Source organism: Vipera berus (assembly GCF_964194415.1).
Source record: "Vipera berus genome assembly, chromosome: W".
Taxonomy (NCBI): Eukaryota; Metazoa; Chordata; class Lepidosauria; order Squamata; family Viperidae; genus Vipera; species Vipera berus.
In genome coordinates, this window is record NC_138210.1 from 50,558,158 (window position 1) to 50,841,635 (window position 283,478).

Below are 283,478 nucleotides of genomic sequence, written 5' to 3' on the forward strand. Positions count from 1 at the left end.
AACTTGGCCCTTTTATGGCTTGTGGACTTCAACTCCTAGAATTCCTCAGCCAGTGTGCCTGGCTGAGGAATTCTGGGAGTTGAAGTCCACAAGTCATAAAAGGGCCAAGTTTGAAGACCCCTGATTTAGGTTGTCAAAAGCAGAGTACAGAATGCTACAACGCCTCAAGCTCGTATCAACCCGGAACATGTTTTGATTAGGACAAATTTCTACCGCACTGATATTTTTTTCAGCAATAAAAAATTGGGGCTGGCTGTCAGCATGAAGGACTATAGAACTATATGGTACTTGAAATATTTATTGACAACAAATTCAGAGTGTGGACTTTGAACACACATGTATATATATTCTGCAAATAGAGATGCATGTTTTATCAAGAAAATATATTATTTCCACCTTATAGATTGAGTACTATTTTAATATTTTAAATTGCAGGCAATGTTACATGATTCAAAAAGCACTTACATTTAGGTAAAAAATAGCGTGCAGCTAAGTTGCTTGTTTTTATGGTTATACAGTTATAAAAACTGGTTATATACAGTTATAAAAAAACATACTGTACATTCTAATGTGCTTGATACTTAAAAGACATTTCCAATTTATTGGAATGTTATTTTATGAAATATACATGGGAAATATGGTAGTTTTAGTCATTTAATTTTGGGTACATAATTTCTTGGACATGTCCAATACACAATGAATAATTTTGCTCTATATTTTAGCCTATATCTTTGGTCATTTTCTGAATTGGAAAAGTGGCATTGTGGCTAGCACTGCCTCAGGTTTCTTGAGGATGACTGCATATGCATTCCATTCCTTGATAACCCATCTTTTTATCCAAAGGATATTTAATTCAGCTTAATTCAGCTCCCCTAAATATATTTACACCAGTTGCAGTGTCCCAGGGTCATGTGACCACCATTTGTGATCTTCCCAGTCAGCTTCCCACATGGAAGGATGGATTATCTTAACAACTGCAGTTAACACTGTAGTAAAAAAGGTTGTAAAATCAGACGTGACTCACTTAAGCCACCTTAACAGAAATTCTGGTCCCAATTATGGTTATAAGTCAAGGACTACCCATATTTTTATTGTGAACTTAGGTCAATGCTTGTGAAAACATTTTCTACACATATACAATAGCTGAGCAGCTAAATCTGCCCAGTGCAAAAGCTATGGCAGGAAAAAATGATGCAACAGAAAAGGACAACCTAAGTGCTTTGCTGGGTTCTTCGACAAAAGCATATGCAAAACCAAATTCCTTCAATTTTGAAGTATCTAATTTTCTTCGATGAATATTTTAGCATGATTTTGAATATTAGAATATATTATCTAAGTCTTGTTAGATACATGAGTCAGTTTGAAACCACTGGATGTAATCATGGCTCTAAATGGGACTACCTCATCCATGTACATATTTATTTGAAAATGTATAACTGTCTATCAAAACTACATTTTTCTCCTGCTGAAACATGTTAAACCCTACTATTCCGTTCACTTTCCGAGTGTATTCTTGACAACAAAAATGTAGTGGTTAAGTCACCAGGTTAGAAAGTGGGAGACTGTGAGTTCTAGCCCTGCCTTAGCCATGAAAACTGGCTGGGTGACCTTGGGCCAGTCACACACACAGAGTCCAAGTGATTTGTGGGGAAAATAGCAAGGTTATTGTAGGGAAAATAGGAAGAAAATGCATTGGATGTTTGTTGCCTTAGTTATTTGTAAAAACAATACAGGCGGGATATAAATAAATGAAATAAACCCTTAATCCTGTGTTTAATATATAATTATTTAAATATTTCAAGGTGACTGTTTATTAGGACAGGTTTATGTATTTTAATTCCAATCTCAAAAAGGTACAACTATTTTTTTTCAGTAATATTTTGGATCTGTAAGAAGCTACACCAAATGGATAGTATTATTTCATGAGAATTCTGTGTAGCAGTTCTTCATATTAAATATTTCTGCATTTACTCGAGTTAAATCCATTGACCCTAATGGCACTTTGAAATGGAAATGCATAGGACTATACTTGATACTTTGGGTGTTTTGATTCAGAAAGGTGCAAAATATGGCTTTTGGTGATATTTGACCGGGATCTGAACTTCTAGAAGCTTTTCGGTAAGAAATTTATTATAGCTTGTATTTGTACTTGCACCAAATTACCCACTTCAGCCTGACTACAAAACGTTTGGTAAACAAGGAATAAAAATTATGAAGATTATAAGAAAATAAGGATTAAATTGTGTGTTGAGTATTTTTGTCTACTGCTGGAACTGTGAGCTCAGAATATTAAACGTTGCAATTTATTTTGATGTTTTAATCCAAGTAATTTTTGTATGATAGTACAAAATGTGTGCATAATAAATTTATAAATTGTATATGTATGTGTATGTGTATTCTTAACTGAGATTTAGAAAAATAGGAAAAAATGGATGCTGAAGTCCCAGACATTTCAGGATTTAAAGATGTGTTTATAGATTGCCTCCATTCATGACAACATTAGTTAAACCTATTCTAGGTATTTTAAGATCTTTTGATTTCTAGATTGGCAGGGGTACAAGAGGAAAATTAGTATTTTTACTGTGCTTTACACCTCTATTTTTTCTTGCTCTTGTGAGTCACATTAGATTGCATCTAATACATGGGATATTGTACAAAAGAGTGCTTTGAATTAATCCCAGTGAGGCTGATTCTGGATTGAGCATAATTTCATTGCTGATCAGCACGTTGCTGTGCTGATCTCAGATTAGGCTATACTATTAAATAGACAACAGAGAATTTAGTGGGATATGGTGCACATCACGGTGCACATACATACCAAATGTATTTGGAGCTAAAGAAAGTTGAAAGATATGCCTGATGAATAATTCCACGCTGGCTGCTTTGCTTTACAATTCAATATAACATTATAAGCCGTCTGGGGAGCAATTTGCCTTTATGAATGCCTTCCAATATTAGGAGTATTTGTGCTAAGTCTGAAAGCTCAGGTGCAGCATCTAGCTGGCCTTGGCTCACCTCAGAAAAATTAAGGAGGGTTGGATAGCCTCAAAACGTTAGGAAGCTTAAGCTAGACTGAAAAGATTAAAAATATGGAAAGCAGCAACAAAAAAAAATCAGTATTACCACCAATGAAATTACAGAGGTGTGCTCACTTAATATCCAGAAGTTGAACTGAACTTTACCTTGAACTACTTACTATCAAGGTTCCCTGTGGATAAGCAGACTATATCACAAAGGGTCACTCTGGGCATGGTTCTCTCCCAATTCATAATTCAATATCAGAAAAATGACAAACGATTTCATAGAAGCATAAGCACTCATTGAAAACCAGAGATGGAACTATGGAACGCTGCATTCCATAGTATTCAAGGAAGGGGCAGAGATGCCAAAGTGTCTGAACATTTTTATCTAACCCGCTTGGGCTCTCACCTAGCAGATAATTATTCTGGATGATTATATCTCACTCTTAAGGCATTTGGCTTTTTTTTTTAATTTAGTGATGTTTTATGACAGGAAACCTCTACTTTGCAGCCCAGATTTTATTAGGCGAAACTTGAGGGCTTATTCTGTGCTACTACAAAAAGATGAGGGTGGAGGAAACAAAATGCAAAACCCCATCTTTAATTGCAATTATATGCAGAATCATATGCAGGATGTCATTTATTCTTCAAGATGTGAGCAAAGTTTATAGATTAAGGGGCCCAATCTGTGCAGATGGGGAACACTTCAAAGAGCGGGCTAAGCCATAACAAAGCAGGTAGTGCAGGAAAAACTAATTTTTTTTAAAAAAAACAGTAATAGTAGATATGATTATTCCCCGTGTATTTATTTAATAACTCTGCCCCTTTGCCATATTAACGAATATAATCCAGGGCACGTTTTACTGATACTTTGGGACTGCGGACAGTACCTGAAGGAATTGCAAGTTGAACAGCTGTGCCTTAAAGGAGTGGAAGGAAGGGGGGAAAAAAGGTTTTCTTTCCCCAAAGCGTGGCTGATTCTGCCAGTTTCTGCCTCCCCCAAACAGCAGCTCTACTTTTACATTATAACTGTGCTCTGTGAATACTTTCAGGACCACAAGGGCGTTTGCATTAAAAGACTATACACAGGATTCTGCATCTAGCTCCATTTATGCTTTTCAGAGACTGCAAAAATTAAAATTCTCCAAGAGAGCAGTTTCCCCATCCGAGAATTTCGCCTTGTACTCCACACGCTCTCATTTGTTCTCTACTGTCCTGGAAGAAGGTGAGAAGCTGTATCCTTCCCCCCACACACACCTCCCTTTTCCTCATCTAACACACACACAGCAAGGAATCGAGAAGCACCAGTTTGGAATTTAATTAACCAGCCTGGGGAAGAAAAGGGCATTGGACAAGTGTGTTGCACTATCCCATTAATTACAGGAGGAGGGAAAAAGGGATCAGGAAACTGGAGCAGGAGCGAATACAGGTATAGAAAAGAGCAGTACAGTAAAAACAAGGGGGAACAAAAGAGGGCAGAGGAGAGGGGACGGGAGAGGAGAGAAAGTCACTTTTAAAATCACAATCTCAAACCTTTTATAAATGTACAAAAACCTTTTTCCCCATCTGCCTAGGGAAGAATATATAAATATTTACACTGCCTCGTGGGGGAGGTACCCCAGGATTCAAGCCCTTCCCCTAAAAGCAGCCTTCCCACCAGTCCACTGAAGATAAAGGAACACACCGAGTCTGTTTTTAGCCCAGCAGGAATCCTGGAAGCAGGACAGAAATCCCGATGTCTTCAGAGGCCGGAAGAGGAGGCCTTTGCAGAAATCGGGAACGACTGCCAAGGGCCCTCTGGGCACCTGCACTCCTGGCCTCTTCCCCCAAATGCACCCCGTTATCCCAACTCCCAAGGTCGAAGTCCTTCTGGGTGATGACAGCAGCACATCCCTAGCTCAGGCTATCGTGACCAAAAAAGCCACTTTCCTCTCCCCGCAAACTTAACGACGGGCGCCCCGGAGGCTGCTCGGCGAGAGGCGTTCACGTTCCAGAGCGCCACCAGAGCGCTATTATCTGGAGTCCCGGTCCTTGTAGGAGGCCGCCAGTTCTCGGATATCGGGGGCTCGTCGAGGGGAGCAGGGCCGAGCATTGGAAGCAGGGATGAGAGGTGGTGGGGCGCTCAGCAGTCCCACCGCTGCCACAGCTGCCGACGGGGTGGCTTTTGCCAGCAGTCCGTTTTGATGGCGGGGATAAGCCATGAGGCTGGGGTGAGGCGGGGGAGCCAAACCATACAACCGGGCTCTTTCGTAGTCCTTGGCGGCGGCGGCGGCGGCAGCAGCAGGCGATGGGGTCTCCAGGTAGCGGGGCAGGCGCTGTAGCGGGTGCAACTCCAGGCCCCGGTGGTGGTAGGGATCTCGCCAGGCCTCCAGTGCAGCATAGGAGGCAGCTGAGGGCGGGGCGGCCACCAAGTAGGGAGAGACGCTTCCTCCCGTCCCAGCTTGGGGTCTCTCAAACACAGCCAGCGTCCCCAGGGGGTGGGAGACATGCAAGGTACTGTGATAGGAAGCACCCGTGCGCAGAGCACCCTCAAAGCCAGGCAACTCCGGCTCTTCCTTGACCTTCACTTCTTTCTTGAGAGGCAACTCTGGGTAAGGGGAGCGGGAGGTATGCCCTGAACTTGCCGGGCTGCCATAGCGATGTTCTCGTTCTGCCTGTACGTGGGGTCGGCTTGGAGGCTCCTCGTGGATCAGCGATGGGTTCTTTGAGGTGGGAGTAGCTGGAGAGGAGCGCAGCGAATGGCGGGAGAAGAAGCCAGAATCTCTGAATCAGAGAGAGACATAAAATGGAAGGGTCAAGACCTCCTGTGGAATCTGGCCCTGAAGCACTGACTAGCGGTCAACCACTGCATGCAGCTGCTTGGTCTCACTGTGGACCTAAATAATCAAAAGACCTTCTCCACCCTTTCAGAAAAGTCATCTATATTTCTTTTCTTTTTTTTTGGCCAGACGTATCTCTGAAGAAAGTGTTAAGTGTTCAGCGGTAGGCAGCTTTAGAGGGCTGGTGGACATGTGGAAGTGAAGAGTCCATAGTGCTGACAGCCCTTACAAAATGGCTGGAGCTGAGGGGTTTGCCAGTTTACAAAATGGCCGCTCTGGTGAATGTGACCATCTTCATCCACCTCTAATCCCTCAGGATGCGTCCTACTGATTCAGTTTTTTCTTTCTTTCTTTTGGAATACTCTTCATATTTAGCTGAGATTGCCTATGATTTTTTCCTTTCTGAGAATGGAGCCCAGAAGGATTTTTGTGTGCTTGTACTGCATGGTAGCTTCCCATTACATATGGCACTTTCGGAAACCTGTTTCTGAATGGCAACATATAATGTTTTATATGTAGAAACCTATAATCACCTATCTCTGCAATGGTGGATGGGACACTTGTACATATCAAGTCTCTGCCATTAACCCGTGTCCCCTTTTCCCCTTACCTGTCCTTCTCATCCTTGATCACCGGCCCTTCAGACTTCTCGCTCTCCTTCTCAAGTTGGCTGCTTCCACGCTCAGACCCGTCACTGCCCCCACCTTTGGGCCAGGCTGGGGCAGTAGGGAAGGAAGGTGGTGTACGGTGTAAGCGATTCCATGGCTCATGTGGACTAGGGAAGGCAGGAGCTCCAGGGCTGTCCTTCTGCCCAAAGACTGCACTTGAGTCTGGGAAGGAGAGAGGAAAGATCAGACGGCCACACTAGATGCAATGTTGCCCCTACAGCCCAGATCAATGAGAAATAATATGGAAGGAACTGAATTATCTCATTAAAAGATTCATAGTAGTGATCATGCTGGCGCACAGAGCAATCCCCACTTGGAAAAGCACATGGTGCAGTCTTATAAAATCATTCTGCTTCTAAATGCTGGTGGAAGGATTCGTTAAGAGGAGGAAGGGGGAGAACGCTCACTCACAAAAAAACTGTCAACACATTGGGAGATATTATACGACACACAAAACCTCTCGCCTACGTTTCTCTCTTACATGTTTGATAAAGGCAGAGAGCTATCTGACTTTCCCGCCTGTCTCTGCCTTTTCTAAAGGGTAGAGATTTGAGTAGAGTTTACCATAGGCTGTTTGCAACAGAAAAATTCAAAGCCTTACACACACCTTGCAAAAATTATCAAATGGGAAGGAGAAGAAGAGGGAAGTAAATCATGGAATTCTATGTATTGAGCAAACAAATCCAAAACCAGCGGTGAAGGAAAAAGAGTAAAACAAGTTAAAAAGTTAAAACTACTGAAATTTTTCCTCTTGATAAATGTGCCGTGTGGAGGAGACATTAATGCCGTGTTACTTGTGGGCTGTTAGCAAAAAGGTGTTCAGTACGTGATGCTTCATTATGCGCTCGTTTGACTGGTAAAAAAACCAAAACCGTTTAACCTGTAGCCTTCTCAGTCTTTCATGTGACCTCGGAAATCAACTGCCAAATTCCAAGATTCAACCACAGCCAACTAGGAAACCACAAAGATTGGGGTTGGACTAGATGACCACCAAGGTCCCTTCCAACTTCATATATTATTATTATTATTATTATATTATTATTATTATTATTATTATTATTAGTATTATTATTATTAGTATTATTATTATTATTATTATTATTATTATTATTATTATTATTATTATAATATATGATTTACTAGTGCTTGATAGAAAGAAAGGAAAATGAAGAATGCTATAATCTCAAAAGGGACGCAGTGGCTCAGTGGTTTAGGACGCTGAGCTTTGTCGATCAGAAGGTCGGCACTTTGGCGGGTCGAATCCCGAGTGCCGCGTAACAGAGTGAGCGCCTGTTACTCGTCCCAGCTTCTGCCCGCCTAGCAGTTCGAAAGCACGTAAAAATGCAAGTAGAAAAATAGGGACCACTACGGTGGGAAGGTAACAGCGTTCCGTGCGCCTTTGGCGTCTAGTCATGCCGGCCACATGACCACAGAGACGTCCTCGGACAAGCGCTGGCTCTTCGGCTTTGAAACGGAGATGAGCACCGGCCCCTAGAGTCGGAAACAACTAGCACGCATGTGCGGGGGAACCTTTATATTATATTTATATTTATATTTATTAGATTTTTATACCGCCCTTCTCCCAAAGGACTCAGGGCGGTGTACAGGGCAATAAATATTAAATACAAAGTACAAAAGTTAAAAAACAATTAAATAATTATGCCCAATATATACAATAGTTAAAACCATATTAAAACCCAACCCCCAAACCCATCAGACCAGGCCGGCTTGCTCAAATAAATAGGTTTTTAGATCCCGCCGGAAGGAGCGAAGGTCGGGGGCCATCCGGAGCTCAACCGGCAAGCGGTTCCACAGGTCTGGTGTGCCCACAGAGAACGCCCTCCCCCTGGGGGCCACCAGTCGACATTCTCTGATCGGAGGCACCCTGAGGAGGCCCTCTCTGTGGGAGCGCACTGGACGGAGGGAAGTTGACACCGGCCGCAGGTGCTGCCGTAGGTAATCCGGACCCATGCCATGTAGGGCTTTGTAGGTCATTACCAGCACCTTGAATCTCACCCGGAGGGCAACCGGCAGCCAATGCAGCTCGCGGAGCAAAGGTGTAACATGGGAGTATCGGGAGACCCCCAACACAACTCGCGCGACTGCATTCTGCACCAGTTGAAGCCTCCGAGTGGTCTTCAAGGGCAGCCCCATGTAGAGAGTGTTACAGTAGTCCAAATGAGAGGTCACAAGCGCATGAGTGACTGTATGCAAGGCATCCTGGTCCAGATAGGGCCGCAACTGGCGCACCAGGCGAACCTGGGCAAAGGCCCCCCTAGTCACAGCTCCTATATGATCTTCTAAAGAGAGCTGTGAATCTAGGAGGACCCCCAAGTTGCGCGCCCTATCTATGGGGGCGCGCAACTTTACCTTTATAATCTCAAAAGGGATTTAACCTAAACCTTCAGGACCTTGTGGCCCTGGAGGTGTTCATACAGCATGATTGACTTATGCTGTATGAACACCTCAGGGCTTTTCAACCTTTTCAGAGATTGCACCACTTTTAGGACACGACAATATTCGAGTACCACCAGTGCCTAGCAAGCGGTCAAAAAGTTGATGACAACCCCCCCCAAAAAAGGGATTGGGTTTTTTTACTGATTAGATTGATTTATTGTTATAGAAATGGCTAGTTTATACTATTATGGAAAAGTAAAAAAGTTGAGGTTCGGTATTAATGCTTCATTCTACTGCAACAGAACCAACCCAGTGATGCCCTTGATGTGATGTCCCGGTGCCTGGAGGCGGTGCGGGTCTGGATGGGAAGGAACAGGCTCAGGCGTAACCCCTCCAAGACCGAGTGGCTGTGGATACCGGCATCTTGTATTGTTCAACAAGCTCCATCTCTTTTGATGCGGGGGGTAGTGGTGGTGGTATTGCCCCCCTCAGAAAGGGCCCGCAACTTGGGTGTCCTCCTGGATTCACGGCTTAATTTGGAAGATCATCTAACGGCCATGACCAGGGGGGCCTTCACACAGGTTCGCCTAGTGCACCAGTTGCGCCCTTTTTTGGACCGAGATGCCCTATGCACGGTTACCCACACCCTCGTCACTTCTCGCCTGGATTACTGCAATGCTCTTTACATGGGGCTGCCCTTGAAGAGCACCCGGAGGCTTCAACTGGTGCAAAATGCGGCCGCACGGGTGCTTATGGGAGTATCTCAGTACTCCCATGTTACACCACTCCTGCGCGAGCTGCACTGGCTTCCGGTTACCCTCCGAGTGTGATTCAAGGTGCTAGTAATAACCTTTTAAGCCCTACATGGCTTAGGCCCGGGGTACTTGCGAGACCACCTGCTGCCATTGTCAACCTCCCATCGCCCGGTTCGCTCCCACAGAGCTGGCCTCCTCAGGGTGCCGTCGGCCAGGCAATGCTGTCTGGTGACCCCCATGGGGAGAGCCTTCTCTGTGGGCGCACCGACCCTCTGGAATGAACTACCCGCGGAGCTGCGGACGGCTCCTGACCTTCGGTTCTTCCGCCGTGACCTGAAGATCTGGTTGTTCCAACAAGGGGGCCTGGACTGACTATGTTTTTTAATTAGGCTTTTTACTGCGTTAAATTGTCTTGTATTTATTGCATTTACTGTTTAATTCTTTTTTAAAAAAATTTACTTTATGTTTTTTAATTTTTATGGTTGTGAGCCGCCCTGAGTCCTCAGGGAGAAGGGCGACATATAAATTTAATCAAATCAAATCAAAATCAAACAGAGGAAGTCGGAAGTCAATGCCTTTTCTTCTTCCCTTCTCCCCCTCACTTTTCTTTCCCTTTTTCCTCCCCACTGTGAACCTTCTTGTCAGAATCCATTTATATCCCATTCATAAATGTATGTCTAAAATATTATACCCCTCCCTGGATTCTGCCATTTTCCCGATGGGAGAAGAGAAGGTGTTTATTCAGCCTGCCTGTAGGCTGTCTTCAAAGACCAGGGAAAACCTTTTAAACTGAGGACAACAAAGGGAGGGAAGGGAGAAGGAGATCTGGTTTGTATCTCCATTTGAATCTGAAAAGGAAGGAGGCAATAGTCATAAAGGCACAGGAAGATCCCTCTTTCCCACGAAAGGGTTTGACACCTAAGTTTAATTGATGTGGGTTTGACCAAATGGGTTTGAGGGGAGGGGGTTGAACCGGGAACTCTTTATAAAGTATCAAAGTGTAACGGGTTGAACCGGGAACTCTTTATAAAGTATCAAAGTGTAACACAATGCCAGATCCTGTCTTGTATTTCCACAACCGATCATGTCCTAGTAAAAACTCCTTTTGGACAAGACCTGGCTCCAAGAGTTCTTTATTTTCCTAAGATGTGGATTGGGGTGGGTCCTGACACTTCTATTTGCTTTTGTATTTTTGTATTTTATACTATAATAAAATGTTACAAACCGTAAAAAAAATAATAAAACGGAAAAAGTACCGGTTTTAATTTCTTCGGTGGCGGTTCCTTTGCTGAATCACTTTCCGTTTGCACTGACGGACGTATCACGAATTTATCCATATTTATTAATATCCACCACTGCCTTGGTGGTCAGCTGGCTGGTCGGCCCTTCTTCTCTCCCTCTCCTCCCCTTCCTCCCCGCCCGCTGGGCTCTCCTTCCACAGCCTCTACTGTTTTCTTTAAGGTCTTTCTTTCCCCCTCCCCTGCCAAAACCTCTTCCTTTTATCTCCTCTCCTCTCTCCCCCACCTTTTCTGTTAGGTGTGTGCTGGGAAGCACCGATCAACGTGTAGCCACCCATGCCAAACTTGGGGCCTCTGCCTTGCCCCGGTAGCTCCAGCTGACTCTCTCACCCCAAGGGCCTTCTGCTGCTCCTCTTGGTGATAGCAAAGGCTATCGGAAGCGCCGATCCTGGGCTCTCAGTAGAGGCCCTGCAACACCCCGGCTCCAGCTGACTCTCCGCCCAAAGACTGCATGCGGCTGCCGGCCACCCACGAGGCCTCCGGAAGCGCCAATCGTCTGGAACCGTGCGAGCCAATCCTGGGCCCTCAGCAGAGGGTCCGGTAACACCGCAGCTCCAGCTGACTCTCCCCCAGGCCTATGCGGTGCTGCTGCCACTTCAGCTCACCGGCACTGCCGCTGCTTCAGCTCATCCCCCCCACTACCCATGTCTAGGTTGTGTACCACCTGCCAAGTGCCAAAGTACCATCATCGCTACAAGTACCACTGGTTGAAAAGCCCCGGCCTAAATAGCCCTACAGCTGGAGAGTTCTCTTCCACTGAGCTGCGGTGTCTGGCAGTCATCCTGGCTGCCATTTTTCAAGTCATCCTTAGCTTGCAGAGACTAGGAAGCTTTTGTTGCCCCTGTAATATTTTTTTTAACTACAGCTTAAACAATCCTAATAATATACGAGTCAAGCGTTACTGTGGATGCAGTCAAGGACTCTTTTATCTTTTTTATGTCCAGTTTTCACACATAAGTAGTTGGGGGAGTTCGTAGTCCTTGGTTGCTTGGCCTCCCCCCCAACCCCAGCAAACACCTTTTAAAATGCTGGTATCAAAATAAGGCCCATTCTTGCCCAGCTATTTCGATAACCCACAGAAAACTGCCTTAAAATACTTGTGCCCCTTCTCTTAAAAATACTCACTGAAGGATGGGTTGCCCAGACCGCCAAATGCCCCGTTGGAGAGTGTGCCCAGAGAGGCAAAGCTAGGCGGCCTGCCAAAAGGATCTGGAAAAAAAAAGTCAGTGGAGGAGTCAGCAATCATACAGGAGCTACCGGTTCCCATTCTCTTGGCTGCGTTACTCTGGGACGTCAGGTCTTACCAATGTGAGGGCTGGGGTTGAGGAAAGAGCCATGGGGAGCGGTGGCAGGGCCAAAGGAGGGGGCGTTGCCTGGATGGACGACACCTGCAAGAAAGAGGAAGTGAGCACAGGATAATAAGATTAAAACAAAAAGAAGGCGGGGAGAGGACGCTGAGTGTATTTCACATCAAACGAACGATGACTCCCAAAACAAAAATATTCCCAGGGTAAAATGTAATTTAACCACGACCTGTTTTTAAGTGCCTTGATTATTTTTCTCTCATAACCCTTTGTATTAAGGTAAGGCCTCCCTGTTCAGGTTTTCAGACAGAAAACTGAGGAAAGCATAAAGATTAACATTATGGGTCTTATTGTCAAAACACCAAGTGCCCAGCAGGTAGGCAAGGCCACCCTTGGAATACTGCATCCAGTTTTGGTCACCACGATGTTAAAAAAGATGTTGAGACTCTTTTAGAAAGAGTACAGAGAAGAGCAACAAAGATGATCTGGGGACTGGAGGATAAAACATATAGGGAACGGTTGCTGGAATTGGGTATGTGTAGTTTAACGAAGAGAAGGGTGAGGGGTGACATGATAGCAGTGTTCCAATATCTCAGGGGCTGCCCCAAAGAAGAGGGAGCCAAGCTATTCTCCAAAGCACCCGAAGGCTGGACAAGAAGTAACGGATGGAAACTAGTCAAGGAGAGAAGCAACCTAGAACTAAGGAGAAACTTCCTGACAGTTAGAACAATTAACCAGTGGAACAACCTGCCTCCAGAAGCTGTGGGTGCATCACTGGAAGTTTTTAAGAAGAGACCGGACAGCTGTTTGTCTGAAATGGTATGGAGTTTCCTACCTGAGCAGGGGGTAGGACTAGGTAACCTCCAAGGTCCCTTCCAACTTTATTATTATTTTTGTTATTGTTGTTATTAAATGGCACAATTAGTTGTACTGGCAAAAAGTGGGCACGGTGAGCTTTAAGAAGTCTGAGTTATTTAATCATCAAGGAAAAGCCTTCCAGCATTTGCAAAAAGCGGACTGACCAGCGGCTGTGAAAAGGGTGGCAGGGCGTGCCAGCTCCTGGCTATGGGGCAGACTGCCAAAGGCTCCGGTCTCAGGCAAGCCAGTGAGGAGGTCATTCCGGAAATCCAATTTGTGGGGATCGCCCTGCATCAGCTGTGAGGAAACAGAAGAGCAAGAAGTCCCGGTAAGCCACAAGTCACGCACGAGTCCATCCAACTGGCCTCACTCTATCCTTTGGCAGAGATCTCTCCTATTCTGCCTCACAACACTCTCGTGATGATTCTGCTCTCCAACCTCTAACCCAGCACCGCAAGCCCCAATTTGGATCCAGCATGGGAGACATCGAGAAGAGCAAGGTTTCCTCTCCGTTTGGTTGCAGGGACCTCCTGTGCCACACCCCCAACACTGTACACAGCAGGTGGAGGGGAAAGTTGGCCCAGGCTCACCCTACCTTTATTTTCTCCTGGTGCCGCAGGATCATATATGCCACACGGACGTGCATGGCGCACCACTTCCCCGGCTTCTGCGAGAGAGGGGGGGAACCATCAGCTCTGCACATTATGTCCCTGAGGGCCAGGCACGTGTTTGCCCTATACCCTGACCTCTTCACTCTCCCCACTCCAGGGTGTATCTCCCCCTCCCACCACTTCTAGTCCTTTCACCTCACGTATCCACCCTTTTGCAGTGGGATCAAAGAGTGCCCTAATGTTACTCACTCTCAATGTTGGCCTGAAAGGATCGGTGATCTGCAAGGAGACAGGGAAAAAAAGAACACATGGGGGTGGGGTGGTGGGGGTGGACAATCCTCCCCCCCCCCGTCCCTGCCATTCTCCCGAATTGAGGGTAAACTCACCTGGGTGCCTTTCTGAGACATGCTGGGTGGGACAGCACCCAGCCGGGAAGGCAGGTCAGGATTAGTGCTCTGAGGAACAAAGAAGCAAAACAGACCATTAAATAGAAGCACAATCAGTTGATTAGCATTCCCTAGCACAGGCCGCCTTGAAATCGTCCCCCTCCAACTGCGGAGTTTGGGAACGGTTAGCTCAAGCTTTCAGCTTCTTCTACTGGAATATTCTAGTTTCGCCTGCAGACGCGAAATGGCACCACTCTATGAAACCATGTACAACCCCACAGCTTTCCCCCCCCAAAAAACATGACTTCTCTCTTTAAAAGTTCATGGCTGAACTGGCACATCAAGTACTTGCCCTCTCATGCATTGATCTGCATTCTTTTGGGATTGCCATGATTCCCACAGCCCTAATCTATCCCACCAAAGTCACTGCGTGCAGAAAACTCAGGCATCACAGTCCTGGATCCCCCCCCACCCCCGCTCGCCACTACAACATGCAAAAGGCCTCTTATCACCAGAAAATAAGCAGAAAAGCCAGAAGCTCTGAATTCTAAAGCTTTCCCTCCACTCAAAACTTCCACAAAACCCCATTTGTCTACCGTGTCTGGAGGGTTCACCTTAGGTTGGAATGCCCCCTGCAGGGAGCCAAAATTCACAGCAGGAGGCAGGACTGGGGAGATCCCCGACACGGTTGGGGGGTAGGCAGGATAAAACTGGAAGAAGAAGAAGAAGAAGAAGAAGAAGGAAGCAATGGAAGTGCCACCCAGAGAACTGAGGCAGGAGAGGGTTCTGCTCCATTCCCAGGATGCAGTTTGGTCAATTTCATTGGGGTCCCTTTAAAAGGCCAGCCCCCTCCTCCAAAATGAACGCACTTACATTATGTCTCAGAAGCCCATCCATTTTCCCAGGGTACTTCTCATACTGGAGAAAAAAAAGAAAAGAAATCAGAAAAGGCCTGTTTAAATGGGCCAGGCAGGTCCCAGGAGAAGGGAGGAAAGAAAGAGAATTGCCGGGCCCCGAAACCAGGAAAGACACATGGCGATTCTCCCAAGCAAAGTTCTCGATTGTTCCGTGCCTGTAGACAGAATCTTGCCAAACTAAAAGCCCTCTGTTCTCTACATCGAGCATACATTCTGAGAACTGTTAGGGAGGGGCTGCCTTCACCCCCTTTCTCTCCCAGAAAATACCTGGACTGAGCTGCCTCTTAAGTCCTCGGGGTTGCGCCCCTCCATCCCGGAACTCCATCTCACTACACCGCATCTCAAAAATCCTTTTAAACTAAGCTGGTCTAAATCCTGATAGACCCAAGTTAACCCTACTAGATGCTGTAAGGCCCATGAGCCGTGAAGCCTTGCTTGCCACCTCACTTCGAGTCTATGCTGCACTTACCATGGCTGGGCTGGGTGTGGGCACCATGCTTGACGGGAAAGGAGTGAAGTGCTGGTGGGTGTGCTGGTGGGTGTGCTGGTGCTGGTGGTTGTGTTGGTGGAACTGGAAAGCCAGCGGGCGAATGGCAGCAGCTCCCATGTCGGCCCCGCCTTGCGTCGTGAGGAATCGGGAACTCAAGTCCTGGCGGATTAATTCTTGCTCTGAGGAGACAGAAGAACAATCCGTAATTGCCAACGGTCAGCAGAAAAGTGAACCAATGCTGAAAAAAAAAGAGAGAGAAAGGATTTGACTCCCTCCCTCCCTCCCTCCCCACAACTCTCCATCTCTCCATGTACAGGAAGTCCTCAACTTATGACCGGTCGCTTAATGATCCAAGTTATGACAGACCACCTGAGCTATTTAAGAACCATTTTCAAAATTATATGGCTGCACACTACCACCCCAGGGTCATGTGATCCCATTTTCAGCACGTTTTATTTTATCTGTTTTAGAACATTTATATAGCTGCCTACTCACTCACCGCGACTCCAGGCATACAAACAATAAAAATACAAAACAGAAAAAAAGAAAAAAAAAGAAAAAAGAGATAGAAACAACAAAGATAAAACGTAATAGCCCCCCACTCACCCACCCCGGCAACAGCACGCAATTAAATAAACCATTTGGTGGAGTCAATTGGACTCTGGGTTCCTTGGGCCTGCTGGCAAAACCACATCTTCAGGGCCTTCTGAAAGTGTGCCAAAATGGGGGGCCAGTCTAATTTCTGCAGGGACGATGTTCCAAAAGGGAGGGAGCCATCACGGAGAAGGTCCTTCTTCTTCTGGGTCCCCAAACATTCTTTGCCTCCCCTCTCTTTCACCTCTACAGCTGTTTGCAGTGTTCTGTGCTGACGTGACCATGATTTGCAATTGCTTTTTTTTTTGGCCATTTTCTTGGCATTCACTTCTGGTTTGTGGCAAAAATGGCCACTGGGGGTGGGGGGGGAAAGGTTTCACTTAACAACCCCTGTGAAAAAAGTCATCATTTCAAATCTAGTCACCTGATACCTAGACTTATAACTGCAATGACTTACAGCAGTAATTCCAGGTTCGATCACATTTTTTAGTTGGGGACTATTGGTATCTCTGCCCTATACAGCGGCTCCTAATTTTTCTACAAGTGTTCCAACTAGTCCGGATTTTGTATCTTGCCAGACTCTTTCTCCAAAGCGGTACAGTCCTATTAGTTTACAGCCTCCGCATATCCTCCGATAACCTTATTCTTTTTAGTTTCCCTTTGAAATTAGTCCCCCCCCTTCTTGTTTCACGTTGCCAGTTTGTATTCAAACTGTTCCTTCAAAATTAGGACTAAAAATTCCTCTAAGCTTCCTTAAAAATACTCTTATGACACCCACTACGTAGAGCCAGGTTGTACAACTTCTGGTTCCTAGAGCAAATCTCAAACTTGCCACTAAATTGTAATGTAAAAGAGTGCAGTTATCAAATCAAAATGAAACATTTATCTTAACGACCTTTAAATTTGACTTGTCATTAAAGTGATATCAAAACAAAGTTAAGTTTTTGTCCCAGTCGTGCTTCTTTCATGAATTCAATCTCCAGCATGCAATTCAAAGACCAAATGGAGTGTGTGTCCCAAAAGTGCTTGTACCCCACTGCTCTAAACCATATGCACAATTCAGCCAAGACTACTTTATGCGAGTCGAATGTTCTACATCCATACATGCAGTCCTCAACTTACGACCATAACTGAGCACAAAATTTCCGTCACTAGGGAAGACAGTTAAGCGAGGTTTGACCCATTTATTTTTTTTGACCTTTTGACAGCTGTTAAGTGAATCAACTGCAGCTGTTAAATTAGTGGCATGGTCGTTAAGTGAATCTGGCTTCCCCATTGACTTTGCTTGTCAGAAGATTGCAAAAGGTGAACACGTGACCCCGGGACACTGCAACCGTCATAAATATGAACCAGTTGCCAAGCACCCAAATGTCGATCATATGACCATGGGGATGCTGCAACGGTCGTGTAAAAAACAGTCATAAATTACTTTTTCCAGTGCTGTTCTAACTTAGAACATTCACTAAATGAATAGTTGTAAGTTGAGGACTACCTTTACAGTGTACATTTTGATGTTGATTTTTTTTTACAAACAGTTTGCATCCAAATGCATGTCCTGTATCCTGAAATATATACACCACGTAGGCTAAAGCAGGCGTGTCCATCCAGCAGCCTGCGGGCCACATGCAGCCCTGGACAGCTAGTAAGGCAGCCCCACGAGATAGTAAACTTTTAACATCATTGGGTTATTTATATACATTATATACTTTATATGCGTGCCAAGACAATTCCTCTTCACTCACTGCAGCCCAGGCAAGCCAAAAAGCTGGACACCCGTGGGCTAAACAGTTCAAGCTGTTTTATTCCTTCTTCTCTTCCAATTTAGCCCCTGCCAATCTTCCCCAAAGCACTTGTCACACCCTATCGTGCCCCTCCATTGAATTCTCTCTTACCAGATATGGCAGCGGCTGCAGCTGGGTGCCCAGCAACTTGAAGCAACGGGGGTGGCGGTGGGAGGCCAGGCGAGGGGGTGAACATGCCTGGGTGGTGGTGGGAAGGGGGCCGAAGGGTGGAGGAAAAGGCGTGGGGAGGCAGGGCCAGCGAGGGGGTGGAGGGCCGGTGAGGGAGTTGAGAAGAAGGGGAGCAGGGCGGAAGGATGGGCTTGGGGTGAGCTGCACCGCGGCTGCACCTGAAAAAGGGAGAAAAAATAAATAGATACTTTGGAGTGCCTAGGTCAGGAAGAGACAATATTGATGGAAATACAGAGACCCTCAAGAAAGCCAGACATTAGGCCCTGAGAGACTTGGTTTTCCGTCTCAGTTCGGTAATGAGGAACTCAGCTGGGATGTCTTGGATTAGAAGCTTCATCCAGCATCATATCCTTAGTAATAGCATACGGAGAACAACGGTAACAGGTCTCACGGAATTGTTATCAGTACAAGCCAGGGTACTATGTACTCAGAATAAACTTTTTTTTTAAGAGACCTCTTTCTCAAGAAAGAAATGAGAAAAACATTTGAGAGAACGAGAGCAAGTGCAGCCCCAATACACGACGTAGTCACTTCAACCGTAGGCCAGAAAGCCCCAGTCCAATCTCATCCTTGTCATAACCTATCTATATATAGGTAAAGGTAAAGGTTCCCCCGCACATGCGTGCTAGTCGTTTCCGACTCTAGGGGCCGGTGCTCATCTCCGTTTCAAAGCCAAAGAGCCAGCGCTTGTCCAAGGACGTCTCCGTGGTCATGTGGCCGGCATGACTAGAAGCCAAAGGCGCACGGAACGCTGTTACCTTCCCACCGTAGTGGTGCCTATTTTTCTACTTGCATTTTTACGTGCTTTCGAATTGCTAGGTTGGCAGAAGCTGGGACGAGTAACAGGCGCTCACTCTGCTACGCGGCACTCGGGATTTGACCCGCCAAACTGCCGACCTTCTGATCGACAAGCTCAGCGTCCTAACCCACTGAGCCACCGCGTCCCTGTTCAATATATATATAGGAGCAAGCTAGGCTATTCTCTCCATTTTAAGTAGTTAACTCATCTTCAGGGTAGCTATAACAATATACAAACTATCTGCAGGGCTGCTGTAAGGATATACAAGGAGCTCTCAAGAAGTTATTAATAAGGCATAAAGAAGGGGAGGGAAATGCCTCGAAGAGGACAGAAGCAACAGCAGTTAAAGGAAATAAAAACTACGAAAGCGTAGAAGGAAGAAGAACAAAAGGACAGAAAACGGGGACAGGAGAAAAGCTTGAAAGGGATGAACAGATAAAGAGAGTGGGTTGGGGGGGGAAACCAGAGAGACGGCATCGGGACTCACCCTCCAGTGCTGAGGTCGAGCCCTACAGAGTAGGGGGCTTGTGTCTGGCTGGCAAAGGGTGGCACCTTCATGTGCAGTTGGCTCTGGGCAAGGCTGTGGGTAACTGCTCCACCCTGGGGCATTGGAGGCGGCTGGCCTTTGGGCTGGGGCGTCCCACGAACAGTGTTAGGTGTCTGAGCCCGAGTCTTGACAGGAGGTGGGGCAGGAGGACTTGGAGGCAAGGCCTGAGCCAGAACAGGGGCAGTGGCTGCCTGAGGAGGGGGTTCCTTAGGCAGGAAAGGCACTAGCAGGGAGTCCCGGTCAGCCTCATAGTTACGCTCCTGGCTCCGTTCCAGGCCAGAGACTTTAGGGATCACAGAGAGTTTGGCTTCACAGCTCCCGTTTAATGCACCAATGGGTCCCGAGGCTGCCAGAAAAAGAAGGGGAAAAAATATGCAAACAGAGAAAACAGGAATCAGGCTATTGGAAAAGGCTCGACAGATTGTGTTGGGTTTTAAAACTTTTGGGGTGGATCCCCATTTCACTAGCTAGTCAAATCTGTTAGCCACAAATGCCGATGCACGCAACAAGAGTACATGACAGGTAAGCAATTAAGGGGAGGGGTTAGGGTTAAGTATCCACTGACATTGCATGTTTTTAAAACCTCCACGAGAATAGCAGAGGCACAAGGAATCAAAACCTTCCAGCAACAGACGGGGCAACTGTCGCAAAACTGTCCAGCAACAATATCGTAGTTGATACTTTGGACATATACCCCGCCCCCCCCCAGTTAGGAGCAGGGCATCTTAGCACCTCAGGAAAATGTTCTGGGGGACACTTTTGCAGTAACCTTCAAGCAAAGCACTCCTTTAGTAGCCATCAGCACGGCCGCACCAGGAAGTACTTGGCTTTGAAGGTTCACGCAAATGCTCCTTCACAGCATTTTATGGAGGTACCAGAGAGTGGTTGCTTCTCATTGGATGGACAACACCTCGCTTAGCCAAAGTTAGGTCTGTGCATGTGGAAAAGCCATTTCTGCAATCCAAGTCACTAAGCGAAGCACGTCAGCCTCCCCAATCCTGGCTAAGCTTTTTTGCGGAGACACAGGTGATTCCAGTCTACGAGGTTCTTTGCTTGCGTTGCAACAGTGGTGATCCGCACAGGGCTACTTAATTAATTAACTACTACTTTTGTGAAAGCAAACTCTTCTGAAACTCAGAGCTGCTTACTTCCCTCTTTTTTTTTGGCAAAATCCCACACAAACCTATTTCTCTTTTCTGTTCAGCTGTTCCTCCTAAACCTAAGATCTGGTTGTCTCCCATCCTGATAACGTTCGGGAACCTTTTAAGACCCTAGTTTCCCTCTTAAGCTTTGGGGCAGAGTGCAGGATGAGACCCTGCTAGATGTATTTTAGGGGACTATTCATATTTTTTTTCGTCTTTTGTCCCTTCTTAAGTGTAAGCTGCCCAAACTATGAATTGTATAAATAAATAATCACAAGCATCAGGAGAGAGAGGACCTAGTATAGGCTGTAAAATGAGACAGTTTCCCCCCCCCAATTCCATGTTGATGGATAAGATAATGCTCATTATTATAAATCTGGTTAGAAATATGTTCTAAATTGAACAAAGGGACACTTATTTTGCTTTAAACCGTACAAACCCAGTTTCTCCAAACTGCCCTGAAGAGACAACACAGGACGTTCAGCTGGTGTGATAACTAGGTAGGTTGGGAATTCTAGAAGCGGCCATTCCTACCCAGAGGGGGGGGGTACTTTTGCCAACTGTAGCTCTCTCTCCCGGTAGTCTCCACCATCTTAAGGCAGAGGAAGATATTCCACCACCCCCTCGCTAAGCAATTTTTTTTTAATCAGATGGACCGAGTACTTGGCATAGGTAAAGCAGAACCGCAGTGCACCAATCTCTCCACAGAAGCAAAAATCGTGCTTGTTCAAGACACACTGAGAAATGCTGCCGTGTTTTCTTTAGTGCACAGAACCACAAGTAGACCCCACCCCCTTGCTATTTGTCCACACCCAACCTTTGCTGGTTGAGACAGTGAATGACTGTTCGAGGTCATCAATGGAGGCCTGCAGAAAGACAAGAAACACAGGGGGTTCGTTATATTCCCCAAATACATTTTTAAAAAAACAAAAAAAAACCTAGTTCTAAATGTATTTGGAACAGTCAGAAAAGCTACCTGAGAGCTTTTCAAGGAACCAGGTACTTTACTTTTGAAAGTAGAAGCGTGATAAGGTTTTTTTTTCCCCTACCGTACAAGGTAAGATGGATTCATGTGTATCTTTAATGTACGGTTGCACTGCTTTCCATGACAGGCAATTAGGCTAGGAATGGTTGTTCACCGAGTCAAACTACTCTTCATTCATCACAATTCTCTCTTTTGCATTTCCAAACAAATACTCAAGTGTTGTTGTTGTTTTTTACGCAGGCCATCATTCACTTTCTATAAACTTCCAGAGGCTGATCAAAGCCCTTGTGTTTTTATCTTCTACAAATTTCTCAATGGCTTATGTTGCAAAATTGGGATTAGGTGAGAGAGACCAAGAGGTTTTTTTTTTTACTACCATTGTATATAAGTGCGTGTCCATATGCACACACAGATAATGGTTACCAGACTCTTGCTCTCTCGTCCATTCTAAGATCACTAAAGCACATGGGGTGTACTTCATACTTGGTGCTATCGACCACCCAACTTACAGAAATATCAGCCACAAATCTTTTCTGAAAACATTTGCAATAGACTGCACAAAATATGATTACTTCTACTCATCTACATTTTCTTAAAAAAAACCAAAAAACTCCACCATCTCCCTGACCAATTTGGTCAATTGATCTACCACCCAATTATTTCTCTGACCCCTAAGGTAAAAGCGCTCCACACCATAAGACACTGAAAATAAAGCCCTCCATTTTGTCCCCAGCCCAGCACAAAACCTCAAAATATGGAGTGTTTTGTTTGGAGCTGTTAATACTAATAAAAGCCATTTCAAGTTTTTAACAATTTTGTGCACGCCTGGAATTTTGGATGTAATTCTGGAAAAATGTACAAGGTTGAAGTATTCACACACTAAATGTTTGTGCAGAACGAAACCATCGCAAGCAGATTCCCATACGTAGAAACAATCTATTTTCATAAAATAGAAATTTCTCACAACATTGCCCCTAAGTCATTTCTCGAAAATGATGCAACTATCACTAAGTACTGAGAACATGTCATAAATTAGGCCCAGAAAATTATAGTTGCCTACCTGCTCCTCTGGGTCGCTTTCTGTATCACACTGTCAAAGGACAATGGAGAAAAAGAAACAAATGTCAAATGGAGCAATATAATGGAAAATAACCCTCTCTGGATCTTTGCTATTCTATACATAGCTATTACAAACAATAGATTTTACAGTAGGACAACAAGCTAGGTCTTACTGTATCCGATATAAAATATTATGTTTTAAAGAGTATTAAGAGCACAAAACATTTCTAAAAATTGTAAAACACAGGAAGAATGATCTGCTATTACTGTACATAGAATCCAGGAAATTAGTCAGGATAACCCAAGAGACCCTTCAACGCATTGGAATCTATTATTTAAAAAAAATCAAAGCATGCAAATTGGCATCATTGCAAGAATTAACCATAACTAAGGGAGCGAATGGGCATTTTTAGTGGCTTCTAGCTGGCCTATACACAATCCATCACTTGCTCTAGTATTAAGTATTAATTAGTATTAAGAGGAGTTGATTTCTCTGCTCTTCTGGAAAAGCCATTTGTAACACAATTAAAGCCTGCCTTAATCTGAGGGAAAGATGGGATGCTTGGGCAATTAAATTCAGTCTTGCAGAACCATGTTTTGAAGCGATTGAGGAAAGAACGTTCATACGCTACCCACTTACTATATATCCAGTTTCCAGGTAAGATTGGAGAGAAGGCTGAATTTGATTTTAAAAAGAGACAAAAGAGAGAGAGAGAAATTGATTAGACTCACAATAATGAGGTTTACAACTCCACAGCAAACAGGCCAGAACTCTATATACCAAGTTTTGTTTGGCTGAGAGGGCAATGAAATTAGAACTATACTGAAAATAAAGCCATGCCTACTTTCAAAACATGTGATCTGGATTTCTAAAATAGGTCAACCTTGATTTGTAGCTGGCTGTAAACATTATACAGGTCAATAGAGCATGTTTGGAAAATAATTGCTTCACTCTTTGCTCTATTTTGCTGGGCATATGACGACACACTGATGATAGTGCTAAGATTATTCCCATATAAACAATTTAGCAGATTCGGTTACAAAGAAGAAAACACTGCACTTGTGAATCTCTCAATAGTAATAACAACAAATCTTCCATGAAGGGAAACCCAACTGTCTGCATTTGAGAAACCTAATCTGACAACCCAGCAAACACCTTCAAAAATGGCCCCCAAAACTAATGTGCTAAATGTTGCTCATGTGAAAGAAGGAAATGGTTATTAAGTACATGGAAAATAATTATGTTAATAAATATAATTAAAATAAAAATATTTAAAATTAAATGTCAATTAAAGTTTATTTTCTTTCTACCCACATTTGAAGAATGTATCTGGCATGCCATTCAAACAGCTGATGCAGCCTCTGGCTGAAAAATATGTCCCTCCTAGTATAGGCACTGTGGCCCTTATGTCTTTTATTATATAGGAGTCCACTGTTTCAGGAAGCTGTCCTTTAGATTTATTTAATTATGTACTTTCTAGGTTTTGTTCTTTAATTTTCCTTTGTAAAGTGAAGATATAAAACATTTTTAATCCTTACATCTCTCTTTCTGATTTGTCCTTTATTTTTTCCAAGAAAATATGAACACTCTAAGTATAGGTCAGCTTTGCTCCCACTTTATTGCTATCAGTTTCACTTCAGCTACATAATGAAAAAAGCTGGGATTTCAACTAATTTTAGGATGATAGATTCAACTAGCTAGCTGTTTTGGATATGGTATTAAACAAAAACCATTCAAAGGAACAGAAAATTCAAGAGCACTTACAGGGTGAGTTGTCCTGACTGCTTTTTTGTCTTATTTCCAATAAAAGGTTAGTAAATTTTATGCATGTATATTAACAGAGAGGGTTTTTTTATGGCACAGTTATGTAAATATTGCAACTGTATATTCCCTTCCACCGAGTCTACGAGTTACATGGTTCGCTGCTCATGATCCTGCTCTGACTCTGCATTGAGCAGAATGAGTTTCCTGTTGCCAACGTTGCACTTTTGTGCTTTTCCCCTACTGAATATTAATGCTTACATCCCTTGTGTGGCAAATTATAATAGATGAGCAAGCCAATGTTTACCCCGATGGAACTCCATTTCGGGTACCAAGCCCGCACTGGCTCTATGCAAGCACTGCCAGCATGTGCTTCCCTTGCTTGGATGAAGGTGGCTACGCATCATTCCTCACCCTTAGTACTTGCAAGCCCCCTTGCTTCACCTGGACCTAATCTTTTTAATTCTATTATTTCTAAAAACAAATGGGAAGCTGCAAAACAAAGCATCAGCTGCCAAAGCTCTTTTGATTTTCAAATATGCATCTGGATCCACATTGGCACTGTAAGTACACTCCGAAATAATATTGAGGGATTTCCGAATATAGATTAATAAAGTCTGGGCTCATCATACACTAGATGTAACTTTGATTGAAAAGAAGGTGTGGGTAATTGATGTGGCAATACCAGGGGATAGCAAAATATACACAAAGAATTTGGAGAAAATCACTATCAAGATGTCAAAATCAAAACTGAAATATTATGGCATAAACCAGCCATGATGGTCCCAGTAATTATCAGCACACCGTGCGCCATACCAAAAAAAAAAATCTTGGATGGCACTTGGAAAATCTGTACATTGACAAGTTACCATCTGACAATTGCAAAAGGCCATGCTGCTTGGATCTGCACCTGTTGTCAGAATCCATTTATATCACATTCATAAGTGTATGTTTAAAACATTATCCCCCCCCCTGGATGCTGCCATCTCCCGAGGAAGGAGGAGCGGATGTGGATTCAGCCTGCCTTGGGTTATTTCAAAGACCAAGGGAAACCTTTTGAACTGGGGGAACAAAGGGGAGGGTTAGGGAAGAAGGCATCTGGCCTGTGTCTCCATTTGAATCTGTAAAGGAAGAAGGCAATAAAAGATACGAAGTTCCCTTTTTCCCATGAAAGGGATGACCCAAAGTAAATGATGGGGGGCTGACCAAATGGGGTTGAGGGAAGAGGGGTTGAACCGGGAACTCTTTATAAAAGTTTCAATCTGTAAAACAATACCAGGTCCTGTCTTGTATTTCCACAACCAAACATGTCCTAGTAAAAATTCCTTTTGGACTAGAACTGACTCCCAAGAGTTTTTGTTTTTCTAAGACGTGGATTGGGGTGGGTCCTGACAGAGTATGACATCCTACGAAGAACCTGATGCGCGTGTAGGCTAATACTAGCTAACGAATTGGCAGCTGTGGCTTAACATTGCTGTGAATAGAAAATAATAATACAAATTTGTTATGTTTAACACATTTAATACTTCGGAAATTGAAATTGCTTGGCTGCTCAGAAAAGAACATTCACCCGGTGATTTCTTACAGGCCACAATAACCACAATGGCAACGTTATGAACAAGCCAGGCTCCATTCCCATGACGGCTGCTGGACCTACTGGCTCAGAAAGCTACGGGCTTTCAGTTGCCACAGTCTATTTGCTCCTCAGGATCTTCCAAATGCCCTGAAGTAGCATTTCCCAAAGCCGCTTCCCCCTCATCTAGCCCGCTAAAAACGGCAAAGTGGAGCCTTCAAGAGACGTCCTTCCAAGGCAGCGAGTGATCCTGGCTCCTGCTGTCCCATCCTGCAATTTTTCCAAATGATAAATGTTGAGAAACTGAGGTGTTCTCCAGAAGCAGACTTCTAGGAAGCCTCCGGAAGCTTAATCCAGCCCTCGTGTTTCCCCAGTACAATTTCGCCGTTTTCAAACTTTTTATCACACATCCACCCTGCCTGCTTCGTTTTCCCTCCCCGTTCACCCCGTTCCCTGAACCCAAGACCTCACCTCTTTGTGCCGTCTCTTGTTTCGTTTCCTCAGTGCTCTCTCCCCTCCACAGCCCTGGCTGTGATCCTTTTCTGAGCCTTCGTCTTCATCTTCGGGCTCAGAATTGTGTCCCTCACCCCGTTTCCTCTTTCCCGAATGTTTCAGCCGAAGCTCCAACCGCTCCTCGGGAGTCTTCAAGGTTGCATCCTTCTGCAGGAGTGACAAGGTGGGCATTATAATGGCTGCAGACCACCTACCCTCTGAATACAAGCTGTGATATAGCAGCTGCTGCTGTAGGGTATAGAAATGTGTGTTTAAATATGAAAACACCTTACCAAATGGGACGCAAAATTGTGGGACAAAATGGAAATATCTAGCCTGGCTACTTAACTATATTATTCTATATTATTTTTATATTGTATTTTATTCTGCCCTGTGAACCGCCCTGAGTCCTTCGGGAATAGGGCGGTATAGAAATTTAATTAAATAAATAAATAAAATAAAATAAACTATCAGCACTAACAACTCTTTATTTTAGATCCAGAAATAACATTTACATTTCGTTTGGCACTGCATTGCAGATACCGCGCAAATGAACTTATCCTGACATCTCGGGGGAAAAAGAAGTTGGAATCCCAATATAATTATTGGTATAATAATATCCTAGATCTTATAAAAAACACTTTCGTATCGAAAGCCAGTAAAAAGTAGTTGTCAAAAGGTAAGAACTAGGACACCTGGTTTAAATCAATAGGTCCACAGACTAAATTGAGGCTCACTGTTCTTTCAGTCTAAACATATCTAGTAGGGTAAAAGAGAAGCAAGAAGGTGGAAAAAGCTTTTTTTACATTGCTCTAAACTCTTTTTTTAAAAAAAAGGACAGATACATGCAATAAATAAATAAATCTGGTCAGTTATGTCCCAAATGCCACAATCAGACCGTGGAGATCAAGAAGCTAGCTTGCCAATAACTACTCAACAGACTCATAATACAACATAAGGCAACACTTAATTTAAGGCAAATTAACAAATGCTGTCCTAAACCGAAATGATCAACGCTGCTAGGAGAGAGAGCGCCATTTTTTGTGAAAGACGTCTTTGGCTCAAGGAAAATACTGACTTATTTGAAGGATACCGGAGGAGGATAAGAGCTCTAGAAAAGATAAATCATAGAAAGCATGGTATATTTCTGGATGGCAGGGTATTGCATTAAAGGTTATTGCATACTTTTCTCTGGTATGCTTGACTGTGTATGGTGTCGTAATGTTTCTTAGCAGTGTATTACACTACTTCAGAGCTTGGTCAAGACACCTGCATTCACACCCTGCTCCTCACCCAATCTTGCCTAGCCAGAAAGACTGGCGAATCCGGTCTGAAACTAGTCTACATGCTCAGCCTTGAACATTCCTGAGTAAAGCAGGAATGCTTTCGCTCTGCTTCAGCAGGTAAAACAGCTGGGCCTTACCTATCGTCCAATAGCTGCACTGCTTATTGAAATCCTCTGATTTTTTTTCCCCTCCCAAGAAATATGTAGTTTACAGGGACAGATCCCAGCCCTACAAAAATGCCTAGGAGGGGTAAGCTGAAACTCACACCTAAAAATACATCTCTTCCACCGAGCGTAATAAATAAGCAGTTCCTCATGCCCAAACGAGAAGGAAATAAGCTGATCTGAAATAATTTAGCAGCTTACTCAGTATTTTCAGGCTTTAAGTTCATCATACACTTTTGTGTCCTGTGGCACAGCATATGCTCACTATGCAAATTCAGAAACACTAAGATACATCCTTGTCAAGAATATTAACAAGGATTTCCTAGTCTTTATATAAACCAGTAAGTGGTTCTGATATCGTGCTAAGTGTACACGGTCAGCCAAGACAATTTTACAACTTTGATTATGGAAACTTCTCTGACTGCACCTGAACTGCCTAGATATAGCCTCATTCCATCTCACCTTAAGAATATTACTGTTTCTCTACTTAAGCAGAATCACAGTAAATAAAAAAGTATTAATCTTTGGTCACCGTAACTCAGGATGTAGAAACCAAAGACTATAATACCATTGTTTTCTTTTTGTAGCTTCCCTTGATCCTCTGGGTTTTAAAAAAAACATTTCAGATTTCTGAATTTCACCAATCACAGCTGGAAATCCCCCTTTGCCTTGTTCTTACACAGAGTTTCCACTGGCAATCTTTTTAAGAAGTACAAATCTACCCCTACTTAGCAACAGTTCAGTTTCATCTGGTATTTCTTACCAACAACTGAGGTCATCACTGTAAGTTTCCTTTAATTAGAAGATCCATGGTAACAAAATATGACATTAAAAATTATTTGCTACTAAGAAGAAAGAAATCTTCATTTCCAAAATGACCCACACTAGCAGACATCATTCTGCAAAATCTTTTATAACTTATTATTTATCTGGACAGCTCCACAAAAATAGGTGGATTTCCAGTTTACTTCCTCTTTCTGTCCTATATCATATTGTGGACGAGGCCCAAAGACAAGGGCAAGAACCAATCTATTATTTTAGCCTTATAATGCATTAAAGGACATGAACCTCTGTTGAAACAGGCTGGGACCACCTCACCTCAAGTGCCTCTAAACTGACAAAGCTTGCAATGGCAAAGCCATCGATGAGGTCCTCCTCCTCCTCTTCCTCCTCTTCCTCCTCGCGACTGCAAGACGATCCAGAAACTCTCTTTCGCCGTCGGAGGGGCCGTCGCCGTCGCCGTTGCAGGGGGCGTCCCTTGCTAGGAGCCACAGGGGCAGGTGGAGAGGGGCCTTCGCTGTCTGATGCTGAAGATGAGGACAAGCCCCGATGGGGAGGGTCTCCAAGACGGCTTCCTCTACGGCGTGTACAACGACTCTCACGGTCCCGCCGTGAGCAACGTCGCTGTCTCCGTGCTCGGCTACTGCTGCCTCCTCCTCCACTCCAACATGGGGTAGGAGCTGCTGTTGTTCCTTCCATTATGCTCCCCTCTGAGGTACAGGAAATAAACTGTGTTGTGTCCAATGGCTGTTGCAGGCACGTGAAAAAAGGGAGACACCCTTTACCCCTCACCAGCCAAAAGCATCGCAGCTGTCCTTGCTGGGTTTGTGCTCTTCTGTGGAAGCCGCGAAGAAAAGTACCACACCACACTTGTGAAAAAGAGGTTCTCCTTTATATTGCTTTTGGGGGGGGTGAATATTGTATTCCTTTACAAGAAGTCCTTGGCTCCTATAGCTTAACTGTCAACAACTTTCTTTGATTTACATTTGAAAATCCATTCAAGATTCAAAAAGTTCCTTTTTCCGCTCTGGAAAGTCAAAAGAAGTAACTTTTGCTCAGGTTTAATTCTCTCTTAAGGAAAAAAAAATACAAATGGCAGCTTCTTCTTTTTCGACTTCCTCCTTAAAGGCCAGGCCAGTCAATGAAAAAATAATTAAATACTTTGGAAATAAAATTCTAAGATCGAAACCGACCTAATAACCATTTAACAGGAAATTAGCTTGTGCCAGTGAACAGAGCTCTCTCTTTTTAAGGTGCAATTTCACCTTTGGGTCCCGAAGGAAGAAAAACAAAAACAAAACAAAAAGCAAAACACCCCCCCCCCAAAAAAAACAAACCTTGCTTTAATCAGAATTTTACATCCCTCCCGACGGTGAATCAACACGAATCAACACGGAGAGATGGATCCTTTGAAAGCGACAAAACTTGACAAGTCCCTTTGAATCAACTTCTTCCGTACTTGCCGTTGGCTGCTTCTCCCTTGGAGCTTCTGGTTTTAAGTGCCGATCTTTATTTAAAAGAGATATATAGTTTTATGTTTTTACGTGTTTCTAAAAAAAAAAAAGCACAATCTTAAGCCTTTAGGGCTTCTGCCTGGCAGGGGTTTTTTTTTTACATTTACCCAGAGAGGGCTAAGCGCTTCCAAGAGCCTCCCCTTTAAGACTGCAGATGCGGCTTTTCTGCCAACAATGGCAAATGGCTTCCTCTCAAGCCAGCATTGGCTTCCTCCCTCCCCACCGTTGAGGAACGAGGGCTCCCAGAATTTATTCCCGTGGCAGCATTTCCTTTCGAAGCCACGTTTGCTTTGCAAATCCAACGTGGGTTTTTTTTTAAAAAAATATATATTATTACTACTATTCTTAAGATCTCCCGGGTTCCTCCTCCAAGGTATGAATGACCTTGCCCTTTAAAAGTCCAGGCTGGAGAATCTGCTTCCTTTTCATTCCATCCCCTTTAAGAAACGTCCGATTAAAAGTCCGCCACACGTTTCCTGTCGGAAGCGTGGCCTCGCCTTTAAGCGCCTCGATTGCTTGCTTTTCTTTTTCTTTTTTAACTTCTCCTTGTCAAGACAGCCACTTTTTCACACCACCGGCATTTAAAGAGCCCTCCAAGCGCTTCCTCGGCTCAGCTCGCACTCCCCCTTTAAGCGTCCACGGCGTTCCAAGTCCTTCAGCGGAACCCCCCCCCCCGACGGCCCCTTTAAGAGCCGGCCCCCCCTCGCTCAAGTCACAATGAGGGCCTGAAGGCAACTCCCCTTTAAGAGGCCCGAGTTCCCTTTAAATCCATTGACAGGAGCTGGAGGCTTGAGGGGAGGTTTTCTTGTCCTCCGGCGGAGTGTCCCCCTCTTCTCGCTGCGCCGCCGCCCCCCCTCCACAGGCTGTACCTTTAAGAGCGCCGGCTGTTGAGGGGAATTTCAAGTCGTCGCCGCCGCCGCCGCCCGTCTTGCCCCCGCTCGGGCGCGCGACCGGGGTGTCCCGCGAGCCTCTACGCCTGACGGGCAGCGAGGCCGGTTTCCTGGGCTTGCCTGGCGCCCCCCCAGCTGATTGGCCGAAGCGGAGCGGTGAGTAAGGATGGGGGAGGGGCGGCGGCCTGCAGGGTCAGCGGCGAGGGAAGGAGAGCAGCTGCCTTGGTCGCGTGGCATCCCCTTCCCCCGCGGGCGGGTGGGGGCGGGGACGTCCCGTCGCCCTTTTTTTTTTCTTCCTCCCCTCGCTTCGTCTCAGCTGCTGCCCCCCGACTCCCTAGCTGTCTCTGCCGGATCTCCTTCCTCTCTGCGCACGGCACGCAACTCCGCCCACAGCGTCATATCCTTCCGCCTCCCGACTGGATGGAAGCTGCTGCAAAATCCCTCCGCCGGAAGAGAGCCGAAGGATAGTTCCTCCTATTAAGACTCCCGTTTCGGAGAGCGGAGGAGGGACGTCGTTCCCTCAACGCCTCAACGCCACACCCCCCCGCGCGGAGTCACTTCCGTCCTGTGCGGGGAGGGAGGGAGGGGGGGTTGTCTGACGTCACAGCCTTACGGCGGCGAACGTAAGGCGAGGAAGTCGAGTTTCCTCTCCGCAATCTCGCGCGCGCGATGACGTCATAGCCGCCTCAAGTGGGATCACGCCTCGTTGACGGGGGAAGGCCCGTTGACGCCTCGCGGAGTGGCAGCCGGCTGATGACAAAAAGGCCGCTGACGTCATAAAGTGGTCATGTGATACCATATTCCAACAAGGCAGGGGTCCTCAAACTTGGCCCTTTTATGACTTGTGGACTTCAACTCCCAGAATTCCTCAGCCAGCTTTGCTGGCTGAGGAATTCTGGGAGTTGAAGTCCACAAGTCATAAAAGGGCCATGTTTGAAGACCCCTGCAACAAAGGAACGATTCTGGGCAATTCTTAAGTAGAGGAGAAGAACATCAGGAGCTGACCCATTTAACTCATGCTTGGCTGTGGTGCCTTAGAGCAGTGTTTTTCAACCTTTTTTGGGCAAAGGCACACTTGTTTCATGAAAAAAATCACGAGGCACTCCACCATTAGAAAATGTTAAAAAATTTAACTCTGTGCCTATATTGACTATATATAAAGTAATTCTCTTGAATAGGAATCAAATAAACACAAAGAAAGTATTTTATAATTACTTTTCAATTTTTCCCGCGGCACACCAGGCAACATCTCGCGGCACACTAGTGTGCCGCGGAACAGTGGTTGAAAAACACTGCCTTAGAGCAGTGTTTTTCAAGCTTGGCTTCTTGGAAGGTGGGTGGACTACAACTCCCAGAATGCCCCAGCTCGCTGGGGGGCTTCTGGGAGATGCAGTCCACCCTTCTTAAAACGTGCTGAGGTTGCTCCTCATTCTGGCACCTGTAAGCTAAAACTGAGACCTCAAAGCAAGCTTACCCAAACTTACTAAATTGGGCACAATATTTCATACAGTGTAATTTTTTCACAGCAGCAGTAGTTTATTATTATTTCACAGTAGACATTAACAACAGCCTTGGTGGAGCGGTGGGCTAATGCCTCCTTAAGTAACACCAGCTGCCTGCAATTAGTGCAGGTTCGCATCCCACCAGGCTCAAGGTTGACTCAGCCTTCCATCCTTCCGAGGTAGGTAAAATGAGGACCCAGATTGTTGGGGGCAATTAAGCTGACTTTGTAATAATGCCGCTTGGGGGTGTGTGTGAAAGCCCTAATAAGCAGGCATATACATAGAATGAAGGCTACTGCTAAGCTTGTAAGCGGCCCTGAGTCTTCGGAGAAGGGCGGGATATAAATGGAATTAAAATAAAAAAATAAAAAAAAACATCTATAGATTATGCAAAAAAAGACAAATCAACCAGGCCAAAAAAGACTCCAGCACCTCTCCAGGTGTAATCGGCACTCAGATCAGCATTAACTCCAAGGTCAACATCACACCAACAATCAAGTAAGCAATACCCCAATCAAGAAACTGCCAAAGAGCCAACAGTAAACAGCACAATCAAAGAATCCCTAAGACCGCCCCACCCACCCAGACAGGTAAGACACCAGAATATAAACTGACAGCAAACAGCACTCCTTACTACCGGTAGCACTGATAATGTTACCTAGATAGGGTAATGAAACGTCTGCAAGGAAAACAAGCAAGCTCAGCACCAAGGACCTCTCAGCAGTTTATTGGTGTGGAGTGACCTTACTTCCAGCTAATGTGTGCGAGGCAGTATATGCAGAGATTTCTCTAGCTGTGCTGTTAGCATCTTCAGAAAAGTTCTTAAACAGAATTTAGCAACAGATGTCCTGTCCTTAGTCCCAGTTGCATGCAAACATTTAAGCACCTTTAATCCGTAAGTGTACAGAAACTGACATAACCTTTGTGATGGCCCAAGGGCTAATCAATAAAGACTTATTGTTAAATAAGGAAACAGTGAATGTAGTTCTGCAGAAATCTGGACATCCCTCCAGCTGATTAAGTGTTATTTTTTTTCCTTTTTCTCTTGTTTGTTAACAGTGCTTACCAAGTTGTAAATAAAGCCCCAAAAGCGATTGACTATACAGTTAGTCACGTGAGGACAATTTTCACAAATACTACCATTCTTTTCACCTCTCAGATTGTGATTGTTCGGGCTATTTTCAACAAATAGCTGTTAAGACTGAAAACAAAGCTAATGTAATTTAAACTTAGAAGGCAGGGGAAGGCTACAAAACTCAGTAATTCCTGCTAGCAATTTTAACTGTGAGCAACATTGTTAAGAAATCAAAATTGTATGGAATAACTGAACTGAAGGGCAAGATTTGTGTTGTGATTCAGGGTCAGCCTGTGGGTTCGGCAGTTGAGTCGGACGACTCAGAGGAGGAGGACGGGGGGGGTGTTGAAGACCTTGCTGAAGGGGTTGAAGATCTTGCTGATGAGAGCCCTCAGCCAGGCCCCTCCCACTTGGTCACCACGGAGACCCAGCTGTGTGAGCCTGACAGCGTGGATGAAGATGACCCACAGCTGGCCCTGTTCAAGGACGCCCGACGCAGGAGGCAGTCGGTTAGGAGTAGACAGAGGAAGGCAATGGGGCTCCTCGAAAGGAGGCAGAGAGAAGCCACGCCCTGAACTCTATATAAGGGGAATGTGTGGGAGGGCTGGTTTGCTGAAGGCAACCGCTTGGATAGTTCCTGTTTCTTAAAGCTCCTGTTTCTTGGTTTGTCTTGTTCCGTTGGTTTTTGTAGCAATAAATTTGGCAGGCGTAATTCCAGCCTCTTGCCTTCTTGTAAAAGGGGTTGTCCCTGCCTTTTCTGCAGGGCCGGTAGGAGGCTGGTACAGAACAATTTGGAATATATAAACCAATCTCCAACCCCATCCCTCTGATAGAAATGATCAGATCTACACAATAGTAATCACTGCAAATGAGCCCCTGTAGCTGACACTGGAAGAATATCCACAGGTCGGCTGTTTGGTGTTGCTTGTTGCCCTATTTCTCAGCCTTCACAACATACGCAGACTTTAACTCCCAGAATTTTGGTAGGTGAAATCTACAATTCTTATTCAACCATCTGTGTAGAACAATTGTCAGAAGAAAACCTTCTCAGAACAAGTGACATCAGGAACAGAAATTTTCAAACTTCTCAGGTTGAGGAAACTGTTAGTTTTTCAAAAAAAAAAAATAAATCCCTGATCAAGAAAGCATTTGCATTTGAGTAACATTTTTTTAATGACAATAACCACTCATGGAACTTCAAGTCATTCCATAACCCTAAAGTTTCACAGAACAGAGTTTAATAAACCCCGATTGAAGGTATGCAAAATAAAAAAAAAAGCTGAAATAGTTTTGTCCTTTGAACTGATGAAACCAAGGCTTGAACCATTCAGCCACAGCCACGTAAAATACGTTTCGAATAACGGAAGAATGAAAAATGTGAAGAAAATATCATTTTTACTAACTGTTAGGCAGGAGAAGTTGCTCTGTTATGCTTTTGGAGCATGTGGCTTCTTGTGTAGATGCAAGGAAAAATAGGTTCCCCAAATACCAACATATCCCACGGTGAAAAAAATTGAAACTTGAGTTTGAAACCACACCGCTTGATGTTGCTGAGGTTGAGAAACACTGATCTAATTCTAAAGAGCAACACAAGTACTGTTAGTGGGGGAGATTATCTTCTATAGATAAAAGAGCCCACAATTATGGAGACACCTGTAACTCTCGTTTTTGGAGAGAATGGAGAAGCCATTTCTGCCTCTAACAGAGGCCCCTGACTTCCTTCCATTGGAATGAAGCTGGATCCAGGCATGTGCAATGAAATCACAGACACACATGCCTTCAAACTGGGGGCATCCAAAAGGAAACATTCTTAAATTTGGGGAAATATGATCACCTGCCAACAGGTTCCCTGTTTTTCTGTTACTGCAAGTGGCATGGAGCAGTTCCCCAACCTTTTTGGCTTTGCGGACCGGTGGGGAAGGGCGGGGGAAAGGGGATGGTTCCGTGTGCGTGGCGGGAAAGTGCATGTGCACGGCTCCTTTTGCGTGAGCAGCGGGTGCGTGTACATGCTTGCCTGCTGCTTGCACAAATGGGGATGCGTGCCCATGCTCGTCCACCACTTCCACAGCCCAGTTCTGAAAGGCTCCAGGCCCGGTAGTGGACTGCTGCCCACAGGTTGGGGACCCTCGGCATAGAGCAGCAGGGGTCTTCAAACTTGGCTCTTTTATGACTTGTGGATTTCAACTCCTAGAATTCCTCAGCCAGCTGGGAGTTGAAGTCCCCAAGTCATAAAAGGGCCAAGTTTGAAGACCCCTGGCACAGATGATAGGGTGCTATACAAGTCTGTTGCATAATTTATTCTAGAAATATATTTTGATAGTAAATAGAAGCACAGAGCAACAGGGAAGACAACCAAATGTATTTAGGGCAAGATTTTTTTCTCCCAACCGAAATAATAAAAAAGTCTCTTGCTACTAGTTGAAGGCTGCGGCACCAACCACGAAAGAAAGAGATTAAGAGTACTAGTTAGTTTTTACTATCTGTGTCTTGAAACGAATGCTTCAGGGAAAGTCAATCACAAGAAACTTGGCCCTGTGGCGTCAAATGAAGCAGATCCATTGCTGCATCTTCCGTTTGCTAGATCTGGACGGAGCACCGGCCTTGAAACTTACCTATGAGCTGTCTCAAAGGTGCCTTTTCAAAAGGCAACCGTACTGTTTTTTTCCCTTGAGGAAGAAGTTTTGCTTCTCACCCAAGAAGCTTCATCAGTTCTGGCTGGATGGTTGATCTGACAGGATGTTTGGGGGTGGGTGGGGAAGGATATTACACTGTTTCCCTTGTCTAGCAACGCAATCCTTTCAGCAGTTCCAAGATTACACACCCATTTCCACTCTGGTTCAGGTGACCTCCAAGTAACCTCGACAGCTTTCAGAGAGAGTAGTAATGACCAGATGACTGCAAAAAAAATATAATCTTTCCATCCATCCACACAAACACCGCATCTTGTCGGAACTAATCTTTTCATTCACCACCACCACCACCACCGGCCAGACAGAACTGATGAAGCTTCTTGGATGAAAAGCAAAACTACTTCTTCTTCAAGGGAAAAAAAACACCATTGTCCAGTTGCCTTTTGAAAAAACACCTTTGAGACAACCATGGCCTGGATGATTGAGAATCTCCATAGACCAGGGGTGTCAAACTCAATTTCATTGAGGGCCGCATCAGCATTATGGTTGCCCTCAGGGGGCTGGGTGGGTGTGGCCTACTGGGTGGGCGTGGCCAGAGTGCATACGGCCTACTGGGTGGGCGTGACCAGCTCTACATCGTTCGCATCAAGGGTGCCTATGGGGGCCTGGGCAGGAGTGGGACAGATCTGAGGGTCTCTGGCAGGAGGAGGGTCTCTGGGCCAGGGCCAAAGCAGTGGGGGCCGTTCCCTCACTGTTTCCAGGATGGCTTCGCGGGCCGCATAAAACCACTTCGCGGGCCGGATCTGGCCCCCTGGCCTTGTGTTTGACATGTCTGCCATAGACATTTCCCATGAGCTATTTTTGCTACCCTCATAAACAAGATCGGAAAAAAAGAATAATTGGGAAAAAAAACCCACTATTTTTTTCCTTCCAAGCATAAAAGTTTATTAGAAATATAGATTAATACAAAAATGCAAACAACTCCCCCACCCCACCATGCCTAACAGAACACAACCCCAGGAAGTCCATTCAAACTTGGAATATTGAAGCAGGATTCACAGCCATTTATGTTTTAGCAATCCTTTCTGAGACATCTCCTTTCTGAGCTTTTTGACGCATCTTCCCTTCCATTATTTTGTTTTCCCCCCCTACCTCGGTTACAAGCCTGGTTTTGCTCTTTCTCGCCTGCCATTCCTTTGCAATCGATGGGTTTTCTGGTTGAATCAAAATGGCAACCACAGAACAGGGGTAACTTGATCTCCTCGTCGTTGGATGCGTCCCTTGCTGTGCTAAATCTTGATCAGATGATCCACATCCTCTTCCTAACTCAGGCCCTGAAAGTCTTGACTGTGCGTTGGAAGCAGGATGCGAGGAATGGACGCCACCAATTCTGGAGCCCACCAACATTTTCTTCTTCAGACTGGTGAGCCAAAGGAAAAAAACATCAGGCCAGGAGGCAGTTAGCTGAGGGAGGGTGCTGCGTGGCATCCAGCCCCATGTTCATAAGAACATTTATCTGTGGTTGGGAAGGCAAACATAGGATCCCCGGATGATGAAACACCTGTCACTGACGATCAATAGGTAGGGATGATAGAGAGAATAAAGAGAACCAGGGAAAAAGATTGGAGTGCTTGGGGTGACTTTGGTGCTTGGGGGAAAAAAATTAGACAATTTATGAGTAGTTTGAGGGATAAGTGCTTTGGGGAAGGTGGGAAGGAAAGGACTCCTATAGATACTTTTCTGTAGACTTGGCTCAATACACTTCCTCCTCAAACAGGGCATCCAGTTCAGCCAGTTTTTGCTGTAGCATCTCCTCCAGTTCAGCGGACGGGGGCTGGGCCCGTCTCCCCTTTGCCCTCCGTCCTTTCCGGAGGCGGGGTTTGCGTTGCTTACGGGGAAGGCCCACCTCCCTGAACTCCATTGCCCTCTTCAGCTTGCGTTGGCTGGTGAAGACAAGGGCTCCGTTGCGTTCCAGGGGTACCTCAAATATGGTCTCAAATGACCTGCAAGGAGAAAGAGGAGGAGATGGGACACCAAATTTAAAAAGGGAAAAACCGTCTCTGAGGTTCCCAATAGCGAGACCAGCTTAGGCTGGTAGCTGTCACACAGGAACTGTAAAACTGCTCCCAATCTTTAGCAGCACGGGGTGTGTGTGTGTGAGTGTATATGAGTGAGAGAGAGAGAGAGATGCCAATGTTCACACAATCGTTAAGTGCAGACCACATTCTGGATGTAAGGCATGGAAGTGCGATGTCATCAGACAATTTTGGCAATCTTCTCAGTGGGTGCACACAAGATCAAGAGCGAAAGAAAAGGGAAGGGGGATAAAATGTGAAGACAAGGAAAAACTTAAAAACACCTCTATCGCAAAGTATTCACTGCTCGTTTGTTAAAAGAACTGCTTGACCCACCCCATGGATGAGAAGATTCTAAAAGGGACAACATTTACTATGGTGCAGTGGTTCTCAACTTTTTCTTCACCGTGGACCCCCCCCCCCTTTCAATACCTTTTGTGGCCACGGACCAGCAAGACTTAACAAGATTTAAATCATAACATTTCTTCACGCCTTCGCAGACCCCCTGTGACAACATCACAGCCTTTCAGGGGTCTGCGGACCACAGATTGAGAAACCCTCCTATAGAAAATAGCCCAGAAATTCTGCATGACGGCAGTAAATGGGAAGCGTGAGATGAGCCTAGGCTGGCATAGTTATTCAGTGTGGAATTCCATAAGTCCTCCGTGGTCCATCAGCTAGCTAAGTGTGGTTCACTGGTGCATTAGAGTCCAATGCAATTAACATAACGTGCATGTTGCTTCCACAACAGGGAGCAAATGCTAACGCAGTGTTTCTCAACCTCAGCAACTTTTTTTTTGTAAAAGTTTCATTAATTTTTTAAAATTACAGTCTTTGGAGCTTAGTAAACAACATGTTGTCTGGGTTCAAATATAAATCTGTTCAATACTACACAATAGTATTTTTTCCCTGATCCTCCTTTCTTCTCCATTATTTTTTCCATTTTCCCTTCATTACACCATTACAATTTTTGGTACTGTTAATGTATACAGAGTTAGATATAAGCATCTTCGTCAGGTTTTACTAATATCATACAAGTAATAATATCAATTCCTAAATCAATATCAGTTCATTGAGCAATATCCTGTTTTTCATGCTCCTCTTAAAGTTCAATTTCCCATCAGTATTTGAAATATCTTTATCAGTTATGATTTCAATATTAAGTACATTTCTGTAGCTGAAAGTTTTATCCAAATCAATCCTCCTCTTCATATTTCCCATATCAAAAAAGGGGGGGAAATGCTATCTTAATTCTAAATCATATCTTTCATTATAACACTCCAATTATATCTAAAAGTCTTTCGTTCTTTTAATCATTCAAAGAAGTATTTAAACATACAATCTCCCCCCTAAAAGGTCAAATCTTCTGTTTTTTAAATCTGTCGCTTTCTTTCTTTGCCAAGTCACTTTCCAAGCCAGGGCAATTGGATTGCCCAGGAATTTTCTTTCTATTTTTGTAAAAATTGCTTGGCACAAGGGAGACAATTTAGGTAGGGTATTTTGGGGGCGGGGGGAATTCCACCTATTTATATTCCTTAAACAACTCCCAGTTCTTTCTCCCTCGATTTCTCTCCGTGATCAACAAGGCACCCCTCTTCTTCATTGCCTCTTTGGGGCGATTTTAGGCCCTTTTTAGGGGCCCCAACAGGGCGAAATCGGGCGCGGAAGGCAGAGCCCTGCCTTCCTACATCCTGTTCCACTGTGACGCAAACCGGAAGTCTCAACTTCAGCAACTTTAAATGTGTGGCTTTCGACTCCCAGAATTTCCCCAGCTGGCATTCTGGAATGAAAGAAGTGTGGGCTTCACTCATGCTGGCCTGGGGGATTTCTGGGAGTTAAAAGTCCACGCATCTTAAAATTGCCGAGGTGGAGAAACTCCGTGCTAAAGCAACACGTAGCTGATACTTCACTAGTGTTCTTTCAACACTGCTCCTCCAAAGCAATTGTCTTCTACCATGAAACAATCCGGTACTTTTATACATGTCAGCTTTCTTCCACGGAGTGCCCTTCAAATCATTTCTCTCGACCTTCCCAGCCAATCTTTGGTTAGAAACTGCCAAAGCATTTCTTTTTTCAAGTGTGTTGACTCTACTTGGCTACTGTGAGTCCTAGTTTGAACACAGATGTTGTATTGTGCTGTGCTTAACTACGGTTTGCAGAACTCATATTTTTCCCCCCACAAAGCTGTTGATCCATTAAACCAGAGTGTATAGATGGTCAGGTTCCACCACCTTGTGACTCCACCATGTATCAGCCTGGGCAACCTGGACCAGGGACCATACAAGCCATTAGCCAGCCTTCTCACCTCTTCTCGGTGGGTGTGTGATAGTTCTTGTTCGTGTAAATCTCCTCCAGACTGAACTCCTTCTTGTTCAGCCTGAGAAAGCAGAGAAAGAGAACATATTACCTAGGGCAGGGGTCAGCAACCTGAAACAGTGAAAGAGCCACTCGGAACCGGTTCCCTCACAAAAGGAAAAACTGGGAGCCGCAAAAAATGTGTGCACATGAGCGTACATGCGCGCAGGCGCAGAACAGGGTTTGACTGAAGAGTGGAGCCAAGGCGAGATATGCACCTACCCTGCATATTTGAATTGGTTGAACTTTTTTAGTCCCACTTTTTTTTGGGGGGGGGACTGCACATGGCAGAGGACTGGGAGCTGCAGGAGACGGCTGAAAGAGCCGCATGCGGCTCCGGAGCCGCAGGTTGCAGACCTGTGACCTAGGGATAACTTGGCCAGTAGGGAAAGATATCTGTGAGATAGGAGAATTGTTCTGCAGAAAAAAACATTTTCTCACAGGGTATAAAGTTACAGTCTGCTCAATTTTCAGACAAGTTGCTTAGCCTGCCATTCCATTCGATCTTGTCAGGACTGCCCACTGGGCCATACTGTCCAGAGCATCTTTGAAAAATATCTCCGAGGCGAGGTTCCAGGACTCCCTTCTCTTTTAAGTCCTGTTCTTAAAAGTCCTTCGGGAATAGGGCGGTATAGAAATTTAATTAAATAAATAAATAAATGTTCTTCAGCGTTCAAAAAAAAAAAAGGTGGACTCTGATCCACCACCAGAAGGTGCAAGTCCTAGATCTGTTTCAATGCAATTGAAAAGCAAACGACCCAGCAGCAGAACTTTAACTCTGGGGCAAGGCCCAGCCCTTTCTGCTTACATGCTGCTCCCCCCTGCCCCCCCCCCGGGGTTGGGCTCAGGGAGAATCTGGATCCTAGGTTCGCAGGCCGCCATTGGGTTCTTTTGAAGCTCACCCCCGTCTTTCTGCAGAAGCATTTTCATTTGGGGCCCGTTCTCCCACTTTGTTTAGGGCATGGTCTCACCTGGCTGGACGGGGAAGGCCCATGGGGGTGAGACTGGCCTGGTGCTTGGCTGGCGTCTTGCGGATTTTTATGCAGGACACTTTCCCTACAGTGTTCTCTTGGGATCCCTGCGGGTTTTAGGGAAATTAAAGTGGGGATAAGAATGGGCGTGACGGGACCCAGCCAATCCCGAGAGAGAGACAGAGAGCGCATCTTAAGCCACCCCCCAACCCCTCACTGCACAGCGCTTCCTCTGTTAGGCCCCACCTCAAACGGTGACTGACCTTCATCTCATCTTCTGAAAGCATCAACCGCTGTGATGCAACCACGCCTGGCCCAACGGCGGGCACCCTTTGCCCACCATCTGGGGAGAGGGAGGGATTCCTGAAAAGACAAAAGAAACCCATCATGTACAGGTCAAAAACAGTCCAGATGTTCTCCCCGTCGGAGAAACCTGCTCATTCGGTTCAGAGGAGGACAGGAAAAGAATTCAAATGAGTCTTTTTTCCTCCTCCTCCTCAGTTTCCAGCTGTGTTACAATTACAAAAACCCTCATCCTCCGCATGGACAACCAGGAGCTGTGTAGTCCAACACTTCTTATAAGGAAAAGAAAGCAAGCTGGCTGAACAGGAGGACCCATTACATATGCAGCCCTTCGTGGGAGTTAGTTGTAAGAGAGGTGGAGCAAGGAAGAAAGCGAAAGAAGTAATGAGTCTCCTATGCAGATTCCAGAGCTAGTCAAGAATCGGAAATGCAACTATGCCTTAGTCTTAGGGACAAATGGACCTCAGGGGATCCCGGCCTGGTGTAACCTTGATCTTAAAGAACAGCTTTCCAATCCTCTTGCTCAAAATCATAAAAAGAAGCAATGGCCTCCAACGTATTCTTGGGACTGCAGGTCGTCCTCGACTTACGACCACAACTGAGCCCAAAATGTCTGTGGCTAAGTGAGACAGTCGATAAATGAGTTTTGCCCCATTTTGCGACCTCCCTTGCCACATTTGTGAAGTGCATCATTGCAGTCGTTAAGTTAGTCGCCCGGCTTCTAACTGCATCTGGCTGCCACGTTGACTTTGCTTGTCGGAATGTTGCAAAAGGGGCATCACGTGACACCCCCCCGGGGACACTGCGACCGTCATAAATTATGAACCAGCTGCCAAGCGTCTGAATTTGGATCGTGTGACCACGGGGATAATGAACTCGGTGCGAGCGTGAAAAATGGTCATAAGACACTTTTCCCAACACTGTTGTAACTTCGCTCACTAAATGAATTGTGGTTAAGTCAAAGATTACCTGTGCACCTCCTTTAGTCCAGGTCACGCTGGCTGGGAATGGAGTCCAAGAATAAGTCACCCCAAATCTCTCAACATAAGAAAGATGCTGCAAAACGGGTCCCCAACCCCCAGCCCACTACCAGGCCCTGGCCCGTTTGGAACCGGGCCACGGAAGCAGCATGCGAGCAGCTCCATTTGTGCAAGCAGCATGGGTGTGTGCCCATCACTCACGCAAATGGAGCCCCCCACCCCGTGTGCTCGCCTGCTGCTCGCATGTTAACCATTCCCTCTCCCTCCCCAACCCTGCCGGTCCACAAAGCCGGAAAGGTTGGGGATCGCTGCTATAAAAGATCCAGCCTTTCCACGGGGAGGGATCAAGGATCCTGTTCCCTTCTTGCCCTTCCTTTCAACCAGCAGCCGGGAGGTGAAGCGTTATGCCTCTGCCTTCAGGATTACTCTCGCTTTCTTGGGGTGGAGCTTAGGTTCCTTGAGGGGGGTAACATACATCTTTGGGGAACAGGGAAGGAAAAGCTTTTACCTGGAATGCGCTGGGTCAGGTTCGTGACAGCAGGATGGCGCGAGGGAAGAGCAGGAGGACGGATCACAGTGGGCAGTGTGGACCAAGGGTCTTGTCAAGAGGCGGGCAGGGGGAGTGCTGAAGGGGTACACTTCCTTACGCAGGCAGGGCAACGTGGGACGGTCCAGTTCTCGGGATACTTCCAGACTGCAAACCGTGTGTCGGCGTTGCCGCAGCTGTGGCAAGGGAGAAAGCACCAAAGAGACATTTTGCCAAGAGCGGGCTCTAGGAAAATCAGGGCAGGAGTAGCTACGTCCAAGGCGGGGCTGCAAAGCTGGCTCTCCTTGGCTCAAGCGCCACTGGTGGATGGGGGGTCTCCCGCTCACCACCAGGCGGTTCGCTTCTTCCTTCTCCTCCTCGCGGCAAGAGTTCCTCTTGCGGGGACGCGGCTCAGAAATGGCAATTTTCACCTCGATCTTGACTCCTGGGCGAAGAGGGGTGGCTGGCGGAGTTGCGGCCGCTTCGTCCACACTTGCTGGAGGACGCGGGGACAGGGACGGAGACGCCTCAGCAGGCGGCAGGGATGGTTTGGACGGGCTGAAGAAGATGTCGGCAAAGGCTTCAAGTTTCGAACGCATGCTTTGGAAGACTGGGGCCAGGCCCCAAGGCCTGAAGCGAGGGACCAAAGACGGACGCAAGAGAGTCAAAGCCGAGGTAAGGCTGGATGCTTGAGAGGGCGGACCTGATGGAAGGGGAAAGAAAAAGTTGTTGCACAGGAAGCGGGTCGTAGAGGAAAAGCAGAAGTATCTTGAGGGCCATTTACACGAGATGTTCAAACACTGTTCCCCTTTTCTTGCTCGCTCTCTCTGCTGCATAGCAATATTGCTAAATAGTTACAAGGGCATAGTAGTTCGCCTTCATTTTCATCCTCAACATTTGTCTCTTATGCTAGCTAGTATCTCAAGACTAATAAATAAAGTGAAGAGGAGGCATTCTCATCACCGATCAAGATAGAAAAGAATTCCTTTTCCCCTTACATTAGTATTTCTTAACCATGGCGGGCTGGGGAATTCTGGGAATTGGAGTCCACACGTTTTAAGTCGCCACGGTTAAGAAATATTGCCAAATACTTTGGTGTGTTGGCCATGCAGCCCTTGGCCACAGGAAGGGCGATCGCTTTTGCTATCGGTATTTAGGTGTAACGTGTACTGTGCGCGCTGCCAGGTGACCTTTTTTTTAGTACAGAGCTCCACCAACCTGTGCAGTGCTCCTGGTCACGTAGATCTGAAGGCACCGACTTTCCTAAGCTTGACGACTGACGAGGCAATTCTCGCTGATCACTCCTGAAGAAGAGCAGAAAGAGTGTGAAGCGATGGGCAATCATTTTCGCTCTTCAGTCTAATGATGTGCCGGAACAGCCTAAGACTCCCACTCTGGAGGATGTTTGGCAATCGCGGTACCTGGAAGGCTAACACACCTGGAGGGCAGCCCGTGAAGGAAGGCAACTCTCGAGATCTGTTTGGCCGCACAACCGTAATCCTGGTGAAGGGAGGAGGACGGTTTAGTCATTCCTCTACCCTAAAGTGGAAATGCTCACCTGCAAGGGGGTGGAAAGTTCCTCAGCAGCTCCTTGCCAGTGCTGGTATCCTGCCGGCGAGAGAAAAGGTCTGAACCAAAAGGTGGCCACCTTTCCCTGACCCCCACCAGGTGAAAGGTTTGCCCCCGTGTCGCGTTCCCCAAGGTGATTTCCCCGCAGTAAACTCACCTGGGCTTGGTTCAACTGAGAGTCCTCCAAAGCAGGGATCGGCCGATGAGCCTCCTCTCCTGGGCTGGCCCCTGTTTCCTCTCTCCCGTTTATTATAGGGACTCCGTTCTGCAGGCGCTGCCTCTTGGCTTGCAGGCGCTCCGAATCATGGCAGCGAGGGGGGCAGAGTCTTTGGTCCCTCAACGGCCAGCCAACTGTGTGAGCCAACTGCTCCGGAGGTCCTTGGCAGGGCTGGCAACCTACCTTAGGGAGAAGCGATCTGGGGGAAGCAAGACAAGACAGGTAGCTGCCGATATCCACAAACCACACTTGTCAACCTTTTGCCTCCTGGCTCCTTGGCTCACCTGCACACAGCGCTATCCTGTCCGTTTCCTGACCAGGAAACTTTGGCCTCATTCTCCCATGTCAGCTGGAGGGGTTTTGAGGAAGGAAACAAGGCAGGCCTTTCTGAAAGGGAGCATCTTTGTGGAATCTCCTGAACGGAAGGAGAGAGAGTCCAACTTTCAAGCAACTTTCTGAACATCGGTTAAGAAGCCTCTTTCCCTCGTCCCACAAGCCAGTCGTGCGTTTGCTTCAAAAGAGAAATTCTCCCCTTGGGTAAAAAAGATAAAACTAGTCTCTTGCCTGCTGTGCCGGGCAGAACCACAGATCATACGATTGACTCCCCTGATTTGGTTATACAAAACATGGCACTTGAACAATTTCCTGCACTCTGAGACCATCTAGGCTGGGGAGAGACATTTAGGCCGCGAAATCTACCCATCTGTTCTGTGCAAGTGTCCCAATTTCAGAACAGAAGGTTTGTGAAGAGCTTTGGAGAGACAAGATTGTAAGAAGTGTCCTTTTTCCTGTCGCATTCTGCCCCACCATCATAGGTCAGTACTAAAGACGTTAATAATTCAACCCAAAAAAACGCATGTCAGGTTATATCATCGTCATCCCGCAAATGGTTAGAAACAGGAAAAATAAACTTGTAGATTTGAAAAGAATTCTAAACATAAAACAACTTGGATGAATCAAAAGGTCTCTGCTTAATAAGAAAGCCTCAAGCCTGAAACAATCCCAGACAGCTTTCTGGGTCATCTGGTATGGGAAGTGACATCTGTAAAAATGACATTTTTAAAGTTGGGGTTTTTATTCTTTATTTATTAAGCAAATTTATATAGCTGCCCGACTCACGCCTAGATGATTCCAGGTGGCTGTATCATGTTTCGATTCACGCATTTCATTTGTATTCAATGAGCACCAGCTTATCACCACAGAACACCCAGTCCCAGCTAGTAATGAGGGAAACTGCCATCTTCCTATGCAAAGCCTGGGAGGTACATCATCCATTCAACCTGGCAGCCGATCCCAGAAACCCCCTTAACATTCACTCGGGGGTTTTACAGCATCCTTACAGGCACTTGGGCTGTGGAAAAGTCTTCCAGATCAACAGCCAACACCTTTCGCTCTTCCTTCTCCATGGGAGACGCCACGTGCCACAGGGTCTCTCCCATCCCATCGCAAGCACCCCTGCCCTCTGCCGCCGTGAGCGGGGGGCCTTGTTGGAGCCGCTGCCTCTTCTTGGGTGACCACCTTTCATCCTCACATAAGGCGGGTGAAGTTCTTCTGCCTCTCTCCGGAGGCTCCAGAAGACGTACAGGGGTTCTCTCCTCCTCAGATCCAGGCCTGCAAAAGGATACAGAGAGAAAGTCTCAAAAGGACAGCCTGATTCCTCCTCCTCCTCCTCCTCCTCCTCCTCCTCCTCCTCCCTTTCTTCCCACTTCGAATTCCTGCACAAAAGACGTGGCAATCTCTCACCTGAATATGACTTTCCGCCGCCTGGCTATCCTCTCAAAAGTGGATAATGGCAAAGGATCTCCAACAAAGGTTCCTTCAAGAAGGGTGCATTCCATGGCTGGATTCAGACCCGACGCCTTTTTTGGGGGGGGGTGTCAGGGATTGGGAAGCCCCTCCATTTTTCCACCAGAACCTCACTTCTCACCTCTCTGTAGAGTGAGTTAGGAGAGAAACCAAATGAATACATGTTTACTTATTTCACACACACACACACACACACACACATACATATATATATACATACATACATACATACATACATACATACATACACATAAGGCTTTTCCTCTGCGTTTTGAAATAATTGGCAATGAGAAAAACTATACTTCATTTAAAAATATCCCCAAATCAAGGTAAGAACAATGGCAGAGTAAATGGCTGGGAAATGCAACATTATTTTTTTTTTTTAAAAAGATGGATTTTGTATGGCTAAAAGATAGCAAATTTGAGGCTTGGTATGCCCCAAAGGAATTCTACTCATTTTGTTGTAGTGAACTACTGTAAGTATTTCTCAAGGAAATATAAAACAATCACAGAAGCCTTTTTTTTTAAAAAGGAAAAGACTGATAAAAAGTGATCACGTTAAATAAGTTTGGTAGCGTCAAAATGCTGAGGAATTTGAAATAGCCCAAAATACACTACTAACTAAAGACATGTTCATAAGGCACCCAACCAACATAACAGAGCCTCTTTAAAGAAGGATATTCAGTGGAAGTAATTAAAACTGTTTTTCAATCTTGGCAGCTTTAAGATTTGTGGGCTTCAATTCCCAGAATTCTGCAAATTGCAGTCCACACCTCTCAAAGTTGCCAAATTTGCCAGTGTTGAGAAACAATCAAACTGTTATGCATCCATAGTTAATAGGTCTGTTATTTATTTATTTATTTTTATTTTTATTACATTTATATCCTGCCCTTCTCCGAAGATTCCCCCAGCTTCTTCAATTTGGAATTTTAATCGTTTAATTTTTTTTTAAAAAAAAAATCATTTTTAATCATCTTGGAATCAAAATGCATTTATTTAAAAGACCTAACCTAACCAGTTTCTATTCTCATAAACTATTAACCGATCTGAGTATCCTAAAAAAAACAAGAGAAGGAATTCATTTTTACTAAGAAAATAAAAATAAGCTACACTTCAATGGAAGTGACTTACTTCATGTTTTTTGACAGCAGATCAAGTGTGTGTGGTGGGGCCTGCCTTCCTAAGAACGATGGCAAACCCTGCTCTCATGTTTGAAAGATCTGCTATTTTAAATAAATTATTCTTCTAAACCAGGGTTCTCTACCTTGGTAACTTTTAGATGTGTGGTCTTCAACTCTCAGAATTCGTAGGAATTGGAACCCACACATCTTAGGAGTTGCCACGGTTGAGAAAAAAATGGTGCTACACAATACACGGAGGTAAGTGAGGAAGTGGGATTATGCCTCCGAGAAGCTAATTATGAATCATTAGCAATCATCTAATTAGTATGCTGCTGAGACCCATTCTTCCTCCCACAGCAGTTTTCCAGAATAAGGCAAAGTTAAATTCAGATAGTGCTGGGAAGCTTTCCCAGCATGCCAGAATGTTCCTCTATACAGTGTGTGTGTGTGTGTGTGTGTGTGTGTGTGTGTATTTGACTCTTGGTGACTGTTGGACTAGTCTCAGCAGTGTTTTTGTCAAGATATTTGGAAGTGGTTTGGCATTGTCCACTTTCTAGGGCTGAGTGATTGGCCCAAAATTATCCGGCTGACTTTGTGCCTGAATGGGACTTGAACTCACAATCTCCAGGATTCTAGCCCGGTGGCTTCTGGTCTGTTGCCTTAGCTACTACATCATACTTACTGCCTTATATAATGGGATACTGGCACTGTACTTACCAGGACAGAACTCATACCCCCACCACCACCATCACTCCACATCTTTTAACAACAGCAATACTCATGATAGGCTAACATGTACAAGTCAATTTGAGTCATCCAAAATTGTCAATTTTACCACCACCATTCAAAAAACCACAAAATAGTACATTAGCTTTCAGGTTCCTTAGACTTCCAAGCAAGATGCCGGAAAAAGCGATTTTTCTTTTGCATCAGCCTTTTCCCACCAAGCTGACAGATGACAAATTCCTGTGAAGTGAAAAGCTTTCACACACTTTCCTACGCTGGGGGTTTACTTAATAAAATACTTAAGAACAGACTTTTTTCCCCCTTACATGATTTTCCCTGTTTTTCTTAAGGTTGCTCCTCATTATTGATAAAGAGGGGGTTTTGCAAATATCACAAAAGTTAAATGTTGTCAGTGTGTGTGTGGGGGGGGAGAGAAACAACAAAGGCCAAATCATGGGACAGGACAGAAATTTGGACAGTATTTAATATTTTGTTGTTATGTATATGTAGGGGTGTGGGTCTATACATATGTTGTGTGTAGTATGTTTTTTTTTGGGGGGGGTGTCATGTATGTGTCTCACTCTGATAGCGGGCAACTAAATTTCATTTTTGATGTGCGCCATTGTGCCCACAGTACAAAATGACAATAAAGATTATATTATCTTATCTAAATCAAGATAACTCACATCAGTGAGTCTTGCCAGTCTGAAATTAGAGGCCAAGAAGAGTGCCAGTTTTGCCAAGATGATAATTTTAGGAAATGTCCATCCTGTTTTTGCTAGAGAGCCTCCACTTAGCAAGGAAGCAACTATTATTCCAACATCTCTCCCATCCCATTCTTCCTCTAAGGGTACTCCCCCCCCCCAAATCTTAACTTTCTGCATCACTTGGCTGGGAAAACACACCCAGAATCCCTTACTGGCAGTCCCTCTTGTGTTTGTGTGACTCTTGGCATCCGTTTTTCCAGCCTTCTTCCTTATTAAGCAAGCGGAGGGAAGCAGCAGAGGGCATAACACTCCCCCCCCCCCCAGGGGCAGAGGTAGGCAAACTTGGCTCTTTTACGACTCGTGGACTTCAACTCCCAGAATTCCTGAGCCAGCCATGCTGAGAGGAAAAGCAGAGGTTTCCAAGCTGAGCCATGCTGGCTCAGGAATTCTGGGAGTTGAAGTCCACGAGTCGTAAAAGAGCCAAGGTTGCCTATCCCCTGCCCCAGGGGCTAGGGCTCGAAGCAGCTTTAACCTCGGGCGCCATATAGGCACTCCCTCAAGCGCAGCGTGGAAGCGATCCCGCAGAAAAGGCGTTTCGAACTTTTAAAAACGGGAGGGCGGGGATTTCCATTCCCAGAATTCTCCAGCCCGCCTGGCTCTGTTGCGAGTGTGACGTCCGCCCAAGTTTGAAAAACACCGGGCTAGGGCTCACGCAAAGCCGAAGGTCGTTTTGCAGCTTTGGGGTACCTTCCGACCCAAGTTGATATCAGAGACAGACAGACACACACACACACACACAAAGACCACACGCGCGCGCGCAGCCCCCCCCCACTTCTTCGCCCTACATAGAAGAAGCCGCGCAGCCGCTCCCGCGCTGACGGTCGCCAAGGGAACGAGCCGAAGATGCCCAGCTGCCAACGTTAACGGCAGGAGCGCTGCCTTCGGTTCCCACAACGACTCTTCCCGGGGGCGCCCCGGCATCCGCCAGGCAGACCCGTCGAGCGCCCCTCCCCCCCCCCCCATGCTCCGCGGGGGAATCTCACCTCCATCCTCCGCAGGGAAGAGACAGCAGTCACGTCGCGAAATAGACGACGACGGGGGTGGGAGAAACACGACCCCCCACACACACACTTTCTCCGCTTACCAGCTTTTCCTCCTCCCTCAGCCCTTCTTTTCTTATCACCTTCACGGCCCGGCCCGGTCGGATCTTGCTCCAGATCCAGCCCGTCCAATAGCGGCCCGCCTTGCTTCCTTGCAGCAGCCAATGGCTTCCTGTTTTTTTACTCCGGTGGCGGCTCAAGAATCGCCATCATTACTTAGGGCGAAAGTGGTGGGCAAATCTGTAGTCAAGGCCTGTATGTGGCGCCGAAGAGCCCGGTCGGGAAGGGCGGGTTGGTTTTGGTGCTTGGGGGTTCAGGAGGCGTGTCTTTAGAGAGAGAATGGGCGGTTTTGAAACCTAGTAAAGCCTTTAAAGAACCCGTTTCAATTTAGTTCCATTTCCCACTATCCCCTCGAAACTGATTTCCCGTCTACCAAAAGGTTATTGAAAAATATATCTTATCTTGTCCCGAATTTCCTCCATTTTTTTTAAAGGGTCCACGCTTCGGTGACGTCACTGCCTCACCGGCAGCGCCTCGTTCGGCTCCAGAGGCCTCTGTTTTTATTATTATTAACAGGATCAACCTCGTCAGTTCCGACTCAACGGTCAAAACGGGGCGAAAAAATGAAACTAGACATTGCGTTGCAAGAAAAACATTATAACCGCTCTCTTGGTTCGAGTCAACGGAGTGTTGAAGTCAATAAGGCCGAACATTTTGGGTGTGGGCAAGAAAAGGGAGGCTCTCAAAATAAGGCACCCCCTCTAAAATCGGTAGCCATTTTGGAATAAGGCAGATTTTAGATGGCGCCGTTTAGGGCGCCGCCATTTGAGGGGAGGGCCAAAGATTTAAAGACCCGGTACTTTCTCCATCTCTTTACTCTTTGGAAAGGCGTTTTTGTTTCCGTTGCTGTTTCTGAACCAGATTACTCTGTTCTGGGGTGAAAGCTTGATTTGAAAGCAGATTTAAAACGCCTGAGCCGATGGGAGAAAACTTAAGGATGTGGGGGAGGAGTTGGATCTTCAATGGTGTGAGATTTAAAAACCCAAAATTTGATACTCACAACTCAAAGACAAGTCTGGTTAACAAAAACAAAGATTTATTGAAAAGAAATTGAAAATAATAAAGAAAATTAATAAAAAAAGAAAAGACGTTTGCAAACGTGGCCTCTTAGACCCTTCCCAAGTTGGATTGGGTTCGAAGAGCGCGCTGAGCAAGTTTCAAAGCAAGTATTTATACTTTCTTTTCTCGATACATGTCCCCCCCCCCCCGTTTTAAGAAACTTAAGTCAGTCTTTGAAGTCAAAAAGATCTTCTTTGAACCTTTACTTCCAAAAGACTCATTGTAACAACTTCCTTTCATCCATCACTATACTATCTTGTTTTATTCACCTTCTTGAGGTGAGTATCCTCTTTAACATTTCAAAGGAGCTTTGTTGATTACCATGTGTGAATTCTCTGTCTAAGCAGGAAATAGATCTTAGTGTTACATTTGATACAATTCATTGGTGTTACATTTGATGTTACATTTGGTACCATTTATAAAAGAATAACCTTTTTTTTCCTTTAATTCCACCCTTTTTCTCTTCTACCTGAATTATTCTTTTATACTTTTAGGAATTCATCATTTCCTAATTTGTGTGGAAGCAAGTTATTGTATTCTGAATCTTCTTTCCCCAACCCTTGTTTTTCTACCTTCACTATTAACATTGTTTCTTTTTTCCCATTTTCAACTGAAGATGTTATTAAGGTCATACTTTTCATTGTTCGTCTTATTAGTATTTGTATGAGAGGAATCAAACATGGTAAAAACATAATAGCCAAGAATCCTAGTATTGCAAATTTTGCTAGTTCTTTCCAATTTGCAAACCACCCTCCAAACCAATTATTTACCCCATCTAAGGTCAACCCCTTCCAGGTTTGGACTGGGACATGAGCTAATTTTATCATTTTGTCTGTAATTTCCTTTACTACCATACCACTTTCATCTACTTCAATGCAGCAATTGCTCAGATTAAATTTTCCACACACACCTCCTTCTTGAGCTAATAAGTAGTCTAAGGCTAACCGATTCTGCATAATGTAAGTTCGAGACTTTACACTTTCCTTAGCTAAATGCGTTAGAGTACTTACAGTGTCATTTGTAATTATTTCAAGCACTGCTTGTAGCCTAATTACCCTATTTAGAATATAGATGGGCTCTCTGGCACCTAAAGTGCCATCTTCCGCCCATGTAGCTGGTCCATAATAGTTGATGATCTTCTCTGGAGTCCAATCATCATCTTTCCAGGTTCCAATTTTCATATTGCTTGGTTGTATGGCTCTTTTCTTTCGGACTTTATCTGATAAATCATCATATACAGTTAGTCCCAGCGATTGTTTTTGTTCGATGGGAAGGAGGAAAAAACTTGGCTTTATTATTCCTAAGATACAAGATCCATACCACCCCTTGGGTAGATACCCATAGGCATATTTTCCACATATCCAATACATACCTTCCGGGGCTACCCAGTCCAGGGTGTCGTTTTCAGGATCTTTTAAATAAGCCATCTCAGTTATTTCACTTAATGTCTCTTTCTTTGATATTCCACTTCCTCCCCACCAACTGTCATTGTTCCATACAGCCAAGCAAATCATGTCCCCTACTGCGACTTTTCTATTCTTTCTTTGTCTCTCATAACATACTTTCCCTACTAAATTTGTGGTTAATGCCCATGTTCCCTCTTTTCCTTTTATGAACTTGAGAGTTTTATTTTTCCACATTTCCACCACAATGTCATGTTTTAATTCTTGAGCCTCCCATGGCCATTGTTCTCCCATATTTGTTCCTCCACAAACAAAACAATTTCTTACTGTTAGAGTTTTTGCAATTTCTTCAGCCAATTGTACAAACATATTCACTGTTTTCTTAGGAAATTCAGGTAATTCTAATTTTTCGAATTCCTGATAATATGACCAAAAGATACTCTTGCGTATTGGTTTTATTTTAGTTGTTTCTATTTTTAATACTAGCCACCCCCACGGGTCTTTTCCGGTTCCATCTATTCCTATTCCAAAGTCCTTATATTGAATTCCTTTTTCTAATGACTGATTTATATGTATACACATTGGGTTACATTTTCCTTGAGTGCAATCAGTCCTGGTACTACCGATACTAATATTCACTTCCTTTGGACCTATACTTCTCTCATTTGGGACCGTAGTAGTATACCAATAATCATAGCTTGGAGTAAAGGCAACAGGTATTACACTTGATATGTGCACTTTGTGAAATAAATACTTCCTTTCTTTTATATAATTTCTTTCCCACTCTAAGTTTTCACATCTCACCCCAAACGAGTTATCAGATCCTTGTCCATTATTAATAGCTTGGCAAGAATCAAAGCACACCCCCACACTAGTTCCGCCTCTGGTTTCATTATGGGCTATGTAACCTCGTCTGATTTGACTTAATGAGAACATCTGAATTGCACCTAGCCCTCCCTTATAAGCATACACCCACATTTTTGCAGTTACTGGTCCTATTGCTTTTGGGTCATAACATTCTACTCCTATGTTGGTGTGACAACGCTTATATTGTGTGTCATTTTGAATGCAGTCTGTCAAGTTAGTTTGTAAACATTCAGGAATCATAGTATGGTATATCATTGTTTTCTCAATTTTCCCTTCCCTTTTTGTCATTTTTACACATTGCGTACATGGTTCTAGTGGTTGGACAGGTTTTAAGAGTATAATAAGAAGAACTCCCAAGTACCACCCAGTAACGTTCCAATACATCCTCTATGCTCTTAATATCACACTCTATCTTACACCCCGTACATAAAATGCAATCAATATAATAGGAGCAACAACAACATCCACAAAGGCACTTACAAAACCAGCACCTCCCGGAGATATGGAGATATTGGATTTTTCCCAATCTTGGCTTTTCTCTGGGAGTGGAAGCATAAAAAAATGCAATGTTTAGTCCTTATGTCTCTTCACCCCTCCTTCTGTCAAGAGTCCGTTAGGTCCTTCGAAGCTTTAACTTCAGTGGATCTCCTTGGTGAGATTCCACCTTCCACCTCTCTGGGGCTGGCACGGGCCCTTTCACTCGGGAGTAATGAGTCCAACCTCTTTCAGCTGTCCGGATGGCTGTTTCAGTAGTTAACAAGATGATGTAAGGTCCCTCCCAAGTTGGAGTTAGTTTTTCATCTTTCCAGGCTTTTATCAACACCCACTGCCCTGCTTTGTATCGGTGTACTGCAAAGTCCAAGGGTGGAGTTTGAGCAAGAATGCCTTTCTGTCGCAAGAGAGAAAAACATCTGGACAGTTCAAGTACATATTCTCTTATTATTTTATCTTTCAGTTCAACTCGTGGCAATCCCTCCCTCCCCATATAAGGTACTCCAAACATGAGTTCAAATGATGACAATCCAATATCTTTACGTGGTTGTGTTCGTATCCTTAATAAGGCCAAGGGGAGGCATTTATTCCAGGGTAAATTTGTTTCCTCCATTAATTTAATCAAAGTTTGTTTTAATTTTTGATTAGCATGTTCAGAAATCCCAGAACTACTGGGGTGCCAAGCTGTGTGATAATCCCATTTTATTCCCACGGCCTCATTAATTAATTTTACTACCCTTGCCGTAAAATGCGTCCCCTGGTCACTGTCTATTACTTCAGGAAGACCATACCTGGGTATTATGTTTTCTAACAATATTCTACCCGTGGTGCTAGCATTTGCATTCACACATGGAAAAGCTTCTACCCATCGAGTTAAATGATCCACTATGACAAGCAAAAACCTTATTTTTCCTGCTTTTGGTAATTCAGTATAGTCAATTTGAATTCGCTGAAAAGGTCGTATTGCCAACTCCCTTCCCCCCATTGGTTGTTTTCTTAGTGCTGCTTTATTTGTTTTTAGACAGACCATACATTTTCTAACCATTTGTAAGGCCAGGCTATATATCCCTTTACATACATATTTTCTGTGTATCAAATCTATTAAAGCCTGTGCCCCCCAGTGTGTCCCTTCATGTAACCTCTCAATCAGATTTCTCATGATAGGTTTGTTTAACATCTTTCTCCCATCTGGCAATATCCACTCCCCATCTGCATTTTGAACTATCCCCTCTTTTTCCATTTTTTCCTCCTCTTCCTTGGAAAACTTTGGTACCCTTTGTTCTTCTATTTCAGGTACCATTATGAAAACTTTTTCCTTTTCCATGAGTCCTGCTTCTTTAGCTCTTTCATCTGCTAAATTGTTGCCATAGACTTCAAATCTCTCTCCCTTTTGGTGTGCTTCTACATGTATTATGGCTAATGCCTGAGGTATAGTTATTAAATTTAAAATGTCAATGACTAACTCTTCCTTTGCTAATCTCTTCCCCTTACTATTCACCAATCCCCTTTCTTTCCATATTTTTCCAAAAGTGCGCGCTATTCCAAAAGTATACATAGAATCTGTGTATATGTTACCACCTTCCTTTCCCAGTTCCTTCAGAGCCATTTTTAATGCATATAATTCACAAGTCTGAGCAGACCACTGACTTGGTAATCTCTCGGCTAGCACAGTTTTCCATGTTTCCCCTTCAACTATGGCATAGGCACTTCTTCGCTCCCCCTCTATTACCCTGGAGCTTCCATCTATAAACAAAGTCCTTAATCCTCCTATTCGACTTTCTTTTAGATCATCCCTCACTTTGGTCTGATAATCAATTGCTTCTAGACAATCATGTTCTATTTCTTGTGAATCTCTCTCTCCACTTAGAAACTGAGCTGGGTTTACATTAGCTTCAGTCACGATCACTAAGCTTGGATCTTCTAATAAAATGCTTTCATATTTCATTAACCTAGAATTTGTCATCCACTTTTGAGCTTGCTGATTCAAAATATTCCTTACTTGGTGTGGACTACTCACCACAGTTGCCCCTCCAAAACTTATCTTCCTGCTTTCTTGAACTAGCAAGGCAGTAGCTGCAATTGCTTGTACACAGACCGGCCACCCCTTTATTACTGGATCCATCAGTTTTGATAAAAATGCCACAGGTTTCTTCAGTCCTCCCCATTTCTGGGCTAGAACCCCTTTAGCTACTCCATTCTCTACAGCGACAAAAAGATGAAATGTTTTTTCTAAGTCTGGTAACGATAAGACAGGTGCCTTTTCTAATTTCTCCTTTAGTTCCTGAAATTTTCCTTTCTCTTCCTCCGACCATTGGATTTCCCATGGTTCGGAATCTATCAGTTTTGAGTACAATGGTTTAGTTGTTTCTGCATAATTTACAATCCATTGTCTACAATACCCTACTAATCCCAAAAATTTCCTAAGGGCTTTTTTATCCTTTGGCAGTGGTTGTGTTATTATTCCTTCTATTCTAGAGGGAGTAAGTTTTCTGCTGCCTTTACTTATCAAGTGCCCTAAATATTTCACTTCCCTTTTTACATACTGGAGTTTGTTTTTAGATACTCTCAACCCTTGAGATGCTAAATAATTTAGCAAGTCGTTAGTTCCTTTCTCTACATCCTGTTTCTTTTCCCCTGAGAGCAATAAGTCATCCACATATTGTATCAAAGATAATTTTGGATCTTTTTCAAATTTTTCCAGAATTTGTTCTAGGATTTGGCCGAATAAGTTAGGGCTTTCAGTATACCCTTGGGGCAACACTGTCCATCTGAGTTGGCTTTTTCTTCCTGTATCTGGATCTTCCCACTCAAATGCAAACACATCCCGAGATTCAGGATCGAGTGGACAAGCCCAAAAAGCATCCTTTAAATCAATTACACTAAACAATTGATGCTCTGGAGGGATTCTACTCAATAATGTGTAGGGATTAGCGACTACAGGGTGTCGAGATACAATTATCTTATTGATTTTTCTCAAATCCTCCACTAAGCGGTAATTCCCATCAGGTTTTTGAACTGCTAAGATAGGAGAATTATATGGAGACATGGCTGGTTCCAACAATCCGTCTTGTATTAATTCTTCTATTACTGGTTTTAACCCTCTTCTTCCTTCCAAACTAATCTCATATTGCTTCTGCCTTATGGGCTCTGTGTTTTTAAGAGTAATCTTTATAGGAGTTATTTGCAATCCTCCCCGGTTTCCCTTTGTGGCCCAAACTATTGGAGTTATTTCTTCCTCATTTTTTCAGTCAATATTAACATCTGTTCCCTAAGTATTTGTATTCCCCACTCCCAACATTTGAGTACGTCTCTTCCTAACAAATTTACTCCAGCCGCTGGGACATATAATGGTTGAATCTTGGTTTCATAGTTTTTCCATTTAAGAGTTATTTCTTCTATTTGAGGGACTTCAAAAGATTGTCCGGCTACCCCCGAAATTCTTATTGTACTATTAATTAAATGGCAGCCTTGGGGTATATTTGTCAGAGATGTCCTAGAAGCCCCGGTATCTATTAGGAACACTAATTCCTGTTTTTCGGGTCCCACTTGTATGTTTATCAAGGGCTCTTGGTGGAACCTTAATATCAAGGGCCCCTGACCTCCCTATTCTTCATCCTCATCCATTAGCCTATATACTTGCTGCTCTCTTTCCCTTTCTCTCATTTGCTGTGGGCAATTTCTTGCGAAATGCCCTTCCTTTCCACAACTGAAACACTGGTTCTTGCTACCCAATCCCATAGTTTTCCTGCCTCTCCCTCTTCCTCTTCCTCTCTCTTGATTCCCAAATTCTCTTCTTTGTCCCCTCTGATCTCCTATCTTCTTATCCATCATTTGTCCTACTGCTGACAATAACACTTTCTTATCTTCTCTTCGCTCTTGTATATCACGATTCACAAAAACTTTCTGAGCCTCTGCTAACAAATCCATTATACTCTTTTCTCCCCATCCTTCCATCTTCTGTATTTTTCTTTGTATATCTCCATATGCTCCAATCACAAACTGACTCTTTAATAATTGTCTAAAACCTTCACTTTCTTCTCTCATTCCTCCATATTTTCTCATCTGGTCTCTAAGTCTCTCTAAGTATTTCCCTGGTGACTCTTCCTTCTTCTGTTTCACATTAAAAGCTTTACTGATATTTTTGCTTTGGGGCACACAGTTCCGAATGCCCTCTATAATCATTTGTTTTAAATCATCCATTTGCTGCCTATGGGCGGGATTGTTATTATCCCAATCTGGTCTTTGTAATGGAAACTTTTCCTCAGGAGTTGGATCATTTGCCCCCGAATGATGGTCTTTCCAATATGCAACAGCAGCATTTCGGATTAGATCCCTCTCTTCCGGAGTAAATAGAAAACCCAGAGAATACTGGAGTTCATCCCACGTGTATGTATTGGGACCTAAAAAGGCAGAGAACTCCTCAGCTACTGTTTGGGGTTCCTCTTGAACCTTTTTTATTCTTTGCTTAAATTCCCTTAATTCAGTAGCTGTGATATTTACTGCTACATAACCCATCACTGGCTGTCCCTGTGCATTTATGCCCTGAGGGACTTGCCGCAAAGGATATAATTTTTCTTCTTTTTCATTTTCTCTCTCTCTCTCTCTCTTTTTCGTGTTCTTTCGGCTATAGGTTGTTCTTCAACTCCCCCTACTGCTCCTTGATCATCCTCTAAGGCTGGAGCATTTGGTATTACTTGTAGAGGGGGAGCAAGAGGAGGAGGTGAGAAAGGGAGGCATTCTAAAGGATCCCATCCTGGTCTTTCCTCCTTCAATTTAAAAATCTTATCTTCTTCTGGTGGTACTGGTCCTTCTCAATTCACAAAATACCATGGCTTTACGTATGGTATTTCACTGCTTAGGGTAGGCCTTTTAAGAATATATTGCTCTAACTTTCCTATCCAATATTTATTTGGCTCTCCCAACCGGTCCCAATGATAATCCGGTGGACTAATTACATAATGAGGCCATTTCTTTAAACACAAAGTTATCATTCTGCTCTTTGTTATCTTACAAGTCCATGCTTCCAAATTTTCATCATCCCACTGACTTAGTAATTGTCCTAATGGACTATCAGAAGGAATTTCTACATCTCGATTAGTTAATTTTATAGTTTTTTTCTTTTCTTCAGGTTTGCAACAACAACTACAACAATTGCCCATCTTCTTTGAGAGTTTCCCTGATTATGGTTCCCTGAGGTTCTTGATTTTATGGCCACTCAAAATTTTCAACACCACTTCGCTTCCCTTCAGGCTGTCCTCTCCCCTCGCGGGTTAAGAAAATGCAACCTTTCAGGTCCGCACTCGCTTTGGACTTACCAGTGTTCCCAGAACACAGCCCATCACACTCACACAGCCATTATCGCAGAAACCTCCCACAATCGCTCTCCTGACCACCCAGGTACAATTGCGTGCTTCCCTCCTTCGGGGCAAAAGTTTCTTACCTGGGCCAGTGCACTGGGTTACCTGGTCCTGGGCCTCAGTTGTTGACTCTCTTCCTTTTTCCTATTCTTTGATTTGATAGACCAGAAATGTTAATTTAGTTTGGCTCGGAGCCTGCAATGGGAAGCTAGATCTCAGACAACTCCAGGCAGTTGAAATCAACAGGCGCGCCCCTGGACTTTACTGAGAACAGCTCGCCCCAAGAGGCTCTTTCAAGCCCCACGTTTGGACGCCAAGATTGTGAGATTTAAAAACCCAAAATTTGATACTCACAACTCAAAGACAAGTCTGGTTAACAAAAACAAAGATTTATTGAAAAGAAATTGAAAATAATAAAGAAAATTAATAAAAAAAGAAAAGACGTTTGCAAACGTGGCCTCTTAGACCCTTCCCAAGTTGGATTGGGTTCGAAGAGCGCACTGAGCAAGTTTCAAAGCAAGTATTTATACTTTCTTTTCTCGATACATGTCCCCCCCCCTTTTAAGAAACTTAAGTCAGTCTTTGAAGTCAAAAAGATCTTCTTTGAACCTTTACTTCCAAAAGACTCATTGTAACAACTTCCTTTCATCCATCACTATACTATCTTGTTTTATTCACCTTCTTGAGGTGAGTATCCTCTTTAACATTTCAAAGGAGCTTTGTTGATTACCATGTGTGAATTCTCTGTCTAAGCAGGAAATAGATCTTAGTGTTACATTTGATACAATTCATTGGTGTTACATTTGATGTTACATTTGGTACCATTTATAAAAGAATAACCTTTTTTTTCCTTTAATGGTATATGATTAAAAATAATCATAAATATGTACATCTGACTCATATTCTCTTCAATACTACATCATAATTTGCACCGTTCTGAAAAAAAGAAATGGGGCAGGAGGTTTGTACAAGGGGTCTGGATGACTGTCCGGCATACTTTCTGGGTTCCAGTGCTGAGCAGGGGGTTGGACTAGATGACCATTGAGATCCCTTCCAATTCAACATCCTGTTTCTTTGTAGATAGATGTGCTTTTGAACACATGATCCTTGACTTACGACCACAATTGAGCCCAACATTTCTGTTGTTAGGTGAGGTATTTGTTAAGTGAGTTTTGCCCCATTGGACCTTTTTTGCCACAGTTAAATGAATCACTGCACTTAGTAACATGGTTGCTAAGCAAATCTGGCTCCCCCATTGATTTTGCTTGCAAAAGGTGATCACATGATCTTGGGACATAGCAACAGTCATAAGTATGAACCAATTGCCAAGCATCTGAATTTTGATCACATTATCATGGGACTGCTGCTACAAAGGTCGTAAGGGTGAAAAATGGTTGTAAGTCATTTTTTTAAAGTGCTGTTGTAACTTTTAACAGTCACTAAATCAAGTTGAGGATTACAAGTTCTTGATTTACAGTCACAATTGAGACCAAAATTTCTGTTGCTAAGCTAGAAAGTTAAATGTGTTTTGCCCTAATTAATAACACAGTTAAGTGAATCTGGCTTTCCCACTGACTTAACTTTTTTGACCCTACTCTATGAGCACCTTTGCATTGGGAACACACAGTGTTTTGTTACACAAAGTGTTTCAAAAGCCTGTTACTTACAACAACGGTAAATAGCATTTATTTCTCAGCTGTAGGTTTCTCTTCAAGATGCCCTCTCTGGATCACTATTGTATAGTGATTATTCAAAGAGTATCCTTAAGACATGTGAACTTCAACTCCCAGAATTCCCGTCAACACGCTGAGAGTTGAAACCCACACGTCTGAAAGCTGCTGAGTTTGAGAAACACTGTACTAGAGGCATGAAACCTGTTATCTGCGGAGCAAATGGAAACAGTCCCTTCATAGTGCGGTTTTTCAAAACACTCTCGTCTCTGCCTGAAGCGGTGTGGAACTTCAACTGTGGGAATCAAAGAGTCCAGCCTGACTCCGTGCAGGGAACTTCCAGGGTAGCCTTTCTCTGCGCCAATCCCTTGCTTCTTTCCCGACCTTCCTTATGATTTAATCTTATGATTTAGGATTACCTTATGATTTATGACGATTGTATTTTATGATCATGATTTATCACTTGTTGCTTGCATCTACACTGGGAGCTTATGCACCGCAGATAAACTCCTTGTGTGTCCAATCACACTTGGCCAATAAACAGACCCGTCCTGTCCTGTCCTGTCCTGTCCTGTCCTGTCCTATCCTATCCTATCCTATCCTATCCTATCCTATCCTATCCTATCCTATCCTATCCTATCCCAAGGGGGATCCCGACCGCGATAGGCTCCCTTTTCCAGCCGCGCGTTCCGTTAAAGCAGGGGTCTTCAAACTCAGCCCTTTTATGACTCATGGACTTCAACTCCCAGAATTCCTCAGCCACCATGCCTGGCTGAGGAATTCTGGGAGTTGAAGTCCACGAGTCATAAAAGGGCCGAGTTTGAAGACCCCTGCGTTAAAGCGACGGGGATGTCCCGGCTCTAGGAGGGCTTAGTAGAGGAAGAGGAGGGGGAGTGGGCGGGACGAGGAACTCGGGCGTCCAAACCCCTGCTCGGGTCGGCGCCTCTCCCGCGGTTGCCCCTGTCTGTCCGCAGCCGCTCACTCTCTCCGCCAATTACAAAGCGGGATGAGGAGGGGGAGCCGGCCACCTTAGCCAATCTGCACGAAGCGACCGCCTTCTGTCATTTCACCCCCCTCCCCTCCGCCCAGTATTCCTCCCGTCCCCTTCGGAGCCTTGCCCCCCCCCGCCCACCCCCTCGAGGCAGGGTCGCTACTTCGAAAGGACGGGCGGATCGCGCGGGCTTTGGGGCGGCTGCCCAGGGCGGGGCGGGGATTCTTGGAATCCTTTTTTGCCTGGTTCTTCTCCCTCCCTCTTCCCGCCCTCCCCTCCCCCCCATCGCCCTGTTCCCCAGCATCGGCGAAGATCTCCCCCTCCCCTCCTCTCCAGAGGCCCGGGTGAGCCCGGATCGCAGGAAGCAATCACATCCTCTCGCTCAACGTCCTTCCCCGAGTGATCCCGATCTCCTTCTCTCGGGCCACCCCCCCCCCGGCTTCAGCCCAAGCCCTCCCCTCCCACCCCGTCCCAAGCCTCCCCAACTCTCCGGGTTGCTGCGCGCAAAAAAGAAAGATCGCCTGGAAAGGAAAGCCACCCACCCACGTGGGCGGGAGAAGCAGCTGTTGTTGTGGGTCCCCACCTCCCCCGGGCTGTGGAATGAAGGCTAAACTTTCAGGTGAGTGTCAGACAGCCAAGCGATGGGGCTCCTGGGGGTCAGGGGCTCCTGGGTTCAACCTGTCAATCTGGGGGCTCCCAGGCCTCTTTAAACCTCTGGGAAGAAGCCTGCCTTGGTGAGATTTGATTCCCTTTTTAAAAAAAAAAATACAGGTAGTCCTCGACTTACGCACCACGACTGAGCCCAATATTTATGTTGCTAAGTGAGAAATTTGTTGGGGTTTTGCCCCGTTTTTACTTGCCACACGTGTTAAGTGAATCACCGGCAGCTGTTAAGTTGCTAACGCGGTGCTTAAGTGAATCTGGCTTCCCCATTGACTTGGCTTGTCGGAAGTTTGCAAAAGGTGATCACATGACCTTGGGACACAGCAGCGGTCATAAATATGAACCAGTTGCCAAGCAAGCATCTGAATTTTGATCATGGGGATGCCTGCTGCGGTCGCAACTGTGAAAAATGGTCCTAAGTCACTTTTCCCAGTGCCTTTGTAACCTCTAACGGTCACTAAATGAACTGTTGTAAGTCGAGGACTACCTGTACAGGCAACCTCCTTTATTTTCTAGCAATCACAGTCCAGACAGGACTAGGTCTTGGGGTCCTACTTTGCATCCTCCATGGAGATACCATATTGCCTTTAGGTCCTTCTGGAAACAAGGGTGATGCTAAGAATTTAACAAAAGTCTGGACTTGCTTCAAGGATACAGCCAATTTGTGGGAGGGCTTTGAGTGCTATACTCAAAATTTCACCTTTTTGTTTATGGATTTGATTTCTATCCCGTCTTTATGACGGCCTCGTTGACTTCGTGGGGCTGTCGCAGAGTAACTGATGGCTGGCAGTTGACAAGTTACTTGCTTTCCAGCAGCTACTGCATGAGCTGCATTGGTTACCGGTTGCCCTCCGGGTGAGATTTAAGGTGCTGGTACTTACCTTTAAAGCCCTACATGGCTTAGGCCCGGGATACTTGCAGGACCATCTGCTACCGGGAACGAATTCCCATCGCCCAGTGCGCTCACACAGAGAGGGCCTCCTCAGGGTACCGTCGGCTAGACAATGTCCGCTGGCGACCCCCAGGGGAAGGGCCTTCTCTGTGGGAGCGCCAGCCCTATGGAACCAGCTCCCCCCTGAGCTTCGGATGGCCCAAGATCTCCAGTCCTTTCGCTGCAGCCTCAAAACACTCCTTTTTCACCTGGCTGACCTGGACTGACAGGGATTTTAATTATGTTTACAATTTTTAATTATTTTTAATTTTAAGTTATTGCACAGAGGCCTTTAACTTTAATTTTATCTTAATTTCTGTATTTATCGTATATTATTGTTGTTAGCCGCCCTGAGTCCTTCGGGAGATAGGGCGGGATATAAATCCCATTAATAAATAAATAAATAAATAAATAAATAAATATTAAAGAGGAAGATTGCTTTTAATCTGGTTTCTCTCCCAAAGCCATTTATTTTTGCCTGAGCGTTCACGATAGATGAGGACAAAGGGAGCACAGGAAAAACCTGGTTCAAGGGAATGAATCCCTGTTCTAGCAGCTCCCACAGAGGATGAAGATGGGAGCAAGATAAATAACCACGAACCTTGAACATCTCCTGCCATACACCCAATTTAAAAATTCCAAACATCTTATATTTCTTTCTACTCCAACAACTAGTATAGGAGAACCCGAGTAGAATATGGGAGGTTCTTAGAATATTTTGATATCTAATTTGGACCTTATGCCTAACTTTTTAATAGATTCTCTTTCTTCCTTTCTGTATTTTCAGATGGATGAACCACTGGTGAAAGGTGAGGGCAAGTCCTGGGAATCCTTGGGACTGAGTGCTAGACTGAAGAAGGGAGTGGAAAGGATACGAGAGATCAAGGTGCACAAAGCCAAAATTTCTAGGGAACAAAGCCATGTGTTTTTCCCTGAAGTTTGAAGGAACCAGCTGGATATGAAACAGGCATATTTTCCTCGGCTGTAATGGGATTACTGTAAGGGACGCGGTGGCTCAGTGGGTTAGGACGCTGAGCTTGTCGATCAGAAGGTCAGCAGTTTGGCGGGTCGAATCCCAAGTGCCGCGTAGCAGAGTGAGCGCCTGTTACTTGTCCCAGCTTCTGCCAACCTAGCAGTTCGAAAGCACATAAAAATGCAAGTAGAAAACTAGGGACCACTACGGTGGGAAGGTAACAGTGTTCCGTGCGCCTTTGGCGTTTAGTTGTGCCGGCCACATGACCACAGAGACGTCCTCAGACAAGCACTGGCTCTTCAGCTTTGAAACGGAGATGAGCACCGGCCCCTAGAGTCGGAAACGACTAGCACACATGTGCGGGGAAAACTTTACCTTTAATGTGATTACTAAAAGCATGGTTAAGTTTAGGGTATCAGATGCCTTGTGCATGACTGTAGACCACACAGATTTGAAAAAATGAGTGCAGAAAAGAAACAAAACCAGGCATTTAGAAGTTGTGATGTGAAACACATTTGGCATTTCAAATGCTTTCCCTGCGAAATGTAATTGGAACATATATCTAAGTCTAAAATAAATAGGCTTGACTTGCTGAGTGTTTAGCATTCATGTTGTCGTGTTTCAATTCACAGAATTCCTCGTGGACACTTAGTTGTAGCAATTTACAACCTAGCGATCACATCTCACTGTGTAAATTCTTGCTTGCATTTGCATGAGGAACTTGCAAACTGAAATATGTTGTTGACATTTAACTTTTAAGATTGGTCGTCAGATGTTGTGTCTGTCTCTTTGTTCGGGAACTAACTGAACCTAAGGTAAATGCTGAATCTCTTGTTCTGCTCCTTTGGCTTTCCCAGCTGGATTCTTCTTCCTTCCGGGATAGATTGCCTGCCAGAGTGCATGGTAATGAAGAAAAGCGATTGATTAGAGTAAAGACTGAAAAAAGGGAGAAAGCCGATCTGGAATTTGAGATGGAAATTTCTGCAGGTGGAAAACTGGTGAGTGGAGACAAGGAAGACAGAAACATTGAATGTCTAGCTCAGGGGTAGGCAACCTCGGCTCTTTTATGTCTCATGGACTTCAACTCCCAGAATTCCTGAGTCAGCTATGCTGACTCAGGAATTCTGGGAGTTGAAGTCCATGAGTCATAAAAGAGCCGAGGTTGCCTACCCCTGGTCTAGCTGGATGGGTGGAGGAACCAACTTGTAAGGAAAGAAGTAGTTCTTTAAAGATGGTTATTATTATTTGGATTGTTTTGTCTCTGCTCAAACCAGCTGGGTCCTGCACCTTCACGAGGTTCCTCAACTCAGGAAGAGATGAAGGTGGAAACTGAGGAGCAGAAGGTACAAGAATTTGAGGTGCAGAAAGTCACCATCCCAATAGAGGGTTCGGTGAGTAGTAAGGAAGTGCAACTGCGGGAACTTCAAGAGATGGGATGGTTTACTCCTAGCCCAGGGGTAGGCAACCTTGGCTCTTTTATGACTCGTGGACTTCAAGTCCCAGAATTCCTGAGCCAGCTATGCTGAGGGGAGAGTTTCCAAGCTGTGCCATGCTGGCTCAGGAATTCTGGGAGTTGAAGTCCACGAGTCATAAAAGAGCCAAGGTTGCCTACCCCTGCTTTAAGGACTTCTGCCTTGAGCGGAGACTTGGACAGGAAGACCTCCAAGATCTCTTCCAACCCAATGATTCTGTGATTCTGTACCTTGAGGAATGGTTGAAACTTGCCCTGAGCTTTGTTCAGCAATCTTGGGAATATGAGGTTCTCCTTTATGTCCAGACCTATACCCTGAAGATAGCTTTTTGGCTGAACCTTGCAACAGCACAACTTTCTGGTTATTTGATGAAATAGTTCCGCAGCTATGCATCGGGACTAAACATAGCAGAGTTCCCAGGATCTGACTGTATCATGGTTCACGTACATGTCACACAGAACATATTTTACCCTAGTCTTTGAAGGAGAATTTGGCCAGGTGCCTGTTTCACTTCAGAGGGCTGGAGCACTGGTAAAACTCCCTTAAATCAACTTCCAAGTTTGATATCCTTAAGATGGGTCAGGATTGCTTTTTTCCAGAATTCCCAGCTGATGTTATTTAGATTTTTTTTTAGTTCTTTTTTCCTGTGCCTGTTGGATTCACCCACCTCTTGTATACCAGAAGAATCCGTGTGGGAGGAGACAAAAATGTCAAGATGGCTGCAGTGACTGCAACCAAAGCCCATCTCTTTGCACATGACAGATTGAAAATGGGCGGGGCTTCAACTTTGTGGTTATAGCTGCCATCTTGAATTTTTTGACCCTGCCCTTTTAGGCATCTCTGATCCACACATAATAATAAATGAATGTATAAGAGGCCCACATATTATGAAAAGTTGAGCCTAAGTATGAAAAGTTGAACCTAAGTTTTTATCTTGGATGTTGAGCAGAACATAGCACATATTAGTTCCTGGGCTGATTGAGAAAGAAATTCTAAAGTTTGCTTCCCTACCTCAGGATAGAGTTGGGTGGCTGATAGTTAAAGTGATAAGAAGGAAAAAAAATAATTTTCCATTTCAGGTTTTCTAGAGTAGCACCCCTTTCCTAGACATCTCTGTTCACCAAAGAGATTTGAATTTCCATTGTACAATTGAAAACAAAAATGAACTTGTAGACTGGTGATCTTTCCCTATTCTGAGGCAGAAAGAGGGAGGGGGATGTTAAAAGTCAAGATGGTGGCCACAAGAATGCCCATACAGGAGTCCTCAACTTACAACCACAACTGAGCCCCAAATTTCCCTAGATAAAGCAAGACGGCTATTAAGCAGGTTTTGTATCATTTTACTAACTTTCTTGTCAGAATTGTTAAGTGAATCACTGCAGTTGTTAAGTAAGTAACACGGCTGTTAAATGAATCTGGCTTCTCCACTGACTTTGCTTGTCAGAAGATCACAAAAGGTGATCACATGATCCCCTGAATATTGCAACCGTCATAAATACATGCCTGTTGCAAGCATGTGAATTTTGATCATATGACCACACGGATGCTGCAATGGTCATAAGTGTAAAAACTAGTCATAGGTGACTTTTTTCAGTGCAGAATGTTCACTAAACAAATGGTTGCGAGTCAAGGACGACCTGTAAAAAGTGCCTTTGTGGGCAGCATCTTAATTCTTTTTTGACCCTTTTCTGCAGAAGCCCCTGCTTGTATAAATTCCGTTAGCTACCGTGCTTGGCAAAAATGCCACTTTTGAAAGGATGGAGCACAAATAAGCTGCACTTCCTGAGCACCCATTTTAGAACAAGGTCTAGGCAGGTGTGTCCTTTTTTTTCAAAACCCTCCTCCACGCTTTCTTCTCCATTCCTGCAGTCTTCTTCTTTGCACCCAAACACTTGTGGCGTGTGTGGGAAGAGTTTTAGCCGCCGCTCGAACCTGGCCAAGCACCAGATCATTCATACGGGAGAGAAGCCGTACCGTTGCAATGACTGCGGCCGCAGCTTCAACCAGAGCTCGGCACTCACCAAGCACCAGCGGACGCACACCGGGGAGCGCCCCTATGTCTGCGGGGACTGTGGCAAGGCCTTCACGGCTAGTTCCAACCTCCTCCAGCATCGGCGTTTCCACACCGGGGAACGGCCCTATCGTTGCGAATTGTGCGGCAAGGCCTTCTCCCAGAGCTCCAACTACAACCTGCACCGGCGCGGCCACACAGGGGTTACGCCTTACCAGTGCAGCGTGTGCGGTAAGCGATTTACCGGGAGCTCATGCCTTACTCGCCATCAGCGGACTCACACCGGAGAGAAACCCTACCAATGCCAGGAATGCGGGAAGCGCTTTTCGGGGAGTTCCACGTTGGCTAACCACCGTCGTACCCACACGGGTGAGAAACCCTACGGTTGTGTTGAGTGTGGCAAGAGGTTCACCCACCACTCCAATCTGGTGGACCACTGGCGGGTGCACACGGGGGAAAAGCCCTACGTGTGCACCGAGTGTGGGAAGAGCTTTCGGCTGAGCTCGCACATCATTCGCCACCGTCGCACTCACACCAACGCTCGCAGCCCCAGCATGAGCCATGACCTCCTCTGCGAGGTTGACCCAGCTTTTGAGGATGGCGGCATCGAGGACCACCACGATGGAAGCATTGGGACGCCACGCATGACTGGTCGTGATACTCTGTGTGCCGATATCAGTGTTACCAATGGCAATAATAGCTCCGATGAAGAAGGCAACCGGCTTCTTATCTGCGGCCACTGTGGTAAAGGTTTTCACCTGGAGTCTAGACCCCGAAAACCCAACCAAGATGACTTGGCCCTGGGGGAAGGGCCTTATAGTTGTACTGAGTGTGGTAACAGCTGTTGGACGTAGCTAGTTCCTTAAGGTCCAGTTGCAAAGACCAGTGCATAAGAAAAGAGAATGATTGATCTGTCAGTAACCAATTGGGACATAGATTAGGTTGGAAGGGTAATTCTGGCTCCTCGTTCACGGAACGGGCTAACATTTGGCAAGGGGATGGCCTTGAATCGGCTTCTTTGGCACCTTGAGTTCATCTCCAAATTCCTACCCTGGTTTCAGGTGTGAAATTTAGGTCAGTATTTTTTCAATCTTGGCAACTTTAAGAAGGGAAGTCCACAGGTTTTAAAGTTGCTGTGGTTGAGAAACAACAATCTTAAGTAAAAGGGTGGATTTCTCTGCTCCGCTTTCTTTTCTGGCAGGGAAAGTTGCAGTGACCGAGGGCATTAGAGAACAGGTAGAGAGGCCTGTTGGGGCTTGTCCCATTGAGCGAAGAGTAAATAAATAAACAAAAGACTGGCTTTGTATCAGTCTCTCTCTCCCTCTCTCTCTCCTCACCTCAATTCTTCAGGAGCTTCTAGAGTAGCTGAAAAAAGTGAAGCATGACATGGATGTAACCTAGTATACTGCAACGCTAAAGAAGTTGAGAGGAGACTTTTTAAAACTTGTCCCTTGGTCCTGAGAAATAATTTGCTTTCTAATAGTGGCTGATGTTTGATTGCAACGCAAAACAAGCTACACGCTTGAAGAAATTCCAGATGGACAAAGCAAGGTTTTGCTGAGCCACCAGGCAGGAATCCGATCACCGAAGCAAGCTTATTTTGTTAGCATGCGTATAGAATTTTTTACATTTCCTGGAACTGTATATTTGGGTCCATGTTTAGCTTTCTACAGGAGACACAAAATGTCCCAAGATCGCACTTGTTTTCTCCAATACCTCGGTTATGCTCTGAAGAGCAGCCTTACCGATTTTCTATTATAGAGACTGTTTGAAAGGCCACACTTATTCTGCTTGGATAAAAATTGAAAACAGTATCTTTAAAAAAAAATGCACACTAGGCTAACCTGAATAAATCGTGCCAATTAAGCCTGTTGTAGAAGGCTGCTTATTGTGTGTTATTTCGCCTGTTGCCCCAAGTAAGGCAAGTATCTCTGTAAATGGGAAGCCTCAAGTCATGAACATTGCAAGTCTTGATGATATCCTTAGTTAATTTTTGGTCTCAGCCAGCACCAGCTCACACAGTACAATAGCCACACAGGGAGTCTCAACTTACAATCACAACTGGGACCAGAATTTCTGTTGCTAGGCAAGGTGATTGTTAAGTGAGCGGCATCTGATTTTTATGACCTTTTTGCCATGGCTGTTAAGGAAATCACAGTTGTTAAGTGAATCATACAATCGTTAAGCGAATCCAGTTTCCTCTATTGACTTGCTTGTCAGAAGCTAACTGGGGAGGTCACAAATGATGATCATCTGACCCTGGGTTGCTGCAATCATTGTAAATACCTGCCGGTTGCCAAGCACCTAAATTCTGATCATGCAACTGGGGATGCTGCAGTTGTCATAAGTGCGAGGACCAGTCAAATCAGATTTTTTCAGTGCTGTTTGTGACTTTGAACAGTCTCTAAACAAATGGTTGTAAGTCAAGGACTATCTGTAGTTTATTTTACCTGAATTTATTGAAGGAAACAATACAGCTGGTTAACACAACATATTGCTTGAAAACCACAAAGCTCATGATACTTGAGTTAGTCACTATAGCCATGGAGCAGACTGTTCTGTACCATCAGTAGGGCTATAAATGGTGAATATGAACTAATCTTTCTTGAAGGACGCGGTGGCTCAGTGGGTTAGGACTCTGAGCTTGTCAATCAGGTCGGCAGTTTGGCCGGGTCGAATCCCCAGTGCCACGTAGCAGAGTGAGCGCCTGTTACTCGCCCCAGCTTCTGCCAACCTAGCAGTTCGAATGCACGTAAAAATGCAAGTAGAAAAATAGGGACCACTACGGTGGGAAGGTAACAGCGTTCCGTGCGCCTTTGGCGTCTAGTCATGCCGGCCACATGACCACGGAGATGTCCTCGGACAGGTGCTGGCTCTTCGGCTTTGAAACGGAGATGAGCACCGGCCCTTAAGAGTTGGAAACAACTAGCACGCATGTGAGGGGGAACCTTTACCTTTACCTAATCTTTCTCGACCTCAGTAACTTTTAAGATGCGTGGACCAATTTTCAGAATTCCCCAACTACCTACCATTATGTTAAGAAATCTCTCAATTCTGTAGAATGCTAATACTCAAAAAGGTAGCTGCAATATTTTTTCCCACTTCCAGTTATGCTGCCCACTATATTTTCTGCTATCCCATGTAGCAGAACAGATTAAGTATATTTATGTATATTAAATTTCTTTCCTGTGGCTGTCATTATATAGTCTCCCACAATGATATAAAGAAAAACACTCCTTAAAAAGCCAGCAAATAATAGCAGATTAAAATAATAAATAGAAGACAAAGAGTGGCTTAAGGCATTTCAGAATTATTTAAAAAGTTTTAAAAACAGACTTGGTTAGAAAAACACCTTTCCTGAATCAGAGTAAATGAGCACATAGTCTGGGGGGAGGGGCCATTCCAGGAGATATTTAAAAGGATCCTTAAGATTTGTCAGCAATGATGGTTTCAGATGCAAACTTCAGTTAATGGTTAGAAAGTGCCCGGTGAATACAATATGTGAGCTTTAAAAAAAAGTACCAAAACTATGAAATTACCAAAGCAGAAATGGGTCATTGAATCATTTTCAGATCAAGTAAAATACAAAGCTAACACTTGATTCCAAAACGGCAATCAAGCAGGCAGATACAGATAAAATTGTTTATTAGATTTGTTTGGCATCCATCTTGGCAAACTCCCCGAGGTGACTGGGCAGCTTACAAATATTAGAAGTCACTACAATTTTGAACAATAAGTACATGTCCTCAATTTACAAGCATTCATTTAGTGACTGTTTAAAGTTGCAATGGCACTTGTCCAAGTGAGCCAAAAATGAATAAAGTGCTAAGGTAATCAAAATAATTCAGTAATCCCATCTTTCCCCTGTTGCTTTTTTCCAAACAACTTTTTGAAATGATAGAATTGGAAAATACATTTTTCAGATTAAAACATTCTAAATTGGTTTACAAATATGACAGTCTGATTCCTGAAGCTAAAGGCACTGAATATGTGAAATAATTGTTTTGTTTCTGAACAAGCAAAATACATGTTTGTATCTTGGCTGCACTGCACAAGCCTTAGGCTATGCTTGGGTGATATTTATACAAGTAGTTACTTCACTGTATTAAGATGTTTCTTAAAGATAATACACATGCAAATAATACATTTTGGCTAGTAGGAACAACAAATACAAATACATGCCTGTAATAATTCATTATATAACTGATTTTTTAAATTAGTCCACTTAAGGGAAAAAGAAGCCTCAGTGGAAATAATCTTTGTTACAAGAACATCACTGAAATAAATGGTGCAAATTCTATCAACTTTCCCAACTTTTTTTAGTTTCTGCATAATTATACTCTTTGGAGGTGGTGACATGACATGCCAGGAGGGGGGGAAAAAGTGTCTTGCTATTTATGCTCCTTCTTTTTAAAGAACTTCCTAGGAGTAATTTTCAGTCTAACAATGTTTCTCAACCCTGGAAACTTTAAGATGAATGGACTTCAACTCCCAGAATTCCATGCTGTCTGGGGAATTCTGGGAGTTGAAGTCCATTCATCTTAAAATTGCTAAGGTTGACAAACACATAGGTTGGTCTGAAAAGTGCTTCATTGAGAAATGAAAAAAAAATTATAGTGTGTTTTCTCCATCACAACAATCTTAAGTTGGACTGAGAGCTTAATACTTCGGGCAGAGGATGGACTTGAACCCACATCTCCCTACTTGTCCAACACCTTAATCAATCCCTCATCCTAGCTCTCCAGTTGTTCTGTCCAAGTTTCTATTAATTTTAGCCACATCAGCTGTTTGATAGCAATTACAGCCCATCAACTTAAAAGATTTCAGTCTAGGAAAAGCTGGTCTGAATCCTCCTTTGGACTCTTTCATATTGCTCTCATAATCAAAATATTGAGGATTAATAAGATTTGTCAGAGACTGAGACCTATATTTCTTTCCCCCCTTTGAAAACAGCTGGATCTTCTGAGAAAAAAATTGTAAGAGTTGAAGAGTGCTTTGTAATGAATTCTAATAAATGATGAATGGAAAGGAACTGGAAATCAGGATTAAATGAATGCAGGCAACTTCAAAGATGTATACAGGTAGTCCTTGACTTATGACCACAATTGAGCCCAAAAGTTCTATTGTTAAGTGAGACAAGTGTTAAGTGAGTTTTGCCCCATTTTATGACCTTGCCACAGTTAAGTGAATCGCTGCAATTGCTAAGTTAGTAACACAGTTTTAAGTGAATTTTAATTCCCCATTGATTTTGCTTGTCAGGTTGCAAAAGGCAATCACATGACCTCAGGACACTGCAACAACTGTCATAAATATGAGTCAAGCATCTGAATTTTGATCACATTATCAAGGGGATGCTGCAAAGGTCATAACTCTGAAAAACGGTCATAAGCCTTTTTTCCCCAGTGCCATTGTAACTTAGAATGATCCTTAAGTGAACTGTTGTAAGTCAAGGACTACCTGTATACATCTGCTTTTGTACGTGTCCCTATATTTATGTCCTGGTGTAAGTTTTTAGGTAAAATGGGAAACAGTCTTGCATGATTCTGTTGCTTCGCTGCTGTCACCTTTCTTAGGGTGAACATCTCCATGACCAGCAATCCTGCACCCGCCTCTCCCTTTCCGATATAGCCCAAAGAGCTTTTATCATTAAATGATGGGAAGAGCCAACTAGGGATAAATGCCGAAGGGAGGGCAGGATGCGGATCCAACTCTCAGGAACACAGTTCTACGTTTCTTTCACGGAATATACATTCTTCTGCTTGAAAATGACAGCTGTGTTAAAATCTCATTCAGGTTTTGTTGTTGTTAGTTGCGAAGTCGTGTCCAACCCATCGCGACCCTATGGACAATGTTCCTCCAGGCCTTCCTGTCCTCTACCATCTTCTGGAGTCCATTTAAGCTCACGCCTACTGCTTCAGTGACTCCATCCAGCCACCTCATTCTCTGTCGTCCCCTTCTTCTCTTGCCCTCCACCTTTCCCAGCATTAGGCTCTTCTCCAGTGAGTCCTTCCTTCTCATTAGGTGGCCAAAGTATTTGAGTTTTAGCTTCAGGATCTGGCCTTCTAAAGAGCAGTCAGGGTTGATCTCCTCTAGGACTGACTGGTTTGATCGCCTTGCAGTCCAAGGGACTCGCAGGAGTCTTCTCCAGCACCGTAGTTCAAAGGCCTCAATTCTTTGGTGCTCAGCCTTTCTTATGGTCCAGCTTTCACTGCCATACATTGCAACTGGGAAGACCATAGCCTTGACTGTACGAACTTTTGTTGACAGGGTGATGTCTCTGCTTTTTAGTGTGCTGTCTAGATTTGCCATGGCTTTCCTCCTGAGGAGCAAGCGTCTTTTAATTTCTTGGCTACAGTCCCCATCTGCAGTGATCTTGGAGCCCAGGAAAATAAAATCTGTCACTACCTCCATTTCCTCCCCATCTATTTGCCAGGAATTGAGAGGGCCAGATGCCATGATCTTGGTTTTCTTAATGTTTAGTTTCAACCCAAGTTTTGCACTCTCCTTCTTCACTCGCAACAAGAGGCTCTTTAGTTCAGGTGTAGGAGCAAATGAAATAAAGCGTAGATTAAAAACTAAAGTCCAGGAAGGTGAGTTGGGAGGCATATGAATTTAATAAAAAAAATTTTTTTACAATACATTCTGATCTTTTAATACCATCTCAGGCTCCGCTCGTCCTCCTCCTCCTCCTCCTCCTCCTCAGGATGATATTTTGTGTCACGCTCCTTCCGGCAGAAGAGAGAACCAGTCAAAGAGTTTCCGGTTTCTCCCCCTTGATTGGTGGGTCTTTAAACGGGAAACAGCCAATGAGAAGCGTCCCTTAGTCCCCTCTAGCCAATCCGCTCTTTCCCCAGCCTCTTCCTGGACAAATCTCCGCCCCCCCCGAGAAGCGGAAGGAGTTCCGTGTGTGTTTAGATGTAGGAGAATGGGGGGAAAGGGTCGGTTTTATGCTCTGTGTCTCCGGAAGAATCTTTCGTTTGAAACTCCTTGAAGCTGCGTTTCTCCCCCAGCCCCCCCTTTCCGCCTTTGCCTTGCACCTTCTCCTTCCTTGCTTCGGTTCTCCCCGCGATTCCTAAGTTACCATCCTGCATTTGCCTGATGGAGGGGCAGCACATAATGGCCCAGGTCCACATCCAAGCCCCTTCGTCCAATTCCGTAGCCGGGGAAGAATCCAGGCGGTTGCCGAACCCCGTGCGAGTTGCAGCCAGGGAAAGCATGGCCGGAGGACGTCTCTTGGACAGTCACAGCCTGGATGGGATAAGCCAGGTGTACGGGGCATCCAAGAGCCAGGAAGGAAGGAGGGCCACTATATCAAGCGCCTTGGAATTGGAAGGAACAGTGAGTTACGATGGAGACCTGACACACTTTGTGGCCAACAACCTGCAAATGAAGATCAAGATGAGTTCTCGGGGCAGTCTGGACGATACAGAGCCCGCCTCCTCTTCAATGTCATCTCAACACTCTGTCCGAGGCAAAACTGCAGACATCCCTCCAGTGGACCCACAGGTCCTCCGAGATCTGGAAAGGCTGACCACGGATGTGGCCCAGAGAGTGGACCAGATGTTGAGAGCTTTGAACAGCACGATCCAGAATATGACGGCGCTCAGTGTAGGATACATCCAGACCTACCGAGATGCAGTGGACAGTTTGGGTGAATCCGTGGATATGAGCATCAAAGGGATGTACACTCTGATGGCCAGGTGCGAGGAGCTGGACCGCTCCATGCAACCTGTTCACATCCTTGCTAAGCAGATCCGGGAGATTAAGAGGACTCTGGAGATCTTTGAAGCCGTCTGCAAATAAGGCCTTGTTTGGAAGGGATTAACTTGTGGGGAGTAAAGAAGAGTGAGCATTGGACTGCCTGGGATTTGGGCTTTGAAAGGGAAACTTGTGTTTTTATGAAATATTTCAAGAAATAAATTATGGCAATACTATCCTTGTCTCCTGTTGTGATATTTGCCCTTTTCAGTGTTTACTAAACCTTTCCCAACCTAAATCAGAATGTTGGAGACCCTCCAATAATCACCAGGATTTTTCCGTCCATTTCTGTGGCTGTTTCCCCCCCCACAAAATCTCACACATGCTACACGGTCTCTTGTACTAACAATGGTTACCACTATCCATCAAAATATTGACATGCAAGGCAGAAAATATTTTAGGCTCTCAAGAGTAACTTCCAACTCTTCCTGCAGAGTCCCTTTTTTCACATTATACCTAAATCCCGTTATTTTTTTTCCATCATAAGACTATACCAGGGGTAGGCAACCTTGGCTCTTCTATGACTCGTGCACTTCAACTCCCAGAATGCCTGAGCCAGCATGGCTGGCTCAGGAATTCTGGGAGTTGAAGTCCACGAGACATAAAAGAGCCAAGGTTTTCCTAGCCCTGGACTATACCCTGAACCAGTAAGTCTCTCAGGATACCTTATAGGCCAGTCACACTCAGCCCAACCTACTTCACAGGTTTGTTGTTGGGAAAACAGGAGGAAGACGTGTGGGATATGTTTGGTGCCTTATTTGCAAAAATAATAAAGCAGGATACAAATTTTTATCATTTATACGCTGCTGTGAGCTATTTGGGAACTGATTACGTGCCATGAATTAGTGTTGTTGTTTTTTCCTCCAGAACTGAGCAGCTTAGAAATTGCAATCATAAATAAATAAAACCCTAATGTGTCACATTCAGATTAAGCGTAGGAGAGCTGAAATTGAGCAAATGAATTGGTGGGGGGGTCTGCATTATAGCCGCCTCTCTTCTATGAGACACGAGACGGAGGAAAAACAACCCCGAAGGGTGAGAGATAAGCCGAAGAATACACGTGCCTCACTCGGGCTATTTATAGAGCTGTCCGAGAAGGGGGCGGAGTTAAGGATGAACGCGTGCCCTGAGCCGTTGAACGCCACCCTCGCGCCCTCTCCTCCTCCTCCTCCTCCTCCCCCCCACCCCCCGAGGCGAAAGCCCGCCGTCTGTAGTAAAGTTTTCACCAGGTGCACGAAAGGGGTGTGATTATTTTGGCGGGCGCCCAATAAAATATCGGGAAACATTTCAGGACCCCAGTGAGTTTGAATGAGGCTTCGTGCTTTACATATGATAAAAGAGGGCATGTTGTTTATAAAATATAGAATATGCTAATATGCTATTGTGCGTATAGTGCGTATAGTCAAGGCTATGGTCTTCCCAGTTGCAATGTATGGCAGTGAAAGTTGGACCATAAGAAAGGCTGAGCGCCAAAGAATTGAGGCCTTTGAACTATGGTGCTGGAGAAGACTCCTGCGAGTCCCTTGGACTGCAAAGCGATCAAACCAGTCAGTCCTAGAGGAGATCAATCCTGACTGCTCTTTAGAAGGCCAGATCCTGAAGCTAAAACTCAAATACTTTGGCCACCTAATGAGAAGGAAGGACTCACTGGAGAAGAGCCTAATGCTGGGAAAGATCGAGGGCAAGAGAAGAAGGGGACGACAGAGAATGAGGTGGCTGGATGGAGTCACTGAAGCAGTAGGCGTGAGCTTAAATGGACTCCAGAAGATGGTAGAAGACAGGAAGGCCTGGAGGAATGTTGTCCATAGGGTCGCGATGAGTCGGACACGACTTCGCAGCTAACAACAACAACAATATGCTATTTAGGACAGAACTAATAGAAAATGTTGGGGTGGGGTGGGGTGGGGAAAGCAGATGCAATTGAGAAAGAACAATTTTGGTTCTATCAATTATCAAACCTGCCCATGTTCACTTGGAAGTAACATGGGTTATTTTTTTCATTAATGCAGAGTCTGGCTTCTAGGGTGTTCTGCACCACTGATCTGTGCTCAATTGTACACAGGTGGATTTAAAAAAAAGGGGGGATGAAGGTTGTGAAGGCCAAATACGGCTCTTTTTAGGCTCGTTCCTTGGCATGCATATTTTCCAGTGAGAGACTGAGACAGGAAGATCATTTTATTACAATTTATCAGAATATTCAGACCAAAGGGGGTTCCTCTTATTCAAACAAGGAACCCTGATCCTTAGCTTACATCCCCTTTTATTGCTAACAAAGAAAAAAAAACCCGAAAGAGGAAAGTTGATTGGACAAGATAAAAGTAAATCCTCTTTTGTACAGTAAATCAACCGTAAATGTTGTTTGAAGTTAGATAACCAAATGCCAGCTGACACTGAAACTTTTTCTTATCAGGAGATAGTATCCAGCCATCCTTTTATAACATCTTTTCAGTGTAAGGATGTTAGAAGCTATCTAATCAATGCACACAGCCATAGGATAAGAAGTCTACAGGTTTTATCACCATTTTAAAAGAGAGAAAAGTGAGTCAAATCAAAATGCAAAGCATGTTTAAAATGCAAAACAATTGTCTGCTAACAAATTACAAAGCCATGTCATGTGCTCCTCAGTTGTCAGTGGCTGCTAGTATTAATGAAATTTTTATTAGTTAAATTTATTTGCCGCCCATTTTACTATGAGGCTGTTCTGGGGGTGGGGGGAAATAATAAATAATAGTGACATAATGTCCAGAAGGTCGCAAAAGGTGATTGCATGACCCTGGGACATTGCAACTGTCATAAATACGTGCTAGTTTCCAGGGCATGTGAATTTTGATGATGTAACCATGTGGATGCTGCAATAGTCATATGAAAAATGGTAATGTCACTTTTTTCAATGCTGTTGTAACTTCAAATGGTCACCAAACAACTTGTTGTAAGTTGAGGACTACCTGTACTATAGTCAAAGTGGAAATTTAACAATGAACTTCCCACAGAAAAGAATTCAAAAGCCTAAATGCAGCTGCCAAAATGATTAAAATTCAGAGACTTGGCAACTGGCTTATACTTATGACAATTGTGGTGTTCTGGGGTCATGTGATCACCTTTTGTGACCTGACAAGCAGTGTCAATGGGAAAGTCAGATTCACTTAACAACTGCAGTGACTCACTTAACAGCTATGGCAAGAAAGGTCATAAAATGGGGCAAAACTCAACTGTGGTTGTAAGTCAAGGACAACCTGTAGTCAGCCTTTCTGGCCAAAGGCACCTGGCTTTTGAGGCCATTGTTTGTTTGCCCAAATTCAGATTGTTGTCATATATATATATATATATATATATATATATATATATATATATATATATATATATATATATATATATATATATATATATATATATATATATATATATATATATATATATATATATATATATATATAGTACATTATATAGGTACATAGTGATGGCATTCAGGATCTGCCAGAAAAAAAGGAAATTATTTTAATACATTCTGCTTTGACTGTGTTTTTCTCCATAATCCTTCCTTGCAGAGTGACAGTTCTTTTTAAGTAAAGAACTGCCACCTTGCAAGGAAGGATAGTTGAGGAAAAACCTCAGAGAAAACAGTGTTTTGTTTCTAAATCCCGTTTGAATACTATATAAATACTGTTATTTGCAACGGCAGTGATACTGAACGCTAAGCGGCAACCTGAGTGGGCATGAAAAAAAAAATAGACAGAAACCAGAATAATGCTTCAAAAACAAAACAAAACACCCGCCAATAACTTTGAAATAAAGGGCCCGTATTAAATTCTATAAGTCTGTTGAGGAATAAAGCCGTTTTTCTTAACGAGGGTCGCACCCAAGCGGTACTTGGGGAGCCGACTGAGTTAAAATAGTAGAGCTGACAAGATTTCTGCTGCCTAGAAAGGACCCAGGAGGAAGTACGATTGGAGAAGGGTCTTAATCATGAAGGGACCTTCCTGTTCCAAGCGGATCTCTATAGCTAGGCATCTAGCAGCCTCCCCGTGCCCACTCTTTAATGAAAACAAAGCCAGTGGGGGACACGTCAGGGAGGGCACAACCAAGCAACAAGGTTTGACATGGCTGCGCTAGCAGTATCTCTGTGGACAGCCTGAGGAGAAGATGAAAGGGCTTGTGGACATGTGGGAATCAAAAGAACAACCTGGTCAGGAAATTGCAATGACAGCAAACTGGGGATGGGAGAGAAACTTAAGGTGGAAAGCTCCAGTCCATCTCATTCGCTGTATTATTATTTTTTTAATTCTCCAAATAACCTTCGTTTGTTAGAGGAATGGCTTTGAAATAAAATTAAAAAAAATCGAATGATTTTGGTAAATAGTTTTTTTTTAAAAAAAATCTATTATGCTAGCTTCAATCTATCCTTTCAAACTGAGGAGGAATGTAGTTTTTATATAAGGAACAGAAATCTTGTTTCAAATGGTTGGGAATTGTGAACTACGTCTACACTGTAAAATGTAAGGGAACTTGAGCATGTGAAGAAATTCTAGCAAATATGTGCATGTGGGAGGGGGGAGAAAATGATTTGGGGGGCTCTGGAGACTCAAGACACTTTTTTTTGAGAAAGAATTTCACAGACATCTGTATTCCTCATGTTAAAGAAATCTGGTTTTTTTCTCCCCCCCCAGAATCAGAATTCCTCAGAATTAACTGTTGCAATTTTCCCACATGGAAAGTGGAAAACCAGCCTATGTTCTGGATCTCCAAGACTGTAGTGAAAGAGAGACATTAAGAGGTGAGGAATAAATTGAATATATTTCGCTCAGTAAGTGTGTTGTGAACTTGGAATTCTTATTTCAAATTTGATTTTTGTCATTATTAAATGTCCCTAGCCTAGTCACAATTTCTTAATAGTTTTTTTAAAAAATATATTTATATTGGGCATATAAATATATACCTTTATTTCAGTTCTATGATAGAAGAATGTTGACATAGATCTTGGATTCTGATAACAAGATTTAGTTTTAAGTCTATCTTTTAAATGTAAAGGTACTTCTAAGTTTTAATCGTATTTGCTTTTAATATATTGATGCTTAAAGATATTTTATTGGGGCTGCTGCTTTTATTATGTTAAATGTTATATGTATGTATGTATTAAATAAATAATGTTTGTGCTCTGTTTCAGTTGTTTTAAAATGTAGTTTGGTTTTACTCTGCTGTCCTAGAAAATCTCAAGAGTATCATAGAACTTTAATAAATAAATGCATGCTCTTCCCCCAACCTGTGATTCACAATCAAAGTCACTTTACAGTTACCTCTTTTTTTTCCTTGAGGCTTTAAATATTAAATTCTGTATGCACCTTATGGGAGAAATTCCAGACACTTAAAATATCTTTTAACTAAACTCTTTAACTTCTTTGTTTTATTACAAAGTACAGGAAATAAATTTTGCTGGCTTTGTCTCACTAAGAAATATGCTAATGACTGAGTAAGAATAAAAATGGAACACTACCATTTTTCAGAGTTAAATTCTGCTTCATTTCAAGACTTACAGAGATTCTTCTAGATGTAGGTGGACAATAATATTTAAATTTTCAAATATTTCTATGTTTTACAAGGATCCAAGAAAATGTATGTTCAGTCATCATAACTTAAATGGGAAAGTCAGTTAAATAAATTTCTGATATTTAAATTAACCTCTACACATCCTCTTAGCTGGTGTGGGTTTGTAGCAGTGTAAATCAGGAGTGGACTTGATTAAAAAAAAATCCTTGATTTTGCCATCAATTATTTTTCAGATACAATCAGATTTCCTAAAGTAACATACAGTAAAAAGCTTAAATGTATTTGGTGAGAATGAGATTAAATTGTCGTGATATAACTTCTTACTGCAGGCATTGAGATGACACATGAAAACAAAGAAGAGGAAGCAGGATCAGAGAACAAACAGAGAGGAGACAAACAAATGCAACATAGAGACTCTCCAGTGAAAGGTATTATAATAGAAGACCATCAGAAGGAAAGCACTCGGCATGAGATCTGTAACGGTGAATCTCTCATATCTGTGGAACAGGAATCTACAGATAATCTTTCTGACAATGACAGAGTGCCCAAAGCTACCATTTGTCCTGACTGTGGGAAGAGCTTTAGTAACAGCTCTCACCTAATCCGTCACCGTCGCGTCCATACAGGTGAGAAACCATACAAATGCCCCCATTGTGATAAAAGCTACCGCCAGGACTCTCACTTAGTTCAGCATATGCGTTCTCATACAGGTGAGAAGCCATACCGGTGCACACATTGCGGCAAGGGCTTCTCACAGAGTTCCAATCTCATCATCCACCAACGGACACATACAGGCGAACGACCCTTCACCTGTCCAGAGTGCGGGCGGAGCTTCAGCCACAGTTCGGATCTCATTCAGCACAAGCGGATACACACCGGGGAGAAGCCTTACGTCTGCTCCATCTGTGGAAAATGCTTTTCTCAGAGCTCAAAGGTTACCCAACACAAACGCTTCCATTCTGGGGAACGCCCATTTTCCTGTGGGGAGTGTACCAAAACCTTTCGTCTCCGGGCTGATTTAGTCCGTCATCTCCGTGCTCATACCGGAGAGCGGCCTTTTGGCTGTCCTGAGTGTGGGAAACATTTTGCGGAGAGCTCCCATCTGATCCGTCACCAGAGGATCCATATGAGTGAGCGTCCCTTTCGTTGTCCAGACTGTGGGAAAGGGTTCAATCAGAGCTCCAACCTCCAGCAGCATCAGCGGGTGCACCGAGGTCAGAAACCCTTCAAATGTGATGAGTGTGGGAAAGGTTTCGGCGTAAGCTCGGCACTCTTGCAACACCAGCGGACTCACACAGGTGAACGACCCTACTGCTGCAGCCAGTGTGGGAAGAGTTTCAGTGTCAGCTCCACCTACCATATACACCAGCGTATTCATGCAGGACAAAAGCCCTATTCGTGTGCAGACTGTGGGAAAGGGTTTGTGCGTAGTTCAGCTCTCCTTCAGCATCAAGCAACTCACACCGGCGAGAAGCCCTTTCAATGTCCCTATTGTGGAAGAGGGTTTGGACAGAAATCGGCACTTTCTCAGCATCGGCGAGCCCATGTGAGGAGAGGGGAGACACTGACCTTGATAGAAGGATGGGAGACGGCTGGGATGGAAGAGGAGGGGGACCAGGGAGTGGGAGGGGAAGCAGACCGCCTGTGGCAAGGGAATGGAATAGGGATTATGGAGCCCGAATGGCAGGGTGTTGGGGATGAGGCCACGAGTCAGGAATGGGGGGAGGACGGGGATGAGGCCCTGAGGGTGGAGTGGCAGGATGATGTTGATGAGTTGCCACAGTTGCAGGAGGATGGCAGAGAAAGCACAAGGCAGATCTGGAAAGATGGTGTGGAATCCTCCACGGGGACCGAGTGGCAGGACGATGAGGAGGAACAACTGGAACAGGGATCACAGGGGGATTGTGCTGAAAGCGTGAGGCTGGAATGTCAGGAGGACGACGATGATGATGATGATGACAATGATGATGATGACTATAGGAGGGCGGAGGAGAGTTTCCAGGACGACAATCTGAGTATGAGACTAGAGTGTCATGATGATGACGATGGTGGTGGTGGTGGTGGTGAAAGCGTAGAAGAATACGTACAAGAGGACAGTAATTCAGAGACGAGGGGAAAAGGTCGGGACGAGATCACAGCGCACGGCTGGCAGGATGACGGAGGTGAAAGCGTGAGGGAAGAATGGGAGACCACTTTGGATCATTTAAGGCAGGAGAAATTAATTGAGGAACAGGAGTGGCAGGACAGCGAAGAGGATAGTGAGAAGCAAAGTTGGCTAGGCAATGGGGAGGGCAGCTTGGAGAGAACAAGGAAGAAGCTGGAGACCGAGTCACCCTGCTGAAGCTGGGGGGTTTCAGGAACTGAAATGATTGGCATACAGTAGAAGAGAGTAGAATGCCTACAGTGCTCAAAATGGCTCAAAACCGGCAAGTCATCAAAAGTCATTGTGGACAAACAGCCGAACCCTACCTAGATGCAAAGCGGTCATGTCCTTCTGCAACAAATATTTGTCGTATTTGTTGTATATTTATATTTGTAGGATATTCTGTGGTGTCTGCTCTGCTGTCCACGTGAACATGTCCCTCACTCCAGTCCCTGCATGCCTGTGCTAGAGAGCGAGGTGTGGTGGCTGCCTTATGGTCAAGCTATACGATCCGGCTCCCTGTATCATTCCAAGCCTTGTGCCGTTTGCTGATCAGACTAATTCCAAAGGGTGATTTTATTCAGCCTGTTTTTAAACATTACCCACGTACAGGGTGTATAATTCTTCCCGATCCAGCCCAAGTTTTCTTTAAAAAAAAAAAGTTTCACGACACTTCCAAGGTAAGATGTCTTTTTTTTTTAATAAATAAGTGGGTGCCTTTCCTTACAGTGGCAATTCTTGCTGGATTCGAGGAGTTGATTTGGGAGAAATCTTCCTTCAATTCAGTCTACAAGCTTTGAAGTTATTGACTTAGGAGGTTGGGATTCGGGGATGGGGCTAAAAAAGTTAATACGGTCGTTTTATTTTCGCAATTGTTACTTAGGAACCCAGCAGAATGTGGGGACACTGTTAAGACTCCAATATTTTACTAGAACACCTTTTGAGACTTCTGTTGCATGCTCTGAATCTCTCCCAGCTGTAATTATTTTTGTAACGTTCTAATCCTCTCTTTTCTGTGTCCTTCTGCTGAACTAATAAATGCTCTTTTTGATTCCACTCAAGCACCCTGCATTCTTTTAAATTGAGCCAGGATTATTACTCAACATACTTCAGATCAGTTTCAAGATACTTGCATATAACTTGCATATATACTGATGGGTTCTCCCTCCCCCCTCCAAAGAAGCAGCACAACAAACCTCTTTTCAGAGTTAGGGAATTTCATTAGTGATTTGTGATATATGGAGATTCTGGATATGTGTATTTTTTTTTTTTTGTTCTGGAAAGTTGATTTCATTTATTAAAGTAAAAATTATCTAAAACAGCCATATATTTTGGCCACTGTCTGTGAAATTGTTAAGTACCGTAATTTTATCTTTTCACATTATGGTTAAAGAGTTTCTGGAAAAGTGACATTATGGCAAATACATTACTAAAATATATATTTAACAAGGCCCTTGGTGTAATATAGTGAGGAAAGAGAAATTCAACAAAATTTCCCCAAATACTTAAAGACTAAAAATAAGGGCAAAATTGATCAATGAAAAATTCAGACAATCCCAGAGTTTGAAAGTCATGTAAGTTTGATGCCACACACACTGCCTAGTTTTTGTTTTAAGTTGTATCCTACTTTACGGATTCTGTTCTGCTCCAAATTTTCTGATGACAGAATACTTTACTTTAACCAGCAACAGACAATCATTTGTTACCCTTCATGTTTTTTGTTTCGATGTTTTGGGGGTGGATGTTCCCATCCCCTTATTACGTTCCCTCCCATAGCAAACATGGGAAGAAATATAAATCAAATCAAGAGTATTTAGAGACATCCTACAGGGCCAAAATGGTGCTTAAGATGGTGAAGCTCTTGACCAGCGGTCCAAGCCATTCTGTTTTCTCTCCTACTCTTTGAGGATTTTAGACTCCGGTAAGAAAGCCGAAGTGGTAAGCTGGTGATCGGATTTGGCCCCTGTAATCTCCAAGGGGAATTAATGTGGTGAATGTAGTCTGGATTCCCAGGAGGGAGGGGCCACATTCCAGAGGACCAAGAGACAACAAAGTTTAGATAGTTTGGGAGGATGAGGCTCAAGGCAACTCCTTAAAAGTTCTCAGAGTATATTGATGCTAGTAGTTTGCTTTAGTTTGGCAAGATTTCTGTCCATAGGTGAGGAACAATAAAGGAAACTGCTTTGGAGTAACTCAGCGCATCTTTCTTGGTTTTGGAGCCTGACATTTTTTTATCTAACAGTCTGTAGGTAGTTACTGTCCAGAATTCCAGAAAATTTCTTTCATCCCTTGCCAAGTGGGGGAAGGTAGAATTGGCACAATGCCCCTTTTAAGCCTTACCCATTTCTAACGTGCAACCGGTAAGATGAACAAAGGCCAGAATCCAAAAAGCTGTTATTCTCTAGAAAAGAATCTTAAAACGGTATGCACACAAAACAGCTGATTTGTCTCAGATCAAGGGATTAGCAGAGAACACAGACAAACACATTGGTCTGCCTGCGTCTTGTTCTGGTCATCTCATCACGTGTATCTTGTCATCTGCCGCTGCAAACACATATTATGGCTCTCTTTCTAAGACGGTCAGTAGAAGCACTTGAAATAAATGCCATGATGGCTTCTTTTTTCTTTTTTTAAAAGGGAAAAGGAAGTCTTCATTACCAGCACCACAAAGTTTACTGTGTTTTTTTTTCTTTTTCTTTTTTTGCACACAGCATTTACAACAAATAGCCTGGCTGCAGTCTCTAGAGAGGAATGTGATTTGATCACTGGCTCTCATTTTCATTACTCAATGGTTCCGTAAGGAGTTTGCTTTCGTTCTCTTTCTCGGTTGCTGACTTAGAACCGTCCTCCTTTGCACCATCCTCTAGATTATCAGCTGCTTGTAAGCCATTCTCATTTTCTCCTTGAAGTTCTATCTTCTGTTTATAATTTCGTTTGAAGAACCCACACTAATGCAAAGTACGAAAAACCATTAGAAGCAGAAATTAGATCGGGAGACTCAGCCTCAGCTTAAAGATGTTGAATGGCTAAGGAGATCCACTTTGATCTAGTGGTTAAGGCAGGGCTTTTCAACCTTTTCACCCATTGTACCACTTTTAGGATGTGGCAACATCCGAGTACCACCAGTCGCCTAACAAGGTGTCAAAAACATGACGACCAAAAAAATAAATAAATAAAGGAAATATGTGATGAAGTACAGGTAGTCCTTGACTTACAACAGTTTGCTTAGTGACTGTTTGAAGTTACAATGGCATGAAAATAGTCCCCCCCCTGAAGCCACAGACGAGCAAGACACCTGCCTGCCCACCCGGTGGTGCTCTTTCTCCTGTCCGAGGTTTTCATTGTTGTGAGCATTTCTGTTGAGGATTGGCAGCGGGGGTGGGGGTGGTTGGTTTTTATTTCCCCCCCCCCCCCTTGCTGGGTGGTTGCAGCAGGTTTTGATCACTTCACATGACCCTGGGACACTGTGACCATCATAAATATGAATCAGTTGCCAAGCATCTGAATGTAAATCACAAGACCCTGGGGATGCTGCAACATTCCAGCTGATTGGCGCTTCTTCTGGGCTCGGCAGAAGTGCCAGGATCAGCGCTGAGCTCTAGCTGGAGCCTGGTGCTGATCCTGGCGCTTCCACTGAGCCCTGACAGCCCCGAAGAAGGAGTGATCCTGGGGCTTCCGCTGAGCCTTGACAGCCCTGCAGCTCTAGCCGTCTCTTGCTCAGGCTTGTGTGGTGCTGCCACTGGTTCAGCTCATTCCCCTCCCCAGCTACCACTTTTCTAGGACGGTCGCGTACCACCTGCCAGGTGCCAATGTGCCACAGGTGGTACCCGTACCACTGGTTGAAAAGCCCTGGGTTAAGGCACCAGGCTAGAAAGCGGGAGATGGTGAGTTCTAGTTCTGCCTTAGCCAGGAAAGCCAACTGGGTGACTTTGGGCCAGTCCCTTTCTCTTAGTCCAAGTCACCTCATGGAGTTATTGGGCACGGGAACGAGAAGGAGGAAGGTGTACTGAATATGTTCGCTGCCTTGAATTATTTGTAAAAATAATAGAAGTGGGATACAAATAGATAAAAAGCATGTCTTGCCTTCCAGCCATCTTCCATTTTTACAGCCTCGATTTTTAATACTGGATGAATGTTAAATATAGTTCATAGTTAAGTAAGTAAAATGGTAGAGCATCTAGATCAGATTTAAATCTGAACCATCTTAAGAATTTAAGAATTCCAATCATTCTTTCTTGGAGCTGTGAAACAATTTGCCATGCCAGAGCTATCGACAATAATTAGCAACAATTGGGAAACTATCCCTCTCAGTGGTACAACCCACATTTTGCAAACAAAAGATCCTAGGCTTAATTTCTGACATCTCAAATTAATGTTCAGAAATAATCCTAGCTGAAACTGTAGCCTGACAATATACTTCGGACATTATAAAGTATTATTGGATGAATTGAATAATTTTTGGATGGTAGCAATGCTAGTTTGAAGTATTACTGATCAAATCATTGTTTTAATCCTACTGACCAGGAAGAGCCCAACTCTCAGTTCCTCAAAAATCGCTCTAGATTTTTGAAATAAAAGTAATCTTACCTTATAAAGCCCTACAATGCAGAGAATAAGCAAGAGCAAGCCTCCAACGGCACTGCCTATTATAATTGGGAGATAATTCACCATGATTATCACCTCTACTTCTGTGACCTGTAGGGCATATAAAAGAAAGGGAGGCACAAAGTCACAATCATATCTTTACAGCCGGGGACACCCTTGAAATAAACATTTAAGATTGGCATATGGCCATCTTTTCTCCATCGAATTTTTATTAAGTAGTTGGTTTAAATAAAAATAACAGCTAGCCGAGCAAGTTTCTTATCAGCTGAAGGTTTTGGTGATGCAAACTTTTATTACCTCATAACATTTTCCCTTCCGTTCTCCTCCTTGATTTATTACTACTTTGCCTTTCAATCCACTTAAGGTAGCTAACACTCTTGAAAAAGCAATTAAAATCTCCCAAAACACCAATTCCGGAAGTGTGCTGAACATATTTTGTAATAATGTCTGATAAGGAGATTTGGAGGATCTTGAATATTTATCCAGTTGTTTTTTGGGTTGGTTGTAACAAAACCTACTTGCAAATTAGATTTTGGGTTGTATTTGAAGGGATGGTATGGCCTATTTAATACAGAAGGTAAAATTAATATTCTAATTCTAAAAATCATGGGAGGTAGGGCTTGTAGCCAGTATGATCAGCTGACCATATTGAAGTAAAGAAAAATGTTCAATAAATTTAAAAGTGTTCTGCAACCTTTCTGTGAACTTCCTTGAATGGTTCTAAGAATGGTTCCATGCTAAATAAAATAGACGGATTGATTGGAGGAACATTATAGTAGAAGCAGTGCTTTTGATAGATTTTCCAAGTTTTAAAAGTAACATAAAAATTTGATCTTTGGTCAACATGGACTTGAATCACCCTATCGAGCGTAGCAGGTCGGCGGTAAAATCATGAAAACAGTGCACGCGGGCTGCTTGTGTGTCAGGTCCGATGCATGCGTACTTTGTCTGCGCTGGTTGTGATGGTGCTGCTTGGCTTGTGGCACTGCTCGGCTTGTGATTGGTCGTGTGGTTGCACGCTGAGTGCTTACTGCAGGCAGCCATCATTATGTTTTTATTTTATTTTATTTTAATTTTATTTTTATCCCATTTATATCCCGCCCTTCTCCGAAGACTCAGGGCGGCTTACAATTTAAGCACAAACCAATGTGCTTAGCAATAGCCTTCATTATATGTATATGCCTGCTTATTAGGGCTTTCGCCCCCCCCCCCCCAAGCGGCATTATTACAAAGTCAGCTTATTACTCCCAACAATCTGGGTCCTCATTTTACCTACCTCGGAAGGATGGAAGGCTGAGTCAACCTTGAGCCTGGTGGGACGCGAACCTGCACTAATTGCAGGCAGCTGGTGTTACTTAAGGAGGCATTAGCCCACTGCTCTACCAAGGCTCTTTGTTGCACTACTGACGTGTGTGGGTGTGTGTACAGCAGGCATGTCAAACTCGCGACGTCACGTGTCGTATCGCGACTTTTTCCTCCATTGCCGGCAATGGGGAGGGCGCGGTTTCGTTGTGATGCATCCGGCCCGTGGGCCGGCAGTTTGACATGCCTGGTGTACAATGATTGACTACGTGCGAAAGGTAAATAATTTATTTTAAAAAGTCGGTGAATTGAAAATCTTTTTAAAATTTTTAGTGTAAAAGTGTGACCCCAAATTTAAAAATGAAAAAAAAAATACTAATTACTTCTCAACCACTGGTCCTGCTAAGAACTAAATATATACGTATTTTTAAATAAAAGATTAACAAGATGTGAGTTCCGGCACCTTTTTTCTTCCGAAAAAAAAAACACTGAGTAGAAGAGATAACAATACCATAAGAGTATAGAAAATTCTTAGAGAAGGAGGGAAAGAAATAACTTCAGTCACAAACCCACCTGAACTTTGGCAAATTCATGACCATAGAAATTTTTATATCTTCCGGTTTCAAATTCAACCCACAAGGCTGTGCAAAGCTTGGTTTGAAGAGAGTCCTAACAAGATAAAAGGATAATGAAGTTTACATTGCATCAGGCAGCATAAATCATATGATGAATATCTCAGTTTAAAAAAAAAAGTCATTTGCTTTCAAACACGTGTGGGTGTAAGAACTAAATTCAAAATCTTTGTGAGATTAAGTAGCCTGCCCAATAATGTTTGCATCTGCTTGAGGTTTTTAATTATAAACGTTGTAGATGGAAAGCCATGTTAGTTTATGATGTCCCCAAAATGGACGCTGGTAGCACCTCTTAAGTAAAATCTGGTAATCATAAGACGTGCAATTTTGTTATGAAGGAACTACAGTCACTTCATCGAATGCAATAATAGATGGAGAGGGGAAAACAAGGTTATGCGAGACATATTACAAGTACTGTGTGAATGGTCAATTCTAAGATCACAATTACAACTGTGATCTTCAGAGAAAGCTAGAAAACTTTAATGTGTATACCCATTTGATGTTCAGCAATTTATCACTCAGTTGTGCTGGCGATTGTATTCCTACAGCATGCTAAGCTAAGCCAAAAAAATCATAACATGGTGTAGTAGCAGGTTATTTTAAAATCTGGGTAATATGTATGACAGCAAGATAACTAGATTAGACATTTGCTCCGATCACAGACTCTTTCCTAATACCTCATCTCAGTTTATTGTAGGTCTGTAGTTTTTTTCCCTTTGCAAGCTTAATGAATGAATGTCTCTGCCTACCTATTCAGATATTGAATAAATTGGAACTAACATTTATTAGAAGTGGAGGGAAATAATTTTTCCCATTCTCCAAGTTTCAGAATTAAGAGGAATAGAAAAAAATTCCTCTTATAAATAAAAATCATTGTTATTGACCTGTTTTTACCTTTGTATTGTTTTGGGTAGACATCATCCCAGTAATATGGATCGTAGATGAATTTATCTGTCCAAGATCACATTTGTAGATAAGATATTCATCAGTTGCACAATACTAGAAAGAAAACAGTACAGTTAAAGATATGTTCCAGCTGCACTTACCATCTTTTTAAGGAATTGTTAGATTTCTTAAAATGACTGTTTATTTTGATCAAATTAATATTCCCATACATAGCAGGCCTCCTGATATACTGCCTTGTAAATAATAAAACCGCCAAAGAAGAAACGATGGAAGACATTTTTAGATCATAGCCCTGTCCCAGGCTGGTAAGAAGAAATTGTTTCTTACTATTTCTTCAAAAGATCAAGTCAGAAAATAGAGTGTTACTTCTTTCATTAAGATGGGAGTAATTATTTGGAGAGCTAGTTGTTTTAATGATCAAGCAATTCCATGATGAATCACACCATTTATTTAAAATATTTCAGAAACTGGCCATGCCCCCAAATGATCTACACAAATAAAAATAAAAAGGCAACTTATGGATGACATAATTCCAGAAAGATTTCAGTATGTTTCAATCCATTCACATGTTCCTAGCATAGAATGCCCAGTTCATTCAAGAAATCTACTTGGATGGAAGACACTGAGGCGGTTTAGCTAAACTCTCTAAAGTAGGTCTCCAGTCTATTCTACTACTCATAGGGGAGGAATCATGCTAACTTAGCCCCTTCCTGTTCTTTATCTCAGAGGGATTGGAGTAGTATCCTCTGTGTCCTTTAGGATCCTTACTACTTTTGAGAGTGTCATAAACATTCAGCTTCTTCCATCCAACTGGATTTCTTGAATGAATGAATCTTTCTTTACAAGGAACAGAAGACGAAATTAGTTCAAAATTAGATACCCATTAATTCTTGAATAGCTGATCGTTAAGCACAATTCAAAATGAAGTTGCTCATTCTTAGCCTTCCTTCCTTCCTTCCTTCCTTCCTTCCTTCCTTCCTTCCTTCCTTCCTTCCTTCCTTCTTCCTTCCTTCCTTCCCGGTATGTCTCTCGTAACAACTTTGTTCATTCGTCTCTACCAACCTCGTTTATCCAAATATCTCCCCTAACTGCCAAATATCCCAAAGATGCTTTTTCACGAGGCAACTGGACTTTCTTGTTTTCCTTTGAAGACGTGTCACTTCTCAACCAAGAAGCTTCTTCAGCTGAAACGTCTTCAAAGGAAAACAAGAAAGTCCAGTTGCCTCGTGAAAAAGCATCTTTGGCATAACTATGACCTGGATGACTGAGAATCTCCATAGACATTTAACCCCCAAAATACTTTTTCTGCCTTACTGTCCCTAACCCAGTGTCTAACTCCCAAATTCCTATGAAGACTCTTAATTCCTATGAAGTGGATTTCCTTTGTTTCTTCACAGTTCTGCTTGAGGCTCACCTCTTCCATCAAACCTTTAACCTATTCTAAATTTACCGAAGCATCAGCACACAAGAGTTATCAGTTCCTTCCTGAGAATCTTTAGATCCTCTAGGTATAAAACAATGGTTGGGAGATATGTGAAAATTGTACTTAGATTCCCCAGATGCCTCTGAATATAAGCTTGGACCAGGAGAGGTTTTAATCCTAAAACAATGCTAGTAGTCTTTTTCATGTGCACACATCAAATCCACTCCTGACTATTCTCCATGTCAGCCTAGTCTGGAGGGACAAATTCTGTCTTTGAGTTATTGTTGCTAAAAGAAACGGGTTTGGCAATCTGTAAAGCCCAATCTACCCTCTGCTAATTCCTAATTTACTGGAATCAAGGCTTGTGAAATAAGTACTTGTTTTTCTTTGATTTATCTCTGCTTCTTTTTCTCTTTCATCTCCCATCTGTTGTTTATATAACATGAACCACCCAGTGCACGAGCCTGCACGTGTACAGCAGCATATTTTTAATTACTGAATAATGTTGCGTCACATTTAGAGATATAAGCTACCTGAATTAGCTTGGGGTAGTTCTTCACAGTTGTGTTAGTTTTAGCAGGCTGGCAAATCACATTAGGATCCTAAAAAAATATTCTGTATTAGGTAAAGGTAAAGGTAATGCAAAACTTATATATAATCTTTGAGCTGCTAGAAAAGTATGCCAGCATAAATTGTGCATCTTCTTTTTCTCTGCAGTGGTGAGGCAGGTGAGTTATTTATTCTATGTACAGGAGAACCATACATATTGCATTAAGTAAATTAAATAATACATTATCTTTAAGAATATAGTTGGAAAACTACACAGTGAAATTTCAAGATTTTTTTTCTACATTAAGGTAAAGGTAAAGGTTCCCCCGCACTGTTGTGATTCAGGGTCAGCCTGTGGGTTCGGCAGTTGGGTCGGATGACTCAGATGAGGGGGAGGAGGGGGGTGTTGAAGAACTTGCTGATGATGGCTTTGAGGCTCCGCAGAGCCCCCAGCCAGGCCCCTCCTACCTGGTGGAGACCCAGACCCAGCTGTGTGAGCCTGACAGTGTGGATGAAGATGACCCACAGCTGGCCCTGTTCAAGGACGCCCGACGCAGGAGGCAGTCAAGTAGGAGCAAGCAGAGGAAGGCTGTGGGACTTCTCGGAAGGAGGCAAAGAGAGGCCACGCCCTGAACTCTTTATAAAGGGAATGTTTGGGGGAGGGCTGGTTTGCTGAAAGCAACCGCTCCGATAGAGTTTCAAAGCTCCGGTATCTTGTTTCATGTTTTGTTTGTTTTTGTAATAAATTTGGCAGACGTATTCCAGCCTTTTGCCATCTGTAAAGGGGTTGCCTTTTCTGCAAGGCCGGTAGCAGGCTGGTACAGAACAGTTTGCTTTCAGCCTCCCAACCCTTACTAATATTATGGAGCAGCTACGTGCGGAGAATGCCCAGCTCACCCAGCAACTCACTTTGCTGGCAGCTCAGGTGGCTCAACTGCAAGCTCAGGTTCATGCTGCACCCCCACCATCACCCCCACCCAGGAGAAAATGCCAAGTTGCAATGCCGGATAAATTTACAGGCACTCCAGAACTGTTTCCTGCTTTCCTGGGACAATGCCAGCTCTTTATCAGCGTGAGAGCAGCTGATTTCCCCACTGACCGGGATAAGGTGGGGTTTGTGTTAAGCCTTCTTTCGGGTGATGCAGCTCGTTGGGGCATGCCTCTGCTGGCTCAACCTAGCCCATTGTTGGACAACTTTGTGGGGTTTTGTGATCATATGCGTCTGATGTATGAGGACCCTATTAAGACGCAGACTGCTACTCGACGTCTGAAAGCTCTGAGGCAGGGTCAACGCCCCCTACAGGGCTATATCAGCGATTTCCGGCTGCTTAGCCAGGATTCCGCCTGGAATGAGGCTGCACTCGTGGATGCCTTCCAGGATGGATTGTCGGAGGAGATGTTGGATGAGCTGGCCCGTGTGGATATTCCCTCAGACCTGAATGGGCTGATCCATCTCTGCCTGCGGATCGATGCTCGGTTGCAGCAGCGAAGGAGTCGCCGTGCCACCCCACAGACCCCTGCCGCCCCTGTTGTGCGAGAGCCCCCAGTTCAAAGGGAGGAGCCAATGGAGCTGGGTGCCGCCAGGTCTCGTCTATCGGTGACTGAAATGAACAGACGACGATCGGGGGGGTTGTGTTTTTACTGTGGGGACCCTGGACATTTGGCTGCTTTTTGCCCAAAGAAGCGACAGCGGGCATCAGTGATCGAGTCTGCCCCGAGAAAGTCCCCTACTTTTCTGTCGGGAAACGCCCCGAGCCCGATCTAGACGGTGTGATAGATCGGGCGTCCCACAACAACAACACTGAGCGACGTGTTTCCGATGCTGCCTGTGGACCTCCACGGCATCTGATATTGGAGGCACGTCTGATCCTTCCTGGCAAGCCAGAGGGGATTCCAGTCCATGCCTTAATTGACTCTGGGGCCACCACAAATTTTATGGACTCAGCATTTGTGGCCAAATGGGCTGTTCCCCAGTGCCCGGTGGATCCGCCCATGTTAGTGGAGACTATCGATGGTCGAGTGCTCCTGTCTGGGCCTATTACGGCCGCCACGCAACCATTATGTATGGCCATCAGTTCCCATGTGGAGGCCATCCAGTTCTATATCACCTCAGACCTGCATTTCTTGGGACTGGCGTGGCTCCGGGCGCATGACCCACAGATCTATTGGTCACAGAACTTGGTCACCTTCCCAAGCTTGCAGTGCGTGGACCACTCCCGCCATATTTGTGCCGGCCAGGTGGAGGGTTTCCCAGGGGTTTCCTTGCCTCCCGAACTGTCCGACTTTGCTGATGTGTTCAGCGAGACAGAGGCGGATCAATTACTCCCGCACAGGCCCTATGACTGCCCCATTGATTTAGTCCCTGATGCGCCTCTCCCAGTGGGGCGTTTGTACTCCATGTCGGACCCCGAGTTGGCTGCATTGCGGGACTTTCTGGAGAAGAATTTGGCTCGCGGTTTCATCCGGCCCTCGTCCTCGCCAGTGTCTGCACCCGTGCTCTTCGTCAAAAAGAAGTCGGGCGAATTACGGCTTTGCTGCGATTACAGAAAACTCAACGCCATCACGGTGCGCAACTGTTACCCGCTGCCCCTCATCCCCGAACTCTTGGACCGACTCCGGGAGGCTAAGATCTTCACGAAACTGGACCTGCATGGAGCTTACAACCTCGTCAGGGTTCGGCCGGGTGATGAGTGGAAGACGGCGTTTGGTACTCGCTATGGACATTTTGAGTACACGGTGATGCCGTTTGGCTTGACCAACGCCCCCGTTGTGTTTCAGCATTTCATGAATGACATTTTCCGGGATTTGTTGGATCAGTTTGTCGTGATCTACTTGGACGACATCCTGATCTACTCCCCGTCGCGTGAGGTGCACCATCAGCATCTCCATCAGGTCCTGCAGCGACTCCGAGAACATCGGCTGTTTGCCAAGTTGGAGAAGTGCCAGTTCTACCGGGTGACCATCGATTTCCTGGGTCACCGCATTTCTCCTGAGGGCATCGCCATGGAGCCGAGTAAGGTTGAGTCTTTGCAGAGTTGGCAACCCCCGCGTCGCGTGAAGGATGTTCAGCGACTTCTTGGATTTGCCAACTATTACCGAACTTTCATCCCTGGGTTTGCTGCCTTGACAGCCCCCCTCACCCGGCTCCTGCAGAAGAAGACTCGGTTCCAGTGGAACGCACCAGAACAACAGGCTTTCCAGACTGAAGGAAGCCTTCATGAAGGAGCCCATCTTGAAGCATCCTGACCCGCAACGGCCGTTTGTCGTGGAGGCGGACGCCTCCGACATTGCCATTGGGGCGGTGTTACTCCAGGCAACGACGCCCAGCGGTACCCTCTTCCCTTGCGCGTATCATTCACGAAAACTGAACCCCTCGGAGCGCAATTATACAATCTGGGAGAAGGAGCTGCTGGCCATCAAAGCGGCGTTCGAGGCCTGGAGGCATCATCTGGAGGGAGCGCGGCATCAAATCGAGGTCCGGACGGACCATAAGAATCTGGAAAGCCTGCAGACCGCTCGGAATTTGAACCAACGCCAGATCCGGTGGTCTCTTTTCTTTGCGAGGTTTGACTTCCGGGTTCGGTACATACCTAGCGGGCACAATCAAAGAGCGGATGTTCTGTCCAGGAAGCCCGAATATTCCCGAGTGGAAGACAAGCTTCTGCCCAGGACAGTGATCCCCGTCGTCTTTTGCTGCGGTGCGGGAGCCGGTTGATATACGGGCTCGGATCCGGGAGGCACAGCAGCAGGAGGTGTGGGTGGCTCAGCGGAAGGAGGAGGTGGGGCCAGATTCTCCTTGGACGGTCACGGATGGACTCTTGTATTATCGTGACCGGCTCTATGTTCCGGGAGGGCCACTCAGGGGACTCATCCTCAGCCAGTGTCACGATAACCCGGCAGCGGGGCATTTTGGCCTGTTCAAGACCCTGAACCTGGTCTCCCGTACCTTCTGGTGGCCCCGAGTCCGACGCGACGTCCAGTCCTATGTCACCTCCTGCATCCCATGCAGGCAGGCCAAGTCAGCGACAGGGGCCCCGCCTGGATTACTGCAGCCCTTGCCAACACCCAAAAGACCCTGGGGGGCTGTGTCCATGGACTTTCTGACGGATTTACCCCCATCCTCTGGTTTTACGACAGTGTATGTGGTGGTGGACATGCTGACCAAGATGGCGCACTTCATCCCCTGTCGCGGCTTACCGTCAGCCCGCGCCACTAGTCGTATGTTCATTCAGCAGGTGTTTCGGCTGCACGGCCTCCCTGATAGAGTCGTCTCTGATAGGGGGGCCCAGTTTACAGCCCGCTTCTGGCAGGAGTTGATGCATGCGTTGGATATCAAGATTTGTCTCTCGTCCGCGCATCATCCTCAAACTGACGGGGGAACCGAGAAGGTCATCGGTATCCTGGAACAATATCTGCGCTGCTACGTCAATCTGCAGCAAAACAATTGGGTGAACTATCTGGCCATAGCTGAGTTTGCATTTAACAATTCGCAGCACACCTCCACACAGATGACACCGTTCTTGGCCAATGTGGGTTATCACCCCCGGTTTTTCCCCCTTTCTCCCGTGGACTCACCGGAGCCGGCAGCGAACGACTTCATGGCAGAGTTACAGGCGATCCATCGATTGGTGCGACGTCAGTTAGAGAAGGCCAAGGCCGATTACAAAAGGTTTGCTGATCGGTCAAGACGGGATACGCCTCCACTATCGGTGGGGGATCGGGTCTGGTTGTCCACCAGGAACCTACCGTCAACAAGGCCGGTGAGAAAGTTAGATCACCGATATTTAGGACCGTTCCCAGTCGAGGCTGTCATCAATCCGGTCGCCTATCGCTTAACTCTGCCACGTTCCCTGCGCGTGCACCCAGTCTTTCATCGGTCTCTGTTGGTCCCCGAGCAACCGGCTTGTCCACTCCGCCGAGCGGAACCTCCCCCATCAGGACCTCGTGATGGAGGCAGCACCCCCGAGTACGAGGTCGCCAGCATCAGGGATTCCCGTTGGCTGAAAGGTCGTTTCCAGTACCTGATTGAATGGAAAGGTTACGGACCAGAGGACTTCACCTGGGAAGACGCGACCGCCGTTCATGCCCCTGCGTTGGTGACTGCTTTTCATGAACAATTCCCATCCCGACCGCATCCGGATCGGCAGCCCCGGGGGAAGGGCCCTGCGGTGCGGGATAGTGTTGTGATTCAGGGTCAGCCTGTGGGTTCGGCAGTTGGGTCGGATGACTCAGATGAGGGGGAGGAGGGGGGTGTTGAAGAACTTGCTGATGATGGCTTTGAGGCTCCGCAGAGCCCCCAGCCAGGCCCCTCCTACCTGGTGGAGACCCAGACCCAGCTGTGTGAGCCTGACAGTGTGGATGAAGATGACCCACAGCTGGCCCTGTTCAAGGACGCCCGACGCAGGAGGCAGTCAAGTAGGAGCAAGCAGAGGAAGGCTGTGGGACTTCTCGGAAGGAGGCAAAGAGAGGCCACGCCCTGAACTCTTTATAAAGGGAATGTTTGGGGGAGGGCTGGTTTGCTGAAAGCAACCGCTCCGATAGAGTTTCAAAGCTCCGGTATCTTGTTTCATGTTTTGTTTGTTTTTGTAATAAATTTGGCAGACGTATTCCAGCCTTTTGCCGTCTGTAAAGGGGTTGCCTTTTCTGCAAGGCCGGTAGCAGGCTGGTACAGAACACGCACATGCGTGCTAGTCGTATCCAACTCTAGGGGCTGGTGCTCATCTCCGAAGAGCCAGCGCTTGTCCGAGGACATCTCCGTGGTCATGTGGCCGGCATGACTAGATGCCAAAGGCGCACGGAACGCTGTTCCTTCCCACCGTAGTAGTCCCTATTTTTCTACTTGCATTTTTACGTGCTTTCTAACTGCTAGGTTGGCAGAAGCTGGGACGAGTAACAGGCGCTCACTTTGGCACTTGGGATTCGACCCGCCAAACTGCCGACCATCAGATCGACAAGCTCAGCGTCCTAACCCACTGAGCCACCGCGTCCCTTTGTACATTAATCCACCCCAAAAATGTTTTTTTTTCAAAAGAGTATTTTAAATACAGCAAAAGCACAATACAGCAGCCTCAGATTACTTGTCATGATTTTCAGTTAGACATAAGATATTAATTAAGTACATAATTAGATGGGAACGTAGTATGAGAATGGAAGTTACACAGGAACCATTTCAGTGATCTGGAGGGCTCAAAATATTGGCTTACCTATGTAATACAAGGAGTCAAAGTAAACTGTAAACTTTTTTAATGTAGAAAAGTATACCTGGCTCATGTCAAATATGCTGTGGTACCTACCCTGCCTTTGTAAACGTATTTTCTCCTCCTATAATCCCTAACACACTTGTGTTTTAGCTCAGTGGGTTAGGATGCTGAGCTTGTCGATCAGAAGGTCGGCAGTTTGGCGGGTCAAATCCCGAGTGCCGCGTAACAGAGTGAGCGCCTGTTAATGGGTTTGCATTAAGTAAGCTGACTTACCGCAGTTAGGACTTTATCAAACTTCCATATCAATCCAGCAGGAGCTTTATTTTGCACATTGACATACACCGATACTGTAGGAGGTGGGAACGCCCCTAGGGCCCAGTTAGTTACCTGGAAGTGAAGGAAGGGGAAGGGCAAAGTAGCAACAATGGTGCATTGAAAACTCTGCAAAAAATACCATTTGCCTGCAAGCAAGAACTGATGGGACCACAAAAATAGACAAAGTAAGAGCAAATGAAGAAGCCAAAGTGCCCTGGAACTTGAGAATTCAAACAGAAAAAGCACCTGGCACACCACACTTAACCACTTGCATTAAGAAAGACAAAAATGTCTTGATAGTGGACATTACAATACCTGGAGACAGCAGAAGAGAAGAGAAAGAACTAGAGAAAATCATCACATACAAAGAACTGTGGCAAAAGAAAGCAAAGATAGTACCAATAGTAATAGACGTCTTGAGTGCAATCCCAAAACATCTGGAGCATCACTTGAACACCCTCGTCACTGACAACATTACCATTGGTCCATTGCAAAAAAAGAGGCAGCTTTGCTTGAAACAGCTTACATCCTGCGACAAGACCTTTAACACCACCAAACAACAACATCTGCCTATATCCCAAGTACGGTACTTGGGAAAGATTTGGTAGATGGACAAAAATACCAAACCCAATCTCAACATCTGGCTGACTGCAACCAACCGTTTATATGGTTGGTAATGTTTAATGTTGTAAGCCACACGGAGTCACCTGTGTGTGACTTGGGCAGCCCTATAAATTCCTTTAATAAATAAAAACAGATAAAAATAAGCCTTTTGGGCCACATTCTCCCAAGTCCACTGGATTCTAAGCACCATGAAGGACATCACAGAGTTCTTATTTTGAGGTAAATCTTGCAAGTGCTGACTCACTTGGTAGGAGTGTGTTATGTTCTTGTTTTCTTGCCGCCCAGAGCTGAAGTCAATGTATTGGTTAGATGTTTCTAACCTGCAAGAGACAAAAGCAAGAATGGATAAGCAAGGAAGGAAAGACCCCACCCCCCAAAAGTGGAATTTATGCCACAGCAAGAGGTCTTATTATTACTAGTACCCTTCTCCTGCTTGAGCAGGGGGCTGGACTAGAAGACCTCCAAGGTGCCTTCCAGCTCTATTCTATTCTATTCCAAATTCTAAGAACTGTCCACAATACAAGCTGAAAAGGGAAAAATAACACTGCAGTCAGTATTTGCAGACAGAGGGCCCCTAATGTTAAAGCGAGAAACATTATGCAGCCATTCATGTTGTGATTCAGGGTCAGCCTGTGGGTTCGGCAGTTGGGTCGGACGACTCAGAGGAGGAGGAGGGGGGTGTTGAAGAGCTTGCTGAGGGGATTGGACAGCTTGATGAGAGCCCCCAGCCAGGCCCCTCTCATCTGGTCACGACGCAGACCCAGCTGTGTGAGCTTGACAGCGTGGATGAAGATGACCCACAGCTGGCCCTGTTCAAGGACGCCCGACGCAGGAGGCAGTCAATCAGGAGTAAACAGAGGAAGGCAATGGGGCACCTCGGAAGGAGGCAGAGAGAGGCCACGCCCTGAACTGTATTTAAGGGGAAGGTGTGGGAGGGCTGGTTTGCTGAAGGCAACCGCTTGGATAGTTCCTGTTTCTTAAAGCTCCTGTTTCTTGGTTTGTCTTGTTCCGTTTGTTTTTGTAGTGATAAATTTGGCAGGCGTAATTCCAGCCTCTTGCCTTCTTGTAAAAGGGGTTGTCCCTGCCTTTTCTGCAGGGCCGGTAGCAGGCTGGTACAGAACAATTCAGTCCTTTTTTAACTGGTTCTCTTCGTGGAAAGAAAGAAGGCAAGTGGTGGGGGGAAAAAAGAGAGGGCTGCAACTCAAAGTTGACAAGGTGTGGACTCTGCTTAATATTCTATGAAAACCCCCCCCCCCATAGCAAATCATACAATAAAAACTTCATTTAGAAGCCCAGTCTTGGGACCAACCAAAGTGTCAAACTGCCGGCCTATGGGCCGGATGCATCATAGCGAAACCACGCCCGCCCCATTGCCAGCAATGGCAAAAAAAGTCGCGATATGTCACGCGACGTTGCGAGTTTGACACCCCTGCTCTAAAGTATATTCTGCGTTTGTGATGATGCCATAATAAGCAGCTATTGAAAGCCAAGGAAACGTCATATCTTCTGGGAAATGAGAGTGTGGAAGATTCTGCAGGAATTTCAAACATAGGCATTTGTACAGTTACATGTTCAGAGTGTGACTGATTCACAAGCACTAGCTTGTTCTGGATGTTAGTGTTCTGTACCAGCCTGCTACCGGCCCTGCAGAAAAGGCAGGGACAACCCCTTTAGAAACGGCAAGAGGCTGGAATTACGCCTGCCAAATTTATTCACATAAAACAGAGTAAGACAAGACACCAACCATAAAACACGCGCTAAGAAGCAGGAACAATCCAAGCGGTTGCCTTCAGCAAACCAGCCCTCCCACACATTCCCCTTAAATACAGTTCAGGGCGTGGCCTCTCTCTGCCTCCTTCCGAGGTGCCCCATTGCCTTCCTCTGTTTACTCCTGACTGACTGCCTCCTGCGTCGGGCGTCCTTGAACAGGGCCAGCTGTGGGTCATCTTCATCCACGCTGTCAGGCTCACACAGCTGGGTCTGCATCGTGACCAAATGAGAGGGGCCTTGCTGGGGGCTCTCATCAAGCTGTTCAATCCCCTCAGCAAGCTCTTCAACACCCCCCTCCTCCTCCTCTGAGTCGTCCGACCCAACTGCCAAACCCACAGGCTGACCCTGAATCACAACAGTTAGATTCATTCTGCTTAATTATGGAATATACTACAGTGGCATACAACTCTGCTATCCTTTCCAGGAGAAAAAATGGAAGAAAGGGCAACCAGAGTCTTACCCTTTAACGATGATGTTGATGGGGTACTTTACAGGGATGCTACGAAGAGCTTTGTTGTTTGGAAGAGTTTCGTTGTCCTCATTCTCACTATAAGAGAGTAAGGCAAGATTACACAATACAATCTTAGAACTAGTTGTTCCAGAGATGATCCAGACTTCTGCATCCATAAGCAACAAGAACAACCTCCCCCTCTGCCTGAAGAGAAAATTTTTCGATGTGTGTGTGCCACCTGCTCTAACATATGCTGGCGAAACATGGACGCTAACCTCACAATCGATACAAAAGCTACGAAGGGCACAAAGAGCCATGGAAAGATACCTGCTCGGCATTGCAAGACAAGACAGAAAGACCTACACGCGGATTAGAGAATAAACCACAGCATATGATAGCATCAAGAGAATAAAAGAATTAAAATGGAAATGGGCTGGTCACACAGCGAGAAGAAATGATGGCAGGTTGGATCAAGGCAGCCACCGAGTGTCCACGAAAGAAACCTAGAACAAGATGGATCAACGACACCAGTAATTATTGCGGGCTCAACAAGCAAAAGAAAGCTCCAGACCGTAGAAAATAACTTTCTTACATATATCCATAGTTTTTAGTTTACACATATTCTAATTGTGATGGATAGGATAAAACTTGTCTTTTAATTTACAAATAGACAGTATATATGAAGGGAAAAAGAGAGGAAATATTTATGGTAGCAATTTGAAATCTGTACTAATGATATCTGTATGTAATTGAATTACTACTACCCAGCCACCACGTTGCTTTTCAAATATGTGAATGTAATATCAGAAAATCAATAAAATTTGTATATTTAAAAAAAAAAGAAAGCTCAAGACAGTATTGGCTGGAAACATGCAGGAGAGGCCTTCATACCACAGTGGATAGAGAAAAGGCTTGAATGAAAGCAACAAATACATTTTGTTATAGCCAACATGCATATAATTCTTCTCCAGCATCTGAAACAGGTAGCCCTTGCTTAACAACCATTTGAAGTTATAAGAGAACACCCCGCCGCAAAAAAAAGGTATTTATAACCCGGTTCCAGAGTTCTGAGAGCTACACAGCTAGTTGCAACATTCTGCAATCACGTGATCATGATTTATGACATTTCCCACCCTTTTTGGCAGGGTTCCAAAGAAAAACGCTCATGAATAGATTTTTGTAATGACCGAAGTGTTCACTTAACGACTACCATGTTCAATTAATGACAGCTACAAAAAAAGTAAAATTGGATGCGGTCATGTGGGTGACTTGAGTTATGGCCATTTATGACATATGATGGAAATTTGGTGCTCCATTATGGTCATAAGTTGAGGATTATCTGTACTACATTATAGTAAATAAATACTAAATTAGCATTAAATTATAATAAATAGAAGCTATACGCTGGTGGCTGCTATCGTGGTTTCCTCTACCGCAGCAAACTAATCTTTTCTTTCAATCCACTTTCCTCTTTTCTTTAAGATCTTTACCTTTTCGGATCCACCCAATTTTACCATGTGCACCCTGCCATTTCTCCATGATTTTCCTTTCCAAAACTTCATTAATTTTCCATCTTTCCTCTCCCTTCTCATCCTGAGTGGAAGACTTAAGATTAGGACCACTCATTTTACCTTCTATGTAGCAGCTAACATAATAAAGCTGCAAGAGATAAAACACAATGGTTCAGTAAAACAAGTAATTGAAGTTTACCTGGTGACATACACCACCATCTCCAAGCTTTCTTTCCAGGAAGCGTTGTCGAGCACACCAAACTGAAGCTGGATCACAGTCTAAGAGGGAGCAGGTCAACACTGAGATAGCCTGCCAAGCATTTTATGGTCTATGTCTCTGGCCTTTGACATATCAGATCAAGCACTTTCACTCCCATTAATCTCACTAAACAATAGAAGATGCATATCCTTACATTTGGAATTATATATAAATATATATTCAAATTTCTTTTTGCTGACAAAGAGTTAAATGGGATAGCCTCCCATTTAACTCTTTGTCAGCAAAAAGAAACTTGAATACACAATGTTTTGCAGTAGCAACTTGAGACCTGCTTAATGCTCCTAGGTTGGAGCTGCAAGGCAAAAGAAATCATAATAATAGAACTGCAGTATAGCAAGTTCAAAAACCCAAGGTGCATCAATCAAACCAGTCTGACCAGGGGGAAAAAACCATATATATATATGTGTGTGTGTGTGTATGTGTGTGTGTGTGTGTGTGTTTATATATACATATGTATGTATATTACATTTTCTGCCTTTTGCACCTGATCTTCTAAATTCCACAGCCAAGATGCTTAAATTGTCTCTAGAGTCATTGGGGGGGGCACATTCACCCAACAATGCCATACCTAAATGTGATTGGGATGTTCTTGTTTGACACCATGTTGGGTCAAACACCACTGATGTAAGTTTGTAAGTTTGTAAGTTCCTGTTTATAATTTAACACAATATATGAGCCAGCCATTGTGGATGATTCAGGAAACCATGGCTAAAGCAAATGGTGGCTTATTGTAAAGTGTGGAGTAGCCCATAATTTCTTTCAGGATACCGGTTTTGCTATAGGTCTCATCTTTCAGCAGCTTCTGCTTCCAAAAAGTGGGTAAGGTCATAATCTCTAGTTTAAAAAGGTAAAGGTAAAGGTTCCCCCGCACATGCGTGCTAGTCATTTCCAACTCTAGGGGCCGGTGCTCATCTCCGTTTCAAAGCCGAAGAGCCAGCGCTTGTCCGAGGACGACTGCGTGGTCATGCGGCTGGCATGACTAAACGCCAAAGGCGCACGGAACGCTGTTACCTTCCCACCATAGTGGTCCCTATTTTTCTACTTGCATTTTTATGTTCTTTCGAACTGCTAGGTTGGCAGAAGCTGGGACGTGTAACAGGCACTCACTTTGTTAAACGGCACTCGGGATTCGACCCGCCAAACTGCTGACCGTCTGATCGACAAGCTCAGCGTCCTAACCCACTGAGCCACCGCGTCCCAATTAATCTCTAGTTTAAGAAGATGCTATTAGACAAATAATAATAATAATGTGCAAGAGGGTCAGGTGTTCCATACTGTGTGCTGTAAGATGACCAACTGATTTGCAAATTGTAACTCATCCCTAGGAGCACTTTAGGATCCTTGGTACCTGTAATGACTAAGCCAATATACTTCAAATCATGCCTTCTACTAAGCCAGAGGTAGGCAACCTTGGCTCTTTTATGACTCGTGGACTTCAACTCCCAGAATTCCTGAGCCAGCCATGCTGAGGGGAAAGGGAGAGGTTTCCAAGCTGAGCTATGCTGGCTCAGGAATTCTGGGACTTGAAGTCCACGAGTCATAAATGAGCCAAGGTTGCCTACCCCTGGACTAGGCCAATATAATGGTATGTGGGAATGACCTTGCCTTGTTCCTTCAACTATAGTGACTTTTGAGTGTAGTCTATTGCCCAGTCACAGCACAGGATTGCCAAGGTTTGCAAGCAACTATCCGTACATTTTATAACTCAGCACGTGGGCTTAGTTTTAATCCAGTGTGTCCTGCAAACCCAGGAAATTCGGTGAGCGGATCAAACCATGGCTTAAGTACCAGTAAGCATTTCTTGCCATACAGCCATCATCCTGCACTGAAGATGGTGAAGAGCCACCACTACAAGCCCCCTACCAGCCTCACTAGGATGATCGTATACCTTCGTGCTATTCCTGAAGATGGGATGACTGACGTTGCAAGCAAGGCCTTGAAAGTCCGGGCGATGAATCATTCCATTACAGCTCAGGGTAACGTGAGGATTGGACTGGGGAAAAAAGAGAAGTGGTGGTGAGATTTGGTTTAATTGCTGCTAGTTTCTCCTTTCCAACTCAAGGCCAGTTATCCCGTGCTGGAACGTGGACCAGCATCACAGGAAGGAGGGTCTCTTTTCCGGGGGGGGGGGGCAGAGAGTGGCACTTGGAATGACTGGTAGGTGGAGGAGGCCCCTCCCTAGCAGTTCACAGAGTGTGCTGTATCTTATATTTATGCAGATAGTTGCTTTAATCTGGCAAGATTCATGTCAGTCCCAAAGAATCAAGAAGGACACCTGGAGTTACAGGTAATCCTTGACTTAGGACCACATCTGAGCCCAAAATTTCTGTTGTTAAGCGAGACAGTCGTTAAGTGAGCTTTTCTCAATTTTACCACAATTGTTAAGTGAATCTCTGCGGTTGTTTAAGTAGTAACACAGTTGTTCAGTGAATCTGGCTTCCCCATTGACTTTGGTTGTTAGAAGATTGCCATAGGTCAGGGGTAGGCAACCTTGGCTCTTTTTATGACTCGTGGACTTCAACTCCCAGAATTCCTGAGCCAGCCATACTGAGGGGAAAGGGAGAGGTTTCCAAGCTGAGCCATGCTGGCTCAGGAATTCTGGGAGTTGAAGTCCACGAGTCATAAAAGAGCCAAGGTTGCCTACCCCTGCCATAGGTGACTTGGGAGTCCTGCAACTGTCATAAACGCGAGTCAGTTGCCAAGCGTCTGAGTTTTGATCACATAACCACCGGGACGCCGCAACAATTGTAAGTGTGAAAAATGGGCAGCAGTCATTTTTTTTCAGTGCCATTGTAACTTCAAACAGTCACTAAACAAACTGTTATAAGTCAAGGACTGTCTATACTTCTGAATAGTTCTTTATTGTTCTCTTATAAACAGAATCTTGCCAGACCAAATCTGTATAACTATAGATATACTCTATGAATTGCTAGGGAGAATCTGCCTTCACTCTCTTCTTGCCTACCAGACCTTCCCAGCTTTGCTGTCTCTTTGGCCTCTGGGAAAGAGCCCCTCCCTGCTTCAGCTCCGGACTGCATTCATTCATTCATTCATTCATTCATTCATTCATTCATTCATTCATTCATTCATTCATTCAATATGCTGTCCATCTCACCATCAAGCGACTCTAGGTGGCTTACAACGTCATAAAATTCTCTCTCACTCTCTCTTGGCTCAATCCACCTCACAGGGTAGTGGCTGTGAGGAAACTAGGAGGAGAATAACGCTTAACAATTGACAAAATGACAATTCAAAACAATTAGAATGTTAAACGCATTAAAAAACATTGAGCGCTAAAAGTTAAAACGTTAAAATTCACAACAAGCCGAGTAAAAAGGACCAATATGTAAATGGAGGGCAGGTGGGATCTTCTAATCTACTAACCACCTCCACACTGGGACACCTCCCTCGGGCCTCAAAGCCAGGTTTACAGGCCCTTTCAGAAGGCCAAAAAGGTGGTGGTGGATCCCACCTCAAGGGACATGATATTCCAGAGGGCGGGAACCATGGCAGAAAAGGCTGTTCTCCCTAACCCTGCCGGTTGATGGGGCCCACAGCATACCCCTTTGGCCAGTGTGGGTGGGGTGGGCTAATCCCACCAGGGTGAGACCGTTCATCAGAACACATGCCATAAAGAGCTTACACTCACCACATAGTCTGACTTTTGGGCCATTAGAAACACAAAAATCCCAAATTTTGTGGCTTTTCCTTTACCACAATTCTTCCGATGGGTAAAAGGGAGCTGCTGAAATATATGCTATTCCACCTGGGGGGCACCCACTGCAAAGTCCTGCCTTCAAAAAGGTGGCATACGCACCGAATATTTGCGGAAAGAAAGGCCTGGCAAATGGGGCACGTAGAGAGTCGTAAAATAGGCATCTTCCCGCTGATTCACCAATTCCAAATTCATTTCTAGCGGACGGTGAGGAGATGCAACCAGTTCCTCAGACCTATCGTACAGGAGAAGAAGGGGTTAATGCTATTCCGTTCCCAATTTTGATAAATGTACAGAAAACAGAACCAAATGCAGAATAACCAGAGTTGGAAGGGACCTTGGAGATCTTCTAGTCCAACCCCATGCTCCGGCGGGAGACCTATACCATTCTGAACAAATGGCTGCCCAATCTCTTCTTAAAAATCTATTCCAAATATGGTTTTACCAGTACAGTATAAAGCCGTACTAGCACTTTACATGTTCTTGATGCTAACCTTCTGTTGACGTAGCCTTGAGATCCGGCAAACTTGCTAAGTAGCCACCAGAGTGTTTACACAATGCAATTTCACCCTGGAGCCTCGAGAACTGTAGAAAATGGGGCAGAAAAGAAGCTAGGGGTTTCCGAAAGATCATTTATTCAACTCCAGCAGCCTTAAAACTCGAGGATTCTTCCTTGTAGACATGCTTGTAATTTGTGGCTTCATTCAGCTTCGTTCAGCTTCACATTACATTTATACTTACCCTGAAGAATGGAAGGTAATTTTCAGGTCAGCCACACAGACTTCATCCGTTCCACAGTTCTTGTCAAAAGGAATCTGTTGCATTGGAGAAGATAGGAAATATTTCCATATGTCCAGTGTAATACCTTGCCCTGCTGAAATTTGCCAGATTGAGGCCCACTTCCTGGCTCCTTCCCAGCTGGCTTTAAGCTGGTACATCCCACCTATCTCCATCCTAGGGACATCAGTTGTCCCTAACTGCTGAAATTCAAATTCACTCAAAACAATGTCATTTCCTGCATTCCCAGTTCTTCCACAAGCCACTAAGCACATCTGTCTTCATGGCTAAATCTGTGGGGTCCTTGGTGCTCTCTGAGCTTGGTTAACATTGTCAGGGATAGCAGGGTATGAGATTTGCTCTCATTTTATATTCTAGTGCAGGGGTCTGCAACCTTGCCGACTTTAAGACTTGTGGACTTCAGCTCCCAGAATTCCTCAGCCAGCTGGCTGAGGAATTCTGGGAGCTGAAGTCCACAAGTCTTAAAGTCGGCAAGGTTGCAGACTCCTGTTCTAGTGGCTTGTCCTGTCAGTGTCAGTGGGAGTGGCCTCGGTAGTTCCTTAACTGGGTTATTGTGTACTGTTTGCTTGTTTGGCAGTTCCTCGATCAAGGTATTGTTTGTGTCTTGATAGTCGGTCTAATCTTAATCTGTTAGCCAAACAAGCTAACAAGTAGACAACAGCCTGATCAAGGAACCACAAAGACCATTCCCATCAACACTGACAGAGCAAGCCCCTGGTATGTAAACAGAGAGCAAACCCCACTCCCTACTAGCACTGATGATGTTACCTACTTTGGTGATGAAATGTCTGCCAGAAAACAACCAAGTTCAGAGGACACCACAATTCAGCCCTGATTTTCAAATACTCTCTTCTATTGATAGCTAAATCTGTTATTCCTGCCCACCCCCACCCCACCCCCCCACACACACATAAAGAGGTCTCACCTCCACCATTGCCCTATTGCTTAAAGGATTCAGAATTGGCCTGGGAGGTCCACTCTTCAGCAAACCATCTTCCTCAAGGGAAAAATTCACCAGGAGTTTGATGGCTGACAAGTAATCCTCAATGCAGTTCTGAAAGACAAAGGCAGGAGCTGCTTAAGCAAGGATTCTTGTACGATAATATGGCTCGTAACCATCACATTAGCAATATCTGAGGGCAGACTAGCCAACATTCTCCAGAAGAGGCTGGTGCCTTCCTTGTTTCACCAACGCACAAAAGTCTAGAATCTGTGAACAGTGCAGGTAGTCCTCTACTTACGACCATTTGGTTTAGTGACCAAAGTTACAACAGCGCTGAAACAAGGGAACTTATAACTAGTCCTCAAATTTATGGCCGTTGTGGTGTGCCCGCCATCCCAAGATTGTGATTCAGGCCCTTGGTGAATGACAGTATTTAACACACTTGCGGAATCTCACAGTTGTGCGATTGCTGTTTGCAACCTTCCAGGCCGGCTTCCAGCAAACAAATTAATGGGAAGGCTGCAAGTTCAGTCTTACGATGCTTCACTTAACAACTGCACCATTTAACAATGAATTCTTTGGTCCCTATTGTGGCCATAAGTCGAGGGCTACCTGTAGATTTCATATTTGGAAGGAAGGTTACTTGCTGGAAATTCTTCTGTTTTTCATTTCACCCTTCCTCCTCTACATGTAACACTACCACCTGTACCTTTAGCAACACAGGTAAGAGGTTTAAGAACGAGTAGTTCTGGTTTACCGTGATATTAATTTCCTCCGATAGGCACACTGGCTTTAGAGAGATTTCTTCGGCCCCGTTTATAATATTCTTGCCATTCCTAAATTCTCCTCGGTACTTCACCCTGTCTGGGTCAATCTCCAGGCGAAACAAGAGTTTTGCAGACAGTTGTCCTGGAGGGAAGAAAATGGCCAGTGTGTATAAGGCAGAGCAGAGACTCTGCAAGCCCTCTGTCTTTTTTGATGACCATCATAGCATAGGGACGCGGTGGCTCAGTGGGTTAGGATGCTGAGCTTGTCGATCAGATGGTCGGCAGTTTGGCGGGTCGAATCCCGAGTGCCGCGTAACAGAGTGAGCGCCTGTTACTCGTCCCAGCTTCTGCCAACCTAGCAGTTCGAAAGCACGTAAAAATGCAAGTAGAAAAATAGGGACCACTACGGTGGGAAGGTAACAGCGTTCCATGCGCCTTTGGTATCTAGTCGTGCCAGCCACATGACCATGGAGACATCCTCGGACAAGCGCTGGCTCTTTGGCTTTGAAACGGAGATGAGCACCGGCCCCTAGAGTCGGAAATGACTAGCACGCATGTGCGGGGGAACCTTTACCTTTTTATCATAGCATATCTATTGTATCAAAACTACAATTCCATCCCCTCACTCCCGTGCCTTCAAAAAAGAGTGAAAAGCCAGTAAACAGGAAGTAAACAGGAAGTTCTCATAAGTTTCCTTTTTCAGGTAATTTCAAACAGTCTTTAAGCAACTGATCAAGGACAACCTATATAAAACCAATTAAAAACAATAAACATTTTTTTAAGTAAAAAGCGCTAAGGAAACAAACATTTTCTTTCCTTTTAGATAATTAAAGACAACATTGTGCTAAGGGGAAAAAGTATCAGAAGGAATCATGACAGAAAATCCCCAAGGGGATTATTACAGGTAGTCCTCGACTTACAACAGTTCATTTAGGGACCGTTCAAAGTTACAACATTGCTGAGAAAAGTGACATGACCATTTTTCACACTTGCAAGTGTTGAAGCATCCCCATGGTCATGTGATCAAAATTCAGACCGTTGGCGAGTCACATTTATGATGGTTGCAGTGTCCCAAGATCATGTGATCACCTTTTGTGACAAACTGATAAGCAATGTCAGCGGGTAAACCAGATTCACTTAACAACCACGTAATGAACTTAAGAACTGCCATAATTCACTTAACAACTGTAGCAAGAAAGGTTTGTAAAACGGAGCAAAACTCACTTAACAAATGTCTTCCTTAGTAACATACACTTTGGGCTCAATTGTGGTCATAAGTCAAGGACTATCTGTTTCAGCCAGGGGTCTCCAAACCTGCTGACTTTAAGACTTGTGGATTTCAGCTTCTAGAATTTCTCAGCCAGCTATGCAGGTTGGGGAATTCTGGGAGCTGAAGTCCACAAGTCTTAAAGTTTAGAGCAGGGGTCTTCAAACTTGGCCCTTTTATGACTTGTGGACTTCAACTCCCAGAATTCCTCAGCCAGGCATGCTGGCTGAGGAATTCTGGGAGTTGAAGTCCACAAGTCATAAAAGGGCCAAGTTTGAAGACTCCTGGTTTAGAGACACCTGATTTAAGCAATTGGAGGCCATTCATAAAGAATGCCAAAGCCATTGGTGCCTGAACAAAAAACTATTTTAAAAAAGGAGCAACATTGGAAGCACTGAATGAAAGACATAGCCGAGTCCAAAGCCTTGGTAGTGCTTTGCTAGCCTAACACCACCACGCCATTTTAAGTAAGTAAGTAAGTAAATAAATAAATAAATAAATAAATGAAGACTACAACAGGACCCAGACACAGAAAACACTCAAATGTACTGGACTGGCTGATTCTACATTTGGGTTCTTTTTTAAGTTGGCAATTTCACAGGAAAGCAACTAGCATCAAAGAAACCATGGGCTGTTTTGCTTTCTCCCCATATCACTTGCTGTGCAAACTGATGTGAATGCTGGATTCTTCTTTGGATTAGGATCACGATCAGCCCCACAGATGCCTCACCTGTGTAATTCTTGGTGGCAAAGCTGTTATCGAAGCAGATCCTGAGTTTCAAATTTATATTATGCCAGGGTTTGCTGGGCCCGGCGCATTCAACATCTTTCACTGGAATTTCCTTCGGCTCAAAGGTCACTTGCGTAGCCACGTTGACAATTGGTCTGGATCTGCAAGTACCAGAAAACAAAAATAATCTACTAGTCCCTGTGGATCAAACCTTCTACATTTAGGTGAGGAGGGATGGAGGTACCGCTGTTTGTTTCAGAAGAGAAAGAAATGTAGGAGTTTAAAATTGTAGAGTCCGTGGAAAGGGAAAAAAAAGCACTGTGTTTATGAAATTAAACAATTACAAGGTAGTCTTAGACTTACAGCCATTTGTTTAGTAGCTAATCAAAGTTACAATGGCCCTGAATAAAATGACCTAGGACCAGTTTTCACTTGACCGTTGCAACATCTCCTCAGTCACATGATCAAAATTCAGATGCCTGGCAACAAGTTCATATTTATGATGGTTGCAGTGTCCCAGGGTCAGGTGATCACCTTTTGCGACCTCCTGACAAGCAGAGTCAATGCGGAAGCTGGATTCCCTTAACAACCATATTGCTATGGCTGAACGACTGCAGTGATTCATTTACCAGCTATGGTAAGAAAGATCATAAAATGGGGCAAAACGCAGTTAACAAATGTCTCACTTAACAGCATACGTTTTGGGGTTGTGGTCATAAGTCAACGGCTACCTGCAATTATAATTTAATTTAGGAAATAATTTTCCAGCTCAGACAGACTTTTATCTTCCTAAAATCCAGGGGTTTTATTTCCAATAATTTACTCCTCCCCATCTCAACCAATTAGAGAAAGATCAGTCACCTTTTGCAAAAAAGTAAGAAAGTTGTGTTTTCTCTTTTTCCACAACTAATTATCGTTAACAAGAGTCAGAGTTTCTCTTTATTCTGCCTTTAATCTTTAATTCCAAACTGTTTCTCTTTCTCGCGATATATATAACATCTAACGTAACTTTCAAATCCCTTATCTTCGCTATTTAAATGAAAAGTCTATATTTTGTTGATTATTTTTAATTATTCCGCTGAAGCCTCAAGAAAGGGAAAAAAACCAATCTTTCAAATATGTAGAGCCCTTTTTTCTTTCTTTTACAGTATACTAGTATTTTTGAAGGTCACAAAAAGTGAATTGCTTTCTACAAGTTGGGAAATTTTGATTCTGATGTTCGTTTAAATGCTAATCCTTTCTCAAGTTTTTTTTTTTTGCTAGAGGAAATAAAAACTCTCCTCGTAAATTCCTGGTTTAAGAAATAGTGGAAACTGAAAATATCATTATGCGTCCTACAACTGTTCTTTCCTTCACTTTCTGGTCTTTCTTTCACTTCCTGAAGTTTTATGGCCTCACCTGGGACAAGCCAAGAATATGAACTCTCAATCACTTACTGAAGCACCATCACCTTTCCCAAGGCTCCGACTGCAATGCTGGTGAGGCCATCTCCACTGAGGTCTGTCTTTCCATGGATGGACTGTCCAAAGTATCTCAGACCAGGAGAAACGCTGGCTCCACTAATTCTCTGCAGGAGATAAAAAGGCAGTTGACTTAACTAGAAGTAAAGTTCCAGACTGGAAGAGTCTTTAGACCTGATTCTTTCCGAAGGCTGGTGCTTCAAAAACTAATCTGTTAGACTACGTTTTACAGTTTCTATTGCCACATTTTAATATATTTTATTACTTTCTTGGAATAACGATAGATGGCCATCCCAAGGTTGTTGTTTTTTTTAAAAAATGAAGTCATCCTTCCCAAGCTTGAAGTCATTGGTCTTCTTCCATTTGTAATCCTCCTCCTATTATTATCACTCCCAGCATTTCATGTTCTTTTTTCCTTATTACAAAAAAAAATCTATTAAGGAGAGAGTGACAGAACAGATACAGAATTTCTTTGGTCAGTCATGTTGGCGCTGTCCATTCAAAGATATAACTTTTGACAGACAGAAGAAACCTGGTAAAGCAGGGGTGTCCAACCTTGGCAACTTTAAGACTTCTGGACTTCAATTCTCAGAATTCACGTTGGCTAGGGAGTACTGGAAGCTGAAGTCCACAGCTCCTAAAGTTACCAAGGTTGAATACCCCTGTTGTAGATTATCAATCCTCTAGGACAGGGGTGTTAAACTGCCGGCCCGTGGGCCAGAGGTGTCGTGGCGAAACCGCACCCACCCCATTGCCGGCAATGGCAAAAAAAGTCCCGATACATCACAACAAGTCACGTGACATTGCGAGTCTGACAACCCTGATCTAGGAGTTAGTTCTAATGTTCTCCCAACCCAAGATTGACCTTCAAAATGTGAACTGAACGTGCCAGAGATGCTCTGAGCACCTCTTATCCTGGGCACATCTAATTGATGGTGACTTGCATAGAGATGTTCAGGGCAGGCTCTTGGCTAATTAAGTGCCCTGGGCTCATAGGATCCTTAGTACTTCTTTTACAAGTAAAATTTCTTATTTCTTATATCCTTCGGACTGCGTTCCTCTCCTGATTATTTTACAGAAATATCCATGTAGCTTCACTGGAACAATATGGAAACACTTGACCATTGGCGTCTTCTCAGAGGCCCACAGCTCTAGCATTTAGTAGTGGCTTCTAATCCAGGTACTACTATGATCTCACCTGTTAGCTTTGGAGATCAGCAACGAACAGCTGGGTGTGGCATTCTAGCAAATTTCTCAGGCGATAGTAGCACATAACACCATTGCTGTAGCCCTACCTGGCTATACTCCATCTGCAGAGTCTTCTCGTGGCTGTTGTAGATGTAAACAGCTCCCCTCTCTTCATCCTCCAAGGGAGCTCCTATAGCCACGTCCATCTGTCCATCCCCATTGATGTCTGCCAGATCTGTGATGGCTGCTCCGAATCTGCCCAGGGGGTATCCTAAATTCCCATTAAATTCTCCATGGAGAATGAGATTATCCTAGAAGGGAAGGAATCTTTGAGAGAACGTTCACTCTCCAAATCTAGGATACAATGTGGGCCTCTCGCAAATGTGTTGGATGTGTATTGCCCTGCCCGTTTTCATGCCTCACCTCTTCCCAGCCATATACATAAACCCGGCCTCCTCTCGTTTCGGTGAAATATTGCTGGGCCCCGATAAGCAGCAGGTCTGTTTCTTGATCACCATCTAGGTCCACAGCACAAAGCACCCCTCCAAAATATGACCCAGTCTGCAAAAGGGGTGTCAAAATGCATATAGTGAAAAATGCAGAGTACCAGCACAGGATCCCCAATCATAGATCACAGACGGTTGATCTTTCTACGGTACTTTGAAATGATCACATACATTTACATTGTCTAACTAAGTCTGGCCTGTTTAAACATCTGAACACACTGTGGGTTTTAATACACTACACCTGTTAATTGGCCAGTATTTGTTCGTTCTCTCTCTCTCTCTCTCTCTCTCTCTCTCTCTCTCTCTCTCTCTCTCTCTCTCTCTCTCTCTCTCTCTCTCTCTCTCTCCCCCCCCCTCCATGTTTAACCATTCCATGCACCTGATGAAGTGAGCTACAGATGACAATAGTCATACAATAAAATCTGTTACTCAGTGTTATCAGATCCCTTCTGATTTTTGCCATATTTAAATCCTGCTTCAGTGAAGTCATCTCCATACATAACATTTGTTGTCTTAAATGGTGCTATCGGTTTTTTTCTTTTTGCTGATTTTTGACTACAAGAGACTTTGTGATTCTAGCTCAGGGGTCTTCAAACTTGGCCCTTTTATGACTTGTGGACTTCAACTCCCAGAATTCCTCAGCCAGGCACGCTGGCTGAGGAATTCTGGGAGTTGAAGTCCACAAGTCATAAAAGGGCCAAGTTTGAAGACCCCTGTTCTAGCTTAACCTCTCAGCCACCGCTCTCTGCTAGGGAAAGAGAAGGAGAAGAATCATGGTTAGGTTTTCTTGGGCCACCATGACCATCCTTTTGCTATCAGGGTTTCCCAATCTTGGCAATTTCTGGGTATACAGACTTCAACTCTTAGAATTCCACAGGCAGCCTGACCACTGAAGGGACTTGAAGAGGAGTTGAAGTCCATCACCTTCTCTTTGCCAAGATTGGGAAACACTGGCCTAGTTCTAGTAATGATGGTAGGCAGCAGTGGACCAAAATATCTAGAAAGCTCCTTATGACTAGAAGACCTTCAAAGTCCCTTTCAACCCTATGATTATGTGATTCTTTTTTTTCTTTACCTGTTCCCCTTTAATTTCTTGCTTTAATGTCCAGTTCTGAGTTTTGGCATCAACTTCAAATAAGAGGACCCTTCCCAAATGTTGGTATCGAGGGGCGCCAACAGCGTAGAACTCTTTCTGATGATGCTGGAGAAAACAGAGTGTGTACCCTGGGAAGGTTAAAAACATGTAGATGGAAATCCCACAGAAGGTTAGGCCAATCTTTCTCCACCTTGGGAGCATTCAGATGTGTGGACATCAACTCCTAGAATTCATAGATTTTTTCAAGCTGCCAAGGTTAAGAAACACTGGGGTAGGCTGAGGGCCTTCTGCACAACAAAGCAGCTTATTAATAGCACTTTACAATGCCTTGGTAAGGCCACACCTGGAATACTGCATCCAGTTTTGGTCACCACGATGTAAAAAAAATGTTGAGACACTAGAAAGAGTACAGAGAAGAGCAACAAAAATGATCAGGGGACTGGAGGCTAAAACATACAAGGAACGGTTGCTGGAATTGGGTATGTCTAGTTTAATGAAGAGAAGGACGAGGGGGGACATGATAGCAGTGTTCCCATATCTCAGGGGCTGCCACAAGGAAGAGGGAAGAGTCAAGATATTCTACAAAGCACCTGACAGGCAGGACAAGAAGCAATGGATGGGAACTAACCAAAGAGAGAAGCAACCTAGAACTAAGGAGAAATTTCCTGATAGTTAAAACAATTAACCAGTGGAACAACCTGCCTCCAGAAGCTGTGAATGCTCCAACACTGGAAGTTTTTAAGAAGAGATTGGACAGCCATTGGCCTGAAATGGTATAGGGTTTCCTGCCTGAGCAGAGGGTTGGACTATATGACCTCCAAGCTCCCTTCCAACTTTATTATTACTACTACAGCTATTATTATTATTGTTATTGTTATTGTTATTGTTATTATTATTTCTTGGATTCTGCAATAGAGAGGATTAGATATTCTGCCTGAGCTTACACACTGCGTTACACCAAGTCTTGTTTTTATTACAGTTTCTTAAACAAGTCAGAATAACTAGATTTACCCATTACCTTAAGTTTGGTGTATTTACTTGGCAAAGCATATCAGAAAACTAGGCTCATACAGCATGCAACCTGCAGGTCATGATTTATAAAACACAATCCCTGGGTTAACACATTATGTTAGATTGCTTTTTTTTAACAATTGGTATTTAAAGACCTATATAAACTATTGAGTCTGTGCAGCCATCAAAGATTTCATAGAAAAAACCCCATCATAGGGATTACTGTAGTCACTTTATATCCAAATGCTTATTATTATAAGTAGTCCTCGACTTACAACCATTTGTTTAGTGACCGTTCGAAGTTACAACAACACTGAGAAAATGACATGACCCTTTTTCACATTTATAGCCATTGTGGCGTGCATGTGGTCATGTGATCAAAATTCAGACACTTGGCAACTGGCTCCTATTTATGACGGTTTCAGTGTCACAGGGTCATGTGATCCCCTTTTGTGACCTTCTGACAAGCAAAGTTAATGGGGAAGGCTGATTCACTAAATAACTCTGTTACTGTCTTAACAAATGCAGTGTTTCACTTAACAATCATGGCAAGAAAGATTGTATAATGGGGCAAAACTCACTTAAAAGTTGTTCTCACTTACCAACAGAAATTTTGGGCTCAGTTGTGGTCATAAGACTACCTGCATTCATATTTGTGAATAATTTGAAATGTATCTGTACATTTAACAAGAAATAACCACAAGATTGAAATAGAGGTTTGACTCATAACCCCTCTGTTCCATAGGGAAGATAGCTGTATATATCCCAGTTCTATACGATAAGCAAAACAACAACAAAAACTAACCCCAGTTTGTACAAACGTCCAGATCCACTTTCCATAAACTGGCACCCAGAATGACCACGATCCTTAGACAACATATTATGATGGATGGGGAAGAATGGTCCAGATTATATTGGGATGATGGCATCCCCTACTCACCCAAGTAGGCCCCTTCCATCTCTTTCCGGACTGAGGGAGTTGTGATGAATCTTTCGCCGGCAAAATCCATCTGCTGCTCCAGAATGCCCCCAGCCCAGTTGTCAGCACCCACAGCGCCAAGAATCACCTGATCCTGCAGACCAAAAGATCTTGTTTTACAAAGGCAGATCACCAGGAAGCAGAGATGGCAACCTTATAATGTGCTCATCCGGAAGTGTTCTCAGCCTTGATTTGCCCTTAAAAATAAATGTTTTAGGGATGAGGAATCCCTACCAGTGTTTCTCAACCTTGTCAATTTTAAGATGTGTGGACTTCAATTCCCAGAATTCCCCAGCCAGCAAGATCTGGTCATGTGATCAAAATTCAGGCACTTGGCAACTGGCATGTATTAACGACAGTTACAGTGTCTTGAGTCACATGATCACCATTTTGAACTGTGTGTTGTGATTCAGGGTCAGCCTGTGGGTTCGGCAGTTGGGCCGGACGACTCAGAGGAGGAGGAGGAGGGGGGTGTTGAAGAGCTTGATGAGAGCCCCCAGCCAGGCCCCTCTCATCTGGTCACGATGCAGACCCAGCTGTGTGAGCCTGACAGCGTGGATGAAGATGACCCACAGCTGGCCCTGTTCAAGGACGCCCGATGCAGGAGGCAGTCAATCAGGAGTCAACAGAGGAAGGCAATGGGGCTCCTCGGAAGGAGGCAGAGAGAAGCTACGCCCTGAACCGTATTTAAGGGGGAATGCGTGGGAGGGCTGGTTTGCTGAAGGCAACCGCTTGAATAGTTCCTGTTTCATAGCTCCTGTTTCATGGTTGGTGTCTGTTTTATGTTAATAAATTTGGCAGGCTTTATTCCAGCCTCTTGCCGTTTGTAAAGGGGTTGTCCCTGCCTTTTCTGCAGGGCCGGTAGCAGGCTGGTACAGAACACTGTGGTTGTTAAGTTGAGCTTAAACACTGTGGCAAAAAGGTCATAAAATCAGGGAAAACTAATTTAACAACCATCTTGCTTAGCAATGGAAATTCTGGTTGAGGTCATAAGTCAAGGACTACTGGTAAAAAAATTTTTTTGCGGGGGGGTGATGGGGCCTTTCCAATCCTTCAACCTCACCTTGGATATATCCGCGCTGAATCCACTGGATGACAATTCCAGATGGAAGGATCTGCTGTCACTGGTACCTAATATGAAGAAAGATGGGGAACAATATTTCATTTTGGGGGGGGCAAATTTCACAAGGGGTGAGAAATTAATAGTGCTGTAATATATAAATCGGTAGTAATTACTAATTAATATTAATATTAATCAGAATTCAACTGGTGAGGATAATATGTATATGTATATGTATGTATATGTATGTGTGTCTATATATTATATATATATGTGTGTGTGTGTGTATGTGTGTGTGTATGTGTGTGTGTATGTATGTATGTATGTATGTATGTATGTATGTATGTATTTTAGGGTTTTTTAATGCACTTTTTAAATACCTTGTATGTTTTGTGGGGTTTTTTATCTTTATTTGGAAGGGAAAAAATGAAGTTTTGTATTCGTATTTTGCATTTTAATTTTTTTTAATAAAATAAAAATAGAACATGAAGAAAAATTGGAGGGAGGGATGGCAGAGGCATTTGCACAAACCCTTGCTCCTTCCCATCCCATAAAACATGGGATCTGAGTAAGAAAAAACATATACGGGGTATTGGTCGCACATGTCCACATAGACAAATCCAATTTAGTGATTTGATGTCCTACATCGTCAATCCAGTGGTGGGATTCAGCCAGTTTGCGCCAGTTCAGCAGAACCAGTAGCTAATTTTTGGTTGCCCAGGCCCAGAATGGACTTCCGGAAGTGGCATCCACACAGAGAACCGATTGTTCACATCTTTGAATCCCACCACTGGGCCAATCCCATATACAGATACAGAAAATGACCGGGTGGGAGGGGGTTCTGAATGCATTAATCTCTCACTGTGCTACACCAGCCAAGGTATTTGTGGAATGAATGAAAGAATGGGGACTAGGCCAGAGGCTCTGATGTCATAAAAGACAGAACATTTATCAATTATTTTTTCAAGGTCACTGATAAAATCCTTGGAAAATCTGCCTGCCAAGAACTATCTTAGAAGCTCCAGACATGTTGGCAAAGCATGTGAATTGGAAGGCTGTAATGCAGGGCTCTCCAAACTTGGCAACTCTAAGACTTGTGAACTTCAACTCCCATCTAGTTGAGGAATTCTGAGAGTTGAAGTCCACAACTCTTAAAGTTGCCAAGTTTGGAGACCTCTGCATTACAGCCTTCCAATACATGTGCTAGTTGAGGAATTCTGGGAGTTGAAGTCCACAACTCTTAAAGTTGCCAAGTTTGGAGACTCCTGCTCTAGTGGCACAGGAAGAGCGGCACCATCCAGATCCATGGAAGACATCTTCCCAGATTCACAAACTATTATTGCCAGTAGAAATATAGTCTACTCTAAACACTTCTGGAAAGCATCAATACGAGGAAGGCGGTAAGTACACAGCTCTACAGAATGTCCCCATTTGTCAGGTTTTTTTAATATAAAATTTGAAACGCAATTACAACTCTGTTTTAAAAACAGACTGAGGTAGCATTTTTCCCTCAACCTCTCCATGGAGGCACCCGGTGGGCCCGACTCACCTTCAATGGCAAAGATATTAGACTGGAGATCATTGAAACTGTCTTTGAGCTGATCAAAGCTGGCAAGAATTTTAAAAAATTGACTTGTGGGTTCTGAGGCAATCAGTTTGAGATTCTTTTGGGACTCAGGTTCATTAAGGTGATTCCCAATCTGGAGAGACAAGGAAGGAATTATTAAGATAATATTTTGCATTTCTACAGTCAGTCTTTAAAAACGTTGAACTGCAGAAAAAGGAAAGAACAATAAGGAAGTGGGAAGCAGTAAAGAATCAAGTACAGGTAGTCCTTAACTTACAACAGTTCATTTAATGACCATTTGAAGCTACAACAGCACTGAAAAGGTGACTTATGACCATTTTTCACACTTATGACCGTTGCAGCCTCCCCATGGTCCTATGATTTACATTTGGATGCTTGACAACTGGTTCATATTTATGGTGGCGGTTGCAATGTCCCGGGGTCACATAATCCTCTTTTGCGACCTTCTGGCAAGCAAAATCCATGGGGAAGCCAAATTCATTTAACAACCGTGTTACTAATTTAACAACTGCAATGATTCACTTAACAATTGTGGCAAGAAAAGTCGTAAAATGGGGCAAAACTCACCTAACGAATTTCTCACTTAGCAACACAAATTCTGGGCTCAGTTGTGGTGGTATGTCAAGGACTACCTGTACGTGAACATTTGTTACATATGGGTAGTCCTCGACTTACAACCATTTGCTTAGCAACTGTTCGAAGTTACAACAGCACTGAAAAAAGGGACATGTAGTGATCCTTGCATTTATGACTGTCCCAGTATCTCCAGGTCACATGATCAAAATTTGGGCACTTGGCAACTGGGATGTATTCGCAATGGTTGTAGCATCCCGGATCATGTGATTCCCAGCCAGCTTCCCAGAAGCAAAATTAATGGAAGAAGCCATTAATTACCAAACATAGGAAAACAGTTCACAAAATCAGGCACAGTTCACTTAATTTGCTTAGCTGGTCCCAACTGTTGTTATAAATCGAGGACTATACGCAGACAGGTATAGAATTACCATAACTTTTATTAATGCCTGAAAAAAATCTGATCTTATTAATTAAAATATATTTCTTCACTTTTCTCCTTGTAAACTACTTTTTTACATATTAACCATTAACATCACATATAAGGTAGATCACTTCAACACTCTTGGCGGTTCTGTCCATTAGCCAGATGGACAACACCTCTGGATACTTTACCCCAATGATTAGGCGCAAAATATTCTTTTTCTTGACAGCTTCTATATGTCCCCTGTCCCTGTCTGAGGCGTCCCCATCCGTGATAATGACAATCACTTTGTTTGCTTCTTTTCGGGTGCCACGTTCGGGAATGAAGACTTCATTTCTGCCACCAGCAAACACAGGAATTATTATCTAAACCAGTGTTTCTCAAACTTGACAACTGGGTGTTGTAGTCCACACATTTTGCAATTGACCGGTTTGAGAAACCCGGATCTAAACCAAGGAAAATGAGGAGTGCACTTTAATTATTGGGACCTGAAGGCACATGTGTAACTTCAAATATGCATTTGGCCTCTAGCAGCCTTGCCATAATTTGATCCTTCAGGCTAAAATTATACTAACACAACCAAGGCTGTCTGCTTGGGTGAACTGAGGTTAAGGCTACTATTTATGGAAGGTATCTAATTTGGAAAGCTGTATCGGCTGAAAGCTAATACAGGTAGTCCTTGACTTACAACTATGCGTTTACTGACCATTCAAAGTTACAACAGCACTGAAAAAAGTGAGTTATGACCTTTTTCACACTATTGACTGTTGCAGCATCCCTAAGATCACGTAATCAAAATTTGGATGCTTGGCAACCGGCAACCATTTCATCTTGGTGGGAATATCGGAACTAGGAATGCCACTCCAGCTTCCCACGAATCCAACCAGAGATTGGAAACCTTATTGTACTACAATAAACCAGCTTTGAGCAACGTGCCAGAGTGCATTAGACAAAATGTAATTTCAAGTTGTGGTTAAAAACCTCCGGTTCCTCCAATTTAATGCACATTCCATATCTGGATGTCCTGCTTGATTAATCACTAGGTTTCTATGCAATTGTGATCTAAATCTTTAGAAAAGACACAGTATCATAAATCGCCAACTTGATCGGATCTCTTCTCAAGTTGCCCTTCCCCACCGAACCTCCTGCCACCAAAAAGAGCTACTTACGCCACAAATTTGATAGCTTTGAAGGTGTTTGTTATTTGCTCGGCATGTACTACATTGGCCAAGAGTTCTTCAGGATTTGGATTACTGGTATAGTCGTTAAAATCAAATTCGAGTTTGGCATCTTCTGAAAACTGCACGGCAGCAAACTGGAAGGGTGGAAAGAGAAAGAGGCTGGGGTTAATGGAACGGCTGGAAAGGTCTTTTGCAAAATACAGTAGGTCTCTCATGGCCAAAGTGGTCGAATGAAAGGGTGCTGTTGACAATCATTAATCTTAATCTGGAGTCAACACAGAATCTTGAAAACCATAATTTCCCAGCCCCGATTATAATTAAGTCAGTCTGGCAGAATCATTTTGAATGATTTTCTTGTCAACATCTCATAAGTTGCCCTTTATGAAATCAGAGTCAGCAGACCCACTTTCTGCCTGTGGATCCACAATTACAACAGTGCAGCAGAAATGGGCAGGTCCGACCTCAAGTGCCTTCCTTCCTTCCTTCCTTCCTTCCTTCCTTCCTTCCTTCCTTCCTTCCTTCCTTCCTTCCTTCCTTCCTTCCTTCCTTCCTTCCTTCCTTCCTCCTACAGTATTGTATGAATTCATAGAAGAGGCAAATTAATGTTTTTAATGGTTATGTCCTCTGATATACCAAGTCAGCCTAACCATTTCCAGGCAGGAGTAAAGATATACTCTTCGAAGGAAGGAAGGAAGGAAGGAAGGAAGGAAGGAAGGAAGGAAGGAAGGAAGGAAGGAAGGAAGGAAGGAAGGAAGGAAAGAAATTTCTCCATGGCAAGTACGTGGTACTCAGTAAGTAGACCTTACATGTACAGAACTATTCCACAATTCTTTCATGACGTCAATCATGAACTCCTTGATATTCATGAACTCAGATGTTTTCATGCTTGCCGAACCGTCAAAAAGAAACACCAGGTCCACTTTTCCTTTCAGGCACTCTGTGGGATGAAAGAAAAGAAAGAACAACTCAGGTGAAAAAAGGGCAGTTGGGATTTCCAGGCTGTGAGGAACTTCCTGTTGACGCTGGGCCAAAAATTAGATAGACCTCCAGATAAGGACATATGTGAAGCTGAACAGAAACTAAACTGGGTTCAATTAAATATTCTTCAAGTGTGTAATAATGCCTTTTCTCTGTCATATTAACTATTACAATTAAAATATTAATAATAACGACTCTCCTTACTTTGATATCCCGTTGTTATGTTCCTGGGGTTTTGCAGTTTGGTGTTAAACAGGTAGCAGATTCCACTTACATAAAGATTTTTGTCACAGTGTTGTTCAACGCCTGGCCCACATGCCTGCAGAGAGAACGTTTTACTGTTCCTATTGTCATCAAGAAAATGAAGGAAACTGGAGACAAAGAAGTGCAGAGGTTAGTGGCCATATTAAAAGCAAAAGGGATGTTGGGAATCTTGAAAAAGGGATCCAGAAGAGCAATGAAGATCCTCAGTCCAGGATGAGCCACTCCTATGACCTAAAATGTATTTCCTTAAATTGGTACCTTTTAGAGATTTTTTTTGAGATTGTAAACCCAGGAGAGATTCTGAAGACCCAACCCCTCTAGAGGTTGACAAGGTGGAGAAGTCTAAGCTAAATTAAATGAAATAGTCCACCTTTGGCCCTGAGCAGAATGCTGATATAATGCATAGAATAGATCTTCTCAGGTGCGACCCTCCCTTATCTCTAGAACTCAGAAATATGCTTGGCTTTCTAATTCTTGGTTTTCTGGAAGCTTCTGAACATTTTTCATTTTGGAAACAAATTTGATTGTTCCAAAGCTTAGTGAGATTAGAGCATCCATCAGATGTTATATTTATTTATGTTGATTTTGGGGAGTACTTGGTGTTCTCTAAGCCAGGGCTTTTCAACCTTTTCACCCATTGTACCACTTTTAGGATATGGCAACATCCGAGTACCACCAGTCGCCTAGCAAGGTGTCGAAAACTTGACCAAAAAAAAGGAAAAAGGAAAAAAGTGATGAAGTACAGGTAGTCCTCAACTTACAACAATTCGCTTAGTGACTGTTCAAAGTTACAATAGCACTGAAAAAAGTGCCCTCCAAGCCACAGCCGAGCAAGACACTTGCCTGCCCGCCTGGCAGCGCTCTTCCTCCTGTCCGAGGTTTTTACTTCCCCCCGCCCCTCTGCTGGATGGTTGCAGCAGGTTTTGGTCACTTCACATGACCTTGGGACACTGTGACCATCATAAACATGAATAGAGTTGCCAAGCATCTGAATGTAAATCACAAGACCCTGGGATGCTGCAACATTCCAGCTTCCGCTGAGCCCTGACAGCCCCGAAGAAGCGCTGATCCTGGGGCTTCCGCTGAGCTCTGACAGCCCTGCAGTTCCAGCCGTCTCTCGTTCAGGCTTGTGCGGTGCTGCCACCGGTTCAGCTCAATCCCCTCCCCCGCTACCACTTTCCTAGGATGGCCACGTACCACCTGCCAGGTGCCAGTGTACCACAGGTGGTACCCGTACCACTGGTTGAAAAGCCCTGCTCTAAGCTTGCTTTCCTTCCCACAGACCTTTCATCACCAGGCTGAAGAACATCATCAATGCAGGGAGGACTAGAGTTGGCTCTTTATAGGTGGTATCTTGTCCTCTCAACCTTGACAGGGGTGTTCTTCCCTAATTGGTTTTGCGGTAGGCATCATCTCTTCTTTGATTATTCTTGTTCATTTGGTGCTTCCCTTAATAGGTGTGGAATGAAACAGGATGTCTATGGAGATTCCCAATCATCCAGGTCCTGCTTGCCCCAAAGATGCTTTTTCAAGAGGCAACTGGACTTTCTGTGTTTTTTCTTTGAAGATGTTTTGCTTCTCATCCAAGAAGCTTCTTCAGTTCTGAGTCAGAACTGAGTGAAAACTGAAGAGGCTTCTTGAATGAGAAGCAAAATGTCTTCAAGGAAAAACAAAGAAAGTCCAGTTGCCTCTTGAAGAAAGGACCTTTGGGACAATGAAGAAGGATGTGAACCTACTAAAGAATCCCAAAGAAACACCTATAGGTTTTTCTCTGATATTTGTGGATGAGGCTTGGTCTAAGTCTAAGATGTCAACGTTTCTCATTTGAAACTGTGGTTGAACATGTCACTCACTGTGTTGTGCAATGAAGGAGTTTCTATCGTGTCTCCTGACTGTCAGTTGATGTTTGTGCGTGTATTCTCTCAATTTTCTACCTAGTGGTTTTCGCTGTCCTTCCACTTGTAGATGACTCCTGTTATATCTTCCTTGGCTGTGGGCCTTTGGGTTGCTTAGGATAGTCTGGATAGATTTTGTTGGTTTATGGGCTATCGTGATGCCTAGGGTTATATGGTGGAAACTTCGAAGAGATATTTTTCATATAGGGTAGATGTATTCCTTTCATGCTTAGGAATTTGGGTAGTTATTGGATGCATGGATAAAACTTTTTGATGGTTATAAGGATATGGTCTACTTCTACTTTTTGGAATTCTGGATTATTGCGGTGTTTTCGCTTGGCAGTGGAGAGATTTTACATAGCTTCTCTTATGTGCTATTGGGCTGTTGCTGTGCTACTTGAGCACTTGCTCAATGTGAGTTTTGCAGCACATTTGGGTTCCTTGTTTTCCATGGTTTTCCTTATACGTGCAGGAAGACTCGTTTCTTCTTGCTCTCTCTGTTCTGAATCTGATTCCATGAAACCAATTACCGGTGGTTTTATCTTTTTTGATAATGAGGAATGTGCTAGCTAGTCACATAACTGAGATTGTGGATATGGGATTGGATTGGATAGATCATATTCCTGATTGTGTCTGTAAGATTATTGTTTCCAAATATTCCATCACTGGTTTTTGCTATGAATCCTGAAATGGGCGATCCTCTGGATATTCCTTTGCTTTCTTTGTATGTCTGTAGCTTATGAGAGACAGAGGACAGTAAACTTCAAAAGTCTGCATGTTTCAAAGTTTGTGTGTTCTGATAATGAATAGAATAGAATAGAATAGAATAGAATAGAATAGAATAGAATAGAATAGAATAGAATAGAATAGAGAAGAGAAGAGAAGAGAAGAGAAGAGAAGAGAAGAGAAGAATTTTTTGTTGGCTAAGGGTGGTTGGACACACAAGGAATTTGTCTCCTATGCATAAAGTAAGCTCTCAGTGTATACACATACAATAACAAAGTGATAGATCAGAGATCATAAATCATGGTTACAATCATTAATCTTAATGTTACAATCATAGTTACAATCATTAATCATAAAGTACAAACAAGAAGTGATAAATCATAAGATATCAATAGATCATATCATAACCATAAGATACATAAGGCTTAATGGGTGTCCTACTAGGTTTCAGATTGAACATTTAGGGGAGACTGTCATTTGAGATTCTTTACTATTCAGAATAATTTGTCTTTCATAATACATGAACTAATTAACCACCAATAATTCCCAGCACAAGTTTGATCAAAATATATGGAAGCTGAGTAAATACTTATCTGCAAGAAATTTTGCCTGCATTGTAATTCACGTTCACTTAAATACAGCTTTTCTTCAGGGATGAGAAGCAATTTTAAAGATCTATCTCTGCCTGTCAGAAAGCAGCTTAAACCCCTGCCCAACTTTATCCTCCCGTCCAGAGCCAACTCACAATCATTTTATTTCCCTGCATATTGCTTGCCAGGGTCATGCCGAGATGGGGTATTGGAGAATTCTCTGCAAAAAGAGAGTGAGAGAAAGAGATTGATTGGTTAATGCTGGAGGAGTTATTACCTAAATTCCCTCCTTATGGGTAGTCCTTGACTTATGACCACAACTGGAAACAGAACTTTCATTGCTAAGCCAGGTGGTTTTAAGTGAGTCACACCTGATTTGTGTGTGTGTGGTGTGCGCTATAGTTATTAAGTGGATCACCCCATTTGTTAAGTGAACTACATGGTTGTTAAGCAAATTTGGCTTCCCTCATTGTGTTTGCTTGCTGGAAGCCAGCTGGCAATCACATAATCCGGGCACACTGCAACCGTCACAAATATATGCTGATTGTCAAGCATCCCAATTTTGATCACATGACCCCAAGGATGCTGCGACGATTATAAATGACAGGACAGGTCACAAGTCACTTTATTCAGTCCTGTTGTAACTTCAAACAGTCGCTAAACAAATGGTTGTAAATCGAGGACTATCTGTATCCATAGATATTAATCCTTTAGGTCAGTTTCAGAATATTTCACCCAGCCTCTGATCATAGGTTGACTCAGCCTTCTATCCTTCCGAGGTAGGTAAAATGAGGACCCAGATTGTTGGGGGCAATTAAGCTGACTTTGTAATAATGCCGCTTGGGGTGTGTGTGAAAGCCCTAATAAGCAGGCATATACATAGAATGAAGGCTACTGCTAAGCTTGTAAGCCGCCCTGAGTCTTCGGAGAAGGGCGGGATATAAATGGAATTAAAATAAAAATAAATTAAATAAAATACCCTTCTCTTCTCCTGCTTTCCTCACAAGTGCACAGAGGCATCCTACAATCATGACTGCAGGTCTTAGCACTTAGCAATAGCACTTAGACTTATCTACCTCCTTCACAGTGCTTTACAGCCCTCTCTAAGCGGTTTTACAGAGTCAGCCTATTGCCCCCAACAATCTGGGTCCTCATTTTACCCACCTCAGAAGCATGGAAAGCCGAGTTAACCTTGAGCCCTTCAGGATTGAACTGCTGGCAGTCAACAGAGTCAGCCTGCAATACCGCATCCTAACCACTGCGCCACCCTGGCATCTCCACTGAAGGGATTTTATTATGCTTAAGCTTGATGTTAGTAATATTGATATTAGCAGGGCTTTTTTTCTCATAGAATGCTCAGAACGGAGTTCCGGCACCTTTTTTGGATGGAACCTTGTAGGGTAGGCAAGGCGGGTTGTATGACATGTGTGAGTTCCGGCACCTTTTTTCTTTTACAAAAAAAGCACTGGATATTAGTAGTGATACTTTGTAATCATCTTTGTTTATGTGCAAGCAGCTTTGTAGGTGCTTTATATTGGGAAATTAGTTATATAAAAGCAAATGTTTCATGCTTTAAAGGTAAAGGTTCCCCCGCACATGCGTGCTAGTCGTTTCTGACTCTAGGGGCCGGTGCTCATCTCCGTTTCAAAGCCTAAGAGCCAGCGCTTGTCCGAGGACGTCTCCGTGGTCATGTGGCCGGCATCACTAGACGCCAGAGGCGCATGGAACGCTGTTACCTTCCCACCGTAGTGGTCCCTATTTTTCTACTTGCTTTCAAACTGCTAGGTTGGCAGAAGCTGGGACAAGTAACAGGCACTCACTCTGTTACGCGGCACTTGGGATTTGACCCACCAAACTGCCGACCTTCTGATCGACAAGCTCAGCGTCCTAACCCACTGAGCCACCGCATCCCTTCGTCATGCTTTAGGTACAGGTAATTGCTTACGTGAAAAGAGCATGGTAAGGGGAGGGGGGGGAAAGGAGTTATGGTGGAACCTGGGTTGTTGTGTATGAGTCATCATCTAGGAATTATTTTTCTGTACCTTTTGGTTCCTAGTACCAAGACCAGATCTCTTTGTTCTGGAAAGCTATAAAAGGTGGAAGACATCTTTCCTGTTTTTTGCCTTCATCTCTCTACCAGCCACGAAGAGAGACGTGGCCACCCAACTCTTATTTTGATCAAAATAAAAGTGGTTTGCTTGCTGAAACCTCGGCTCAGGAGTTTCTTTTGGCTCTTTTCAATTCCTGAGTAATGCTGGGGCAATTGTGAGGCTAAGTGTAAAACCTTACACCACCTTTCAGAAAATCATGACCTTTCTCTGCCATTGTACCCTTCAAGGGGCCTTTTACTCACAGCCACGAAGAATTTAAAAATCCTTCATTTTACCCTGGAATGGAATGTCCTTGCAGTCTTGGCTCTTCAAATTACATTGGTACACTTTGCCTGTGGAGTTCTGCTCCCCGGGAGCGCCCACAATGACTCTGGAAGAGAATAAATAGAGGAGGTGGGATAATATCGATAGGCCATTTGTCGCAGGGCCATTCCTGTAAAAATGCAAGGCGAGGTCAGTGGGGGAAGCCAGAGTCCCTTAACAGCCGTATTACTAATTTAACAATCCGTGGTGATTCAGTTAACACCTGTGGGGGGAAAAGGTCGCAAAATGGTGCAAAACTGTCTCGTTTAGCCACAGAAAATTTGGGCTCAGTTTTGGTCGTAACTCGAGGACTACCTGTGTGAGACGGAGGAAGGGAATCAGCACTTCTTTAAGCCTCGGCTCTACTTGATGGAAACTGGTGCTTTGTGACCAGTGCTTTTTTTGTAAAAGAAAAAGGTGCCGGAACTCACACATGTCATACAACCCGCCTTGCCTACCCTACAAGGCTCCATCTAAAAAAGGTGCCGGAACTCCATTCTGAGCGTTCTATGAGAAGAAAAGCCCTGTTTGTGACAATGTCCTTCAATGGGGAAGTTGCACCATCTGAATTCCTGCCAATCGACTTGCTCTGAAGGGGAAGCCTTCCCTGAAAATAATAGGTATCCATTTTGCTTCCTTCCCTATTGCACTACTAGTTTTTACTCTCACTTCCTCAAAACTAGGGTGGTAGAAGGTAGGAAATACAAAAACAAAAAGGGAAGCTGGTTGAAAATAACCACTTTCCTCCTAGTTACAAATAAATACAGAATAAACATGCCCTGAAACTGAACAGGGTTCTAACTCAGGGCCAGGCAAAACAACAAGCATGAATATGGCGTCCGATTTACAGCCAACTAACTTGGAGCCAGCTAGTGCTTGTAGGCCATCTGAATAGGGCAAATCCAGTTCCATTGAAATCTCATTCAAACAATGTAGTTTGGACAAGTTACTAACAGTAGCTCAGGTAGTCCTCAATTTAGCTAAAGGTAAAGGTTCCCCCGCACATGCGTGCTAGTCGTTTCCGACTCTAGGGGCTGGTGCTCATCTCCGTTTCAAAGCCGAAGAGCCAGCGCTTGTCCGAGGACGTCTCCGTGGTCATGTGGCCGGCATGACTAGACGCCAAAGGCGCACGGAACACTGTTACCTTCCCACCGTAGTGGTCCCTGTTTTTCTACTTGCATTTTTATGTGCTTTCGAACTGCTAGGTTGGCAGAAGCTAGGACGAGTAACAGGCTTAGCGCGGCACTCGGGATTAGACCCGCCAAACTGCCGACCTTCTGATCGACAAGCTCAGCGTCCTAACCCACTGAGCCACCGCGTCCCTTAGTCCTCCATTAACAAGAGCCCAAAGTTTATGTTGCTAATCACGACAGTTGTTAAGTGGCTTTGCTGCATTGTAAGCAACTCTATGACTTTCTTATCTTCAACCATCTCTGCTTCCAAGGTGGAGCTTTCTCACCCCCTGCAATTAACGCTCTACCTATGTTGTCTTTCCTCTCCTATTCTTAGTGTTAATGTTACAAACACAGCTCAGTGAGAATCTCTCTTCTTTGCCAGATGAGTCTAACAGCTGTTAAAGCATTAAAAACTTGACTAGCAAAAAAAGGATGCCAATTCTACTTCCCCCACCTCACCCCAATAATTAGTGGAACCCCAACCACAAAGAATCATCCAATAGGTGAATTTCCCCCCCATACCAAAAAAAACCTGGTAGTCCTCAACTTACGACCATTAGGACCGGAAAATTCTTTGTTAAGTGGTGTGGTTGTTAAGTGAGGTGTCACATGACAACACCCAATGTTATAACTGTTTTTTTTTGTCTGGTCATTAAGCGAGACGTCACGTGACCACGACTTGCAACTTTCTGCTGGCTTCCCCATTGATTTTGCTGGTTGGAAAGCAGCGGGGAAGGCTGCAAAGGGCAGTAACGTGACTCTCGTACGCTACAAGCATCGTAAACATCTGACAGTTTGTCAATCCCCCAAATCACGATCTGGTAACTGCAGGTAGTCCTCGACTTACGACCACAATTGAGCCCAACAGTTCTGTTGCTAAGCGAGACATTTGTTAAGTGAGTTTTGCTCCATTTTACAACTTTCCTTGCCACAGCAGGTGTTAAGTGAGTAACAAGGTTGTTAAGTGAATCTGGCTTCCCCATTGACTTTGGCTTGTCAGAAGGTCACAATAGGGGGATCACATGACTTGGGGACAATAAAACTGTCACAAATATGAGTCAGTTGACAAGCATCCGGATTCTGATCACAGGACCCGTGGGGATGCTGAAAGTGTGAAAAACAGTCATAAGTCACTTTTTTTCAGCACCGTTGTAACTTTGAATGGTCACTAAATGAACTGTTGTAAGTCGAGGACTACTTGTACAGGGACTCTCTAACCATCATAAGTGCAAGGACTATTTGTAAGTCACTTTTCTCAGCACCATTGCAAATTCGAACGGTCACTAAACCAACGGTCATAAGTTGAGGACTGCGGTATATTGAATGTGGGAACAAGGCTGGTGGGGCCTACCTTGCTGCAGAGCCTTTCCCAAGTTGCAGGACCTGATAGCCAAAGTGCTTGCTGTGGTTTGATGAGAAGACAATCGCTGGAGAAGGATCGATGTTGTAGCCCAACGATCGCAAGGGGCCTGTAAAAAGAAGAGGGGGCATCTTTATTTAAAGGTACAGTAGGGAAAGAAGAATAAATACAGTACAGGCAGGCAGTCCTTGACCTACGACCATAATGGAGCCTACTCATCACAGCTGTAAGTCAGGACACTCATAAATCCGATTTTACAAACTTTTTTGCATTGATCATTAAGCAAATAGCGTAGTGATTAAATGAACCTATGGTTCTCTGTGGCAGGCGGTTTTTGTAGAAAACTGGAAGTAACTGCTGGTTTTTGTCAAAACCATCATCAAGATCCTGCAACTGCAGGATCCTGCAAATGACTATAAATGTGGCCTGGTTGCTGAAAAAGAGGCTACAAAGTTGTTGTTTTTTTTAAAAAAATAACATATTAAATATTATTATTGGCATCTCAATGTACAGGGTTCTTATTTAGAAAATTTCCTGGCCTGCTGGTTTAGTCTTTCTTATGAATGTTGAGCAGAGAATAAATTGATTTAAAAAAAAACTTAAATCACATTTGCTTTTTTCTGAAAAAAAGAATAAACATGGGCTTCCTGCAGTGAATACTAAAGAAAGGCACCTATTAATTTCAGAATCTGTTCAAGCATACAAAGATGCTTCGTCTGAAAGGATAACTCAATGTGGGTGGTATTTATTTAAAACAGATACCAGAATTCTCATTAAATCATCAAAAAGGGATTTCCCTTTGTGTTATTTTTAAGGGAGCGTGGAAAATCACTGACCTCATTGGCCCAATTGTGGTGAAAGAAATGCTGATCTAAGTGCAATGATATGCTCTGTCACTATGAAAAGCAACTTTAAAACTTTAAACTATGCGACCTAACAAAAATATACTATCTTGTCTGTCAAAACAGAAGAAAATCCCCCAAGGATTCAGATCTTCCTACACTACCATTTTTGTTCTCCAAGGACTCAGAGTCCTTTCACTAAGACCAAAGTTGAATTCATGGATGGCACATAAGATCACTCACTCTGCTCCCTGGTAATCAAAAGTTGAGTGTCAAAATCAGCATCCAGCTGTCCTTCTAGCCTCCTGCCCATTCATGGTCTGTTTCATTTGGCCATCACAATCAAAGTGATACAGGAGGATCTGGACAGACATGAGCACTGGGCGCTATCTAACAAAATGAAATTCAATGGTGAAAAAAGTAAGGTTCAGTACAGAGAAGAGAAACAAATATGATCAGGGGACTGGAGGCTAAAACATACAGGGAACGGTTGCTGGAATTGGGTATGTCTAGTTTAACGAAGAGAAGGGTGATGGGTGACATGATAGCAGTGTTCCAATATCTCAGGGGCTGCCCCAAAGGAGAGGGAGTCAAGCTATTCTCCAAAGCACCTGGAAGCAGGACAAGAAGCAATGGATGGAAACTAGTCAAGGAGAGAAACAACCTAGAACTAAGGAGAAACTTCCTGACAGTTAGAACAATTAACCAGTGGAACAACCTGCCTCCAGAAGTGGTGAATGTTCCAACACTGGAAGTTTTTAAGAAGAGACTGGACAACCATTTGTCTGAAATGGTATAGGGTTTCCTGCCTGAGCAGGGGTTTGGACTAGATGACCTCCAAGGTCCCTTCCAACATTATTATTATTATTATTATTATTATTATTATTATTATTATTATTATTATTATTATTATTATTATTATTATTATTATTATTATTATTATTACATTTAGGCAAGAAAAACCAAATGCACAGGTATAGTATAGGGGGTACCTTGCTCAATAGTAGTAACTGTGAGAGTGATCTCGGAGTCCTAGTGGACAATCACTTAAATATGAGCCAGCAGTGTGCTGCAGCTGCCAAAAAAGCCAACACAGTGCTAGGCTGCATTAACAGAGGGATAGAATCAAGATCACTTGAAGTATTAATACCACTTTACAATGCCTTGGTAAGGCCACACTTGGAATACTGCATCCAGTTTTGGTCACCACGATGTAAAAAAGATGTTGAGACTCTAGAAAGAGTACAGAGAAGAACAACAAAGATGATTAGTGGACTGGAGGCTAAAACATACAAGGAATGGCTGCTGGAATTGGGTATGTCTAGTTTAATGAAGAGAAGGATGAGGGGTGACATGATAGCAGGGTTTCAATATCTCAGGAGCTGCCACAAAGAAGAGGGAGTCAAGCTATTCTCCAAAGCGTCTGAAGGCAGGACAAGAAGCAACGGATGGAAACTAATCAAGGAGAGAAGCAATCTAGAACTAAGGAGAAACTTCCTGACGGTTAGAACAATTAACTAGTGGAACAACCTGCCTCCAGAAGTGGTGAATGTTCCAACACTGGAAGAAAAGACTGGACAGCCAGTTGTCCAAAATAGTATAGGGTTTCCTGCCTGAGCAGGGGGTTGGACTAGAAGACCTCCAAGGTCCCTTCCAACTTTATTATTATTATTATTATTATTATTATTATTATTATTATTATTATTATTATTGTTGTTGTTGTTGTTGTTGTTGTTGTTGTTGTTGTTATTATTATTATTAAAATTAAGCTGAAAAGCTGACCAGGTTCCATTCTTCCACTTAATTTACTAAAGCATGAAAATATTGTAGCTCTGTGTGGAAAGAAGAGAGAGCCCAAAAGCCAGGAGGCAGCACAAAGTAGGAACATCTACCAAGGAGAAAATGATCTACCACCAGGTCTGCAGGAAAACTGAAGTCAAGGTGTTACCACTGAATCCCAAATGAAACGGACGGCTTATCCAGGTTTTGGGAAATGGTGGGTTATGAAGGATCATCAAGTTCTTCTCTGTCAACTGATCAGCAAGGTTGAGGATGTATGTGTCATGGTTCCGATAAATGAGACAGTTCAAAACATTGACAGTATGGTGTATTCCTCAACTTACGACTGCAATTAAGCCCAAAATTTCTGTTGCCAAGCAAGACAACTATTAAGTGAGTTTTGCCCATATTATGTCCTTTCTTGCCACAGTTGTTAAGTGAATCACTCATGTTAGTAACACGATTGTTAAGTGAATCTGGCTTCCCCATTGAGTTTGCTTCTCAGGAGGTTGCAAAGTTGATCACATGACCCTGGGACTGCCTACAGATTGCCTACACAGATTTTTTTTACTGTATGGACAAACATAATGGAGATATGGGACTCATTTTCACAAAATACGGTAGGTTAAAAACATGATAGTTACATAAATGTATTAGCAATACAGGTAGTCTTCAACTCACAACATTTTGTTTGAAGTTACAACAGCATTGAAAAAAAGAGAGACTTATGACAGTTTTTCACACTTACGACCACTGCAGCATCCCCATGGTCATGTGATCAAAATTCAGACACTCGGCAACTGACTCATTTTTCTGACAATGTCCTGGGGTCACGTGATCACCTTCTGCGACTTTCTGTCCTCAAGCAGAAAGCCAGATCCACCTAACAACCATGTTACTCACTTAACATATGCTGGGATTCACTTACCTGCTTGTCAGAAGCTTGCAAAAGATGATCATGTGGCTCCAGGACACTGTAACCATTTAAATATGAGCCCGTTGCCAAGCATCTGAGTTTTGATCACATGACCAACTGCTGTAAGTCAAGGACTACCTCTAGTTTGTTTGCCAATAAACAGACCTATGTACTGCACTTTAACCGATCCTTGGGGAATAGGCCTTAAAAAGAGCTTGGTTTGAGGGTTTGGGAAGTTCTGGTGCTGGCCTAGATAGAGAATGGATTTAGCAACTTCATAGCCATCCAAGTCTGTCACAGCACCAAGTCTGTTTCAAGAGGCCATTCATGGTTTTGGACTGGAGGCTAAAACATATAGAAATGGTTGCTGGAATTGGGTGTGTCTACTTTAATGAACAGAAGGATGAGGGGGGGCATGATAGTGGTTTTCCAATATCTCAGGGGTTGCCACAAAGAAGAGGGAGTCAAGCTATTCTCCAAAGCACCTGAAAGCAGGACAAGAAGCAACGGATGGAAACTAATCAAGGAGAGAAACAACCTAGAACTAAGGAGAAATTTCCTGATAGAACAATTAATCAGTGGAACAACCTGCCTCCAAAAGCTGTGAATGCTCCCACACTGGAAGTTTTAAAGAAGAGACTGGACAGCCATTTGTCTGAAATGGTATAGGGTTTCCTGCCTGAGCAGAGGGTTGGACTAGATGACCTCCAAGGTCCCTTCCAACTTTATTATTACTACTACTGTTATTGTTGTTGTTATTGTTATTAAGCTCTTAAGAAAAAGTTCTGGAGCTCCAGTTCTGCATGAAAACCTTACAAGCAGATGTCTGAGTTGTCACACAGGAAGAGGCTTTCTTTGATCCTATCTCTCCATGTTGCACCCACAAAGGGAAAGCAACACCTATAGTCATTCACAGCAAAAAGTGCAGCTATTACTGTGTTGTGTGGGTTCTGAGGAGATTTCAGACATCCTTCCCTTCTGGGAACTGAAATAAAAAAATATAGTTCAGATTCAACTCTTCCGCCGTAACCATTTTCTTAAATTTATCATTGATAGTAAACAAATAAACAGGTCAAGAAAGCTCTGCCTGGTATGAACACAACTTGAAAGCCAAAGGCTAGTCCTTGTTTGTCTACTATATTCAGGGCTACACACATCTGTTGCAATTATACATATTCTTCCAATAAAGGGATGCATTTGCATGTCAAGCTAGGAAGGGTGCAAGGAAGAGCAACAAAGATGATAAGGGGACTGGACAATAAAACATATGAAGAACGGTTGCAGGCATTGGGTATATCTAGTCTAATGAAGAGAAGGACGAGGGGTGACAGGATAGCAGTGTTCCAGTATCTCAGGGGCTACCACAAAGAAGAGGGAGTCAAGCTGTTCTCCAAAGCACCCGAAGGCTGGACAAGAAGCAACAGATAGAAACTAATCAAGGAGAGAAGCAACCTAGAACTAAGGAGAAACTTCCTGACAGTGAGAACAATTTATCCTTGGAACAACTTGCCTGCAGAAGTGGTGGGCGCTCTAACACTGGAGGTTTTTAAAAAGAGATTGGACAACTATTTGTCTGAAATGATATTCTTGCTTGAGAAGGGGATTGGACTAGAAGACTTCCCTTCCAACTCTGTTATTCTGTATTCTATTCTGTATAGGTCGCTGCAAAGAGTCGGCCAGCCTACGCACACTGCCTTCTCTTTTCTTTTCATGACTGTTCATGACCCAGATTTCAAGCTTACTGGAGGCCACAGGTATCATGCAAATGCAGACTGGTTTCCATTGGCATTTTGCAGAATCTGTTTCCAAAATCTTATTTTCCACTAATCAATGATGTTCACTGCTGCAGTTGATATGATGAAAATGATCTTGGAGGTGGACGAGGAGGAGGAGGAGGAGGAGGAGGAGGAGGAGGAGGAAGAAGAAGAAGAAGAAGAAGAAGAAGAAGAAGAAGAAGAAGAAGAAGAAGATATCCATTCAGTTATGTCTAACTCTTGGTGCTTCTATGGGCCAGGTCTCTCCAAATCGTCTTACTCTTGCTCTACTTCTTTGAGTTTTTCTATGCTCTGGCAGGTGTTAGCTTTGATGGTATTCAGCAACCATGTTCGTTGATGGCCTGGTTTCCTTTTACTGCTAATTCTTCCAAACATAATTGCTTTCAATAACGGCGAATATCTGTAGCTCGGGTGAAGGATGAGGGTGCAGGTTCGTTCTCTGAGTTTGTGGGTTGGTTTCTGAATGTTTCCTTATCAGCCTAGATAACATCCCCTAAACTCTGCTGAAGATGTTACCTAGCCTGGTAACAAAACATTCAGAAACCAACCCACAAGCTCCGAGATTAAACCTTCATCCTCGTAATTGCTTTCTGCAGGGAATTCCCCCGCATAACATGGCCAAAATAATTGAGACACAGTTTCATGATTTTTTTTCTTCTAGTGACATGTCTGGTAAGCCACTAGCTCTGGTTAACATGCCATGCCCAAGTAGCCCTGCCCATGTACAGGTAGCCCTTGACTTACAACCATTTGTTTAGTGACCATTCACGCAATCTGGGCGTCCTCCTAGATTCACGACTCAGTTTTGAAGATCATATTGGAGTCGTAGCTAGGGGGGCATTTGCCCAGATTCGCCGAATATACCAATTGCGCCCCTTTCTGGACCGAGATGCCCTACGTACAGTCACCCACGCACTCGTTACCTCCCGTATAGACTACTGCAATGCTCTCTACATGGGGCTGCCCTTGAAAACCAGAATGCGGCTGCACGGGTAGTGATGGGAGCTCCCCGATACTCCCATATAACACCTCTGCTCCATGAGCTGCATTGGTTACCGGTTGCCCTCCGGGTGAGATTTAAGGTGCTGGTACTTACCTTTAAAGCCCTACATGGCTTAGGCCCGGGATACTTGCAGGACCATCTGCTACCGGGAACGAATTCCCATCGCCCAGTACGCTCACACAGAGAAGGCCTCCTCAGGGTACCGTCGGCTAGACAATGTCGGCTGGCGAACCCCAGGGGAAGGGCCTTCTCTGTGGGAGCGCCAGTCCTATGGAATCAGCTCCCCCCTGAGCTTCGGATGGCCCAAGATCTCCAGTCCTTTCGCCGCGGCCTCAAAACACTCCTTTTCCACCTGGCTGACCTGGACTGACAGGCATTTTAATTATGTTTACAATTTTTAATTTATTTTTAATTTTTAATTTTAATTTATTGCACAGATGACTTTAATTTTAACTTTATCTTAATTTCTGTACTTATTATATGTTATTGTTGTTAGCTGCCCTGAGTCCTTCGGGAGATAGGGCGGGATATAAGTCCCATTAATAAATAAATAAATAAATAAATTCAATGGCACTGAGAAAAGTGACTTATGACCGTTTTTCAGTTGACTATTGCAGCATCGCCAGGGTCACGTGATCAAAATTCAGACGCTTGGCAACTGGCATGTATCTATGATGGTTGTGGTGTCCCGGGGTCATGTGATCATCACCCTTTTTGACCTTCTGACAAGCAAAGTCAATGAGGAAGCTAGATTCACTTAACAACCTTGTTACTAACTTAACAGCAGTGATTTACTTAACAAGTGTGTCAAGAAAGGTATGGTAAGGTTTCTGGGTTTAAGGTGAATAGTAATAAGACTAAGATATTATCTAAGAATATATCTATGAGTGAAAGGGAAATGTTAATTAAACTAACAGGTTTTGAAATAGTAAAAAAGGTTAAGTATTTAGGAGTGTATATTGCAGCTTCAAATGTAAAATTATATAAGAATAACTATGAAACATTATGGTTGAAGGTACAAAGGGATTTAAATAATTGGAAAAAATTACAATTATCTTTATTGGGAAGAATCACAGTTGTTAAAATGAATGTTCTGCCAAAGTTTCTCTTTTTGTTTCAAATGATACCTATATTGAAAAAGGATGCCAACCTTGATGAATGGCAGAAGGGTATTAATAAATTTATTTGGGCGGGGAAACAGTATGTATGTGTATGTATGTGTAAACGATGTCAGAGTAGTAATGCTTGTTAAATGTTGTGGAGTGACGTAAACATTATGTGAATGCAGCTAATGTCTCTTCCTTAGGGCTAAGTTGTAACACCAGCCAGCCACCTAGGATGAGCTTTCACAGACTGTGAGTCAATTCAAGCCCAGATATCTATATTAGGAATTCATGGCGAAGTAGATCTCGGAAAGAAATTAGTTTAGCTCACATTTGAAAGCCAAGTCATCCAACTTTGCATTTTCAAACAAATACACAAGCTGAAATATAGTACCCATTGGGAATGGACGCTTGCTAATGAAAATTCAATTACTGCAATGTTATACTAGGAAGAATTGTTTGCAAAACTGTATATATATTTGGAAAAATTGAAAACAAAGTGCCTTTGCCTCCATGCTCTTACACTTTCACAAAGTCAATAAGATGTAGCTTTTTACTCTGCTTTCTGGATTTGGTATTACTGTATATCGTATCTTGTTTCTCCTAGCTGGGGGAATGTGAGTTGTACTATTGGAGCTTGGGATATTAGGGACTGTATCTATTTATGATTTTTTCTTTTATCCAGCTGTTGTATCAGGTATGTCTGCTGTTTAGCATTATGACTACAGTGATGTAGAAACCCAAGAAGTAAATTAATTAAAATATGCATCAAATTATGTACAAAATTCAATGGGAACTTTAACAGAAAACACCCAGGTTGGATTGACTGAGGCTGATGTACTCTCAACAAGTGATGCAGGAAAACACAAACTTATATCACAGAAAGGGAGAGAGAGAGAGAGAGAGAGAAACACACACACACACACACACACACACACAGAGAGAGAGAGAGAGAGAGAGAGAGAGAGAGAGAGAGAGAGAGAGAGAGAGAGAGAGAGAGAGAGAGAGAGAGAGAATAGGAAATGTAGAAAATCTTCAATTGTACTTATCATGCATTCTGTTGGTGGCCACTGTCTGTACCAGGCCTGCAAACAGAAGTGCTGAAAAATTATCCAAAATTAGCTAGATCACGACTCTGAACCCTGAAGCTTTTACTTCTCAAGTTCTTAGCAGCACAACCTATTTAGAAATTACTTCTAACACTTCCCAACACAGCAGACATTCTTCTGGAACTGGCTGCTTACAATATTGAGTTTTGATGAATGTAAATATACAATTTAAATAACATTTTATTGATTTGGGGTTGGTCTGCAAACACCACCCATAAGCAATATTTCTCAACCTTGGCAACTTAAAGAAGAACAGATTTCCACCCCCAGAATTCCCCAGGCAGCACTACCGATCTATTCTATAGGGCATGATTGCTTGCTGATCCCGGCCCTGAACCATTGTAATTTTATTGAATGAAGAGCATTTTGTTAGATGTTTTGTGCCAGCCATGGCAGTTCCCCAAAAGGGTCATCAGATGGAGGCAAAGAGGCTTCTTTGCTTCCACTGATGAGCCAAGGGTCTCAGACCCGACAGCCCCATTGGCGAGAGAGTTTTATGGTCAGGGAGGGACCAAGACCCCCCATAAATACCTCTGCACGAGGGGCTGCTCTTTGTTCTTGTTCTAATTCTAATTCTAGTTCTACTTCTACTCCTAGCCCCTAGTTCTTCTGTTTTAGTTATGTAATGCTAGCTTGTTTTCTTTTCTTTTATTTCTCTCTCACATGCAGGCATGAATGCTTTCATGCCAAGTATTTCTTTCTCTTTGATCTATCATTGAATAAAGCTAATATGATTGCATCTCTGCGTGATGCTCTTACTTGGAAGCACCTTTAACGATCCATCGTGAGATCACCTCACAAGTTGGTAGCCAGAGGATGGTTTAAAGGAACGCTTCCAAGCCAGCCAGGAACTATACTACAAGATGTCTGAAAGATCCAGCTCAAATCTATTTATAACGGATGGCAGGATTTCTCCTATCGTGACCAGGAGTCATCGATCAAAGACGGCGTCCCTGCCTACATCCAAGACTTCAGTCCCTGAAGCAATCTCCACTGCAGGTGAGAGCACAAATGACCTTCATCCCGTCAGAGGATCCAGCAGAGCAACTGGGAGTTCACTGCATGCCTTTCTACCCCTGAACGCCACAGAGGAAAACTTAGAAAGCTTGCAGACTGCCCAAGACTGCTCAGATGCTGCAGAGACGGACCTGGCTGAAGCCAAACGCCACGTGAGTAAGCTGACTGCACAGGAACGTGAAGAGCTGCTTAAAGAGATCTTTGCAATGCGGGGGGGGGGGGAGGCAGCCCAGGAAACAGCTCAGAAAGCCTCAGAACCCCTGGTGAGCCTTTCCCTAGCGACCACGAGGCTTCCAAATATGGTGCCCGCCACCCTTAGTGACCCCGGGACCCCAGGGCTTTTGGCGCGAACCCCCCCACCCAGCTGTGAGCTACAGCTTCCTGGGGCAAGCGGAAACAAGATGGCTCCGCCCACATGGTCTGGAACAGGAAACAAGATGGCGGCCCCCAGTAACCCCACACGGTCTAACAAAGACAAGCCTTTTTTAAGCCTGGAAAGCCAGCAATCCCTGGCATCCAGCCAAAATAGCATGCAATCCCTGGCATCCAGCCGAAATAGCATGCAATCCCTGGCATCCGGCCAAAGCAGCATGCAAATTCCTGAGTTCTCCCCACCACAAAGCCTAAAGTCCAATGATGACAATGAGGTCTGTCCAGCCGAGACTCAAACAAATGCTGCAGCCATTCAGGCTGCCATCCAGCTCCTAACTGCTGCCCTGGGGCCCAAAAAGATGTTGGGGGTAGCCACCCCCCCTCCAAGGCCTCCCATCCTCTCCCCAGGGCCCAACTGCCGGGGGGGATCCAGCCTGCAGCCTCCCAACAATCAACCCCCGCGGTCTCCCACCTTCTCTTCAGGTCTTCAGGACCAGCGATGGGCTTATCAAGGCAATCCAGGCAATCCATGTGCTTGCAATTCTCAGGAGGAATCATTGCAGGATAAAACAAAGACTCAAATGTAGACCGGGAAATCTGGGCTCCGCCCCCCCAATGCCTCATGGGAAGAAGGGGAAAATCCTGAACAATGCCCTCCCCCGGATCACGTGGTTTCCGGCCACGCCCATCTGGAGTCACTAAATAATCAACAAGAAAAAATTCCCTCCTTGACCACTAGAGGGATACCTTCACCATTTATGTCTATGGACACTTTTGAAATGTATCAAAAAGGAACTGAAAGGGACTTTTCCACATCTGCTAATCTTCCAAACAACTTTAAAAAACTACAACTTGGGGGCGAGAATTACGACAGTTGGAATAGAGACGTCCAGGTGTGTCTCTTAAAGAATGGGACTCTAGAGATGGTAATGAAAACTCCTTCTTTACCCTGGGGACCTCGAGAAGAATGGATGCATCGCCAGGCTTTCACCACGCTACTGGACTCTTTGGATGGCAACTTGTACGCCAGCATTCCAGATGGACTCAAAGCTGGTGAGGTTTGGCAGTTATTACGCAATTTATTCCACAGCGATACCCTTGGTTCACTCACCCGACTCACATCTGAGCTTTACAACACCAAACTGAGGTTTGGTGCTAGTATGCCTGAACATCTTACAAAATTAACGGCACTCAGAGCTGAACTGATACCCAGAAGTTTCCCGGTGACTGATACGAACATGGTTGCTATCATTCTAGCTTCCCTAGACAGGAGTTGGAGCAATTTCATTGTTTCACTGGAAGGGGCCAGGAGGGAAGACATAAATCTGTCCTACCTCACAGGGAGACTCATCGAGGAAGATAGAAGGAGAAGAAATGCAGGAGAATACGCCAGAGTCACCACTCAGCAAGTCAGAAGGGGGCGCCACAACTCAGAGCAAATTAATGCTCTAATTAAGTGTTTCATCTGTGGCTCTGAGGAGCACCTCAAGAAAGACTGCCCCCATAAACAACAACCCCCTAAACGTGGTCCCAATCAAGTAAGGGGCGTGGCAGGGGCAAAGGAAATATCAAGGGAAATTTTCTTCATACTTGTTCCCTCACCCCCACAACAAGGGCTGATAGCTCCACTGACTTATGGTTACTGGACTCTGGAGCTTCTTCTCACATTACAAATATGAGTCAAGGTTTTAACAGGTTAAAGAAAATTAACTCATCTGTCAAAGTGGCAAATGGTGATACAGCTTTAGTTGTTGGGGAGGGTTTTGTGTCTGTATCTGGACTTGGAAAAGTGGAAGGTGTTTTGCATGCTCCTTCCATTGCCAACAACCTATTAAGCATTACCAAATTGTGTGATGATGACAAAGTGGAAGTTTTATTTCGCAAGGGGGGAGGTCATGTCACCCGGGACCAGAGGGTCATTGGAAATATTTCCATCATAAATGGCTTACCATATTTTTCTCCCAAGCCACCACAGCCTGCCCCAAGGCTTTCCAAGGGCAGTGTGGGCAAGGAGCCTGAATCTCAGCAGGCACCTACAGCACCACTCAAAGCAACTAGAGCCAAGAGGGTGTCGGTGGGGAAGCCGCTTCACGATAAGTGCGCACACTTATTGCACAGAAGGCTAGGTCATGCAAGCTTCCCTGTAGTTAAAAAGATGGGAGAATTTGCTGAGGGAGTCCAGCTCAAGGACTGTGACGTGTTTCTGGACTGTGCCATTTGCAAGAAAACAAAGAGGAAGGCTGCCCCTACCTCAAAGGTGTCATTACGTAAGACTCAATACTCGTACCAACTAGTACATGTTGATTTGGTTGGGCCTTTTACACCATCCCTAGGAAAGAAAAAGTATTTTCTCACTGCCGTTGATGATTTTTCACGATACGGCCACGTGTATACCCTCACAGAAAAATCTGAAGCCTTTGACGCCATAAAGTCACTGTACAACTTCGTAGAGACCCAGTACAAGACCAAGATCGCACAACTGCAGAGCGATCGCGGGGCTGAGTTCATGTCCCGAAAGTTCCAGGACTGGGTAAGACGTAAGGGCATCCGCCATTTTCTTACTGCACCATTCACCCCTTCGCAAAATGGTGTAGCTGAGAAAAGAAATGGAATCCTGCAAACCATGATGCGTAGTCTGATTGCAGACGCTGGTGTCGCAGAATCATACTGGGGAGAGGCGGTCCACTACGCCAATTACACCTTAAACCGCACCTGGAGCAGTGTTGTGAACCAGACCCCATATTTCCTGGTTCACGGTAGGAAACCAAATCTGGCACATTTGCGTGTGTTTGGTTCCTACGCATGGGTGCACATCCCCAAGCAGCTGCGGAAGAAGGGGAGATCTGTTTCCCAGAGACTAAGGTTCTTGAGCTATGCTCCTGGCTCCAAGGCCTATCGTTTCCTGGGAGAAGGGGGCAGGCCTGTGACTTCCCAATCTGCCTCTTTCGAAGAGGATTCCAATTGGACCCAGATCCACTCAAATGATCTGAGCCCATATGCCAACCGACCCAGCAAAGGCACACCGACCACGACATCACCTGAGACGACCACATACCCTGCCACCGACGAAAGTGAGGAACAAGACGAAGATGCGTCCAGTCCCATGGAGGAAGACACGCCGTCTTCACCCCCAGCGACGCCTCAGAGACCCGCGGAAGAAAAGAGCGGTGAGTGGCAGAAGGTAAGGAGGTCAAAGCGGTCCAACAAAGGGGTCCCGCCAAAGAGAATTGACATTGGCCACATCGCGTCTGTCAACAGCGTTGTGGTCACCCCAAAATCCTTCTCTGACATCCAGGAGCTGCCCATCGAAGAGCAGGAGAAATGGCAGCTCGCAATGGAGAAGGAGATGCAGAGCTTAAAGAAACTCAAAGTCTTCACCCCCCAGCAACCACCAAAGGAGAGGAAAGTCATTGGCACAAGGTGGGTTTACAAAGCCAAACCACTTGCCAATGGCCTCTACCTATATAAGGCCCGTTTAGTAGCCCAGGGCTTCGCTCAGCGCTATATGGAAGACTACGCCGAGACGTACTCTCCAACCGTCCGCGCAGAGAGCGTCAAGGCCGCCCTCGTGACTGCAGCCGCTCTGGGAGAAGAAGTCTTCCAATTCGACATCCAGACGGCTTACCTCCACGCCAACTTGGACCGGCAGATCTACGTGAGGGCTCCTCCTGGCTACCAGCAAGAAGGGGGAAATACGTGGTTGCTCCACAAAGGGTTATATGGTCTCAAGCAGTCAGGGAAATTATGGTATGACTGTCTTAGAAAGAGTTTAGAACGAGTTGGTTTCCATGCATCTCATGCAGATGAATGTGTTTTCACACGCAATTCCAAGGGTACCACAGAACGGGTGTTAGTTTATGTGGACGACCTATTATATGTAGGGCCTGACAAGGAAGGGTGTGATGAATTTGCCAAGGCCCTGGAAGAAAAGTTTACTCTGAAGTCTTTGGGGCGGGTTGACAAGTACTTGGGTGTGCATATTTTGGCCACTAAGGGGGGGTTCGCTCTATCTCAAAAAGAAAAGATAGAGGAATTACTGGCCAAATGCAAAATGACAGAATCTAATCCTACGCATAGCCCAATGCAAAGCGACTTTTACAACCACACCCATAAGGACGGTCCTGAGTTCACAGATAACACGCTTTACAGATCTGTGATTGGCTCCTTGCTATACATCAGCAATTGGAGCAGACCTGACATAGCTTTAGCTGTGAATCTATTGTCCAGGCACGTGGAACACCCAAAGGAATTCCACTGGACTGCTGTTAAAAGGGTACTTAGATACCTAAAGGGCACAGCTGATGCCCTCCTTATGCTAGAACCAGAGAAGGGGAAGACGGCCCAGCTCTCCGCTTACTCAGACGCAGACTGGGCTGGCGACACCAAAACTAGACGGAGCACTTCTGGTTTCCTCATATTGCTAAATGGCTGTCCAATACATTGGCATGTTAGACAGCAAAAATTTATTTCTTGCTCCACGGCCGAGGCTGAATATGCCAGCCTGTCAGACACGGCCAATGATTTGACTTGGTTCAATGAGCTAATAACAAGCATCTGGGCATCTCCTCCTCTGCCCATCCAAATTCTAGAGGACAACACGGCCGCAATTGCAATCTCGGGCGCTTATGCAGTAGGATCTAGGTCTCGGCACATAGACATATGCTATAAAAATGTCAGACAGCTTACCAAAAAGGGTTTCATTCATGTTGAACACTGTAACACAACTGACCAGATAGCTGACCTGTTCACCAAACCTGTTCCCATTGACCGGCACAACCTTCTGTGTAAGCGTTTGTGTTTGGCCTTCTGAATGTTTTTATGCATGTCTATGACACCTACTCGCCCCTCACATACATTCACTGGTCCCTGTCATTGGCTGGCAAGAAGGGGAATTGTTAGATGTTTTGTGCCAGCCATGGCAGTTCCCCAAAAGGGTCATCAGATGGAGGCAAAGAGGCTTCTTTGCTTCCACTGATGAGCCAAGGGTCTCAGACCCGACAGCCCCATTGGCGAGAGAGTTTTATGGTCAGGGAGGGACCAAGACCCCCCATAAATACCTCTGCACGAGGGGCTGCTCTTTGTTCTTGTTCTAATTCTAATTCTAGTTCTACTTCTACTCCTAGCCCCTAGTTCTTCTGTTTTAGTTATGTAATGCTAGCTTGTTTTCTTTTCTTTTATTTCTCTCTCACATGCAGGCATGAATGCTTTCATGCCAAGTATTTCTTTCTCTTTGATCTATCATTGAATAAAGCTAATATGATTGCATCTCTGCGTGATGCTCTTACTTGGAAGCACCTTTAACGATCCATCGTGAGATCACCTCACACATTTAAATCACAAGATGTCTTTAGCAAACTATAATGCTTGCATTCATTCACACTATCTACTCAGGTCAGATCATACCACACCATGATTTAGCATCTTGTGTGTCTCCATTGATGTTAACCTAACTGTAAGGCCTGGAGGAACATTGTCCATAGGGTCGCGATGGGTCGGACACGACTTTGCAGCTAACAACAACAACATTAGCTTGCTCAGCACCATTGTACTTATAAACTATTTTATTTTGGCTTAGGTGTTTTGTTTTGTTTTTTAGTTAGTCTGATGAGCTCACCTACGTCTTGGCCAAAGAAAAGCACACAGAAAAGACAGCCTGGAAATATTTTAATCAAATGACAGGCCTAATTTTCTGTCTCTTGACGCTGAAAGAGCAACTACTATAGCTGCTACTTCTGTGCTTCTCCATACACTAAAACCAGGCAGTGCAGACTAAAAGAGGAAGGATCCTTTCCCACGTTGATGTGTGATCAAAAGTGCCGTGCCCTGGGAGTTAACGAAAGTGAAATAGTTTAATAAAACAGAAGACACGCCTGGAGCAAGAAGAAGATTTCAGATCAGTGTTTCTCAATTTGGCAATTTAAGATGTGTAGACTACAACTCCCAGAATTCCCCAGCCAGCATAGTGGAAATGAATGGAATTTCCAGATTGGGGGATTTTTCATCTGGCTTTAGAACCATGCATCATGTACAGTAATTCATGTACAGAAGCAGCAAACACTAAAGTTTGCTGCTAACTCTTCTATTTTGGCCACTGACTTAATCAGCATAAAATTATCAGAAGGAAGCTTTTTTCATGGTTTTTTTAATAAACATCAAGGCGTACTGATCAGTCTGCGGCTTAAGGGCCAGTCAAAGCATCCTGTTATGCAAAAATCAAGCCCGCAACAAGTATCTTTTTCTCCACTATTTTTTCAATTTCCAGTTTTCTGTCCATTTTTTTCCCTACCTTTCCCTTTAATACCCTTCAACTCAATCTTGGTCAACTGGAGGCTAAAACATATAAAGAACAGTTGCAAGAATTGGGTATGTCTAGTCTGGTGAAAAACAGGGACGCGGTGGCTCAGTGGGTTAGGACGCTGAGCTTGTCGATCAGAAGGTCGGCAGTTTGGCGGGTCGAATCCCGAGTGCCGCGTAACAGAGTGAGCGCCTGTTACTTGTCCCAGCTTCTGCCAACCTAGCAGTTCGAAAGCACGTAAAAATGCAAGTAGAAAAATAGGGACCACTACGGTGGGAAGGTAACAGCGTTCCGTGCGCCTTTGGCGTCTAGTCATGCCGGCCACATGACCACGGAGACGTCCTCGGACAAGCGCTGGCTCTTCGGCTTTGAAACGGAGATGAGCACTGGCCCCTAGAGTCAGAAACGACTAGCATGCATGTGCAGGGAACCTTTACCTTTACCTCAGTCTGGTGAAAAGAAGGACTATGGGGCAACATGATAGCAATATTTCAATATCTGGGGAGCTGCCACAAAGAAGAGGGGGATCAAGCTATTCTCCAAAGCCCCTGAAGGCAGGAAAAGAAGCAACAGATGGAAACTAATCAAGGAGGGAAGCAACCTAGAACTAAGGAGAAATTTCCTAACAGTTAGAGCAATTAATCAGTGAAATGACTTGCCTCCAGAAGTTGTGGGTGCTCCAACACTGGAGGCTTTTAAGAAGACACTGCACAACCGTCTGTTTGAAATGAAACAGAGTTTTCTGCTTGAGCAGGAACTTGGACTAGAAGACCAACTGGGTCCTTTCCAACTCTGTTATTCTGTTAATTTCTTTCAGTTCTCAGTTTTCTGTCATTTTCTTTCCATTTCCAGTCAATTGACTGTTGACGGGAGGACAGAGGTCCACCCCGAGATCTCTCGTTTGTGGAGTCCCTCAGGGGTCAGTCCTCTCTCCCCTCCTGTTCAACATCTACATGAAGCCGCTGGGTGAGCTCATTCGTGGTTTCAGGGTGGGGTATCACCAGTACACTGATGATACCCAACTTTTTCTTTCCACCCCGACCCAACCCAGTGATGCCCTCACTGTGATGTCCCGTTGCCTGGAGGCGGTCCAGGTTTGGATGGGGAGAAACAGACTTCGTCTCAATCCTGACAAGACTGAGTGGCTGTTCATACCGGCATCTCGGGCTGACCAGCCTTCTCCATCATTAACAATAGGGGATGAGGTATTACCCCCCGTTGATAGGGCTCGCAACTTGGGAGTCCTCCTGGATTCAGGGCTCAGTTTGGAAGATCATATACGAGCTGTGACCAGGGGGGCTTTTGCCCAGATTCGCCTGGTGCGCCAGTTGCATCCCTATCTGGACCAAGATGCTCTACATACAGTCACTCATGCGCTCGTGACCTCCCGGTTAGACTACTGCAACGCTCTCTACATGGGGCTGCCCTTGAGGACCACCCGAAGGCTTCAACTGGTGCAGAATTCAGCCGCGCGAGTTTTGATGGGAGCTTCCCGATACTCCCATGTAACACCTCTTCTCCGTGAGCTGCATTGGCTTCCGGTTGCCCTCCAGGTGAGATTCAAGGTGCTGGTAATGACCTATAAAGCCCTAAATGGCTTGGGTCCGGACTATCTAAGGGAACACCTGCTGCCAGCATCATCTTCCCATTGTCCTGTGCGCCCCCACAGGGAGGGCCTTCTCAGGGTACCGCCAGTTAATGAATGCCAGCGGGTTATTCCCAGGGGAAGGGCGTTCTCTGTGTGTGCGCCTGCCCTATAGAACCAACTACCCACAGAACTTAGGACTGCCCCCGACCTTCGCTCATTTCGCCGGGACCTGAAAACTTGGCTCTTCGATCTGTTTGGTCCAGACTGTGGGGTTGTTAATTTAACTGGGTTTTAGATTTACTCTTGGGGCTTGAATTTAATTTGTTTTAATTGTTTTTATTTTTTTGTATTCATGGTTTTAACTGCCCTGTAAACCGCCCTGAGTCCTATGGGAATAGGGCGGTATACAAATCCAATAAAATAAATAAATAAATAAATAAATAAATTCCCAATTGTCTACCTAGTGAGGCCGATTCCAGATATAACTCCTATAGGGAGGGAAGTGACAGAAGACCCATTATTTGCCTCTCGTTGTTCTTAATTTAGACAGAAAAATGACATGCTCAATGGTGCCCATAGAGCTGATTGGGGAGCTAGGCATCCCTCAAAAAACAAGGGCGCACTGGGGGCCCTTGGCAAGGCACACTGGGACATACATACATTCATGGATGCTCCCTCCTGTGCATTTTCTTTCCCCCCCCCAAGCCCCCAGTGCCGGTTGTCTCTTTCCCAGTATTTTACTGTATTCCTATTCAGATTTAGCCTCTCTCTCCCTCTCCCTCCCCCCAATTTTTTCTCTCTCCCTTTCTTATTCTCTGTGTTTCTCTCCTTCCACGCCACTTAAGCAGTAGTGCAAAATTCTGTAATTTCTCTATTTCCTTCAACTTAAGATAAAACTTGGTGCCTGGAAGATCAATACTGTTGCAATCAAATGCAGAAGCATTCTTTCTCTCAAGGGTCTCTAGAAAGAGAAGAGGAAGGGACCAGATTACACCTCAGATATATTTCTAAAAAAAATATCTGGGGTCTTCTACGTTTTCTAGACTTGAAGTAGCAGCAGTAGCCCTGCTGAGATTAAGCCCACTGCAGTCAGGACTATAGGGACGCGGTGGCTCAGTGGGTTAGAACGCTGAGCTTGTCGATCAGAAGGTCGGCAGTTTGGTGGGTTGAATCCCGAGTGCCACGTAACAGAGTGAGCGCCTGTTACTCGTCCCAGCTTCTGCCAACCTAGCAGTTCGAAAGCACGTAAAAATGCAAGTAGAAAAATAGCGACCACTATGGTGGGAAGGTAACAGCGTTCCGTGTGCCTTTGGCGTCTAGTTATGCCGGCCACATGACCACGGAGACATCCTCGGACAAGTGCTGGCTCTTCGGCTTTGAAACGGAGATGAGCACCGGCCCCTAGAGTCGGAAACGACTAGCACGCATGTGCGGGGGAACCTTTACCTTTAGCTTTTTAGTCAGGACTATAGTGGCTCGGGAACCATCTCATCCCAATTTCATTGACCCGTCCCACCTGGTCAGGTAGGGAGGACATGGTGTGAAACCCATCGGTTAAAGAATTTTGAATTGTGGGATCTAGGAGGTGGGCCTTCTCAGGCACCCTCCACACTCTTTCAAGTATCTTACCCCCAGAAATCAAGTGGAAACCGCCCCCCCCACACACACACTTTCAGCCTTCCAGAAGAGGTTTAAGACCTGGGAGTCAAAGAGTGTGATGCAACCTTGCAGGTAGCGGGTGGCTTGAGGGCACTCCTTCTGCCTCGTTCATTTTTTAATTTTGATTTCTTACTTTTAATTTGGTAAATTGTAACCTTACTTTTTATTTTATTTTCAACTGTGCTTTTAGTCATGTTTTTACATTATTTTATGAGGCGGTTTGTCAGCCATTCAGAATCACTTAGACGAGAGGGGCAGCGTAGAAATTTGCTGAACGAGTTAATGAACGAATGTCTAAAATCGGTCCTTATCCCTACAGTACAGGTAATCCTCAACCTACAACAGTTCATTTAGTGACCATCCACAGTTACAACGGCACCGGAAAAAAGTGACTTATGACCATTTTTCACACTTACGACCGTTGCTGCATCCCCTTGGTCACATGATCAAAATTTGGATACTTGACAACTGGTTCATATTTCTGTGATCCCCTTTTGTGACCTGCTGACAAGCAAAGTCAGTGGGGAAGCCAGATTCACTCAACAGCAATGTTACTAACTTAGCAACTGTAATGATTCACTTAACAACTGTGGCAAGAAAGGCCGTAAAATGGGCAAAGCTCACTTAACCAATGCTTCACTTAGCAACATAAATTTTGGGCTCAACTGTGGTCAAAAGTCGAGGACTACCTGTATCCTACCATTGTGGTGTTACATTTATTTCATTGTATTTATTTATTAAACAAATTTACATAACTGCCCAACTTACACAGAGGTCATTCAAGGCGGCTTGCAAAATTGCATTCCTGTGCTGAGAAGTGGAATCATTGCGACATTTTATTTCTCTCCACTGAAACTGCAACTAGAGGAAATGCTACTGCTTTCCCACATGTTGGAAGAAAAAAAAAACACAGTGTGCTAGCTTTTGGCAACTCTGCATCTCCTTTCCATCTTGGTCCAATGACAGAGCTGGCCGTAATAAGGCAGAGCACCAAGGTCTTTCCAAGGAAGACTTTTTATGCACCATCACCCTGTCTCATTTCTCCTTTGAAGTTTGTGAATGAAATCAATTCTTAGGATTAGCAGCCCTCCATTTAGAACAGGGTTTTTCAATCTTGGCACCTTAAGATGCATGAATTTCAACTCCCAGAATTCCCTAGACAGCTGTGCTGGGTGTACTGGCTGGGGAATTCTGGGAGTTGAAGTCCACGCGTATTAAATTGCCGGTTGGAAAACCCTGATTTAGAATTTCTCTGCTGGTTGAGTGTTATAGTATGTATCGCTTTCAAAATAGATCAGGAATGTCCTCTGATCAATAATGCTCCAGCTGGATTATTGATTAGGGCTAAAGTTACCAGACTTCTGGCAAAATGAACCACATCCTCCTTTTCATCTCATTTCAGGCATAGGTTCAAAATCGATTATTGTCTGGTTTTCTAAGTTCCTTGTTTTTCTCTTTTCTGGACACTTCACAACAGTAGCGACTGAAACTTTTGTGTTCTTTGACTGTATTAGATTGCCTGTTCTTTCTTTTCCACATCACCAATTCTTTGTTGTCACAAGCATAGCTTCTTGAAAAGAAACGCTTTGTTGGAAAAATATTGTGGTTGAAAAATCTTTTTCTAATGCTGTAAAAAGTAATTTTATATACATGTAAGGCTAAATAATTTTTTTTTGCAGTTTTTTGCTGCAGTTTTTGTCGCCCCCCCCTTTTCTAATTGTCCATGTTCTTTTTTGCCTGTTCAGATATTTGATAATCCTAATTAGGGCTGATATACTCTGTTTTTTTCCCTTTAAAAGGTAAAGGTTCCCCTGCACATGCGTGCTAGTCGTTTCCGACTCTAGGGGCCGGTGCTCATCTCCGTTTCAAAGCCAAAGAGCTAGCACTTGTCCGAGGACGTCTCCGTGGTCATGTGGCCAGCATGACTGGATGCCAAAGGCACACGTAACGCTGCTACCTTCCCACCGTAGTGGTCCCTATTTTTCTACTTGCATTTTTACGTGCTTTCGAACTGCTAGGTTGGCAGAAGCTGGGACGAGTAACAGGCGCTCACTCTGTTACGCGGCACTCGGGATTCAATCCGCTAAACTGCCGACCTTCTGATCGACAAGCTCAGCGTCCTAACCCACTGAGCCACCGCGTCCCTTTTTTCCCTTTAGACTGTGTTTATTTATTTATATGCTGCCTTTATTATTTTTATAAATAACTTGGGGCCACAAATATACCTAATATTCCTTCTTCCTCCTTTTTATCCCTACATACAACAATCCTGTGAAGTGGTTTGGGCAGAGTGACTGACCCAGTCATCCAACTGGCTTTCATGCTTAAGGCAGGACTAGAACTCTTAGTCTTCTGGTGATTGACCCAAAGTCAGCCAACTGGCTTTCATGCTTAAGGCAGGACTAGAACTCTTAGTCTTCTGGTGATTGACCCAAAGTCAGCCAACTGGCTTTCATGCTTAAGGCAGGACTAGAACTGACAGTCTCCTGTTGATTGGTCCAAAGTCATCCAATCAGGTTTCACACCTAAATCAGGATTAGAACTCACCTTCTTCTGTTTTCTGGGCCAGCACTTTAATCACTAGACCAAACTGGCTCTATATCGTGTCTATATCTAAACACTGTACAGTACAGGGTTGGACTAGAAGACCTCCAAGGTCCCTTCCAGCTCTGTTGTTCTCTTCATCTTTTTCTAATAGACCAGTAATCATCAACAATGAAAACTGATGTTTCCAATGTAAAACATTGCTTGGTTGATTGATTGATTGATTGATTGATTGATTGACTGAATAGCAGTAACTTAACAATGAATGTACAATTGATAGGCCACAGTCCATATACTCACTGAATGTCGCACTTCTAACAAGACAAAATACAGTTGCCTCCTGGTTTTCAGCAGAAGTAATTTCCAAGTGGGTGGATACTGCCTATCTATTGCTGTGTAGTACTTTTAATCATGAATTGCAATGGAAAACTTGTGCACTGTATAAGAGTCACATGTGATGAGCGGTACAGAAATATGATGAATGAATATATAAATATAAATTTAATAACCAGGTAAAGAGTTAAATGTTGCAGAAAAATGCAGGGACTATAAAATAATTGAGGGATGCGGTGGCTCAGCGGGTTTGGACGCTGAGCTTGTCGATCAGAAGGTCGGCAGTTTGGCGGGTCGAATCCCGAGTGCCGCATAACAGAGTGAGCGCCTGTTACTCATCCCAGCTTCTGCCAACCTAGCAGTTCGAAAGCACGTAAAAATGCAAGTAGAAAAACAGGGACCGCTACGGTGGGAAGGTAACAGCGTTCTGTGCGCCTTTGGCGTCTAGTCATGCCGGCCACATGACCACGGAGACGTCCTCGGACAAGCGCTGGCTCTTCGGCTTTGAAACGGAGATGAGCACCGGCCCCTAGAGTCGGAAACGACTAGCACGCATGTGCGGGGGAACCTTTACCTTTACCTTATAAAATAATTAATACTGTTTCCCTTCTGTCTAATCATCAAGTATTAAGTGCCTGGATATTAGGGGTTTTTTTCCCCTTTTCTTTTGTTTTTGAGATGACAGATGCTTGGTTTTAAGGTGTACAGATGCAAGCAGCTTGGCTTTTTCTCACCACCTCTCAAAACACCTAATATTTTAAAGATGGTTCCCACACCCTTTTCGATGTAAAAGGGGGGGGAGTTAGGGAGATTATGTAAAAAAAGAAAATAAAGCAGGGGAAATAGTGTTCATTACATGTGGGTGTTTATGTGTGATTTTCGCAGCACCACATGGGATCGCCGACTGGAGTGTGACTTCCCCTCTTCTGGGTAATAATAGACTTATATACTTCACAGTGCTTTACAGCCCTCTCTAAGCGGTTTACAGCCTATTGCCCCCCAACAATCTGGGTCCTCATTTTACTGACCTCGGAAGGATGGAAGGCTGAGTCAACCTTGAGCTGGTGAGAATCGAACTGCTGGCAGCCGGCAGTCAGCAGAAGTAGCCTGCAATACAGCATTCTAGCCACTGTGGCACCACGGTTCTTAGGGTAGGGGTAGAGATTAGAGATGGGAAGGCCTGGAAAAAAACTGAAAAAATTGGGGGAGGGGAGGTTTTTTCCTCCCTCATTTTTTTCCAAACAGCTTTGGGGGGGAAAGGAAAAAATTTGGCGGGGGGGAAGCCCTGTTGTTTTCTAAATTTTTCCAGTTGTTTTTTTTCCCCAGGCCTTCACATCTCTACATACTAGGAACACTATACTTTGGCTTCAAAAAAAACCCCACCTGATCACTAAATGACCACCGTCTATTTTTATTCCCAGTTCAGATTTGACAGCCTGATGTAATGGTCTGTAAAACTGACCTTGGGAAACAGGAGGAAGAAGAGTCACGGTCTAGGGGGAAATGTTCAGACACGAGATGTCTCAGCCCACAGAAGGAAAGGAGGTGTGGGAAGCACCTCAGGAAAAAAAAAACCACTCTGTAGTTCTTTGGAGAACAGTTGTTCTTTCAGATTTGCAAGATTCTCAACACAAACTTAGTGCTTTGGGTTTCTCCTTTGGACTACTGTACTTAAAATGGCTGACACCCTACCTCAATCTGTTGAGGGAATAAAGTTATAAGTCACACATTTCCAATATTGATATAACAGTAGGATCACGTCATCACTTTGATTTTGGAGAAAAGGTCTAAAAATACCACAGACAGCCTGGAAAGTAAACAAATGGATCATCAAACAATACAGAATTTCAAGAATTTTCACTTGGAATATCAATGAATAACTGTGCAAAGGCTTCGCTTCCTTAATAAGTCTTATCATGCTGGGAAAGTGGAAGAACAGAGGAGAAGAGAACAAACAGGTAGTCCTCGACCCAAACCCTAACCAGTACTGAGCCCAAAACTTACGTTGCTAAGCGAGACATTTGTTAAGTGAGTTTTGCCCCATTTTAATGACCTTTCTTGCCACATTTACTAAGTGAATCACTGCAGTTGTTAAGTTAGTACCGCAGCTGTTGGGTGAGTCTGGCTTTCCTATTGATTTTGTTTGTCAGAGGTTTGCAAAAGGTGATCACGTGATCCCGGGACGCTGCAACCGTCATAAATATGACTCAGGGGCCAAGCAGCTGGATTTTGATCGCGTGACCACGGGGGATGCTGCAACAGTTGTGTGAAAGAATGGTCATGTCACTTTTTTCAGTGCCGTTGTAACTTTGAACCATCAGTAATTGAACTGTTGTAAGTGGAGGATGTAGCAGCAAGGTGGATGAAGAAATTATAGCAATTATGGGTGCATTAATGAAAGACCTGAAGGACCACATTGAAGATAAATCTTCCTGGAGAAAATTTGTGGTGTGATTGGTGAGAATTGACACTAATTTGACAAGATACGATCAGTCAGAACCACTTCACAAATAAAGCTCCCTATTTTTATAGTTCTATATTTTACAGCAAACTTAACATTGCTGGCTGGGGAATTCTGGGAGTTGAATGTATGATAAAGTGGGCTAAACTTTTGTCTCTTATTCTTCTATTTCAAATGAAATGGTATAGGTTCGCCTGCTTGAGCAGGGGGCTGGACTAGAAGACCTCCAAGGTCCCTTCCAGCTCTATTCTATTCTAAATTTCAACAATTTCAACATTTTAGCAGTTATATGTTCATCGCTGTTATGTCTGAAATTGGCCAGGGTTGAGAAACGCTGCTCTAAAGCACTGCTTTTTCACCAAGACTTCTTCAGCACTGTAGATGCAGGGCTGACAAGCAATTAGCAAATCACTCAAGGTAAAGGAGAGAGAATTCTACGTATGAGATACTGTGAGTGTGGGTGGGAGAGAAGTGTAAAGCACATTTACACACTCCCTAACCAAGCGAATTATAAACAATGCAAACAATCAGGCGAGAGTGTGCTTTAAGTTAGGCCCCATAGCTGTAGGGGGCCTTTTCTTGAAGGAACATGATGGTTCCTTTGTGGTAGAGACAACACAGGAAATCTTGCTGCCACAATCAGACCTGTTAGATCGTGAGTTCTGGACCGCATGGTCAAGATGGACGACTCAGGACAACAGGGTTCAGCATAGTACTCTTTATTGCTACAGCACAGACTTGCCCTAACAAAGGGCAACTGCCCCTTTTATATACCTAGCCAGGTATACTTCGAACCAATCCCAATGTCCGGATTTCCCGCCAAAGGATGCCCTGCCAATCCTGACAGAGCACCCTGCCACCTGGTGGTATCAGTGGCTTATCTCTGTGTGACATCCCCTATGTACATACAGTAACAGACTTGTGGAGAAGGGCTTTTGCTGGAGAAGGGCTGAGGTGTCTGCAGACTGGTGAGGCTCAGCCAAACGCTGAGGGACACACATGCAGTTCGGCTGCCAGCTCAGAGCGAGCCAAGCTCCGTCGATCCTACCACAATGTCTCCAATGTCTTCTGTCGGCACCAACCCACTTAAGGCTATTAAGTTCGGGGTGGAGGAACACAGATGACCGTGAGATGCCAGGAAAAAGCAGTTTTTCCTGTAGCTCTTGCTGTCATCTAATGGCTATCCAGATCAGATGGTCTTAGCCCATGCCAGAAGAAGCATAAATGGACTCCTCAGCTAAGGAGAAACAATGGGCCATTGAGGGAGGCAGTTCTGGAAATCACCTTTCAAGCCATTTCTTTCCTCAAGCCCTTGTCAGGATAGGCTGGAGTTACTTGTTTAGTAACAGAAAATCTGGTCCCAATTGTGGTCGTAAATTAAGGACTATTTGTATTAACTGTGGATTGGGGGGAAAAAATCTACCAACCACTAGATGGCAGCAAAGAAATGCCTCTTCACTGTCATCTAATGGCCATCTCAATTTTTGCAGTCCAAGTTTGGAAGCTCTGATGTGACCCCACCTGAGGACAGGCCATCAGCTGCTGAGTGTAGAGAAATATGGAGATAACTCTGATGAAGAATGGATGAACGGTTGAAGGAGAAATGACAAGTCAGTCCTGGGGAAGGAGGAGGCCTAAAGAGGCTCAGAATAATCCCATCATGATTTTGCCTGATATACAGTAAGAGCGGTAGGCTTTCACAATTTTGTTACTCTGCCCTTCAAAATAAAATCTCATTCCTGGAATCTTTGTGGCATCTGTTTCCTTACCTGGCCTACTTCAAAGTCCAAGGACTGACATTAAGAGAGGACACTTAGCCCTTAAAATCCGGCTCTCCCCCCCCCCCCCCGCCTCCCCCCCCAAGTCCCTTCTGCACCAATCCAAACCTGGTTGCTTCAGTTATGGTAAGGTGGTAGCCCCTGGCAGAAACAAGCATTGGGAGCCATCCTGACCCGAAGCAAAAATTCTGAATGAAAAGAGAAAGTGCCTTTCTGGATTCCAAGAAGAATCAGGAAAGAACTTTCTAGAACAATCACCATGAGCTTCTGACCCCAAAGAGGATATGAATGGAGGCAAGATTTTCCGAACTTGCTTCTCTTCATGAGCACCTTTCATTACCAGGCTAGGTAACATCATCAGTGCAGGGAGAAATGAGCTGGTTGGCTCTTTCTGTGTGGTAGCTTTTTTCTACCAACCTTGATTAGGGCATTGTTTCTTTCCTGACCTATCTTTGGGTAGTTATCTCTTGTTTACCTAGTACTGGCTCCTGCTTCACTGGGAGTTGATTAAGATGTAAGCCGAGGAAGGATATTTTTAGGTCTTGTTTTGCTTGATCTTTGGTTGCTTCCATTCTTGAGTGGTTTATAGATCTTACCTCAGTGGATCTGTTCATGGTCAAAGTGCCAGACCTGTAGGAATTCTCTTGCATTTATGTACCAGGTTTGGTTTAAAGATGTCTAAAGTTTCCTAATTGAAATGTTGGCTGAACTGGTCAGTGTGTTATGAAATTAAGCAGGTTTTATTAAATTTCCTCATGGATGCATTCTCTCAATTTTCTGCCTGTTGCCCCTATACAATCCTTGAATTGTGTGTTGTAGATAATTCCTGTGTTGGGCCTTTGGGTTCATGCAGGATGCTCTAGATAGATTTTGTTGGTTTATTAGCTATTATGATGCCTAAGGATTATATGTTGGAAGCTCCAGAGATATTTTTCATACAAGATAAAGTTATTCTGTAGGAGTGCAATGGCTCACGTGGTTAGGACACTGGGTTGGAGGTAGCAAGCCAGTGTTTCAGACCTGAGTATTGCTGCGTGGTGGGTACACCTTAAATAGTGTCTCCGACATGAATGGGGGGGGGAATATTCTATTCATAAACTGGGCAAATTTTGTAGTGGATGCATGGAAAGACATTTTTTTTGAGGAAGCTGTGTGGATATCCATAGTTTTGGAGCATGCTATATTTCTCCTTTTTTGTTTCTGCTTTTCTGGAGTTCTGGGTTAATGCAGTGCATTTTTGCTTGACCATAGAGACTTCAGACACAGCTTCTTATGTGTGACTTTGTTCTGTGATAATTGAGCTGTTGGGGTTGTTTTGTACTACACCTGCATTTATAGTTTGTCGTTTTTCTTGCTGATGAGCATGTGCAGCAAGACTCATTTATTGCTGTTCTCTTCTTAGCATTCTGTTTGCATGGAGTTATACATGGTTCTAAGTCAGGGTTCTTCAAACTTGGCCCTTTAATGACTTGTGGACTTCAACTCCCAGAATTCCTCATCCAGGCACTCCTATTATCTAGGAGGCCTGGGATTGCACCGGGCCAATTTTTAAAAATTGGGTGAAGTGCCTAACCTTCCACTTTATCAGACACCACAACAGTATCCATCTCTGCATCTCCGATGGATTTACTCAAGCAAATGTTTGGGGGGGAAAAAATTGTACAGCTGATCCTCACAACCATCAGCCTTACTTCCACGAGAGGACAGATGACTAATATGTCTTAAGGACAGGAATGCGTGATATCTGCTTTCCCCAGTAGCCCCCTCTGAAACAACCTCTGTCCACCACTTGGTCCAGTTTATGAGTTGAGCTTAACTTCATTACAGGAAGTGCTCAACTTACAACAGTTCACTTACTGACCGTTCGAAGTTACAACAGCACTGAAAAAAGTGACTTATGAACGTTTTTCACACTTACGACCATTCCAGCATCCCCAGGTCATGTGATTTACTTTCGGATGCTTGACAACTGGCTCAAATTTATGACGGTTGCAGTGTCCCAGGGTCATATGATCACCTTTTGCAACCTTCTGACAGGTTAACAGGGAAACCAGAGTTCACTTAACAAACGGGTTACTAATTTAACAACTGCAGTGATTCACTTAACAAATGTGTCAAGAAAAGGTCGTAGAAAGGGGCAAAACTCACCTAACACATTTCTCATTTAGCAACATAAATGTTGGGCTCAATTGTTGTTTGGTTCAGGTAGAATATGACTCAGAGAGGTTAGCAACGAAAAGAGTTTATTCAATACACAAATGTCAACTGTCAACTGTCAAATGTTACAGGCTTTTATACTGGAGCTGATTTAACTGTATCCAATCACAAGTCTCTATTTTCCTGCTTTTACAAGTGTAACCAATAATTGCACCAGAATCTCCCGCTTTAAAGAACCTTCTATGCAACCTGCTATTAACATGTTTGCAACTATATACTGACATAACACCCCTTACCCCCCAGTTGTTGTTATTTATTGACATAATCTCTTAAGTATTTGGGTGGCCTATGGACCCTTGATGGATATCTATTAGGTTGATTACCAAGGTCATTGCTCTTAGATTGTCTGCTTGGCTGACTTACATCTGATGGTCTGGACTCTAGGATTGCTGGCTCGGATGCTACTCTACTGACAATTGGTGATTGATGTTGTGTTTGATATTGATGCTCAGCTAATACGGGCCTGCTCAAGGGGGACTGCTCCCATTCAATTTGACCCTGTTGTGGGTTAGCAGTGGATTCTCTGGTTTGATTTTGGTTTTCCGCTTCTCCACTAACTGGCAGGTTGTTATGATAAAGCCATGATGCGATATTCCCCCCGTGTACACTATGATCACCCTCTACTGGCATGCTACCCATAACTCTCTTCCTTAGCTGATCTATGTGTCTTTTGCTTACCCTATTCCCTTCCCCCTCAATGGTGTAAGACAGGGGTCGGCAACCTAAAAAAGAAAAAGAGCCACTGGGAACCGGTTCCATCACAAATTAAAAAAAGAGGGAGCCGCGTGCGTGTGTCCATGCACGCGCATGCGCAAAAAGGTTTTTTGCGCATGCGCGGACGCACGCGGCTGCCATTTTTTTAAAAATGAGATGGAACCGGTTCCCGGTTGCCCGATGGCGACGGCCCGTCTGCAAAGCTGCCGCTTTCGGCAGCTTTGCAGACGGGCCGTGGCAGCTTCCTGAAAGAGCGGCGCCCCTGCCCATTCCGAGAGGTGCGCGCGCACCTCTCCGAACGACCGGAGGTGCGCGCGTACCTCCGCGCGAATGGGCAGCGGTGCCGCTCTTTCAGGAAGCCCGCCGCGGCCCGTCTGTGAAGCTGCCGAAAGCGGCAGCTTAGCAGACGGGCCGCGGCAGCTTCCGCAAAGATCGGCGCCCCTGCCCATTCCGAGAGGTGCGCGCGCACCTCTCCGAACGACCGGAGGTGCGCGCGCACCTCCCCAAACCTTTGGGGAGGTGCGCGCGTACCTCCGTGCGAAGGGGCAGCGGCGCCGCTCTTTCAGGAAGCTGCCGAAAGCGGCAGCTTCCTGAAAGAGCGGCACCGCTGCCCGTTCGCGCGGAGGTACGCGCGCACCTCCCCAAAGGTTTGGGGAGGTGCGCGCGCACCTCCGGTCGTTCGGAGAGGTGCGCGCGCACCTCTCGGAATGGGCAGGGGCGCCGCTCTTTGCGGAAGCTGCCGCGGCCCGTCTGCTAAGCTGCCGCTTTCGGCAGCTTCACAGACGGGCCGCGGCGGGCTTCCTGAAAGAGCGGCACCGCTGCCCGTTCGCACGGAGGTACGCGCGCACCTCCCCCAAGGTTTGGGGAGGTGCGCACGCACCTCCGGTCGTTCGGAGAGGTGCGCGCGCACCTCTCGGAATGGGCAGGGGCGCCGCTCTTTGCGGAAGCTGCCGCGGCCCGTCTGCTAAGCTGCCGCTTTCGGCAGCTTCACAGACGGGCCGCGGCGGGCTTCCTGAAAGAGCGGCACCGCTGCCCATTCGCGCGGAGGTACGCGCGCACCTCCGCCCATTCGGGGAGGTGCGCGTGCACCTCTCCAAACGGGCGGTGCCACTCTCCATTTGGAGAGGTGCGCGCGCACCACTGCCCGTTGGAAGAGGTGCGCGCGCACCGGGCGGCTGGGAGCCGCAAGAGACGGCTCAAAGAGCCGCATGCGGCTCCGGAGCCGCAGGTTGCCGACCTGTGGTGTAAGACAAGGGCCCCAATATGTCAGTGACCACCCCTGGAATCCATTTGTCTCCTTGTGCATAATTTCTGGCCCAGACTAAATCTCCGATTTTGAATGATCTGTTTGGAATGTCCAGTTCAGCACTTGAGGGTAGTCTGTCCGGATGTAACCTGTCCAGTTTGGTGGTTAGCCTTTTTCCCCACCTCATTTCTGCTGGGCTCTTTCCGGTAGCCGTGCAAGGGGTAGTATGTTGGGTCAGCAAAAAGTCTGCCAGTCTTTGGTGCCAATCACCGCGGATGATACGTTTCAATGCGTCTTTGGTGGTCCTCACGTTGCGTTCAGCCAAGCCGTTGGTGGACGGGTGGAAGGGTGCTGATGTTGCATGCCTAATCGAGTTGGCCCTGAGGAAATCCTGGAATTCAACAGAGGTGAATTGGGGCCCATTATCAGACACAATTACATCAGGTAACCCATGAGTGGCAAAGAGGCCCCTTAAAACCTGTATTGTTCTACACGTAGTCATAGAACTGACAGGTACTACCTCTAGCCACCTAGAGAAACTGTCCACCACTACTAGGAAGGTTAACCCCTGGAAAGGTCCAGCAAAATCAATATGAATCCTAGACCAAGGATTCCTGGCCAATTCCCATTTATGAGTGTGTGTGTGAGGCAGCTCCGGTCTGGATCGTTGACATAAATAACATCCAGAAACACATTCTTCAATGTCCTTGTCAAGACCTGGCCACCATAAGTGACTTCTCGCTAAAGCCTTCATACGTACTATTCCCGGGTGACCCTCATGTAATTCCAATAAAATTGTAGGTCTGTGGATCTCAGGAATGACAACACGGTTGCCCCACAAAATACATCCCAAATGGGATGATAGTTCATCCTTCCTTCTAAAATATGGAATGTACTTTGCATCCGGGTTAGCGCTTGGCCACCCACTAAGGACCCAGGCCATGATTCTCTTAAGGGTATGGTCTTTTTTGGTAGCTTCAGCTATATCTTTGGCAGTTAAAGGGCATTCAGGAATGTCCTGTAAAGACATAATTTGTCCCACAGGAGCAGGGTCCTCCTCAATGATGTTTAAGGGCAGTCTGCTAAGGGCATCTGCATGTCCCATTTCCTTACCTGGCCTATGTTGAAGTGAAAATGAATATGCTGAGAGGAAAATTGACCACCTCAGCATTCTGGGAGACATTATTTGTGGTGTCTGTTTATCGGTGGTAAACAGTCCCAATAATGGTTTGTGGTCAGTGAGTATGGTAAAGTTCCTACCATAAAGGTAATCATGGAACTTTTTTACTCCTGCCACAATTGCTAATGCTTCCCTATCAATCTGTGCATAATTCCGCTCTGCTTTCGTAAGCGTCCTGGAATAATATGCAATTGGCTTTTGGATTCCCTGACTATCCAAGTGGCTGATAACAGCCCCCACACCATAAGGAGAAGCATCGCAAGCTAAATAAATTGGTTTATTTTCAATAAAATGGGTTACTGTGGATTGGCTAGACAGAATATTTTTTAATGTTTGGAAACTGACTCTATGTTTATCAAGCCACTGCCATGGGTTTTTTTTATCTAAAAGTCTATGTAGTGGTTCTGCTATGGCAGCTTTGTGTGGCACGAATGTGTGGTAAAAGTTAACCAACCCTAGAAAGGCTTGTAATTCAGCCTTGTTTTTTGGTTCTGGTGCCATTTTAATTGCCTTGATTTTATCAGGGGTAGGATGAATTCCACTTTTATCTATCCTAAATCCTAAAAATTCAGTAGATTTAACCCCAATACAGCATTTCTCCTTTTTTAATTTAAGTCCAGCCCTCCTAAACCTTCCCAGTACCTGTTCCAGACGCTCAGCTAATATCTCTTCATTTCTTCCAGCTATAAGAACATCATCAAAGTAAGGGCATACACCAGGTATGCCCTTTAAGGTCCTCTCCATCACTTCTTGGAAGATGCCTGGAGCTGCTGCAATACCAAATTGCAGTCTGTGGACTCGGAACGCCCCCTTGTGGGTAACTATAGTTTGAGCTTCAGCAGCCTCTTTAGAAACAGTTAATTGCAAATACGCCTGCGCCAAGTCTAACTTGGCAAATATGGCGCCGTCCTGTATCGTGGCGAGGACCTGCTTCACCGTCGGGACCGGGTAAGCATGTTTTTTCATTCCGAGGTTCAGGGTGGCTTTGTAGTCAGCGCAGATCCTCACATCCCCATTAGGTTTAAGGGGTGTGACGATCGGCGTTTCCCACAAGCCACCCTCGACCGGTTCTAGGACGCCTTGGCCTACAAGCTTATCGAGCTCGGCCTCGATTGTTTGCTTAAGGGCGAAAGGCACCCTTCGGGCCTTAAGCCTGATAGGTTTAACCGACGGGTCTAGATTAAAATTAATTGGGGGCCCCTTGTATTTACCCAATGACCCATCAAATACGTCTGCGAATTCATCGCAGACTGATTTGAGGGTCTTGTTTTTAATTATTGAATTTATTCCCCCAATCCAAATTCCCAGGGCAGGGAACCAGTTAAGGCCTATCAGACTAGTTCTTTGGCCTTCTGTAACTATTAAATCTAATGCTCCTTTAAACCCCTTATACTTAACGCTGAGAGTAATTTTTCCTTTAATTTTTATGGGGGTTTTTTGGAAGTCGGTCAATTGGATTTTTGTTGCAATAAGGGGAATCTTTCTGCCACTTTTCTGTTCGATCATTTTAAGGGTTTCTCCGGAGATTACGGACATGGAGGCCCCAGAATCGATTTCCATTTTGCAAGGAATTCCCTGCAATTGGACAATAATTTTTAATTTTCCTCCCGCACTATTGTCAAATTTTTCCTTTCTACGGTGATTGACTCGCGCCACCTCCCCGTGGTTCGGTAACTTAGCCCTTGGTCTAGGGGTCTCTTTGCCACTATAGTAAGGGGTTACCTTACCTTCGGCCCAAACGTCGACTTCATGTAAGCGATTGTCGCGTGCACGACCCCTGCAAATGGCCTGAATGTGGCCGGTCTTCCCACACAATCTGCATCGGGCCGTACGGAACCTGCAAGTTGCCCGGGGATGATTGCCCCCACAGCTGCCGCATCTATTGTCGTTGTCGCGCGGTCTCGTTGCTGTGTCGCTCAGTTGTCGTTGGGCTGTAGTTGCTTGTCGTTGCGGTGTTGTATTTTGGAATCGGCGGCTCGGTTCAGGCCCTTCGCTTCGGCCTGGTTTTGCCGCCATTTTCCCAAACCGTCTGGTGACTTCGGCGATGTCAGCTTCCCATTGCGGGTCCACCTCCCCGTAGTCCACAAGGCCTTCTTGATTAATTTCAGCAGACGCAGCCGTGCTACTTCGGGGGGGGGTCGCAATACCCGGTTGATTCATAAGTTAGGAGTTCGTCCAGTACTTCTTGCAAGTCGCCGGTGGGCTTAGCTATAATTCTGTTTTGTAGTTGTTCATCACGCAAGCCCAGCACCACTCTGTCCCTGATTCTTATCTCTAAGTTGTCATACTTGCAACGTACTGCTGCTTCTCTGACTGCAGCGACGAATTTTTGGATCGACTCGCCCGGTCTCTGATTCCTTTTTTCGAATATGCGACGCCAAAAGAGTTCTGACCTCCTTGGCGTGAAATGCACTTTAAGTTTGGCCAATAGATCGGCATACGGGACGCTTGAGACCGGTTGCGGTTGACAAAGTCCGACAGCGATCCGATACACCGGTGTGCCGCATATGGTTAGCAATGCGGCCGCCTTTTTTCGGTCATCAGTTATACCGTTGACAAGTAAAAAACCTTCGACCTGTCCTACATATTCTTCCCAGTCCTCGGGGAAGTTTGGGTCGAATTCTTTCAAGGACCCGATTTGCGCCATTCGGAGAATTGTGGATTCTGCCGCGGCCGCTGTGGTTGACAGTGACTTCTTTTCAAATTTTGCCGCCTATGCGCAGCTGTTCCGCAAATCCTTCTCTGGTCCGCCGTCTATCCCACCTTCGTCGCCAGTTGTTTGGTTCAGGTAGAATATGACTCAGAGAGGTTAGCAACGAAAAGAGTTTATTCAATACACAAATGTCAACTGTCAACTGTCAAATGTTACAGGCTTTTATACTGGAGCTGATTTAACTGTATCCAATCACAAGTCTCTATTTTCCCGCTTTTACAAGTGTAACCAATAATTGCACCAGAATCTCCCGCTTTAAAGAACCTTCTATGCAACCTGCTATTAACATGTTTGCAACTATTTACTGACATAACAATTGTGGTCGTAAGTTGAGGACTATCTGTATAGACAAAAGTTTTCACTCTGATTGGCCAGTCTATGCTACTTCCATGCTGGGGTCACTGATCACTGCCCTCTCTGGACGTTTCATCCTGGGCTGACTCTCCCCTTTTGAAGGGATCTAACTGAGTGAACCTGGACTGTTTTCTTCCTTTCATCCGTGGATGACACTTTTTTAATAAATTCATTCGTGAAGAAGTGAAAATCTACCCATTAGATAAGACACAAGTCCCAAATAAGACACAAGTTCTTCTCCTTCTCCTTCTCCTTCTCCTTCCTTCCTTCCTTCCTTCCTTCCTTCCTTCCTTCCTTCCTTCCTTCCTTCCTTCCTTCCTTCCCCACTGGACACACCACCAATCACGAGGAGGCCCATACAAAATATTTATCATTGGAAACCACATCCCCTCATTGATGCATCAAAAATAACATAATTGGTGTACAGGTGAGATGGTCCAAGGATCAAGAGAATCCACCATTGTGGCCAAACTAGAGGAAGGAGATGAAATCTGGAAAGTGATTCCTTAAGTTCATTTCCAACCAGTTAATCCACAAAACGGCTTAAAGCTATACTGTAATGCAGAAAGCCTCTACAGTTATCTAGAATGATGATCGGTCTCAAGGAAAAATTACGCCTCTTTAAAAGCTAAATGTTCTGGGTGGGTGGGTGGGGGAAAACAGCTGCCATTGTGAGAATGATTGACATTGCATGGCACTTAGTATAAGTGCTGCATGTCAAGCTATAGAAGTATCCTTCAAACTGGGGAGCTTGAGTAACTGAGTTTGATGCTATATTCAAGGAGCATTTTTTTTTAAAAAAAACCTACTACATCACAACCTTAAAAAGAAATCCAAAATGAGATCGCATAGTTACTGACCAGAAAATGATGATGGATTTAATGTCAGAAGTATATCAATCAATCAATCAATCAATCTAGTTAGTTAGTTAGTTTCCTATGGCCTCCCAATTCAACCTGTTCTGTACCAGCCTGCTACCGGCCCTGCAGAAAAAGCAGGGACAACCCCTTTACAAAGGGCAAGAGGCTGGAATAAAGCCTGCCAAATTTATTGACATAAAACAGAGCAAAACAAGACACCAACCATGAAACAGGAGCTATGAAACAGGAATTACTCAAGCGGTTGCCTTCAGCAAACCAGCCCTCCCACACATTCCCCTTTTATACAGTTCAGGGCGTGGCTTCTCTCTGCCTCCTTCCGAGGTGCCCCATTGCCTTCCTCTGTTTACTCCTGATTGACTGCCTCCTGCATCGGGCGTCCTTGAACAGGGCCAGCTGTGGGTCATCTTCATCCACGCTGTCAGGCTCACACAGCTGGGTCTCCGTCGTGACCAGGTGGGAGGGGCCTGGCTAAGGGCTCTCATCAGCAAGCTCTCCAATCCCCTCAGCAAGCTCTTCAACACCCCCCTCCTCCTCTGAGTCGTCCGACCCAACTGCCGAACCCACAGGCTGACCCTGAATCACAACACAACCAAGTGATTCTAGGCAGCTTACAATTCTAAAATTATAAAACAATTTAAAAATTACTTAGTTATTCCAGGCAGTATACTTGGCATCAACCTTCTAGTGTAAAATAAATGAATGAATGAATGAATGAATGAATGAATGAATGAATGAATGAAATTTAACTGTGTACTGAGCAACAGACCCCACTGAAAATGTTTCTGCAGTGGTGACTGTCATTTTTTAAAAAGAATGAATGAAATATCCGATGATACTATAGATAGAGCAGCGGTGGGCAACTATGGCAACTTTATGACCTGTGAACTTCAACTCCCACAATTCCTGAACCTGCATGGCTGGCTCAGGAATTCTGGGAGTTGAAGTTCACAGGTCGTAAGGTTGCCATAATTGTCCACCCTTGCTAATATAAGAGAGTATGACAACTCTGCTTTTTGAAAAGCTGGAAGTTGTGGTAGTTGCCATTGTTGCCATGAGAGGTCAAAGTTACAAAACCATGTGTCTGAAATGGTATAGGGCAGGGGTAGGCAACCTCGACTCTTTTATGACTTGTGGACTTCAACAGAATTCCTGAGCCAGCTATGCTGGCTCAGGAATTCTGGGAGTTGAAGTCTACGAGTCATAAAAGAGCCGAGGTTGCCTACCCCTGGTATAGGGTTTCCTGCCTGAGCAGGGGATTGGACTAGAAGACCTCCAAGGTCCCTTCCAACTTTATTATTGTTTAGTTGTTGTTATTGTTGTTGTTGTTGTTGTTATTACTATGAAAGCTAAATCCTCTTGTCTTTGCCCTACCCATTTCTCATTCATAGAATTTGCAATCAGAGTTTTTTCATCAACTTCTATTGAGGCTGAAGATTTTTTTTATGGAATCAAAGCATCCATGGATAGTCCTCAACCTACAACCCAAATGGAACTTGGCCATTACGGTTGTAAGTCGTGATGGTTGTAATGTGGGTTATGACATGACTTTATGATTGTTTCTCACAGCAGTTGTTAAGAGACTGCCAGAGTCATTAAGCGAACCTACTGTTCACTAAGGGTACTTTGCCAAAATCTGAAAGTAAATGCCAGTTTTCAGCAAATCATTGTGAATCATGGTCATGTGACTGTGGGATGCTGCAAATGGTCAAAAATGTGGGCTGGTTGTGAGTGATCAAAATGGGGGAAGCAACCATTACCTTTGGGGGGGGTGTCCATTGTAACTTTTAACGGTCGCTAAGCGACAGGAAGGCAGTGCAGAGAGTGGTGAGGAGGCTGAAAAGATCATTGGCAGTTCCCTCCCCTCCATCCAGAACATAGCACAGAAGCGTTGCTTGAGCAGGATCCACAAGATTATCTGGGACGCTACACATCCTCTTCACAACCTGTTTTCATTGTTACCTTCTGCGAGGAGGCTCCATGGTATCCGAAGCAGAACATCCAGATTCAGTCACAGTTTTGTCCCATACAGTAATCAACCTTGTGAACTCTCAAGTTTCCTCTTTCCGCTATGTATCCAAGATGAACAGTGATTAATAGCTATATGTTACTTATATGTAAGGTTGTAGGTGTGTACATATGTTTTGTTGTTGTTGTTAGTTGCGAAGTCGTGTCCGACCCATCGCGACCCCATGGACAACGTTCCTCCAGGCCTTCCTGTCCTCTACCATCTTCTGGAGTCCATTTAAGCTCACGCCTACTGCTTCAGTGACTCCATCCAGCCACCTCATTCTCTGTCGTCCCCTTCTTCTATTGCCCTCAATCTTTCCCAGCATTAGGCTCTTCTCCAGTGAGTCCTTCCTTCTCATTAGGTGGCCAAAGTATTTGAGTTTCAACTTCAGGATCTGGCCTTCTAAAGAGCAGTCAGGGTTGAGCTCCTCTAGGACTGACCGGTTTGATCGCCGTGCAGTCCAAGGGACTCGCAGGAGTCTTCTCCAGCACCGTAGTTCAAAGGCCTCAATTCTTTGGCGCTCAGCCTTTCTTATGGTGGAGCAGTGGGCTAATGCCTCCTTAAGTAACACCAGCTGCCTGCAATTAGTGCAGGTTCGAGTCCCACCAGGCTCAAGGTTGACTCAGCCTTCCATCCTTCCGAGGTAAGTAAAATGAGGACCCAGATTGTTGGGGGCAATAAGCTGACTTTGTAAAAATGCCGCGGGGGGGGGGGGGCGAAAGCCCTAATAAGCAGGCATATACATAGAATGAAGGCTATTGCTAAGCACATTGATTTGTGCTTCTTAGATTGTAAGCCGCCCTGAGTCTTCAGAGAAGGGCGGGATATAAATGGGATTAAAAAAAAAAACTTTCACAGCCATACATTGCAACAGGGAAGACCATAGCCTTGACTATATGCACTTTTGTTGGCAGGGTGATGTCTCTGCTTTTTAGTGTGCTGTCTAGATTTGCCATGGCTTTCCTCCCCAGGAGCATCTTTTAATTTCTTGGCTGCAGTCCCCATCTGCAGTGATCTTGGAGCCCAGGAAAATAAAATCTGTCGCTACCTCCATTTCTTCCCCATCTATTTGCCAGGAATTTGGAGGGCCGGATGCCATGATCTTGGTTTTCTTAATGTTGAATTTCAAGCCAACATTTGAACTGTCCTTCTTCACCTGCATCAAGCGGCTCTTTAGTTCCTCTTCACTTTCTGCCATTAGAGTGGTATCATATGCATATCTTAGATTGTTGATATTACATACTGTATGTTTATAGTATGTTTAAATGTGTGTTATGTATGTGTACATTTTGAGAGCAAGCAACTAAATTTTATTTTTTAATGAGTGCCATTGTGCCCATAGTAAAAAATGATCTAATCTAATCTAATCTAATCTAATCTAATCTAATCTAATCTAATCTAATAAATCAAGGACTACCAATATGTTTTGTTCTATGGATCGACTCATCAGTGTTAAATGTTGATGCAACATTTGGAACAACTTGTCCACTCTGAGTACTTTACAACAAGTTGCGGATGTCAGGTAGAAGAGGTAAAGCCTACACAACACCAAAGTGGAATAACAAAATGTGCCACAGCTCTCTTTGACAGGAATTGTTTCTGGGAGAAGATACCGGAATCTCAGAAATATCCCTATCTTCAAATTACTGACCGGTTTAATATGGTGACCTAACATAATATTTGAAGTAAATTTTGTTAGCAAGAGATTTCAAGACATTTAAAGTGGGAGCCAGCAGTTTGCAGGCTAAAAGAAGACAACTATAAAACAATCTCACAGGGATGTTGTTATAGTGGGGAACAATGATAGGAGATCCCTAAGTGAGTCAGGCTGAGCTCCTGGAGAAAAGACAGGTTATAAATTTAGCACAGAGAGCCAGTTTGATCTAGTGCAGGGGTAGGCAACCTTGGCTCTTTTATGACTCGTGGACTTCAACTCCCAGAATTCCTGAGCCAGCTTGGCTCAGCTTGGAAACCTCTCCCTTTCCCCTCAGCATAGCTGGCTCAGGAATTCTGGGAGTTGAAGTCCACGAGTCATAAAAGAGCCAAGGTTGCCTACCCCTGATCTAGTGGTTATAAGGCACCAGGCTAGAAAGCGGGAGGTTGTGAGTTCAAGTCCCTCTTTAGCCATGAAAGCCAGTTGGGTGACCTTGCGCCAATCACTTTCTCTCTGCCCAACCCATCTGACAGAGTTGCTGTAGAAGGAGGAAAATGAATTGGATATGTTTGCCTTATTTATAAAAATAATAAAGGGAAAATACAGAGAAATTAAAAAATATATATAATTAAAATAAATAACAATTCACAATAAATATCTCAAGGAAAATTAGCGTAACTACTGTACATGGAACTAATGAATTGGCAAGGAAGCAGCTACGAGGACGTACAGAAAACCCCCCAAATATATACATGACACTAATCAGGTTTAACATGATTAAGAGACCCACAAACATTTTTCAAACCATCCAGCAAAGCACAGCTCACTGCATTTTGCAATGGCATCTTGTGCCGGTCAGCTGGCACTTCCTGTGGTTGCAGTGTGTGTGTGTGTGTGCAATTTGTCAATTTTTACATTTTCAGCGACAACAAACCCTGTTTTTGTGGTGAAAAACCGTTCATCCTAGTTCAAAATTAGAGCAGGTGAACTGTTCCTTTATAAGTAACTTTGGCCAATTATTCAACTTTTCTTTCCCCCTTGATTTTTTTTTTACTCCAGATTTATCAGACACAGAAGATTGTAGCAACTAGTAGAATAATCTGTAACAAGCCATGGATAGGTAGGATTAGCAATTCAACCACCCTTTAACGGTTGGTCTGAGTTTGAATGATGCAATACCACCCTATTATCTGAAAGTGCTCAGAATCAAATCCGAGAATTTTGCGAGATACATGTTCCTTTTGCTAAATAACAGCTCCGCCTTGAGTCTCTGGTTGAGCACTCAGTTGTGATCCTCAACCCTACATGCAACCCTTTGCAATCTCATTTATGACTTGTTCTTCACCTCCATTCTTCCCAGCCTATCACCCATCTTTAAGAAAGAAAACAACAAAGATACTCATAGGGGACCCCCAAACACCCACTCAGCTGCTGGTGGGAATTACACAGACTGTTCTCCCTTGGCCACAAGACCAACTTACCTCGCAGAGACAGTCCGAGCAGCAGAGTGAAGAAACCCCGTGGAAACACTAAGCCAGCCATGGTTAAGTGGTGAAAAACAGGTGCAAGGAGATCACTTTCCAGAGCTCATGGCCAGAAGAGCGGACCACCAGGTCACTAATTTGATAGCCCCCTCTTCTCCTCCAAGCCGCCGAGACTTCACTCCAAACCAGAAATGGGAAGAAGTGAGACTGAATTTCGACATCAAATAATCTTCTGCACAGCAAGATCTGAAGGGGAGGGAGGAGTGAAAAGAGGAGGAGAGGAAACTTCTCAAGAATATGATTCTTTTCCCCCCTCTTGGAGTGACATCTAAGATGACCAATTTAAGTTTTAAATATCGGGGTTCCTGAGCAGCCCTTAGAAAGCTGTTGTGATGCTGTACCTTTAGCATCCGATCAACTGGAATGGGATTATATGGATTTAATAAAAGCTGCCTGAGAGACACCAGGGATTTCATTGTAAAGCACCACACATCTTAAAACTCATGTAAATGCAAGAATCAGCAGGATGTCTGGGTCGTGAATCGCACTTTTTCTGTTTTGCACCTTCTGGGGGACCCTGGAAAGTTCATCAGGGCAGACAATTAAAAAAAATCTTATTTTTTTCCCTGTCTTTGCTTTGGGAGGATATTTTAAAGGATGCAGGTTTTATTTATTTATGTTCTTTTTTTATCACACCTTTCTTACTTTATAAGTAACTCAAAGCAACAAACTTACATACTGCTCCTTCCTCCATTTTTTCCACAAAACTCAGCAAGGTGGAGAGACAGTGATTACCCCCAAAGTCACCCTGCCTAAGACAAGATTAGAACTCATTGTCTCCTGAATTCTAGCCTGGGGCTTGAACTACTAAACCAAACTGGTTCTCGCCCACTTTGCTTCTTTTTGTTGGCTCCAAATCACTCAAAATTTAATTTTGGGGCTGGCATATGACTGAGGAGTATTTGAGAACCCCAATCAAGACTTGGGGGGGGTCCACACAAGAATCATGAGCCAAAAGTTTAATCTCCTTTGCCTTAATGATTTAAGTTTTTTTTCCCTCAAAGGCAGAATTGGATAATCCATGTGGCCCTGGGAGATCCATTTTTGGATTGTACAACCCCACAAGGCCACACTGCCCTCCTCAGAGATGAGTTCTGGCAGAGCTTGCCAATAGGTGTTCGCGCACTTGGGTGAAGGTGTTAATGTCTACTTTTGAACCATAATTCAAGGGTTGGCAATGCTGGCAGCCAGCCAGTCAACAAGAGAGCGAGTTGGCTGTACCCAAGAAATATGCAAACTCAGACAAGACTTTTTGAAGCTAAAGGCTAAAGACAGTAATGGCCACAGAGTTAAGGTTTGGCCTGTGTCAAGACCAGGAATCCAATACAGGTAGTCCTCAACTTATGACCACAATTGAGCCCCAAATTTCTGTTGCTAAGAGAGACAGTTGTTAAGTGAATTTTATGACCTTTCTTGCCATAGTTGTTAAGTGAATCACTTCAGTTGTTAAGTTAGTAACACATGGTTGTTAAATGGAACTGGCTTCCCCATCGAATTTGCCCGTCAGAAGGTCGCAAAAGCTGATCACATGACCCCAGGAAACTGCAACCATCATAAATATGAATCAGTTGACAAGTGTCTGAATTTTGATCACATTCCCATGGGGGATGCCACAACAATTGTTAAGTGTGAAAAATGGTCATAAGTCACTTTTTCTGTGTTGTCGTAACTTTGGAAAAGTCACTAAACGAACTGGTGTAAGTCAAGGTCTGCCTGTAAGCTAAGGACAAATGCAAGAGACAGACCCCCAATATGGTGAGTTTGAATCCACATTTCGAAGAACAACCTAGAAAGGAAAACACGACGGAACTGAGGCTTGAAAAGGTGGTGGGCACTAAATAAGCCAAGCTGAGCCCCCCCCCCTAAAAAAAATGCTGAGCTGTAGTGCCTGACTCTCTGGAGGGATAAATATGAGGATGTGCTCTGGTTTACAGCCTGCTTTTGATATATAGCAGATTCTTTAAAAAAAATAATTGCAAAAGAAAAAGAAGAAAAATGAAAGGAGGAGGAATCAATGTTTAATTTTTTTTAAATAAGAGCTTTTTGGAACTTTTGAGGATTTCGAAAGTCTTTATACTGACCGCTTTAGAAGTTACAACAGCACTGGAAAAAAAGTTTTTCACACTTAACGACTGTTGCAGCATCCCCATGTGATGATGGTCATGCGATCAAAATTCAGACGTTCGACAACTGGTTCAGATGGTTCATACTGGTTCGAATGAAAAGAGGAGGAAGCGGTGTTTAATTTTTTTAAAAAATAAGAGCCGTTGAGGATTTGGAATCTTTTTATACTGACTCCTTTGAATGTAGAAGAATCAAACCACTTCAGCGTTTGAGCACATGAAAAACTGTTTCCACCAGAGAGCATCTGCAGCAAGTCAGCAGCCGTCTCAGTCTGACATCCGTGATTTTGTTTATATTTTGCTTCTCCCTGCCTTTCTGTTTCTCCCATAAATAGCTTTCAAACATCTGTCAAAGATCCACAAGGCCTTTTTCTTACTGCAGAAAAAGAGATGCAAGTTAGTACAAGTGGTCCTCAATTTATGACCAGTCCCTTAGCAACCATTCAAAGTTACAATGGATCCCCCAGAGCAACTTATGACCCAGTTTTAAGGTTTCAATGGTCATCACCCCACCTCCTGTGTCAAGTAATTGCATTTTGGGTGCTCAACAATCCACCCTCATTTACAACGTTTTGCAGCATCTTTTACAGTCACACAACCAAAATGTATAGTCTTTTTTTTTGCCAGAAACTGGCATTTACTTTTGGTTCCCGGCAAAAACTGCCTAAAATGGTTTTGCTTGACAACTGTGGTGCAAACTTAACTACCATGGTGTTCACGCTTAATCATCACGGCGTCAACTTAACAACTGCCACCAAAACCCCCCATAAAATTGGGTGTGGTCGTGTGGAGATCCGCTTAACAACCAGAACCACTTACAATATTGTTAATTCCATGGTCAATTATGGTCATAAGTCCAGGACTGCCTGTAACTTGCCAGAGTTGAATGTTTGTTAGCCATGAGCAGGAGAGAAGACAGAAGCAGATACTATTTTGAAGAGAGCTTATTTTGAGCTTCAGGGCAAGGCAAGCCACAGGTAGAAATGGGAGGAAATGAAAGCCAGGCGAACAACAGGAGATGTGGAGGCCTTGAAGGTAGATGCAAAATGGGCTTCCTGTTTCACCACCACAGGAAGTGGCGAGTAGAGGCACCAAGGTACGCAAGCAGCAGACATTTCTGTCGTGTCTCACCGCTTCAGCAAAAGATCCATTATGGTAAGAGAATCTTGAAAATATCCCCCCAAACCTTCGTTGTCTTTCCTTTGGAACCCTCAGAGCAGGAAGTCTTGAGGTGACCTTTCTTTGTGTGGCCTTCAGGATAAAGACTACGTTGGCTTTGCTACATTGCCTACCCAGGTCCACAGGAAGACCGTGAAGAAGGGCTTTGACTTCACGCTGATGGTAGCAGGTAAGCAGTTACACCACTAGCTTTCTCCATCGTAGAAAACAAGGTCCTCTGCTCCCCAACTTATCCCACCAAGCCCGCCTGCTTCTTCCCAGGAGATATCCTTGCTTCTTGCAGCTGTTTTCTCCTCCTGAATTGATTTAGGCATGCTATATTCTGTGGTCCAGCATTCAAATGTAAGACCTAGATTCTGAAGAAGCACTTGGTACCCAGTGTGAGCAGACCTCTCCTCTGTAATTAATTGAATGGATATCTTCTTCTTCTTCTTCTTCTTCTTCTTCTTCTTCTTCTTCTTCTTCTTCTTCTTCTTCTTCTTCTTCTTCTTCTTCTTCTTCTTCTTCTTCTTCTTCTTCTTCTTCTTCTTCTTCTTCTCATCCTCCTCCCCTTCCTCCTCCTCCTCCTCCTCCAGAATTGCTGATTGTACTGTAATGTAAGATGTTGAAAATGGTTGGTGTCTTACTTTGTTTGTATCTTGTTTGGTTAAGAACGGGCAGTTTTCACTTTTGAAATCTGAGCTAGGAGAATATAGTTAATATACAGTATTCATAATTCTTAAATTTTTATTGTAATCTCAAGAGCAATTAGTACTAGTTTATGGTGCTAATTGCGAGAGAGTGTATATACATATATATAGTTAACATACCGTATTCATAATTCTTAAATTTTTATAGTACTTCCCCATTGACTTTGTTTGTCTGAAAGTTGCAAAAGGGATCACATGACCCCAGGATGCTGCAATTGTCATAAATATGATTCAGCTGCCAAGCATCCGAATTGTGACCACGTGATGCCTCAATGGTTGTTAAGTGTGAAAAATAATCATGTCATAAGTGCCCAAATTTCAATCACCCGACTACAAGAAGGCAAGAATTAGTCATATGTCATTTTTTTTCAATGCCTTTGCAACTTTGAACGGTCACTAAATGAATGGTTGTAAGTCAAGGATTACCTGTATTGCTTCCTCCACTAACCCAATGGAAGTCTGAACATCTTGGCCAAAATAAGGTAAAATTGAGACTTTCTCTTACTGCATTTTGGGTTATTGATATATTTCTACCACTAATTATGATTCATCCTTGAAGGATACCCAGGTGTTTAGCACGTTAGATGTTAGATCATGTCGGTGGCTGAATTCACACACATTATATGTTATGCTGAACCATAGGAACAGGGGTTCTCAAACGTGGCCACTTTAAGACTTGTGGACTTCAACTCCTAGAATTCCCCAGCCAGTATGGCTGGCTTGGAAATTCTGGGAGTTGAAATCCACAAGTTTTAAAGTGGCCAAGTTTGAGGACCCCTGCATAAGACCATTTGCTTGGCTTACCACAGGAGTCTTCAAACTTGGCCCTTTTATGACTTGTGGACTTCAACTCCCAGAATTCCTCAGTCAGCATGCCTGGCTGATGAATTCTGGGAGTTGCAGTCCACAAGTCATAAAAGGGCCAAGTTTGAGGGCCCCTGGCTTAGCATGTCAGAGACCGCAGCCAATGACAAATCACCCAATACATCATCATGAAGCAGTGAGGTTATAGATTCCCAACTTGTACTTCCCCTGAAAGCTCTATAAAGATAGTCCTCAACTTACAACCATACATTGAGCGACTGCTCCAAGTTACAGAGGCACTGAAAAAAAATGACTTAGGACCAATTATTGCATTCTTGTAGTTGGATGATGGAATCTTGGGCACTTGGCAACCAGCATGTACTATGGTTGAAAATGTGATTGCCATTTCTGACCTTCCCAACTGGCTTCCAACAAGCAAAGTCAAAGGGAGAAGGCAGATTTGCTTAACAACGATGTGATCCACTTAACGCCTAAACTGATTCACTAAACTAGTGTGACAAGAAAAGGAGGTAAAATCGGGCCCAGCTCATTTAACAACTCTTTTGCCTAGTAACGTAAATTTTGGTCCCAACCACGGTCGTTAAGTTGAGGACTACTTGTAGTCAAACTTTCTGCATTTGTTCTGTAGGAGAATCTGGCCTGGGAAAATCTACTCTCATCAACAGCCTTTTCTTGACTGATCTCTATAAGGACCGAGTGCTTCCAGATGCACAAGGTGAGAGTAGAGCTGACAATTTTGGGAAGATGGGCCTGTTGGGGAGTAATCTGATTAGGAGACCTCAGGGTTGCTTGTTCTTTCCTCTTCTTCCTCTTCACAGCCAGGATCTCCCAGACTCTGGAAATTGTCAAACATGCTGTAGATATTGAGGAACAAGGAGTGAAAGTCAAGCTGACAGTGATTGATACTCCAGGACTTGGCGATGCAATAGACAACACGGAGTGGTAAGAGGCACCTACAGAATAACAGAGTTGGAAAGGATTTTGGAGATCTTCTAGTTCACCCCCAGCTCAAGCAGGAGACCCTGCTATACTATTTCAGACAAGTGGCTGTCCAGTCTCTTCTTAAAAAAAAAACCTCTAGTGATGGAGCACCCACAATTTCTGGAGGCAAGCTGTTCCACTGGTTAATTGTTCTCACTGTTAGGAGGTTTCTCCTTAATTCCAGGTTGCTTCTCTCCTTGATTAATTCCATCCATTGTTTCTTGTCCTGCCTTCTGGTGCTTTGGAAAATAAGTTGAGCCCCTCTTCTTTGTGGCAGCCCCTCAATTACTGGAATACTGCTATTGTGACACTCCCAGTCCTTCTTTTCTAGACTAGCCATTCCCAAATCCTGCAACCGTTCGTATGTTTTAATCTCTAGGCCTTTAATCATCTTTGTTGCTCTTCTCTGCACACTTTCCAAAGTCTCAACATCTTTTTTATAATCTGGTGACCAAAACTGGATGCAGTATTCCAGGTGTGCTCTCACCGGGTTTGTATAAAGCGGTATAAACCTTTGTAAACCTCTGGGTGCACTTATGTCTTAATTCTGTGATTTGAAAACCCTATGACACCTATTCACACAAAAAAAGCGTGCACAGAATCCTGATTGGAAAGAGCCTTTGGCGTGAGTTTGCAGTAAACAGATTTAGAGATGACTTTGGGAGAGGTATGAAAAAAAAACCATTAAGGAGAAACTGGGAAACAAGATTATAGCTAGCCCTTAACTTACAACCATATAATTGCCAGAATTACCAGAATTTCCATTGCTAAGGAAGAGGGTTGTTAAGCGAGGAAAGTTCAACTTTAAGAGGCAAGTTTAAGCGAGGCAAGTTTCCAATTTTTTTTGCCATGGTTGTTAAGTAAAACACAGCAGTTTTACTTAAGGGAATCATGCGGTCATTAAGGGAATCCAGCTTCCTCCATTAACTCTACTTGCTGATTGGGAAGGTTGCAAATGGTGATCACATGACCCTGGCATGCTGCAACTGTCGTAAATACAGGCTGATGGCCAAGGGGCCGAATTTTGATCACGTAACCATGGGGATGGTGGAACGGTCATAAGTGTGAGGACAGGTTGCAAGTCACTTTTTTCAGTGTTGTTGTAACATTGAACAATCACTAAATCAATCGTTGGAAGTCAATGGGTCCCTGGACACAGTTCAGAGACTGAAGCAGGTATGAGAAAGAAACTTAAAATAGCTCCAATTTGATTTTGTTTTGTAGAAAACGTGAGGAAAAATTTGGATAGAAACATTTCAGATTCTACTGTTTTATCATCTCCAGTCATAAAAGTCACATTCCACAAATCCTTTTTTTAAAACAAAAAACCTGGCTTACCCCAGATTTATTTAATTTCTTTATTTGTATCCTGCCTTTATTTTTACAAATAACTCAATGCGGCTAACATATCCAACAAACATTCTCTGTCCTCCTGTTTTCACTGTAACAGCAACCGTATGAGGTGGGTTTAGGCTAAGAGAAAGTCACCCAGTTGGCTTTCCTGGCTAAGGCAGGATTAGAACTCACAATCTCCTGCTTTCTAGACTGGTGCTTAACCACTAGACCAGGCATCTGCAACCTTGACAACTTTAAAATTTGTGAACTTCAGCTCCCAGAATTCCTCAGCCAGCTATGCTGGCTGAGGAATTCTGGGAGCTGAAGTCCACAAGTCTTACAAGTTGTCAAGGTTGCAGACCCTTGCACTAGGCCACAGGTCTGCAACCCGCGGCTCCGGAGCCGCATGTGGCTCTTTCAGCCGTCTCCTGTGGCTCCCAGTCCTCTGCCATGTGCAGTCCCCCCCAAAAAAGTGGGACTAAAAAAGTTCAACCAATCAATTCAAATATGCAGGGTAGGTGCATATCTCGCCTTGGCTCCACTCTTCAGTCAAACCCTGTTCTGCGCATGAGCGCATGTGCACACATTTTTTTGCAGCTCCCAGTTTTTCCTTTTGTGAGGGAACCGGTTCCGAGTGGCTCTTTCACTGTTTCAGGTTGCTAGGCCAAACTTGCTTTCTTTCTTTCCCTTTTATCTTGCAGCTGGAAACCAATTGCCAATTATATCGATGGTCAGTTTGAACAGTATTTCTGGGATGAGAGCGGCCTCGACCGCAAGAATATTCAAGATGGCCGTGTTCATTGCTGCCTCTATGTCCTCTCGCCTTTTGGACACGGGTACGATGCACACACGTTTAGGAGTAAAGCAGAGTGAAAAGTAGGTGAGAGCCTTGCCATTGGTCTCCTGGGAGGACCAGGTATCTCCAAAGGAAAAGCAAGTATTCACTTAGGTACTGTATATAAACAGGGAACAAACTCCACACTCACTAGCACTGATGATGTTACCTAGTAAGGTAATGAAACATCTGAAAGGAAACAACAAAGCCCAGAGAGCACCAAGCACTCCACAGCTGAACTTCAGATAGAACCTAACCCAGGATTTGAACTCACCATCCAGTACAATGTTTGTCCTGGCAAAAAGATAATTAAAAACATGTTCAAAAGGCCTCGCATACAAAAACTATCCATCCTGACCTCAAGATGAGATTCTGACTTTATTTGAAATAAATAATAATTAGCTAGGCAGAAATCTAACAGCTTGGCTGTTATCTATCACATTTTCCAAGGACAGGCAAACCTCTGGCTCCTCCTCTTTTCCTACAGGCTCCGCCCCCTGGATATAGAATTCCTCCGAGCCATCCATGACAAAGTCAACATTCTGCCTGTGATTGGAAAAGCGGATTGCTTGACGCCGTCAGAGGTGCAGCACAAGAAAGAAAAGGTATATCCACAAGGGAAAAAAGCCTTGTCAATAAATCTTGTAGATTACGAGCCTTGGTGGAGCAGTGGGCTAATGCCTCCTTAAGTAACACCAGCTGCCTGCAATTAGTGCAGGTTCGGGTCCCACCAGGCTCAAGGTTGACTTAGCCTTCCATCCTTCCGAGGTAGGTAAAATGAGGACCCAGATTGTTGGGGGCAATAAGCTGACTTTGTAATAATGCCGCTGGGGGGGGGGGCGAAAGCCTAATAATAAGCAGGCATATACATAGAATGAAGGCTATGGCTAAGCACATTGATTTGTGCTTTAGATTGTAAGCTGCCCTGAGTCTTCGGAGAAGGGCGGGATATAAATGGGATTAAAAAAAAATACAGACCCCTTTCGCCTGAATTTTCCCTTTCCCCCCCGAAAGCAAGACCTACCCCGAAAATAAGCCATAGCTTGATTTTTGGGGGTAAGCCTAATATAAGCCCTACCCCCAAAATAAGCCCTAGTTTTAGGGTGAGGCACATATCTAAAAATCAAGCTAGGGTGGGGGTGTGGAGCAGCCCCACACCCACTTACTTTGCAGCCAAGCCTTTCCTCACCGGCCCACTTCTTATGCGGCGTCTTCCGCAGACAGGTCTGCATTTCTCAGTCACAGGCCTTTCCGGGAGGCCACTGCAGCCGAGAACCGAGCTATGGATTGAACTGAGCTATGGATTGAATCCATAGCTCGGTACTCGGCTGCATAGGCCTTCCAGAAAAGCCTGACTACAAAATGCAGGCCGGCTGGGCGATGCCAAAGTTGAGTATAAAAGACACCCCCTGAAAATAAGACCTGGTGCTTCTTTTGGATGATAATAATAATAATAATAATAATAATAATAATAATAATAATAATAGTAGTAGTAGTAGTAGTAGTAGTAGTAGTAGTAGTAGTAGTAGTTTTATTTTCGGGGAAACATGGGTAGTCCTTGACTTATGACCACAGTTGGGACCAGAATCTCCATTGCTAAGCAAGGCAGTTGATAAGAGAGTTGTGTCCTATTTTATGACCTTTTTTTGCCATGGATGTTAAGCAAATCACTACAGTTGTTTTTTTTTATTTAAAAAGTTTTACAATACATTTTGACTTTAATCCCCCCCTTCCCCACCCCTACCTAACCCTCCCTATCCCTATCCCCCAATCCCTCCTCCCCCCCCGACTTCCCAGAGCTAAATACAGGGTATAAAATCAAAAAACAAACATAAGCACCCCTATGTTATCAGCAATAAACTATTAATTCTATCTCCCTCTAGCTCATATAAAATGAATACAAACAATATTAATATTACAAATGAAGTAAAAAAGAAAAAGAGGAAAACAGAAAAAAAGCTTTACTCAAAATAGATTTTCTTAATCCCAGTCCTTATTCATATTAATTTCAAAAAAAAAAGAAAAAAAAACTTTCACCTACTATTTAGATTCTCCAACCTTTCTCTAATTTCTAAACAAATTCTCAGTTACGCGCCAAAAGCGCCTATCTCTATTAACCTTAATAATCTCCAACCAAACTAAACTATGATCAAAAATAGTTCTTGCATGTATCACACCAAATGTCTCGCATTTCCAAATCATCCTTGAGTTCAAATTAAAAAAGTAAAAAAAAAAAAGGTTTAAGCAGTCTATTAGACAACTTGTTGTTAATTAGGAGCTTGCATACCCATTCTTAGTTCAACACATACTTTTAGTCCATAACCCTCATATACTTTTCTAACAAGCAAATAACATCAATCTTAAATTGTGTTAAATATTAAAAAAAACTTTCTTTCTCCTCTATGATAAATTTAATCCATTGACATTCTAATTTAAAAATTTAATCACCAATCTTAACGCCCCAAAGCTTTTGGAGCACGTCTGTCATGACCCCCAAAACTTCTTTGGACCGCGCCCCTTCCACAGCTTCACTGTAAGTACACTTTGGAGATTCCATAACTTTCTGCTGGTCTTGCTCTTGCTCTCGTCTCGCTCTTCTTAGGGCGGCACGCGTCATCCTCTGGCCTCCTACAACATCCGATGAAACTGTATCTTGATCCCCTCCAACACCATTGTCCTCTATCTGTCTATCTGCAACATCTTGAAGCTTTCCCTCGCCGTATCCCTTTACAGCTTCCAAAAATGATAGTGGGGTTGCTTTTAACACATTGCTATAAAAATCACGTGCCTGGGCCACAGTAACCAGACAATGTCTTTTACCTTCATGCGTCACCACCAGTCCAACTGGAATCTCCCATCTAAACTTAATATCACATTTCTTAAGTTCCTGTACTAGAAATGCAAAATCTTTCCTTCTCCTTAAAATCTTCGAAGGAATCTCTTTTAAAACCAAGACTTCTTGCTCAGCCACTACCAATTTAGTATCATAAGCAGCTTGAATAACTTCATCTCTAATTACTCTCTTTGTAAAATAGACCACCACATCTCTGGGTAACTTCCTCTGTCTTGCAATCCATGAATTTACACGAAACATTTTGTCCATATTTCCCTCAATTTCAGATGCTGGCTGGCCCAATACCCCTTCCAGAGCCTCAGAAATCAGCTGCTTTAAATCTTCTTTACAATTCTCCTTTAAACCCCTGATTCTAATAGCATACTGCATCTGATGATACTGAACAAGGCTCAATTCTCCGTCCATTTTATCCCTTATATTTTCATTTTCTAATACCTTTGCTTCTAATATAGAATTCTTTTGACTGAGATCCTTCACTTTTACATCCAGCTGTTGCACACATTCAGCTACAGATTCAATCATAGACAACATGTCCACCCTCATTGCTCTAAACTTCTCTTCCATCTTCTTCTCCAATTTCTCCATTTTCTCCTCCATTTTCTCCTCCAGCTTTTTCAACTTTTCATCCATCATGTCAGACATCAATTGTGAATGCTTTCCAAGAGCGTCTTGTAAATCCTTAAGCGTCAATGCCGGAGGAGGTGCAGGAGGAAGCAAAGCTTGCAATGAGGTCTGTTGCACCAGGGAAGACCTCGCACTCCGAAGAACTTTAGAAGTTTTAGCCGCCATCTTCCCCACTTTCACTTATTGCGCACTTTCACTTTAAAGCTATAAAATCCATTGAGCTAGAGAGTAAAGATAAGAGTCCACATCACCTTGACCTCCTGTACCGCTCTGCCTGCATCTTGACAATCAAAAGTATTTCCTTTTGGCAGGGGTGGTTGCTAACGCCTGGCTCTGCTCCATAAATCCCGGAGCAGGGGCGCTGCGCAGCTCGGAGCAACCCAGGCTTCGGGGGGGTTCAATCCTTCAGCCGCCCAAACTCTCAGCTCAGGCGGCCCCGGAGAGCTCAACCCCTACCTGGGGCCTCACCCCCTCCTCTTCTCCCGAGGAGGGGGCTTCAAATCCATCTAAACAGCTGATCTGCGCTGTTTACGATGGAAAAACACAGCTGCGGAGCGGGCAGCCCGAAAACGGCTGTCTTCGGCGTCGCGTCGCCACCGGAAGTCAAATCACTACAGTTGTTAAGTGAATCATGCAGTCATTAAGCAAATCCAGTTTCCCCCATTGACTTTGCTTGTTGGCCGCCAGCTGAGAAGGTTGCAAATGGCAATCATATGACCCCGGGATGCTGCAACTGTCATAAATGCGTACTGGTTGCCAAGCACCTGAATTTTGATCATGTGACCTTGGGGATGCTGGGACTTAGTGGAGATGCTAAGTGTCAGGACTATCATAAGTCATAATTTTGGCTTCCTCCAGGATTATTTTTTTAAAAGTGTCCTTATCAAGATTTCCTTGTGGTCTCCCATCCACTTCCTACCTGAAAACACCTGCATTAAACTCCCACCATCTCTCTTGTAGTTATATTTCCAGGGTGTTTTAAAATTATAGATTCGGCAGGAGTTAGAAGCCAACAGCATCTGCATTTACGAATTTCCTGACTGTGACTCCGATGAAGACGACACGTTCAAAGCTCAGGATGCTGAGATGAAGGTGGGAGAATCGTAACCTACCTGTATGTTTCATGGGATTAGATTACTCTCTGGGATTAGATTCTCAACCATGGCAATTTGAAGATGTGTGGAGTTGAGGTCCACGCATCTTCAAGTTGCCAATGTCTAAAAGCACCAAGGATCTAATTAGCGTTCTCCCTGCAGAGAAGCATCCCTTTTGCTGTCGTTGGATCTAGCCACGTGGTCAGAGAGTTAAAGGGCAAAGTATTTCGGGGAAGACAGTATGCCTGGGGAACGGTGGAAGGTAAATCTTTTTAAGATTTCTTAAACAGCAACATGGGCAGCAGAGGGCGCTGTGCCATGGGAAGTCAGAGGTGGTACATGTACCAATCCTATTTTTTTTTCTCTTCCCCTAGTGGAGAACACCGCTCACTGCGACTTCCTTAAACTTAGGAACATGCTGATTCAAACTCACATGCAGGACTTGAAGGATGTGACCCACGAGGTTCATTATGAAAATTACCACGCACAGTACATTCAGAGTCTCACCAGACCTGGGGCTCGGGATCGCAGTAGCCGCGCGTAAGCCCGGCTTGGGACTTTGGAAAAATGGGAAGTTAGCTAAGAGAACTCCGATGAATCAAGTGACTGGCTGTGTTTCTATGGCATAACAGAAACAAAAAACCACCAGCAATTGGTTTATAGGTAGTCCTTGACTTACATCCAGAATGATGATGGAATAATAATAATAATAATAATAATAATAATAATAATAATAATAATAATAATAATAATAATAATAATAATAATAATAATAATAGCAGCAGCAGCAGCCTTGGCTGCATCACTTGAACAGCATTGGTATTGACAAATTTGCCATTGATCAATTGCAAAAGGCGGCCTTACTAGCAACTGCTTCCATCCTGTGTAGATTTCTGTAATACCATCAAACATCCACATCTGCCTATCCCAGGTCCCTGGTAAAGACTCGATAGGTAGACAGAAATGTCAAATCCAGTCTGAACATCTGACTGACTGTGTGATGAGGAGGAGGATTATAATTATAATTATTATTAGTTGGAAAGGACCTTGGAGGTCATCTAGACCAACCCCCTGCTCAGGCAGGGGACCCTATACCATTTCAGGCAAATGGCTGTCCAGTCTCTTCTTAAAGACTTCCAGTGTTGGAGCATTCACAGCTTCTGGAGGCAGGTTGTTCCACTGATTAATTGTTCTAACTGTCAGGAAGTTTTTCCTTAGTTCTAGGTTGCTTCTCTCCTTGATTAGTTTCCATCCGTTGCTTCTTGTCCTGCCTGTCAGTGCTTTGGAGAATAGGCTGACCCCCCCCCCTCTAATCTGTGGCAGCCTCTGAGATATCGGAAGACTGCTATCATGTCCCCCCTCGTCCTTCTCTTCATTAAACTAGACATACCCAATTCCAGCCACCGTTCCTTATGTTTTAGCCTCCAGTCATCTTTGTTGCTCTTCTCTGCACTCTTTCTGGAGTCTCAACTTCTTTTTTACATCGTGGTGACCAAAACTGGATGCAGTATTGCAATTGTGGCCTTACCAAGGCATTGTAACGTGGTATTAACACTTCGCGTGATCTTGATTATCCATTCAGTCAAGTCCGACTGTTGGTAATGCTATGGGGCAGGTCTTTCCACATCTTCTGGTCTTGCACTATTTGAATACGACCAAAATAGGGACCAGAATTTTTGTTGCTATGTAAAGTAGTTAAGTAAGTCATGCAAAGTTTTACAACCTTTTTTGGCCACAGTTGTTAGGGTTAAACATTGCAGTTGTTAAGTTAAACATGCACCTGCGAGCAGATCCGGCTTCCCCCACTGATTTTGCTTGTCTCAAGCCAATTGGGAAGAACACAGATAGTGATCACATGACCCCAGGACAATGCAACAGTCGTAAATACATCCTGGTTGCCAAGTGGCTGAATTTTGATCACGTGAGCCCATGCTGCAAATGGTTGTAAGCATGAGGACTAGTTGTAAGTCACTTTTTTTCCCAAAGCCGCTGTAACTCTCAATGGTTGTTAAAGGAATGGTTGTAAGTCAAGGACTACCTATAAACAAGCCGATTCATAAATCATGGTTTCTAAACCACAGGCTAGGTTTATGCAATTTCTTAAGCCAAAGCCAAACATACATGATGGCTTAGCGATTTATCTGAACTAGGCCAGGGTATGCCTTTCACCTGACTTAATGGAGTATTCAGAATCAGTTGAAACAAGATTTTTCGAAAAAAAATCCTTTGAAATTTTATTAATGAAGACACTGGCAATATATATATATATATATATATATATATATATATATATATATATATATATATATATATATATATATATATATATATAACAGAGGTAACACAGACTAGCTTCATTGCAAATCCAGTGTCTTTTTTAAAAAATAAAAACTTGTTAACCCTAAGGACTGTAGATGGACTGTATGTAGATCCATACAGAAGACTGCTTGGATTATTAAAATGAAGTACAATCATTCTTAACTAAACTGTTGTATAAAACGTCATATACGTATATAATATGTGTAAGAGGCCCAAAGATATATAATTTGCTGTGGTTTTGCTTTTCTTCTTTCCCCCCTTTTTCTAATCTTTCTTTTTCAGTTGAGCTTATTTAAATCAGTGTTTTTCAAACTTGGCAACTTTTAAGACTTAATAATAATAATAATGTTGGAAGGGACCTTGGAGATCATCTAGTCCAACCCCCTGCTCAGGCAGGAAACCCTATACCATTTCAGACAAATGGCTGTCCAGTCTCTTCTTAAAAACTTCCAGTGTTGGAGCATTCACCACTTCTGGAGGCAGGTTGTTCTACTGGTTAATTGTTCTAACTGTCAGGAAGTTTCTCCTTAGTTCTAGGTTACTTCTCTCCTTGGTTAGTTTCCATCCATTGCTTCTTGTTCTGCCTTCAGGGGCTTTGGAGAATAGCTTGACTCCCTCTTCTTTGTGGCAGCCCCTGAGATATTGGAAAACTGCTATCATGTCACCCCTCACCCTTCTCTTTGTTAAACCACACATACCCAATTCCAGCAATCGTTCCCTATATGTTTTAGCCTCCAGTCCCCCAATCATCTTTGTTGCTCTTCTCTACCCTTTCTAGAGTCTCAACATCTTTTTTGTGGACTTTAACTCACAGCCAACACTGGGTGGAAAATTCTGGGAGTTGAAGTCCATGCATCTTAAAAGTTGCCAAGTTTGAAAAACACCAATTTAAATAAAGCATAAATAAGCAAATCATAAGATAACATACGTACCAAGAGTGTGACCCGGTGAAATTTAAAATTCCTGTCTCGCTAGGAAACTGTCACGCCAGAGTGCCACTGACCTGTCTGTCCTGCCGATGTCAGAGACGGAGAAATTAATTCGCAAGAAGGACGAGGAGGTGAGTCACAAAGAGAGATAGGACCGTTGGGCAACCGTACTGCTATCACTTTTTGAATGAATGAATCTTTAATATCCAAGTACAACATGTATACATTGAGATTGGCTGAGCCTCCTTTCGTGTCCTCCCCCACCACAACTCACAGTGACAACAAACCCATCTTGTTACACCGTGTGAGCTAATTGCACAACACACCGGCCTCGCGAGTCAATCATACATAGTTATTTCCCGTTCAAGAGCCTGACAGACCATGAATAGACGCTGTTCTTCAGCCTGTTGGTGCAGCTGGCTATACTCCTATATCTCCTACCCAATGGTAGAAAAGTAAAGAGGTACCGACCAGGGTGTGTCGTCCCTGAGAATTTTTCTCACTCTTCCAAGGCAGCGAGCCCTGGCGAGGTCATCCAGTGGTGTCAGGGGACAGCCCACGATGTTTTGTGCTGTGCTCACCACCCTCTGTAATGCTTTCCTATCCCTGGCTGTCAGACCAGCATACCAAACCACAATACCGTATGAGAGGACACTCTCTATAGTAGACCTGTAAGAGGGTCATAAGCCGTTGTTCTACCCTCTTTTTGTGCAAGTGATGGGGTTGATGGCAAAGGAGAATGATGGACTTCTGCAAGTTTACATCTCATATTTCCTGCTTGGTTTTCCTCTTACGGACAAAGTGGCTCAGTGGGTTAGGACACTGAGCTTGTCGATCAGAAGGTCGGCAGTTTGGCGGGTTGAATCCCGAGTGCCACGTAACAGAGTGAGCGCCTGTTACTCGTCCCAGCTTCTGCCAACCTAGCAGTTCGAAAGCACGTAAAAATGCAAGTAGAAAAATAGGGACCACTACGGTGGGAACAGCGTTCCGTGCGCCTTTGGCGTCTAGTCATGCCGGCCACATGACCACGGAGACATCTGTTCTGAACCAGCCCTCTTCTCGCAACCCCTAATTAAAAGAAGAGTCTGGAAAGCGTCCAAGGCTAAAAGGCTTCTGCCAAGATTTAATTACGCAGTTAACAAAAACACAAGAGCTTGTCTTCTCAAGCGGAAAAGTTGCTTTCAGCAACCAGCCCCTCCCCAAACACTTCTTATATAGAGAGCTCAGGGCGTGGTCTCCCTGTGCCTCCTCCCGAGGAGTCCCATAGTCTTTCTTTGTTTGTCCCTGCTCGTCTGCCTCCTGCGTCGGGCGTCCTTGAACAGGGCCAGCTGTGGGTCATCATCCTCCGCACTCTCGGGCTCACACAGCTGAGAAGAGGTCCCCGGCTGAGGACTCTGCAAAGCCTCCAAATCATCATCAGCCGGTTCGTTTCCCTCCTCCCCCACATCTGAGTCCTCCGATACATCGGACCCGGCTGTCGGACCCACAGGCTGGCCCTGAGTCACAACAACATCCTCGGACAAGCGCTGGCTCTTCGGCTTTGAAATGGAGATGAGCACCGGCCCCTAGAGTCGGAAACGACTAGCACGCATGTGCGGGGGAACCTTTACCTTTACCCCTCTTAGTAAGGCTAGGTACAGGTTGAATGATTCAATTTGCCCAGGGCAATCCATCAACTTCCCACCCCAGTCTGACAGCCCAAATCCCAGCCGCTCTTGCATAATAGTCTCAGGCTGAACTGTGAACGCAAACTTCCATTTCTCCATTGCTTTCCCCAGCTCCGCCGGATGCAGGAAATGTTACGGAAAATGCAGGAGCAGATACTACACAGCAAGGGAGAACAATGCGACAGCTTGTGAAGGAGCCTCTTTTTTCCAAGAATCAGAGGAATTCCCGAAGGAAGAAACCCCCCGGCTGGTCTTCGGAGCCCACCAGCTTTGGAAAATGGCCAAGTTAGCTCTGGCAGGTGAACTGTGCATTTGGAGAAGTGGAAAAGGGAATTCTTTTCTTCATTCCCTTCTTTCTCTTTCACCTCTTTACCCATTCACTAAGACCCTGAGCATTCCTCACTTGCCAGCACAGTAGCGCTTTAATAATAATTCAAGACTCTCCAATAAAAGGCAATTTTTGGATCCATGCTAGGCCTGGAATGTTAAGAACCGTTATTTCTTTCTTGGAAGGTATTTATATCTAAACTATGATCTGTTAATGATTTGGGACTGAATCTTGTCCAGCACCAAATACAGGTAGTCCTTGACCCACAACCATAACTGAACCCAAGATATCGGTAGCTATGAGAGACATTTATTAAGTGAAGTTTGCCCCAATTTATGACCTTCCTTGCCACAATTGTTAAGTGAATCACTGCAGCTGTTAAGCTAGTAACACGGTTAAGTGGTTCTGGCCTCCCCGTTGACTTTGCTTGTCAGAAGATCACAAAAGGGGATCATGTGATCCCGGGACACTGCAACCGTTATATGAATCAGTTGACAGGTGTCTGAATTTTGATCATGTGACCCTGGGGATGGTGCAATGGTCATAAGTGTGAAATTCAGTCATAGATCACTTTTTTTTTAGTGCCACTGTAACTTTGAACGGTCACTAAACGGTTGCAAGTCGAGGACTACTGTAGCGACTTTTCAATAGGACCCAGTCATTAATCCAGATCTGATTTGTTCAGGATTTTGATTGGCTGAATTTACACAACTCTCTCAACTGTAATGTTGGTTATTTTGTTATGAAGGGCTGTTTTGTGTGATGGCAGGCAAACCCACCACTGGGATTAAACCACCATGGCTTAGTTTAACAGGACAACCAAATGATTTTCAACAATATCTACTGATCTACAAGAATGCCGAGATGTTAGTTGAACAATTGGTAAGAAGCCACAAAAAGATGGCCCTAAGAAAAATAATTCTTTTAATTCTTGGCTTAATACTATAAAGGTAGGCCTCAACTTACAACCTTCGTTCAGCGACTGAAGTTACGGCAGTGAGAAAAGTGACTTATGAACAGTCCCTGCACTTGCGACTGTCGCAGTGTCTCCACAGTGATGTGATCAAAATTTGGACGCTTGGCACAAATTTATGGTTGCCGTGTCCCATGGACAAGCTTTCCCAGCTGGCTTCTGAGAAGCAAAGTCAATGTGGGAAGTTGAATTCACTTAGCAACTGCAGTGATCCGTTTAAGAAATCATGTCAAAAAAAGATCACAAAATCGGGCACACCTCACTTACACTTTGCTTAGCAACAGAAAGTGGTTCCAATTGTGTTTTTAAGTTGAGGACTACCTGTAATAGGCAGAATCAGCGGGATAGTTTATTGGGCGGGCAAGAAGGTAGAAATATGATGGAGGGGATACTAAAGTGCTGAAGAAGAAAGGCCGGTATCCATTTCTATCCACAGTAACTCCCCCATCATGACATTTGTGCGACCACCTCATGACGCGTGCTCCACTGTTTCTGCACCGGTGTTGCAATATCACAGGCATGTGCTGACTATACACTGTGCTGTCACGTGTTTGTAAGGGGATGACACATTTGCATCATGACATCACCCGTCCTTTCTGCCGACTCGGTAGGAGCAAATGAATCAACACAGAGAAGGCGTATCTAGCAGCCTCTTGAAATTTTATTATTTTACGATAGCTTTGCGATGTTGCCAGTCTGGGCAGGAAAACCACCACAGCCATTTCATTCTTCAGCCACCCACCATTTCTTCCCTCAGAGAAGCCCTCCGCGGGTTTTTTTTAAGGCCAAAGTGGACACCAAATGAGGTGTAATTTACACTCTGAGGTGGGCAATTCTACTGGAAAGAACGTGCAGTCAAGAAGAAATCGTCGATTCTTCAGGTCAAGATGGTGGCCACCTATTTCTCTCTAAAAACAAAAGTAAAACTAAGCTGGAGAGAAGAATCTAGCCTCACTCAGAAAGCAGAGTTTATAAAAACTCCTTGCACTTCTATGCTCGATACACCTCGCTGAGGAAGGGGGCATGTATTTTCTCTCTGTAAACCATCTTTTTTCCACAGCCAATGTGACATTTTAGTTTTACCTCCCTCCAGAGAAATTCCTCTGCACTCCCACGCATCCATCTGCAACCCTTGGTTTGGGAGGGAGAATCTGCAGCCTTCCAACCATGGATGGACTCTAACTCTTGCAGCCCAACACTTCCCAGATGGTCACAGGTTCCCCAGATCGACTTTGCAAAAGAAAAGACAGGGCAAAGGATAAAAAAAAAACAGAGATCTCCACAACAGGTCCATTGGTCTATCTCTGAATCAGAGCTGGCTGGATCCTTCCCAAGTCGAGAGTGAAACAGGGGTCACTTTGAACTGCTCGTCCCAAAGAAAAACTGTGAAAAGAGCATCTTCTAGATGAAGGCACAGAGTGATTTCTCTTCTCTCCAAACAGGAAGAGGTTCTCTCCATCCTTATTCCTGATACTCAGTGTATTTCTTGGAGGAACCATAGACCCGCTTGGCTGGGTATTTGAGGCGGTTCTTCTCTATTTTACGGAGAGCAGCCGTAGGGAGGTCCACGTGGCACTTGTTTGCCAGGGCAACCAGATAAATGAGGACATCACTGAGCTCGTCAGCAAGGGCTTCACGCTCCAATGGGGTCCACCCTGGTAGGCCTTCGGGAGCTTCTTCCCGCCATTGGCTAAAAAAAAAAACAGACAAAAAGCACTGATTGCAAAAAAAAATGCTTAGATGGAACCAGATTGAAGAGGGGGAAGGAAACCTGAGGGAGGGTCTCTTCTCATGCTAAACCAGAGTTTTTTTTAACCTTGACAAGGCAATATCCATGGAAAATGGAATCTAGTGCCCCAGCTGAAGAATCCTTCTTTCCCCTTCCTTTTCTTGGTGAGTTAGAATAGGGCTAGGAAGCAGCTGTCAATACTAGGGTTTGCTCTGGGCATAGGTTGTGTTATTTATTTATTTAGCCCAGAAAGTATTACCCCAGCCCAGGGGTAGGCAACCTTGGCTCTTTTATGACTCGTGGACTTCAACTCCCAGAATTCCTGAGCCAGCCATGCTGAGGAGAAATGGAGAGGTTTCCATGCTGAGCCATGCTGGCTCAGGAATTCTGGGAGTTGAAGTCCACGAGTCATAAAAGAGCCAAGGTTTGCCTACCCCTGCCCTAGCCTTTATCTTAAAATTTTAAAAATAAAATACTTTCCTGTAATCTGATAAAGGTTACGGTAATTATTTCTGGGCTAAATAAATAAATAACATAACCTATGCAGGATCCAACCTGGGTCAGCAATCGGGAGCCGAGGTTTTGTCTTCTGAGCTTTTGAGACTCCTGCTGGCACCCATCTTTAGGGAACTTCTCTCTAGCCTTTTTGACTTTTCTTCAGCAACTTGGTTGTGCAGTACAAGTCCGAAAGCTCGGAATACAAAACCCCTGGTCCTGGTGACCCACCCAGATTGGATCGTGCAACATTATCCTGGGACACATAGGTTCACCTCTATTTGTAACCTAACCGATGGAACAGGAGCCATGCCAAACTAATAAAACCATGAAAAGAGCATCGCTGTGTAAACAAGGACAGTCATTTAAGCTCAAACCCAAATCAGCATGTCTGAACCCAGTCCCCGACCGGTGATATGGATGAGTGTGTTGTGATTCAGTATCAGCCTGTGCTCCCAGCAGCTGAGTCTGATGAATCTGAGGAGGAGGAGGGGTTTGGAGAACCTTTGGTGTCAAGAGGGAGGCTCTGATGCACTGCAGAACTCTCAGCCTGGCCCCTCCAGTCATGTTCCTCATCAGGCTCAGCTATGTGAGTAAAAGGTGTCGGACTCAGAGGAGTCACAGCTGAATCTGTTCAGAGACGCTAGAAGCAGAAGGCAATCCAGCAGAGCAGAGCAGAGCAGAGCAAATCAATGAGGCAACTCAGTGAGAGGAGGAGAAGGCAGTGAGAAGCCATGCCTTGGGACTGATAATAAAAGGGAAAGGTGTGGGCGGGGCTGGTTGCTGAAGGCAACCGTTTGGAGACATTCTAAGGGAATCCTGGTCTGTTCTGGATACTTCTGTTTAACTCTTGTTTGTTGACTCTTGTTTGATATTTTGGCTCATTTATTGAAGGAAATAGTCTGTTGCTTTTTTTGTTTGAACTGTAAATAAAATTGGGTTGGGTTTTTCCAGCCTATTGACTGTAAAAAGGAAAAAGGGGTTGTCCCTGACACACAAACAGGGCCGGTCGTAGGCTGGAACAGAACAGAGCGTTGCAGCCGTGGGGACCCCCATAAAGCACCTCATCCACATTTTGTAGATCCGCTCGCAACTGCCAGTCAAATTTGCAACTTGCCTAGTTGTCCAATTCAAAATGTATGCTTGTATTTGAATGGAGGAAAATCCCCCCCGGCCAAGGGGACAACTAGCTGCCCAGGGAAGCCCACTCTTCTCTTAGCAGATATCCTTCAGAAGCAGTCCTATTGCCATCAAAGCTAACTGAATCTTAGCTCCTCCTGTAGACACACAGGTAGTCCTCAACTTATAGCCTTTCATTTAGTGGCCAAAGTTAAAATGACTGGGGGAAAAAAAAGACTTAGAACCGATCCTCGGACATATGACTGTTACAATATATTCCTGGTCATGTAATCAAAATTTGGGCACTTGATAACTGGCCTGTATTTATGACTATTGCCACATCTCGTGGTCATGGATTGCCATCTGTGACCATCCCAGCTGGCTTCTGACAAGCCAAGTCAAAGGGGGAAGGCGGATTTACTTAATGACAGCACAGCTCACTTAGCAACTGCAGTTATTGCTTAACAAGTGGCATAGCATCGGGCAGGACTCACTTAAAAGCTACCTTGTTTAGCAATTAAATTCTGGCCCCAACTGTGGTTGTACGTTGAGGACTATCTCTGTTCTGAACCAGCCCTCTTCTCGCACCCCTAATCAAAAGAAGAGACTGGAAAGCGTCCAAGGCTAAAAGGCTTCTGCCAAGATTTAATAGTAAACACACAAGAGCTTATCTTCTCAAGCAAAAGAGTTGCTTTCAGCAACCAGCCCCTCCCCAAACACTCCTTTTATAGAGAGCTCAGGGCGTGGTCTCCCTGTGCCTCCTCCCGAGGAGTCCCATAGCCTTCCTTTGTTTGTCCCTGCTCGACTGCCTCCTGCGTCGGGCGTCCTTGAACAGGGCCAGCTGTGGGTCATCATCCTCCGCACTCTCGGGCTCACACAGCTGAGCAGAGGTTCCCGGCTGAGGACTCTGCAAAGTCTCCAAATCATCATCAGCCGGTTCGTTTCCCTCCTCCCCCACATCTGAGTCCTCCGATACATCGGAGCCGGCTGTCGGACCCACAGGCTGACCCTGAGTCACAACAATCTCTACCCTTTTCCTGAATTAAACTGCAGAGGGAGGGGAAGATGGAAACCTACAAAATTCAAATTTAAATAACTTTATTGCAGAGAAGGAAAGCTTCTCTGCATTGCCTAACTCCTAGTGGGTGGGACCGCTGTGGTCCCCAAGAAGGCATTTTCAGATTTACCTCCTCATCTCTTCCCTCCCACTCCCCAGATTGTTATACTCACAAGAGCTCTGCCAGCTCCCCAACTTCCCCAACCAGAGCAAGAAGCAGATTCCGAGGCTGGTGATACTTTCCCCAGTCCCGCTCAGCGGCGAAGGCCGACTGGAGGCTCCGGCTGCAGGAGACAAAATGGAAGAGAAGATGAAAAGGCCGCAGAGGGGAGGGATCGTTCATATGCACCCCTTCCAAAAAGGGGAAGCGGCATGAATTAGGGGTAAGTGGGGTGATATAAAGGGGTGCCTCACATGTCTTCCAGAGTGGGATTGGTGCTAAACTGAAATGGTGCTTGAGATGCGCTGGGCCCATTAGTCACTACTGCCTCATCTACTTTTCCCTCATTCATCTTCATTGAGCAGGTGTGCAAGGCCTGGCAAGGAAAATCAGAGTAAAGTGAATATTTAGCTGGTTGGGAATAAGAAAACGGTCCCACTCCTTTACAATGGCCTGTTTACAACTGGATAATAAGAAGTCAGAGGTATGCTTGAAGCGGAGGGCAGAGCAAAGCTTAAAATGGATCTTTCCGTGGTACAAACTCTTTCTGTGTCTCAGCATTAAATAAAAACAAAAACTATCTTGGGTCACAGCTTCTTAAAATCACTACTTTTTTAGGGCAATTTGCAGCTAAGAAAAGATTCACAATTTGTTGGACACTGGTTAAGATTTTTTTAAACTAAATATTTATTTATAAAATAATTTTATTGGGTGCCCATTTTACCACAGGGTAACCCTGGGCGGCTTACGGTCATAAAAGATAAAAATTGTATAAACTAAAAACATAAGTTAATACGCAAGCAAACACTATGGCCCAATTAAAGATGGGGAGGGTGGGAGCAGGATTGGGGGGAGGTGGGATCTGTCATTAATCAATCACTTCCACTGTGATGCTCCTCCGGCAGTATCTAGGAGACAAGAAAGTTCACAGAGATCAGATTTGTCTATAGAGTAAGCTGCCATGTAACAGAATAACACAATAACAGAGTTGGAAGGGACCTAGGTGGTCATCTAGTCCAACCCCCTGCTCAGGCAGGAAACCTTATACCATTTCAGACAAATGGTTGTCCAATCTCTTCTTTAAAACTTTCATTGTTGAAGCATTCGCAATTTCTGGGGGGAGGTTGTTCCACTGATTGTTCTAACTGTATAATTGGCTTGGTCTAAACATAGTGTTTTTGCATACCGCCAATCATAATTACTCAAGAAACTATGGCTAAACAAATCATAGTTTAGCACCACATATGAACCCTGTCATTCGCTTTCCTCAAAACTGTGGCTTTAAATAATTCTTACAGCCTCCCAAGAAATTTTCTTAGGATCAAAGAAGGCTCAGGAAGTTCCTGAAGATGAGACTAATGACGAATGACAGAGATGCATAAATATCTAAATTAAGGCCTCAACGCAATAGATGTGGACATGCAGCAAGTGATTGTGGGTGAGCAAATACAACAGAAGCTCTGTTACCTCTGTCCTTTTGAATATGGTGTTTGCAAGACCACAATCCTCTGAAACTCTATGTTCTTCGCCAGTCTGGGACACAGAAGACTCTCTGGTGCTGTCTTGTGCATTGGTGGACATGTGCTGCTGAGGATCCGATGGATTTACAAGCATTTCATGTTTGCAGGTCTGGCAGGCTGTCCTCCCTTCTTCGCCTACAGTGGCCTGAAACTGGGCATCTGAGTTCTTTTCCTTCCCTTTATCCCTCTCTGATGATGCCATCATCAGTTACACCTGGAGGGAAGATTTAATAAAGTGGTTTGCCAAAACCAAGAGATACTATTGCAGACATTCTCCTGTGACACATTTCCTACATAAAAATCAATACGGGTAGTCCTCGACTTATGAGCACAACTGAGCCCAAAATTCCTGTTGCTAAGCCAGAAGTTTGTTAAGTGAATTTTGCTCTATTTTACAATCTTTCTTGCCATAATCACTGCAGCTGTTAAATTAGTAACCCAGTTAAGTGAATCTGGCTTCCCCATTCATCTCCTTTGCTGGTTGGTAGCTCGCAAAAAGTGATCACAGAAAGCCACTGCAACCATCATAAATCTGAACCTGTTTCCAAGCATCCAAATGTAAATCACACGACCGTGGGGAGGCTGCGAAGGTTGTAAGTGTGAAAAACAGTCGTAACTCACTTTTTTCAGTGTTGTTGTAACTTTGAACGATCGTTAAACAAACTGTTCTAAGTTGAACTATAGGATATTTTGCTATGTCAGAGCACACTTAATATCCTCAGAAGTTTAGATGTGGCCTCCAGAAACTTCCAGTTTTTAACCATATTTTACTCTGGAAAAGTATTAGAAACACAATTAGAGAATAATCACCGTATTTAATTTCAATTATAGATAAAACATTGAAATCAAATCAATTTTTTATCCCAGCCATCCCTAACTTTTTAGAGCACAATACCTGGCACTCCACTTAAAGGCCATGCAGGGCCTACGGTTCGGAAAAAATTGCCCTTCTCTGAGATGATGAATGTCAATATGCCCTTTTCAACTTGAGAGGGTGGAGTCTGGTCCTAGTGAAGCTTTGCCATAAAATTGTCCTGGGTGAAACAGCTGGCCCAGTGTTCTCCGGTTCATTTAGACATGCTTCCAAGACAGCAGAAATCCAGCTTAATCCCAATTTCCAAACTTCTCCAATTCACCAATACTCATGTCCTCAAATTTGGGCTTAATCCGAGTCAAGACTTTCCAAAGCTGATCCCCAGGAATAAAAGCTTACTTTCAGTATGAGGGCTTACATCTCAATCACCCAAGGAAGGAGTGCCTCTAAGCATATGCAGAAGGCTATCCTCCTCAAAAGCAGGGTTGAAAACCTTAACATATGGAAGATGCACTTTCAGCAAATGAGAGGGATTTCTGATCATCTATCACCACAGCAAAAGAAGCAAAATGCCATTCTTATTTAGTTCCATGGGCTACCAACTTCTTTGCAACCCTTGTGTGGCAGTTTCATATGCAAGGAAGGACATTAAAACAATCCATGGCAGCTTTTGAGGTAAAACAGCTAAAGGTTTCTCCAACACTGGAAGTTTGGTTTTGACTTACCATAATAAACCAAGTACACGACTGTGGTTGGTAAATCATGATCAATGACATCATCCCTTGCAGGGACCCACCTAACTATGGATTGTTCAGTAACCATGATGAAGCAAACCACAATTTAGCACGTAACCCCAAACTCTCAGGGCTTTTTTTTTCCAGATCATACAGACTTCCCAAATGTCTTTGGCTGGGCTGTCTGGGGAATCGGAAGCTGGGCTAGATAAATCCTTGCTCCAAGGATTTCACCTTTTACCACTCCAAAATATGTTTCTTTTTCTAAACCAGTTCCAGCCTCAGAAGCTGCAGAACCACTAGTTGGGCTGATTTTTTCTCCCCGTCTTTTTTCTCCTTTATTTTTTAAGGATAGCAGACAAATCATCCTCATCCTCATTAACCGGACACCTGGATCTGAGCTGTAAAATCCTGGACGATCATTAGATGGCAACAGAGAGGTTAACGTCTTGCTGCCCTCTAGAATTTGCAGGGAGATCCGCAACCCAAAACAATACAAGTAGATGGAAACAAAGGCTAGTATGCGGAGTGTGTGGGGGAGGGGAGAAAAGATTTTAAAACATTTCTTTTTCTTTTTTAAAAAAATGTAATCTGCTGCAGGCATGGCCTCAACACAAGCCTTTTAGTTCGACTTTTTATCATTTTTCCCCTTTCCTATCAATCAGCGGGAGACCGTGAGTTCAAATCCTGCCTTAGCTTTGAAAGTCAGCTGGGTGGCTTTGGGCCAGTTGCTTTCATTCATTCAATCAATCAGAATAGAGTTGGAAGGGACCTCGGAGGTCTTCTAGTCCAACCCCCTAGCTCAGAGGTCGGCAACCTCGGCTCTTTTATGACTCGTGGACTTCAACTCCCAGAATTCCTGAGCCAGCTATGCTGGCTCAGGAATTCTGGGAGTTGAAGTCCACGAGTCATAAAAGAGCCGAGGTTGCCGACCCCTGCCCTAACTCAAGCAGGAGACCCGGTCTAGACCGTTTCAGACAAGTGGTTTGTCGTATCAGTTGTCTCATTCCAAATGGCTCAGGGTTGTTGTGGGGAAAATAGGAAACTGTTGGATATGTTCACCATCTTGACTTACGTATTTGTGAAAATAATAAAAGGCAGGATAAATAATTTTTTAGTGGCTATCTGTCCATCCTGCCTGATGGGGAGATTGTAGAAACACTTTTGGAAACACTCAGTTTGCAGAGAAAAAAAATCTGCAATCTCTGAAAAGCTTAGTATTGCATCCCCTGAGCTCTTTCTAACCAGCAAGCCAGACTGATAGAATGGCTGAAATCTGGTTTGTGATCCTTTATTGTAAATTGGCTCTGAGCCTGTTGTCATGTTTTTAATAGTGTGAGATTTAAAAGTCCAAAATCTGATACTCACAACTCGAAGACAAGTCTGGTTAACAAAGGCAAAGATTTATTGAAAAGAAATTTGACAATAATAAAGAAAGAAAGCGTTTGCAAACGCGGCCTCTTAGACCCTTCCCAAATTGGATTGGGTTCAAAGAGCTCGCTGAGCAAGTTTCAGAGTAGGCAGGCATTTTATACTCTTTCACGATACAGGCCATTCCTAAGAAGCTTAAGTCATTCTTTGAAGTTGTTTCCTATTTCTAAAGGGTCCTTCTGACCATTTCCATCTATCCGTTATGATCTTATCTAGATCTTATCTTGTTTACTTGTACTTTCTACCTTGGTTGTAATTTCCACCTTGGGCCGATGTTCCTGTCTCTCGGAAGCTTTTAGCAAGTCCTTGCTAATTACCATTTGTGATCTCTGAGCAGGAAATAGATAGCCTCACATCTTAGTGTTACATTTGATATAAGTTATAAAAGAATAACCTTTATTTATTTTCCTTTAATAGCAACTGAGCATATCGGCTTATCTAGGCCAGTGTTTCTCAACCTTAGCAGTGTTAAGATGTATGGACTTCAGCTCTCAGAATTCCCCAGCCAGCATGTCCACACAGTGCAGAGAAGAGCAACGAAGATGATTAGGGGACCAAAGGCTAAAACATATGAAGAAGGGTTGTAGGAATTGGGTATGTCGAGTTTAATGAAAAGAAGAGAGTGGTCAACCTATTCTCCAAAGCACCTGAAGGTAGAAGCAATGCATGGAAACTAATCAAGGAGAGAAGCAACGTAGAACTAAGAAGAAATTTCCTGACAGTGAGAACAAGTGGAACGACTTTCCTCCAGAAGTTGTGGGTGCTCCAACACTGGAGGTATTTAAGCAGAGATTGGACAACCATTTGTCTGAAATGGTATAAAGTTTCCTGACTGAGCAAGGGTTTGTTCTAGAAGAGCAAGGTCCCTTCCAACTCTGTTAGTCAATTATCTTAAAAGTTGCCAAGGTTGAGAAATGCTAATTTGGAAACTTAATTTTTGCATGTCACATTAGTCCCGCAAGTACACTAATTTCTCCTTAGTTTACAGCAGAGTTAGTAAAAATGTGGAGAAAAGTGAGTTCTGTGTATTGCAGAGGACAATTCTATGAGAAACAATTGCTAAAGTTAGGGATTATTTGTTTATACTTTGACTTCAGCTTCAATTATCAGATGCTGAGCCAACAGACCAGGTCCATAAAGAGGTTTTCATAAGGAATTCCAATCAATTTCTAAAGGATTTATCCCAGGTAAACAACTACTGTGTTTGAGTCCAAACTGAAGAAGATATGTTGAATTAAGTTGAGAAGCTTTGGCTGTAGTGCTATAAAAATTTTACACAATAAATTGGCCTATTGCAGCTTTTTTTTTATTTTAGCTTATAGAGTTTTAATTAAAAAGATATCAAGCCAGAAAATATACTAATGATTATACAATATGAAAAGTCTACATACATAGTGATTAAAATAATAAAAGCAACAACTAAAAGTAATATGATCCACACAGTGTCGGGATATATTTCTTTTGTTTTTATGGTTTTTTATTGTAAAATGTTTTTAGCATTTTAATATATTTTTTTAATTGTAAGCTGCCCAAAGTGATTGAGATGAGTGGCTATGGCGACTGAAAAACAAATAAATATTCATATAATTGAATTTAATACTTAATCTTACTGTTAAATCTACAGCATATAAAAACATACCATTTCATCTTTTCATTTTTAGAATATAGTGACATTTCAAAAATCAATAACAAACATCTCTCAAATCCATTCCTAAATATCAGGAAGCTGACTTTCTTTCGCATCTTTTGCAAGTTTATTTTCTTTGCAAGCCCCAGGCTTGATAAAGCCGGTGCTTTTCATAAGAAGACATCCCATAATTTAGAAATACAATTTAATGTGAATTAACATCTTTTGCTGTTATATTTCTTCTCAAAATTGTAAGGATAGTTAAAAAGAGGCTCTACAAGGTACCTTCTGATTTTTGACCCTGTTTGTACAATAATACTTACAAAATTCAGTTGGACTTTCCCCCCCAAGGAAATGTGCTAGGATTGCCAATTTATCTGGGTGTCATTGTAACCTGTGCTGATGTGCAACCAGTGTCCAATAATTGTTCCTTGACAGGGATGTTGCACAATTCTTCTATCCTTTTAGGAGAACTTAAAATCTTTATTCCCACAAAGGAACTTTGTCAACTGAGCCGCCTGTCGCCGGATCTCCAGCTGCTGTGGAAGAGATTTGTTTAAACATCTAAGGTCCAAAGTGCCAAAAAGGGTTCTAATCCCACCCCTCTCCACGGAGCCTCCCACCTCCCAGGAATTCCAAAAATTTACTTCCTACAAGCAGTTGGGCAAGAGAAAAGGCTACAGAGCGGACGAGACCAGGAAGCCTAGACCAGACCTTCAGGTGAGCAGCTCCCCCTGCCCCTGTTTTAATTTGCCACAAGTGGGATCTAGAGAGAAATAAAGAGCAGGGTTGATCAACGTAAAATGAAGATCAAGAGGTAGCAAAAAAGGACCACGCCACTAAAGGAAAATAAAGTTATTCTTTTATAAATGGTACCAAATGTAACACCAATGAATTGTATCAAATGTAACACTAAGATGTGGGGCTATCTACAGTATTTCCTGCTTAGACAGAGAATTCACACATGGTAATCAACAAAGTTCTTTTGAAATGTTAAAAAGGATAATCACCTCAAGAAGGTGAATAAAACAAGATAGTGTAGTGACGGATGTAAGGAAGTTGTTACAATAAGTCTTTTGGATGTAAAAGTTCAAAGAGGATCTTTTAGAAATGTAAATGACTTCAAAGACTAACTTAAGTTTCTTAAGGGGGGGGCATGTATCGAGAAAAGAAAGTATAAATGCCTAGTTTGAAACTTGCTCAGGGCGCTCTTAGAACCCAATCCAACTTGGGAAGGGTCTAAGAGGCCACGTTTGCAAACGTTTTCTTTCTTTATTATTTTCTTTATTATTTTCAATTTCTTTTCAATAAATCTTTGTTTTTGTTAACCAGACTTGTCTTTGAGTTGTGAGTATCAAATTTTGGGTTTTTAAATCTCACAATCTAGGCGCCCAACGTGGGACTTGAAAGAGCCTCTAGGGAGGAGCTGTTCTCAGTAAAGTCCAGGGGCGCGCCTGTTGATTTCAACTGCCTGGAGTTGTCTGAGATCTAGCTTCCCTTTGCAGGCTCCGAGCCAAACTAAATTAACAATTCTGGTCTACAAAATCAAAGAATAGGAAAAAGGAAGAGAGTCAACAACTGAGGCCCAGGACCAGGTAACCCAGTGCACTGGCCCAGGTAAGAAACTTTTGCCCCGAAGGAGGGAAGCACGCAATTGTACCTGGGTGGTCAGGAGAGCGATTGTGGGAGGTTTCTGCGATAATGGCTGTGTGAGTGTGATGGGCTGTGTTCTGGGAACACTGGTAAGTCCAAAGCGAGTGCGGACCTGAAAGGTTGCATTTCCTTAACCCGCGAGGGGAAAGGACAGCCTGAAGGGAAGCGAACTGGTGTTGAAAATTTTGAGTGGCCATAAGATCGAGAACCTCAGGGAACCATAATCAGGGAAACTCTCAAACAAGATGGGCAATTGTTGTAGTTGTTGTTGTAAACCTAAAGAAAAGAAAATTCAAAGAAATAAAAGCAAGTTTTTCTTCTATCTTTTTCTTTTAATCTAGTTCTTTGGACTATTCAATTCCCTTTGTCAAAGGTGAGGTGAGGAGGGTGCTACTTTTCCCCTTCCCCTTTACACTTGCAAAAGACCCCAGGTTCAAAATTCCTTTTAGTCTTTCCCCACTGTCTTTTGAAGTTGGTGGGATAAATTGGAGGTAACCATAAATGTTTTCCCCCTTTTAATTAAAAGGGGAGACCTGTTTTGGCCTAAAACCCCAAATTGATATGTGTGTTTTGTTTTGTTATATATATATTTGGACATTTGGAACATTAAGCTTGGACTTGGAATGGTGAGAAAAATAGGAGATGGTTAAAGGGCCCTATAGAAACCATGTTTGGTTGGAATCACCTCATGATTTTTCTCACGTCTTGTAAGACAAGCCATATGTCTAAATAAATGTTGTTTTAATAGTTTCTGTGTATATATGTCTGTCTGTGTTGTTCTGTGTTATTTCCAAGACTTGGAAGAGGGTCAAAATCCTCTCTGATAACACCAAACAAAAAGGCCTTATTTAACAATGTATGGTTTGTCTGGAGAAAGTATGAAATGAAATTTTTGTATGTGAAATTGTTTATGCAAGCAGTCAGAATGGAAGTGAATGAGTTAATTTGCTGATATGTAAATGTGTGTTAGCCTTCAAACATCACTCACCCCCACGAGTCCCAGGCTGTGAAAGGAATAGTAAATTGCAGATTTTATTGTTGTAAAAGTAAATGAAAAAACCAATGAGACAAGTTTCATGGACAATGTATGTGAGAATTTATGGAAAATGCATGTGAAGGACAGCAAAAAAATTTAGTGGTGAGATTTTTGTAAAATTTCTTTTACTCCTGTCTCTTTCTCTTCCCCCCTCCCCTGGAGAGAGAGAGAGAGAGAGAGAAGGGGGGGCTGGTCATTTTAACCATTTTTTTTCTGCTTAGAATTCTGGTCTGAGGAAGGGGGGGGGGGTGTGAAATGTAATGCCCACTCTTGCAGTTTCAGCTTGTAATTTTTTTTTGGAAAGAGGATACAGTAATTGTTGGACAAGTTTTTGGAAATCTTTGAGTTTTAGTTAAACATCACCCAAAAGAAATTACTCTAATCTTTTTGTGGAGTTGTTTTTTTGTTGGTTTTTTTGTTTTTGATGTTTTTGTGTCTGTGTGCAGGACACATTGATGGAAGGTGATATCTGGGAGAATTGGGGGAATTACAATCCTGTCCTTGTTTGGAACAGGGAAGGGAGTTGGCAATACCACCTTTTCAGAAAATTCAAATTGACTATACTGAATTACCAAAAGCAGGAAAAATAAGGTTTTTGCTTGTCATAGTGGATCATTTAACTCGATGGGTAGAAGCTTTTCCATGTGTGAATGCAAATGCTAGCACCACGGGTAGAATATTGTTAGAAAACATAATACTCAGGTATGGTCTTCCTGAAGTAATAGACAGTGACCAGGGGATGCATTTTATGGCAAGGGTAGTAAAATTAATTAATGAGGCCGTAGGAATTAAATGGGATTATCACACAGCTTGGCACCCCAGTAGTTCTGGGATTTCTGAACATGCTAATCAAAAATTAAAACAAACTTTGATTAAATTAATGGAGGAAACAAATTTACCCTGGAATAAATGCCTCCCCTTGGCCTTATTAAGGATACGAACACAACCATGTAAAGATATTGGATTGTCATCATTTGAACTCATGTTTGGAGTACCTTATATGGGGAGGGAGGGATTGCCACGAGTTGAACTGAAAGATAAAATAATAGAATATGTACTTAAGCTGTCCAGATGTTTTTCTCTCTTGCGACAGAAAGGCATTCTTGCTCAAACTCCACCCTTGGACTTTGCAGTACACCGATACAAAGCAGGGCAGTGGGTGTTGATAAAAGCCTGGAAAGATGAAAAACTAACTCCAACTTGGGAGGGACCTTACATCATCTTGTTAACTACTGAAACAGCCATCCGGACAGCTGAAAGAGGTTGGACTCATTACTCCCGAGTGAAAGGGCCCGTGCCAGCCCCAGAGAGGTGGAAGGTGGAATCTCACCAAGGAGATCCACTGAAGTTAAAGCTTCGAAGGACCTAACGGACTCTTGACAGAAGGAGGGGTGAAGAGACATAAGGACTAAACATTGCATTTTTTTATGCTTCCACTCCCAGAGAAAAGCCAAGATTGGGAAAAATCCAATATCTCCATATCTCCGGGAGGTGCTGGTTTTGTAAGTGCCTTTGTGGATGTTGTTGTTGCTCCTATTATATTGATTGCATTTTATGTACGGGGTGTAAGATAGAGTGTGATATTAAGAGCATAGAGGATGTATTGGAACGTTACTGGGTGGTACTTGGGAGTTCTTCTTATTATACTCTTAAAACCTGTCCAACCACTAGAACCATGTACGCAATGTGTAAAAATGACAAAAAGGGAAGGGAAAATTGAGAAAACAATGATATACCATACTATGATTCCTGAATGTTTACAAACTAACTTGACAGACTGCATTCAAAATGACACACAATATAAGCGTTGTCACACCAACATAGGAGTAGAATGTTATGACCCAAAAGCAATAGGACCAGTAACTGCAAAAATGTGGGTGTATGCTTATAAGGGAGGGCTAGGTGCAATTCAGATGTTCTCATTAAGTCAAATCAGACGAGGTTACATAGCCCATAATGAAACCAGAGGCGGAACTAGTGTGGGGGTGTGCTTTGATTCTTGCCAAGCTATTAATAATGGACAAGGATCTGATAACTCGTTTGGGGTGAGATGTGAAAACTTAGAGTGGGAAAGAAATTATATAAAAGAAAGGAAGTATTTATTTCACAAAGTGCACATATCAAGTGTAATACCTGTTGCCTTTACTCCAAGCTATGATTATTGGTATACTACTACGGTCCCAAATGAGAGAAGTATAGGTCCAAAGGAAGTGAATATTAGTATCGGTAGTACCAGGACTGATTGCACTCAAGGAAAATGTAACCCAATGTGTATACATATAAATCAGTCATTAGAAAAAGGAATTCAATATAAGGACTTTGGAATAGGAATAGATGGAACCGGAAAAGACCCGTGGGGGTGGCTAGTATTAAAAATAGAAACAACTAAAATAAAACCAATACGCAAGAGTATCTTTTGGTCATATTATCAGGAATTCGAAAAATTAGAATTACCTGAATTTCCTAAGAAAACAGTGAATATGTTTGTACAATTGGCTGAAGAAATTGCAAAAACTCTAACAGTAAGAAATTGTTTTGTTTGTGGAGGAACAAATATGGGAGAACAATGGCCATGGGAGGCTCAAGAATTAAAACATGACATTGTGGTGGAAATGTGGAAAAATAAAACTCTCAAGTTCATAAAAGGAAAAGAGGGAACATGGGCATTAACCACAAATTTAGTAGGGAAAGTATGTTATGAGAGACAAAGAAAGAATAGAAAAGTCGCAGTAGGGGACATGATTTGCTTGGCTGTATGGAACAATGACAGTTGGTGGGGAGGAAGTGGAATATCAAAGAAAGAGACATTAAGTGAAATAACTGAGATGGCTTATTTAAAAGATCCTGAAAACGACACCCTGGACTGGGTAGCCCCGGAAGGTATGTATTGGATATGTGGAAAATATGCCTATGGGTATCTACCCAAGGGGTGGTATGGATCTTGTATCTTAGGAATAATAAAGCCAAGTTTTTTCCTCCTTCCCATCGAACAAAAACAATCGCTGGGACTAACTGTATATGATGATTTATCAGATAAAGTCCGAAAGAAAAGAGCCATACAACCAAGCAATATGAAAATTGGAACCTAGAAAGATGATGATTGGACTCCAGAGAAGATCATCAACTATTATGGACCAGCTACATGGGCGGAAGATGGCACTTTAGGTGCCAGAGAGCCCATCTATATTCTAAATAGGGTAATTAGGCTACAAGCAGTGCTTGAAATAATTACAAATGACACTGTAAGTACTCTAACGCATTTAGCTAAGGAAAGTGTAAAGTCTCGAACTTACATTATGCAGAATCGGTTAGCCTTAGACTACTTATTAGCTCAAGAAGGAGGTGTGTGTGGAAAATTTAATCTGAGCAATTGCTGCATTGAAGTAGATGAAAGTGGTATGGTAGTAAAGGAAATTACAGACAAAATTATAAAATTAGCTCATGTCCCAGTCCAAACCTGGAAGGGGTTGACCTTAGATGGGGTAAATAATTGGTTTGGAGGGTGGTTTGCAAATTGGAAAGAACTAGCAAAATTTGCAATACTAGGATTCTTGGCTATTATGTTTTTACCATGTTTGATTCCTCTCATACAAATACTAATAAGACGAACAATGAAAAGTATGACCTTAATAACATCTTCAGTTGAAAATGGGAAAAAAGAAACAATGTTAATAATGAAGGTAGGAAAACAAGGGTTGGGGAAAGAAGATTCAGAATACAATAACTTGCTTCCACACAAATTAGGAAATGATGAATTCCTAAAAGTATAAAAGAATAATTCAGGTAGAAGAGAAAAAGGGTGGAATTAAAGGAAAATAAATAAAGTTATTCTTTTATAAATGGTACCAAATGTAACACCAATGAATTGTATCAAATGTAACACTAAGATGTGGGGCTATCTACAGTATTTCCTGCTTAGACAGAGAATTCACACATGGTAATCAACAAAGTTCTTTTGAAATGTTAAAAAGGATAATCACCTCAAGAAGGTGAATAAAACAAGATAGTGTAGTGACGGATGTAAGGAAGTTGTTACAATAAGTCTTTTGGATGTAAAAGTTCAAAGAGGATCTTTTAGAAATGTAAATGACTTCAAAGACTAACTTAAGTTTCTTAAGGGGGGGGCATGTATCGAGAAAAGAAAGTATAAATGCCTAGTTTGAAACTTGCTCAGGGCGCTCTTAGAACCCAATCCAACTTGGGAAGGGTCTAAGAGGCCACGTTTGCAAACGTTTTCTTTCTTTATTATTTTCTTTATTATTTTCAATTTCTTTTCAATAAATCTTTGTTTTTGTTAACCAGACTTGTCTTTGAGTTGTGAGTATCAAATTTTGGGTTTTTAAATCTCACACCACTGTTTTACTTGATATCCTTTTCCTTTCCCTGGCAATCAACCGGAAATACAGTAGTTTTCCTGAGATTTTCTGTTTATTTGTGGGAGGTTTCACTGGTTTAACGGTGAAACCCCGGGCTGTTTTAAGATTTGATCATGTTTATTGAGGAGTGGCACTAAACTGGCAGAGATTGCAAATCTTCTTTTATCTTATCCTTTAAGGGGGAAAATAGTAGAATTAAGTACCCATTTCTTTAGGAGGTCAATTTTATACATGTCCTTGTTGCCCTTTTTGAGGAAAAAACTTCCAAAAGTTTTTTGCTGTGACTTTTTTTTTAATTCACTGAATAGGTGAGGAATTACAGAATAAGCTTCCTAAGAATTTCTTGGGAGGCTGTAAGAATTATTTAAAGCCACAGTTTTGAGGAAAGTAACTGTGAGAGGGATCTCGGAGTCCTAGTAGACAATCACTTCAATATGAGCCAGCCGTGTGCTGCAGCTGCCAAAAAAGCCAACACAGTGCTAGGCTGCATTAACAGAGGGATAGAATCAAGATCACGTGAATGTTAATACCACTTTACAAGGCCTTGGTAAGGCCACACTTGGAATACTGCATCCAGTTTTGGTCACCACGATGTAAAAAAGATGTTGAGACTCTAGAAAGAGGGCAGAGAAGGGCAACAAAGATGATTGGGGGACTGGAGGCTAAAACATATAGGGAACGGTTGCTGGAATTGGGTATGTGTAGTTTAATGAAGAGAAGGGTGAGGGGTGACATGATAGCAGTGTTCCAATATCTCAGGGGCTGCCACAAAGAAGAGGGAGTCAAACTATTCTCCAAAGCACCTGAAAGCAGGACAAGAAGCAACGGATGGAAACTAGTCAAGGAGAGAAGCAACCTAGAACTAAGGAGAAACTTCCTGAGAGTTACAATAATTAACCAGTGGAACAACCTGCCTCCAGAGGTGGTGAATGCTCCAACACTGGAGGTTTTTAAGAAGAGACTGGATAGTCATTTGCCTGAAATGGTATAAGGTTTCCTGCCTGAGCAGGGGGTTGGACTAGATGACCTCCAAGGTCCCTTCCAACTTCTTCTTGTTGTTGTTGTTGTTGTTATTATTATTATTATTTGTGGTGCTAAACTATCATTTGTTTTAGACATAGTTTCTTGAGTAATTATCATTGTTGCTCTGTGTCTTTTTAACTTTTCCTGACACACCAACTTTATTGATTTGGGCTTCTCTCTGCTATGGGAATTACTGGGGACTAACACATTCATTTTGGATGAAAAAGACCTGGAAACTTAGAATATTACTGTAAAATTGATTTGAATCAGAAACGTTTGTGAGGGACTCTGGAGCAGGATTTCCCGAGTAAGAGGATCAGTATCACTGTGTAGATAGTCCTCAAATTATGACCACAATTGTGACTAGAACTTCTGTTACTACATGATGCGGTCGTTAAGTGAGTTGTGCCTGGTTTTATGACCTTTTTTGACATGGTTGTTAAACGAATCACCATGGTCATTAAGGGACATGCAATTGTTAAGCAAATTCTCTTTCCTCACTGACATCGCTTGTCAGAACCCCCCCCCCCCCAGGTTGCAAATGGCAATAACTTGACTTCAGGACACTGCAACTGTTGTTAGTCCGTGCTAGTTCCCAACAACCCAGTTCTGATGACATCACCATGGGGACGCTGCCGTGGTTTTAAGTGCAGGGACTGGTTGTAAGTCACTATTTCCAGTGCCATTGTAAATTTGAGCAGTCACTAAATGAATGGTCACAAATCAGAATAGAGGTGGAAGGGTCCTTGGAGGTCATCTAGTCCAACCCCTTCCTCAAACAGGAGACTCTATACCATTTCAGACAAGTGGCGGTCCAGTCTTTTCTTAAAAAGCTCCAGTGATGAAGCACCCACAACTTCTGGAGGCAAGCCGTTCCCCTGGTTAATTGTTCTCACTGTTAGGAAGTTTCTCCTTAATTCCAGGTTGCTTCTCTCCTTGATCAGTTTCCATCCATTGATTCGTGTCTTGCCTGTTGGTGCTTTGGAAAATAAGTTTACCCCCCCCCTCCTCTTTGTGGCAGCCCTTCAAATACTGGAATACTGCTATCCTGTTCCCCCTAGTCCAGGGGTAGGCAACCTTGGCTCTTTTATGATTCATGGACTTCAACTCTCAGAATTCCTGAGTCAGCTATGCTAGTCCTTTTCTCCAGACTAGCCATACCCAATTCCCGTTCTTCAGGTATTTTTGTCTCCAGGCCTTTAATCATCTTAGTTGCTCTTCTTTGCACCTGTGTACGATAATAATACATAGTTGCATTTTGAGCCAGACTCTTAAAAGGCACAGAGAGTCAACTGAGTGTTTAGTAGTTATCTCAAAAATCTGAGCCTAGAAGTCAGAAGTGAGAACAGTGGAATTTGTGTATCTGCTGGAGTTCTGAAACTGGGCCAGGCCATCCCTGTGGCTGCATAACGACAGGCAATTTCCTGGTTTCTTTTTTGACCCCAAGTGCCCTTGAACTGTCCCACATAATTTTAAAGGTACTTTTCCCCATTTTTGGATGGGGAACACTTAAGAACCGTAGCAGAGATAACATATACACTCCTTATGCTGCACTCAGGCTTAAACCAGCATTAACCAACATTTGCTTAACAACAATCATGGCAAAAAAACATTGTAAAATCGGACACAACTCACTTAACAATTGCCTTGCTTAACAATGGGAATTCTGATTCTAATTGTAGTCACTGTGCCTGTACAGTTTGTCCTCAACCTATGACCACAATTGAACCCAACATTTCTGTTGCTAAGTGAGATATCTGTTGAGTTTTGCCCCATTCAGCAACCTTTCTATCTTGACACAGTTGTTAAGTGAATCACTGCAGTTGTTCAAGTTAGTCACATGGTTGTTAAGTGAATCCAGCTTCCCTATTATCAGAAGGTCACAAAAGGGGATCCCATGACCCCGAGACATTGCAACCGTCATATATATGAGTGAGTTGCCAAGTGTCTGAATTTTGATCACCTGACCGTGGGCATGCTGCAGCGCTCATAAGTCACTTTGTTCAGGGCCGTTGTAACTTCAGTCATTAAATGAACCATTGTAAGCCGAGGACTACCTGTATGGTCTGGTACAACTTGGCCAAGATCCTTCTGGTTTCCTTTTAGTCATCATGGCTTCCCACCCTAACCTCTCACACCTTCTCCCTGCTGCCCGACTGCGTCAACTCGCCCGAGATTGGCTGCAAGAAGATGGCCCCAGCTTTGACTATGGTGGCTACGCCGTGGGCAACCATCAGGTGTGTGCTGTGCTCTTCTGTAAATCCCCCGGAGTATTGGCTGGTTTCCCTTTCTTTGATGCCATCTTTGCCGAAGTCGGCTGCTTGGTGGAATGGCTCCAAACCGAAGGAACCTGGGTTGAACCCGTCACCCGAGTGGCTGAAGTCCACGGTCGTGACAATGACCTCTTGCTGGGTGAGCGAGTGGCTCTGAACTGTCTGGGATGCTGCAGTGGTGTTGCCACATCAGCGGCAAAAGCTTGTCGGGCAGCACAGGAAGCCGGGTGGCATGGAGAGGTTGCTGGGACAAGGAAGACCACGCCGGGGTTCCGTCTCCCAGAAAAATATGCACTTCTGGTCGGGGGAGCCTCCTGTCACCGTTATGATCTGGGAAGCCTCATCATGTTGAAGGACAACCATATCTGGGCGTCTGGCAGTATTACCCAAGTGAGTACACAAAAGCAAAGGTATTCATATCATACAATGATTGTGATCCAGGCTGCAATCATCTAAATGATTGCTAGAGGGCAGCAGAGAATAAGGGTTTTCTATATCTCTCTGCTGCCCCCAGGGGTTGATCTGAGTGTTGCAGTCCAGCTTTGGAAGCTATACAAATCAGCCTTTAAAAGAAATGCCTAAATCCAATATAGACTCAGTTTTTTTTTAAAAAAAGTAACCTTAACTGCTCTGCATTATTCATTAAATTGGTGTTAGTCTTAAAATTAGCACTGATTACAATCTTTAGATAATATTTAGTTTTGTACTACTGTATGTGCTACATGATAATGTAGTGACAAGGGGACGTATGTCTCAGTTTTGTTAACCATCACTTGTTATCTAGGTTGAAAATTATATTGAGCTATAAACTATAGTTTACAAACAACAGTGGACAGATTCGGAACCATTTTAGCTTTTTTTTTAACCTGGCAGGACCTTTTTGCTGTTGTAACTGACTGTTTTTATATTGTATTAAGAATTTCATTTAAATTGTTGCAAACTGACTGCACCTTTGGAAATAGAGATCATTATTTTACTTTATTTTATTTAAAAAATAATCTTTTGTTGGCAGGGACTGTTTATAGCGGGATTTCCTAACCTTGGCGACTTAAGACATGTGGACTTCAACTCCCAGAATTCCCCAGCCAGATCTGATAGCTAATTCTGGGAATTGAAGTCCAAACGTCTTAAAGTTGCCAAGGTTGGGAAACCTGGTCTTCCAAATTAGAAGCTGCATCCGAGTTTAAGCAGGCCTCATAGTGGCCCTCAAAGGACCCAATATAGGAGACCAGCTGTCCCAAGGAATCTCTTCTATAGCAACGGCACCTAACATGTCGGGCACCAGGGACCGCTTCCATGGAGACAGGTTTTTCCTCAGAGGAGAGGGGGGGTGGTTTCGTGTGCTGCCGGCATCCCATGGATGGGGCTCCGCTTTTTTGCACAGCTGGGTTTCTGGCATGCCACGGACGGGTGCCCACCCCTGGACTGGGTTTTGGGGACCCCTGTTCTACGGGAGACCTTTTCATGGAGGAGCCAGCCAAATGGCTGGCATTAGCATCCCCAAGGTTAGCTCAAGCTTCTGCAGGCATCAGCGTATAATCTGGACCGCTGCTGATATCACAATGTTTGCAATCCCACAGGCAGTTCACAATGCCCGACGGGTCGGTGGGTTTGCCCTGAAAATAGAAGTGGAGTGTGGCTCTTTAGAAGAAGCTCTGGAAGCCTCAGGGTGTGGTGCTGATATTATCATGCTGGACAACTTTGCTCCTGAGGTATTTGGCTGAGAGAAGATCTAGAAACTAGAATATATGACTGATTTTCTTAAAAAAAAACAGAACAAAACTTGCAATCTATGGTTTGGTTCTTTTGGATTGATTTTGGTTGAAAGATTGACATTTGGAAGCTGAAATAGTTTTAGAGGTTGTTAAGAGGGCTGCTTTAAAAGCATCGGGCTCAAGACTGTATCTTCCTTCTGAAATCTCCCCCCCCCCCAAAAAAAAAAAATTATAACCAGCCGCCATTTCCTGGAAACAGGAATTAGGTTGCTGCAGGGTTTGGTTTAATTGTATTATTTATTTAGAATATGTATGTGTCACTATACATGACAGAAGTTCTTTGAAGGGTTTTACACAGTGAAACATGGCATACAAACATGTGTACAGTAAAGCTGGTTACACTCACAACGTGGGCAAAGCTTTGACACGGATATCTTCCACCCTTGAACAAAACATGATTGGTGAAGGTTCTGCTTCTGGAGAGGGTCTTCAGGACCTCAGATTACATGTGTATTAAAAAATAATAATAATGTTGTCTCGTGTGGGACCATTCCCTCCCTTGGCTTGCATATTCCGTGTATTCCAAACTCTGATAGATATCGTCATCGTTAAGACTGCAAAGGTTTGGTTTCCCTCATCCTCTTGTTCACCTCACTTTTCTTCTTCTGCAGGACTTGCATCCTACAGCCAGCACCGTAAAGGCCTCCTTCCCCCGTGTGACGATCGAAGCTAGTGGAGGAATCACCGAGGAGAATGTGACCCGCTTTGTGGGGCCCAATATTGATGTGATTTCCCTGGGTTGCCTCACCCAATCAGCCAAAGTGGTAGACTTCTCCCTCAAAATCAGCCGGGATCAGACTCCCAAGCCATCACTGCGCAATTTTGTTTTCTGAGGCAAGACGGGACAGCCAACCAGTCCCATGAAAATCTTTGGGAGATGGGTAGTCGAACAGGTTTGAAGAGGTAACAGGGGCTGAGTTGCACCTGCTGCTTATTAACTGTGCTGATCTAGGATGATGGGAGTTGTACGCCAAAATTTCTGGAAGACGGGAAATTACTTGTACAGGGTATGCTTGTTAAAACCTCCCTAGGGATTTTTTTTAAAGGATTATTTTCTTTCACAGGATCATTGGAATAGGGCCAGCATTGGGGTTGAAGGGAGGGCAACTAGGTTTGCTGTCATAACTTCTTCAGCATATGTGATTTTTGACAGCGATAAAATGTACGCCATTCCCTTCCCACTTTCTCTGAATCTGTGCCTTGCATGCCTGCTGCAATCAATTTCACTAAGCTGGCCAAATCTTTTTTTAAAAAAAATTAGTTGCTCCATTGTCATTTGTCAAAGTTGTTCCACCCCACATTTGTCGTGCATCTTTACATATGTCCAACCTCTGAGCTGTCCAACCCAAACTGTGCTATCTTCATCACATCACACCTCTTAAGTCTATGGCATTTCTCAGCACTATTACACTTTCCAGAGCAAATCACATCCAGGCTAACTGAAGGCCTTCTGGAATTTTCTTCCAGACAGAATGAATTTGAGCTTACTTTAGAAAGTCTCAAATCTAATTCTCTGAAAAATCCCTCCAGTGGCTTTCTCTTCCTTGAATTTGTGGCAGCCTTTGTGAAGCCAAGATCAATAAATCTTCTTGCTTTGCTACTTAAAACCCTCATTTTGCCAGTTTATGAGCATTGTAAGCATGGAGAGAAAACTTCCTATCACTTACCTTTGCTTTAATTCCCCGCAAATAATATGTAAAGTTAGAGCTACCAACAAACCAGATGCCATTTGTGATCATCCTCACCCTTTTCTGCAATGTTTGGCTAATTTTTGCAGCACCGATCCAGGAGCCTGAGCTAGAATTATTCTGCATCAGACTCCTTATAAAATAGGATCCTCAGTTAATTCAAAAGCCAATAAAATGAACCATGTTTTCTCTCATTACCTCACCCCATTCCACCTGTCACAAACAGCTGACTGAGAAGGAAAGGAAGAGCCAGAGAAGCAATTTCAATTTTTGTTCACCCCACTGCACCATTGGCTTTGATTTCAAACATCATCGCCAACAATTACCTTCCCCCTCTTGGTAGATTATCTCCAGGGGGGAAAAATCCACAATACTTTAAAAAAAAAGACCTCAGGGTGAAAGGGCATGAATGGATTTAGTGAATTAAGAGTTATGCAAACATGAAAGTCAGCACGTGGAGCAACCAGTCATTAGTATAAGAGCAACAGACAAGACAAGTATTATTGAAGCATAATGTGATGTGCAGACGTCACCAAGGATGTCTGGGAAAACAGAGAGAGTCCTATATGGGAGCCCGGATATTAAAATAAATGTGTAAGTGAAGCGCTATTAGGCCTGCTACCTGAGTTTAAATTTTTTTGCATGATTAATTAGGCTATTTTAATCAAATAATTCTTTAAATTGAATTACAGATTAAAAACAACTTTTGAATGCAGAAGCAGACATTCTTTGAGATGTCTCTAGTACTAGCAACGTAAGAGGTGATATTGTCTCATTTTTTTTTCACAGAAGAAGGAATGAACTTTTAAGACTGTACTTGTTATTAAGGATGTGTCTCAAAACTATTTTCTAACAATTGTACTGGACACAGTAAAAAAAAACAACCTGAGTTAATTAATTAGCTAACCATCGCAGCCCTAAAAGGAAGAAAAACGATCACATTCAGAACCTGAAGCTAAATTAAGTTTTAAAGATGGCAATAGGGGCATCCTTCGAATCGGTGCTAACATTCTGTGGTCTGAGCAGACAAGCAGACTGTGAAAACAAGGGCATTAGAAACAGAGCTGTCCTCATCTTTATTAAGACATTTGACGGAGTGAAGTCCCAGTTAGGTTAAGACTAGTCGTAGTGAAAAGGGTCAGTTTTTTTGGGGGGGGGTAATAATTTTTCTCCCCATAAGATAATAAATAACAGATTGAGATGTTTGTTCTTTGGTTACAAAAGTGTGGATCATCAGGGACCAGCATAAATGAAATCCCCCAGCCTGGGGGTGTCTAGGTGGATCTCCCCACAAAGCAAGGGTGGAAAAAAAATCAGGGTTTATTCCCCTTCCTTGTCCTCTCCGTGTGTGATGACGTAGCAGATGTTCTTGTAGTCAACATTGCCAGCTACATCTGGAGGGAAAGCGTGCCACATGTTCTTGATCTGCCAGAAAGAGAGAAGATTATGTTGAGAAGTGATAGGATTGCAGTTGATGACTTTCAATGTTTTCAATTGTCACTCTAAATCGGGGGTCTCCAAACTTTACAACTCTTAAGACTTGTGGACTTCAACTCCCAGAATTCCTCAGCCAGCTCCTTAGCCATGAAAGAGGATGATGGTGCCTTTTGGCACTGCTCAAGAAAAGTTATGGGTGGCTAACGAAAGAAAGATATCTCATAAATGCTTTGTTTAATGTGCTGTTTAGGATTCAGATTTCTGTTAAAGGAAAACACTATAGTTTGTTATAGGTTTCTTTCCTGGCTTGATCCTCTCCGTCTCTGATTTGCAAGTATGGTTTTGCTCACTGTGGTTAAGCTGACTTATCTGCAAATAGAATTTGTTTTTATTCTAGAGTAACAGAATAGTGCTATGCAATCCTTGGAAGAATCTGAGTTGAATAAAAGTTCAGCGTTGACTTTGGCCTCAGACTGATCTCATATATATTTAAAAATAATGTAATGATTCAATGAGATCAATACAGTATATCCAGACTATCTTTTATCTTTTTGTCCTAGTTCTGCAGATTTTAGATTTAATTGTTGACAACATGGAAAAATAAAACTGAAATAAAAGATCTGGGCAAGGGGACTCTAACTGAATAAAGAAAAGAATGGGAATCTGCAGGACGCAAAGAAATTTTCTTACCTCTTCGGGAGTGAACCGGTCACACTGGGTGGTCAAGAGTTCTTCCAAGCTATAATGAGACAAGAAGAAACATGGTATGTGACAAAGGCCCTAACTATATCTGACTTCTGACCCAATTGTCAACTAGCACATAATTTAATGGGAAGGTGTGGGTTGCTTAAGCAGTTAATCAGGAGGGATACTGCAAAGCACTTGCAATGAGGAGATCATGGGAACCTAGTAACAGCCATTTTGGAATTACATCTGAACGGATTCAATGCTGGAAGTGAAATGGAAGAAAACACTCACAATTGCTTCTTGACGCTCCCCTTCCCCTCAGGGTCCAAAACTTTGAAGGCACCAATGATGACGTCCTCGGGATCGGCACCTGGATGAGGTAAGACAGGAAGGCCAGTGAGATGCTGAAACAGGTTACCTGTCGTATAGAAGAAGACTGAGGAGAAGAACAAGAGACTCGACTCACCCTTCAGCTTCTCCCCAAACATGGTGAGGAAGACAGTGAAATTGATGGGGCCATTGGCCTCCTTGAGCATGGCATCTAACTCCTCATTCTTCACGTTCAGGCGGCCTATGCAGAAAAGGAAGAAAGTTTAACTGCGGAGGATTTGATGTAAGGGTCTGATCATCCATCCAGCTTTACTTAAACTGCTCACATTATGATGCTGTTTCAGCCCCCTCCCTCTTTTTCTTACCCATAGCAGCAAATGTATCTCGCAGGTCCTCCTTGTCAATGATGCCATCTCTGTTCTGGTCAATAACAGTGAAGGCCTAGGAAGCAGAAGAGAAAGAAATACATTAACCAAGTTCATGCATTACATTAAACTGGCCCGTTGACCTATTCGCAATGGCTTGGTTCAACTGCTACACCAAGCAAAAACTAAAGAAACCACATAATGGCATCACATAATACGTAAACCCAACATGTCGGGCTATAAAAAAATTTTACCTTCCTCTTCCTGTCCTGCCGAAATGGAACAGTTGCCAGGATCTCAAAATTGCAAAATAGCTACTTCATAATAGCTTTTGGATTTAAATCTATATTTAAATCTCAAGACGTATCTAAACTGACTATCTGTGCGTTATGGTGTCACAACTTTTGCGAATCACAGTGTAGCAGAGTAGGGGGGGGGCTTCATTTCTTAAGATGAAGAGCAAGAAAGCTTTTTCTGTTTTTCTGAGAACTTGTTCATCAAGTGGCATGTAATTAACCCACAGCAGGGTAAACTGGTGACAAAACTGTTTTGTTTTGGAGAGCGGCCAGTGGACAAAACCAGCAACATGGGGTAGGGTAGGTGGAAAGACAGGCAGTTCTGATGTCACAGTTGAAGCCCTGCCTCTTTGTAGAACAAAAAGGTGGGACTTTGATCACAATGATACAAAGACAAGCTTGCCCGCTTTGACCTTCTCCCTCGTATTGTTGACATAGCTGGTTACCATGCTAAGCCAGCTTTGAAAGAATTGTCCTTGGCCAGATGCACGCAACGTCAAGGCACAAATTGTGTTTTATCAATCGCAAGAGCTAGAGTCACACAATACATTAATCCAAATTAAATAAAATGATAGCTTATTGTGATACGCGAATCCAGCCAAAGAGATAACTATATAGAGCCAAAGAAAGAGGATCTGTTAGTGATTTTGGTAATCATCTTCTTCACCATCAACAGTTAAAACGTGTATGCTGCCGGGCATTCAACAACTCTGGAAGGCTCCTAATAAACAAATTGCAATAAAATCAATAAAACTTAAAAGATGAGAAACGTGCCCAGATTTTCCTGGCTTTTCTAAACAGAGAAGTGAGCCCCATCTGGATCCCGGGAAGAACCTCATTCCAGAGAGCAGGGAACAAAAAAATAACTAGCTGCCGCTGAACCCTAGGCACAAAATAGTAGCTCACTTATGTCTGTGTGTAGTTCAAGGCACTTGTAGGAGTTCTTTAGCACTCAGTAGGCTTACCAGATAATTTAAATTAAAGTGTTTTTAATAAACATTCTGGACTGGAGATATATATATATATATATATAAAAAGGTTCTCTCTCTCTCTCTCTCTCTCTATATATATATATATATATGTATGTATGTATGTATGTATGTATGTATGTATGTATGTATATGTCAAGGCTTTTTTTGAATACACCTTGCTAATTAACTCTTTCTTTCCTGTTTTTGCCTAACCCAAGGCTATCCACAGGATATAGTCAACTTATGACAGCTCATTATTTGTGTAAATTATTCAAATTGCTAATAAAGAATTAGGGAGGCTGAGATGGCCATTTCGAACTTATTTTGTTCTCATCAGTCAGTCATACCCTTTATCTGAGATTCGAACCTGGACTGATTATATATTTATAATATATATATAATATTATATATACATAAGAGCCAGTGCTTGTCTGAGGACGTCTCTGTGGTCATGTGGCCGGCATGACTAGACGCCAAAGGCACACAGAACGCTGTTACCTTCCCACCGTAGTGGTCCCTATTTTTCTACTTGCATTTTTACGTGCTTTCGAACTGCTAGGTTGGCAGAAGCTGGGACGAGTAACAGGCTCTCACTCTGTTACGCGGCACTCGGGATTCGACCCGCCAAACTGCCGACCTTCTGATCAACAAGCTCAGCATCCTAACCCACTGAGCCACCACGTATCTATCTATCTATCTATCTATCTATCTATCTATCTATCTATCTATCTATCTATCTATCTATCTATCTATCTATCTATCTATCTATCTATCTATCTAAAGACCTCAGTTGTTTGTCTCGTTGTCTGCTTATCTAGCAATGCATTATAGGATTGGAGACACGAGTTAACTCCAGCTAGTGTGATCCTCCTCCCCCTCCTCCCTTTTCTGCAGCTGTGCCCTGGAAACACCTGTCATCTGATAGCCTTCTTCGCTTCTGCCAGGAATGTGAACAACCTTAAACTGTCTCATGTTAAACCCCAAGCCCTCCCTGAGGGGACAGGTGGTACATTCTGAAGGGGCTGTTGATGAGGTCTCCAAAGGCTGGCAGGCACTGGTGGAATTCACTCCCCCTCCCCTCCCCTCCTCTTATGGGTATGCCCCCTCCTTTTTTCTTTCTTCTGGCGTCTACCTCTTTCCAAATAGAAATGAAGTGCTAAGATTTTTTTCAAATTGAAAGGGGCTGCATCGGTCAAAAAGTCCACCCCGTCAAGCGAATCCTTGATGTCTTACTCAGAGGGAATGAGGCCCTTCAATCCAAGGGTAATGTTTGCTGTGTCGTCCAAACCTAGAATGGCTACCCTTTAGGGATCAGGAGAGTCAAAATGTGTAACCTACAACCAGCCTGGATTTCAAATGCCACTTCTTAAAACCCAAAAGCCAAGAAACCAAGCCTAAGGAATTGGTTAAGGAGAAGCATGTGGAGAAACTGGGCTTGTTTTTCAGATTTTTTTAGGCTCAGTACAATGTGTGATTTCAGTCCTGATCTGAAGAGAGCAATATGGATTCTCCAGATTGTGAAAGAAGGGGAAACTATGATCTTCCAGAGAATAGAGATAATAGGTGGGTAGAAGTTGCGTCATCTCAACAATCTAATCTTGTAATTTGGAGGTTGGCTGGAGAAGTACCTCAGAAAGCTTTTCCAATGCCTGTTAACACACACACACCCAACACACACACACACACACAGAGGAAAGGTCCTAGCTACTTCGGATAGAAGCCGAGAGAGGTAAGGTAGCATCAGCACCCCAGTGTCAGCAATGTATTCAGCACTTGTCTGTGGAGACTCTCAAGTCATCCAGGTCATAATTGTCCCAAAGGAGCTTTTTTCAAAAGGCAACTGCTCTGTTTTTTTCCTTGAGGGAGAAGAAGAAAACGTTTCGCTTCTTTTATCGCAACTGATGGGAAGCTTCTTGGATGAGAAGTGAAACATTTTCTTCTTCCTCCTCAAGGGAAAAAACATACCAGTTGCCTTTTGCTCAGCACTAGCCGAATAATGGCGGAAAAAGATCCTCTGCTCTGAGGAAATTTGCATTTGAAGTATAAAAGCAGAAAGGGAGATTCTGAAGCGAAGCAAAGGTAACTAAAAATCCTGTTTCCCACAAAAGTCTAAAAAAAACCCATTCTAGCTAGAAAAATACTGCGTATGACACACAACTTCATCCTAAGTCAAATCATCAGTTCCTCCTCTTCACTGTTCCGGAAGGTAGGATCTCTCCAAAGAGATCCAATCCAGTATGGAATTCAACAAAGGCAGAGCTCAAAAAGCAGTTGATTGATCCCTGAAGAGGCAAACTGGCCAAGGAGAAATGAGTAGCTGAGCCCCGGATTAAGCTGGGCTGCAAAAATCCCGATGCCTGCTAGATAATAGTCAATAATTGGGGGTTTTAAAATCCCTTTCTGCCATCTAGTGAATGTCCATCCAGATCTGGTATCCCTAGATCAAAATATCCAGATTGTTACTTCTGCTAGCCCGTATTCAAGCAACCTTCCCAAACTTCCTGCCTTCTCATGATGTTACTTAAACTCACACCATTCCTGTAATGGAAGTTGCAGTTTTGGATTAGACGCCTCATCAACTGCATGAGCCAATTTCACTTCATTAAAATAATGTCAACAAATGCCTATAGATTTCAGCAGTATAAACCTGGGGCCTCTGGGACCAAAGACTAAGAGACTGTGTTTCCACCCCGGATCTATCCAGTAGACTCTACCTCCACCAAGTAGAAATTTAATCTTTTCACCCTTACGGGGGACGTAAAAATGGTAGAAGGAATGGTAGGAAGGGCAAAAGAATTAAAATGAAGGAAATCATCACCTAGTCCTCCTGAAATTCCATGATTACATCAAGACTGTTGCACAATGCGGGAGCCCACCTGAAGCACCTGAGGACTAAGGGGACCCGGGTTCTATCCTGACACAAAGATCTATAGGTGATCTTCAGGGTTACCAGTCTCATACCAGGCTTGTAGAGAGAAGTAAGGAGAAGGGGAGAAAGAAGGCAAGTCTGGGTCTTTGCGTTTTCTGAAGGAAGGGCAGGTGACACACGCAATTAAAAAACACACGCACGTTGCAAGAACTGATCTGTCCTTTCGTATTTTTTAAAAGCAGGAGGCCCTCAAAAAATAAAAAAGCACAAACGTAGGTTGCAGGAAAAAAGAAGAAAATCCAAAGGATCTTATATTGATAGTTTGCTACCAACTCTACTTCTACTGTAATGTAGCTTTGGTCTCCTTTATGATAGATCGATGTCTGAAGACCGAAAGACCCACAGGCTTCATTTTCAATGGAAATGAGGAAGCTTCTCGCCTCCTCCTCCTCCTCCTCCTCCTCCCAAACTAGCCAGCCAGAACGGGTTTCCAAAGATCTCCTTGTAAGGCTCTGCCATTTGCTTCATCCAAGCACAGATGTCATCTCTTTGCTCAGACCTCCTTCACCCAAAATAGACCCTGCTGCATTGCAAGGGTCTTGGAAAGGAAACACCATCAACTTTGGGGTGGGGTGTGTGTGGAGGGCTAGTGCCTGTCAAAGGGCAAAAAATGCTCCTCTGAAATGAAGATTAAGAACTTAAGCGCGAGGAGAAGAGAACATCTCCATATGGAAAGCTGGTACTCGCTCTTGCTTTTGCAGATGAGAATTTTCTACTCAAAGTCCAAATCAATTTAAAGAACAAGTGTCCTAAGGAGAATAACCTGGAATTATCCTTGGAAAGAGAAAGCAACTTTAATAGGAGGTAAAAAGCTGATCTTCCATGCACATTTAGTGGGCTCTAAGTTCCAAGTAGGATTTTGTGGAGACACGCACTCATAGTTGCTCGTTATTTTGGCTCTTCCAAAATAAGGCCAGGTTTACACATTGTAATAACTCATTACCCATGGTCGACAAACCCGATTTTTATCCTGCTTTACGCATCACAAGAATTCGTGGCTTGCTTAATCTTGACCTACTGAAGAAAACAAAAATAAGCTAGCACTCAGCCTACATATCATAGGGAGACAGAAGAACATTTTTGGAAAGAGTTGGTCCACCTATAATATCTATGGATTTCCATACTCTCTCTCCCTCTTCAGGATGTTCTTCACAATAGCCTTCCTCAAGATGGCACCTCAGGTGTGGCAAAAAAATAAATTCCATTATCCCCAAACAACAACCATTTTATCTGTGAACAGTGGAAGCTGTAATTCAACGCATATTGGAATGGAGAATAAAATTAGGAAAATGACTTTGAAACTTAGAAGTATTGAACGTGATCAACAATTAATAGAACTAAACAAAAGGCAAAGGAAAGGAAAATTAATGAATGGTAGGCCTCTATTTGATGGCAGAATTTCAGGAACAAAGAATCCCTATTTTTGTAAAGGCTCAGACTCAAATCAAACCACCACTGGTCCTATACATGAACAGATATCTACAAGTGGATTCATGAGGTAAATCATGTTCAAAAAAACTCCTCTATAACTTATCTAGACCTTTTCTATTTAGTCACTTCTGTTAAAGTTGAGAAAATATAGCTGGGATTCATACAACACAATGGCGTAAACTAAACTGGATGTACCTGCTTATGTAAGACAGGCTCACCTGAAACAATTAATTAGGTTCTGTTATAACAGCCAAACTTTCTGTGATTAGTCAGCAAATTTTTTCAAAGGGAAAACAGAATCTGAATAGAATAGTACAAGAAGCTTTATTCTTAAAGTTCATTCCTATATATTCACTGATGTGGTTAAAAATCTCCTAGAGTGTCAGTTCTAGGTCGTGCTCCTAGGCCAGGGGTAGGCAACCTTGGCTCTTTTATGACTCATGGACTTCAACTCCCAGAATTCCTGAGTCAGCATAGCTGAAGGGCATAGCTGACTCAGGAATTCTGGGAGTTGAAGTCCATAAGTCATAAAAGAGCCGAGGTTGCCTACCCCTGGCCTAGGCAATGCTCATTGGGATCCAATCATTTACCCCAAAGTCATCCTTTAATGGCATCACTACATTTGTTATATTTCCTAATGACTGACACTTCTTCCCACGTCCATCTTTCTTCTGGTTCTTACCTCTTTAAACTCCTGGATCTGCGTTTGGTCAAACATGGAGAAGACATTGGAGCTTCCTTCTGCTGCCCTTCTCTTTGCCTTCTTGGGTGCCTGGAAGACAAAGACAGGCATTCAAGATCAGGTCACTGCACCCTTATCTAGGGCAACCCTACCTCCCATTTTCAAAGGGGAGAGTCTCTATTCAAAGTTGAAACTAGTTGAATGGAAGGAAAATAAAAAGGAGAGAAACAATGTTACTGGGTACACCAAACCTTAGCACAGACATCACTGATTAAGGAAGTACATAGGTCACCTAGTCATGGCTTCCCCTTTACGATTAAATGAATTATCCTTCAACTTAAATTGCAGCACTGATTTATAGTTTAGTACCTTTCTCTTTGCAAACGGCGGCACAAATCAGCACCTTTGCTATGCATTTTCTCTTTTTTGACAACGGGCAAGCAGTCGATTCATCAGTGACGTGAGATCTTATTAGGAAAGAATTCTGACTATGCAAAAATTTCCAGTGACTTGTCTGTTTTTATAAATAAATGTCTTCGGTCACAGTAGACTCTTAAGCAATACAACTGAGGAGGTTCCAGAATTTGATCGTGTAAGGCCATGCTTGATCGTTTCCTACATTTTGTCTCCAGGGGCCGGGAATCTTACTAAATGACAGAAAATATTATTTACTAATAAAGGAGAATATTTGCAGCTCAGGGTTGACATGAGGGGTCCTTGCTGCTCTCTGAGCTTGCTCGTTTTCTTGCAGATGTTTCATTTGCCCATTTGTTAGCACTGACGATATTACCTAGCTTGTGTAATGAAACATCTGCAAGAAAACGAGCAAGCACAGAGAGCACCAAGGACCCCTCAAGTATTATTTAGTTTAACTTAATAATTAAAACTTTCTTTAATTGTCCTTTTATGTTAGATGTATATCTTCAAAACAAAGTATTGTTAATATTTGTTGTTTTCTATAAATACAAGGGAGGGAAGGGATTAATCCTTAAGGGAAGCTCAGCAAACTTTTTTTTTCCTGAGGCAAAAGTCTGAAAATTTGGAACATTAAAGAGAAACATTAATCTTCGTTATTTTAAAGGAAGAGTATATTTTGGTCTGGGAAACAGCAGCAGCAGCAGCAACAACTCTCGCTTTCAGTCCGAATATGGAATTTAATGTATCTTTTCAAAGTTTCATGTTTGTAACAATTAATTTCCACAACTTTTTTAGGTAACCGTGTTGTGTGTGGGCATTATACTTTTAATCTTCCCAAAAATCATTTTGCAAGTTTTAAGTTAATGATATGTAAGTAATGTATTGAAAAAATAAGCAGGGATCTTTTAATCTCTGTTAAAATGATAGCCTGGGCAACATACATGAACAAGCCCCATTTGGTGCTAAATGACAACTGTTTCAGATAATAGCACTAATCCACAACTGGTGTACCTAATAGGAAAGATGGGAGGGGGCAGACTGTATCCAATAGTGTCACATAAATAACTCCAGCTGGTTTCGCAAATCTTATCTCACGCATGAAAAGAAAAACATAAAATGATATTTTACGTTCTTTCGCTCTCAGCCTTTTCAACTAGGTCTCCTGAACAACGTTATTATATACGGAATATATAGGCTTATGATCTATATCCCAGGAAACTATTTAGAATCACTGTGATTATCTGGAGATAATCTCAAGAACTTCCTATCTTCATTGTGGCGCTCTTTCTTGATCCTCAGCTCCTGGAAACTGATATGTGTGTTACTTCTGGGAACAGCTAAAAGCGTGACAGGGATGGCAATGCAAAAATAAAATGAGAACCGGAAGATCCAGATGATCCAAGTGGGCCTCCTTCATGAATTGAACCAGAGCAAAAATAAGAACTTTGGGGATCTTGGCTAGAGATAATAGATGCATCTCAGTCCTCTAATCTCACTCAGTTGGCTAGAATCTCTATAAAAACCCAGTAAAATTTTGGAAACCCTTATAGCAAGGCCCAGAGGCATAGCCAGAGATGATGGGATTATAGGCTGGAGGCCTCCGGTGGAGGAAGCTAACATATATCTGCATGCTGACAAACTAATCTTTTTGCATCAAGAAATGAAGCCCTGAGATTCAACAGTCCAAACTATTGTGGGTTGTCTTCTCTCCATGGCCAGACTTACAGGAATGTTCTGGAAGGATTGTTCTAAAAACACAATTTACAGCATTCACCCACTCCCACATTTCCTCTGATGTGGCTTTTCAGAGGAGAGGTACACCAGGCATACAAAGAAACATCCAAGGGTGAAGGAATAATAAATGTATTCCTTGTTTCTCATTTGGGGGAGGAAAAAAAACCCCAGACAGGTTACAACTTCCTCTGTCTGGATCTTGTGGTGCCTTGAGGAGTCTGACTCAGAGGCTCCTGTCTGCTCAGCAGCTGTCCGGCCACCCTTTGTTCCTTTTTGAATAAAAAAAAAAGTCAGGCAAAAAAACTCCAAAATATTCCACGTGTGTAGTAATAAAACCTCCTGCTTGGTTATTCAAGAAAAGTCTTATGCAATTATTTGGGGACTTGAAGGGAATCACCTGCCAGATTGAAGGCGCAAAGCCAAGTATTAGTGAGCAGGAAGATGGCTTGGCATAGGGTACGTGTGCAAGATCAGATCCATTTCAGAAAGCGAAGAAAATGAGACACAACCCTAGATGTTGAATCATCACCCATAGACAGTAATCTGAGTCTGCCTCCCTTCAGCTCTTCCAAGTTCTCTTCCCCACCTCAAAACAGCAGACGCCTTTGGATCCTCCTAGCCCTCTCTCTCTAACAGCGCCAAAGCTTCCTCTTAACACCCATATTCCTTTTGTCCAGATATTTTTTTTTAAAAAAGCCCTAGCTGAAAATACTCAAAATTCAGTCACATATGTAGAAGAAAAAGCTAAACTGGAGGGTTTGGGTTTTTTTTAAAAAAAAATTGTCTACAGAACTTTTTTTTTACCTCTTCTACATCTTCCCTTTGCTGATGTGATCCTTCGTCGAGAGCATTTGAGAAGCTGCCCTATTCCGATGCTTGACTTAAAAAGCAGATCCAGAGAGGATTCAACTTTTTTTAAAAAAATAAAATAAAATAAAATTTCTCGGTGCTGTACATTTCCCGCTAGTTTGGACTGAGACGGGCCCCTGATTTCCTTAGACATCTACTACGCTCTTGCCTGCACACCCACTTTTTTTCCTCACTTACCATGTTTTCTCAGTGGGAGGGTGAACAGCAGCTGTGGATGCGATGGGGATGTCCCAGGGGCCAGAAGGGCAAACAGCCTAGACACTTGGCTGTGAATTCCCCTGGGGTTATATAGGCTCCCTCGGTGGGAGGCGGGACAGCTAACTATAGACACATCTTCAAGTTTGGGTGGGTGGAGGATGGGGGTAACTAGAAATAGACTCCAGAGGAACCAAGTCCTTTCTTGGAGAGAGGGTAGGTCCATTAGGTTTGATGGTCCATAATTCAACAGCCTTTATTATTCTGGGGATCAGTGGTGAACCAGCTCCAAATCCAGTGGGGATGAGCTCACACCCCACACAAACCCATACTGTGGTTTGCTCGTTTATGGCTTGCCGATCTACCAATTAACCATGGTTCTGCAAACATGCTTTCGGTCAATAGATGAACCCAGTCAGAGGACAAGTCCTTGCTCAAAAATTAACCCATGGGGGCCCGAAGAGGAGAGGGGAAGAAGAAGAAGAAAAAGAAGACAACTCACACAAACGCAACATCTCTTTAAATCTTAAAAGGTAAAGGTTCCCCTGCTCATGCATGCTAGTCATTTTCAACTCTAGGGGGCGGTGCTCATCTCCGTTTCAAAGCCGAAGAGCCAGCGCTTTTCCGAGGACATCTCCGTGGTCATGTGGCTGGCATGACTAGACGCCAAAGGCGCACGGAGCGCTGTTACCTTCCCACCGTAGTGGTCCCCATTTTTCTACTTGCATTTTTAATATGCTTTCGAACTGCTAGGTTGGCAGAAGCTGGGACGAGTAACAGGCGCTCACTCTGTTACGCGGCACTCGGGATTCGACCTGCCATACTGCCGACCATCTGATTGACAAGCTCAGCGTCCTAACCCACTGAGTCACCGCGTCCCTTTAAATCTTACACATTTAGAATTCATCACAGCAAAAAATCTGGGTAGGAAAAAAAAAGTCGAAGAATGTCAGAGATCCTGAATGACCTTCGATAAGTTTGTCAGATTTGATTGATCGGGATTTGCCAAGCTTAAAACAACTTTTCCAGTCTGAAATTTAAGCCATTCCGTGGGTTTTAATGCTCGCTAGCTAATCTTTAATGAAGGATCCAGACATTCACTAGCGTGATTGGACAGCTCATCACTAATATGCTGGCCTGGAAGTTCGTACTGGACTGTGCATCGGCCTTCTTCCTGCTTAGGACACCTGGGTGACAGTTTCCATTGATCCCCTCCTGTTGAGACACAGGAAAGCTTCAAACATCGGCATGGAAGATCCCGCATGCCAAGACAGCTTCTGTGTTCCATCTTCTCCCTTCCTTCCTTTCCTCCCTCCTTCTCTCTGAGCTCAAGGTATCCAATGTCCCTGAGAAAATTTCCTTTTCGGGATCGCTGGTTCAGCTGTCACTGGGAGACACTCAGACAAGAGCAGAGGCTCCTAAAGATAGCTATTAGAATTTCTTCCCTTGCTTCACTGTGGACAGCCTGTCCATTTACACGCATCTTCTACTTCTTCTCTGAAAGAACTCCAATCATCCACGCTGGCTGGAGTCACTCATCCAGAGTTTGTTATAACCACAAGTTTTTGAATTGACCGCTAGAGAGTGGTCGGATACGTACAGGTAGTCCTCGGCCTACGTCCACAGTGGAGCCCAACATTTCTGTGGGCGAGACATTTGTTAAGTGGCTTTTGCCCCATTTTACAACTGTTCTTTTGCCAAAGGGGTAAATCGCTGCAGTTGTTAAGTTGGTAACACGGTTGTTAAGTGAATCTGGCTTCCCCACTGACTTTGCTTGTCAGAAGGTCGCCAAAGGGGATCCCGTGACCCCAGGGCACTGCGACCGTCAGAAATATGAGCCAATGGCCAGGCTTCTGAATTTTGATCACGTGACCGCCGGGATGCTGCAACAGCCGTAAGTGTGGAAAAGGGTCACTTTTTCCAGGGCCGTCGTTAACTGTGAACGGCCACTAAATGAACTGTTGTAAGTCGAGGACCACCTGTACACTATGCTACAAGATCAGTCGAAGTTTACACACCACGCTCATATCTTGTGCTAGGCCAGAACAAACAAGCCCTCTTCTTGCTCGGCGGGACATTTAAAGTCAATCGCATGGTACAACACCAGCAAATGAAACTGAGGAGAAACGGTTCACAGCTCGGTTTTCCTCTTAATTTAGAAATTGGCAGCCAGGAATCTCAGGGAGAGATCCAGCCTCCCGGGTCCTACACCGCCATTCGAGGTGAAGCGACGCACGAAGACAAGGCTGTTCATGTCGAAACGTCGCACGGCAATCCACGGATCAATGGCGAATGAGGAGAACTCTAACCCAGCGGTCCCCGGCCTTTGCAGCTTGGTGGCCCGGCTGGGAGGGAGAGAGGGGAACTAGGCTGCCTGCTCATGGGGGCCCTGCTGCTCATGCCAGTGGAACTGCGCGGGCCCACCCATGCCTGCCAGCCCACCTCTCACACAGCCCAGTTCCAAATAGGCCGTGGGCTGGCACTGAGCTGTGGCCTAGGGGTTGGGGACCCCTGCTATTGTGTAGTGGGTTCTCGACCGCATGGCACTACGATGGACACAGGGTTCAGCATAAGAGCTCTTTATTGGTGGAAGTACTGAACAGAACAATAGGGGTTACCTGTGCCCCTTATATACCTGGCCTGGTACGCTCGCGGCCAATCCCTTTATCTGGTTTTCCCGCCGAGCGCTAGCCAGCCAATCCTGTCACAGTACAGTGCCACCTGGTGGTGTCAGTGAGCCGCTGCTTGTGTTCATTCATCCCCATACATAACACCTGCTCCAATCCAATCTGATCTCTAATACAACAGAAAGGCATAGATTGGGAAAGGTGCCCTGGGAAAGAAATAAGAAATTTTCAGATTAGCTCAGATCCTAGCTACGTGCTGGGCTGTCTCCTTCCAGTTTACTCGTCTCCGTTGAGAATTGTGAAGGTTCCTGATATACCAGAGGAGAGATCCTCCAGGGCTCAGAACAGGTAGTATTTTCTTGGACCCGGCCACCACTTTATAGAAAATCTTCCTTTCTTTTCCGGACAGGCATAACCTTTGGTGGCACTTTGGAAAAAAAATACAAGATACGGGTGTGGGTGTGTGGGTGTGTTTAACCAGGATGTTGCCCAATGCAGATTGGTGCCACTGTTTTTACAGGCTTTACTAGTTAATGTTAACTGTAATGTTGAATTTCTATTGCATTTTTAAAAACTTTGTTCCGTGGTTTTTGTGAGTGTAAAAATGACGAGCGCCATATGGTTTTGGTGAGATATGCATGAAATAAATGAATAACCGGCTGCCTTATCAAAAAGGAAGTATTATTGGTTAAGCTTGCTGTGATCCAAAAAAAAACCACCCCCTCCCTCAAACAGGTACCATATATTTTAAAATGTGTTTATCCTTGGCCTAAACATGAATTGAAGGCAAGTGTCAGGACCCACCTCAATCCACATCTTAGGAAATAAGAACTCTTGGATGCAAGTTTAGTCCAAAAGGAAAATGTTTACTAGGATGGAATCGATTGTGGGAATACAAGACGGAATCTGAGAAAAGTTACATTTCAATCCTATATAAACCATTCCCATTCCAGCCCCTCCCCTCATCCATTTGGTCAGGCTGTCGTCAGTTGCTAGGTGTCAGGTCCTTCCATGGGAAAGGGAACTCTCCTTGGTTTTATGGTTATTGCTTTCCTTTTCAGTTGTAAATGAAGATACAATCCAGACCTGTCTGTCCCCCCTCCCTTCCCCAGTAAAACATCCCCTGTTGTTTGAAAATCGCTTTAGTAACCATCCTCTCCCCCCCCCTCGGAGAGATGGCAGAATCCCCAGAAATAGCACGTTGTTCTACCTATACAATTATGAAATGTGATATAAATGGATTCTGACATTCGGCTCTCCTTTCAGAAAAAAGATGAGTCCATCTGTGGGGAAAGAAAACATATAAATGTTAGCCTGGTTTGTTTGGATATTCTGTATGAAACCTCTTAAGCAACTTAGGTGCTTTAACATGGAGTTTGTTAACCCACTCATTTTCTGAGGAGGGGAGGTGTTTCCATGCCACTAAATATTGTATCGTTCCATGGTGTTTTCTGGAATCTAAGATTTCTTTCACTTCAAAATGTTGTTCTCCTTCCACCATGATGGGGGGGTGGTGGTGGTGGGATTTTTTCTCGTAGTGGTGATTGTTGTTCTCTCTTTAATAGACTGCAGTGGAAGGTTGGGTGTATTCGTCTAAGATTTTTGGGTAGTTCTAATTCAACTGTTACTGGGTTTATGATTCTTTTAATTGGAAAAGGTCCAATATATTTTGGTCCTAGTTTTTTACAGGGTTGGAGTGATTTCAGGTATTTTGTGGATAAATATACCATCTCTCCTACCCTAAATGGTGTGGGATCGGTTCTTTTTTTGTCTGCCTGTGTCTTGTATGCTTTTCTGGCATCTTCCAACGCTTTCCTAACGATTGGCCATGTATTTTGTAATTGAGCAATCCATTCCTTCAGATCAGGGATAACCGGTTCTTTTGGGGTTAGTTCTGGTATTGGGTTGAAACTCTGGCCTGTAGCTACTTGAAAAGGAGTGTAACCTGTGCTTGAGTGGACTGCATTATTATATGCTACTTCTGCAAAAGGCAGTAGGTCCGTCCAGTCGGACTGCTGAAAATTAATATAGCATCTCAGATATTGTTCAAGTATATTATTAAGTCTTTCAGAAGCTCCGTCTGTCTGAGGATGGTGACTAGATGACAGTCCTTGGGTGGTTCCTAAGAGGGATAAAAATTCTTTCCAAAATGCCGACGTAAATTGCACCCCTCTGTCAGATATGATGCGTTGTGGTACCCCGTGCAATCTGTAAATATGCTGTACAAAAAGTTTTGCTAATGCTTTTGCGGTCGGGATTTTTTGGCAAGGTATGAAATGTACTTGCTTAGAGAACAGATCTGTGACAGTCCAGACTACGGTGTTTCCATTACTTTCTGGCAGTTCTACGATAAAATCCATGGCTATTTCTTTCCATGGGGCTGAGGGGTTTGCCACCGGTTGTAACAGACCTGGCGGTTTCCCTTGCAGTCTTTTGGCCATCGCGCAAATTTGACAGCCACCCACATAGCTTTCTATGTCCTTTTTCATAGATGGCCACCAAAATTGCCTTTTAGTTAAGTGTAAGGTTTTTACAAAGCCAAAGTGTCCTGCTGATTTTGTATCATGGCACAGTTGCATGAAATTGATTCTCTGTGTGGCAGGTATATATAGCTTCTCCCCCACCCACGGCAGTCCATCTTTAATTGTGCACACATGTTTATTTTTCTGGAACCATTCATCACTTTCCAAAGATTTCCTGAATTCTATTCCAGTTTGGCTATCTACCTTCGGCTTCATTTTTTCTTGTGCCCTGGTGGTGACTGGTGCTGCCAGTTGTTGTTCCGGTACAAGTGGTTTAAAGTCAGTAACTCTTGTGCTGTTATATTGGGGCATGCGGGATAATGCATCTGCCAGGAAGTTCTTTCCCCCCGGTAAGTGTTTGAGAGTGAAATTGAATCGGTGAAAATGTTGGGACCAGCGGGCTTGCTTAGGAGTGAGCTTCCTGGGCGTTTTTAGTGCTTCCAAATTTTTGTGGTCTGTCCAGACCTGGAAAGGTATTTTATTTCCTTCTAAAAATTGGCGCCATGTTAGTAATGCCCACCTCAACGAGAATGCCTCTTTTTCCCATATTGGCCAGCGTTGTTCTGTTTCTGTGAGTTTTCTGGATGTGTATGCGCATGGTTGCAATGTCCCCCCATCATTTTCTTGTAATAGTATAGCTCCTACCGCTACATCACTCGCATCTGCCTGTATTACAAAAGGTTTGTCGGGATCTGGGTGTTTTAGGACAGGTTCAGCAGAAAAAAGTCTCTTTAGCCTCTCAAATGCTGCTTGACATTCCATTGACCATTTCAGAGGCTGGCTGGGTTTCACGGGTGACCCCCCCTTCGTTTTCAACAAATTTGTGAGGGGCATGGCTATTTGGCCAAATGCGGGGATGAATTGGCGGTAGAAGTTTGCAAACCCCAGGAAACTTTGCAACTGCTTCCGTGTGCGGGGGGGTGCCCACTCTAGTACTGCCCTGACCTTCTCAGGGTCCATTTCGATGCCCTCTGGAGATATGCGATATCCCAGGTAGTCGATTTTTTCCTGATGGAATTCACACTTCGATAATTTAGCATATAAGTGGGCAGCTCGCAACTTCTTCAGGACTGCTCTGACTAGTTTGATATGTTCCTCTTTGGTTTCTGTGAAGATAAGGATGTCATCGAGGTAAACCAGGACCCCCTTATATAGGTGCTCTCTCAGCACGTCATTAATTAATTGCATAAAGACTGCGGGGGCCCCTTGCAGTCCGAATGGCAATACTTTGAATTGATAGCACCCCATTGGGCAGTTGAATGCAGTCTTCCATTCGTCTCCTTCCTTAATCCTAATACGGTAGTATGCTTCCCTCAGGTCTAGTTTGGTAAAAATCTTTCCTATCGATAGGTGGGATAACATATCCTTCATTAGGGGAAGGGGGTACAGATTACATTCACTAATTGTGTTCAAATTTCTATAGTCCACAACCAAACGAAAGGACCCATCCTTCTTCTCCCTGAACAGAACCGGGGCGGCCACTTTGGGTTTGGCAGGCTCAATAAATCCTCTTTCTAAGTTTTTCTTTATGAATCTCTCCATTTCTGCCATTTCCCTTGGGCTCATGGCATACATCCTGGGTTTTGGGAGTTTTGCCCCAGGTTTGAATTCTATGGTGCAGTCTGTGGGGCGGTGGGGGGAAGCTCATCTGCTCTTTCCTCACTGAAAACCTCAGTCAGGTCCCTGTATTCCTCCGGTATCTCTGGTAATCCCTTCTCTTTCCCCACTGCTGCTGTCTCCTCCCTCTGGGTTGGGGGGGTGCTTTTGGAGTCTAAGTTCTTCTGCCCCCCCTTTGGGAAATTGAGTTCTGCTGTCCTCCAGTTTATCCCGGGGTTCCATTTCTTCAGCCATTCCAGTCCTAGGATCATTGGGCATTCCATGCCTGGGGCCACTATAAACGTTATGTCCTCCTCATGGGGCCCCAGTGATAGGTGGATTGGTAAAGTGGCTAGGGTGGCTGGTCCTCCCCCTGCTATTGTCCCATCTAATTGACTAAAAGAGATTGGTTGTTTTAGCCTCCTCACTGGGATGCTCAATCTCTCCACCAGCGTTGGGCTGATAAGGCAGCGGATGCACCCAGAGTCTATCAGAGCTTTTATTTTGGCTGCTTCAGGCATAGGGGAAGCTAATATAGTCACTGTCTTAAGTATGGGTGGAAGGGGTCCACTTACCAATGGTTCTCCCTCTGAGCTGTCTTCCGAGTTGTCCACCGTCCCTGCGGTGCAGGCCGGAGTCCAGTCCCAGTTCCTGGCAGGAATTGTGGACTCTACAGCCTCTGTCCCCTTCATGGAAGATTCTTTTGTGTTGCCTTGGGGCTTCCCCGGCTTCTTGGAGGATGATGCCTCTGGTCTTCGTGGGGGGGCTTTTGAACGACATTCTGCAGCACGGTGGCCCTCTCTCCCGCAGTTGAAGCAACTTGTTGATTTTTTGGCTGTGGCTGGTGGTTTTTCCCCCTCGCGTGTTTGCTCGGGTGGCAGGCGGCCCCATGGTTTTCCTCTGCGGTGTCTCTTCAGTAGGTCTATTTCCACTTCCTCCGCCAGGATGTACCAGTCGTCGAGGTGGGGTGGGTCTCCTCGAGGCAGGCAAGCATCATACAGGTCGTAGTTCAGACCGTCTTTGAAGTGGCTAAGGAGGATGTCTTCTGGCCAGTTCAGCTTGCTGGCAATGGCTCGGAATTCTTGGGTATAATCAGCCACTGCTCGCCTGCCCTGCCTCACCGTTTTGATTCTCTCCCAGGCCTTACGGTCAGCCAAAGGATCCTCGAACCATCGCCTCAAAGATGACATGAATCGGTTGAAGTCGTTGAGTTCTGGGGCGTTGGAGTCATGCAAGTTCACCACCCAGTCTGCAGCCGTCCCGTCCAGGGCAGATTGCACAATTCGGATGCGTGTTTTGTCACTGGGGATGTCCCGTCCGTACTCTTCCATGTAGCTGAGGACTTGGGTTAGGAAAAATCCCAGTCGTGATGGCTCCCCCTTGAATTTGACTTCCAGGGGCGGGAGTCTTTGGCTGGAGCGTTGTCTGTGCCGTGGCCGGTATCGCTCCTCATCCTGGTCCCCATCTGTGGTTCTGGGGGGGGGTGGGTACTGCTGAGGCAGCAATTCCTGTTCCATTGGATGGCCCCGGGGTTTCAGGTGTTGGATCCCCTCCGTTACCTTTCCAGTTGCGTCCCCAGGCGCTGCCTCGGTTGCGATTTTCAGCTCTCTCCTCCCTCAGTGAACTCAGGGTTGCTTTCATCAGATCAATGGCCTTTTCCAGGATCCGCTCCTCCTCGCTGGTGTGCAGGGAACTCTCCATCTCTTGCCTCCATTCCGGTTGGTGGTTACTACGCCTCAGGGTCGTTTCTCCCGAAGCCTTTTCCCACTCACTTTTCCTTCCAACGCCCATCGACCACCGGGGTTTTCGGTCGTACTGCTCCACCGCTTCTTCCCCGGGGGAATATGCTGCTTCAGCTTCCCATTGTCTCTGGGATTCCATTTGGGGGGAAGACTCCCCCTCCATGGGGCTTCCCTCCTCTCTTGCTTCGTCGCCAGACATTTTATTTGTTGCAAAGTCCCCCGGTAAGGTTTTCCCTTCCAGGTTGACTCTTAAAGCAGATTCCGTCTACTGTCAGGACCCACCTCAATCCACATCTTAGGAAATAAGAACTCTTGGATGCAAGTTTAGTCCAAAAGGAAAATGTTTACTAGGATGGAATCGATTGTGGGAATACAAGACGGAATCTGAGAAAAGTTACATTTCAATCCTATATAAACCATTCCCATTCCAGCCCCTCCCCTCATCCATTTGGTCAGGCTGTCGTCAGTTGCTAGGTGTCAGGTCCTTCCATGGGAAAGGGAACTCTCCTTGGTTTTATGGTTATTGCTTTCCTTTTCAGTTGTAAATGAAGATACAATCCAGACCTGTCTGTCCCCCCTCCCTTCCCCAGTAAAACATCCCCTGTTGTTTGAAAATCGCTTTAGTAACCATCCTCTCCCCCCCCCCCTCGGAGAGATGGCAGAATCCCCAGAAATAGCACGTTGTTCTACCTATACAATTATGAAATGTGATATAAATGGATTCTGACAGCAAGGAAAAGTTCACTAAATAGAAAGCTGTGATAGAATCCCAGATTGAGAACAGAATGAAGAAAAAAAAATTTTTTTCGAAGGAAAAGGATGAATAGATGACAGTTAATGGGAAACAAAGAGAAGGGAAAGACAGAAAAAAGAGATGGGTGGCCCTCAATTCAGGACCACAACTGAGCCTAAAATTTCCATTCCTTAGCAAGACAGTTGTTAAGTGAATTTTGCCCCATTTTATTTATTTTATTTTTTATTTTAATTCCATTTATATCCCGCCCTTCTCCGAAGACTCAGGGCGGCTTACAAGCTTAGCAGTAGCCTTCATTCTATGTATATGCCTGCTTATTAGGGCTTTCACACACACCCCAAGCGGCATTATTACAAAGTCAGCTTAATTGCCCCCAACAATCTGGGTCCTCATTTTACCTACCTTGGAAGGATGGAAGGCTGAGTCAACCTTGAGCCTGGTGGGACTCGAACCTGCACTAATTGCAGGCAGCTGGTGTTACTTAAGGAGGCATTAGCCCACTGCTCCACCAAGGCTCCTTTTATGACCTTCCTTGCCACAGTTGTTAAGTGAATCTGGCTTCCCCATTGACTTTGCTTGTCACAAGGTTGCAAAAGGTGATCACATGACCTCAGGACAGTGCAACCATCATAAATACATGCCATTTGCCAAGAGTCCAAACTTTAATCATGTGATCATGGGAATGTGCAATGGCCATAAGTGCAAAAAATGGTCCCAAGTCCCTTTTTTCAGTGCTGTTCTAACTTCCAAAGGTCACTAAACAAATGGTTGTAAGTCAAAGACCGCCTGTATAAAATGGACACAGGCAAGGTTCATATGAAGCCATAAAGTATAATTTATACTCATAATTGGCTGGATTCACGGACCATCTCAAGTGGGAAACAAGGCTGGGTTTAAACTTCACCCTAACATAAAACAAGAAATTACATACTGTAACATACCGTAACCAGGGTCCCCAGTCACAGAAGGGCAGCCAAAGCACTGAGATATTAAAAAAAAAATTTTAAGACTTGAAAGAGATGCGTGGATGGGGATGAGGACCTGACGTTTTGGCTAAGGTGGAATGACAGAGCCTATTCAATTCAATTCAGGGTAACTTGATAGGCCTCAACATAAATGACTCATGTTGAACTGACCCATCCTCATCCTGGATAAATGCCCAAAATGGAAAGCAATATGCACGGACAGCCTAGAAAAGTATCTTCTGAACTCCTGACTCGAGAATAACACTCTGAAGACCATAAAACCTGTGTTATAGTAAGCAAGGACTTAGTCCTTATTTAGCATTGTCGGCAAGGGTTAGTTTGATATGTAACTAGTCCCCTGAGCTTTCCTTTCCTGCATCTTTGTTGATAGGTCCTAAGGGGAAGGACTAAAATTCAGAAAGCGGAGGGACTTTTTGGAAGAAGCCCCAAATGTGGCTAGGAAAGACTCCTGCTGAACATAGCAGTATTCCAATATCTGAGGGGCTGCCAGAAAGAAGAGGGAGTCAAGCTATTCTCCAAAGCGCCCAAAGGCAGGACAAGAAGCAACGGATGGAAACTAATCAAGGAGAGAAGCAACCTAGAACTAAGGAGAAACTTCCTAACAGAACAATTAACCAGTGGAACAACCAGCCTCCAGAAGCTGTGAATGCTCCAACACTGGAAGTTTTTAAGAAGAGACTGGACAGCCATTTGTCTGAAATGGTATAGGGTTTCCTGCCTGAGCAGGGGGTTGAACTAGATGACCTCCAAGGTCCCTTCCAACTTTACTATTATGATTATGATTATGATCTTGGAGAGCTGCAATTAGTCCAGGTATGGGAAACACCTCTGAGCTAATGGTTAATGTGCTAACATGCAACATCCCGTGTTTTGGATTTTTTTTTCAGGTTAGGAGGGGTGGTGGATGATTAATAGGGAAAACTGAACTCTTCCCAGTCTAGTTGCTAAAGCAAATGAGATTCTGAAGGACAAAAGGGAGAAAAAGATGGACTTTATATTTTGTATTAGAATGCCACTTTAGGCAGATCTAAAACTAATATTATAGAAGAATGGAGAGGAAGGCACCATTACAGGTAGATTTACAACCGTTCAGAGTGACCATTCAGTTACAATGGCACTGGAAAAAAAGTGGTGTATGATCTTTTTTTCACACCTAACAACTACTGTACCATCTCCAGAGTCACGTGGTCGAAATTCAGATGCTTGGCAACTGACTCATATTTACGACGGTTGCAGTGTCCTGGGGTCATGCGATCCCCGTTTGCAACCTTCTAACAAATAAAGTCAATGGGAAAGTCACATTCACTTAACAACCGTGCTGTTAAGGAACCGCGTTACTAATTTTAACAACTGCAATGTCCACTTAACAACTGTGGCAAGAAAATGAGGCAAAACTCACTTAACTATTGTCTCACTTTGGAGCAGGAATTTTTGGGCTCAGTTATGGTCGTAAGACGAGGATTATCTGCATTTGGCCTTGTTATTCATGTAGCACTGTCGGGAACACGCAAGACACCAGGGCCGAGGAAACCCGGCGTGCAAAGGCCGCCGGAACCGGCCCGGTTCTCGCAAAAAGAACGTTAAGAACCGTCTTTCCCGGGCTTCGTGCCTTTGGGACCCTCCCCTCGCCTCCGATTCGCCAGCCTAAGTGCCAATCAAAATCCTCCGAAGCAACTCAAGTCGATCACCTCGCTCGAATCGTTCCCTTATTGGTCTCTGGCTCCGACACGCGTTAGCTTGAAATGTGAGAAGAGCAGGAGGAGTTCGGCTTAGCCTCGTTATTGCGTCGTCTGGACCCGCCTCCCGTCCCCCGCAAGAAATATGCCTGGCTTTTCAAATCGATTGGCCGAGGTTGGAAACCTTTGCGTCCACGTTAACAACCCGAGGCTTCCTTGGATGGAAAGGACGCTACTCCGCAAGACTCGCATTTACGGCTGCCGTTGATTTGACGACAGCCGCCGCCTCTACGGCACACGTTACAAGTGTCACGTGCGCTGGTGGCGCCAAGAGGAGGGGTCTCCCTGCTGATTGGAGAAGGCTTGCCGGTTCGTCTTTTCATTGGTTGCGTGGTGTTTCAAGTTCACGCCTTCTCGGCCTCCGAACCAATGACTTCTGTCTACTTTATCGCGGCTTGCAAAAGCTTCTTCAGCTTCCCGGCTAAGGAAAACGGAATCCCGACCCTGCGTTCCTGGTCAGGGATTGGCGGACGCTTCCCGCTAGTCCCGCCTCTCGCCGGAGTACCTCATCGCCTCCTTTCCTCGTTTTGAGTCTCAGTTTCCTAAATCCCCTTAGTGATTGGCTGTGTCCCCGAGCCCCGGTCTATTCCGATTGGCTTACTTCTCCATAGGGCACCTCCCCCCCCCCCCCGTCTTCGTTTTGAGTTCCCTCGTCGTCCATTCCTTTAACTCCTTGGGTGATTGGATAAACCCGTCTTCCTCATCGCTGTTCATTGGGTGAACGTCGGCCAGGGCACCCTGGAATGCGTGCGCAACTCGGGTGGCTCTCGCTCGCGCTCTGGTTCTCGCTCCCTCTTTTCCCGGAGGGGCCGCCGTCGTTGCCGCCGTCTAGGTAGGCGGGCGGGCGGGAGAGGGAGCCGCACAGCTTCGGGCTTCCTTCCTCTCTTCCCTTCCCTCACCGTCGCTCAGGCATTGGCTGGGCGACCAGGCCGCGTCCCCCCCATTGGGGGGGAGGGGGGCCGTTGTTATGGAGACAGGTTCTGGGGATCCCCCCTCGCCGCCCCCTCGACCCCAGGCCTCTCGTTCGGTCCTCCACGTTCTCAAGCGGAGGGCCCCGACTCCCGAGGCCTTAGAAGTGGCTGCGAACGGCAGCAAGCCAGGTTTGCCACTGGCCACAGCCAATGATGCAACCACCGCCATGGATCCCGGAGAAGCCACTCTGCCAACCGGCCCGACGACCCCGGCAGCGCCTTGCAACGCTACAGAGGTGACGTTGTTAACCACGATGATCGGGGAGATGACCCTTGTGGCCAACAATACCGGAAATGGGGCAGATCCTGGAGAGGGGAGGTCTGAAAGCCTAGCCCTGGGTGCAGGAGATGGATTTTCAGCAGACGCGGCACCTGTGGTCAATTCGGTGGCTCCTGTCATCGCCAAGGCTATTGTGTGTGACGGCGTGGGGATGTCATCGCCCGGGGCTTTGCCAAGAGACGCGGTAGTGAAATCCCAGGAGGTTCCACCGGCTTCGCCGACCGTGATCGTGGTGGCCCCAAGTCCTATGACCCCACCGGAGAAGACTTCGCCGACATCTCCAGAGGGCTTCACACCGCATGACTTTCCCGCTTCTCGGCCGTCTCAAGACATGGGTTCCCAGTCTAGTCTGGGCACGACTGCATCCAAAGCCCCTCCGGCTTCTGATACTTTGAGTTATTTAGATTCTGTTAGTCTCATGTCAGGCACGTTGGAGTCACTGACTGGTCCTGGCTTTCTTGACGATGCTAGCTCTCTGGGGTCCGATTCTGAAATCAATGGACTTGCCTACCGTAAGACTGATAAATATGGCTTCCTGGGGGGCAGCCAGTATTCTTTTACACTGTGAGTATTGGTTGGTACCACTATAATGGCCTTTTTATGCTGGGGAGAAGAAATGCTTTATCCCAGTCAAACTAGTCCAGTGATGGGCATCACTCTCACTTGGACTAGGGTGCTGATAATGGAGAGTTTCAAATTTCTGCTCGGTGGGCCAACTCAAGAGAAGTAGTTGTGTCTTAAGTACTATCCTGATTACGCTGCCGCTAAGTTAAAGAGTATCAGTGGTCCATTATTGATCAGCTTTCTTAAATGACTTTTTTCTAGTTTGAGAGTAGTGACTCTGGGATATAATGTTCTAGGGAGATACAATGCTTCATTTTTCTGATTAGCATTCAGGAAGGAATAATGAAAAAACATCTTATTGGTTTTCAGCAAAAAACTTCCCTTCTGATCTTTCTGTACTTGGCATGCATCAAATTTGAAGGGTGACACTAACAAATTGCATTTTACTTCCTCTAAAGAAGTGGACAACGCTATACACACTATGCATTTCTGCATGGGAGGGAAGGTCCATAAAAGTGAGTAGCCTGGACCAATAGAATAGGCAATTGGACTATCTCAGGTTCTTTTTCCTTAAACATTTAAATATCACATTGCAACATTGGTTCTCTGATGTGCCAAATGAGTCATTTCTCTGCTCCATATATAGCTAAGATGTATTTCTATCCTCTTTTCCATAACTATATTTTTCCTTTTCAGTTTGCATGTTCTTCCCTTTGGTGTGAAATCAGAATCATGTCCTTGGGGGTGTGGCTTCATACATTTTTTCATTGTGATTGAGTGGCTGTATTTCTTGGCTTGGCGCATAAGTGTGATGGATTTTTTTTTCTTTTGTTCTGAGCACCAGTAATGTAATTCCAGACTTTCTACGGTTTCTCATTGGTCTGAATACTTGTTATGAAAATTGCTCCACATACTGTTCTCTTTAAATCATCCCTATTGCAGTAACTGCATACTTTTGTAATGATGCAAAAAGAAAAGCAGCAAAATTTTTTTACTGCTTCAGGATTTTGACTGGTCAAAACGTCAAAAAGATGAAGTCGCCTTAAAGCCAAGATTGAGTCTGATAACTATCTGCTATGTATAAGACATTATAGTTTTCATGGCAATTATAGATAAGTAGCTTGCCACCGCCTTCTGGAATTTTTTTTTTTTTTTGCTTCCCAGTCTAGCCTATAATTCTGACATTTCGCTGGGGCACTGCTTCTCAGTCTTGGCAACTTGAAAATGTGTGGAAACATTGCACTAGAGTGAATATAAGCATTTCCCATCCAAATTCTTGCAAGCTTGCTTCTGCTTAATTTCTGAGCCTAGATAAATTCAGGAAGATGCTGCCTCCCATTAGATAAATTTTGTAAAAGCTCTGTGCACACATCCCACAAGCCTTAATTTCAAGCAGCTTTTAAAGCTCCTGATTGTTTTAGAATCAGCTTACATTTCCCATGAGACTGCAGCTGAGAGAGGGTGGCAGCTACAGTAATGAATTTGTGCTGCGGTTGATGCATTCTTTGTGTAGTCTGAAAAAGCACGTGTTGCTGTTCCAGAAGAGTTTTCGAGCACTGCCATTTGGAATTTGACTATTTCTTTTCTCCTTGCTTTCTCTGCCACAGTGTCCCAACCGTCCTCTTCAGCCAGGAATTTTAGAGTTGGTGGAAAAGGTTATCATGCAGCAGTATGGGAAGCGGTGAGCTTGTGGTCTTCGATCACAGAGGCAGCATTATAACATGTACCACTTTCCACAATCCTTGAGTGGCAGGTGCAAAACTACACCCAGTTAGCATTGCTTTTCAAACTCATATGGCTATTATAGACTGGTGACCGGAAGGGAGTATTTTTTTTCCCCTGTGACCCCAATCTCTTGTGGGATGTAAACACTCTGTGTGTGTACACATCTAGACATTGACCCATTCATTACTGTGTCCATTTGGGCTCTAAGGTAGAAATTGCAGCAGTTGTCTCTCAAACTGATCATTCATTAAAGAAAAAGATTTGCTAACAAATGCCAACTTTTCTTATGCAGATTAGATTCAGCCTAAGGTATTTTGAGATGCTGAAGGAAGTTTCACAACTGTTTTTCTAGTTCTAGAAACCTTTACCGTCTGCCCCTTTGTCTAACAGCAGCCGGTCCTCCTTCAAGGGAAAACAGAAAACAGGGCAAGATAATAATTACTTTCTCGTGTTGATTTTTTTAATTCCCAGCAGCCAGCAGGTGAAATTACTCTTCTAAAAAAGGAATAGGGTACAGCGCAGGCTGTACTCTTGTTATAAATTGTTGCAGCTAATGGCTGTTTATAAGCATTATCTCCAAAGAATTGTCTCTGAACTCTTGCTTAAGTTGCCGTTAAAATAAGAGATGGAACAAACCATGCCAATTTTTGCTAAATAGAAACGTTTCTTATAGATTTACACATGTAAAAGAGAAGCGTGCCTGCTGCCCATCCTGAGCCTGCAGGAAAGCAGCTAATAACAAAGCAAGTTAACATGATAAATTATAAATACTGTAGGTTTCACTTGGTTTCAGTTGGCATACGTGCTGTGGGAGGGGACGATGGTGTTTCTTCGCGGCAAGATTCTCTTTTTGGTTGTGGATTAGCTGCTATTCCTGCCTAACCATCTGTACTAACCTTATGTCATTCTCAGCTGCTTGTGAAGAGGAAACCCTCTACAGAAAGGGTTGTTTTTTTGAGGAAAGCTGATCAGCACATCCAGAGTAACCAACAGAAAAAATATGTGTATATGCTAAGAACTAAATTGGCTTACAGTTCAAAAAGAGAAGGTAGTATTTAGTATTTGACTAAGCTCTGAATATACTTTCCAGTTATGTTCACTTTTATTCCTAGCTTAAACTGGAAGAGAGGCTTAGAAAAGCAGTCTAGAATTGGGGGTTTGCAGTTTACATTTAACCATCTTTCTCCCCCCCCCCCCCCCCACCTTATTCCAATAACCAAACATGAGCTACAGCATGGGTCTGATATAATTTAGTCGTGCCATAGTATTTGCTTTTTTTCCCCTCCCCTCACAAATCTATGTTTTCTTAGCAAATATAAAATTTTGCCTTTGCCTTCTTCCAGAATGTTCCTTGGACTTCCTGGACTAGCGTTATCACCTTGGGATTTGCTGATGGGGTCCAATTCAACTACTAAGCAGGCCTTCTCGTGCTTTTGAGTCCAAATAAAATTGGCCAGGTGCTGAGACCTGGGTATTGATCGGTGTGATCCAAATTATCTCTCTTCTATCTCGTGTTTTATCCTTGCTTGGAAGGGTTAGGGGAGGACACGTGCCGCTAGGATGCAGGTTTGAGTTGGCATTAATGACCCAAGTCCAGGATTGCATCTGTGATAACGATCATGGGCAGTAAGTGACCGGAGGCTGGTCGATAGGCTTCTTTAGGGCAGCGAAAAGACCTGCTTAATAATGTTGGGGCATCTGCTTCTTTTGACAGAAAATATGCTTCACAAAGGCACCAGTGACTGCCTTCTTCCCATTGGTGTGGCTGTGGGAGAACAGTATTCTTTTCGCCCACTCAGATCATTTATTTCTATGACTTTTTTACCATCGGTCTCACCACTTCCTGCTTGGCAAGCAGCCCTTCCTGTTTTTTGCTGGGTTTTGTTAATGAGAGCCCTGCCTAGATCTTCCTTTACTATCACCCCTCACCCTGAACCCCCATTGCCCGAAGCTAACGAAGTTGGGTACCTTTAATCGGATGCCACACAATTCTAGTTTTTCATATAACTGACCAAATTCTCATTGCCCCATAAGCTCTCGGGGGGAGGGGGGAAGGTTCAGGGAATTGTGACTCACAGCAGGCTGAAGGGCAGCTTCCTAGTTTCAGATCACACTGGTCCAGCTGCCCTGCACGTTCTTTCATGCCTTTGTTTTATTGCTAAGGTGGAGGCTTATGTGTGAGCCTTGTTTGTGGTGGTGATGTGCATAAGCTGATCTTGGAGGCAGTTAATGGGCACCCAGAAACCATAAACAGAAACATTCAGTGAGATATACTGTCCAGCAGGAAAGACCACACACATAAGCCTTTGATGAAGCTGATTTATTGCTAAATGCCTGTGCATACAGATCTTCTCTACTGGTTAGAGTTAGATAAGGGTCAAGGCTTTTTGAGGGCGGGGCGGGGCGGGGCGGAGTGTTGGACTTTGTAGCTTCATAGGGATTTTAGGCTGATCCCTCTTTTCACTCCACCCCCAGGTTCTGCCTTTCCTTCTACAGATACAGATGTATAAGGAACTGTTCTCCCATAATCCTCTTGGAACCATAAGGCAAGAGAGAGAGAGAGAGATGCCAAAAGTATCATTCAGGATTATTATTATTATTATTATTATTATTATTATTATTATTATTATTATTATTATTATTATTATTATTATTATTATTTATCATGTACAGCACCTGACAGTGTACGTGCGAACAGTGAAGAACGTGTTACGTTATAAGTGTCTGTAGGCTATTTAGCTAAATATAGACTAACAAAGTTTGTATTTTCAGAATGGGATGACTGCATGCTAGTTTAGAGGGTGTTTGCGACCCATCTTGTCACAATGAACTAGGGATTGTAGACCAGAGCTTCCAAGAACTAAAGACTCTGGGAGGGGTGGGGGAAAATAGATAAGCCTTTGAGAAGTTTAATTTCCCACCATCCCAAGCTTTTGTCTTTCACGGTTTGAATCGAATAATAATAATAATAATAATAATAATAATAATAATAATAATAATAATAATAATAATAATTAGTAGTAGTAGTTGGAAGGGACCTTGGAGGTCATCTAGTCCAACCCCCTGCTCAGGCAGGAAACCCTATACCATTTCAGGCAAATGGCTGTCCAGTCTCTTCTTAAAAACTTCCAGTGTTGGAGCATTCACCACTTCTGGAGGCAGGTTGTTCCACTGGTTAATTGTTCTGTGAGGAAGTTTCTCCTTAGTTCTAGGTTGCTTCTCTCCTTGACTAGTTTCCATCCGTTGCTTCTTGTCCTGCTTTCAGGTGCTTTGGAGAATAGCTTGACTCCCTCTTCTTTGTGGCAGCCCCTTAGATATTGGAACACTGCTATCATGTCACCCCTCACCCTTCTCTTCGTTAAACTACACATGCCCAATTCCAGCAACCGTTCCCTATATGTTTTAGCCTCCCTTCCTCAGTAAAATAGTTTACTTTGCCTCTGTTGGTGTGAAATCTCATAATATACAGGCAAGGCTGACAGATCCTTCTTGTTGCATAGCTCCTTAGTCCTTCCCCTGAAGAGCAGTAAACCTGAGAATTGTGCAAGACAACTACACATTCCTAGCATATTTCTTAGCTCGTCATCTTCCTCAATTGCTTTTTTTGTTGTTGCAGGGAAAGCACCATCCCTGTGGACGTGGCCAGGCAGAGGGAACTTAAGTGGCTGGACATGTTTTCTCATTGGGATAAGTGGCTGTCACGTCGATTTCAGAAGGTGAGCAGAGGTCAAGGTTAGAGACCTCTGTTCCTGGCTAATAAAGAAGAGCCTTAACTTCTGCGGGGGGGGGGGGGCTTTGAATTTCTGTCTCTCTAACTCCACTTATTAATGGTTGTTCATTTTATCGCAGGTGAAATTGCGGTGCCGGAAGGGGATCCCCTCTTCCCTCCGTGCCAAAGCATGGCAGCTACTCTCAAACAGCAAGGAACTTTTGGATCAAAATCAAGGAAAATTTGAGGTATTTCCATGGACCCTTTGAGGCTACTAAAATAGGGAAGCTTACTGTCTTATCTCGGAGAATGCAGAATGTCGGATTTCGAATAGGTAACATTTATATCTTGCTTTTCCAAAGTCAACGTATTCTGAGGTAGCTTACAGGGGATATCAAGCTACAGCAATGAACTGCAATAAAAAAGCCCTTAAACTTAACCATTGGGAACCCTCCCGAATAACTTGAGTGAGAAGGAAGAAAGTTGCGGCTGGAACAAAGCAGTTGACCTGGTGTCTTCCTGGAATCCTTTCCAGAACGGCAATTGATATTCGACCGCGTGGAGCAGGATTTCTCAACCTTGGCAGCTTGGAAGATGACTGGACTTCAATTCCCGGGAATTCTGGGGAGTTGAAGTCCACCCCTCTTCAAGCTGCCAGGGTTGAGAAACACACTGCATAAAGGAAAAAGTCTCTCTGAGACAGGTCTCCGCCTCCAAATTCACCGTCTTTCCTTCCTCGTTGGCTTTGTCTTTTCCGCTAGGAACTGGAGCGTCAGCCTGGTGATCCCAAGTGGCTGGATGTGATCGAGAAGGACCTCCACAGGCAATTCCCTTTCCACGAGATGTTTGCAGCTCGGGGAGGCCACGGGTAAGAGAATTAAAGAAGGGATCTTTTTTGGCTCCAGGGCTCAGAGCTCTACAATCCTTTCCTTTCTCGGAATTCATAAGAGCGGTTCTCCCTCTACACACCAGGGCAGCTCGACATCCCCCAACTCATTTGGAAACTTTTGTAAGCAAACAGATAACTCCTTGACTGACTTACCATTGGAGCTAGAATTTCCATTGCTAAAAGAAGGCGGCTGTTAAGCGAGCCGTGCCCGATTTTATGAGCTTTTTTTTTGCCACGGTTATTGAGTGGATTGCCGCAGTTGTTAAATCAGGGCAGTCTCGTTCAGTTAATCCGGCTTCCTCCCCCCCATTGACTTTGTTCGTTGGAAGCTGGCTGGGAAGGTTGCAGCGGCAGTCGCACGATCCTAGGGCATTGCAACCATCCTAAATACATGCTAGTTGCCAAGGGCCTGAATTTTGATTGCGGGGGAAGCTGTAAATGCGAGGACTGGTCGCAAGTCACTTTTCTCAGTGCTGTTGTAACTGTGAACAGTTGCTAAGCAAAGGGTTGTAAGTAGAGGACTACCTATATTGGTCTAGCTCCATGGTGGCGAACCTATGGCACGCGTGCCACAGGTGGCACGCAGAGCCCTCTCTCCAGGCACGCACACCGTCGCCCCAGTCCTAGGCCTTCAGCTGGGTTTTATAAAATCTTTTCGCTTTAGGTCTCCGCTGCCGTTTGCAAAAAAACAAAACAAAGGTTCAGTCAATCAATTTCAACTTCTGGGGGAAAAGAAAAGATCTCGCAAAGTTGGAATTGATTGATTGAACTTTTTAGTCCCACCCAGTCTGCCGTTACCACCGTGGCCACGGCCACCCAGCGGGCCCAATGATACATACCGTATTTTTGGGACCATAAGACGCGCCTGACCATAAGACGCACCCAGTTTTTAGAGCAGGAAAACAAGAAAAAAAATATTCTGAACCAAATAGTACCAGTATACTAGGAAGGAAGGAGGGGAGAGAGAGAGAGAAAGAAGGAAGGAGGGAGGAAGGGAGGAAGGAAGAAAGAGAGAGATAAAGAAAGAAAGAGGAAAGAGAGAGAAAGAAGGAAGAAAGAAAGAAGGAAGGAAGAAAGGGAGGATGGAGGGAGCAAGGAAGAGAGAGAGAGAGAGAGAAGAAAGGGAGAAGGAAGGAAGGAAGAGAGAAGGAAGGAAGGAAGAAAAGGAAGGAAGAAAGGTAGGTAGGTAGGTACCGGTAGTTTCTTTTCCCTGAATAGGTTTTCTAAGATGCCTAAGCAATTTCAAATAATTAGCAGTATTATCTTGCAAATGGGAAATCACTTCCAATAAACTTCGCAGAGAAACCTGCAGGGACAACTCCTCACGGCTTTGCTGGGGCAAGTCGCCTATGAGGTTTAGTTTAGCAAAAACTATTTCTTTAGCAGCGAGGTAAAAGAAAGAAAATGTGCGCGCGCAGGGAGGGGGAGGCAGTCAGAAGGCATGGCAGGCACGTCCGTATTTCCTCCCCTGCCGACCAATCACAGGGGCGGGGCGGAGAATTCCACGTCTTCATTCAATCACGTCTCTCCAATGGAGCTGATGGACTGCGTTGACTGAACGGGAGACAAGTGTTTTCGCTTACCTTTGGACCATAAGACGCACCTCGTTTTTCCACCCACTTTTGGGAGGGGAAAAGTGCGTCTTATGGTCCGAAAAATACGGTAAGTGGGTTTTGGGTTGCAGTTTGGGCACTCGGTCTCTAAAAGGTTCGCCATCACTGGCCCAGCTCTTTCTTACATTGAATTTCCTCTGCCACCCCAGCTCTGCACCTGTTCCTGGTATCTGACCTCTGATGTGCCTTTCTTCATCTCTAGACCTAAGATAATGGGACATAGCGTTAATCAGGAAACTCATGTCTGCCGTGCCACTTTTAGCTGCTTCATTAACATCCTGGCACATGATCTGAGCAATGCTGAGCATTAACTAGCCTGCAGGCCCTGTTTCTAATTAAAACACCCCCCCCCCAAAGAAACACAACAGAGAATTCTGCTTTCCTAGAGTTTGGTCTCGTGAACAGGGAGCTCCGATAGGGTCCAAAAGTCTCAGTGAAATTAATTACGCTCTTCATCCTTCTCCATCGCAGGCAGCAGGACCTCTATCGCATCCTGAAAGCCTATACCATCTACCGGCCCGAAGAAGGTTACTGCCAAGCGCAAGCGCCCGTAGCTGCAGTTTTGCTGATGCATATGCCCGCAGAGGTGAGGAGCTGCTTCATTCACACTGCAGTTGCCAGTTTTAGAAAGCGTAGTTTCTCTGGGAAAGAACCACACTTCCTAGTCTTAATTTATATTTTCAGAATATTTTAGCAGGTTGGGGCATGTATATATAATAGTCGCCACACCTTGGAAGTCTTGTTTTGCACCAGGCATCCTGCTTTGTTGCATGCCAGGGTCTGTCCTTTTGAACTACCAGAGGGACATTACCAGTTCCAGAAACTGGGTCCAGAGCATTGACAGTATCCATGTTTCCATGCAGCGTCATGCACGTACAGTGTTAAAACATAACCATTACACTTTAACTGTCAACCATGATGGGATCTGGGTCTGTTCTCAAATTGTGACTTTGTTCTCCTTCTTTGGCTTTGCTACCAGCTCCAAGGTGTTACTTGAAGCAACCTGGAAGCCCCGGGTTTGGGGAAGGTACAATGCAGGGGTCTTCAAACTTGGCAGCTTTTAAGACTTGTGGACTTCAACTCCCAGAATTCCTCAGCTCAGGAATTCTGGGAGTTGAAGTCCACAAGTCTTAAAAGCTGCCAAGTTTGAAGACCGCCGGTATAATGCCTCTGAATTGAATTTGCTGGCTTAGTTCACCTCACTGGAACGTTTTAACTGGGAGTTTGCTAGAATGCTGGTCTGCCCTGTACCCAACTGTGGCTGCTGCGATGATCTGGGCTAAAGATTCCTTGGTCTCTCTCCACAGCAAGCTTTCTGGTGCCTGGTGCAAATCTGTGAGAAATATCTTCCTGGATACTACAGTGCTGGATTGGTAAGTTTGACTGCATTCCCATAGAGCAGTGGTGGCGAACCTTTTAGAGACCGAGTGCCCAAACTGCAACCCAAAACCCACTTACTTATTGCTGGGTGCCAGGTGGGTGTGGCCCACTGGGTAGGTGTGGCTGTGGTGGTCATGGAAGATTGGGTGGGTGTGGCCAAGGTGGCTGTGGTCACCTTAATGTTGCTCATGGGGCGGGACACCTGTGGGGGGTGGGCAGGGTTGGGGGAGCTCCAGGTGGTCTCTGGCAGGTGGGTCAGTAGGCAGGAGACTCATCCTGTGGGGTAAGGCGAGGCAGGGTGGGGGTGCCATTGCCATGGGGCAGGGCAAGGGCTGGGGCTGCTGCTGCCTGACACCACTGGCCCCCGCACACAGAGGCCAGCGAGCGCATGGGGGTGTCCGTCAGTAGCCACAGCCTGCCGGCCCCTCGACAGGCGTACTCTGGGACTCCACAGCCCGTCACCAGCAGTTCAAAGAAGCTGCTTCCGAGATGGATGGTCGGCCGACAGCTGAGGAGGCGATGCAGTGGATCGTGCCCAGGAAAAGGAGAGCATGCGAGGCCAGGAGGGACAGGAAGGGGGCGGGGCGGGAAACCAGCCGTGCCGGGATGCATTCGGCCACGTGGGACCTTGGCGAATTAGGCGGCTGGTTGAAGAGGGACAGTTGCCACCTCCGGGGCATGGCGCGGGTGCCCACAGAGAGAGCTCTGAGTGCTGCCTCTGGCACCCGTGCCATAGGTTCGCCACCACTGCCATAGAGAAAAGCAGTTTAGAATTCTTCACTGGGAATGCTTTTTGTATTGCATGTAGTCCTTGCTTAACCATCGGCCGCTTGGCAACTGTTTGAAGTTACGATGGACGCCCCACCCACCCCACCCCAAAAGGAATTTGCAACCCATATTTGAGGTTCCGATGGCTGCGCCCTCCCTCTCCCCCTCCCCCTTGTATTCATGTGATTGCCTTTTGAGTGCTTGGCAACTGGCCCACATTTATGACCATTTGCAGTGTCCTGCAGAGACATGACTATGATTTACGATGGTTTCTGGCAGAAAAACAGACAGCGGGTTAGCTAATTGATATGCTTAACAACGGCCGGGCATTTGCTTAAGAGCTGTTGCAAAACAAAATTGTAAAATTAGGTTGGTCAGGTGGATGCCTCAACTTAGGACCATCATAACTTACAGCGGAAAATCTTGGCTGGCTTGCAGTCATAAGTTGAGGACTACCTGTACACAGAAACTTCCAGTGTAAAGATCGGCGCTAGGGCTTCCCTTTCTTATTAAAATGCTGAAAGTCCTGGAAATAGAAGAAAAATAGCATAACAGCTCTTTTTTTAAAGGATGGATTTTTTTTAAAACAGCCAAAATAGATGTATACAAATAAATAAGTAAACGCGCAGGTAGTCCTCAACTTACAACAGTTCATTTAGTGACCATTCAAAGTTACAATGGCATTGAAAAAAGTGTCATGATCATTTTTCATAGTTATGACCACTGCAACTTCCCCTAATCAAATGATCAAAATTCAGACACTTGGCAACTGACTCATATTTATGACGTGCGCGGTGTCCTGGGGTCATGTGATCACCTTTTGCAATCTTCCGACAAGCAAAGTCAAGGAGGAAGTCAGATTCATTTAACAACCATGTTACTAACTTACTAACACCTGTCGTGATTCACTTAACAACTATGGCAAGAAACGTCGTAATATGGGGCAACCTTCATTTAACGAATCACTTAGCAACAGAAATTTTGGGCTCAGTTGTGGTTGTAAATTGAGGACTGCCTTGCTGGAAGCCTAACAAACCAGCTTTGATTTTAACACATTGTTGACTTAAAAAATAGGTTGCATCGATGAAAAATTTTCATAGTTCACTGAATCTTGGCAGTGGAATCTTAAGAGTATTGGGGGATTTATGAATGGAAGGGTACCTGATTCAGTTGTTGGTTTCCAATCTGGCTGAAAGGGATGGAATTCCCTTATTAATTTTTACAGAAATTATAGTGCTTCTCGGTATGTTGTAAGGAAGACTTAGCATTATCTCTACTAGAAGACTATGTTGTACTGGAGGATGGAACTTCCTGGAAAAGAGTGGGAGGCCCAGAGTTGGAAAAATAATCAGTAGGGCATTGAATTTGAAGACAAAACCCCCCCACCCCTTTGCAGCTCTTTAAAGGAGCTCATCCTTTTTTCAAGATTGTGCAGCTTGCAGAGCAGTTTTGAAAATAGATGTCTTGCATTGAAGGAATTCCTGACAGATGCCACCTGCAAACTTTTTGCCTTCCACAGCTAGAATCAGTACTTCTTACAAAGAAATGCTCTTGTTTTTCTGTCGGGCCACCTCATCTCAGTTGTGTGGTTTTTTTTGGCAAGTTTCTTCTCCAACTTCTCACTTCCCCTTCTTTGCCACTCTGGGTCAACTTGAAATTTCATATTCTGTGACTGATCTTAAGACTGAGTTAAATCATGAGTTATCTGTCACGAGTAGGTCAGGTTCTGGCAGGTGTCTGTTGATGGGCAAAGCTGGGCCCTGCCGTGCCTCTGAGGGCAATCTGGGTTTGTTAATGGATTGAACTGAAAGGAGCAACATAATTTTTGCCTACAGGAACCTTGAACGGTTGCAACCACTTCAGTCTTGCAGATTGTATTGGGCCCCAGGTAGTGGGATGACCCCTATCATAAAGTTTATTTGACTTTGGTTTGGAATGTCACATGAGCCATGCTTTAGGGCTCAGTCTGGTGTCTCGGACTCAGCCAGTTGTGTGCTATGTTCAGCAAACGGTGGCTAAGCAAACAATAGCTTGGTGCAATATACTATTCAATTCTGTGTCTGGTCACCCCAACTTTCTTTGCTGCTGACAGAGCTTATAAACCCTGTCTTAGGCCTGGGAGAAGAAGATAAAAGCATTGGTGGGGGAAATACAGGCTATCCCAGTGATAGGCAACCTTGGCTCTTTGATGACTCATGGACTTCAACTCCCAGAATTCCTGAGCCAGCATGGCTAAGCACAGAAACCTCTCCATTTCTCCTCAGCATGGCTGGCTCAGGAATTCTGGGAGTTGAAGTCCGTGAGTTATAAAGCGGCCTAAGGCCTAGGCCAGGGGTAGGCCACCTTGGCTCTTTGATGACTTGTGGACTTCAACTCCCAGAATTCCTGAGCCAGCATGGCTAAGCACAGAAACCTCTCCATTTCTCCTCAGCATGGCTGGCTCAGGAATTCTGGGAGTTGAAGTCCGTGAGTTATAAAGCGGTCTAAGGCCTAGGCCAGGGGTAAGCCACCTTGGCTCTTTGATGACTCGTGGACTTCAACTCCCAGAATTCCTGAGCCAGCATGGCTAAGCATAGAAACCTCTCCATTTCTCCTCAGCATGGCTGGCTCAGGAATTCTGGGAGTTGAAGTCCACGAGTCATCAAAGAGCCAAGGTGGCCTACCCCTGGGCTATCCCCTCCAGAGCCCCTGAATTCACCTCAGATCCCATCTGTGCTTCTTGTTCAGGAGGCGATCCAGTTAGACGGGGAGATCTTCTTTGCACTTCTCCGACGAGCGTCTCCCATTGCCTATCGTCACCTGAAAAGATACAAGATCGACCCCATCTTGTATATGACCGAGTGGTTTATGTGCATCTTCTCCCGGACCTTGCCTTGGTGCTCCGTGTTACGCGTGTGGGACATGTTTTTCTGTGAAGGTGAGCCGTGACCTTCAATTCTCTTTGGCTTTCTGTCAAGTTCTGCATGCCTGCTTCTTCCCTTACGCAGATTCCATCAAGAAGGGAGAAAAACCACAGTGATTCTGCAGTCTCTGATTCTCTACCCCCTCCTCCCCCCCCAAATGCTTTTAATTCACTGGATGGAGGAAAACCTACCCAACCATTATTTAAATAGTCCTGGCCAGCAGGTTGGCAGTCTTGATGGCTGTTTGACAAAACAAAAAACAAAAAAAACAGGTGGAGGGGAGAGAAAGAGAAGAATTATATGATGTCAAATCTGGTCTGACATAATTATTCTCGAAATGGTACTGGGGATCATTCAATATGTTTACCAGGAGAACTAAGCTGATGAGTCAGATGTTCGTGAATTATGCATGGCATTGAAAACATGGATTTTGTCTGTCACCAGTGTGGACTGGTGCATTTTAACTTGGAATTTCATTGTATTCCATAAGGCTTGTCTTTGCAAAATGCTTGGAATGCTTGGAATCACAGCTGTGGTATTTATTTTATTCTTATTTCTTTATTCAATCGAGCCCACCTCAACCAAGCGACTCTGTGCTAGAACCCGGGATTATTAAACAAAAAATTGGATTATAGCAATACGTTCAGGATGGGCCAAATGATTCTCCGTGCAGGAGCTTATTATAGAATCCTTTCTGTTCTACAACAGCATTTCTCACCCTTGGCAACTTTAAGATGGATGGACTTCAACTCCCAGAATTCCCCAGCCAGCTTGTCTCCCAATTTGAGTGTCAGATTAAGATCACTTAGACCAGTGTTTTGCAACCTTGGCAACATTAAGATGTGTAGACTTCAGTTCCCAGAATTCCCTGCTGGTGGGGGAGTTCTGGGCATTGAAGTCCACCCATCTTAAAAGTTGCCAAGGTTGAGAAACACTGTTCTACAATGTAATGGTGATTACTCATTTAGTAAGCAATAAAATGCAGATTAGAGCCAGGGCTCAGTGGTACATTTTCCTAGCAGTTCGCAACGTACACCTTCACAAACACCCAGAGGCCCCTGATTGGTTGCCCATTGCTTAAAATGGGAGGCTGGCTTTGCGAGACAAATTCAGCTAGGACTGTTTTAAAACTTCGTGACATGTCCTTTAGTGGACTTTGGTTCCTTCAACTACCTAAATTTTGCATTTGCAGCCCTACCGTTGGCCCTCTATTCCAACTTCCCGTGTCCCTTTTCTTTGATTTGCTCCTCCCTTCCCCTTCTTTATGTTCTTGCAGGAGTGAAGATAATTTTCCGGGTGGGCTTAGTGCTACTCCGGAACACCTTGGGCTCGGTGGACAAGCTGCGATCTTGTCAAGGCATGTATGAGACAATGGAGAAATTGCGAAATCTCCCCGTTCAGACCATGCAGGAGGAATACTTGGTCCACGAGGTGAGAACCCCAGCTTTTTTCTTTGTCGCCTTTCTTTATTTGTATTGCTGCCCCGAAGTTTTCTGGCCATGTAACAACACGTGTTTTTTTTTCAAATATACTGTAAGCCAGGGATGGGCAGCTATGATAACTTTACAACCAGTGGACTTCACCTCCCAGAATCCCTGAGCCAGCCACACTGCAGTCTACTTCAGTTGACCATTCCCTGGGCAGCGTCTCTTGTCCTCGACTCCCAAGGTCATCCCATTACATTCTCTTACATCATCTCACAATTCCATTTCTCTGAGATCTTCAAGCCTGCTGAAATAGTCACATTTTGAATTTATTAATGGATTTTAAACTCAGATACTTAGTTGGGATGCCTAATGCTTCTTGAGTACCGTAGTTCTGCAGTAATTTGAAATTGGCTGATAAGCTTTGCCTGGCTTTTTTGCCGTGATGGGCACTGCTAGGTGTGTGTGTGTGTGTGTGTGTGTGTGTTGGGGCAATGTGCTGACTCTGTAAACTGCTTAGAGAGTGCTGTGAAGCACTTTGAAGCAGTATATAAATCTAAATGATGTGTGTGTGTGTGTATGTGTGTGTATATATGCGTTTGTGTATATATATATATGTGTGTGTGTGTGTATGTGTGTATATATGCGTGTGTGTATATATATATATGTGTGTGTGTGTGTATGTGTATGTATATATATATATGTGTGTGTGTATGTATGTATGTATGTATGTATGTGTATGTGTGTATATATATATGTGTGTGTATATGTATGTATGTATAGGATCTGCTTCCACTGACAGAAATTTTGAATGAGATCTGCTCCTGGTTTTACATGTACTTCGTGACAAAGTCTTTCTTTCTCCCATCTGTTTCAGGTGATTAATCTTCCAGTCACCGAAGCCCTCATCGAGCGAGAGAATACCACCCAGCTAAAAAAATGGCGGGAAACTCGGGGGGAGCTCCAGTACAAGCCCTCCCGCCGACTCCATGGCTCGCGAGCCATCCTTGAGGAGCGCTACCGTATGAACCCTCCCCTGACTGCCAGTGCCAGCCTCCTGAGCCTCACGGGGCTAAAACACAGGGTTGCCCTAGGCAGCATCAGCGGCCCTTCCTTCTCCCTGGCTCATTCCATAAGTATCCTGGCTGAGTCCCCTTCCCCGGTCCCTCCTGCTGCCCAGAACCAGGTGGTGGTATCCGAAGGTCTTCATGCTGCCCTGCCTTCCCCTACCGGCAACAACACCCCCTTAGGTGGCCCTAAGAAAAGCAGCAGCAGCAGTAGCAACAAAGCGGAGAAGCGGAAAGAGAAAGAGCGGGAGAAGCAAGAGAAGCTGGAGAAGGAGAAGCAGAAGCTGCAGAAGGAGCGGGAGAAGAATCTGCAGAAGGAGCGGGAGAGGCAGGAAAAGGAGCGGGAGAAGAAGCAGCAGAAAGAACGCACCAAAGAGGAGGCCAAGCTAAAGAAAGAAAAAAAGATGTCTTTGAGGAAGAAAGAACCCAAAGCAGCCCCTGAAGATGGAAAAGATGGGGAAACCCCGGGCGGGTCTGTGCTCCAGGACACTTATTTTTGAATAATGCGGAGGGGTGGGACAACACAAGGCTGAACAATTCCCGAGGACCAAGAAGATGGCTGCCACTAGAGACGCAGTGTGGTTGAAGGGCCCAAAGGACCGGAGGGACGTACGCCAAAGGGACTCACTATTGGACGTGGGGAAACCCCCCCACCCCCCCAGACTGAAGGTGAGAGAGTGCTGGAGGAGAACTACTGAGGGTCCATGTGTGTTTTATCTCTTTCGTGTGCCTGAGGTGGGCTGGAGTGCCCCCATCCTGCTGTCCTCCACCGTAACGACCAGAGAGAAAAGGTCGTGTGGTAGCTGCTGTGTTCCATGCATGGATATGGAACTTGGTGGCCCCGGGTGAATTTCACCACAACCGACAGATGCAACTGCACTACCCTCTTCTGTTCCCTCCAAGCTGGGAGCCTAACCACGGAAGTAACTGCACTCTTTAACAAGTACTTTGTACGGAACCGCCTCCTTTTAAAACTGTCTAATCACTCCAGGGGTGACATCACCTCCCTGAGCAGAGAGGCAAAATATGGACTTCCCCAATATTAACGGACGCTTTCCGCCATTGCAAGGTGGATTGGCCCTTTTAACATTAATCGCATATTTCCCCCCAATTCTCCTCAAGCTGATGGGCTCCACAAGGCACTTAGGAAACATCCATCTCTCTGTCTCTCTCTCTCTCTCTCTCTCACACACACACACAGGTACTTCCCCTTGCATGGCTTTCTATAGACTAAGCTTGTTGCCTTGTCTCCTGGCCAAATCGCCTCTCTTTTCAGAACCGTTTGTTGATAGGCAGACATGGAACCAGGGTGGCTTCTTCGAGCTTGGACCATTCAGGAAAAAAAAAGAGAAGCTCGGTCCTCTTGGCTTTCTACAACAATCTGTCTCAAAACCGTGGCGGGAGATTAAGGAAGCCAGGCTTGGCCAGTTGGCTATTCGTATATAAGGGATTCCTAGCAGTCAACAAGGGGGAAAAAATAAATAAATCTCAAGTTTCTAGAAAGGTTTGCTGCATTGGCTCAAGTAAAGAGAAGTAATTAGATTGGGCCTGAAAGAGAGGCTGCATTTTTTGGTTCTCTGTTTTTGGCATGTAGTCAAATAGTTTCAGTCAGAACAAAGAAGGGGGGGGGGGGGGAAGGTCAATTTCCTGCCCTTCAGAAATAGCTTTTGGCAGAAACATTCCTGAGAAATCTAGGAGGGTAACCTTTGTCTGACTGCTTGCTATTTTGTCCAAAAGAGGTATTTACTTTTGGGGAGAACTTCCGTCCCCAAGAGGAGATTTGGGCAAACTCACTCCAAATGGCTATAGCTGTAAATTATTGAAATGTTTGTTACTGGATTACATTTAGCTTTTAATCCTATCCCTTAAAAACAAAAGATCCTTCTCCATTACAGAATAAATTCCTTAAGAATTAGTTTTTAATCTTCACTGATTTACTTAGATAGTAAATGAAGATAACTGAGAATGTTTTCCTTTTTTAGTGCTGCTGCTCCCGTCTTCACAAAACCTACAGGGTTTCTTGAGCAGTGGCTGATAAAGCTGGTTTAAAACTGGCTTATAGCTTGTTGATGTAGATATTAACAAATACGATGCATGCTTGATTTCCTTGTCCCACAGAAATGGACCTTTAAAGCAGTGCTTCTCAACCTTAGCAACTTTTAACTCCCAGGATTCCCCAGCCAGCTTGGGGAAGTGGTTGAGGAATTCTGGGAGTTGAAGTCCACACATCTTAAAGCTGCCAGGATTGGGAAACACTATTTAATTGGAATGTATTTTGCTCTAGACATTTTTTCCCCTGTGGTTCGCTGTGCGGCCACAATGGAGTTCTGTTTCCTTTTAAGGAACTACATGCCGATACTGCCTTGCAACCCTTTATTGGTGGAGCAGAAGGCAATTGTCAAAACTCTGGGTTTCTGTTCTATGCAGTCTAGGAAAATAATATTGGCAAGCCGTAGGGTTGATCAGCTTAGGAATGGTGGAAAGAGGTTTGGGGAGTTTGAAACTGGAAGATAAAATTCTTGCTGCCTTGGAAGCCAGACTGGGCTACAGTATTATGAGTCCATACTGGATTCGTGAGTTCCCAATTCTTCCGCAGCATCTTTTCCTTCTCTTGTGTCATGTTCTCTGCAGTTGTGAATAGTTTGAAAATCATGAGCCTGTTTCAGAATCTCACTTCCCCAAATATATCTGTACCAAATAGCAGTTTCTCTTTGGATTCACATCCCTAACAAAAATGTTCTGTTAAGACTATTTTCCTCTGTATATACTTTTTCTCTCTTAACACATATATTATATATATGTTTCAGTATTGTAATTATGTATACAGATACTTGGGATTTTTTTGATCTTATTTAATGGGACAGACACTGGAAATTAGGAATCCATCATCTCCCCATGCCTTATTGTTATTTTTAAAGGTTTTTTTAACCACTGCCCGTAATTTGGTCAAGCAGTAAATTACAAATAACAACTCTTTGCTGTCCTACTTGTTAATACTTTTTCTTTGTTTTGTTTTTTTTAATAATTTGTGCTTCATTTTTATTAGATTCCCCACCCTCCTGCATTGCTTTGTTTAAAAATGTTAACAAAACAAAATGGAGACCACATTTGTTGAGTGTCTTTGTTAACCAAGGATTAACTGGACTGAAATTCCAACACTGGAAGGTTTTAAGAAGAGACTGGACAACCATTTGTCTGAAACAGTATAGGGTTTCCTGCCTGAGCAGGGGGTTGGACTAGAAGACCTCCAAGGCCCCTTCCAGTTCTGTTCTATTATTTCTGAATTAAGCTATTTATTTTTATGGGATTGTTCAGATCTAAAGCAGCGTTTTGTTTATTGAAGAAGTCCAGGCTCAGAAAGCCTGTACCATACAAATTTCGGTTAACCAGAAGGAGGTGGATTCAAACAACCCAGAGTGATTTAGATTTAGCCCTAAATAGACTAAATTGTGCTGGGAGTCAGACAGATTCCTTCTGGACAGCTAACTGCATACTCTGACATTTGTGACTGAAATCAAGTCCTAGAGAGGCTGTGGTTTTTCTAGGCCCTCCATCTCATCGTACTTTCTATCCCATGCACTACAAGGGCAGAGAGCAAAATGGGCAGGGATGTGAGACTGTTTGCTTTTCCACTAAACATGCCCAAGGTTGTACCAACCCTTGCGGTGCCATCAGATTTGTTTTCCCCTTCAGAGGGGAAAACTGTAGGAAATGAAAAGGGAGATTACGGCTCCTTTGGCAGCTGCCAAATGAATGATCCGATCATCCAAGACTCGTGTGGACAGGCCTGGCATAGAGGTGGAAGTCCTGGTTCACAGCAAAGCCTCCACTTGGCTCAGCTCTTCAAAGCATTTTATACCTTGGGTCTCTTACCAGTTTTTTGGGCACATTGCACATCCTGTTCTTTTGAACAGTACCTGGATGGGCACCTGGTGGAATTTCATTTTGCTTTCCTGCTGATATGAAGTATGATGAATCTGCCACGGTCATCGGAGATTTGAACTTGCACACTTTTCGGTTGCAGTTCCTTAACCATTCCTAGGAGCTTAATTAGGCTGGGGAAGCCCTTTACTGGGAGGCTGTGATGCTGGTAAGGAAATACAGCGGTACCTTGGTACTCATCGTTAATTGGTTCTGGGAGGCATGATGAGTACCAAACAAATTTTCCCCATAAAGGAATATAGTGAGTTACAAGAGAGCCGACACCGACAAGTTCTAGCTGGGTATGTTGAGTACCAAACAAACCACGAGTACCGGGACAAAATTTTCATGTCAAAATGCACCGAGTACCAAATTGGGGGGGTTTCAAAGCAGCCGAGTACCAAGATACCACTGTAAATATTTCATCTCTCTTTTTTTCTACAAGTAATTTCCATCAGATCCCTTCCCCTCTTCCTAGCCCATACATTGTGATTTTGTAGCCCTCCAGATGTTGAAGTCAACTCTTTGGGTTTAGCCCAGAGTTCCCCCAATCTTTCTGGCTTTGCGGACCGACGGGGGTGGTGGTGGTGGAAGGAAGATGGTTCTGCATGAGTGGCGGGCAAGTGCACTCACATGCACAGCCCTATTTGCATGCACGGCGGGCATACACGCCCCCTGCACATATTCGCTTGCCACTTCCATGGCCCAGTTCCAAATGGCTCAAGGCCTCGTAGTGGGCCGCGCCCCAGAGGTTTGGGGCCCCTGGTCTAGCCAACGGTGAATTGACAGCTGTACATCATCTGGAAAGTCATTTGTAACTCACATTGGTGAGTGTTCAAGTTTCCTTGGAAACGGTAGAAGTAGGAAAGGAAAATGAAGCACTATATTGTGGAAGCTAAAACAAGGAGTAAAAGATAAAATATACTGGGATTATAATTATACCTATAATTATAATTATATATATATATATATATATATATATATATATATATATATATATATATATATATATATATATATATATATATATATATATATATATATATATATATATATATATATATATATATATATATATATATATATAATTATACTGGGATTATCTTGAGAACCTGATTCTCCATTGTCTTTGTTGCCAACTGAAACCCCACCACCACCACTAAATTTTCATACGTATATTTGGCTTCATTTTAAATAAAGTACAGTAGTGTATGCTAGGCGTTTGCTCACAGCACACACTTCAGTATTATTCTTTTTTGGTGGATAGAAAATCTAAGATTTGAGATATTCTTCAGAATAAACATCTCATCTCTGCTGTCTGTCAAGTTTCCTGCAGAAGGGAAGCAGAGTGTTTTAATTAGCATGCCTGCACCACAGTGGCTATGCTGGCTAGTAGTTGTCAGTTGTAGCCCCAGCCATCTAGAATCTAGATCAGGGGTAGGCAACCTTGGCTCTTTTATAACTCGTAGACTTCAACTCCCAGAATTCCTGAGCCAGCTATGCTGAGGGGAAAGGGAGAGGTTTCCAAGCTGAGCCATGCTGGCTCAGGAATTCTGGGAGTTGAAGTCCACGAGTCATAAAAGAGCCAAGGTTGCCTACCCCTGATCTAGATAGTATCAGACTGCAGAAGCCAGTTTAGATGGCCTTTTATTCCATGATTTATTCTAAACATACATTTGGGAACCTGTGCCCATTTTTGTTAGTGATAGGCCTCTGCTGTTTAGTATATATCTGGCTGCAGTATTTGTAGATCCCAATCCTGCCTAACAGAAAATAATATTTTGGCTCTTCCTGGAAAAGACCTTGGTTTTTTTTTTTTGGGGGGGGGGAAACGAACCACAGTTTCATTTTGTTCACTAGACATTGGTGTAATCAAAACCCACAATAAGAAACCCACAAATGTCCCTTTCCCAAGAAGAGCTCTTCTTCTTCCTGAATGTGGTGACTGCTGCAAAAAACAAAATGGCTCCCAACTTTTTCCAAAGACATATTTGTCAAAAAGCATTTAAAGAAGAACCAATATTTTGAAACAAGAACTATCTTTTTCATTGATGCCGACTCCACTGAAACTTTAGGTGCCTCCAAATTCATCAGTCGCAGCGAATTGTTTGGGGATTGCCGATCGCCCTATTCAGAAGGCACCAAACTCTGACTTTCTGGGGTGGGCTTCCCCTTTCGTTCCTGCCACTGTTTCCTAGCCCTTTTGACATCCTTCCCAAATTCCTGATGGAGGCAAGGGAAATCCACGTGACAGAATCGTATTTGTTCTACCGGTTTTGGAGACGGGAAGGGAAGGCCTGTGGCCTTGCAACTTGCTTCTTCCTTTGAGTACTTTTGGCTCTTCAAGTGGTGAAATTGGCCTTCTAGCTCAGTAACCAGCGCTCGGAGGTACTCAAATCCCGCCCTGCTCAGAGCACGCACCCAGTCTTCCATGGTCTCTTGATCCTCAGCTGCCATCTTATAGGTCTGATCAGGGAAGTCATCAGGGTAGCAGATTTTAAAAGTATGAGGCTCAGAGGAGGATTCCTGCAACTCCATCGTGCAGCCTTCTAACACGATGAGCTGACAAGAGGCCCGGTCCCCAGGCTGTTCCCAGCAGATAAGAACATTTCCTCGGAGCTCACACCAGCAGCGCTGATAGGAAGCGGTGTGGTTATTTTTCTTGTAAAGGACGCCCTGCCGGTCTGGGGGCTGGTCCAGGTGAGAAGAGGCAAGAATGCTGGCGATGTGAAGTTTGGTGGCAGCCTGGCTCTGAAACTGGAGAGAAAAATCACAGAAAACAGGGATGAGGGAACCTAGAAGAAGAAGAAGATGATGATGAAGGAGCTAAAAGAGGAACTGAGCTGAGCATTTTTCCTTAAGCCGGGCTTCCAAAAGTGTGGAATTACATTTCCCCGAGCAACCTGGGCATGTTATAGTTCACTAGCGAAGGATGCTTAAAGGTAAAGGTTCCCCCGCACATGCGCGCTGGTCGTTTCCGACTCTAGGGGCCGGTGCTCATCTCCGTTTCAAAGCCGAAGAGCCAGCGCTTGTCCGAGGACGTCTCTGTGGTCATGTGGCCGGCATGACTAGACGCCAAAGGCGCACAGAACCCTGTTACCTTCCCACCATAGTGGTCCCTATTTTTCTACTTGCATTTTTACGTGCTTTCGAACTGCTAGGTTGGCAGAAGCTGGGACAAGTAACAGGCGCTCACTCTGCTACGCGGCACTCGGGATTCGACCCGCCAAACTGCCGACCTTCTGATCGACAAGCTCAGCGTCCTAACCCACTGAGCCACCGCATCCCACGAAGGATGCTTAAGCCATGTTTAATAGCAAGCCAAAGAAGATCATCTAACCTGGATACCGATGATCTCAAGCAATAGCCACAATGGTGCAGTAGTTAGAATGCAGTATTGCAGGCTAACTCTGTCAACATCCAGCAGTTCGATTCTCACCAGATCAAAGTTGACTCAGCTTTCCATCCTTCCAAGGTCAATAAAATGAGGACCCAGACTGGTGGAGGCAATATGCCTGCTCTGTAAACCGCTTAGAGAGGGCTGTAAAGCACTGTGGAGCAGTATGTAAGTCCAAGTGCTATTGCTGTTGCTATGCTTCCTTTGCTTTAAGAAATGGTAGACAGCCATTCCAAACTCTCTACCGATTTTGAGGCACTACAGAGAAGTTCTTTCTCTTTGGCCATTGTGGTCATCTAGTCATGTTCTGCTCCCACCACCTTTGCACCTGTTGGAGGTGTGAGTCCAAGAGCACTAATATTTTAAGTGCCTCGTGACCTACTAAGCATAAGGGGCCAGTGGGATGTAGCTAAAGCAGTCTTTCTCAACCTTAGCAACTTTTCAAGATGCATGGATTTCAACTCCCAGAATTCCTTAGCCAGCATGACTGGCTGGAGAATTCTGGGTATTGAAGTCTACACGTCTTAACCTTCCCAAGGTTGAGAAACATTGAACGAGAACATTATGCATTTACTCCCTGCACCCTCCTCGTCAATCACTCCAGTCTTGGGAATGTTCATGGGAATACTTCAGCCTCCAACACTGAGGTGCCCAACAGCTGACCTAGTTTTGACCACAGAGGGAGGAAAAGAAAATTACCATTTTTTTCTGTTGCTTGGTTTAGAAGGAGGAAGTGGCAGAATTCTTGTCGATTTCACCTAGTGGAGGGGGAAAAAAACATGCAAGTCCAGTTTTCAAGACATGTTAGCATTTCAATAGTGGTCTATTTCTTTGGTGAAGTTATTTTTAAAAAAATAATAATGGGAAAACAGTGACGAGAGGCGTGTTTCTGGCACACACACACACACACACACACACACACACACACACACACGGTAGGTAGGTGGGGGTGGTGTTTGCCTACCTTGAAAGGAAATGCAGCAGATGAACCCGGTATTATTGCTAGCACTATTAGACAACGCTATTTTTGATATTGAATAGGAAAAGAGGGAGGGAGGGAGGGATCTTTCTGGTGGGCTGGGTGGGGGGGTGGGCAGAGCAAGGATGACAATGCAACTAAACCACAATTTACTTGGGTTTGGCTGAGATATGACTTTCCTGGACAGCCAGTTTGATGTAGTGATTAAAACATCAGGCTAGAAAATAGGAGACCATGAGTTCTAGTCCTGCTTTGTGCACCATGGACTAGTCACTTTCAGCTCTGGGAACAAGACAATGGCAAACCGCTTCCAAAAACCCTTGCCAAGAAAATTGCCAGGATATATCCAATGAGTCACTGGAGTCAAAAATTGATTTGAAAGCACCAAAAATTGCCAGCTTCATCACTGTGACTTGTAACCTGTCAAACAGCCCTATAATTTATTGACTATTGTAAAGGTAAACTGAATGGGTGGCATCCCATTGAGCGCTGATAGGCAGACAATGATCCGAATCTATAATAATCTCAGAGAGAGATTAAGGAGCAGATTCTCCTAGCGGCCCTTACCTTCTTGTATTGGAAAGTTTTGTTTTAAAATAAAGATAAGAGGCTGAGAGCCAGAGAAAGATAAAGGAATAGCATCTTCCTCCTGATCGAAGTCTGAATCTGTTAGGGCAAGAATTCAAGAAGCTTGACAACTTCTTGAATTCTGGGAGTTGACGTCCGCACCTCTTCAAGTTGTCAAGATATCAAAATATTGTTTTAGGAGATGGAGAAAAAAATACAGGGAAGCAAACAAAATTCTTTGCTTCAGGAATCTGTGTTGTTCCCGAGGAATTAGGTATAGGCAAAACTATTTTAAGTTTTTATTGTTTCTGAAATGAATTCTCTCTATGCAACCTCAGTATTTGTATTTTATTTTATTTCTTGCAATTTTATAAGCAGCTACTTCTACATTGGATCCAGACCAATGGCTTTGCTCAGAGGTTCATATTGTCCTTTATATTTTTTCTAAAGTGCTCTGAAATTTGAGTAGGTTTATATTCCTCCCCCCCTTCATGGATTACTGCCTTGTCGTGGCGAAGGGGCTTGCGTAATTCAATGAAGCTATGAGCTATGCCGTGCAGGGCCACCCAAGACGGACAGGTCATAGCAGAGAGTTCTGACAAAACGTGATCCACTGGAGAAGGAAATGGCAACCCACTCCAGTATCTTTGCCATGAAAACCCTATGGACAGTACCAAAAGGCAAAACGATATGACGCTGGAAGATGAGCCCCTCAGGTCGGAAGGCGTCCAATATGCTACTGGGGAAGAGCAGAGGGCTAGTACTAGTAGCGCCAGAAAGAATGAAGCGACTGGGCCAAAGCCGAAAGGACGCTCAGCTGTGGATATGTCTGGTAGTGAAAGGAAAGTCCGATGCTGTAAAGATTTTTTCTCCATAGGAACCTGGAATGTAAGATCCATGAATCAAGGAAAGCTGGACGTGGTCAAACAAGAGATGACAAGACTGAACATTGACATCTTAGGTATCAGCGAACTAAAATGGACAGGAATGGGTGAATTTAATTCAGATGACCATCAGGTATACTACTGCGGGCAAGAATCCCTCAGAAGAAATGGAGTAGCCTTCATAGTCAATAAAAGAGTAGGAAAAGCAATACTGGGATACAATCCTCAAAATGACAGAATGATCTCAGTTCGAATCCAAGGCAAACCATTCAATATCACAGTAGTCCAAGTCTATGCCCCAACCACCGGTGCTGAAGAGGATGAAATTGACCGGTTCTATGAAGCCCTACAGCACCTTATAGAACTAACACCAAAAAATGATGTCCTTATCATCATGGGGGATTGGAATGCTAAAGTAGGAAGCCAAAAGATAACCGGAATAACAGGCAAGTTTGGCCTTGGAGTACAAAATGAAGCAGGGCACAGGCTGATAGAATTTTGTCAAGAGAATACGATGGTCATAGCAAACACCCTTTTCCAACAACCCAAGAGACGGCTCTACACATGGACATCACCAGACGGTCAACACAGAAATCAGATTGACTATGTACTCTGCAGCCAAAGATGGAGAAGCTCTATAGAGTCAATAAAAACAAGACCAGGAGCTGACTGTGGCTCAGACCATGAGCTTCTTGTTGCAAAGTTTAAGCTTAAACTGAAGAAAGTAGGGAAAAGCACTAGGCCAGTCAGGTATGAATTAAATCATATCCCTGTTGAATATACAGTAGAGGTGACAAATAAATTTAAGGAATTAGATCTGATAGACAGGGTGCCTGAAGAACTATGGACAGAGGTTCGCAACATTGTACAAGAGGTAGCAACCAAAACCATCCCAAAGAAAAAGAAATGCAAGAAAGCAAAATGGCTGTCTGAGGAAGCTTTGCAAATAGCTGAGGAAAGGAGGGAAGCAAAAGGCAAGGGAGAAAAAGAAAGATACGCCCAATTAAATGCAGAATTCCAGAGAATAGCTAGAAGAGATAAGAATGACTTCCTAAATGAACAGTGCAAAGAAATAGAAGAAAACAATAGAATAGGGAGGACCAGAGATCTTTTCAAGAAAATTGGAGAGATGAAGGGAACGTTCAATGCAAAAATGGGCATGATAAAGGACCAAAATGGCAGGGACCTAACAGAGGCAGAAGAGATTAAGAAGAGATGGCAAAATTACACAGAAGAACTATACAAGAATGAGCTTAACGTCCCTGATAATCACAATGAGGTGGTCACTGACCTCGAGCCAGACATCCTAGAATGTGAAGTGAAGTGGGCCTTAGAAAAGCTGAGCAACAACAAAGCTAGTGGAGGTGACAGTATTCCAGCTGAGCTATTCAAAATCTTAAAAGACGATGCAGTAAAAGTGCTACACTCAATTTGCCAGCAAATTTGGAAAACTCAACAGTGGCCACAGGATTGGAAAAGATCAGTTTACATTCCAATTCCAAAGAAAGGCAGTGCCAAAGAATGTTCAAACTATCGCACCATTGCACTCATTTCTCATGCTAGTAAAGTTATGCTTAAAATCCTACAAGCTAGACTCCAGCAGTATGTGGATCGAGAACTACCAGAAGTACAGGCAGGATTTCGAAGAGGCAGAGGAACTAGAGATCAAATTGCCAACATACGCTGGATCATGGAAAAAGCTAGAGAGTTCCAGAAAAACATCTACTTCTGCTTCATTGACTATGCTAAAGCCTTTGATTGTGTGGATCATAACAAACTGTGGCAAGTTCTTAAAGAGATGGGAGTACAAGAACATCTTATTTGTCTCTTGAGAAACCTATATGCGGGCCAAGAAGCAACAGTGAGAACTGGACACGGAACCACTGATTGGTTCCAAATTGGGAAAGGAGTCCGGCAAGGCTGTATACTGTCGCCTTGCCTATTTAACTTATATGCAGAGCACATCATGAGAAAGGCAGGGCTAGATGAATCAAAAGTTGGAATTAAGATTGCTGGAAGAAATATCAACAACCTAAGATATGCAGATGATACCACTCTAATGGCAGAAAGTGAAGAGGAACTGAAGAGTCTCTTGTTGCGAGTGAAGAAGGAGAGTGCAAAAGTTGGGTTGAAACTAAACATTAAGAAAACTAAGATCATGGCATCCGGCCCTCTTAATTCCTGGCAAATAGATGGGGAAGAAATGGAGGTAGTGACAGATTTTATTTTCCTGGGCTCCAAGATCACTGCAGATGGGGACTGTAGTCAAGAAATTAAAAGACGCTTGCTCCTAGGGAGGAAAGCCATGGCAAATCTAGACAGCACACTAAAAAGCAGAGACATCACCCTGTCAACAAAAGTGCGTATAGTCAAGGCTATGGTCTTCCCAGTTGCAATGTATGGCTGTGAAAGTTGGACCATAAGAAAGGCTGAGCGCAAAAGAATTGAGGCCTTTGAACTCTGGTGCTGGAGAAGACTCCTGCGAGTCCCTTGGACTGCAAGGCGATCAAACCGGTCAGTCCTAGAGGAGATCAACCCTGACTGCTCTTTAGAAGGCCAGATCCTGAAGCTAAAACTCAAATACTTTGGCCACCTAATGAGGAGGAAGGACTCACTGGAGAAGAGCCTAATGCTGGGAAAGATTGAGGGCAATAGAAGAAGGGGACGACAGAGAATGAGGTGGCTGGATGGAGTCACTGAAGCAGTAGGCGTGAGCTTAACTGGACTCCAGAAGATGGTAGAGGACAGGAAGGCCTGGAGGAACATTGTCCATAGGGTCGCGATGGGTCGGACACGACTTCGCAACTAACAACAACAACAAATATTCCTCCCCCTTTTTTGCCAATGAATGTTTGGCTTGGGAGAATTTAATGCTAAAAATTGTTTCTTCCTCAAGTTGCATTTAAATTATCTCTAGAGGGACTATCTCCTCAACACTAAAGTTCCAGGATTTGGCGCTCTAGATTTTTATTTTTTATTTTAAATTGGCACACGAGCAACATAGCTTAGGGCAGACATGTCAAACACAAGGCCCGGGGGCCGGATCCGGCCCGCGAAGTGGTTTCATGCGGCCCGCGAAGCCATCCTGGAAACAGTGAGGGAACGGCCCCCACTGCCTTGGCCCCGGCCCAGAGACCTTCCTTCTGCCAGAGACCCTCAGATCTGTCCCACTCCTGCCCAGGCCCCCATAGGCACCCTTGATGTGAACGATGTAGAGCTGGCCACGCCCACCCAGTAGGCCATACGCACTCTAGCCACGCCCACCCAGTAGGACACGCCCACCCAGGCCACACCCACCCGGCCCCTTGAGGGCAACCGCAATGCTGATGCGGCCCTCAGTGAAATTGAGTTTGACACCCCTGGCTTAGGGGATCCTCTGTCTCACATATACTGGAGAAGGATGCCAAGTGGGGGTGCCCCTTTGAAAACAGTCGGAACTAGCAAGCCACTGCACCAAGACAGGAGAAAGAGGTAGGATATACAGGTAGTCCTCGACTTACAACAGTTCATTTAGTGACTGTACAAAGTTACAACAGCCCTGAAAATAGTGACTTTTGACCATTTTTCACACTTAACCACTGTTGCAGCATTCCCCCATGGTCACATGTTCAAAATTTGGAGACTTGGCAACTGACTCATATTTATTACAGTTGGACTGTCCCAGGATCACATGATCACCTTTTAAAATCTTTACATCCTTCCATTCCCCACCATCCAGTCAGAGCTGAAGAAGCTTCTTGAATCAGAAGGGAAATGTCTTCAAAGAAAAACAAGAAAGTCCAGTTGCCTCGTGAAAAAGCATCTTTGGGGTAGGATGTAAAAGCAAACAAAAAATTGGAAACCGAGGACATGGGAATGAAAGGAAAAAGACGGCGAAAAAGCGAAGTGATTTGAATGAGGAAGTATAGCAATAATTTCACAAAAAACTGGTGAAGTACAGGTGGATGAAAAGAGACTTTGGAGAGTGGAAAGGCTGATACAAGGGGAATTAAAAATCTACGCTGAAGTAGTACAAAAAAACATCATCAGAAAAAGCCTTAAGCTTTTGAGCATGAAAGGAAAGTGGATTGCAAGGAAAGGGAAAGTGACCAATTCTTTAATCGTATGTCTCCTGCGTCACACTGCTTGAGGTAATGACATGCAGCCTTCAGACATGCCCAAATGCGGACTTAAAATAGTGGTGCAGGATTCTGAGTTTGTCCAAACAAACAAACAAACTTTCAAAGGAGGCTGGGTAGGGCACTTTCAGGGACATTTAAGGTAAATTAATCACAAGATCCAGATAGGATAATGAGAGAAAAATAGGACATGCAAGCAGTTGCCAAAGGTATTTTGCCCTTACCTTTTGGGCCAAATTCTTCAGGTTTTCCCCTTAGATTTTCCGCCAGGACAGTTTTCCTTTTAATTCAAAAGCAATAATTTCCTAGGTGAAGAGGGTGGAGCTATACGTTCTCTATTCAAGTGGTACTGAAGTCATTTGATCTCTTGGTCCAGAGTGACAAGAGATAAAAGCAGGAAATGACTTTGATCACGGTTTCTTGTTTACTTCATCCATATCTCCCCTGAAATGTGTTTAAAGGAACAAATGGCTAGAAAAAGGAAGATAACTTGACCACAAGCTAGAGCTTTTTCTGGTCCTAAAGGGAACCAGTTTTAGGAGGAAAATGAACTGAATTTAACACAAATTGCTCTGCAAAACTTTTGTGAATTTTATGCAGAATTGACTTGGGAGGCCAGTGTGTGGTGTAGTTGGTTCACATGGTGTAGTAAGATGGAGGGTTTGTTGTCACTGTGTGTTGTGGGGTGGGAGCACAAAGGGAGACTCAGCTAATCTCAATGTACACATAGTTGTACTTTGACAATAAAGGTTCATTTCATTATAAACTTTGCAGGTGTGTAAAGCAAAGAAAGGAAAGCTGAAGTGAAATCATAAGCATTGTCAGTTTCACTTAGTGATCACTTGGCTTAATTACTATGTTGTCAGTTCAAATTGTGGTCACTAAACAAGAAATAGCTATAGCTGACAAATTTTCGGTAAGTTGATCTGCATATGTTATGGCAGATCTCCTCAATGTAATGTCCTCCTGAGGTATCTGATTTCAGTTCTACAAGTCTTAGGCTGGCTATGCTGCTTGACAATTCCCATGCTGTATTTACATGACACCATGAACAAATGAATGAACTTTATCTGGTTATTATATAATATGTTACAGTATGTGAAAATCGGGCTAAGTAAACCCTGTGTAAATTAACCATGGACATGGATAATCTATGTGGAAACAGATCTTTGCAGACAACTGTTATATGACAAAATGTGTTTCTGTGTATCATTGCCCACACATCTGTTGGGTACCCAATTTCGGTAAGCTGCATTAGGGGAACGTCTGGAGGATCCTGCCCTTGGTCTCATTTTCAAAGGCCCAGCATCAAGTATAGAGAAAAGACAATTACCACGTATATCACTATCAGGAAGAATAATGATACCTGTGACTCATAAGATGATATAGTATTGGATTTAATGCCCGTCAATCCATCAGCCAGGTGGTAGCCACAATCATGTAAAACAATATTTTCAAATTTGGCAATTTTTAAGGTGGATGGACTTCAACTCCCAAAATTCCACACATTTTCAAAGTTGCCAAGTTTGAAAAAGAGAGATAAAACTACAGCTTCGGCACTGAACTGAAATAAGGAAGGGCAGCACTTCTGGGCGGAAGAAAGCATATGCATTCTATTTTTGCACGAGAACATTGGATGAGTCTTACCACAATAAGGTCTGAACTGCTGAAGAACCCCAGCAAATTATTCTCTTTTGATCCAAACTAGACTTTTAGGGATGAATGTATGTCCTCTTCTATTTCATGATATCCAGGTAACTGAGGAGCAAACTGACCAGTAAACCTAAGAGTCCAAGTTTTGCTTAAACATAGCAAATGGTTTACTAGGATAGTTGTAGTGGTCGGATATCTCTAATCCAGCTCTTTTGCTGAAGTTGCATCTCCATAATTGTATAAGGCTCTCTGCATGCTTTAACTGGTGGAACACTGGAGGATAAATTACCTAAGCTAAGTGTGAACAAATTTGGTTAATATTTGACTGGAACCAATCAAGAAAAGGTGAAAGCAATAGATATATTGGGAAGGCAATAAAAGGGGGAGGGGGATTAGCAAATCACTTCCTTATTGTTGCCACAAAAAAAACATTTATCAAGTTGCCAGGAGCCAAGATTGATTCAAGGAAGTTTCCCTAGGGAATTAAATAATTTTATGAACAGCTCTGTAGATTCATCTAATTCTGGATATTATGTACAGTACATCGGAGCAAGAGGCATTCAGTAACTAAGAAGCAGTGTAAAGAAACATTGGCTATTCTTTTCTACGGAAATTCTATCATCCAGGTCACGGTTGTCCCAAAGATACTTCTTCAAAAGGCAACTGGCCTTTGTTTTTCCTTGAAGACTTTTCACTTCTCATCCAAGAAGCTTCTTCAGTTCTGAAGAACTGAAGGCTATTCTTCCTTATTTAGAGTCTAATAAAAATAGACTTCCTCTGGCTATGGAGTTTTTATCTAGCAATTAGAATTAATAGTAGGTCCATTTTTCACAAATTTATTTATTTAAAACATTTACATAGCTGCCCATCTTTCAACCAACTCTGGGATTTTCCCAATCAGACGGGATTTCTTTACATTTCTTCCAAGTTTTCTTGGAACAGCAGCACTTCTTAATCGCAACGACTACATCATTTGCGTTCATTACACATCCGTCATTGAATAGAATAGAGCTGGAAGGGACCTTGGAGGTCTTCTAGTCCAGCCCCCTGCTCAAGCAGAACCTCCTATACCATTTCAGACAAGTGACTGTCTAGTCTCTTCTTAAAAACCTCCAGTGTTGGAGCGCCCACAACTTCTGGTGGCAAGCCTTTCCACTGGTATTGCATAAGTGTTGAGGCTATTAATTTAATTGTGTTTTAATCTGTATATTGTATCTCTTTTTTAATTTGCCCTGTAAACCGCCCTGAGTCCTTCGGGAAAAGGGCGGTATATAAATCGAATTAAATAAATAAATAAATAAATAAATAAATAAATAAATAAATACATTCATACATACATACATACATACATACATACATATTCAGAAAAGAGCGGAAAAAAGCCAGCAAGGGCTGAAATATAAATATACTATTCCTCCTAACAGGAGGAGCTCCAGAAAGGGCGAAACTATTACTGAGCCGAGAGATCCAATTAAAATAATAATAATCCTCTCTATCCATCGCGGCATTTTATGAAAAGAGAAAGGCTTGGCTTCCTGCCGCCAGTTTTGCCCACACTTCCCTTCGGCCAGGTTGGGCGATGAAGTCACGGGTTGCCAGAAACAACGTCACTTCCTGTGCGCCGAGGGAGAAAATGTCTCTACCTATCGCATCATATCCGGCTCGAATGGCAGCAGGCGTCTGATGTCGATTTCTGCGCAGCGCTGCTGGGAGGCTTCGGGTGCTGTGGTTGCAGCCGCCTAGGTACGACCCGGGTCGTGTGTACGGGGATGGGACGGAGAGGAAGGTGCAAACCCGCCAATTTAAATTTAGGGACTCGCGGGGCCCCCTTGGAGAATGGGAGGAATGGGGGTTCCGGTGGTCCCTAAATCAGGGGTCTTCAAACTTGGCCCTTTTATGACTTGTGGACTTCAACTCCCAGGATTCCTCAGCCAGCATGCCTGGCTGAGGAATTCTGGGAGTTGAAGTCCACAAGTCATAAAAGGGCCAAGTTTGAAGACCCCTGCCCTAAATGAACGTCGAGGTCGCCTCCTGCGTGTCTTCAAACGCGGTTGCTTTAGTGCAGACGTTGATTAGATGCACGAGAAAAGTCGTGGGGAACCCCCGTTGGCTCCCATACGTTTTATTGGTCCCTTACATTCAATTCTCCAGGTTGCCCAGTTGAGAAAGTATTTGGCGGGCTTCCTTTGAAATTAATGGAGACGGTTTTGGAGTTCAAGGCAGGGAAAGAAACTTATTTTAAGAGATGGCAAGAAAAGCCTCATTTTTGGAAGTAATGGTTTCTTGTCTTTCTTGCCTCCCAAAGAAAGGGGAGAATTGTTGTCCGTAAACTGGGTTTAGCCTGGCGCAGGTGCCAGTCAGAACCAGAAACGAGAGGCGGTTCAAGGAACTTTTATTGAAATACTTCAACAAAAAGGTCTCGGCAGCTAAAGGAGCCAAGACCCCGGACCCTATAACAAATACCAATTTTATACAGCTATGACTAAGGAAGTTAACTCCCTAAGAATCTATCATTCGTTGGTTCCTTGACAGATGTTTCTTTTGATTGGATTCTTCTACTTTACCTTCCTTCTTCATACGTTGCATGTTTATGCTAATAAACTTTCTTATCAAAAGGGTTGTGTTTTATTATTATAATAAGCCAGAGGTTACCAAAGTTTATGTCTATGTGCCTCAGCTAGCATTATTCTAACAGCGTCCTTCTAACTCAAGGATCTTCAAACTTGGCCCTTTGATGACTTGTGGACTTCAACTCCCAGAATTCCTCAGCCAGGCACGCTGGCTGAGGCATTCTGGGAGTTGAAGTCCACAAGTCATCAAAGGGCCAAGTTTAAAGACCCCTGTATCTAACTTGTAGCTTTGTTGTTGCTAGGCCCTAGTGTCCCACCATTCGTTACTGGTCTTGTTACTCATTGCAGCTGCAATTTTCTGCCTCAGCAAATCCTTTAACAAACTTTCCAATTCCAACCTGAGACCTTCAGAATGAAGGATTGTTCCTGTTATAACATTTGGGAATGCCTATTTGGAGTAAAACCGTTATGAGGGAGTATGCAGAATTTTTTTAGATTGTGATATTTTGGGCAGTGTTTTGGTTTTGAGAATTCTTCAGTTATATTACCCAAAGGGTAGACAATATGTATTGTGTGCATCTACGCTGGTATGGGTAGCAAAGGCAGAGTTGACAGCTACTTGTTTACAAACTTTCCCCAGAGGCAGTGTGTAGTAATGATAAGGTCCTTATCAGTAGAGAGACCAGCATTCTGATAAAGCTGCATATGACACTTACCAAAACTGACAAGTTCGTGTTTTGGAAGAAGCTCAGTTTGTATCAGTTTGTTAAGTCTCTTTGCTGTTGATTTGGGTTGCATTTTACAGGGTCATCATGTCAAAACGGAAAGTCACATTTGAAGACCAAGGCGATGATGATGAAGAGGAGATGAGTCTCCCAAAGAAGAAGGTGAAATAAACCTTTCTAACACCTTTGCCTAATCTGAGCTGTTCTGCCTGTTTTTGGTTAGAGTTCCTATCAGTACTGATCAATCTAGTGGTAGGAGCTCCTCAAAATTGTAGGACAAACCACCTGGATGGAACTTGGGTTGAGGAAGGATATTCTTTAACTTGAGATCCCAGAAAATAAAGCTAAGGGCAAACTTTTCATAACAGTGTTTTTCAATTTGGCAACTCATAAGAGATAGATGGATTTTAACTCATGCTGGCTGGGTTATTCTGGTAGTTGAAGTCTGTACATCCTAAAGTTACCACATTTGAAAAACACCAATCTGGGAAGTTGAAGGGCTATAGGGATAGACCTAAATGCAGGCAGTCCTCAATTTACAACCATTTGTTTAGTGACCATGTTAAGTTACCACAGCACTGAAAAAAGTACGACCATTGCAGCATCCCCATGGTCACATGATCAAAATTTGGATGCCTGGCAACTGACTCATATTTATGGTGGTTGCAATGTCCCGGGGTCATGTGATCACCTTTTGCGACCTTCTGACAAGCAAAGTCAATGGGGAAGCCACATTGACTTAACAGCTATGTTACTAACTTAACAACTGTAATGCAGTCATTTGTTAACAACTGTGTCAAGAAAGGTCATAAAATGGGCCCAAACTCCCCTAAGTGTCTTGCTTAGCAACGGAAATTTTGGGCTCAGTTATGGATGTAAGTCCAGGACTGCCTGTAAGTGCCTCAGGTTATCAGGGGAAAAAATAAAGCTACAGAGACTAACTTGCTAATTTGAAGAGTTAGCTAATTTGTAACTTGACAATTGGGGGAAAACAGATAAATGCTGAACTTCTGCATTCACTTCATCTCTTGAGCAGCTGGTGGAACCTGCCATTGGAGGGCCAGGCAGCCGTTTTAAAGGCAAGCATTCATTGGACAGCGATGAGGAAGATGAAGAAGATGAAGGGCAGGGTAGTAAATATGACATCCTTGCATCAGATGATGTGGAAGGTAAGTAGGGAACTGTATTTATTATAGATTTCAGTAATCAGAACTTCCATATTCTTTCCTCTCTCTGTTAAAAAAAAGTCAGTAGTCCCCAATATTGTGGATATTTTTTTTTTGGAGGCAGTTAAGACACTCTGAATTCTGTGGTGACCCACCACGTAATCTTCAAATCTCGATAAGAAGAAATGTCTTGAAGATTTTATCATTCAAGTAGAACGATGATTTTGGAGCAGAAGGCTTCATATTTACACTTTCTACTCCAGTAATTTACTGTTTGTTAACTCTGTTAAAAATTAAAGTTCAATATTTTTATTGGTGTCAAGGTCAGTCAGAAATTAATCTGCTTGCTTTATCTTTTTAGGGCAGGAATCTGCCACGATTGACTATGAAGATGGTATCCGGATCACCCCTTTCAATTTACAAGAGGAGATGGAAGAAGGTCATTTTGATTCAGAAGGCAACTATTTCTTGAAAAAAGAGGCAGTGATTCGGGACAATTGGTTGGACAACATAGATTGGGTAGGTCTTTTTCGGTAGACTTGAAGGGAAGATGACCAGTGCAATATATATATAAAGTTTAGGGAATTTTAGTTTAGAAAGAAGGCAGATAAGAGATGGATACATTATTCATTCAGTTTTGTTTATTTAGCTTGCTATTCCTCCAGCTCCTAAAGTCTCACAGTTGCTATGGAAAAAGTGTGCATAAACATTATTTGAAGTAAATGTAGGGGACTTTTAGGACTGTGAAAGGAAATATCATGGCAGAATTCTCTGCCATCCACTCCATAATGGTCATCAGTTTAAACCAGTGTTTCTCAACCCTGGCAACTTTAAGATGTGTGGACTTCAATTCCCAGAATTCCCTAGCTCCCCCTACATAATACCACTCCACCAATAAAAATTGAGAGCAATATTGACAGATGGAAGTGTGCTTGCCAAAAACCGAAATAACTGCCAGGATAAGCCATTTGTGTTCTTTTTCCAGACCTAGAATCCATTTTAATCCATAATATAGGTAGTTCTTGACTACCGATCACAATTGAGCCCAAAATCTCTGTTGTTAAGTGAGACACTTGTTAAGTGAATTTTGCGCCATTTTATGATCTTTCTCGCCACAGTTGTTAAGTGAATCACTGCAGTTGATAAGTTAGTAATAGCAATAGCACTTAGACTTATATACCGCCTTCACAGTGCTTTACAGCCCTCTCTAAGCGGTTTGACATAGCCTCTTGCCCCCAACAATCCGGGTCTTCATTTTACCCACCTCAGAAGGGTGGAGGGCCTAGTCAACCTTGAGCCTCTCAGAATCAAACTCCTGCAGTGAGTTAACCTGTAATGGTGCATTCTAACCACTGCGCCACCACGACTCTTACGGTTGTTAAGTGAATCTGACTTCCCCATTGATTTTGCTGGTCCAAAGGATCACATGAGCTTAGGGACACAGCAACGGTCATAAGTGTGAACCCGTTGCCAAGCAATTGAATTTTGATCACATGATCATGGGGAGGCTACAAAGGTCGTAAATGTAAAAAATTTATTTATTTATTATTGGGACTTATATGCCGCCCTATCTCCCCAAGGACTCAGGGCGGCTAACAACAATAAAATAAAATAATACAAAAGTTAAAAAGAAATTAAATTAATGGCCCCAGTAGAATAAATTAAAATTAAGTTAAAAATTAAAAACATAATTAAAATCCCTGTCAGTCCAGGTCAGCCTGATGGAAAAGGAGTGTTTTGAGGCTGCGGCGAAAGGATCGGAGATCCGGGGCCATCCGAAGCTCAAGGGGGAGTTGCTTCCATAGGGCTGGCGCTCCCACAGAGAAGGCCCTCCCCCTCGGGGTCGCCAGCCGACATTGTCTAGCCGACGGCACCCTGAGGAGGCCCTCTTTGTGTGAGCGCACTGGGCGATGGGAAGTCGTTCCCGGCAACAGATGGTCCTGCAAGTATCCCGGGCCTAAGCCATGTAGGGCTTTAAAAGTAAGTACCAGCGCCTTAAATCTAAGTCACTTTTTTCAGTGCCGCTGTAACTTTGAACGGTCACCGAATCAACTGTAAGTTGAGGACGACATATATATATCCTATATCTCGCTTTTCCCCTTTCCCTTATCTATGCTGTTCTGATTTTCACCAGGTCAAGATAAAGGAACAGCCTCCCGGACAGAAGAAACCATTCAATTCTGCAGATAACAAGGAAGAAGATGAAGAGGACGATGATGATGATGACGATGATCTTGAGGTAGGCCGGACACCTCTGGAGAAGAAAGAACTTCTGGAAAGAATGGTAGACTTAATGTTACCCGGCGAGACGGTAGCTCGAGCCATTCAAAGGTTTGGAGACAAGGGTGGCCCCAAAAGTAGTGGACGTCAGCGGAAGCCCTGGGCCCGCCTCAAAGTAGACGAAGCTGATCCACCCGAGGAAGAGGATCCCCAGAAGCCTGGGTCCCCTGAGCGGAAAGAGCAACTGGAACAGCTGTCGGGGCTGGCTGACCAAATGGTAGCCCGGGGCGTCTATGAGATCTACCAGGAAACCCGGGAGAAGCTGGCCGTGAGACTCCGGGCTTTGCAGCAACCTCCTCCGGCACCTTCCTCTGCCGAACCGGAACTCGATATGTTTGCTGAGGAGATCGATGAAGCCAAACTAGGGGAGAAGACATCAGCAGGTAAGCGTCCTATGTGGGGGAGGGGGGTGGGCAACAGTGTTCTGGGAGGAGCTGGATTGGAAACACGCCGTCGAGACGGTTTGCTGATTTTTATCATAGCAGGCGAGGGGTCACTTCTTGGGGTGTTTTTCACTATGTTGAGGGGAAATTTCCTCTCAAGACTTGCAAAGCTGTGTGTCAAGAGCTTATTTGGGAAAGCATTGAAATGTACAACCCCCTCATCTAACACACTCAACAATCCTTAACTCCGTATTTTTCCACCTTGGGGACTTTTTAAGAAGTGTGGACTTCAGTTCCCAGAAGCCCCCAGCCAGCATGGGATTCTGGGAGTTGAAGTCCACATATCTTAAAGTTCCCAAGGTTGAGAAACGCTGCCTTAACTGTCTGATGTTCGGAATGGGCGGGGGGGGGCAGTGTAGGTGTCTTTTATTAGGAAATTTAGGAAAATTTCTTCTGAGATATGTGCTTATTCTCCAACTACAGGATGTCAGGTGCGTGGGGAGAGTGATGATAACACACTCTCTGAGGTGATGTGGGAATATAAGTGGGAGAACACAAACACATCTGAACTTTATGGACCCTTCAGCAGCTCTCAGATGCAGGTAAGAGACCAAAGGAGGATAGATGAACTTCTTGTTCGCTTCCTCACTTTGTATCTGTTTTTCTCTATCTGTTCACTATCCTATTAATGTCCTTTTTCCCCCCATTGGTGCAGATATCCTTTCCCCTTCTCCAGTATCTCATTTATCTTTCTTTTTCCCTGGGTGACTTTTAAAAAGTGCATCTTTCTACAATTCTGTTCATTTTGATTGCCATCTATTTAGTGCTGCTGGTTGTTTGATTTTGCACTTGTATGTAAATCTTTGTTTACGTTGAATACAGGTAGTCCTCGACTTACAACTGTTCATTTAGTGACTGTTCAAAGTTACAGTGGCACTGAAAAAAAGACCATTTTTCACACTTACGACCGTAGCAGGCATCCCCATGGTCATCTGATCGAAATTCAGACGCTTGACAACTGACTCACATTTATGACGGTCGCAGTGTCCTGGGGTCATGCGATCCCCTTTTGCGACCTTCTGACAAGCAAAGTCAACGGAGAAACCAGATTCACTTAACAACCGTGTTACTAATCTTAACAACTGCACTGATTCACGTAACAACTGTGGCAAGAAAAGTCGTAAAATGGGGCAAAGCTCACTTAACAAATTTCTCACTTAGCAACATAAATTTTGGGCTCAGTTGTGGTTGTAAGTCGAGGACTACCTGTACTGAGGGAAGAAGGCTTCGGTTGGTGCACATTATTTTGGCTTTTCTTCCTGGCAATTGTGAGAAGGAAAGCCTGTTCCTAGGAAGATTTCCATATTGACAACCCTATACTTCAGAGGGATTTTTAATCACTTGTCACATTTACATTGTTCATGGTCATAGTTTATTTCCTTGGTCAGAAATCCTTTCTGGACAGTACATTTGCTGTGGGGATGGTGCGTGAGAA

General features: G+C 44.0%; 13 protein-coding genes across 24 annotated transcripts in view; 7 read left to right on the top strand and 6 right to left on the bottom strand.

Annotated features, from left to right (window-relative positions):
- Window positions 1-4,322: 4,322 nt before the first annotated feature.
- On the bottom strand, window positions 4,323-30,138 carry LOC308675952 (autism susceptibility gene 2 protein homolog). 2 transcript variants are annotated; one of them, XM_081341630.1, is made up of 18 exons: window positions 28,995-30,138; window positions 26,426-26,692; window positions 23,260-23,295; window positions 22,621-22,650; window positions 21,393-21,441; window positions 19,374-19,779; window positions 18,010-18,245; window positions 15,503-15,702; window positions 14,990-15,034; window positions 14,731-14,826; window positions 14,117-14,185; window positions 13,980-14,009; window positions 13,715-13,786; window positions 13,284-13,416; window positions 12,262-12,345; window positions 12,083-12,166; window positions 6,450-6,669; window positions 4,323-5,783 (listed from the first exon to the last, which is right to left on the bottom strand). In XM_081341630.1, exons 1-18 carry the CDS (start codon window positions 29,373-29,375, stop codon window positions 5,033-5,035), a joined length of 3,189 nt encoding a protein of 1,062 aa, XP_081197756.1. In that variant the 5' UTR covers window positions 29,376-30,138; the 3' UTR covers window positions 4,323-5,032. The 2 variants fall into 2 exon arrangements, with proteins under 2 accessions (XP_081197756.1, XP_081197757.1); XM_081341631.1 differs by having other exon boundaries at window positions 26,426-26,614; window positions 28,995-30,136.
- Window positions 30,139-37,212: 7,074 nt separating this feature from the next.
- Window positions 37,213-50,930, bottom strand: LOC308676554 (proline-rich protein 14-like). 6 transcript variants are annotated; one of them, XM_081342409.1, is made up of 13 exons: window positions 50,687-50,930; window positions 47,027-47,214; window positions 46,624-46,894; window positions 45,568-45,698; window positions 45,224-45,482; window positions 45,056-45,105; window positions 44,716-44,801; window positions 43,480-44,200; window positions 41,952-42,051; window positions 41,689-41,795; window positions 40,668-40,739; window positions 38,024-38,290; window positions 37,213-37,707 (listed from the first exon to the last, which is right to left on the bottom strand). In XM_081342409.1, exons 2-12 carry the CDS (start codon window positions 47,119-47,121, stop codon window positions 38,041-38,043), a joined length of 2,142 nt encoding a protein of 713 aa, XP_081198535.1. In that variant the 5' UTR covers window positions 47,122-47,214; window positions 50,687-50,930; the 3' UTR covers window positions 37,213-37,707; window positions 38,024-38,040. The 6 variants fall into 6 exon arrangements, with proteins under 6 accessions (XP_081198535.1, XP_081198536.1, XP_081198537.1 ...); XM_081342410.1 differs by having other exon boundaries at window positions 37,213-38,290; window positions 43,480-43,694; window positions 43,845-44,200; window positions 50,687-50,928; XM_081342411.1 differs by having other exon boundaries at window positions 37,213-38,290; window positions 43,480-43,694; window positions 43,929-44,200; window positions 50,687-50,927.
- Window positions 50,931-62,953: 12,023 nt separating this feature from the next.
- On the top strand, window positions 62,954-70,879 carry LOC308676720 (uncharacterized protein). Of its 3 annotated transcripts, none has more exons than XM_081342721.1 (5): window positions 62,954-63,261; window positions 65,024-65,122; window positions 66,067-66,207; window positions 66,484-66,600; window positions 68,551-70,879. In XM_081342721.1, the coding sequence occupies exons 2-5, from the start codon at window positions 65,024-65,026 to the stop codon at window positions 69,544-69,546; spliced, it is 1,353 nt and encodes a 450-aa protein (XP_081198847.1). In that variant the 5' UTR covers window positions 62,954-63,261; the 3' UTR covers window positions 69,547-70,879. The 3 variants fall into 3 exon arrangements, with proteins under 3 accessions (XP_081198847.1, XP_081198848.1, XP_081198849.1); XM_081342722.1 differs by having other exon boundaries at window positions 66,484-66,567; XM_081342723.1 differs by having other exon boundaries at window positions 63,238-63,261; window positions 65,024-65,045.
- Window positions 70,880-75,415: 4,536 nt separating this feature from the next.
- On the top strand, window positions 75,416-76,716 carry LOC308675972 (BLOC-1-related complex subunit 6-like). Its single transcript, XM_081341663.1, has one exon. The coding sequence runs from the start codon at window positions 75,791-75,793 to the stop codon at window positions 76,493-76,495; it is 705 nt and encodes a 234-aa protein (XP_081197789.1). The 5' UTR covers window positions 75,416-75,790; the 3' UTR covers window positions 76,496-76,716.
- A 4,196-nt stretch (window positions 76,717-80,912) lies between these two features.
- Window positions 80,913-84,332, top strand: LOC308676285 (uncharacterized protein; the record flags this gene model as incomplete). Its single annotated transcript, XM_081342098.1, has 3 exons — window positions 80,913-80,943; window positions 81,115-81,221; window positions 82,321-84,332. Exons 2-3 carry the CDS (start codon window positions 81,155-81,157, stop codon window positions 84,330-84,332), a joined length of 2,079 nt encoding a protein of 692 aa, XP_081198224.1. The 5' UTR covers window positions 80,913-80,943; window positions 81,115-81,154.
- A 2,559-nt stretch (window positions 84,333-86,891) lies between these two features.
- LOC308676592 (integrin alpha-L-like) lies at window positions 86,892-174,505 on the bottom strand. The gene is made up of 30 exons (XM_081342486.1): window positions 174,413-174,505; window positions 133,382-133,499; window positions 130,828-130,922; window positions 128,597-128,661; window positions 125,171-125,285; window positions 124,795-124,925; window positions 123,977-124,122; window positions 122,999-123,143; window positions 121,772-121,922; window positions 120,226-120,293; window positions 119,124-119,256; window positions 117,152-117,300; window positions 115,994-116,131; window positions 115,678-115,881; window positions 114,359-114,489; window positions 112,923-113,083; window positions 110,916-111,067; window positions 110,141-110,269; window positions 109,159-109,232; window positions 108,520-108,652; window positions 106,591-106,695; window positions 104,622-104,701; window positions 102,921-103,007; window positions 100,935-101,010; window positions 100,025-100,138; window positions 93,536-93,604; window positions 91,568-91,672; window positions 90,615-90,710; window positions 88,722-88,829; window positions 86,892-87,082 (listed from the first exon to the last, which is right to left on the bottom strand). The coding sequence occupies exons 1-30, from the start codon at window positions 174,471-174,473 to the stop codon at window positions 86,897-86,899; spliced, it is 3,525 nt and encodes a 1,174-aa protein (XP_081198612.1). The 5' UTR covers window positions 174,474-174,505; the 3' UTR covers window positions 86,892-86,896.
- Window positions 174,506-177,730: 3,225 nt separating this feature from the next.
- Window positions 177,731-192,391, top strand: LOC308676134 (septin-1-like). 2 transcript variants are annotated; one of them, XR_014028273.1, is made up of 11 exons: window positions 177,731-177,753; window positions 177,856-177,946; window positions 179,920-180,006; window positions 180,110-180,233; window positions 182,309-182,443; window positions 182,930-183,047; window positions 186,911-187,012; window positions 187,177-187,276; window positions 187,389-187,477; window positions 190,309-190,393; window positions 192,041-192,391. XR_014028273.1 is itself a non-coding variant. In XM_081341870.1 (11 exons), the coding sequence occupies exons 1-11, from the start codon at window positions 177,751-177,753 to the stop codon at window positions 192,119-192,121; spliced, it is 1,092 nt and encodes a 363-aa protein (XP_081197996.1). In that variant the 5' UTR covers window positions 177,731-177,750; the 3' UTR covers window positions 192,122-192,391. The 2 variants fall into 2 exon arrangements, 1 of the variants encoding a protein (XP_081197996.1); XM_081341870.1 differs by having other exon boundaries at window positions 187,389-187,554.
- Window positions 192,392-193,909: 1,518 nt separating this feature from the next.
- LOC308676749 (dCTP pyrophosphatase 1-like) lies at window positions 193,910-199,430 on the bottom strand. The gene is made up of 4 exons (XM_081342768.1): window positions 199,258-199,430; window positions 198,045-198,166; window positions 197,804-197,914; window positions 193,910-194,920 (listed from the first exon to the last, which is right to left on the bottom strand). The coding sequence occupies exons 1-4, from the start codon at window positions 199,402-199,404 to the stop codon at window positions 194,692-194,694; spliced, it is 609 nt and encodes a 202-aa protein (XP_081198894.1). The 5' UTR covers window positions 199,405-199,430; the 3' UTR covers window positions 193,910-194,691.
- A 4,960-nt stretch (window positions 199,431-204,390) lies between these two features.
- LOC308676759 (nicotinate-nucleotide pyrophosphorylase [carboxylating]-like) lies at window positions 204,391-217,281 on the top strand. Of its 2 annotated transcripts, XM_081342778.1 has the most exons (4): window positions 204,391-204,636; window positions 214,111-214,667; window positions 215,858-215,989; window positions 216,664-217,281. In XM_081342778.1, the coding sequence occupies exons 2-4, from the start codon at window positions 214,116-214,118 to the stop codon at window positions 216,883-216,885; spliced, it is 906 nt and encodes a 301-aa protein (XP_081198904.1). In that variant the 5' UTR covers window positions 204,391-204,636; window positions 214,111-214,115; the 3' UTR covers window positions 216,886-217,281. The 2 variants fall into 2 exon arrangements, with proteins under 2 accessions (XP_081198904.1, XP_081198905.1); XM_081342779.1 differs by lacking the exon at window positions 204,391-204,636 and having other exon boundaries at window positions 213,595-214,667.
- Window positions 217,282-218,797: 1,516 nt separating this feature from the next.
- LOC308676049 (myosin regulatory light chain 11) lies at window positions 218,798-230,130 on the bottom strand. Its single transcript, XM_081341757.1, has 7 exons — window positions 230,067-230,130; window positions 226,869-226,958; window positions 220,560-220,635; window positions 220,331-220,435; window positions 220,156-220,234; window positions 219,868-219,916; window positions 218,798-219,165 (listed from the first exon to the last, which is right to left on the bottom strand). The coding sequence occupies exons 1-7, from the start codon at window positions 230,067-230,069 to the stop codon at window positions 219,061-219,063; spliced, it is 507 nt and encodes a 168-aa protein (XP_081197883.1). The 5' UTR covers window positions 230,070-230,130; the 3' UTR covers window positions 218,798-219,060.
- Window positions 230,131-242,935: 12,805 nt separating this feature from the next.
- LOC308676531 (TBC1 domain family member 10A-like) lies at window positions 242,936-264,120 on the top strand. Its single transcript, XM_081342371.1, has 9 exons — window positions 242,936-243,862; window positions 249,204-249,303; window positions 249,437-249,544; window positions 250,058-250,164; window positions 252,270-252,384; window positions 253,106-253,171; window positions 256,674-256,863; window positions 258,126-258,280; window positions 259,151-264,120. The coding sequence occupies exons 1-9, from the start codon at window positions 243,015-243,017 to the stop codon at window positions 259,838-259,840; spliced, it is 2,379 nt and encodes a 792-aa protein (XP_081198497.1). The 5' UTR covers window positions 242,936-243,014; the 3' UTR covers window positions 259,841-264,120.
- Window positions 264,121-265,379: 1,259 nt separating this feature from the next.
- LOC308676146 (sesquipedalian-1-like) lies at window positions 265,380-273,897 on the bottom strand. Of its 2 annotated transcripts, XM_081341889.1 has the most exons (3): window positions 273,431-273,897; window positions 267,358-267,416; window positions 265,380-266,018 (listed from the first exon to the last, which is right to left on the bottom strand). In XM_081341889.1, the coding sequence occupies exons 2-3, from the start codon at window positions 267,358-267,360 to the stop codon at window positions 265,389-265,391; spliced, it is 633 nt and encodes a 210-aa protein (XP_081198015.1). In that variant the 5' UTR covers window positions 267,361-267,416; window positions 273,431-273,897; the 3' UTR covers window positions 265,380-265,388. The 2 variants fall into 2 exon arrangements, with proteins under 2 accessions (XP_081198015.1, XP_081198016.1); XM_081341890.1 differs by lacking the exon at window positions 273,431-273,897 and having other exon boundaries at window positions 267,358-267,630.
- A 2,493-nt stretch (window positions 273,898-276,390) lies between these two features.
- Window positions 276,391-283,478, top strand: part of LOC308676774 (CD2 antigen cytoplasmic tail-binding protein 2-like) — an 8,422-nt gene continuing 1,334 nt past the window's right edge. The window contains exons 1-6 of the mRNA XM_081342795.1: window positions 276,391-276,602; window positions 278,235-278,316; window positions 279,191-279,323; window positions 279,682-279,839; window positions 281,455-281,983; window positions 282,467-282,585. Of these exons, the coding sequence (XP_081198921.1) occupies window positions 278,242-278,316; window positions 279,191-279,323; window positions 279,682-279,839; window positions 281,455-281,983; window positions 282,467-282,585 (1,014 nt within the window). The 5' untranslated portion in view covers window positions 276,391-276,602; window positions 278,235-278,241. The remainder of the gene's footprint in view (window positions 276,603-278,234; window positions 278,317-279,190; window positions 279,324-279,681; window positions 279,840-281,454; window positions 281,984-282,466; window positions 282,586-283,478) is intronic.

Excerpts from the sequence above, each read along its gene's own strand:
- LOC308675952 (XM_081341630.1), bottom strand. The coding sequence starts at position 29,375 with ATGGAAGGAACAACAGCAGCTCCTACCCCATGTTGGAGTGGAGGAGGA. Across the intron at positions 15,703-18,009 it reads TGCAGCCGCTGCCATATCTG|AGCAAGAATTAATCCGCCAG; the intron begins GTAAGAGAGAAT and ends CTGTCTCCTCAG. Across the intron at positions 14,010-14,116 it reads TGTCTCAGAAAGGCACCCAG|ATCACCGATCCTTTCAGGCC; the intron begins GTGAGTTTACCC and ends GTCTCCTTGCAG.
- LOC308676554 (XM_081342408.1), bottom strand. The coding sequence starts at position 47,121 with ATGGAATGCACCCTTCTTGAAGGAACCTTTGTTGGAGATCCTTTGCCA. Across the intron at positions 45,699-46,623 it reads TTTCCACAGCCCAAGTGCCT|GAGATTCCACAAAGATGCTC; the intron begins GTAAGGATGCTG and ends CCTTCCGTTCAG. Across the intron at positions 38,291-40,667 it reads CACACACCCACCGAGAAGAG|GTCATTTGAGACCATATTTG; the intron begins GTGAGAAGGCTG and ends TTCTCCTTGCAG.
- LOC308676720 (XM_081342721.1), top strand. The coding sequence starts at position 65,024 with ATGGATGAACCACTGGTGAAAGGTGAGGGCAAGTCCTGGGAATCCTTG. Across the intron at positions 66,208-66,483 it reads TTTCTGCAGGTGGAAAACTG|CTGGGTCCTGCACCTTCACG; the intron begins GTGAGTGGAGAC and ends TGCTCAAACCAG. Across the intron at positions 66,601-68,550 it reads CCATCCCAATAGAGGGTTCG|TCTTCTTCTTTGCACCCAAA; the intron begins GTGAGTAGTAAG and ends CCATTCCTGCAG.
- LOC308675972 (XM_081341663.1), top strand. The coding sequence starts at position 75,791 with ATGGAGGGGCAGCACATAATGGCCCAGGTCCACATCCAAGCCCCTTCG.
- LOC308676592 (XM_081342486.1), bottom strand. The coding sequence starts at position 174,473 with ATGGCTGGCTTAGTGTTTCCACGGGGTTTCTTCACTCTGCTGCTCGGA. Across the intron at positions 123,144-123,976 it reads AAAGCTATCAAATTTGTGGC|AAATGAAGTCTTCATTCCCG; the intron begins GTAAGTAGCTCT and ends TGCTGGTGGCAG. Across the intron at positions 87,083-88,721 it reads GCATTGTAGGGCTTTATAAG|TGTGGGTTCTTCAAACGAAA; the intron begins GTAAGATTACTT and ends ACTTTGCATTAG.
- LOC308676134 (XM_081341870.1), top strand. Across the intron at positions 187,013-187,176 it reads CTCAGGATGCTGAGATGAAG|AGAAGCATCCCTTTTGCTGT; the intron begins GTGGGAGAATCG and ends TTCTCCCTGCAG. Across the intron at positions 187,277-187,388 it reads TGCCTGGGGAACGGTGGAAG|TGGAGAACACCGCTCACTGC; the intron begins GTAAATCTTTTT and ends CTCTTCCCCTAG.
- LOC308676749 (XM_081342768.1), bottom strand. The coding sequence starts at position 199,404 with ATGCTTGTAAATCCATCGGATCCTCAGCAGCACATGTCCACCAATGCA. Across the intron at positions 198,167-199,257 it reads CCATATTCAAAAGGACAGAG|GCCTTGCACACCTGCTCAAT; the intron begins GTAACAGAGCTT and ends TTTCCTTGCCAG. Across the intron at positions 194,921-197,803 it reads GGGGAGCTGGCAGAGCTCTT|CCAATGGCGGGAAGAAGCTC; the intron begins GTGAGTATAACA and ends TTTTTTTTTTAG.
- LOC308676759 (XM_081342778.1), top strand. The coding sequence starts at position 214,116 with ATGGCTTCCCACCCTAACCTCTCACACCTTCTCCCTGCTGCCCGACTG. Across the intron at positions 214,668-215,857 it reads CGTCTGGCAGTATTACCCAA|GCAGTTCACAATGCCCGACG; the intron begins GTGAGTACACAA and ends GCAATCCCACAG. Across the intron at positions 215,990-216,663 it reads TGGACAACTTTGCTCCTGAG|GACTTGCATCCTACAGCCAG; the intron begins GTATTTGGCTGA and ends CTTCTTCTGCAG.
- LOC308676049 (XM_081341757.1), bottom strand. Across the intron at positions 220,636-226,868 it reads AGATCCAGGAGTTTAAAGAG|GCCTTCACTGTTATTGACCA; the intron begins GTAAGAACCAGA and ends TCTGCTTCCTAG. Across the intron at positions 219,166-219,867 it reads ACCGGTTCACTCCCGAAGAG|ATCAAGAACATGTGGCACGC; the intron begins GTAAGAAAATTT and ends TCTTTCTGGCAG.
- LOC308676531 (XM_081342371.1), top strand. The coding sequence starts at position 243,015 with ATGGAGACAGGTTCTGGGGATCCCCCCTCGCCGCCCCCTCGACCCCAG. Across the intron at positions 252,385-253,105 it reads TGATGCATATGCCCGCAGAG|CAAGCTTTCTGGTGCCTGGT; the intron begins GTGAGGAGCTGC and ends CTCTCTCCACAG. Across the intron at positions 258,281-259,150 it reads AGGAATACTTGGTCCACGAG|GTGATTAATCTTCCAGTCAC; the intron begins GTGAGAACCCCA and ends CATCTGTTTCAG.